The following is a 243793-nucleotide window of genomic DNA, read 5'->3' on the forward strand; positions in this document are numbered from 1 at the left end:
CCTGGAGAGCTGGTGACTGATCTGAGCAGAGTGAGTAACGAACGAAAGTATTACATTCTCCTGAAGTTACGAGCAGAGGAGCAGCCCTGGAGAATGAAGGCTGCTGCAGGTAGAGCAGAAGTCCACTTAAGGCATCTTCTTAGAGCCAGCAAGACCACCGCATTTTAACACCTTCTCTGAAAATACTCAATGTAAAATATTTTGCATTTTCAAGGTGATGTGCAAAGAGCACTCATGCTAGGCCAGGGAGAGCTACAGTAAGTATTAAGCTTGCCTGAAATCTAGGAAAATCAAAGCACAGGGAGGTTTCGGGCAGGGCTAGGTCCTTCTGCCCTAAGCCTAGAGCTCCTCAGTGCACAATAATTCGTGTAAGCACAGGAGACAGCCTGGCACGGACACAAGGACTGTTCCCCTGCTGAAGGCACATCCTCGCCCCTTGCAAACCAACCCTCTGGTCCCCAGCCTCTTCATCTTTCAATGCGTGGGCAATGCTTGCGTGGTCCTTCTTGCCCTAAGCCCTTCAGGCTGAGCCATCTCCTTTGGCTTTACCAGTCCAGTAGCGTTTTGTCTTGTGCCTTGGTCACAATTCTGAAGTCCAGAGGCCTGAAAATACCTCCTCTCCTCTGCGAAACACTACTGGTATTCCCAGTTAAAGGAAATCCCTACCTCGTTCAGCAAGCGGTTGCTGTCTGCTGGGCTGATGCTGCCATCTCCTGCCCACCCGGTGCTTTGCTGCCGAAAACTTCTCCAGCCCTCGGCCCAGGGACCTGCTCCCGGTGCGAGGTGAGGGAGATGAGAAAAAGGCAGGGCTGGAAGGCTTTGGGAACGGCCATGGTCCCTCATCGGTCGTTGGGGATGGAGATCCAGATGTTGTCCTCTTCGAGCCTTCGCTTCACGGTCGCAGGCGTGAGTGCGGGGTGCTGAGCTCTGCAGGAGGAATTGAATTCGAAAGATGCTGGGGGCAAATACACACCATTAATGTAATTGCAAAGTGGACTGTTATTAGACAGGGCTTGAGCTGTTCGTGGTTCTTCCTGAAAACATGGGAAAATCAAATGCTTAATTCGGAGGGAACAGCAGGACGGCGCGATGTCTCTCCTGATGCCCATCCACTGAGGGTTTTTTGGCAGGGATACAGAGCAGCTGGTGTGACCGGCACTAAAGCTGTGGCAGCGGAGTATGTTGTTGATCAGAAGGTAAGGATACAGAACATTTGTTTTCCAAAACTGCAAAAGGCTTTTTTGTCTTTGTTCAGGGCTTTAGTTCTGCCAGAGCTGCTGCCTCGCAACCCTCTGGTTACATTTTCCCACCTTCCCTTGGCACTGCTGGCAGAGTGGGATGCACAGGGGAGTTTTTCCAAAGAGCAGGCTGTTAAAGCATGTAAAAACTATTATAACAAACCTTTTCACACACCAGGCCCCCACAATGCCTTGCAGCGGGTTCGGTTCAGCAGAGCTTCGGCCCCATCGCTCCTTGGGATCACCTGTGTTGTAGGAGTTTGTGCACAGATGCTGTGGCAGGTCCCTGAAGGTGCTGCATGAGGATGCAGTGGCATTGCCAACCACCTACGGCACAACCTGGCTGGGTACGAGGATGCGGTGGCATTGCTGACCACCTATGGCACAACCTCGCTGGTTCTCAACCATAGGGCACGGTTTCACCTGGGGTAAGCAGCAGCAGCCCGGAGGGCAGCACATGAAGCATAACCCCAAACCTGGGCATTTCAGCCGCCAGAAATATTGTGGCACCTTGTCTCTTTGCACACATCCATATAATTTGGGGTGGATCATTTCATGTTTGTACCTTGATTTTCCCTCCAAGCAGGGCGGGGGGGAGGTGTGCAGATTCCGTGGAGGTGAGGACTGCACGGCATCCAGCTGGGATGCAGCCAGTAAGATGTGGTCAGCAGCCCCGACCTCTTTGATTTCAGCAGTATTAAACTGTCAGGGCCTGCAGGGAAGGCAACTCTTACAAACTAAACCCACACAGATACAGCACGAGCTTTAAAACCATTCAGCATGGATTTTCTACAAAGAATTTGACATTCTTGGTGAAACTGTTCAGTGCTGAGAGACTTTATAAACCATGGGCCATGAGCAGTGGGGAATTAATTCCCCATTGGTCTCGCTGGGAAGTGTCTGGACGCAGCACGGCCGTCTCGCCAAAGATGAGCTTGCTGTCTGTGCGTGTCTCATGACGGGGCTCCAGGGCAGCAGCTCTGGTTAGGACAGCAGGGTCGTACTGCTCTGCCTTGGCTAGGGATCTAGAGGGATGTCTAACTCATGGGATTTTTGGTAGCAGCTGAAATGCTCAGTTCTCCGCTCCTCCCAAATACAGAAACATCACTAGACAAAGCTGCAGAGATTCAGCAGCTTCCTGACATTCAACCACAGAGACAACAGCGGAGGCAGGGACAGCCCGCAGAAATTATGTCTACACCTTGATTCATGCAATCCTCCTCCCCCCACCCCGCAGCGAAGGCAATTACACCGTCTGTCTGAACGGTACAGGAGTGACATTTTCCCTACAGCCTGGAGTTAATGTACTTATGCTTGTAAAGTCAGCAGGCAAACGCAGATCCTTGCTCAGCAGATCATTTCGCTTTGCTACACCAAAGCTTCGCGCTGGGGCAGAGCCAGTGCCTTGGGTTCAGCTGAGCCCTGGGAGGAGACAGTCCTCTCTTCCAGAGGTGGCCCTCAAACGGCCGTGGTACCCAGCATACACATCTCCTTCTCTGGAGATATTCAAGACCTGCCTGGACACCGTCCTGTGCAGCCTGCTCTGGGTGACCCTGCTTCGGCAGGGGGTTGGACTGGATGACCCACAGAGGTGCCTTCCAGCCCTGAACATTCTGTGATTCTGTGATATCCCTGATGGCAGGAGGGATTCTTGTGGCCTGAAAACATATTGTCCCCTGTAGAAACCAGTGACATGTTTTTCTTGCCGTGCCATGTACAGATATGCATTAGAAACCTATAAACAGTTGGGTCACTGGCTCCAGCTTCCCATTTGCTACAACTAAAATAAAAAAACACATACCTCCAGCCTGAGACTGAGCTCCTATGAGCAGAGCAGCTCTTGCACCACGTAATGGGTTTTCCTTCGGTCTCAGGTGACAGTGGCAGCTGGAAGTGGCCCTAGATATGAGCTGGCTCTGGAGAGCAGCACAAGCCACAGCACAAACTACAGCTGGAGCAGACAGAGGAGGTGCAGACAATCTCAAGGAGCAGAGCGGTCAACGTGACCTCTGAGGCTGTCAGCAGGGACATCCTCGAGGCAGCACTGAAATAAAAGCTCTGCCTTACAACAAACACGTGGAAGCGCAGGTGATACTTTTGACCTGTCTGAAGGCTTTGCTGCCCTTTGGGGGAAGGTTAAGCAAACCCTCTGGGCTCTGTTTGCAGAGGTGCAGCCAAGGGGAGGCTACTTTAGGGTCTAGACACAGCTGACCACCTCCCAGGGGCAGTGCACTTAGGTCCTCTGTGCATGCAGATGGGCTGCGGGTGGGACAGGACCTTGGCTTGTTGCATTTTTTTTTTTTAGGGTTTTAAGTATGTTCTCTGAAAACTGGCACTGAAGTACAACAGCCCAGAGCTTTGCATACCTGCAAGTTCAGCATCCGCAGCTCTTCAGCCCTCCTCAGCATGCAAGTACGGCCTCGAGATGAGGTGCGAGACTCTCGCTGTCTTCTTCCCTGCGTCCCAGGTTGGCATGGGAGGGCAGGATTGCAGGGATGGGTTTTGCTGGAATAAAAATCCCCTCAGTTCCCACCAACCTGCTGCTTCTGCAGAACATGTCTGCCATGGGAAGGTACTGAATCAATACCAGGAAGATGATTTCCCCATTTTTTCCTCTACTATCTCCTCCATTCCCTGGTATTGCCAGGAGAAAAATAACCATCTCCATGTTGGAGCACTCTTCAAACTGGAAGAGGCAAGCATGGAGCAGATTCCTCAGCAGTATTTTAGTAAAACTCTTTTTTTGTAGGTAGAAACATCTTTTTGTGTGCAGTTAGGCCCCTGGCACAGAAGGCTCCAGAGTCCTGCTTCTCAAAGAAGCAAAAATGTTAAATCAACAAATCCCTTTTTCCCCTCACCCTTTTTAATCTTCTTTCACTGGGTTTGAGCCAGGGAGCCTTTAAGTCCTGGTTCGGTACTCCAAGGCCAGAATTGCGATGCGCTCGATGGCAAAGTCATATAAAACCCACTTGCTTCCATACCAAAGAGTCTGTGTTCTTAAAGAATAACGTGCTGGGATAATATTTTAGAAGTGGATTAGCAGATCCGGATGTGCCTTCATTTGCATTTTCCCCCTGAGCATCTCTGAAGGTGTTCAAAGCCCTTCTTTTCCCCCCTCATTTGATGCTATTTTAATCCTTAAATAAAGGCTCAGCTCCCCAGAAATATTTATGTAGCCACCATCCAGCACACTCAGGGATGTAAGGAACACCCAGGAGCTGGCCTGATCCCAAGTTATTTCAACGCCAGCAGTGGATTCCAGGGATCGGAAGCCCGGACTCAGGTGCAGACTTCTCCCGTGCATCCTCCTTCTGCCCCTTCCTTCCCTGCAAAGCCCTGCCCTGGTGGCCATCACCATAGATGCCCAGGGCTTTGGGTTTGCAGGTGAATGAAGCCTTCAACCACATGATCCAGCACAAGTCTCCGGAAAGGTTGTCATCATCATCTCCATGAGGAAAATTTGCTCTGTCCCCAGGGCTCAGCCAGAGGAGACTCTCCAAGCTCCCACCCAAGAGAGGACAAGCCAAATGGGTCAGGGACACACCTTGGTTAAGGTGGCTTAAGAAGTTGCTGCCTGCCAGCTGGGCAGGGGTAGCTGTTGATGGCTGTGTGCTTTTAGCCTGTGCCCTCTCTGGGCTTAATGACCAGCTGGAAAGGCTCCTGCTGAGGCTCAGAGCCCAGGGGGACCTGAAGTACTTACCAAAGTACTTCAGGGATTTGTGTTGTATGGTAAATCAGAAGATCCATCAGCATCAGACTTACCTTGTGAGTGTCCTGCATCATCATAGCTGCAGGAGCAGTCATTTTGACCAGGCTGCCTGGCCTCCCAAAACCTCGAGTGAGTTTACACAGCACTCAAAATCTGACCTAGAAACACTTCTCAGTGGCAGAGGGTCACATCTATAGTCCAAATGTAAGTTGATTTCTCACACAGCTTTTCCAACCCCATCAGCATGCTGCAGACCACTTTTCCCTTATTGACAACAGCCGAATATCCTGCATTGGCTGTGGTTACTGGTTATAGGAGCAGAGGAAAGTAGCTCCCTTCCAGCTTCTTTCTACAGCATGAGCTGTATGAAGAGCAACTGAGGTTAATCAGGGTCCCACCGGTCCCCATTGGGGAGCCACTACCATAGACCATCAGAGCAGTCCCCCACCAGGCACCCGATGAACAGCTTGATAAAACAGTCTCATCTGAAACGAGGAACAAAATCAGAAGGACATGGGTGGAGGGGCAAGGGTTTGCATGCGTGTTCTGAACAGGGGATGAAGTCACTGGCCCATCCTGCCTCCAGCAGGTACCAGCAAAGAAGGGAGACTGCTCTCCTGCCTTCCCTCCACCTCACCCACTGCATTCCCAAGCATCTCTGCCTCAGGAGAAGGAGGATGCTCTTGACCCTACATCAGTCCAGCTCAGTCCCAGGAGTGATTACAGATGGTGTTACCTTCACAAGCATCACTGCAAACAAAAGGAAACTGAAACTCCAGTGACAAGCTGACTGTACTCTTTGGAGCTTGACGAGAGAGACTTGAACTACAACAGACTGCAGAGATGCAACAGTCAAACCATTGAAGCTGACAAAACTTAAATTTGTCTGTGCTGTGCCCTGCTGTTCCAGCTTCCAGCATCGGATGGACTCTGGCTACACCAGCCACTTTGATGTTGCCGCCGATTACCAAGAGCTTCCTCCACTGCAAGAGCCCTCCGTGCTTTCTTAGCATGCTGCAGCGACTACAGTCCCACTTTGCAGTGCCTTAGACCCTGGAGGAAGTTATTTAACTCTCATCCAGCCTTTAAAAGCTTTGCAAATTCATCACATTACACACAGCTTCTCATTGCAGAAGAAAAGAAGTGGTTTTTTAGCTTATTTCACCGGTAACAGCAGAAAATGGCCTATTGCAGCAAAGAATTTGCCCAAATAAACTGTGAGCCGTAGCTGTCCTGTAGATAGCATCCATCTCATTTTAGTATCCTGGGAACACTACAAGCATCCACTGTTGAAGCACCATTGTGCTTCGGGTAAATGTGCTGCTTAAAGACAGCAGTCAGCAAAGACCACCAAAGTGTGGATTCATTTTATATGTTCAAGCTGTCCCCTGAATTATCAGCGACACCTACAGTCAGCAGTCTGATGGTAATAAAGTAGTTAAGGTCATAGTGGAAGAGCAGGACCCTTACCCTGTTGCACCTACTGAGTTCCAACAGTGTTTAAGGACTTTAAGTCACATATTACACCTAGGTTACCACATTTATTAGTCTTCAGTCATCATCTTTCCGTCAGCTTGCTCTGTTGAAATAGCATCTTTGGTTTCTTCAAGTCACACCACAGGGAATTTTGCATTTTAGTTGCACACTATAGATACAGAAAACCTTAAGAAACTGATTTTAAGTTTATCTGAGAAGCTTTTTAATATTATTTCTACTACAATAGCCCTGAAGAAACCAGTCTCCCCCTTCCAAGTGCTGCTTACCTCAGCCACATCTTTTATTGATCTTCCTTTTGCCAAGTAGAAGCCTTCAGGTCTTTGGACAGCCTCATACCTTATAGATTTTTCTCTTCAGTGATATGCAAACCTTTCAACAGCTTCCACTCTTTGCTCACAAATAATCACCTCAGGCAAAGAAATAAGCATTTTTTTTTAATCTCATAACTGTATAATGTGTTTCAGGCTTTGACCTCTACTTCTCAACCTGATGCCCAGATTCAAAAGTGGTTTCCCTCTAGTTCTTCCTTCTTCAGCAGCTAGTACCACAGCAGAAACCCACTCTTTCCTGCCCTCAGTGCCTAAATAAGCTTTGGTGGCCCTGACTGGCCTCACCTGAGCATCCCCACCCATGGGCCTGGGGGCCTATATAAGCTCAGCCTTAGGGCTTTTCTTTATTTCTAAGCTGTGTTGTAGGAGCATCAGTTAGCAGGTCAGTATAATCAGACTGGTCTCAGACCCTGCTGTTTCTGGACCTAGCCAAGGGTCTCAGACCGGGGTGCTTTCTCTAGAACTGGTTCTGACCTGTAGACTGACTTGCCAGCTGGCTTTAGTCCCACCTCACCTCTACAGCGGTGCCTGAGCCTGGACCTGGGTGCTTTCCAGCACTCTTTTCCCTTGGTTCTCCAGCTCCTAAAGAAGGTAAAACCTCCTTTGCTTGTTTTTATATCCTAATATTAGCTGTTGATTGTTTATTGTTCTTGCTGAAGCCATTCCACCATCCAGGCAGTTCCTGTGAGACACCTTTCCTGAGCAGGGCTGTTTTGTTGTCCTGGTGTCTTCACTTTGTGGTAGGAGATGTGGTAGGGCTGGGCTTTCTCTTGCCTTGGCTCTGGGGTGCCTGCTGTCCCTCTGCACCTACAGCTGGGTGGTGGTAGGCACCTATGGGATTCATTTCCCATATGAGCTCCTGTAGCCAAGTGCTGGCACCCGACGCTGAAGCTCCCAGGTGCTGAGGATGTTGTGCATCCCACCCAGCTTCCATTCAGCTGAGCTGAGCTTACAGACGTCAATAAGCTTGGTCAGGTGTAGTGGTGGGTATCTCCTATGGCTTGCTGAATAATTTGTTATTGTCTTCTCCTGAAGAGACTCTCATCAGCCTCATGCTGGGGTAGCTGAGCAGTTGGGGAAAGGAGCATGCTGTTGGCCAGGGTGTTTCACATCCCTGCTACATACAGTTAAGTGAAGGGGAAAAAAATTGCAGCTGCCCACAGGGTGTTGCCTTTCTCAGGAACCGTGAAGGATTTCTTCAGCTCTTCAAAATGTCTGGAGTTTTAGTACTAACAATCAGCAAAAACTGGAGTGGAATATCAACGGAGCACAGCTTTCAAAAACTCATTTTCTTTTTCCTTTCAAGCCCACAATAGGATTTTAAGAAAAACTTTGAATAATGGATACACTTTTGAATAATGGATGTTTCGCAGCCAAAGTCCCTTGACTTTTCTCTCTGTGCCTGAATGAGAAGCCTTTTAATTACACAACATGTAGAGAGGAAGTACAAAACGCTTTGTGTCTTGTGCTGCTGATCAACTGATGTGTACGCTCCCATTAAACATTCAGAGATGGGTAAGTGTATCCCAGCCCCAAGCTGTGTGTTATGCATGTTGGGTTTTTATCAGCTAAGGATCTGGCATGAGGCATTTTGAATTTTCCCTGTCTCTGTTATGGCTGCTCATAATTTTCCTCTTTTTTTTTTATGTGGATTGGATCTTTCCTGCTGCTAGGAAGGTGTTCCACATGAAGAGATTGCACCTTATTCACGTTCTGGGCTCATGCGATGTGATGCGAGGTCACCTTGTGAAACGAAGAAGCCTCCTAAGCTCACACCATGGAACAAACTTTTAAATAGGCTTTTCCAAAACAGCAGGGCCTATCACAAGGGTTTTACTGAGAGATGATTGCGTGGGGTGAAAGAGCTGCCCTGGTGTCTGTGCCAGGCTGGGTGCCGTGCCGTGGTGTGACGGTGAATCTGTGACACACAGAGGAATTTGAGCCCCCTGCGAATGAGCTGTGCGGGATGCAGGGAGGGGAATGAGCAAGCACAGTGCTGATATGGGGCTTCCCTGCCCTTATTCTAGTGTGCTGTTGTCTGTCCCTGGCTCTTTTCCAAGTTCATTTGGCTGTCATGAAAGTTTAACTCTGCTGCAGAAGGGAAAAGACAAGTCGCTGTGCCCCTGAAAAATGTAAAGGGTGGGTTTGGCATCAGTGGTTTTGTTGCGCTCTATCCTTGTCCTCAGTTTCCCTGGTCAGGTGCCCAGCACTCTGACTGAACCCAGATGGGCTCAGCTGAGTGAAACCCTGCTGTGTCAGTACTCCTCTAACTTTTGTCTGCACAAAAAGCCCTTAAACCAAAAACCTATGACCCTGTCAGCTCCTCAAGCACAAATCCAGCCCAGGGACTGAGCCTTGATTAAAAAAAATGCTGCTGGAGCCTGGCTCCGTCCTGCTCCCAGCCCTCTGCGTCCTGGCTGCAGGTGAATGGAGGCTCAGCTAATACAGAGGTCCTGTGGGTTTAGAACATGTTTAACTCTTGCCATTAGACCGTAGAAGTAGCCATGGTGGCCGCTTGTCGGGATGGCACAGAGGGACCCATGGGATCTCTTACATCAGACATTTCTCTTTCATTTAAAGGTTTTTGGTGATCCTTGCCCCTGCACACTGTGGGAGGCTGCTGGCCAGATTTCTGGCTTTAAACAGAGCTCGTTCTCTCTCAATTTTATGGCTTCTTGCCTTAGAGGACAACTGCAATTTAGCTTTATTTTGCAAAATTTGACATGACTCGAGACTGTGATTTACCAGCCTTGAAGGATATGGTACATGCAACCATGGAGGGCATAAGTGTCTTTTCATGGTAGAGGAGTCATAAACTGAGATTAAAAAAAATGAGGGAAACAATACTGTCCAACTTTACAAGGTAGCACTAAGAACAAGACACAGCAAAGCCATCTGTAACTGTCAAGGGTCTTTATTGTCCCTGATCGTGTGTAATAGAGCTCCTGAATGAGACCTGTGGTCTCAAATATGAAGGCAACCTACATTCGAGTGTCTGAAAAGACACAAGATGGCAATCTTCTCAAAAGGACACCCTGGAATATCTCAGGGCTAAAGATTTCCAAGCTGTCAGTTCTCTTTGCTCTGGTGCTTGCTAGAGACCCTGGGAAAGGGCCTGTGCCCAGCTTGCTCCATCCGTGGCCACCAGCAAAGGAGCCTTAAAGTGTGTGGGCTCTAACTTCTTCCCTCTGAGGGTGACAGAGCCCTAGCACAGGCTGCCCAGGGAGGTTGTGGAGTCTCCTTCTCTGGAGATATTCAAGACCTGCCTGGACAAGGTCCTGTGCAGCCTGCTGTAGGTGACCCTGCTTCGGCAGGAGGGTTGGACTGGGTGACCCACAGAGGTCCCTTCCAACCCCGACCATTCTGCGATTCTGAGGTGGAAATCTCTGATGGCATCAGCACAAGCATGGCTGATAGCCCTGGTCGTGTGTTTCGATCCAGAGCAGCTCAGCATCCCTCCCCTGCTCATTTGCAGCACGCACGCTGCGAGGTGCAGCAGTTGTAGCCGCTGGTGTTTATTCTGGGGCTCGTTTTGACATCTGCATCCCCCTCTTTGCCTTCTGTCTCCTCCATATCTTCCAGCAGACACGGGTCCAGAGGGACATTTCATATAGCAAGGAGATTTTAGACAAGGAAGAATAACTTCCTCTTGTTTTTTGTGCTTAATGCCACAAGAATAGCTTCAGAACTCATTTTGCTTGAAAATTAGTTTTCCCTGGTTGAGCAGGGGGTGGTGGGGGCGGGCGGAGGAACTACCTCTGCTTGGTTTTCATTCTTTGCCCAGCGAATATTTCCAGGCCTCTGGGTTTTATATGTTAATTTTCAGCTTAAAGGTTGTAACGCGTTGCAATATGGCGAGGCGACAAGGGCGGTGTGACAGCTTCCAGGCTGCTCGTGCTCATTTTATCTGCAAATGGTTGAATTTGCAATGTGTAATGATATCTGTAAGGCAGTTAGCAGCCAGATAAACATCAATTTTATGGCTGGGGAAACAGAAGGGGCGTTGCACAGAAAAACGAGAGGACCTGAATACTGAAAGCTCTCTGACCTCCTTGATGCTGTTGGGTTTAGCTCTTGTGTCTCCGTTGGCCCTCGTGCATCCCAATCCCTTTTTGTGTCTCTGTTGGCCCTCGTGCATCCCAATCCCTTCCAGTGACTGGTCGAGATCGGTGGGATGATGTGGCAGAGCCTGCCGTGACAGGACGCAGGAGCAGCACAGCCTTTCCTTTCGGCGTGGGGGATGCCAGTAGCAAGGGCTTAGCATTCACAGCCAAGAGTTGAGAGGTTTTGATGAGATGGGAATGAAGTAAGGCAAAGACTTCAAAGTTTTTTGGGGCTTGCTTTGTAGTAGGAGCTCACGTGGGAGGCTGGAGTTACCTTTCCATCGCAGCCAGACTGGGGACATCTCGGTACAGATGTCCTTTGATTTTCACAAATAATAGATTTGTGCAGCTCTGCTTCTTCATTGGATATGGTGCAGGGTGTAAAATGCTTTTTCTTAACTTGTGGTATGCTGAATGCCTCTGGAATGCAATTAATATTCTTGCCTAAGCCTCAAAAAATCATTAGGCGGGTCTGGATGTTGCTGAACGTGATTGCGTGTGTGCGGGGAGGTGGTGGGGAGGGATGGCTCAGCCCCTCGAAGCTGGAAACAACCCAATGCAGGGCTGAAAGGTGCGAAACTGTTGGTGACGACTTCAGCACACAAACTGGCGATAGGAAAATGTAGACAGCAGAGCCGGGCTGTCTGGCTCAAATCCACACGATGGAGCTAATGAAGCGGCTGCGGGTAGGAGCAGATGTGATCTCAGCAGCTTGGGGAGCCACCACCTTCCTCCCACTGGGATGTCCCCAGCCTGGGAAGGCCCCAGCTGCCACCCCCAGCAGGAGCAGGAGCTCTTACCACTCTGTCCCTGTAAGCCTGGCAGGAGTGATCAAGCTAATTAGTTAATTAGCTGGCATTGAGGCTGAGGGAGGGGTAAGGGGCTCTCTGCATGCTGGTGTGGGTGCTCAGCCTGCCTGGGAACCTGGCAACCCCGGGTTTCCTGGGTGGTTTGAGTTTTGGTGGTCTGTGTGACATGGAATACGCTGTCAAACGTCTCAAACACTGGCAGCGTGTTCAGGGCTGCTTTTTTCACTGCATAGAATATTTAAGGAGTTTTCGCGTTTTATGTAGCTCATTTACCACTTGCATTTTCGCCCCACAGATGTGATGAGAGATGAGCTGGTGTCAATTTTTTTTCTCATAGGTGTAGCCAGCCCTTTCAAACTCCCCTGTGCTGTGACATGATGCTTAACACATCTCCACAAAAAAAGCATGTGGATACACCTCGCATTTCTATGGGGCTAAAGCTTGGAGATGAAGAAAGCTTCCCATTGATGCCATTAAAAAAAAGTAATCATCTCATCTCAGAACCAATTAGAAACAACATAAATCACGTAAAAATAGCTTCCAGTACTGAAGCTGCTTGGATTTTGCCTCTTAGATTACAAAGATTTCTGATAAGGCTTGGCTAATTACTTTCACCCCTTAGGTTTGGTGTGGGGGGGACTGGCCCAAGAGTCCGGGGCTGGCTGTGAGCGGAGCCCCAACACGCTGCTCAAACACCCGGAGGGCATGAAGAAAAATATTTTCCACCTAATCTTGTTACTGTGACAACAGCAGTGAAGCCTTTTAAAGTGGAAAAATACGATTTTTTTAAAGAGATATTGCTGTCCCTTCAGCTCTGTCTGACAAATGCTGTCTACAGCGCGTGCTGCCAGCTTTGCCATAGTCCTGCAAGCTGGATGGCAGTCCTGTGGCACAGAGCTTGGGTTTCCAAGAAAGCTATGAATCCTTTTAAAATAGAAATTTCTTGGCTAGAGGCGATGTGGTCAAAGGGTTATCCTTTTCTTTCCATCCTTCTAGCCCATCTGGTCATTTTATCTCTGTTTTTAGTTCCTTCACTTTTCATTTCCCAGCACCCTCCCATAGCTCTCTCCTTCTCCAATGCACTTTTCTGCTTTTTCTTTCAAGCTGGTGTTCCCCAGCTGTCTGTTTTAAGCCACTTTTGCTCAAAGCTTGACATTGCTGGCAGTGTTTCTTATGCCTCCTTCTCTGACATGGACCAGTACAGCATCTACACTCATCTCAAACACCAACATCACAAGTTGCAGCTGCTTTTATGCAAGTCAAGCTCTCGAGTCTTCCTCGCAAGCCGAATCCCCCAGGTCTGGCTGGCAACGGCAGCCCGAGGAGCTGCGGCTGCTCTTGGCCTCTTCACCTTGCAGGTTCCCAGTATAAATTTGTCTGGTTGCTAGAAAATGGGTTGGAAACATCCAGCAGTCACCTCTTGGCTAAAAACCTACAATTATTAGCCAGCAGCCAAGTGGAAGTACGATATATATTTATACATGAAAAAAGTGGGATGCTCATGGTCCCTAGGGATCCTTTCCAGCTTTCCCAGAAGACCTGACCTGTCCATAACAGACCTTTTACTTTGTTCAAAGCCTCCCAAAGCTTTGAAGGGCAGCTACAAAATGGATGGGAGATGCTTAATTCCCTTCCGCCAAAGCGGCTTGGCAGCACAAAGACAGCGCTTCCCTGGTCTGCTTTTCTTCCAGTCGGCTCTGGGTGCGGCTGAGTGCTAAGGATATTTTTTTATTTGAAACCTTGAATTCTGCAGAGACCGAGCGCTTGTTTCATAGGATCACCAGGGAAAATTTCTCACTCTCCCAGTAGGGTGGAAATTTCAAGCTCTGAAGCTATAACATATGCGGTCTTCCAGCATCATTAAAATAGTTTTTTTTTCTGACAGTGCCACCACAATGCAAAGAATATGATCCTGCCTGTGAATCCAAATCAATTGGTGTTGCCTTGTCATGGTGGAGGTAATCTGGGGAAAGCCATGACTATGAGGGTATGAAAAAAGAAGAAAAAAAAAAAAAGAAAAGCCCTTTTTCTGCTGGTCATCCCATGTTCCTCGATGCTGCCCTTGGGCTGAAATCTGGCTGCTGGCACTTGGCAAATGGTGGCTTCAGGGGTTAGGAAACCCTGGCCAGGGGGGAGAGGGTGGCACGTTGCTAGGCTGCTGGGTGGAAGATGCTGGCTCCTATATCCAGCTTTTACTGCGATTTTCTATAATGCTGTTTGCTCTAATTCTTTTTAGGTTTTAAAGGATCCTGGGGGAGTTTGGGAGAGGGTCTCCAGGCATGAATGCCTGGTCACTTCTAGGATGAGGCCATTACTGCACTATAAGGACTTGGACGAGGCAGTGATGGGTCTGACCCCAGCTCCATCCCATCCCAATTCTGCTCCGGGCAGCGGCTCGAGATGAGGCGTCTGGGTCCGGATTAACCCAACAGCTCAAGTTTTATTTATTACTATTTAGAAAGCATGAGGATGTATAGAGGAGGATACTTATGACATAAAAAAACCCTCAAGGGATAAATATCTTTTTTTTGCACTCGGAGGGCTGCGTGCTCCATTGCTCTTGTGAGAGGAGGCACAAATGACGAGGAAGGTAACCCTCAGGGATGGAGAGAGCGGGACAAACCCCTCCCGGGAGTCGTCGGTCAGGGCGGAGAAGCGGAGGCTGCCCTTTGCCCGCCGCGGTGGCCGGCGGCACATGTGGCAGTGGACTTTGGCAGCAGCACCCAGGGAGCGGAAGAAGGGCCCCGGGGGGCTCCGAGCAGGTGTGTGCGGCTGTGGTGGTGGGAAACCCCCCCGGGACGAAAATTAGGGCGACAGGAATGATGGGTGTCCGGATGCTTGTGCCTGGGGGCTATTTAGGGCAAGGATTTAACCCCGATTTCGCCTAGAAGGGGCACAAACCAAGCTGCCTCTGTTCAGACAGGAGCATGTGGTCCCCCCCAGCCCTGAAATGATCCCAAAATGCCTTAAATGCTAGGTGTGAGGGGGGTGACGAGTGGTTCAGACAGCGTCTCACCGTCTGCCTGCGTCAGGGAGGTTCGTGAGTCTTTGTGGGGGCAGTTTGGGTACCGATGCTGCAAGAGGAGACGGGGTGGGGGCGGGGGCTGAGGGTGGCATCCCCCTCCCCGGCAGCTGGGGCTTCACCCACGCCTTGTCCTGGGCTCTCCTTAGGGTTTCCTCTTCTGCGTGGGACCTTTAGAAGTAAATCAGGTGGCCGCTTGAGCTGCTGTATCCTTGCTGGAGCTGAAAGGCAGGAGGAAGTATCTGCTTCCACCCCATCTCATAGCTCGCATGAGCAAAGCTCCATTTCTCCCTGCCTCCATCCCTGCGCGTTTCTTTGAGAATAACTCTCCTTGTCCTGCCCATTGCTTTGCCAATGCTTCTTCCCCTACCACGTATAAAATGGGGTTTCACTGCCTCGTCACAGAGGTAAAGCCTATTTGTCACCTGCCTGGGGAGGCTGCAAGCGGTGCTGCTTTGCAGGGCTGGCTGGGGGTGCAGGAGGACGCTGCCTCTCGCTCCAGGAAGAGACAGATGCCTGTTGCTTTCAGAAATGGACCGGTTTATCCTGGTGTTTTATGGGGAGCTTCAAGCTTAGACAGGTGTGGAGATGGCTTTTCCTTGTCTCTGGGCATTTTGGAAAGGATGCTGGGTTTCCAGCAAGCCCCCAGAAGCGGAGAGCAGGTGACAACAGGCTTCATGGGGGACTTTGAGCAGGGTGAAAATCTGCTGATCAACCACACTGTGGTTTATCTCATTGCTTACAGGCCACTACAGCCATTTGGGATTTGACCCCCCACCCCAAAACCAGAGAGGGTCTTGCTGCCAAGCTCGTGATGGACACCTGGTCCCCGTCCCGGCCACCCCATCCCCGGGGATGGCGAAAGGCTCACCATGGGCCCCCACCACAGCCCAGGTGGCAGTTCCTCCGCGCAGGGCCCCCGCCTCACCCCAGCTCCTGGGCTGTGGGCCATGTCCCCGGCCACCCCTGGGACCACGGCCACCACCCCTGGAGGGATGCCCGCAGACCGGCTTCATGGGCTGAGCAGTGCAAAAGCGGCTTCCCCAACAGGCCGTACTCCAGGTGAGAGCTGCCTCCCCCTGCCGTGCTCCTGCTGAGCTCCCCTCCTCGTGAACCCTTTTAAAAGAAGATTTGACCACTTCACCGTTCTTGTGGGGTTGCGAACCGGGTGCTGCCCTCATCACGGTGCGGGCAAAGTGGTGAGCATCCACCAGCCGCAGGCTCAGAGAGGCAAGGAGCGATTAGGTGATGTCCAGATGTCGCAGCAGCCGATAACGTCTATATTTAAGGCTGCGCGGCAGTTGCAGCTCCGATTTCTTTGTACAGCTGTGACTTCTGTGGTTGCCGTTTTACAGGCTTCATCTCAGTCCCGAGGTGCGTTTTTCTTGAAGGTTTGATTAAATGCAGCTCTTTACCAAGTGCAAGGTGAACAATAAACATAAAAATGTTAATAGAGGAGCAAAAGGGAGCTTGCAAGCTCAGCTGCTGAAACAGCGGAGGGTGGAAGGATGAAATGCGGGCTAGAGGATGCTCCCGGTGCCAAGAGCTTCGAGCGCTCGAGCAAACGTGGGTTGATCTGCCTGAGTTATTGCCCTTGGCGAGTGCTGGGGTGAATGCTCAGGGTTCAGTGCTGAGGCTGTGCGGTGCTCTCCTGGGAAGGGGAGGCTGCTGTGTGAGTTGTGAAGGGTTCGGGTATGTGGGTGGCTTGGGTCTGGGTTCGGCTGGGCTCTGGCGCAGGGGTGAGACCTGCTGAGCCATGTAGTGGACATGGCGGCTCCAAAGCTTGGTGGAGAAGGTGCCTTTGGGGGGCCTGTCCTAAAAGGGGAGTGAAAGTTGATCCCTGTGACAAGTCCACATCGCTGAGTTGAGATTGGGCATCTCCGGAAACTGCAGTGCACAGCTTTCTCGTAGATGAGGGTGGGAAAGGATCCAAACCTCCTGCTGCTCCTTCCAGGCATGATCCTGGAGCAGCTTCTGGCCCTGCTGCTGAGCAGGGGACCTGGCTGTATTTCCATCACCCTTTCTGCCTCCAAAGGTCCTGTCTGGGGCACGAGTCTAACCTGAGACGTTGTCCAGAACCCGCAGAGGTGCCTTTTCTTTCTCAGACTGAGTGTGTTGTTTTGTGTTTCAGGCAAGGATATGAAGACCCCCACTGGCAGAATCCAGCAGCCAGCTATGGGGATGACTACACCTACCAAAGCCAGCAGTGGCAGCCGGTGGCCTGGCAGGGTGACAGAGATACGGGCTTCTCTTTTGGGTCTGGGCATGGAGGTAGCTTGCTTGCAGGAGAAGAGGCGATGCTTTGTCCAGGATCGGTTCTTCTCCCAGAGCTTGCACATCTCCAGGGCTTTCTTCTGCCCACACTCCTGGGCCATTGGTGCCATTCTCCCCGTACAACACTGCCCTCAGTTTGCATTTGAGAAATGTGAACAGGAACTAGGTGCACCCAAGGGAATGTTTGATATTGATCAGGGTGGCCAGGGCCTTGCTTTTGCTGTTTCTGGAGTTCCTGGGCTGAAGAAAATGGGAGGGAGGAAAAAAGAAAGGAGTTCTTTTGCAACTTCATTACAGCTTGTTGCTCTGGAGGGGCAACGCTAAATCTTAATTCTCTCCCTAGACCAGAGACGGGGAGAGCCTTATGGCAAGAGCACCAATTACTGGGACCAGCACTACTACAGGGGTTACCACCCCAACCTGGCCACAACCCACCCGGGGCAGGACAGGTAAGCGTGGAGGGTCTGTGCGGCAACTGGTGCCACCATCTACTGCAGAATTAAGGCGTTTGTGGCTGGTGCCAAAAATCTCTGACCTTCAGGGTGTCTCCTTTTGCTCCCTTCTGCAGGACACAGACATACAACTCTTATGAGGAGAGATATGTCTTGTCTGCCCGGCCTGAGCGGGCAGGGGGAGAAACCCTTGGCAGCGATTCAGGGGAGGCCGGTGGCCAGCCCCGAGAGGTAACCTCGAGACGGGCAGGGGTGGAGGACAAAGGCTGGGGGATCTCCCAGAGATTTTGGGAGCAATCCACGAGTCCCTTCTCCAGCTGGGAAAGGGGCTGAGGAGAAAAGGGTTGCTTGGCTATGTTGCACTTGGTGCTGAACAGTCTCTGGGGATTATTAGTGGGTTATTAGTATTTATGAACTCTCCATCTGCTGGGCTGTTGCCCCCCCCTAGGCATGGGGCTGTACACTGCTCCCACACAGGGCGAAGAGCAGGACAGAGATCCAGGCTTGGTGGGATGCTCTCCTGCATCCTCCCTAGGCAGTGGAAAGCTGTGTGTTGTTGTCAGCCCTGTCCTCCAAGTCCTGCTCCATCACACTTGTGTCCTGGTTGCTGTGTTTTCCCAAGAGCGAATTAAAAGCTGCTGTGCTGGTTTTGCTCCTGGGCAATGTTTTTTCAGGTTCCCAAGCCTTATGTGCTGGCTGTGCTGAGGAGTCAATGTTGGGGCTGCACTGGTGGCTGATGTAAATTACAAGCCATTGGGTATGGCCAGTGATGAACCGAAGATGCTGAAGGGCGTGAGCTGCTCAGATGGGAGTCAGCTGTGCTGTGCTTCTCCTGCTGAGCACTTTCAAGGAGCAGCAGAACCTGTCCCACTGCTCTGGGAGCAGAAGAGTGGCTGTCTCCCGAATTTCTCAACTAGGTTTGTGTTTTCTCCATTCCTCACAGCCCTTGGGCCAGCCCAGCCTGCTCATGCAGTACCGTGAATCGGGGCTCAGCTCCAGCAGCTATGAGCTCAGCCAGTACATCCGTGATGGTGCCGACCACTATGACCCTGTGCTTCCAGGGAGCTGGAGCCCGACACAAGGAGGTGAGGCGTGATGGAGCCCTGGCCCCCTCTGAAAAAGGGGGAGCAAGGAAATAGATGGCTGGTGTTAGGAGATTTGCTGTCTCGCAGCTTGGTCCTTTCCTGGAGAAGGTTGGGAAAGGACCTGGTTGCGTCCTCCATAGTGTAGGTGATGTGGGGTCAAGGTGAGGGGGCTCATGGTGGCCTGTCTGTCATTGCAGGGGTGCCCTTGGTGTCTACCTCATCCCTGGTGGTACCCCTCAAGTTCTCGCTCCCACACGTGGCGGTGTGCTTTGGAGCTGGAGGGCAGCTGGTTCTGGTGTGTCCCCACCGCCCTGCCGAGGGCCAGCTAGCCCATGTCGAGCTGCACAGCCTGGAGGTATGCCAAGGCATGGACTTTCAGTGAGCCCATCTGGGGCTGGCCTGATTGCTGGAGTCCAGCTGCTGAATTTGCACTTGTTTTGTAGGTAATCCTTCATGACACTGAAGAGTTGGAGGAGCTACAGGCCTTCCCGGGGCCCTTGGCCAGGTATGCTGCAAGGGCAGGTCCAGGAGCTATGTCCTCCTGGTTGTGCTGGCATGGCTGGCCCGGGAGCACCTCTCCTTTAGGAGGAGACAGGGACTCAAGGCAGATTTTGGGGTCCTCATGGTTTCGAGATAACTGCAAAGACAAAATCTAGGTTCAGATTTGGACCTCAGCCCCTTTTCTGCGGTGTAGGTTGGTTTGGATTAAGGGAGATGGTTTTTTTAAATATTTGTAGGGTGTGGGTTTAGTGTGATTTGTATGTCTGACTATTTTGTGCTGATATCCCAGAAAACTGATTTTTGGGGAGATCTCTTTGGATGTCTACAGCCCTGGGTCAACCTGCAGTTTAGCTTTTCCTAAGTTTTTTTGTGCCCTGATACTGAGCATGGCAGGGTCAGATCCAGCGTGAGCCTGGCGATGGTTCATGGCCCACTGCATCAGGCTGTCTCTGTATCGTACTGGTTACACCACTGTGTCTTCTGCTCACTCATCACCAAAACAGGGAGACAAAATGTGTGTGCAGAAGGAGGAAAACCGTTTAGTGAGCAGAAGAGCTGTGTGTGCCCAGAAACTGAGTAGAAGACCTGGAGATTACTGGTTGTGCCAAAGGGGACATTGGGAATCTCCGTATGTTAAGTTGATGCATTTGGGTCAGGATCAGCATGGATCAGTCCCTCTCCCCTGGCTGATCTTGTGTCTCAGCCACCCTTTCTTTCCAACTGTCTGATTATTTTATTATGAGGCAGCAGTTCTGCCTGGCTTGTACAGAGCTTAAATGTTCCTGCTTCTGTTTCAGACCCAAAGGGTTTATGTGGTCACAAGTGTCCTTTTCCCTGCACTGTGCCAGTGAAATACAAGATACTGTCTGTATGTGGGCCTGTTCCTGCAGACTTGGACATCCATTTTGCTCTAAAAGCAAAGCAAAATGGAGGTTCTTTGCAGATGGATGGGTGAAAATATTATCAGGAGTGCAGAGAGAGGGTTTGACATGCGCTCTGCATCCCTGAAACGCACAAATCTGCGAAGTCATAATAATGATAGAATTCAAACATTTTTGAGCATGGTGTGGCCAATGTGGTAGGTGGTCATTGGCACTGAGGTTCGTCTCTCCTCCACCTCTCACTTTGAGTCTTTGGCATCCCCATCAGTGAATCTGAGGGATGCTTTGAGTCTGATGTCCTGGATTGCTTTGCCTTGGGTTTCTTTTGATGCCTTTCTTTGCGGCTGTAGGGAAGATCTGCACAAGGTGGATGTGATGACGTTTTGCCGGAAGAAGATAGCCATGAGCTGTGATCTCTCAACACAGAGAGGCAGAGATTCAGCTCTTCTCTGGAAACTGCTGGTCCTCCTCTGCAGGCAGAATGGGGTAGGCGTCCCATGGCAAGGGGCTGACCCTTTTGGTCTTAGAAGTGAGAAGAGTTATATGCCCCTTATGTGGCTCTTGATTCAGTTGCTGCTTGCAGGGGGTTTACCTTAAAAGCACCCTGTTCCCGCAGTACCATCAATTGGTTTGATACTGCCTGGATGTTTGGAGCAAACCCTTCTTTGTGATTGCTCTTCATCCTTGTGAGCTACCAGCAACCCGATGCTATAGTGCCTCTGAACAGGACTGTTGTCTCCTCCATCGAGGAGCCAGCCCTTAACCCAATGAAATCCACCCAGTCTAATCTGTGGCTGCTTGCTGGAAGCAGATGAATAAGATCTTCAGAGCGAGGGCTGTGAAGGTCTCACTAGTAGCGTTGAATCCTTTGCCCTCCAAAACTGCATGCTGTTGGCCAAGGCTGGTCTTGCTGAGGAGATGTGCTAGTAAGAGGACATGAGTGTAAGGGTGTCGAACTAGAAGTACCATCAGCCTTCACTCACGAGGCAACCTCCATGGGTCTTGCTCTTCGCCTTTCCTCTCGCAGTCCATGGTGGGCTCGGACACGGCTGAGCTGCTGATGCAAGACTGCAGGTGCCGGGAGAAGTACAAGAGACAAAACCCTGCGGCCAAAGTGATCGGTCTAGCGGATGATGAGTGGATGTCACGTCAGCCAGGGACACTGGACCTCATCACAGGGGAGGTCCCTCCCGTTGTGGAGACGCAGGCACAGATAGTGGAGAAGTTCACCAAGCTCCTCTACTATGGCAGGAAGAAAGTAAGTGGTAAGCAAGATCCCAGGACACAGGGCTGACTTTTTTCTTGGCCTGTTTGGCCTCTTCAGGCAGATTCTAAAGGGAAGAGTGGTCACGAGGCAAATTGTGGTTGTGGGATCAACCCTGCAAGTTGTGTTTGTACAATAGGGCTTATGGCAGTGGTCTCCCACCACTGAGAATTGGGATGGGACCCCGGCTGAAGATAAGATGCAGAGGCTTTTACTGGCAGCATGGGTTTAGTTGCAGCTGTGTGATCTCAAGGGATACCCAAGGCACAGGGAGAGAGGAGGCTTTGGATGCGGAGAAGCTTGGATGCTCAGGCTGTGTTCCCACAAGAGTGGCATTGAGAGCTAACAGGCAGCACACCTGGAAATCCAGGAAAGGCAATATTGGTATAAGGGTTAGTGCAAGCCCTTTTTCTTCACCACCTTGGCTGCAGGATGCTCTGGTCTGGGCCATGAGAAACCAGTTGTGGGGCCATGCTTTATTCCTCTCCAGCAAGATGGACCCTCGGACCTACAGCTGGGTGCTCACTGGGTAAGCTGGAGAAGCTAAAGCAAGGTACGATGCTTTGTGACAGGCTTTTCTGAGCCTGATATCCCTTCGGGAGTCCTCAGCCCCAGTGGGCTGGAGAAGGAGCACTGATTTCTGCTGGACCCACTCAGAGGGTCTGAAGGGGAAAGGGGGCACACATCCAGCTGGGCTGGAGTCCTCTGGGCTTCCTGATGGGCAGGGCAAAAAAGTCAGGGCTGGAAAGCAGAAGGAAAGCCATTCCCTGGAGATGTGGGGTGGATTTATTCTGAGTCTTTGGCTTTGCTTGCTTGCTGCCCTAGCAAAGGCAGCCATTGGGGTAGGAGGAGCTGAGCAGTCTTCATCGTGATCCAGCCTGGTCTGAGCCGTTCATCCCACTGAGATGAACTCTTTCTGGTGGAATTAAGGTACTGAGTCTGCATTGGGTTGATCCCTTCAGGGAGAGATAAGCAGAAATTTTCTGTCTTGTGCAACCAGAATCCTTTTAAGAAGGTTTTATCCAGCATTGTCCTGGAGACTTGCCTGCTCTGAAGGCAGTGCACATCATCAGCCTGGTGGGCTGGGGACCCTTTCTTCATTCTCCAGGAAGCCCCTCAGGACACTGATTTCCTGGGGCATTTGGGGTGTGCCCTTGGAGGTGAATGAGGCTTTGGGGTCCTTGCATGGCAGCCCTACCTCTGCGATCTCCTCACAGGTTCACCAGCACGCTGGTCACCAATGACCCCCTGCAGACCCTCTTTCAGCTGATGTCGGGAAGGATCCCTCAGGCAGCGCTGGTCTGTGAGCAAGAGGCTGTCCCCGGCGTGTGTACCCCTGTGCTGTCACCTGCCTGTGACACCTGTCTTGTGGTGACCATCTCTGCTCACCTCCGCTCTCCTCCTGTCTCCCTCCAGTGCTGCGGGGATGCCACATGGGGAGACTGGAGGCCTCACCTGGCCGTGATGTTGTCCAACAAGGTTGGAGACATGGAGCTGAACCACCGGGCCATCATCACCATGGGAGACACTTTGGGTGAGCTGAGGCCATTGAGGACAGCTATGTTCCGCTGTCTTGTAACAGCGGGGTGGACACTGCAATGTCACCATGTATGTCCACGCTGGCATGGATGCATGTCAGTGTTGAAATGGGGCACGCACACCTGTATCCCTGGAGCTGTCAGGCTCGGACGTATCCATTAGCTGCTTTTTTTGGAGATACCTGAAGCACCTGAACCCAGGGAGGGCATGTATGACCCCAGGGACTGAGACTTGCTCCCAGTGGTGGGGACCCTTGGGGATTTCATGCCAGCAATGGCGCCCTGCAGAGAAGAAACTGGAGCTGGACCCTGCTCAGGCTCCCCTGGTCTTACCACTGACCTGAAACCCCCTCCAAGGCACAGAAAGCTCCAATTGGGGAAAACGGACAAAAAAGAGAAGGGTCTGCATGGACAGGGAAGAAAAGTGGGGTGGTTGGGTTTGGGTTTTCACGTGGGCTTAGGGGTCTCCAAAGCAATGCTGACCACATGGTGACCTCTCTCTCTGGACTAAGTGTTTGTCTTTTTCTTTTTTTTCCCCTCCCATCCAGCTGGCAGGGGAGCTGTCGAAGCAGCTCATTTCTGCTACCTGATGGCAGATATTCCTTTTGGTTACTTCGGGGCGAAGGCAGACCGCGTAGCTCTGCTTGGCAGCAGCCACCGGTGAGTGAGCCCAGGCAGGCAGTACTCCTGCCAGGGTGATGTGTGCCACCTTCTCCCCAGCCCCAGAATTTCACCTTTGTGCAAAAGCAACCCTTGTTTTGTGGGTTTTTACTGCTCTTAGTGTGATCTTTGCTGTGGGCCTCTCCAACTGCAGGCTGGCACAGTGGTGGAGCTGTGGATCTGGGGGGGTTTCCCCAGTGAGGGAGCTCTGCTGCTGCTTGCTGAACCTACCCCTCTCCTCCACAGTCAGGCGTTCACCCAGTTTGCCAGGACGGAGGTCATCCAGCGGATGGAAATCTTCGAGTACTGCCAGCAGCTACGACAGCCTGGAGCCTTCCTGCTCCCCTTCCAGGTAGTGGAGATGCAGCAGCAGGTCTGGTGCAGCAGCTCAGACCTGCCCCAAAACATGCATCCAGAGCAGGATGGATGGGGTGTCGCCAAGTTGCACGTTGACCCCTGGGTGATAAAACCCATGACCTGGGGTGCTCTGAGTCGCGCTGGGATGAAGGGCCAGGGCAGAGGGGACCTCATGGGCATGAGTGTCTCAACTTACCTACATCTGCTCTGCTTCCCTCTCCTGAGGCATACAAGCTCCTCTATGCCTCTCGCCTGGCCGACCACGGGCTCCCAGCCCAGGCCCTGCAATACTGTGAGCAGATCGCCACCGCGCTCCTGGGCCAGGATCCGGCCATCCACCCTGTCCTGGTCCAGCAAGTGACGAAGGTGAGTCCCGTTCCCCCCTGCATCCTCAGCAGAGTGGTACCTATTCAGGACCCGGTGCAGTGGGAAGCATCCATGGGGTTTCGGAGGGTGACGGAGCCCTGGCACAGGCTGCCCAGGGAGGTTGTGGAGTCTCCTTCTCTGGAGATATTCAAGACCCGCCTGGACAAGGTCCTGTGCAGCCTGCTGTAGGTGACCCTGCTTTGGCAGGGGGGTTGGACTAGAAGACCCACAGAGGTCCCTTCCAACCCCGAACATCCTGTGATTCTCTGTGGCCAGGGGTGCTTGACAGCTCTGAGCAGCCCCCCGGGGTTTGCTGCCTGGCATATACTGAGCACAGCAAAGCCAGTGCCTCCACGGGGTCTCTAATACCCCTGGATTCAGGGTAGAAAACAAAGGAATTGTGTTGACTTCCAAGTAGGAGCAGAGTTATTTGGAAGCAAAGGATGTTTCCTATCCTGAAGGGGCTTTTTGAACTTCTAAATGGCACAGACTTAAGCTGAAGTGCGAGTGTTTGACATTTCCCCTCCAGCACATCATCCCCTGGTTGCATTTACCTGCCAGGGGCTCTGCTGGGGTGACAGCAAACTGGAGTGTGTCCCAGCTTGTAGCCCTGAGCCCAGCTCCTCAGCCTCAGGAGTGAGGCGCTGGGGCAGGGAGCGGAGGGACAAAATGTCCTGGGTCCCCCAGCACGTTGGGCTCCCCGGAGGGCAGGTCTGCCCACTCCACGGACATCACCAGGGCAGAGCCGAGGCCACTTGAAACCTTCCTCCGTCGGGAAGGGGGCAAAAGCCGTGGTGCTGTGCGATGAGGGGCAGCGGGGATTGCCCGTCTGAAGCAGGTGCTGTTAGAAATGGCCCAAACCTCGGCTGGCGCAGCCCACCCCACCCCATCATCGGAACCTATTTACTGTCTAACAGCCTCTCAGATCTACCGTTCTGCTGGGGATAATGCTTCTCCTGGGAGAAAACACTTTCATCTGAAAAACTAGTGCATCGTAGACGCTCTTGTCTTTGATGTTTTAGACTGTGTTACAAATTATGATACACATTAGTGTTTGATTAAGACTTCCCCTCTTTTGAAGCTGGGGACGATACACAACCAGGTGCTGGTTCATTAATATTGGATCAAAGTGCACATTAGCTTTTGGATTAAACATTCCCCCCGTTTAGGAGTAATCATGCTTATAATTTCCTCTTTCCTGCAATTGATTTAGGATGAACACATGTGTGTCTGCAGAGAGACAGGATGGTGGGCTCTGGTGGTGCGAGCTCCTGGCTGGGTTACTCTACTTGTTGTGGCCAGTCCCTGCCCCGAGCCGGGCTCTGGCTGCATGGGTTGTGTCTCACTGTAACCTCCTGGAGGCAGGGAGTGTGTTTTGTGCTGGTTTTAGGCTGTTTTCAACAATTTTGGGAATAGGAAGAAACAGCTGATGTGGGCTGGTGCAGTGGTGGTGGGGGGATAGCCAAGGCCCGTGTGGCTGCGGAGGGTTGCAGAGCTGCAAAGTCACCTCTGGATGGCTTTTGGTGGCCCTTGATGAGGCAGCCTCTTAGCAAAGTGTGGAAGATAAATGAGCGTGAAGGAGCTGGGAGGGAGCTTGATAAATTCCTGAGAAGTGGGTCGATAACAGCAAGAAGAAATTCAGCAAAGACTCGGATGAAGAGCGGTGCTTTCAGCATTGTCTCCCCTCATCCAGCTGTCTTAAAACTGGACCCTTGCCTAAGCAATTTGTCCAGACTGATTTAGCTCTGCAGGGAGCCCTCCATCGCACCCTGGGCCGGTGGTTGTGTCACCCCAGGAAGAGCCTCTTGCTCCGTTGATGGGAGCTGGAGCTCTAAGCCATTGAGACGGTGCAGCCAGGGCAGTGTGGACCCTTGTCTTGCCGGAGAAATTAAACACGTAGCAGGAATACTGCAGAGAGGTACCTGGGGGAGATAGTGGAGCACGGAAAAAATACCAAGCAGCAATGTAATAGGATGCAGTTGCAAAGGGGAAAAAAAAAAAAAATCCGATGTTATAACGTTATTCTGGGCTGTGAGAGCAAGAACGGGGATGTGTGAGACAAGGAGGTGATAATCCCCCCCCGTGCTTGGGTCTCGGGGGTCTTGGCTGGGGCACTGTGCCCCGTTCGGGATGCTGCGCTTGGAGGCAGGGCCAAATAGGAGCGAATGCAGAAAAGAGCAGGGATGATAAGAGATTGAGGGGAAAACGACCTTTGAAGGAGGTTATTTTTCTCCAGGCAAGATATGCGGGGGGAGGCAGGGGTACGGGGGATGTGATAAAGGGCACTCTGGCAGGTGGGAGGCTGCTTTGCAGCGGATGGTGCCGGACCCTCCCCGCAGCTTCCACGGGAGCAGGAATCGAGGGGCTTAATTTGCAGCAGGGAAGATTTCACTTAGATATTAAGAAAAAATTCTTCAACTCTGAGGGCAGTGAGCATCAGGACAGGCCTGGGAGGCTGTGAAATCTTCTCCTTGGAGATCTGTAAGTGCAGATCGGACAAACACGGGCTGTGCCGGCTGGTGTGGGCGCACAGGGTTTTCCTGAGCATTGGCAGATGGATCAGGCAACCTCACGGGGTCCCTCCCAGCCTGGTATTTGTTTTCTCTGTGGTTATTAGTGATGGTAATGCTTGTTGCAAAGCCAGATGAGGGAAAGGCCAGGTGAGTCCTTTGCTCAAACCTGACCGGCTCCCATCCATCGTTATAGAGGGTAGGTAAGGGGTTGATGCACAGCCCTGGGAGCTGGGCTGTTCCCAGTGCTCCTGCTGGGATGTCCTGCAAACCCACTGGTGTCCAGGGCTGGCTTTTGAGTGGGATTAAAGGTGCTCGTTTACCTCGAAGGAGAAAAGGACGATGATAGCTACCCACCTCTAATGTGAGCAGCATCTTTGACCTCTCTGGAGGCGGCCAAGCTAGCCCTGCTGGGAGGCTCTCTGTGGGGCATGGGTCGGGCCAGCACCTCTCTGCGGCAGTTCAGGAGAGGGAATAAATCTTGCACGAGAGGCTGGTGTTACTTTAACCCCCATATTATGAAGCAGTGCAGCTCTGGTGCTATTTTCCCCCGGGCCATTTGCAATTGCTCCGAGGGTTGGTCTTTCCCCCATGGAGCCGAGATCTGTGATGAGCCCCAATACCCTCCTGGCTCTGCAGCTAGCTGAGCGGCTGAAGTTCTCCGACCCTCTGCTCCTGGAAATGCCGGAACAGGACCAGACGCTGGAGCCCGACTGGCTGGTACAGCTCCGAGCCTGCTGCTGGGAGTGGGAGGTGAGGAGGAGCGGGGATGCTGGGGGCAGCTGGTCTGCGCTGTAGTTTGTCTGTGGAAGCATCCTCCTCCTCTGCCCTGAATCCGAGGGGACAGGTATGGAGGTTTGAAGGCTGTTGTTACCTGAGTGCCTCTCCCCTTGTCTTGTGAGTTCAGAGATGAGGTCTCTGCCATGGGACCTGCAGCTTCAGCAGGAGGAGGTGGGTTGCATGTCCAAGGGTGCAAGCAGTGAGGGCTGCAGAGCTTCAAACGGGGCAAAAAGGTCCTTGTCTTGGCTCAGGGAGGGGCAGCTGGAGCTTTGTGGGTGAATGATGATCTCTGGTGGTGAGGATACTGCAGAGGACACTGGCAGGGCATCACGTGTGCTTGGTGGTCTGGTCCTTGGGTTAATGCTCTTCTAGCGCCATGCTTCCCTTGGTTTCCTTAGTCTTTGCCCTATGCCATCCCTTTTTCCATCTGTTCCATCATGTTTTTCCCTCTGACTGCTTGCAGGTGGAAGATGACCTCCCTCCGGAGGTGGCACCCACTCAGCCAGGGCTCTCCTGGGCTGCCGCATCGCTGGCAGGTAAAGAAAACAAAGCAGCAGGTTGCAAACACTGCAGTGGGCTTCTCCGGGTGTGGAGTTGTGCTGCCATGGGCTGGGAGGCAGCTCCTTGCTCCCTGGAGCATCCCTCAGCAGCTGTCCCTTGCTCCTTACGTCCCCCCAGAGCTCAAAATTACGCTCCTAGCGGGATGCATTCATCTGGTGTGGGGCTGCCGGGGGTGGGCTGCAAACAAAGGAGTTGATGCTTGTGCCCTCAATATGAAGTCTGAGTAATTAGGCCTAATGACCTCAGCTTCAGGAGCCGCTGTGGAAGGAGAAGGGGTCCGGGCGGCTGCATGGAGCATGTGTCTCCCAGCCGAGCCTCAGGGGAGACGGCTGCGTTCCCGCGCAGTGCTCCGAGGATGCAAACTGGAGCTGAACTAAGGGGATTTCACACTTGCAGAGCGAAAGGTTTGGGAAGGAGCTGGTCCCTCTGTGTGCCGGGCTGCAGCATGCCTGTTTGTGAAGCCCTGGCGTCTGCCCTTCCCTGCTGCCTCTCCCATCCCTTTGCTTTGTCTCTGGGTGACTCCAAGAGTCCTCTTCAGTGACAGTCTACCCGGAGGGTCAAGAGATGTCAAGATGAGGGACAGGAGCCTCCCCTGGGTGGCTGTCAAGGGAAGGGCTGGAGAGCTTTCCTTTCCCAGCCGGGCAGTGTGTCCCTCGGGATGTTCCATCAAGGAGAAGTCAGGGGCTGGTGACCCATCGGCGTTGCTTCACAGCCACCTCCATTGCCAGAACACCCCGGCACAGCCCGCTGCTCCTCGCTGCTGCTCAGGTCGAGCTTTCTGCTGGGAACACCGGCATCGATGAGTGGAGAACAAAGGCTGGTGCAGACGGGATAAAACAGGACAAATTCCTCCAAGCCTGTTCTTCCTATCAACTTTCCCTGGTGCTGCCAAACTCTTTTTCAAAGAGCTCTCCCAGGCAGCAAAAAAAGATCATCAATCCTGACTGTCACACGCTGCTATCAGGGCTGAGGCTATGATCATCCTTCCCTGGAAAAAAGTCGTAGGTATGATGGGATGGCTTCTGCGAGCGGCCAGATCTGCTCCATGTGGTCCCTGCAGCCTGCTTTCCCAGTGCTTGGCACTTCTGTTCACTGAGGAGGCCATCCAGAATCTCCATCTGAGGGACCTGCATGGAGAGAAAGCTGGCTTGGTGCTGGATTCATCTGTCTTGGAAAGACAAAGCCCCAACCAAGGCGCCAAGCTGGAACCCACATGGTCACAGCAACCTCTCTCTCCATCCGTACAGCCTGGGCTGTCCTCCCTGACTTTCACCGGCTGAGCTCACTGGGCGACACGGAACCGAGCATCCATCTTCCTCCCTGTGGCTCTTGAGCATCTCTGGGCCGTATAGGAGCAGCTCGTGGGTGCGAAGCTGACCCTGAGCAGACGGGAGGTGATGCTGGCAGACAAAGCGAAGGGTTTTGTAGCGCTGCATGCAAGAGGTGCCTCCAGGCTCTGACCCCCGCGGGGTTTGAGTCTGGCCTGGCCATGTCTCATGGCGATGGGAGAGAAACTTTCCAGTGCCCAGGACATTCCTGGCCAGAGGCTGCAGAGCTGGAAGAAGCAGGACATGCACCTGGGACACACCGTGGTGTCTAACATCAGTCAGAGCAATGTACATGCGTGTTAAATAAAACAAACCCCACTTGCCCAACCTGCCTTTCAAGCAAAATGAAAAAAAAAAAAGGCAACCCTGAATAAATCTGCCTAAAGCAAGAAACTCATCTGTAGGTGCTCCTGTGGAGCAGGAATGAAGGCTGTGGCTTCCCGGTGTGTTTTCTTTCCCGCTGAGGGTGTGCAGCAGGGGTGGAAAAAAAGGCTGGAGGCCCCAGGCTCCTTTGAACCACTGCTGCTCGCGCTGGGGCTCTTCGCTCCTGTAGCGTTCCCCGTCGGAGTTCATTTGCAACCTCAGGCACGTTCCCAGGAGGCTTTCGCCCCGCGTCTTTCGCAGCCCACCTTCCTCGAAGCCTCCACGAGGTCCCCGCTGCCGCGCTGTGTCCTGCCTCCTCCCTTGCCCACGTGTGGTCCCCGGGGTCCTGCTGATGTATGACGGAAAAGTGGAGAATTCCGTGCAACAGCCTGATGAAATTATAAGCGCCAGAGCAAACTCCCAAGGTCTGGGGTTTTTTTTCTGCAGATGAAGAACATGGCCATGAGCTTCTCCAGAGTGAAGGCTACCAGTATGACCAGTGGTACCAGCCTGTGCCGCCACAGGGACCCAGCTCCCACGGGGACGTGGGCCTCTGGCCCCTGGCAGCTGCTCAGGTCGCGGCATCGCTGCTGCTCGGCATTGGGGAAGAGCTGCAGCCCCCTGCGCTTGGCCCAGGGACGGCTGCCCCTCCGGGAGGGGTTTTTGCTGAGCCCCCTCCGCAGGCAGTGCCGCCGGCAGGTAAGTGCTCCAGCCTTGTTTCTCTGAAAAAAAAAAAACAAACCCATCCTTGGTTAGCAGCAATGGGATGGGGTGTCCCTCGGGGGACGGTGGTCCCCTACGGTGTGCATGTCGCTTCGGATGCTGCTCACTGCCAGCGCTGCCTTCACCCAGTGCCTGGTTTCCCTCTGACCTTGCCCAGACGTGGAGCCACGCATGCAAACCGTGTCCACCGGTGCCGGCTGCCCTGGGGCTCCATTTTTGGAAGATGTTGCCCCAGACATCACGGGAGGGCAGCCATGGGTTGGTGACAGTGGTGCTGCTTCCCTGCCGGGTGGGAAAACCAGCTCCGTGTCCAGCAGCGCAAGGCAGGTTTTGGAGATGCGCTGGTGTAGCCTTGTGATTTACTCCTGCCCTGGTGTGGACAGGGACTGGGACCAGAATGGTCTTCTGCATCTCATGGGGGGATGCCTTGGCCATGCGGCCTTGCTCTGGGACAGATGATAGAATCACTGAGAATACCTTGGGTAGACGTGGTGGGAGGTCCTTGGGCCGTACCCTGACCGTGTCCATCCCTCTGCTCCACAGGAGAAGCTGGGGAGCCCTGGGGCACCCCGCTGTCCCCCGGAGGGGTGCAGCCATCGCTCCCAGCAGAGCAGGTGAGTTTCGGAGGGGTCAGAGACCATCCTGTGGGGGTCCTGGGGGCATTTGGAACTCGCTGGCTCACCCTTCTATGTACTCAGCTCGCACAGAAACCCCCACCATGGTGCCAGCCGTCCCCTCGGGGACCTGATGCATTAGGGTAGCCCTCTCCAGCCTCTGGGACCGCGGGCTGCCCACCGCACCCCGCTGTGGGTGCTATCCCCCCCACCTGCTGTATGAGGGACGCGGGGGTCCCCAGGGATGCTAGGTGCTAAGCCTGGCATGGGGCGGTCCCGGGGATGCTCTGATCACGCTCGGGGTGGCTCCTCTGGGAATGCCAAGTGGCAGCTCCAATCTCCGGTGCCAGGAGGAGTTAAAGGCAAGGGCTCGGACCATCTCGGAGAGCTCCGCCGTCTCCGTGGAAGACGACAGCCAGCATTCCTCGGAAAGCGCGACTGAGGATGCTGCCAAAGAGGCGGCAAAAGCGGAGGCTGTGAAACCGGGTGAGGACAAGGTGAGCACGCTGGAGCGGATGTGAAGCCTTGTCTGCTGAGCTTGTCTGTCCCTGGTCACTGTCACGCCTGCCCTGCCCCTGGCAAAACAGCGCCTGCTCCCTACGGGCATCTGGGTGGCTGCGGCGTCCTCCCCTTCTCATCTGTTGCCACTGTTTTCCTTTGTGACAACGTCCATTTCCCAGAGCTCTGGATTCAGGTGGTTTGGCTGGTTTCGGTCGAAGGCCACCAAGGAAACATCTCCCAAAGCTGCTTCTGAGACGGCCCTGGACTCCCCCACGCCGGGACCGCAGGTAGGGGACGATGGGCTGTCCTGTCCTGGGTAACACCCAGGGTTACAGCCGCGGGGAGAAGTGACACAGCTCCCCCTTCACCCATCGCTTCTCCCTCCATCCTGGCGCAGGCGGCTGGGCAGGGGCTTTGAGCAGCTCTTCACAGCCGTCGCCGCTCTGCGCGGGGATGGATTGGGACCGGGAGCCCTTTTAGCCTGGGAGTGAAGCTTTGATGAACAGTAATTGTAAATTTATAGAGCCTCTCTGCTCTGGGAGGTCCTCTGAGTGCTCGGCCAGACTCTGCAGGGATCGCTTGCCCTCCGCTGGAGCAGAAAGCTGCAGCTGTGGGCGGCACGGCACTGGTGGGTTTTAGGAGCTGAAGGGAAGGAAACCTCTTTAACTGGAAACGCAGCTGAGATGGGGGAGCAGCTGTGCATGGTTACCCCAGTCCTGGCCGAGTCCTCGGGGTGTCACGTCCCTGACTGCAGCCCGATGGTGGGCTTGGAGGTGGATGTTGGAGTGAGATCCTCCCCCGGGAACTTCCTCCTGGTTGTGAATGACCTACAGTCCCGGAGCAGGAAATTTTGGGAGATTGTTCCAAAATTAGGAAGCAACAGAGGGGTACCCATGGACCCTGGTGGCCCCTTACACTGTGCACGGGCTTGGTGTCCAGCCTCCTGCCTGATTTTGAGCTCTTTGGGTGGTTTAGCTTTAAACAAGTGGTTGCTTGCCATGACTCTATAGCTCCTTAGCTTGGGTGCCTGCAGCTCTTGGGGGACCTCTCCAGCAGGATGGGTGCAGAGCAGTACCCCGAAAGTGGGGTGTGGTACCTGGTGCAGAGGTCTTCTCATCGTGCAAGGAACTTCTGCTCTAAACAAGTGGATGTGGTTTCAGGAACGGACGTCGCCATCCCCACCCGATGACCCTCTCACGGCTGGCACGAGCCCTTTTGCCCAGCTTCCATGCAGAAACCCCGGTAAATGCTGTGTGAGTCCTCTCTCCTCTCCCCATCAGCCATTTTGAAGCTGCTTCTCTTAATTTTAAGTGGTTGTTTTTTGGTTGCGTGCCCCAGGAGAAATGCAAGGTGAAAATGCCTTTGCTGTTACTCCGGTGTCCGTGGAGATGAACGGCTCGTGGGATGTGGGTGGTGGGGAGTCAGCAGGAGAGCAGGTGAGGAGAGGCGGGAGGTGTCTTGGTGCGTGATGGGGGGGGTCCAGGACACCCCTCTGCTTGGGGTGGCTCTGAAATTTGGGGGTGACCGTTAAGCTTCTCTCCTTCCACCCCCTCCAGATGGGCTCCCATACATCTCCCCCGCCGGCGGGGACAGTACCACTCTTCAACCCTGTCCAGGTCTCTCAGGTGAGAGCATCCTCCTGGGGTATTGCTGGGTAGGGATGGGGGGGGGGGGGGGCTCCTGGCTTTTGGGGTGACACCGGCCTGGCTGCAATCCACTGCAGGCAGGGGGATATCAGGGATACCAGCCCTGGGTGTAAGGGTTTATAAAAGAAATTGGGGGAGGAGGGAAATGGGGGGGTATCCCCCATTTTCAGGGTGCGTTACACCCCTCTCCTCTCCCCTTTCCAGCTCGCTGCCGCCTCTCGACCCAACCAACCCAAGCCACTTTCCCAGCGCCGCTACCCCAACCTGCTGTGAGGAGCCGAGAGCCGGAGCACGGAAGGGGGGGGCAGAAATCGACGGCAGTGACTATTTGCAGAAAATTTTTAACCAGGAATGGTGTTTGTGATTATTCTGGACAGGGGTGCCTGGGGTGATGCAGTGGCAGAGGTTGGGCCCGCGGCCCCGGACGACGCTGGTTTTGTTGGTGTTGAGGGGTTTTAATGTTATAATAATGTAATAATTAATGAGTAGGGGTGGAAAGGAAAAGGTGTCCGGGGGAGAGTAGTCTGAATTGGGTTGTAGGGCGCTGCCCCACCTCACCCATTGGACTCAGCGATCGCCGGCCGTGAGTCTGTCTCAAAGCACCGCGGGGCCACGAGCATCCGCCAGGGGTCGCCCCCGTCTCCGGCTTCTCCTGCCCAGGCCGGCCCTTGAATGCGCGCGGCGCCCCCCCTTGCTGGTGGCTCACCCGCCCCTCGTGGGCGGGGCTCTGCTGGAGCCGCGGGCGGCCCCTCCCTCAGACCTTCCCCGAGGCGGGGCGGCGGGTGACGGGCACCCAGTGGGTGGCCTCGGCGGTGAGCTTCCCCCGGACGCGTTGTTGTGTGCCACTGCTTCTATATATGTCCTTGCTTCTTGGCTTCTTTGAGCTCACGGTGAGGCGCCGGCGCTACCCAGCGTGCACTGCGCCGCATGGTAATTTAGTACCGCCCCTCTGCGGGAGGGGGAGGCGGGGGGCGTGTCGCCCTGTGGGGAGGGTAGCGCCCGGCTCCGGAGGGGCTGTGGGACCCGGGCCCATGCGTGACGGGCTGTGGGGCTGGAGCTTCCTCCCTTGGGCAGCAGGTGGGGCTGCGGCCTGCCTGTGACAGGCTGTGGGGTCGGGGCCCACTTATGGCAGGCTGTGGGGCTGGGGCCTGTAGGCTGTGGAGTCAGGGCCCACTCAGGACAGGCTGTGGGGACGGGGCCTGCAGGCTGTGGGGTCGGGGCCCAGTTGTGATGGGCTGTGGGGCTGAAACCTGCCTGTAACAGACTGTGGGGATGGGGCCTGCTCGTGATGGGCTGTGGATTGGGGGCCCGCTTGTGATGGGTTGTGGGGCTGTGACTTGCCTGTGATGGGCTGTGGGGCCGGGGCCTGCAGGCTGTGGGGCCGAAAGCTGCCTGTGACAGGCTGTGGGGCTGGGGCCTGCTAGTGGTGGGCCGTGGATTTGGGGTCCGCTTGTGACTGGTTGTGGGGCCCTGACCTGCCTGTGATGGGCTGTGGGGGTAAGGCCCACCCATGGCAGGCTGCTGCCCACCCGTGACAGGCTGTGGGGCTGGTGGTGTGGTGCTGTGCCCCGCATGCCGTGGGCAGGCCGGGAAGGCACTGCGAGGCCTGGGGCAGGGGGGAGCCTGCAGCCCTTGGCTGGGGTGGCCTGGGCCGGGCTTGGGGCTGCTGGGGGAGCCTGGGGCCTGGCTGAGCGAGGGGCTGTGGCCGCGCAGCCCTGCAGAGCAGCACCGGGGAGCCCGCACCCCTCGTTGCTGCTGCCCCACGAGCATGAGGCCAGGTGAGAGTGGCAGCAGGGAGGACTGGTAGCTTGGCCTTGGCAGTGTGGGGGAACACGGGTGCCTTGAAAACCCCCCCAGGAACGCCAGCCTCCTTAGTGTTGGGGCTGCTTTGCTCTTCTGGCTGGGCAGACACCACAAAGTGCTCTGCGCATGCAGCATTGCTGACCGGGCTTTCCTTCCTCGCAGGGCTGGGTGCCTCTGGGTTTGGCTCGCAGGGCTGTGGAGGTGGAAGCGACTGGCTGAGCCCGGGATGCCGCGCTGGGTGAGTCTGGCTGACTGCAGCACACAATTTCAGCGCATTTAGACCTGGTGCTTGTATGCTTCTGCCTCTCAGGGTGTGGGGAGAGGGACCCCCAGGCTGCGCTAGGGTTGTCGCCCTTCTGGGTGTCCTCGCAGCTCTCTGTGCTGCCGCCCTGTGTCCGTGTACCTTTCTGTCCCAGCTGCAGGATGCTGTGGGCAGTTGTGCTCGTGGGGCAAACCTTTGTGGGGATCAGCACGTTGCCTTCTGGGCTTTATGAGCATTTTTTGCTGTCCTCCAGTCTTTTGAGGTAGTTGAAAGGGGCTGAGCAGTACATAAAGCTCTCACCTTGATCCTTAAACATTCTGCTTTTCTGATCTTGAACACTGGCTGTCCTGGTCCTCAAGCAATCTGCTTTTTTGGAGGAAAGTAAGTGCGGGGACTCCTTGCTTCTGTGAGTTTGTAGATCCAGCAAATAATTTTAGAAATGAATCTTGTGGCTTTGGGATTGCTCCTCAGATCTGCAGTTTCTGACTCTACTCTCGATCCCCCTGAGGCTGTAAGGAGTCAGGTGGCAAAGATTTTCCTGAAGTAGGGTGTGCTGAGAATCCCCTGAGGAGAGGCAGCTCTGCGTGCAGCCAGGCATGTGGGGGCACAGGAGTTTCCTTGCGTGTGGCCCGTTACCCTCTTTAGTCTCAGTACGGTGCGGGTATGGAGATCAAGAGTCATAAAAGAGTTGGGAGGCTGAATCTGCCTTGTCTGCGCACCCGATACACGTGAGTTGGGTCTCAGGCTTCAGGGAAGAAGTTGAAAAAAGGAGAGGCTGGGGGTGATGTTGGTGGCTTCTCGCAGCAGGGAGGGCGGCTTGTTTTGGATGAGATGCGATCTTCCGTTAGCTTTTTTTTCTGTGGAAACACAGAGGTAGGGCAGCTGTCTGCTTGAACTAGGAGGGCTGGAAGAGCTGATCTTTTCTGTGCTGGATTGGGTATTTCAGAGGTAGTGAATATCTTGGGGAAACTGGGTGCCTGGGAAGTTTGCCCGTGACTTGCTTTCTTGTGGCCTCTCAGTGAACTTGTGGTAAACTGGGCCTAAGACTCCCTTTTCCTTCCCTGTCCTCTCCTGAGAGCAAAGGGAATGCGTTAACCTGGTGCTAATTGTTACTCTGACTGATAGCAGTAATGAGGGTCTGTAACCTGAGATCAAGTCTCTGCCACGTGGAGTGTTGTAAATGCTGCCGGGGGATCTCTCTGCTGAATACGCTGAGCTGGGATGCTGCGAGGAAGCGCTGGGATGCTCCGAAATGCGGCTGGCTTGTAGAAGGAGGTGAGTGTGTCTGGGCTCTGCAGGCTGAGGGTGTTCCCACTGAGCTAGGCTAACCGTGCCCTGAACACTGATTTATTTCGGAATTACACATCTGATCTGCTGGAGAGAGGGTGCTTCCTCACTGTCCCGCTGCCCAGCCTCTCCCTGGGAAGGGGTGCTGAGAGGAGGCACTGCCTGGGCGTCTGCTTCCCAGATGCTTTCGGTCTCCTGTGGGTCCCGCTGGGTACGGCAAGGTCACGCTCATTTGGAGCTGTTATTTATTAAAAGGAGTGTGCTGGGTGATGACCCTGTCTCTGTCCCTCCAGCTCCTGGTGACATCTGTGATGCAGCTGGTCTTCAGAGGTCACTCATGTCCCCTCGCTTAATGATCTGGTGTAGAAAGCCAGCTTTCGTTGCTTGCTTGAGTGTCAATGGGGCCTGAATATTAATGAAGCCTCGGTGGTCCTGTGGCACTGACTGTCACGGCCGTGGAGGGCTCATTTGGAGCGCGGGGAGCTCCGTGATGGAGTGATAATAAAGTGTTCGTGAACTCTGCTCCGAGGCGCTGCTTGGGACTTTGAACTTGCAGGCTCCTGGCACAGCAGCGTGAGGCTGGCTTGGTGTTTTCTACGGCAGGCCCTTGCGCAGCGGTGTGAGGGTTAGCAGGGAAGGGACTCATGGGGACGTTGCGGGTGCTGCGGGTGCGGGAGAGTTTGGTTGCGACTTCAGGTGGCGAATGGACTGGTTAGTGGAGCTTAGCGTCCTCGGAGGCCCTGAGCTGGAGTCGGGGCAAGGGGCAGATGCAACGCAACATCTAAAATGGCCTCTTTGGGCTGCTGGTGCCAGCTGGGAATCTCCGTGAGGAATGGGGTGGTGGCTGTTCTGCATGTGCAAGAGAACAGCATCATTTTGAATCTGCGGGAAGGGGTTTTTTTCTGCGTTAATCCAGGCAAGTTGCTTCCAGTTTCTGCTATCCTGTGCAGAAAAGTCGGGGTAACGACTGGGGTCTGGTAAATAAAACAGTTGTCTTGGGGAAAGTGAGGCTTTTTACGTACTAACCTGGAATATACAACACGGTGCGCGGTGCCTTTAAACAGGGCATATCTAGTATCTGGGCTTGAATAGCAGCAAAATTGCTCCCCAAAAGATTAATTTGGAGAGAGAACCCCAGATCTTGCTCTGAACCCTTATGTGTCTCCTGAAATGAGAGCCCGGGGTCAGGCCGTGTGGGGTAGATGGTTGGTGACTCTTGTTTCCTTATCTGTGGAGAAGAATCTGCTTCCCTCCTGGAGTGAAGCAGACCTGACTCGCCCTGCTTTCACTTGGAGCAGCGTTGTCTTCCCCTCCCACCTGGGATGTCACCTGGCCGTAGAGACTGCAGGGACTTCTCCTGGATCAGGGCCGTAGGATTTTGGCAGTGTCTGATTGCTGTAATGGAAATAATACATGCAGCCTCTCTCAAAACCTTCATATACCAGTGCCTGCAAGAATTGCCCCTTGCTGACCAGGTTCCCGCACCATGCTACATCGCTGTGCAGCCTCTTGCTCCGTGGAAGGACTATTCTAAAGTCCTCTGATCTAAAGGACTGTTATCTTTCCTGTAGGTCCGGCCAGGTATGGCACAGCTGAGCTCATCCAGGTTTAAAAAAAAAAAAGTGAGCATTGTCTGTGTTCTCTGAGCTGTGGCCACTGCAGGCTGTCAGGTCTTCGCAGTGTAGAAAGCCTTCAGGGCCCAGCTTTGTGTTCTGTGAAGTTGCTCACCTCCTTCGGCAGGAGGGTTGGACTGGATGACCCACAGAGGTCCCTTCCAACCCCTACCACTGTGTGATTCTGTGATTATTTAACACTCAGGGGTGAAAGGCGAAGGGGGAGCCGATGGCTGCGTTAATTGTTATCGCAGTGTCCAGCAACCCCAGTCAAACTGGCTTCCTTTTACAGCAAGCAAGGCATGAACAGATCAGAAAGCTGATCGTTCTCTTCAGCTCCCACAAACCTGGTGGAGGGTCTTGGCTGATGTGGGAGCGGTCTGTGCCTAGGGAGCTGGCCATCAGGTCTGTGGCCTGGGAGGGTGGTGGCAGCAGTAAGAGGAAAAAGGACATTTGCAGTGGCAGGAGGACTAACGGGCTGCCTTTGTGAAGGGTGTGGGATGGGTTTCACACCTCCCGGCCTTTGCTTGGACACGCTGGAGATCCTTAGCTCCCTAATGATGGTGGGAGAGACTGACCTACAGACTCCTCTCTGAGCCTGTGCACCGGTGCTTCTGGAGAATAATCCACGTGAGTAAGAAGCAGGAGGGGCTGCTGTACCTGCGAGTACTCAGGGACCTGTGCTGCTGCTCTTGGAGATTTAACGTTCCAAATACCACCTTGAGGGTGTGGATTATATTCATGGAAGGGAAAAAAGAAAAAAAAGAAAAAAAAATTGTTAGAAGCCTTTGGCAGTGTAGGGTAAAAGTGTCACCTTTCTTGACATGTTTGTCTGGAGCAGAGATTGTATCTAGTGGTAGGATGAAGAGCAGTTGCATGCTGTCTGGTGTTAATTACAAAGGGAAAACCACATGAAAATCAAGTGAAATTGAATCCCACTGCATTTGATATTCCCAGTGTTGAAGGCTTCGGTGCATCTCATTAGTTTAAAAACCCTCATGGAGAGAACTCAGCTTCAAATGGGAAATTGAGATGACATTGAGACCTGGGAGAGGGTTAGTCGCCTGCTGCTGGACTTGTCCAAGGGAGCTGAACATGTAAATGTTCCTGCAGAGCAGCTCTTTGGGAGAAGGTGTGCTGGTTAATTAATGCCCCCGGGACTGCGCAGTTGCAGCGAGGGAGTGATAAGGTCTGTGTGCGTGGAAAGTCCTGCTGCCGTTTTCTCTCTGCGGTGGAAACACTCTGTGGGCTATATGGACAGGCCCAAAGCTTCGGGCTCTACTTGAGTGCTGGTAGAAGAGATGCTTTGATGTACTTCTCAGTGGGCTTTGCAGGTGCTGGGTTAGGATTGAGCTAAACAGGGTCTGGTGTTCTGGGACTTGTGCTGGCCCATCTGGCAGAGGTGTCTACGGAGGGTGTGTGGCTGGGAGGCAATTTTTGGGTTTGCCCACAGGTGACTTGGGGACTGGCTTTTGTGCCAAAGAGTTTGGTTCTGTTTTAGTACTCTGTAGAGATGCTGAGAGCCTGGAGCTCACGTTTGGATGCCAAAACACACCTGGTTGCTGTGACCCCAGGGCCTTTGCTCTAATGGTATCAAAATTGCAACACTGAGATAGTGTCCTTGCTGTATATAGAAAGCTGCAACTGCTTGGGTTTGTTTTTGAGTGCATGAGCTAATAGGAGATATTTGCCAGGGAATGAAGGCCATCAGATACGCTGTGCCTGTCAATTTGTACCTGTGAGCCTGTCTGCTTTGGGCCCTGCTGGGTTTTCCCTTCTGATGAAGCATTTTGTAACAGCTATGTGTGGAGAAGAGGACGTTTCCTATTTTCTCGTGCAAACACCAGCCGTGCTGCGTGCAGTCTTGAGGCCAGGTGCTAGAGATGAAGAATCCATGGCTCGGTGGCACAGTGGGGTTTTCAGCAGTATGTGTTTGTGGACTGACTGAGATCTCCGTGGCAGGTGGAGCTTGCAGACCATGCTGACATCGTTGTGCTTCCCATGTGTTCAGAGGGCAGTTTCTAGCTGGAACATTGCAGTTTCCGGGCAGGAGCGCTGGAAGGAGGGCTGGCAGGGCGCTTGGCTGCCAGCGCGGCGATGGAGGCTGTGGAAGCCTGCGGGGATCTGGCTGTCAGCGTGGTGCCTCTGCTTTGGGCAGAAACCCCTGCACAAGTGGCCAGGAGGTGACGGTCTCTGCATCCCTCCAGCATGGGCCTGCTTAGGGGAAAAATCTTGTCTCTCGTTGAAGCGGTGGCCTGTGGCAGGCTGTGCGGTCGTGTAGGGCCAGGGATCCTCCTCACCCATCCTCTGCCTGTGCGTCTCAAGCTCTGCTTAAAATAAACAGACCTTCAGGTTCTCCGTCGGAAGAACAGTTCCAGTGAGGAGCCCCAGAGGAGAACCCTTGTCCCAGCACAGTGCATCACTCACGCTGACGTTGCTGCAGGAGGAGATGTTGGCTGGAGCAGGGAGTTGTGCTTTATGTAACTCAACGGTGTTGCAGCTTCCATCTGAGGACACCTACGCTGGGACTCACCAGCTTGGAAAAGACGTGAACGGGGAGGGCTGGGGAGAGAGTTATAAAATCGCCCAAGAAGGTGATTAGGAGGCATTTGTTGTTTCCTGCAGGGCAAGAAGTCAGAGCTCCTCACTGAAAATAGCGGGCTGCAGGTTTAAACCAAAGAGTAGCACAGGCTACGAGTCGGGGGAAACGAATTCAGCCCTAGTGACTTGTCCTGGGATGTTGTGGAGGCCGAAAAATCACACAAACCTTTAAAAAGGACTTTGGCAATTTCGTGGCAGATAACTCTTGACGACAGGCCTAAACGCAGCCCTGGAGCGATTTACAGCTTGGGAGTTTGTAAGCTCTGGGCTGTGAGGAGCTGGAGAAATGTCCTGGGAGAACACCTCCACGTTCCGCCTTCTGTTTGGCTCTTTCCATTAGCGTCGAGCTCGGTTGCTGTTGGAGACAGGAGGCTGAATTAGGGGGACATACGGTCTCTTGTCTGATGGCCGTCGTGAGGGGACAGAGGTGGGTAGATGATCCTGAAGTCGGACCCTCCTTTCTGGGAGGCGGCGATCAGAAGAGCCGTTTCAGGTCTAACGCTGGCGACGCGTGTTGCTCGGTACAGGCAGATGCTGGAGCGACTCCTCCAGTGCCCACACCTGCCTCTGCAGAAGTTGAGGCTGTGGTTAGGGCGTTGCTTGGTGACAGTCCTTCTGGGCAGGTTTAGGGAATTAAACAGTGAGTAGGATTAATAAAAATGTATCAAAATATGTAACCATATGTATCGCATCTCTTGGATAATGAAGGAGCAGTTAATAAGTATTTGCAATCAATGTTCCTACCTGGAAGCTTTCTCTGAAAGCATTTCTGAGGCTGTTCAACCAACCCATTTATTTCCATCACTTCAACAACCTGTTTTCTGAAAGCAGTTGAAATCACTAGCTTAAAGAGCTGTCTCCCCTCCTCCCCACCTACGACACGCTCCATTTTACCAAGCCTTTGCTCGGCCTCTTGAGCCTGGCCGTGTCCTGAGCAGCTAGGATGGATCCTGGACCTAGTGCTGGCTGGGCGATGGTGACCACGTGGGTTATAGTCGCTCAAGTGGAGATCCCTACCCGAAAGCCAGCGCAGATGGGGAGTCAGGAGCTGCCCTGATGCACAGCCTGGGGCTGTGTGTCCCTTGGACACACTTGCACTGGCTGGAGGAGCTCTTGGTTTGGTGGCTGTGGGAGCAGGGCACCTTTTTGCTGTCCGGCTGAAGCCACGCTTCCCACTGGTGTGTCCTGAGGACTTGTAGGACACTTTTTAGTCACCCAACTGCTGTGACTAGTTCCTCAGTGCCTTGGTGAGCTCTTGCACATGTCCTGGTTCTTCTGGGGTAGAGAGAGATGCGGGTCCCGAACTGCTTCTCCCAGGCCACGTGGACATCACATAGGTGTGGATGATTTCTTTCTTTGGGCTGTCGGAGCAACATTTTTCCCTCTTCATAGACAGCAGTGTGTGTGTGGGTGGCTGGTTCCCACAGCAATGATATGCTGCCTTGAAGGCTGTGTGATTAGCTGGGGGTGGTGCAGGAATAGTCTCAATCTCCGCAGCAGCAGTCCATCAAGGCCACGGTGTTGTCCTGGTCCTAGCGCAAGTGGGTGTTGGGCCTGTGCTTCTTCCTGGAAGAACTCTGGGGCTGCAGTGCACAGCTTTGTTTAAAGTGTTGCTCTCCCACCCTCTGGCCTGGCGACATCCCAGTACAGGGCTGGAAAGCTCAGCCCAAAAGTGGGGATGACCACTGCCCATGAACAGTGGGGACTTACTCTTGACGAAGGAAAGATGGCAGATGAGGAACGAAAGCGTCAGCTTCCCGGACTCTTCCCCACCTACTTCGTGCAAGGATTTTGGTGCTCGGGCTGTGCTGCTGCTTTGCCTTTCCCTGAGGCTAGATGACCCCCAGAGGTCCCTTCCAACCCCTAATATTCTGTGGTTCTGTGAGGCCTGGGGAGCCGGAAGCCACGCGTCTTGTGGTGTTCCTCTGTTCCCTGGGGTTATTCCCTGGGCTCTGCTTTGTGGGATAACAGATCGAGCTGTCAGACCCCTTGTCCGAACGCCCTGAGAAGATAAATAGTCCAATGTGTGCAGCCACCTTCGGCGGTCCCGAGGCCGCGGCAGGAACCAGCATGGTGACAGATGGGCTGACACAACTGGGTCAGCGCTAGTGTCGAAGGGGTGGAAGCCGAGTCTCCGTCTCCCCTCCGCTTGGCACCCCAGTGCCTCGGGGCTGGACGGTGGCTGCTTACCACCACCTCCTCCAGGGACAGCTGCAAGGAGGTGGCATGAGAGCCTCGTTGAGGAGAAAGACACTGGTCATGGTCCTAACGCTGCTCTGCCCTCTCCGTGGATGCTGCTGCCGGGGAATGTAACCCAGCACTGATGCTCTGTCAGAGAAGCATCTGGTTAGACCGTGCTCTACGCCGCTGCCTTCCCAGCGCACCGTGGTGCTGCCTTCCTGCTGAAAAAGTGAGCTTCATGTACCTGCACGTATAGATGTACGTATAGATATTTTTTAGAGAGCTCCAATCTTGTGCCTTGCAACTTGACGCCTCTTCCCTTGCCCGGCCTGCTGCAGCCTCAGCACTGTGTGCCTCTCCTGTCTCACGCAGAGCCAGCTCGTGTGCCCTGGGAAGGGTTGGTTGTTTGGAGAGGACTGTGCGAGTAATTGCATGAGTTCCTCCTTTTGTGGATGGGTGAGGAAAACTTGGCAAGGCTGCTGCAAATGAGTCTTGTGAGTGTCCTGGAGTGGTGAGCTGAGAGCCCTGAGCCAGTCTCACTGTGCAAAATCCATTAGCTGTGAGCAGAGCTCCTTCTGGGCTCGGCATTCAGTACCTGTTACGGGTTGAATTAGTCCCTAATTTTTGTCTCTCACAGTTAAAATGACTCAGACATTTCTTTCTGAGATGGGGTATTGCTTCTGACTAAGTACCCTACAGTCATGGCTCTACTGGCTGTTAAATTGTTCTCAGAAATGCAGTGATCGTCTTGTCTCCGGGTCAGGGTAGGCTGGTGCTGTCACCTGTGTGTGGCTCTGGGGCTAGAAGAGGTGCTTTCCTTGGCAGCAGGAAAGCAAACGCTGAGACACATCTAAGGACTCAATGGCTGCAGGTTTAATAAGATCAATACCACCTCTGCAAAAGATTACATGGTATACTAGGCAGCAAATAGACCACTTCTGCTGGATTTGGAAACCATTTATAGAGTCTGTTAGGGATGGTAAGGTAGAAGGGATGTATCCAAAGTGAACTGCACAGACACAGTACTGGAGACTCCCACATTAAGGCTTTTGCAGTCTGTTAAAGAATGGAATTAAAAGCAAAATAAATGAGAAAGTTTTGTTCAAGAAGCTTCACTGGCAGCCACATCGTCAGCTGACAAGGCGGAGCTGGGCTGTGGCACCCTTCTGGCTGCTGCTTGGGGAAGGGCTGAACTTCCTGAAGCCGAGACGGCGGCTTGACTCTGCCTGAAGGCTGAAGCTTCACCCTTGCAGAAAGAACAGGGGAGAAAAGAGCTGCCTGGAAGACGAGCGTTTGCTCCCACATCCCACCTTGAGAGGTGTCGGGAGGGGGTGTCTGTCAGGCTTCTGTCGTGACAGAAGGGTCACTCCAGGGACAGGCTTGGAGGCCCTAGCTGCTCCCACTGGGGAGATTGGTGGGTCTTCCACCCCACGGTTGGCAGGTCCAAAGGTGTCTTGTGCTGTGGAACATCCCCTTTTCCTCTGCTCCATCCCTTGTGTCACGCCGTGTGCTCTGCAGCCAGTGTTAATGCTGCTGCTGTACGTGGCCGATGGTGGGCTGGCTTGAGCTGAGGAGCAGCTTTTGGGAACAGCCACTGTGGGGCCAGGCCACGCTGGCCTTGTTTGAGCTAGCCTTGTGCTGCCATCACCTCCCGCGGTGCGCCCTCAGAATAATTAACTCTATTAACACATGAGCAATAGCCTGCCTGGTCACCCTGCCCTGGAGAGCGAGGCAGGGCACTCTGCTCTGCTCATTTCTCCGGTGCTCTGTCCGGTCTCATTTGAGATGCCTCGCAGGATGAATTACCATGCTCTAAGGGAATCTGCAAAATAGGATCACAGGCCAATTGCATCCATCTGCAAAGTTCGGGAGGGTGATACATCACCTTACAGATGGATTCCGCCCCCCCCCCTTTTTTTTTTTTCTTTTAAAAGTCTTTTGGACCCGGTAAGAACACCAGATACCGAGGGGACAAGCTCTGTGGTGTAACGAGGAGCTGGATCGGGCCCTGCTGACTGCAGGTGGCTGATGCCGAAGGGAAGTCGGTGCTGAGGATGTACACGGGAGGGACTGGGCAGCGATGGGCAGGGAAACAAGGCAGGGATTTACACCGTGGCAGCGCTCAGCCTGGTCCCTCTGTGAATAATGTTGCGTGAGTCTCTGGGAACATTCCGTGGGGTAAAGTGTGCTGGGGGAGGCAGGAGCTGAAAACGTTTACCAGCCATGGGAGGCTGTAGGGAGAAATAACAACCTGCCCAATTTGGTAAAGCAGGCTCAGCAGGAGCTATGCGGGTACTGTCACCCACGCGGAGGTCTCGGGTACCCTGGACCATCTCAAACAGCTCTGCATGCTGACAGGGGGGCAGCTGAACGTGGCCCTCGGGGTCCAAATTCGCAATTCCTGGCTGGCTGGCCTGGCTACGCTCCCCGGGGAGCAATGCTGAGGTCGCTCACTTGGCTCTTGGCCCTGGTGTGGTTGGACTGCCGAGGAAAGAGTTAACCCCTGTGCACTTGGGGTGGGTTGAGGTTGGCCTGGTGTTAGCTACCAAGCCTCCCTTCTCCAGCTGGGATGCTCTGGCCGTTGCCCAAGGGGGAAGGGAAATGAGTTAAACCCATCTTCAGACACGTTTGTATTGATTCTGTCACTTTCTTGCTGCTTGCTGACAGGTGATGGATGGCTCATAATGCGACCGGCACAGTACATTACGTTTCCCATCCAGGGACTCCTAAATCATTTCAAATTTTCAAATTCCCTAATCAATATTTTATCAGTAGCAGAAGAAAGCGGAACGGGCCCATTTCTCAAGAGGTAGAAGAGTGAGTGTGTGTGGATACGTGCCTGCACATATATAGGCATGCGAGTCCGTACATTTATAATTGCAACTCAAGCACTGTTAGTACAACAATTACAATACAGCCATAAAAATAAATACAGGAGTAGGACCGTGAGGGTTGCTTACATTTAAGGGACTTCAGGCTGAAGCAAATTAGAGATGTGGGTTTCTGATTTGAATGGGGATTAATGCTCAGTGGGATTTGAACGCCCAGTGGCTCCATCCTTGGGCGGGGTGCAGTGGGGTCAAGGCAGGTGGGAACATGCCTAGCTTTTGTGGGAAGGAAATCTGATTTGCAACCTCCTGTAATGCAGCAGGGCTCAGATCTGTCACCTGCTGCTGAAGCAGCAACGGGGAAATGTCCCTAACGAGTCTGCCTGGGTTTGGTGGTTGGTTGTGTGAAGTTGTGACTGGTCAAACAGAGCGTGGTGCTGCTCTCCTGGGCTGGAGTGCAGTGGGCTCGATGGGAAGGAACCTATTGCTACCATGGTGTGCCAGCTCCTGGCAGATGCTGGGGCACTGGAGGACAAGGTGGGAATGTGCTTGCAATCCCACGTGGTTGAGCTGGTCCTGAGCCAACAGCGTGTGGCTTTCTGCTCCTCTGCTGGTACTTGCTGTTGCAGTAGGATGTGGTCTAGGATGAGGTGTGGTGAGACCTGGTGTGGTGGGGCTGAATGAGGCTGGGGAAAGAGGTACTATTATTTTTAGGAGGTGGTGCAGGAGGGCTCTGGGGTGTTAGGCTGATGTATGAAGCGGCTAGTTCCAGCTTGAGGCCCACATTCAGTGACTTTGAATGTCCCCTGTGCTGGGCTACCTTCACCAGTAGCTCCTGGTTCCTGCCCAACATCTGGCTTTCTGCCAGGCTTTGGGATGGAGGAGCTCAGGGAGGAACGGAGCTAGTTCCCCCTGCTTTAGGAGGGGAGGCTGTGAGAAGGGGAGGCGGCGGGGCGTTTCGTTCCTTCCCCTGCAAGGTGATGGCGGGGGGAGCGGGAGGAGCGTGCCTGTCTGCCCCGAAGGTGGCTGCTTCCCCCAAATCCTCCCTGTGCTGCTGACCTTGCACGTGGGCTCCCTGCATCCCCTGACCTCTTGTCTTCAACAGTCTCTCTCTACTGAATTACCCATTCTCTTAGACTGCGTGTTTGTTTTTTTGTAATTCCCAGGCTGGATGTTTTCCAAATAAAAGATTTATTCTTAAGATGTTTTTCCTCCTCCCCTGAAGAGAGCCTCCAAACAGCACAGATGTGAGGCTAAACATAACCCTCCTTGTTACTGTCACCTCTCCTCAGCGTTTGCCTGCGTGATCCAGTGTTGTCTTCGCTGCCGAGCGTTGTTTCACAGCTCTGCTGTAGCTTGCTGCTGGAGTGTGCAACACGGGGGGGTGGCTTGTGAGAGAGAGCAGGGTTACTGCTCTGGGGAGTGCGCGGCTGGAGCTCCGGGGTGGCACTTGCAAAACCCGTGCTGACTTTCCGGCCCCTTCCCAGGCTGCGTGGGGACCCTTAGCCCTCTTGGCGAGTGTGGAGGTGCAGGCTGCAGAACAGGAGAGTCAGACTCTGCTGGTACAGGTAGTTAAAGTGAAAAACTGTGATTTATAGAAAAAAAAACTTCCTGCCTTCTACTCCCAGCCTCTGCATGGCCTCTTTTAGGGGGAGAAACACATGCTCTTTCCTCAATGCCTCACCACCAGCAGGGAAGTCTTATAATAGTACATTTTTTGTACCAATATTTTTCTGTATATTCAGAGGTTTTTTTACGGGCTCAGTCTCGGAGCCTGGATCCCAGCTGCACGCTGCTGGGTGCCCCATATGTAGGTGAAGTGTGCTGCCATACCCTTTACTCTCCCCATCATCGCATGCTCGGTCGATTTGGCTGGGATGGGGAAGGCATTTGGTTTGTGCTGTCCAGACTGCTCCCTTCCCCAGAGGCACTGTGTGTGGTGGGAGCCAGCCCTTGGGTCCCTGGTTGATCACGGCAAAAAGAGACGTGGAAAGAACTGATTTCCCTCTTCTGAAACCCTGGCCTGGTCTGCTGGAGCAGGAATCCTGAAGGGCTCACAACTGTTCATCCTCCAGAAGTCAGAATGACTCCTGCCTGCTTCGTGCCCATCTGTGTAACTGGTGCAGAGCAGGAGAAGGGAAAGAAGCTACCAAGGTGCTTCCCAGAGAGGTGAAGTGTTTGTCATGTAGCTGTCACCAGCCTCTCTTCAAAGCAAACTTGGTCCCCCAGGCTACCTGCTGCCTTCTCTAACGTGCAATAGCGTGAATTGCCTCCCCGCCCCCCCCCCCCCCCCCCCCCCCCCCCCGCTTTGGTGTTAACCTTTGCTTGTTCTGATGCTTTTTGAGGGTAGGTCGTGTGTTTCGCTTTGAGAAGGACAAGACCCAGATCTTGGTGCTTCATAGTTGCCACCTTTGCCGCACACGTGTGAGTCCCTGTTAACAGCTGATCCCTACAACTGCGGCACTCGGCTGATAAACTCCGTCCTGCAGCAGAAGAGGTGAAGCCCCTTGTTTGGGCACAGACGGCCTTAAATACCGCCTCCCTGGGTGAGAGATGTTCCAAAAATCCGTGTACCTGAGAGAAAAATGGGCCCTCAGCATCTGAAAAAGTTTGCTGTGGAATTGTGTGTTGCGGTTCTCCTCTTTACCGTTGCTGTGCCTAGGAAAGAGGGGAGAAGCTGGGAAACTCTCTGCAAGCAGTACTGCGAGGTATGGCTCAAACAGGAGGGGTTGGGACGAACGGGCTCCCCAGAGGGCAGTGCTTAATGCCCGTTTATCCTTAGGGTAAGGAGCGTGTTCGACTCTGAAGCTCCACGACAGCTCCAACCTGTATCTTGCTTTAAAGCATACTTGGGGGTCCTGGAGAAATCTCAGGTTAGGAGTGGGATTTACGTCCCTCAGGATAAAACCCTGTGGCTGATGGAGATCTCGGCTTGGCTCGCCATCTCCCTCGGCTGATGGGGCCAGGGTGTCTTGCCCCTGCTGCAGTGGGCCAGAGCTGCTTGCAGTGGTACGGCTCCTGCAAGGACAGAGGCCTCTGTTCTTCTGAGTTAGCCTCGTTCTTTGCTGCGCTTGGGCAAGGAGGACGTGGACTGAAGATACCCACAGAGTTCATGGCAGAGCTGATGGTTGCCGGCCTGACCAGAATATCTTACAAGGAGGAGAATGTGGGGTGGCTTCGAAAAGCAACACAATGGCTCTGCGTGGCTTTCAGATGTGCTCTTGTAGCATGGAGGGGAAATGCCCAGCTGGTTTTAATGGTCAGCTTGAGGGAAGTCCCTTTGTTCATTTGGTCTTTGTTTAAAGAGGTCTGGGGAGGTGAAGTTCTCCTGCCTCGTCTGGGTCTAAGCTGGCTGCCAGAAATAGCCTGCTGGAGTAAGCTCAGCATAGCGGCATTTCTCATTCAGAAGTTAATAAGCTTTAAAATTAGATTTTAATCAACTAATCTTTGATCCTGAGCACTAGAGCTTGATTAGGAGGGTCCAGTAAACCAAGTTTCATCTTTCTTCCGTGCTGTCTCTTTTTGCCCCAATCTAGTAAAGAAAGGGCTGGGAGATGTTTTAGCATTTGAGACCTGCCTGTTTTAGGGTCTGTGGTGCCTCCGCTCTTTTGATCTGATCCATCCCGTGGATGAATGGAAAAACTGATCTCTGGTGGACATCTGTTCTTCCAAGGCTGAAGCCTGTAAATGTTTAACAGCTGCTTTTGGGGAAAGTGCCAGAGCTCTTTGAAGCTGAACCTTTGTTCAAAATCAGATGAGGTGGGACACGGGATAGAAGATCTGCTGTGGCCCTAACCACATTCCTCCTATTCCCAGCATCAGAATAGAGTACCCTGAATCCAGCATCCAACAGCGTCACGGAATAGCTGAGGCTGGAGGGACCTCTGGAGATGGTCTAGTCTGACCCACCTGCCCAAAGCAGGGTTGGCTGAAGCAGGCTGCCCAGGACCGCATCCAGTCAGCATTTGAGTATCTCCAAGGACAGATGCCTGTCTGGGCAACTTGTTAAGGTGTTAGATTGCCCTTACAGTAAAAAAAAAAAAATAAAAAATCTAGTGTTTAAAATGGAATATCTTGTATTTCAATTTATGCCTGTTAGCACTGAGAAGAGCCTGGCTCTGTTGTCATTGCTTCCTCCTGTAAGGTATTTATGCACATGGATAAGATCCCCCTGAGCCTTGGCTGCTCTGGAGTAACCAGTCCCAGCTCTCGCAGCCCCTCCTTCTATGTTGGATACTCCAAGCCCTTAATCGTGGCAATGGTCTGGTCTATCACCCCTTCATCCCTGTTTGGCACCATCTGCAAACTCGCTGAGGGTGTGGGGTGTTGTGTCAACTAAGTCACTGAGGAAGGTCATTAAGGGCCCTTTCCTCCTCTCTTCCTTGGGGGATTTTTCCAGGGAGCAAAGTAAACTGTAGCTGGATTTCAGGGTTATGCAGTAACACTTCCACTCCAAGGGATGGATTCAGCTCAGACCTCTCCAAATTGTTACTCAGCCTCCCCGTCAATCCGAGCAAACACTCCTGTCTTGGTTTACCCTCCAAAGACATTTCTCTTGATCAGATGGAGTAGAGGCTGATTTTATTTTTCAGAGCTGTATTTAGATCCTGGTACACGGGCACCTGTTTCCTACAGAAACACTGGCTTAGCGAGCTCTCCAGGGACCAAGTGCAGTTCCTCCCTGCGCTTGTGCAATGGTCAAATCAAACGGGAGAGGTTTCTTTTGCAGCAGAGTAACCGTGCAGAGGCACTGCGCTGCTTCCGTGCCATAGTCGTGTTATCTGGAGAGCAGTCCCAGGCACTGCTGTTTCGCTCGGGGTCAGGGCTAGACTCTCTAATGAGCACCGCTTTCCCTGACATCTCGGCACCCGGGCTGTGGGGAGAGTGGTGCAAAGGCTCCGGAGCGGGCTCGCCAGAGTTGGTTTGGGTTTGGGAGCGTGCTGGTGCAGCGCTGGGCACGCTGGTCATGCTGTCTCTGAGCAAAGTCTCTGCTCTCCAGTAGGAGCTAGCTGTTACGGAGCGCGCTGTGTTTCCCTTGCCCTGGGCTATGAACAACCAGCTAGATATTTATCTTCTTTCCTCCGAGGAAGGACAACGGAGGGAGCGTAATGGTCCTTCCAAACACGTTTTACAATGTAGGATATCTCTATCCAATATAAAACTGCCCTAATGGCCAGCTTTTACTATTTCCAGTACTTTTTGGGGGAGTTAAGCCCTGCGATGGTACCTGCCAGGAGAATGAACTGTGGTGTGTTAGCTTTAGGGGGCTCTCCAGCCTGCGCTAGGTTGACAGGTAGCTTGAAGGGAAGCTGGTCTACTGGACAGGACTTAGCTGGCCCTGTGGAAAACGGCGTGCTTAGGGTGAGTCAGCTTCCCCTGGAGGTGATGCTTCCAGCCAGCCACAGCCACCTGATAAATTAAAAGTGACATTAATCTCGCAAACCCCAGGCCAACACAGTTAGCAGAGCTGATAGTACCAAGTTATGAAGAGGAATGAAGTTAGCCTGGTTACCGTAATCTAAGGGCTCTGGATTTTACAGATCTGGGGGGTACCAGTCCCCAAAGCTCCCCAAGCTGCAGGTGGATTTCAGCCGGGCTGATCCTTGGAGGGAGCCCAGGGCAGGTTCGATGCCCCACAGAATGGCACGCAGGGTGCCCCAGGAGCCTTTCACAGGGCACGCTCAAAATAGAGGGGTTTTGCCTTAGCCCCTGCAGTGAAGATGAGATGCCTTGGTGTGAGGCAGTCTGCAGAGCCTTTCTCAGGTTTGCTTCTCATTTGTTTTTCCCTTCTTACTTGCTGTTTCTAGCTAGGGCTGGTTTTCTGCTTAAGTTCAGGTAAAGAGCCCCCCCCCCCCCCCCCAGCAAACAGCAGTCCTTTCTTGTATTACCAAAGACCAAAGCAGTCTCGCTCTTGCGGCATTTGGTGGTCAATTATTTTGCTAAGCTTTTTGGAAAGAAGTTGCCCAGTCCCGTAATGGAGCAGCGAGAATCTCGTGTGACTAAACAGCATCGCACGGCTCCACTTTTCCTCCGGGCTCTGTGAAATGTGGGAACGAGCTGCTGACAGCTGTGGGCTGGGTGTGAAGGCCAGATCCTGCTGCCCGCTCTGGGGTGCGTGAATGTTGCTTTAACCTTCTTGGGGCTTCCCATCGCGATGCTTTAGGGCCTGGTTTCTGACAGGGCTCTGCATCTCCCGGCTTGTATCCAGCTCTTGTGCCCATCAGTGGTGGCTGAGCGTGGAGTCAGGCTTGGACACTTCTCACTGTGCTGTGGCAACCATCTGCTTGGGTGAAGAGAACAGGCATAGCTCAAAATAGCTAGGAGAACGTACCTCTCCCTATCTCTTCCTCCTGATCCTTTTCTCCAGATCCTCAAGATCTTTCCTTCTCATTACTGCGAGCCGCTGGAAGGACTAAAATTGCTGGAGATGCTCCTCACTGGATATGCATGCGTAGAAGAGGCACTGGCTTTAGGAGAAGCTGTGGTGTTCACTTGCCCGAGCTGGCCAAACTGCCCTCTGTTTATAGTCCATGTACAGCCATGGTGTAAACCAGAGAGGAGGAATTTCATGCCCACCTTTATGACAAGCAAAGTGATACGGGAGCAGGAGCTCGCCAACACAAGCAGCTGTTCTCTTCTGGAGAGAGACCCAGGTTAGAGCTGGCTGGCGAGCACAGCGCCATTTTGCTGCAGTTTTCATGGGTTTGATATTTTCCAGGTGGCTTTTGGATGTAAAGGCTTCATATCCAGTGGGCTGGTTTTTTTTTTTTAGGGGGAAGAATAAAAGCCAAAGGAATCATGTTGTGCAGGTAGAGGTAAGCAGCTGATGGTCATGGAAGTTAGAGGTCGCTGGGGTCTGAGACATGAGTTCAGAATACAGGAGACCCAATTTTGAATCCTTGCTCTACTTGATACGGAGCAAACTGTAGCTTTTTCTCCCTGCTCACAGCCTAGGAAACCTCTGATTTGATCTGTGCTGTCGGTCTCCCGATCTTTCTCACTTGACTTTATGGATACATCTCCCAGAAAAAGTTGGCAATATTGAAATAGCACTTTTAACTGACTTTTTTTGATGGTTGTGTTGTATTCTGACAGGTTTGGATATGATTGTGGGAACCAGTAGGAGGATGCTATAGAAATGCTATACGCTGTGATCGGGCAGGGGGGAGGAAAGAGGATGGAAAGCTATTGTAAAATGATTGCTCCCCGGGGAGAGGAGAGCGATTGCCTGGGACTGTTCCCAAGGGCCGGTGCTCGGTGTGCGGACAGAATTCAGTCTGTCCTTTGCTGCGGTTTTGGGGTGGGTCCCAGAGGCGATGAGCCGTTTGGGAAGATTTGGTTATTCTTAGAAGTTTTGATTTGGAACCCACCAGAGACAGGCGTTGTCCTTTTTTGCTTTTTTTTCCTTACTGCTTACATTTCCTTTTAATGAGGGCAGAATTTGTTGTCTGTATTGTTAAGCAGAAGGACCAGCCCCTAGACATCCTTGTGTGGAGGTGGTGGTCCCCAGCTCTTCCACGGGCGTGCAGCTATGTCGAGGGGGTGGTGTGGTCCAGCCAGGGAGTTGCCTTGTGTTAGCACAGTCCTGCTCTTGCCGACAGAACTCTCATGGGGCATTGCTTATATATCTGTATTGGTTGGGAACTAGATGAGCTATGGGGTTGACTTGTCTGCCCTTCTCCCTTGCCCAGCATGGTGTTACCACCAGCCCAGGGCACGTGGCTCGTCCCTAGTGAAGGACACTGTCTCGTCAGAAGGAAATCCTGCCCAGATGACAATCCCCAGGGACTCCTTTGCAAAGATGTGCCAGAGCTGCGGGGGCTGCAGACTCACTTAAATTCCAACGGCGAGCTCGTTGGTGCCAAATCCCATTTGCATCACTGTGAAAAATGGTAAAATCATCGTTAGGTGTTCGCTAAAATACTCTAAATTTTGCAGAGCATGAGGCATGAGTCAGGCATTGAAACCAGCATCCAAAGGAGGGAGGGAGTGGGGAGACGCGGCAGGAGTGCTTATGAAATATTTTGTTTCGCTGGCAAGAGGACAAGAAATAATTGGGCCCTAAATCAAGGAAATGGGAGAAAAGGAACAGCAAATCAAGGGAAATGGTGGAAAATTAGGTCTTAGAGTAGAGAAATGTGTACACATGATCACCTGGTGGTTCTGGCAGAGGTATAAGCCCATAAATCTTCTCTTTTAACCTTTTCCCTGCTGCTTTAAGGGGAATAGTGTCAGGTTTGCTGACCCTGCCCGTCTTTTCTAGAGACTACTGGATTTGGCTTCAACGTGCCTGGTGCTGAGCACCCACTGAGTGGCCTGAACCCCCTTCAGAGCTGGAGAGGGAGCTCCCAGTGTGCCTGGAGCCCCCCCAAGAGAGGGTCCATCATGCAGACCCGTCTTGTGGCCGGGATGGGGTTGGGTGGATGGGGTGAGCTGCAGAGGACTCTTCTCTAGGGCTGCAGTGTGTGTCTGTGAATACCTCGGGGTTCACATCGGCAGGAATGGCTGGTGTAGTCTGCTCCTCGTACCTTGCACACTGGTGCAGGTCTTGATTTCTAGAAGCGGAGGTGAACCTTAAGCAGCTGGGGAGAACGTGTCTGGCCCTTACTGCAGCCGGTCAAAGCTTTCCCTGGCTGACCACGACTGCAGCTGCATCCCCAGCAGGACCCACTAATATAGTCTGAGGGATGTCTCCCTTCCAGACGTTCTTGAGACCTAGAAGAGCGAGGTGACCTGTAACGTCCTGCATGGAGACCCAGGCACCTCACTTCTATTCACCTCTGGGCACAGGACGTCCCAGCGCGCCCTTCCAGCTGCAAACCTGTCATTCTACTATTTAAAAAAAGAAATTAAAAAATCCCCTTTATGTCCCCCTGAAGATCCCTGGCTTATTTTTCTTATAATAATAAAGAAGTATAAAAAGAAAGCTTTCCCTGTTTGCTTTCTCCCAGCCCTCCCTCCCACTGCACAGTGCTCATTAACTCCCCTAATGCTCGAGTCAGACGTGGCCTCTGGTTAAAAACAGCAACCACCCTCGTGCCTCGCCTGCTTCCCGGGAGCTGGCAGCCAGACAATAACACCGATGGGATCGACTTCGTCAGAAGATGTCAGCCCCTCTGTGATATTAAAGTAACTTATAATTGGAGTCGGGTGGGGTGAGGGGGGAGGAAATGAAAAATAAAATGCTGGAAAATGCATCAGAAAGAGGAAAGCTGCTGTTTGGGAGAGGCCGCTGGGGAAGCTGCCTCTCCGCGTGTCCCTGCTGGGGGCTGATTTGGGCAGGTCGGAGTTTCTGCTCCTGGGATCGCAGGTGACGTCGGTTACTTTGCTGCGTTTCTCCCTCCTTGGTCTGTGGATTCAGCATAGCCTTGCTGAACTGTTTTGCTATCTGGGGGTGAAAGCAGGCTGCGAGAGCGGGGTGTTAAATTATTCTGTTGGAAACAAAACTCTCAGCTGAACGTTGTTTTAAAATACGGTTTGAAGAGCTCTATTAGGGGAGTAAAACGTTGTCTCCTTGCTTGATATTTAAGCATAAGGGGGGGTTTCCAGAAATGTCTGACGTGGACGACTCCTGCAAAGCCTTTAATCTGGTTTTGTTTGGCTGTTGGCCCATGCTGATGGGAATCCGGTGTTAGCCCACCTCCAAGGACAGCTGCCCAAGAAAGGCAAGCCCAAGGACGGAGGGAGTGCCATGACCTTGAGTTGGGATGGCACTGCTGATCCCCGATTCCCTCTTGGAATGGCTGCGTGCCCAGGGCCAGGCTTCCCCGTGAGGTGTCCCTGTAGGGGGAGGAAGGCTCTGTCCCGCTGCTTTGGTCAGGGAGGACTTGTGTCCCTCTGGGCACCTGGACGAGGGTCCTGGGCTGCCTGGAGGAAGCTCCTTCGCCTCCAGCGGTCGGGGGAGCTTGGGCTGGCGCTACATGGCCCTGGGGCTCAGAGTGCTTAGTGCTATCGCGGATCCCCTTTCAAGGTCTGGACATTGGTCTTTTTTTAGTTCTTGTAGCTCCTAGGGCTGCAGTGGAGCTGACATCTGTGCCAGCAGCAGCTGAGGGTAGCGGTAGCTGTCTGGGGCCATTATGCAGAAGCTCAAGTCCGGGCCGGCGTGCTGCATCGTAACGATCACCAGCTGAAGGCACGTCCAGGAGATGTCAGGCAAAACTTACAGTCTTCATTGTTTTCTGCCTTTTTAAATGTGGAAGCTGCTGGAAGATGCTGTTGTGTGGGATGTGTGTAGCTTCTGCCTGCTTTTCTACCACCGCAGTCTCGGCTTGCTTGTTTGCTGTTGTGCCTGTATTTTTTTTTTCCTCCTTCCCCACCCTTCATTTCTAGTATAAAAAGTTATTTAGCCCACGAGTGCGCGGGAGCTTATTGTGCAGGGAGAGCCGCAGCACAAAGGATTCCGGAGACAATCTTCTTTCCTTTCGCCAGCTCAAGCTGCCTGGCCAGATGATTCAGAAACACGACACCTGCGAGTCTTAAAAGGAGTTATGCTCTGTTTGGCTGCGGCTTAAAGCGCGGGGAACGGGGGAGGGAGAAGCCGTTCAGGAACCTGGTGGGTGTTATCAGACCATGCAAGGTCCTGTGTCACAGCTGCAGCCCAGCCTGTACAGCTACCTTAGTGGATGCCTGGGCTCAAGCCGGGGCTTCCATTCGCAGCTGGGCTGTAGGTTAGCGACGGGCAGACTTTCCCTGCGGGAAGCCCTGGCTTGTGGGGCGAGGAGATGCCTCCCCAGGTAGGCTGCAGCTTGAGCATCAGAATGGCCGCCCTGAAGTTGTGTTGGCGCTCGTTAGTCCTGATGTTCAGCAGGGCTCAGAAATTGGGATGCAGAGCTCCGTAACTCTTTTCAGTGGTGCCCAGTGACAGGACAAGGGGCAACAGGCACAAACTGAAGCACAGGAAGTTCCAGCTGAACATGAGGAAGAACTTCTTCACTCTGAGGGTGACGGAGCCCTGGCCCAAGCTGCCCAGGGAGGCTGTGGAGTCTCCTTCTCTGGAGATATTGAAGACCCGCCTGGACGCAGTCCTGTGCAGCCTGCTCTGGGTGACCCTGCTTCGGCAGGGGAGCTGGACTGGGTAACCCACAGAGGTCCCTTCCAACCCCGATCATTCTATAATTCTGCAACGAAGTGGTTCCGCTTTCCCACAGCGGCAGCTATGCATGGCACTGCGCTATAGGGACAGACCTGCTTTCCTGGTGGTAGTGTCAGCTTCTCCAATGCTCCCGTTGTCCGGAGAAGTGTGCATAGGTCATCTTGGGATGGCAACACACCTCCCAGGGTTCCTGCAGAGACCAGCTCAGGCACACAGTGGCTGTCAGGAGGCTGGAGCACGTGAGGTGAGTTCAGGGGACTGTTGCATCCCTATGTCTCCCAGCGCTGTTCCAGGGAAGCCTGCTTAAATGCTGTCTTGAGATGCTCGGTGTTCCCCAGCCTCTGCAGCAGGGATGGGAGAAGCTCCAAGCTTGGGTTCAAGCAGATCGGTTTGCTCTGTGGTGTGTCTGAGAGGTTTGCTCTCCAGCTCCATACAGCTCTGGTCCAGCTGGGGCATAGAGGGGCGTTTCTGACCAGGGAAACCCTTTTCAGAGCTCATCTTTGGATCTGCACAGACAGGAGGGTTGGTTAACCCCATCCTGCAAGCCATTCCCACCAGTCTTGTGAGACAAACCATTTCCACGCCCGTGGACCGACCTCCCAGCTGAGACGTGCTCCGTGATATGTCAGGATTTGGGTGACCCATTCCATCTCTCGTTGGGTGCTGTTGGAGTTCAGCGCTCCACCGAGTGGGAGAAGAGGAGATGTTCAAGCAAATGGCAGGGACAAGCAGCTTGGAAAAAAATCTCTGTGTTTGCAGAGTGCTGTTCTCTTAACCTTTAAAGTCTCTGCTTTGCTTCCTTTCAAAGCCTCCTGCTTTGATTTCCCGTTCACAGTTGTTGTTCTGGCAGCCCCTGGAAGAAAGGAGACACGCGTGAGGGTTAAAGAACAGCTGCAGGAACATAATTAATGCTTTGCAACATTTCTGAAGGCCTTTAGCACCTTGCCGTGACCCAGCCTGGAACATCTGCGCGTTGGCAGCAGCCAAGCTGTAAAAACTTCCCTCCTCCAAGTCCTGCGCAGAGCAACTGTCGCCTGCCCGAGGCGTGCAATCAGGGCAAGAACTTAACAAACCGGTACTGAAGGCAGACTGCAACGCAGATGGTGGGTCCTGGGTGCTGGGATCGGTGCAGGGAAGCGGCTTCCAGCTGCTGAGCCTTGTAGGTGTCTGGGGGGGGGTGTGGAAAACCGCTGCTTTTGCAGAGATTTGATGGGAGAAACACATCCAAATCGGAGTGTAACACCAGTCCCTTTGCTTGCTCTTGTTCTTACCCGCTGAATGGATCCGGGCAGAAGCTGGCGCCCAAACTCTGCCTGGAGCCGTCAGGATGATGGTCTGCACAGCTGTCATGTCCCCCAAGGGGTGCTGGATGCATCCCCATTTGGATCGTGTTTTATCAAGGCCTGTCTTTTGCAGCACTTTTCCCTTTATGTGGTTGAAGAGCGCGCTCAGGGCTTGCCACCCTCATTTTTACGGGAGCTGTAACTCGGTACAAAGACGACGCGTAAGTGACTCCAATAACCGAGAGCTCCAGCTAGCGTTCTCCTTTCAGTCCCAGAACACAAGTCACAGCTGGAGCTACCTTGGTGACCAAAGAGAATATGAATGAAAACGCTTTGGTTTTGAAGATTACCTTTTATTTTTCCTTTCATATCTCCATTTTCCTCCCTGTTTTACTGCAGCCAGCCCCGCTGAGTTTCCAGCCTTCAAAGCCCATCGTATCCAGCTGGACGGGAGCGAGCTTGCCAAGGGGAAGTGTTCATCCTTTGCTCTTTTTGGTTTTCTGGGAGGCCCGTGATTGTAACGGATGCCAAGCAGCCTTGACCTTCACCTGACTGGAGTTCCCAGCTGCTGCTGTGTTATTACAGCATCTCAGCCTGATTCAAATTCAGCTCGGTTCCTCGTACCTGGAGATTTGATGTGGCAAATGAGTCTCATTTCTGATTCTAGTTTCCCTTTGATGGACCAGACCGTCTGCTACCTGGGAGAGGTTTGTTGATCTGAAAGGCCGGAAGGAAGCGTTACATTTGTCTCCTTTGCCTCCTATTAACAGTGTGCCAGAGACACGAATCCAGCATTTGAATTTCAGCCAGGTAGCTGGAAGGGACTGTATTTCGGCACCCTCCTCTGATGGACTACCCAGTGTTGCTTCTCTTCACACCTTCCTGTACTTCTCTCTTGCCTTTGGGCAAGAGGGAGGTGTCGCTGGAGAGAGGAACTTTCTTTAAAGAAATCTCTTACTTCACAAGTCAGATGAGGATGGTTTGCTACATCTCTGATGATATTTCTTCCCTTCAGATAGAAAGTGGTTGGGTTTGCAATTGACTCCCTCCTCGTAATGGAAATGATGGGGTTACTTTGGCGACAGCAGCTGGGGAATTAGGGCTAAGTAACAGTATGTTATAACACCTCAGACATCTTTGTTTCTGCAGCTTATACAATACATGAGCCACAATGTCCCTGTAGGCTTGGTGAGCCCTGCAAGCTGTATGGCTGTCCATGGCACCTCGGAGACGTATCGCCGGTTTTGCAGAGTGTGTTTGACTCCATGTCTGTTGCTACACGCTTACGTGCCGCTTTCCTCGGTGAAGAGGAATACGGATTATCGCCTTGCTGAGAGGCAGCTTGGCTATGCTTGGATTTCAGGTGCTGAATTATTTTTGCTTGGGCTGGCGTTTGCAAGGAGACATTGTTTTTTTTCCGGTGGTAGTGTCTTAGGGTCCTCATTCATGACTTGCTCCTCTTGCTGGATGCTATGCAGTTGCTTTTTTGTCATCTTACAATCAGCTTGGTCAAGGGGACTGGAGGAAGCAATAGAGCATTATTTTAATTTGGGAATTGCAGCTGAGATAGAAATTGCCTTGCTCTGATGGTCAGTCTGGCATCAGGCGTGTCCAAGCCATGCAGGTTGGACAGTAGTTAGCAAGTTGCTGTGGGCTGCACGAAGGTGAAAAGAAGAATCACAGAGTCACAGAATGGTAGGGGTTGGCAGGGACCTCTGTGGGTCACCCAGCCCAACCGCCTGCTGAAGCAGGGTCACCCAGAGCAGGCTGCACAGGACCGCGTCCAGGCGGGTCTTCAATATCTCCAGAGAAGGAGACTCCACAGCCTCCCTGGGCAGCCTGTGCCAGGGCTCCGTCACCCTCAGAGGGAAGAAGTTCTTCCTCATGTTCAGCTGGAACTTCCTGTGCTTCAGTTTGTGCCCGTTGCCCCTTGTCCTGTCGCTGTGGTTTTGCCACTTCAGAAAGGGTCCCTCGAGCATCACCATGGGGGAGCAAAAGCTGAGATGACTCTGAAGATCTGCAGTCTATAGCCTGGAGTACGGGGGACCCTTTGGGCCCTGCAGCCATGCTGGAGGTGAAGTGGGCGAGAACAGGACCAGGTGCATCACCGTCATTGGCTTTATCACCATGGATCCCCGCAGCAGTTCACCCAGAAGCCATCTCTTTGTGCACAGAGAAAGAAACCAGTCACCCCACCCTGCTGCCTCTCAGCAGGAGTCCTCTGAGTGGGTGGAAGCTGGAGGACAGCAGGTTCGCTGTGGCAGCGGGACGAGGACCAAAGCAGTCCTGTTTGCAAGCTCTTGGCAAGCACCGGTGCCTGATGACCGCAAACGCCGTGAGGGGATACAGCTGTCTGTGCTGCATGGGCGGCAGTCAGCTGTGCCATGGGGCTGCTGCACCGTTGAATTCTTCCTGCAGGTCTCGCTGGGTGCAGAAAGCCTTCGGACTGTGGTGGAGGGCCCAGTCTCGGAACCACCGGAGCAGCCACGCTGAAGCGTGGGTACGGAAGAGACCTGGTACTCTGCTGAGGGGCTGGTGCGAGGAACAGCCAGGCCTGCCGTGGCTCTTTTCCAGGTGTGCGTTTTGTCTGGGACTGGGATGGTAGAGGGCAACTCTCTTCCCTTGCGTGTGAGCAAAGCTCCTCTCACAGATGGATGGCTCTTTCTGCCTGAGCTGCTCTCCCTCATGAGCAAGAACAAGATACGGTGAGCAGAGAAGGAAGCTCTGAAGCTCTCCTGGCTGCCTCCTTTGGCTGCCTGGGCCAGGAGGGAGCAGCACGAAGCGAAAGCAGGTTGCGGTACGTATACCGTCGCAGCAGGAGACGGCAAGTGGCCTGGGTGTGTGAGAGCTCCCCAACCAGCCAGGCTGGGTCTGCAGCATCCGAGTGAGGAGGGGTCTCGAATGAGGAAAGAAACGCGATGCGGGAGAAAAAAGGGCAGCGGATTAAGAAGTTATACAAATCGGATTGCCATGGCTCCTGCTTTTGGTCTTCTCCCTCTCAACTCCAAGACAGTGATTTTTAAAAAGAAAATGAATGCCAAGACTGTATGTGGAACATATACAAAATCCCAAGTGTTTTGTTAGGAAGCTGCTCTTTTCTCCCGAGAATACTCTTTCTCTCTGTGCAAATGCATATCCTCTGGGCAAATCCCCTGGAAGTTATTTTGTGGTGAAAGCCCTCGAATGCTGGTGTTTGAAGGTGAACGTATTTCATGCTTGCACCGGAATTTCTGATTGTATGGGGAAAAACCCCATGTTTCCAGCCAATTCTTCTGAAGCGACGAAGCGTTACAGTCCTCTCCTTTGCCTCCTGTTAACAGGGTTTCTAGAGGCACTGAGCTCCTGCGGTTCCCGCTGACGCGGGCAGGGCAAAGCGACTCTGACAACTCGATGCCAGAGCTCTCCAAAGAGCCCAACCCTCTGTCTGCTTCCTCGCCATTCTGGTGCGTCCTGCGAGAGCCCAGACGTGAGACCCGGTGCCTTGGGACCTCCTGTCTGCTTTATGGCCCTGTGCGGCGTGATACTCAAACCAATGAGTTGCAGATGATGGAGACCTGACCTTAGCACTATTGTTTTTGGGTGGTGGGCATCTCCCTTTGATTGCTGGGCGTAAATCTCCCAGGGGTTAGAAGCAGAGATAAAGCCGTCAGCGAGACCCTGGCTGTGGAGTCGGAGTGAGCGTCTGAGACACTGCTGGGGTGTTTGTTCACAGTCCTGCTGATGTGGCAGGGTGCAAAGGACTAGTTAATCAAACTGGAGAAATTAGGTGCCACCCGGCTGTTTTTCAGTTGTCACCTGGCCATCAGATAGAGCAGCGGCTCTGACAGCCCAAAGCACTCAGACGGTGGCGTGTGACAGTGAATTAAACAGCAGGGCCATGTTCTCTGCTCTCTTTGCTCTCACAAATTGGGACTGAGTCCTCACAACCACCATTTACCTGCGCGTGGGAGGAGGAAGAGCCAGGGTTGTGAAATAAAATGAAACAGACCAGTCAAGTAATTTAATTCTTAAATCTTGTCTCCCTTGGGCTAATCTCCTCCAAGCCATTTTGCTCAGGTCAACTGCTTTTAATTAGCAAGCTTCATTGATCAGGGCAGGAGTGGGAGCTGGTGGGTTGGTGTCCAGGTCTTTTTAATTTAGAGGCTTTTCTTTCTTGCTGGAGGGATGGTATTACCCAGAGACGAACCTGGCAAGAAGACCCTGGAATTGTTTGAAGGAAGCTGACCTGCCATCGCCTTCACTGCATCTCTGCTGGCAGTGTCAGGCGTTGGAGATTTTTCAAGTGGAGAAAGGAGGGAAAGAAGAAGAGAGAATTAGCCTGTGTGCCTGCAGTTGCAGGCGGGGGGGAGTAGGTGTGGGGGTTTTGTCCTTCCCAGGAAAGGCAAAAAACCCAAGCATCCTTGCAAACAGCACCAGTCTCCCCAGCTCAGGAGGATGCTCTTCTCCAGTCTGCTCTCTCAAACAGGGCTGCCCAGCAACGTGAGGAGTGCCTTTGTGAGAAGGAGAGCGGCCGATACCTGCTCCCTGCCTTGGGGAGGGATTCCCTGCAGTCTAACAAGGTAGACGTTCCTACTATGGGTTTTCAGCCTCTTACAGTGGCTCTGTGGGGCATGAATACTAGGGATGGGTCTCACCGTGTTACTGTGCCTGTGGGCAGGGGTGGTGGTGGTGCTGCCTGGCTTCTCTAGCTGGTGTTTCCTCAGGAAACAAGGCTAAAAAGCGCATGCCTGGACTCTTCCACCCTCCTGAAGACAGACGCTTTACTCTTCCTCCCTGTAAATGGAAACCAGCTATATACACGATGCTAGTCCTTCTTTACTCCATCACCAGGAGCGTTTGGACCCCTCTGTAGTAAGTGTGGATGCACACACTGAAAGGCCGCGGGTGCTCCGGCATCTCTCTTCTCTGGCAGATCCCCTCGTGGTACGGTTGTCCTGGCTTTTAGATGAATTCTGGCACCGTTAGCGGGTTGTGTCATGACTGTCGGTGCAAATCTATGGGCTGTCGTTACATGGTCACTGGGTGATTGCGCTCTCTGCCTCTGGGCCTCTCGCAATTCATAGTTAAGGAAAATACATCTGATTAATTAATTAGCACAAATTTGCTATTTTATGTATTTGATCAACTAAGCCATGAAAATTCTGAAACGCAGTTAAATCAAACAGAAGGGAAGTGGCTTTGTATCAAACTATTGAATTAATATAATTATCTTATTGATTAAATCATCAGATAAACTTACAGCTCCTTTATCTGCTTTACTTAGCCATTTGGGAAGGCAACTGCCTTGTTCGGCTCTCAATCCGTGAAGCACCAGTCTTGGTGCCAACGGCTGCCTTTATATTCCGGTCAGACAGCTGATCCCGCGGAGGTGGTCTCTGGCTGAATCTCCCATGGCGAGCAAGGCTCGGATGCCCGTTATAACTGTCAGCCAAAATTATATATATTTGGCTAAGAGGTGATCTCTTGCATACCCACTTTACTGTGAATCACCGAGCCTGAGCTGGCACTACGCAGCTTGTTACGTTGCAAATGACAGGAGGAAAATGCTGGTGATTCGTGACTTCTCAGGGTTAAACATGCCCCAGGAACATGGGCACCTGTCTTGCAGGCCAAGGGCTACATCAGGGGCTGCTTTTGGAGCTGGGAAGGTGCTCCTGAAATGTCTTCTCCAGTATGTTGGGCGGCTCTTTCTCTGCGGCAGGCTTCCTATTCCTGCATCTCGAGGGAGAAATGTGTGAGTGGAAAAGTATTAATATTAGCATTATTAGGTATTAGTATTAATATTGACATGGGTTGGCCTAGGGAAACCTCCCCAAAGGACTGATGTTCTGCTGCAAGTAACTTTAAGCAGTGGTTTTAGTTGCTCGGCTGTTTAATGGGTCAGTCTGGTTTGCTGGCTGGAAGCTGCTTTCTTAGACCTGTCAGTTATGAGACTCTGCCAGTGGTCCTGCTTCTTGGTGGTGGGCCAAAAGAGGGAGAGGAAACAGCTACGGCAGAACGGAGGTCTGTAAGGTAGAGCTTAGCAGCTGTAAAATGTGGGCTGGACTTCAAATCAGGGTCAGTTTCCCGTTGGAGTAATCCAGACCTGTAACCAGGCAGCCAGCCAAGAGCTGGGTGTGATGGATCACAGACATTATGATCTGTGAGTCCACCTCCGTTGACCCTGCATGACTCCTAGATCGAAAACATTAAGCACTTGCCACAGTTTGGTGCTAAAATTGTCATCGAGCCCCCCAAAAGCTTTCTCCTCCGAAGGCAGTTGCTGTCTCTGCAAGCAGATGTTGAACTTGGTTTTAGGCTTTGAAGCAATGCTGAGCTCGCAGAGGAACCGGGCAAAAGGCTGGGGCTCTTGAGAAGCTCCCTGGCTTGGGCTCGGTTTCCCAGTGCAAATCCCTAGCCCCACTGGAGAGAGTCCAGCGGAGGGCTAAAAAGATGATGAGGGGGCTGGAGCATCTCTCCTACGAGGAGAGGCTGAGGGAGCTGGGCTTGTTCAGCCTGGAGAAGAGAAGGCTGCGAGGGGACCTAATATATACTTACAAATATCTTCAGGGTGGGTGTCAGGAGGACGGGGCCAGACTCTTTCCAGTGATGCCCAGCGACAGGACAAGGGGCAACGGGCACAAACTGAAGCACAGGAAGTTCCAGCTGAACATGAGGAAGAACTTCTTCTCTCTGAGGGTGATGGAGCCCTGGCACAGGCTGCCCAGGGAGGCTGTGGGGTCTCCTTCTCTGGAGATCTTCAAGACTCGCCTGGACAAGGCCCTGTGCAGCCTGCTCTGGGTGACCCTTCTTCGGCAGGGGGGTTGGACTGCGTGACCCACAGAGGTTCCTTCCAACCCCTGCCATGCTGTGATTCTGTGGGTCCTGCAGCCACCTCCCCGCCAGCTCAGCACTGATGAGCGACGCGATTCCATCCTTACCGTTCCAGCTGACAGCGGTGCGGGTGACTCATCCCCGGCGCTGCGCTTGGAGCGTGAGGTTCGCCTCCGATTGCGCCGTGAAAAGAGAATAAGCAGGATGGGTTCACAAAGAGGACTCTTGTTCCTTCCAGCTTAGGGCTGCTGTCTCGTGGCTCAGACGCTAACGATATTGCCGGTGTCCCTGAAATCTCACTCCTAACATGCCTCAGTGGGGGACAAGCGGTAAAAACCAAGAAGCATGATCCAGATTTGCCTTTCTGCCGTGCTCAGACTTCTCTGTGGTTCCTCCTCCTTCAGGAAACAGTCACTCTGCAGGTGAGGCATGAAATGCATCCTCTGAGCAAATTGAAAGAGGCTGTCTCAGCAGGGAGGGATTCAAATCACCTTGCGCTTCTGTCAGTTTTTTGGGGGGGACGACACGTTTCCGTGCAGATTTCCCAGGGGTGCTGCTTTTCGTCCTGCATGAGGTTTTTGCTTTTGGCAAGCTGCCCTCGGTGCTGTGTGTCGCTCGATATGAAAAGCCGGAGTGAAGCATGTTCTCAACACTTAGGAAAGCAGCTGCGTTGTCAGATTCACCTTGAAATGCTGGCAAACAGCTTTGCAGGGGCATCGCCCGTGTTCCCCTGCGCTGTCAGGGCTGCTGCGTCGGCTGCGGTCTGTAGAGGTGAGGAAGACCATGGCCTCCCTTCCTGGTGGAGAGAGCAGCAGGAGATAAGAGTTGACTGAGGACACAAAGGAGGAGATGTTTGGTTCCAGCCTCAGTTTCTGGAAGTCTAGTCCAGCATTTGAGGTTGCAGCCTGTACTGATGTCCCCTCTGTGACGTGCCAGTCATACCTGGGCTGTCCCTGAGCCAACACCGTGTCTCCTGGCCCTCTATGGGAGAGCTGCCATGGTCACCCATTGGTGTCAGCTGCTGGGACCTTCCTGTTGTCTGTCAGGATTTGCCTTCCTCTGGTGATGATTGTGACATGCCAGACACCTCCCTGGGCCCTTTGCCATGGGGAGATACTTTCAAGTGCCTCATTCACTCTGAGGGTGACAGAGCACTGGAACAGGCTGCCCAGGGAGGCTGTGGAGTCTCCTTCTCTGGAGATATTCCAAACCCACCTGGACAAGGTCATGTGCAGCCTGCTGTAGGTGACCCTGCTTCGGCAGGGGGGTTGGACTGGGTGACCCACAGAGGTCCCTTCCAACCCCCAACACTCTGTGATTCTGTGATTTCTAGGTACAGGTGAATGGGAATGGCTGAAGAAACGTCTTTTGAAAATGTGTGTAGGTCAGGCACTCAGAGCATCCTTGGCCTGTGTAACTGGTGTTGAGGTCAAAATTTCTGGCTCTGTACCAGCAAGGTGACGGTGGGTGGTTTATTGCGAGGTTCTGCAGGGTGAGGGAGATCTTTCTGCTGGAGAAGGTCTCTCTGTAGCAGGTGTATGTCGGGCGTGGTCTGTAGGCTCTCTGATAACGCTCATGGTGCTATGGTACCCACGCTGCAGTGTCGTGGGACCTCAGCATACAGACCCCCTCCCCTTCTTTTCTGATGCCTCACATGTTTTGCACGGATGCGTTTTAGGGGCCGCTCCTGTAGATTCATGTAAGGTCAAATGCCTCCTCGTTGCCGCTGTCCTCCTCGCTTGCAGTATCACTGCCTGAACAGCGTGCATCTGACAGGCTGGTCTGCCCCAGGACCAACTCCTGTCTGTTCCCTATCGGACATCAAACCCCTTCCGTCTTTGCTCGTGTCAACCAGTCAAGGTCTGCAACAGGGGAGCGCTCCGACCACTGGACTGTGCTGGTGCGGGAGCGTTGCTGGGCTACGCGTGAGGTGCAGGCAGGAGACTGCCCCAGGGTGCTTCATGCCTTGGCTTTGTCTGCATGTCCAAATGTGGCATCTCAGGAGGACACAATGGGACTTTGCTCCCCTTCCTCATCTGTATTCCGTCACCCGAAGGCAGACGCTCCAGTCCAGAACTCAGTGTCGGTGCTGGCACCGCTTGCGATACTGCACATAGTAGCGGCTCTGAACCGCTTCAGCCCTGCGGCATCTCCCCCCTCCTTCCCTTGCTGGTCCTCCTCGGGCTGCCCACGTGCCCGTACGGGGCCGTGGCCATTCGCCCTGCGGAAGACGCTGAGGCTGGGCTGCTCTTTTTTTGGCAGAATAACAATTTGTGCTTAGGTTAGCCATAATTTAATCGAGTGGTACAAGGGATTTAGTGCACCTTACAGATGGAAATTGCCTTGGGCTGGACAAAAGAAATACACGTGCAGTTCCCTTTCTCTCCTCCTCCAACAGCTTAGTTTGTGGTGGTTTTTTTCCCTTCCCCTCCCCACTTCATGACATACGACTCGGAGGTAGTTTACATCTCAGGGTGTCTCAAAACGTTACGAGGCTTCCTCCCTAGCAATGACAAATTCAGTGTATAAAGCCTAGAGCTGTAATTTCCCGCAGGGTCCCTGGTAATAATAATTTCTGTAAATAAAGGCTGGAATCAGGATCTCCCTTGTGACAGGATTTTGTCTGTGCAAGGGCTGGTAGCCACGTCCCGGTGACGCTGCCCTGCGATGGGATCGTGGGCCGTCTCCAGCGTGGCAGGCGGGCTGCGAGGGCACGCTGGCGGGCAGACAGAGGGGTAGGGCTCGCGTTTGGGATGTGTCCGGAAGCTTGCGGGGTGTGAACCCGGAGCCGATGGGCACCTCCCATGTCTCTGGAGCTGCTGGATCGTGCTGGGCTGATGAGATGGCTGCTTTGTGTTCCTGGTGGGTGGTGGGGCTCTCCGCAAAGACCACCTGGCCGAGGTGAACCCCCCATTCCCTGTAAGGTGCCAGAGCCTGCGAGCCTTGGAGGGGGAAGAGCCTGGGAGGATGGGATCTGAGCTGGCTACAGCGTGCTCTTGCTGCTGCCGTAGCTGCACTGAGCGGCGCAGAGCAATGCTGTGACCTCTTCGTTCATCTCTGGACTCGCAGAACTTACCATTCCGTGTGCTGGCTGCCGCAGCGCCCCACGCCCCAAAGCAGCCGCCTGCTAGCAAAAGCTCACCTCTAGAAAATACATTCTGTTGGTGAGAGAGCAATTTGGCCGCCTCCTGAATGAAGGGTGCAAGAAAATCGTGTGCTTAATTACGCCTGCTTGGGAGAGAAGGGGGTGAGGAGGCATGTGCGATCGCGAGCCTTCGGGGCTGTTAGATTTTTTTTTTTTCTCGCCTGTTTTAGCGGTAAGAAGGGCATGGGGGAAGCACGCGCGTGTTCGCATGTTCACGCTGCTGCCCCTGCCGGGTGCAATAATTCTGCCTCTGCGGGTGAACGGACGCTGACGGAAGCTGTCCTTCGGCGGGAGAGCTGGTCGCTGTGCTGGAAGTGATGGAGATCTGTGATTCTGGGCTGCTGCAGAGCGTCATCGCTGCAGGATCCTGGGCAGCTGTGGGTGAAGGCAGGGTCTTTTGAACATACACACCTCAGACACATCGGTAAATTCATATTTATTTAAATTTTTTTTGTCTTACGCTGGCCGCGTCTCATCCCGAAAGGCTCTCAGCCTGAATTGGTCTGGTACCCAGATGAGGTGGGCTCAGTGCCACCTGGTGAGGTGAAGAGAAGCCCAACCATTTCTGCGCTGTGGAGGTGAGAGGCCTTTCCCCAGGCAATTGTGGTGGCAAAGGGCGCGTGTGCGGAGGTTCGGTGTCAACAGCAGCGAGTTGTGCTGTTCTCAGAAATAACCAGGTGCCAAAACCGTTTGTCACCGCCGCTGTGTGAAAGGTGTGTTGGCACTTCGCATCCCTCCCTGGCGTCACCGGAAAGGCTCAAGTTAGCTCTGACAAAGCCTGTGCACCATTCGCAGTGTAATTAGCACCACAACTCTTGCTAATTGCTGAGGGTTTTTTCTCTCCCCCCTCCTTTTCTCCAGCACAAAATTTCTCTAGTTATCTTGGGTTATCATCATGGTAGACAGCGTGCTAAGCCTGAATGCTCCTTCGGAGGGCTGGTGTCAGGAATAATTACTGCCGTAGTAAGCTGATCAGCCCTTCATTATTAGCTGCTGTTGTTGTTACCCGACATTGATTAGTAATTTGTAGCTGCCAGTGCTTTCCTCTGCCCTCAAAACCAAGCGTTCGCTGGTGCCACGATGCTGTTCTGCCAAGGACGACTGAACATATCCCTCCTTGCCCCCCCCCGGGCATTTCCCTATCTGCAATTCGGTTTTTAAATACACAATTTGTGGCTGGGAGAGCAGCACCAGCCCTGCCTGAATGCTGACTTTGCAGCTGAAAATCGCTGAGGGTCCCAGCTGGCTGCGAGAATGGAAGATCTCGTGGTGAGTGACCCAGCGGTGGGACAATGTTTGTCATTTCAGGCTGAGTGCCTCGCAGCTGTGCCCTCAACAACCCCTGTCATCCCTGGGTCCTGCCAGCTAGAGAGGGCAGCAGAGATGCCACCGTAAATATTAACTCGCCGCAGAGCGGTCGGTGATGTTTGTGGGTGGCTGCTCACGTGTGTTCAGGTCTGGGCTGGTGGGTGGTGGCGAAGGTGAGGCTTGGAGGGGAAGAAGGCAAAAATGCAGCCGTAGACCCTGTCCTGTTATGAGATATTCAGGGTTGTTATAAAGTAAGGCCGTTTAGTAGCTTGAAACTACAAATGCTGGGAGAAGGGGAGCTTCCCAGCGAAGACCTGGGGTGGCTGAGGGTCCTTGCCCAGCAGAGCCACCCCGTCTTATGGCACCGACTCCCTCCAAGCTGTCCCTGCGGCTGGGTCTGTCTCTTCTGTGTTTCAGCTGTTCCTCCCCAGCTCCGTGAGCCACGTGCTGTCGCTTGCTTTTCCGACCTGCTGATCTGTGGAGCTGCTGAGCCTGTCAAAGCTGGGTCAGAGAGCAGAAGGCAGGCTTGCAAGCCTGGGCTGGGACAGGAGGGAAGTTCGGGCAAGGCACATTGGGGCGCAAGTGCCTTCCGTGTGATCTGCATCTTGGCTGTGTCTCTTCTCTGCCGGCGTGTTGCCGGCTCTTACGTTGTCTCGAGATCTCAGCAGTGAATCTTTTGAGCGATTCGGGTTGTCCAACATATGGTTCTTTGCAGAGCGGCATCCCAGGAGATGGTCTGCTGTTACAAACAACTGCGAGCAAACAGTGATCTACCCTGGGCAAGGCTAGCATTGCTGGCAGGGTAAGGGGGATCAGCTCTCCTCTGCTGAGCGGGGATGGAGGAGGTCGTGGGCTGGCAGGGTGCAGACCAGTCTTCACAGAATCACAGCATGGCAGGGGTTGGAAGGGAACTCTGTGGGTCATCTAGTCCAACCCCCCTCCCGAAGCAGGGTCACCCAGAGCAGGCTGCACAGGACCTTGTCCAGGCAGGTCTTGAAGATCTCCAGAGAAGGAGACTCCACAGCCTCCCCGGGCAGCCTGTGCCAGGGCTCCATCACCCTCAGAGGGAAGAAGTTCTTCCTCATCTTCAGACGGAACTTCCTCTGCTTCAGTTTGTGCCTGTTGCCCCTTGTCCTGTCGCTGGGCACCACTGAAAAGAGTCTGGCCCCGTCCTCCTGACACCCACCCTGCAGATATTTATAAGCATTTCTAAGGTCCCCTCTCAGCCTTCTCTTCTCCAGGCTGAACAAGCCCAGCTCCCTCAGCCTCTCCTCGTAGGAGAGGTGCTCCAGCCCCCTCATCATCTTTTTAGCCCTCCACTGGACTCTCTCCAGTAGCTCCTCATCTTTCTTGAAGTGGGGAGCCCAGAACTGGACACAGGACTCCAGATGGGGCCTCACTAGGGCAGAGCAGAGGGGGAGGAGAACCTCCCTCGACCTGGTGGCCACACTCCTCCTAATGCACCCCAGGATCCCATTGGCCTTCTTGGTAGCCAGGGCATGCTGCTGGCTCATGGTCAACCTGTTTTCCCCCAGCACACCCAGGTCCCTCTCCACAGAGCTGCTCTCCAGCAGGTCTGCCCCAAGCCTGTACTGGTGTCTTCCCACCACTTCCTGTAGTGAGGCAGCGTGTGCGGTCACGCCAACGTATGTAAATGTCCGTCTGGCACCGCAGGTATCAATCACGCATGGGCAGCCAGAGACGGCGGGGACCGCACCTCCTGTAACCCCTACTCTGACTAGCATCCCTGTGATGCCAGGGGGTGGCAAGGGGCAGAGCTGGATGTCACTTCTTGGCACTCCAAGGGGAATGTTATTCAAAGAGACGGTGACCTCTCCTGGCGTGCGGAGCGCTGCCAGGGACCTCCAGCCGGGTGTCTGCGGCAAATCAAATGATGTGCCGCGAGAGGGGAGGGCTGGGACTCAGACATCCATCACCAGCCTGCTGACCGCGGAGGAGAGGGAGAAGAAGCTGCCAGGGAGCTTCCCCTTGGTGGGTCCTCGGAGGCGCCGGTGGCTTTAATCTTGGGCTCTCTCCTTACTCGTCCATTAGCTGGTCCTAACCGCAGCTCCCCATGCAGGCGCCTGCACCAGCCATCATTAAGACCAATGAGTGTTTTATTTCAAAACCCATGCTCAAATGTGTTTTTTCTAGTCTCTCACCTTCCCAGATGAGATTTCCAGGGCTCAGGGTGGGCGCTTTTTTCTTTTCTTTAGTCTTTCCAGTGATTCACCAGTTTAAAAATGTGAGCGGGCTGCAGGACACGCGACCAGACTTTCTTTCTGATCAACACATTCAGGGGATTTTATTATCTGTTCTCTTCCTCCCCAGACAGCTCAAGCTCCAAGGTAGCCCAGGTAGAAAGCTGCAAACTGCAGAAATTAATCTTTGCTGACAAAAGCTTCCCGGCTAAGCGCTGGTCTGGATTTGAGGACGTGCTGGAAGTTGCAGACTCTGTGTGCGAAGGGCACTCCCAGGTGAACTTGAAGAGGTGGAGGCAGCACTGGGACGTGTCCCACGGCTGCAGCGGTGGGTCGCAGTGGGGTGTGTGCTCGGCGTGGGGCCAAGGTCGGGGTGTCTAGGCCGCTTTTTGAGCATGGTGATGACTGCGTAGTGGCACAGCCCTTGCTGTGGCTGGGGGTTTTGGAGGGTGAGACCAGAAGCTAAAGCGCCAGCCTACAGAGATATGCAGCTTGCTTGCAGGCTGCTCTGTAGGGCTGAGAGGTTTCTCCAGCTTGGAGGCTGCGTGCTCCAGCTCCTGTTCTTCACTGGTGCAAGCCAGTCTACAACTGCTGATTTCAATGGGACAGCCTCAGTTTACCCGAAATGAGGATGGTACCTTTAACCTCAGCTGAATTCCCTGGCTCGTCCTCTCCCCTGCAGTCTACCCAGGCCCCTGCTTTCCTTGCCTTGCTGACCCCAGCTTCACGTCTGTCTTGTCTCTGCTGTTAGGGCCACCATCTCAGCCTAGGAGCGACGCTGGGCCTTGGCTGATGCGTCACTGGAAAGGAGAGAAGCTGCCATGCTCTCCCTTGTGCTTGTTTCAGCTCCCATCAGGGCTTGAGACTGAGCGTCTTCCCTGTGCTTGCACGGTCTTTGCTCTCGCAGCCTACGTGACCACCCGCAGACCTTGGTCAGCCCGCTCCAATCTCCCGTGCTGCCCTTCGGACTTCCTGGGGCTGGGATTCCCAGGGCCTTTGGTGCGGGTGTGATCTCTGCAGAGCTGAATGTGCCAGTGGAGGCCTCTGCAGGGGACACTTGCTTGCTGCTGGAACCATGCTCCTCTCTGGAGGACCTGCCTCTCCTTGCTGACCAGCAGGTGATAGTTGATGTGCCGCTACGTGGCCTGACGTGCGTCTGGTCTTGTGTGATGGGGACAGAGCAGCGGGTGAGGGGTTGTTGACTTGGAGAAGAATGTGGGCCAATAAAGCTTCTGGAGAACATCTCTGCTGTGGAGCAGGGGCCTGGTCCAAAGGGAGGTCTGCTGGGATCTGAGCCCACCTTTACTGAGGACTTTGCTGGGTGGTTGGTGCTTCCTTGTGTGCAGAAAGGGCTGGAGATCCATGGCTGAGCCAGGTGCTTTTGCACCTGTCTCCATTTCACAGACTGTCCAGTAAGGCTCCGCTGGTGTCTTGCCACAGGACAGCTTGACCAACTTGCAATGGTCTGCCCACGGGTGTGGGGAAGGTTCCCCAGCTCACGTCTCTCCTAGCGGGTTGCTGAGGGCAAGGCAAACCTTCAAACACACCGAAGCAGGAGGAACAGTTGCCTAAGCTGTGGCCAAGTTCTCCCAGTGAGAAAAGAAAGACCCAAGTGTTGCGACATCCCGCCCATGCTGCTCTCCTAAACCTCAGGTTCCTAGTCCCTGCTAAGGGCTCTCTTCTTCCTCACAGGTGCCTGGGGAGGGTGAAAAATCCTCCCAAGCTCTCCCAAGCCCTGCCACAAACAAGGCAAGGGGCCTCTAGATGGCAATGTTTCTGTTCAGGAGCCCAGCAGCTGCTTTTCAGGCAAGCTGTACCGTGTCCTTTCGTGCCGAGCTTTGGAGAAGCTCTGAGATTTACGCTGGGCTGAAGTGGACAGCTTAGCACCCCGCTGTCTCTTATCTCTTCCTCAGTGAGAGTGGCTTGGATTTTGTGACCTCAGGGGACCAGGGGTTTTAGCAGGCTGGACAGTAGTTTTCTGGCTCTTCTTCCATTCCACGTGATGAAATTGGCTCGGGCTTGATTGCTCAGACAGCTGCCTGTCAATCAGGGAGGTACCGGGGACTTGGGAGGTGATGGGAGTGGATGCTTGGTGTTACTGATGCTGGGCTTGTTTCCCCATCTGCTTGAGGATGCAGACAGAGGAGTCTGCTCCCTCCGACGCAGTCAGCGTGCACAGAGGGTGCGTGCGTGGACGTAGGGCCTTGCTGTTCGGCTGGAGGAGAGCTGGGAGGTTAGGGAAGCAAAATGTTGCCGGAGAGAGGGCTGCCATCGCTCCTGCACACTGAGAGCTGTCGCTTGCTACCTCCTGCCTGCACCCAGCTCTGCTCGGAGCCTGAGCGATGGGGATGCTGGGCTCAATACCTTCTGCCTTTCCCAGGGCTTCTGCCGTGGCACTGGGTGGAGACCATGTCTCAGAGGCTGTGCCCGTGTTTATCATCTCTGCTGGGCGCCGGTGCGACAGGTACTTTCTTTGTCCATCAATGTCAAGGGAGAAAGGGTGGAAGGAGGCATGGAGGCCTACCAGACGGCTGCTGTCCCTTACTGGCCGCACAGGTGGTTTTGGTTCAAGCAAACTCTTTCACAGAATCACAGAATGGTAGGGCTTGGAAGGGAACTCTGTGGGTCATCTAGTCCAACCCTCCTGCCGAAGCAGGGTCACCCAGAGCAGGCTGCACAGGACCGTGTCCAGGCGGGTCTTGAATATCTCCAGAGAAGCAGACTCCACAACCTCCCTGGGCAGCCTGTGCCAGGGCTCCATCACCCTCAGAGAGAAGAAGTTCTTCCTCATGTTCAGACGGAACTTCCTGTGCCTCAGTTTGTGCCCGTTGCCCCTTGTCCTGTCACTGGGCACCACTGGAAAGAGCTTGGCCCCATCCTCCTGACACCCACCCTTCAGATATTTATAAGCATTTCTAAGGTCCCCTCTCAGCCTTCTCTTCTCCAGGCCGCACAAGCCCAGCTCCCTCAGCCTTTTCTCGTAGGAGAGATGTTCCAGCCCCCTCACCATCCTTGTAGCCCTCCGCTGGACTCTCTCCAGTAGCTCCTCATCTTTCTTGAACTGGAGAGCCCAGAACTGGACATAGCACTGCAGATGAGGCCTCACCAGGGCAGTGTAGAGGGGAAGGAGAACCTCCCTCGCCCTGCTGGCCACATTCTTCTTCATGCACCCCAGGATCCCATTGGCCTTCTTGGCAGCCAGGGCACACTGCTGGCTCATGGTTAACCTGTCGTCCACCAGGACACCCAGGTCCCTCTCCACAGAGCTGCTCTGCAGCAGGTCCACCCCAAGCCTGTACTGATGCATGGGGTTGTTCCTCCCCAGGTGCAGGACCCTGCATTTGCCTTTGTTGAACCTCATCAGGTTCCTCTCTGCCCAACTTTCCAGCCTATCCAGGTCACGCTGAATGGCAGCACAGCCTTCTGGTATGTCTACCACTCCTCCCAGTTTGGTGTCATCAGCAAACTTGCTGAGGGTACATTCTAACTCTTCATCCAGGTCGTTGAAGAAGTTAAACAAGACTGGGCCCAGTACTGACCCCTGAGGGACACCACTTGTTACCAGCCTCGAACTAGACTCAGCGCCGCTGATGACAACCCTCTGAGTTCTGCCATTCAGCCAGTTCTCAATCCACTTCACTGACCACTCATCCAGCCCACACTTCCTGAGCTTCCGTAGGAGGATATCATGGGAGACTGTGTCGAAAGCCTTGCTGAAGTCGAGGTAGACAACATCTACAGCTCTCCCTTCATCTACCCAGCCAGTCATGTCATTGTAGAAAGCTATTAGATTGGTCAGGCATGATTTCCCTTTGGTGAATCCATGCTGACTACTCCTGATAACCTTCTTTTCTTCCACTTGCTCACACCGCAGGGCCCTCCAAAGGCAGCCTGGGTGATGGGCTACCTAAGGAGCCAACTGCCTGCGCCTCTGGCCTCTCCTTGAAGTTCTTGCAGCTCCCAGGGGGACCGAGCTCACTTGGCTTCTCCTGACCATGTTGCAGTCAAGAAGAGGAGAGGAAGACTTGGAAAGCCACGAATGTCTTCTTGCCTCTGGGCTCTGTGAAATGCAGCACATGTAGACTGGGATCCTGTAATTCCTCCCTCTTACCGTCCTCCTGGGAGCTGGAAGGAGAATATGGCCCCTTGGCAAGGTCTCCTGAAGAGCCAGGCAGGGTGGAAAGCAAGCACCATGTTGAACAAAGATCCGAATGAGAGATCAGGTCACCAGTTTGTACCTGTTTTGGCTCTTTGGAGTTTTACAAATCCAAGTATACCAATCTTGGGAGGACTAGATCTGTTTTGCAGACCAGAAATAGAAGCTAGACCCAGATCTTGCTTGAACTTGTCTAGCGTGGTGAGAACAGCTGACCTGGAATCCGGGGCTACCTCCTCTTCATTTTTTGGTGGTGTATTGAGCTGATTCCTCCTGCTTCTGCTGAGAGAAGCATTGAGGGGTGTGTGAGCATTTCCTACCTGCATGGCAAGAGTGGGAGTAGCAAGCCCCGCTCCCGAAGCTCTCCCCTTGCTCTCCATCCCTTCCCTCTCCCCTCTGCCTGCTTGGTGGGGCCTGGCTCTCCCAGCCCTGGTCCCTCACCCGGGGCAGCTCATGCTCCTCTTCAGCAGTGCTGCGAAGAACGGTGGAACAACGCTGGTGCCGCAGAGCGTGGAGGAGTAACGGGGTGTCTGGGGCTGCAGGAGATGCCAATAGTCTCCCAGCTCTGCCACAGCAGAGCAGAAATCCTTCCTGTCTCCCTGTGCATCGTTTCCCTCTGCGTAAAACAGACAGTGATCCTTTTCTTGCCTTGTTGGAATGATGCCAAAGCGGAGACACTGGCTCCTCCTTGTTGTTTTTCCCCCAGCAGGGATAATAGTCTCTTTGGAGCTGGTGTGCTCGTAGCCGGGCTCTCCAATCCACCAAGAGACCCTGAACCCTGTCTTTATGGGAGCGTGGTGGCAGGGGTGGGCTGGCTGCCTCCCAGCCTCTCCATGCGCTCAAGGCTGTACGAGAGCTCGCTCTCGTCTCCAGCCCACGCAGATGCTTTCTCTGCCAGTCCTGCACCTGCAGCCCTGGGCAGACGGCTGTAGTCATGCTGCAGCGGGCATGGACAATTGATTATAAGCGGCCGTAGATTACCTGGAGCAATGCTATTAAATTTAATACAGTTCTTCACTGGCTCTTGGGGCGCAGCCTTGGGTTGCGTAACCGGCATCTTGTTGCAAAGCATTTTGGGGACATTGCTAGGGGCGTGAGGCAAAGAGATTCAGCTGCGGAGCGGGAGAAGATGATGAGTTTCTGTTGAGATTTATTTCCTGCCCAATAATTGCCCAGAAAAGCTGTGTAAACCTTCTCTGTTTGTGGAACAAATACTGCAAGAGTTACTGCTCTGACCTTTTTTTTTCCCCCTTTTCCACTGGACAATTGTCTGTGCCCTTACTATTCAGAGGCCTTGATACGCTGCTGGCAGATTTATGCCGTGTTGAAGCCCACCTCTTATTGCCTCCGAGTTGATTGGAAGAAAGGAAAACTCGTTCACTGAAAAATAAACCCGCTGCCACACGCCCTGCATGCCAAGCTGGGGTTGAAGTTTGGAAGAACGATGTGGAGCCCTGACCTCTTTTTCCCTGTCAGCTCCTTGTCTTCTGTCCGCGTGTCATCTGTGAGAGGTGGGTGGCCAGCTCTGAGCAGGATCACCACTGGATTTAAGCAGAAGTTGAGGTACTGTGTGAGCTGTGATAGAGCGAGGCCGCTGCTCGATCCCTCTCGAGGGAAGGGCGGTTCGGTGTCCAAGTCCTGCCCTGGCTTAACAAAGGCTTGTGGCAAATCCCCATGTGAATACTCACATTGATTTGGCAGCTGCTAAATTTGGGAATAAATCCACCTTCCTTGGCAGAAATAGTAAATCAGAGGAGGCACGTCCAGCGAGGGTTTGGAGCCCGTTGCAAAATGCACTTGTTGTGTGGTTCAGGGCTTGCCTGTGCTGAAGAGGAGATGGTGCAAAGCTCTCTGGAACAAACCTCTGAGTTGAAATCTTGTCCTGGGTGAGATCCCAGCAGTTTGTGAGTGCTTTTTTGGGGTCTTCATCGCTCTGCGAGTCTCCGATAGTGCTGCTAAGTCGCCCTGTTCCCTCTGTACCAACGCAGAGCTGATAAGCCAGCAGGGCTGTGTGGTGGCCAGACAGTGTGGAGAGGCTGTATGAGGAAGGCCGCTGAGGAGTCATTGATCCTCCCTTTGGATGCTGCACAGGAGCAGATGCTGCTGGCAAAACCAGCCTCAGCTCCTCGTACGTATCGGGCGGCTGTGCGATCCCTGCGTTTCCTGCGCACCATCGCTGCTGGGACCGTTTGGAGCCTGCGCCCGCCTCCACCCTGCCGGCTCGCTGCCAGAGAAGAGCCCTGTCCCATGGTTCTGCCTGTAAGTTTTATTCTTGGTAACGGAGGATCTGGGGTAGCTGGCAAATGTCAGCCCTCATTAGGGAATACGTCTCGTGGGTGTGTTTCTCCTCGCATACAAACCTCGTGGAGGCTGCTGGTATTTCACCAAGTGTCTGAGCGGAGAATCGGGCCCGTACGTATGTATCTACGCGTGTATGTGCGCGTGCCCTTCCTCCTGCAGGTGAGAGGAAAGCAGAGGGTGTGGGTTTTAGTCTGCGTGGGTGTGGGCAGCTCTGCCGGTGCTGTTTGGCAGCTGGAATGCCAGCGCAGGGCTCTGCAGCATCAGCCATGGCTTCCTTTTTGCCTCCTGTCACATTCGGAGGGAGGGAAGATATAGCTGAGTCTTGCAATAGTAGGTCAAAACATACTGCAGCACTAAAGATCAGAGCAAAAGCTTTCTTGTACAAACACATGGTTTTATTCATCCTGTTATTTTCTTTATCAAATGCTTACTTGCCTTTACAGAGCAGCTTGCAGCCCCAGGGAAAGCAAGCGTCTCGTTGGAAGGGAAGCTGCTCTGGTGACAGGAGTGGGTGACAGTTATGGAAATGGGCGATCTGGACTTTTATTCCTGGCTCTGCGCTGGTCCCTTGTCCTCCAGATCTCTGTGAAAGCGTTCGGAAACGAAGAGCAGGGACTATCGCTGCGTGTGTGCGCAGCACATAGTGTGGTGGCACAACCTGAGCGTCCCTGGCATGGCAAGAAATGCTAATCGTGACAATCGCAATACAAACAAGAGTTGTTATGCTACTGAAATGCTGCTGTTTCTGGGTGGGTAGCAGGCTGGTTAGGGTGCTGGAGCAAGCTCTCTTATCCAGACAGAGCTCTGCCTGGGATTCTTCAACGTCCAGACGTGCAGACAGCTTATTTTTAAGGTCTCATTTGAAAGATGTCAGCTCCCCCTCCCTACTCTTCCCCAGGCAGCGAGAGCAGAAAACTAAATTCATCTGCATTGGGATAGAGAGAGCTGGAGTAAACCAGCCAGGCGCTGCTCCAGATCTGCCGGGTGGAACAACTGGCACAGAGCTGTCTGTCTGTCCGTGTCTGCGATGCTCGGGTGCTGCTGCTGCTGGCGTGGCGGTGACAACTACAGAGCGTTTCCCTTTCCAGCCCCTGAAGTTCAGAATTTACTGGAAAGTTTGCCTTGTGCGCATGAGGTTTTATCTGACTCTGTCCCTGGGTTAATTCATTTTTTTTTTTTATATGTGAGGCAAATCTGTCCCTCTACTTTCTGGGAGAAAGGTGCGGAGGTATGCTCCTTGCCTTCCTTCCCAAGACCTTGTGAGGACCCCAGAGTGGAAATGGCGCTGGAGAAGCGGCTGAAGCACAGCCTGCGAAGAGCCCTTTGTTGCTCAGGGACTTGTGAGTATCCTGCAGGGAGACCACAGGAGTGGGAGTTGCGAAGGACTCAATACTTTCAGTCTGAGCCTAGCTGCCCACAGCTCCCTTTGGGTTGTTAGTGACTGGCGAGGATTAGTGGGAGAGAACACAGGGCAGGTGTTTGCATGGGTGTGTGCCACACCGGCTGCTGTGTGCCGGGATTAAAGAGGAGACTCTTCGATGTGAGTCCCTACCGGGGACTTTCTGGGGGACGCGCTGTTTCTGGGGCGTGGGCAGGTGGGGATGGGGTGGGATCTGTTTTTTCCTTTTCACCTCCTTCTAAAACTGGAGCATCCATCTCTGTCAGGCTGCTGCTAATGAGTTAGTTAAACAGCATCTCCTTACTGGAAACTCTTTTCAGTCCAATTAAGATCTTGCAACATGTCAGTTGTGACAATAAAAGTGAATTAAGTCTCATTTCTCCTTTTTTACGATGTTTATTAGAAGATGGGAATGCTCATTTAGAGGAGCTAATGGTGGTTATTTATTTGTCAGTGGTACCAAGAAGCCCCTGCTCCGGCTACAGACCCATTGTGCCAGATGCTGTGTGCACTCATGGAATGGGAGCCAGTGCTGGAGAACAGATTGACCGCATGGGAAGAGCCCAGGCGAGGTAGGCACACTCTCGTGGCCGTTCAGGACTCGCTGCTCCTTGGAGACACTGTGAGAGCCACTGAAGCCAGTGGAGATCTATCTCCACCACACTGCTCAGCAAAGATAGCTCTGAGCAGCAGCAGAATCTCTCCTCTGACTGCTCATTCTCCTCGTTGTGATACCTCTGTCTTCATCAGCTGGTCCCAGGATTGCTGGGGAGCATGAGGTGGGCAAGTACATTGCACGGCGGCATAAACCTCTTTTCCTGAGGAAGCCAGGGTAGAAGTGGAACCTGAAAGCTTGAACTCTGGACTACAGCTTGACAAGAAGGGTAAATTGCGGGGAGAGGCATATCTGACAGTCTTGTGGGTCCCTTCTGTTTCAGATGACCTCTGTTCCTCACCCCCAGGCCTTTGTTAGCAGGCAAAGAGGAGAATGCTTAATTCGTCTCCCCTCTGAAGCTATTTTCATGCAACGGCTTGGCTAAGACTTAAAGCAAGCTCTTCCAGGGGCTTGGGCTGCTAGTCAAGATGCTTTAAGATCCCTTCCAACCCAAACCCTTCTATGGTTCTATGCTTTCCAGCACATCTAACAGGGCAGAAAGCGTTACTGTTGTATTGCTGTGAGGAACCCAGGCAGGAGGAGGCACTAGAAAAGTCCTGTAGGAAGGTTCAGCGCACCAGCCTGTTTTCGAGGGGGAGGTAGGTTTGTGCTTCTCCAAACCAGCTAACGCCATCCTTAACTGATACACTTAAAGGACCCACCAACCAGAAGCAGAAACCCAGGGCTGAGAAGCAGGCTCCGTGGCTCTAGCCTAGTGTGGACATGGGTTTGGGTTGCCTGTGAAGGCCCTCACGTGGAGGACAGAAGGGAGGGGCTTTGCAGGTCGTATTGGAGGTGAGAATGGAGAAAGTTGGGGTAGGCAAGGCTGCAGCTGGACATGCTGGCTGGCTCCCAAAGTCCCTCGGCAGGATCACCAGGCTGGGGTGAGCCGGCAGCAGCCAGCCCCAGGCTGGGCTCCTGCTCACTGCCCCGTGAGTACAACACACCGGGGCTCTGCTCTGTCCACAGCCCACCTCGCCGCGTTGCAGCGGGCTGAATCTCCATCTGGATCAGAGGAAAAGCATCATTCCTCTTTCAGTCCTGCAGCTGTTGATGTTTTGAAGTTAAGAAAACATTTAAATGATTAAAAAAATACCAACCCAGCCTTGGTTTATCAAGGGAGCTCCTAATGAGCAGAAGGGGAGGGGGAACAGACACGGGAAGGGCAGCAGAGACTAACAGCCTGGCAAAGCACTTGTCATCTTGACAACACAATAAGTTTCAAACTGGGCTCACTCTTGACGTTTGCCTGAAGGTATATTTAACTAGCGCGGGAGACGCCGGAGCAGAAGTGTGCACCTTGGAGCCAAGGAAGCCTCAGTGGGGGTTAGCTGGGTTTTGGACGGGCGGAGATGGGCTCCAAATGGAAAATGTGCATCCTTGCCTCCCTCTCTGTCTGTGTGTAGCCAGACTGAAAGGCTGTGCTCGCGGCGTGGTGAGAGAGGATGCTAATGAAGCGTGAACCGGCTGCGCTCAGTGGCAGCTCCCGTGCTATCTGCCACCAGCCTGCCCGCCCGCCCGCGTCTTCTTTTCATTCTTTCTGTATTTGCATGTTGCGTTTGACGAATGGAAATGTGGGCTTTGCTTTGCAGCAGGAGGGATGGCAAACAAGCAGATAGAGTGGGAGCTCAAATTCCCCTTTCCTTGGGCTAGGCTAAATGTTGGAGGATGCACGAGGCATCTGGGGGGGATTTACAGTCTGTGGGACCTTGGGGCTGAATGGAGACCCTGGGTTTTGCAGGTTCAGTGGGGCGCAACGAAGGGGTCTTTGGGTGGCTCCGAACTCTGCCTAGAAATCCTTACTGCTTGTTTTTTTTTTAACTCAATCCCTGACAACAGGCCCTGAATTGGGGTGCTCTGTGCTCCAGCGCTGCTGCTGCTTTGTATGGGGTCACTCTCTCACCCCAGAGCTCCCAAAACGCACCTCCCACCTCCCTCAACCCCCACCCAGCTCTCCTTGCTGGAGCGAGACCTCCATCTCTCCTTGCCCATCTACCCCTGATCTTCCACCCATAGCCCCTGGAACTCGCCTCCCGTTCTTCTCCCGACATTTAACGCTTCAACCAAGCCCTTGCTCACTGTCACCATACCCTGTGCTGTGGGATTGCGAGATCTGAGCTGCGTTTCCAGAAATCCTAAGACGGTGCCTACAGACCACAGGCTTGTGTTGCATCCGTGTTGCGTGCACATGGGAGAGGAAGGCATCTTCTCCCCAAACTCGCCTGCTACCAAAATAGGCCAGGCAGTCACAGGAGAGCAGGATGCTTGACGTCTGGTCCTGTGTCGTGGGAAGTTTCTGTGGCAGAGCCTAAGGCTGATGCGTTGACATTGGATGCTGCTGAAAATGGACGTGTTTGTTTTTTTTTACAGTGAGTGACTTTTTGGCATTTCTGAAAAGCAAACTCCCGGCTAGGAGGCAGAACAAGCTAGGCAGGTGAGATGGGGGTTGTGCGGTGAGCCAGAGCATCTGCTGCCTTGGAGGGGTCTGAACTGTCCTCCCGTCGCTTTCATCACGTCCCCAGGCATCTCGCGGCACGTCACCTGTGTGCGAAGAAACATCTGGAAGGGTGCAAATGCAAATCTGCGTTTGTATTGGCGTCGCAGAACAAAGGCAGCTGCCATCCAAAACCAGTTCTAGCAGGAGATCAAAATGCAGCGTTAAAAACTGGAGTGGGGGCCCTGTCCAGGAGTCTTGCCTGGAAATGCGTGTCTGCGGCAGTATGGGGAATGGGCTAAAATCAGGGATGTTAGTGCACGCTCGTCTCTTGCGGCAGTATGGTTTTATCTTCCTTTCCAGATTGGCTTTAAGATATGGGAAAGCGTTGACATTCTTCCCACAGGAGAGATTTGCTGAGGTCCTTAGCTGGTACAAATCAATCAAGCTCTAACTCACAAAGCACCCTATGGGGACACAACTTCGATAGGAACCTTCCCTCTGAAGTTTGATGTGATTTCCTTTTCTTCCAGCCACGTATTTGCCTCTTTTCATCACGAAAATAAAAGCTGTGACAAAGCCTGGCATCGCCCAAGAACTGGTCCCCACCTCCCATGTCCCAGCCTTCGTGCCCTCCATCAGAAAACCCTGAGTCACCACCTCTTGGCTCCACCAGCCTTGTTATTTTTTTTTTTTTTTCTTCTCCTCATCCCCCCACCCCAGCTGGGGTGAAGAAGCGAGAAAGCAAATAGGAATAAATACCTCCAGCCATAAAAATGAAATAAATCAATACCTCTTTTCTGAAGCCAGAGATGCTTAATAGGCAAGGATCACTGCCAGATTGTAAAAAATGTGTTTAGTGTGCGGCTGGGGCAAGTTTAACCCTTGGACATAAACAGCTGAGCAGCTTCACTCACCTCGGAATTAAATAACTTTAACTGCGGAGGGCTGTGATTAATTGAGGTGCCACTGGTTGGGATGCACCACGTATTTTGTGCCTGTGGATCATCTGGGCGATTGCCTGCGAGGGAGAGGTGGTTGCCAGGTCCCTTCTGCGGGCTCAGCGATGCTTTTTTCATGAAGGGACAGCTCTATTTGTGGGTAAGGTAGCTCCCGAATGCTGGACCGAGCTGGTGGGACTTCAGCTGCCCTTCCCAGAAGTTAAGGACTTTTCCAGCTCTCCACCCTGCCTTTCTGTGGTGGGAATGCAGAGGAGCAAAGCTAGGGTGAGGAAACCCTGTCTAAACAAACTTGGTGTTGCCCGTGCTAGGGAAAAGCTGAGGGAAATTCGTGTCCCAGACGCCTGGGGCTTTCTCAGCAGATGGGTGAGGGTGCCTGAGTGTCACCAGGCTGAGGGAACAACAGCTGCCCTGGAGGGATAATCTATTTCAGGGGAATATGGGAAGTTCAGTCCGGTTCCTTCACAGGGCAGCTCCGAGGTCCTGCTCTTGGAAAGGGTTTGGTTATCCTGCCCAGCTCTCCAGGATACGTTTCCTCTCTTCGTCTGGCCAACGGAGCTGGAGGACAGAGTAAATCTCCTGTGGCTCAAAGCTGTGGTGAGGGAGGGCTGGGACTCCAGTCCCAGTTGCTAGGATTTTTAAATTTTGTTTGTTTTCCTTCCAGGAGAGCCCATCCCAGGACCTTCATAACTTTCTTTTCCCTGAAGAGTATGAGGCACCAGGATGATGAGATGTAGACAAGGTTGGAGTAAATGGGACTGTAGAAAACCCCAGTGAGATGTTCCTGGTGGACTGGTGGAGGTGTTAGCGCTGCTGTCAGCTAGTTTGGTGAGACCACATCAGGAATAATGGGGATGCTCTGGCCACTCTTTCTGAAGACCAATGAAGTCAAATGGGAGCAGGTATAAAGGAACCCACAGAGAAATGGAGGCACAAAGATCCCTTCACAAAAACAAGACTGAGAGGTGATGTGCTGCCCGTATATCGGAGCAGAAATAGTCATTAGGGAGAAGAACTATTTAGAGTAAGCAGGTGTTGGTGCAAGGGTAGCTACTTATGGGCTGGCCATGAACTTGGGAGGCTGGTGACAAGCCGAAGGCTTCGACGTGTTAGGGCAGAAAAGTGCTGGTCCCTTCTAGTGGTCCTGGAGCAGGGAAGCACCAGGACTGGTTTAAAGCGAAGCTGAGCAGGAGTGATTATTTGATGTAATTCCAGCACCGCTCAGAGGCTGGATGCGGGGACGTGGGGTTTCTTGCTAGCCTTATTTATGATGTTCTGTGTGCCTTTTGTTGGGGCTAGGAGCTCAAAGGTAGCTGAGATATTTCAGAAGAGTGTTAGGGTTAGTTTCCCACAAAACCTTCCTGCATTTGTATAAGCTATTTGTTCTCCCGGCACACAGACTCACGCTCGGTTAAGTGCTGCCTGGCACGCAGATGTTTTCCTGAACTATGGCAGAAGCCCTTTTGCTAAAAAGAGCCACGTGATGGAAGTTAAGTTTGTATTTAGGAGCTGGGAGCATCTGGCACAGCTTTTACAAAGCTGGCTGGTTTCCGTGTGAAAGGAATGCAGGCTGTACTGGGAAAGGTGATCCTGGAAACGCTTGTGTTTGTGGTGATTTGTCCTCACGCTTAGAGCAAACTACGTCTCTTGCCGACATACCTGTGGCAAGCAGAGGTTGCGGGAGTTGTTCAAGTAGCGATGGAAAAGGCTATTCCAAACGGGCGTGATTTTGCTCTCCTCCCATGGAGAGTATTGCCCTTGGTTGGGACAGGACAAGCAGGTTGAGGTCATGGTTGGTATAAAATCAGCAGGATCTGTCCCATCACTTGTGCCAGGCCAATTTATGGGTAGGAGGGGAGAAGCTGGAGTCTTAGGCCAAAAAAAAAAAGGTATTTACTGACTCTTGACACATTGCTTCTACGTCGCTCTGGTGTCTGTCAAGGCTTGGCTTGATAGGCAGCTCCTGCTCCTCTCCACCGGACTCGAGGCTTTCCAGTGTGAGCCTAAAAGTCCTTGTAGGTGGAGCAGGCACAGTCACTGGTAGTTCTCCACACCTAAATCCACTTCTTGTTCTCAGTTCTTTGACCCTTCAAATAGGTGCGAAGGATGGACAATATCACCTGACCGAGGTCTGTAGGAGCCTGCTGCCTCCAAGGCCCCAGTGTTTTGGGTGAGGTATCATCCCGTGGACATCAAACATCTCCTGCATGGCACCGCGTGTGTCATTGCTTCCTTGCACCCTCCTCCACCTCCAAACTTGGGAGAAAATACTCTTGGTGGTGTCTGGAGAGCTGTCTGTGAAAGTCGGGCCACACCAGAGCTGGTGAATTGCGTTTCTGCCCAAGGCAAGCGAAGTGCTTCCGGTAGGGCGATCAATCTCCCCGAGCGCTCCCCCAGCTGAAGGCGATGGCCGTGACTTTATGGAGTTTGTGGTGTTTCCCCTGCAACGACCACGAGCCACCCTGGCAGCCAGCAGCCCGTGGCAGCTCACCCCTGGGATGGAGAGCGTACGGCTGCGTGTGTTTAAAGGTGGTCAAGTGCTTTGTGGAGGAAAGCTCCGGCCCTTACGCACGCCGACAGCAGAGCTCCCAGCGCTCCAGCTTCCTTGGCAGAACATCGCAGCGGCGGGTAAACCCCAGAGAAATAAACCCAGAATCACAGAATGTTCGGGGTTGCAAGGGACCTCTGTGGGTCACCCAGTCCAACCCCCTGCCGAAGCAGGGTCACCCAGAGCAGGCTGCACAGGACCGCGTCCAGGCGGGACTTGAATATCTCCAGAGAAGGAGACTCCACAACCACCACCTCCCTGGGCAGCCTGTGCCAGGGCTCCGTCACCCTCAGAGTGAAGAAGTTCTTCCTCGTGTTCAGCTGGAACTTTCTCTGCTTCAGTTTGTGCCCATTGCCCCTTGTCATGTCGCTGGGCACCACTGAAAAGAGTCTGGCCCCATCCTCCTGACACCCACCCTGCAGATATTTAGAGGCATTTCTAAGGTCCCCTCTCAGCCTTCTCTTCTCCAGGCCAAACAAGCCCAGCTCCCTCAGCCTTTCCTCGTAGGAGAGATGCTCCAGTCCCCTCACCATCCTCGTAGCCCTAAACCCAACCCAATCGAATTAGCCCAGCACCATGTGCAGGAGGTGGGGAACGTCTTAGCGGTGTTCCATCCTCTCTTGCCCGTACCGCGTCGTTGCAGGTAATTTTTCAGCTCGCTGCAGTTTAAACCAGCAAGGGGTCCTTGTTGATGACTCCTAATGAGGGAGAGGGGCCAGCTCTGTGATGGTCTAACAGTACCACGTCACTGTTGTGTTTCCTGAAATGGTAGGAGAAGGCACCAGCTGGGATGTTTTATTTCGGGGGTGCCCTTTTGCTTCCCCCCCGGACTTTCTGAGGCCGTGTCTGAAGGTGCAAAGCGTTTGGGGGAAGGATGCTCCCTGATGTCCACCAGCCTTGGCCTGGGTAGGCTCTGGCTCGATGGCTTCCCTGGGGCAGGAGCTGTCACCCGGGGTTGGGGTTTCTCCAGAGGCTGGGAAGTAGCTGCCAGGAGGGATCCGGGATGGGGGAAGGGAAAGACTTCGTTTTTCTCAGTGTCTGAGGGTGGTTTAAGTGGAGCGTTCCTTGTTAGCTAATTGAAACAGTCAAAATGTCAAATGAGGCGTTTCAATAATAGTGATGTTAGGAGCTTTACGTTTTTATTTCTTTTCCTCTCTTTGTATTGCGCCTTCAAGACATAGGGACCTAAGTCCCTGCCTCTACAGAAACCCTCTTAAAGAGGGGTTTCAGGGGGATGGGAAAAGGACAGAAGCTGTTTTAATCCCCTCCAATTCCAACATTATTGTGTTTCAGCAAATATTTTGCGAAAGGATTTTCAGGCTGAACTTCAAACAGGCGAATGTCTCACTCCAGTGACTTGGGGAGCTTTGCAAATTTAGAAAAGAAAATGAAGATTGTTTTAGCTGACATTTAAACCTCTTCTCTTTTCCCAGCCTGTCAGGAAGCTTCATACACTTCGGGTCAGATGCTCTTTCCCCGAAGAGGAGAAGGATATTTATAGCCGGGTAGGACCATAACGGGGAAATCTCCAGGCTGCAGCACCTGTCAGACAAGGTTACGTATGGCCCCAAGAGTAACAGCCAACCTGGAACCCACTACAGCAAAGCAAAAAGGCGAGGTACCAGCCCTGGGCCACACAGGGGGGTCTAGCCCAGATAATTTGGCCTAATTCCTTAAGGGTGAAGGTCTGCTTGGCTGGAGCGAGGCCCCATCTGGAGTACTGTGTCCAGTTCTGGGCTCCCCACTTCAAGAAACACGAGGAGCTACTGGAGAGAGTCCAGCGCAGGGCTACGAGGATGAGGAGGGGACTGGAGCATCTCTCCTATGAGGAAAGGCTGAGGGAGCTGGGCTTGTTCGGCCTGAAGAAGAGAAGGCTGAGAGGGGACCTTAGAAATGCTTATAAATATCTGCAGGGTGGGTGTCAGGAGGACGGGGCCAGACTCTTTTCAGTGGTGCCCAGCGACAGGACAAGGGGCAACGGGCACAAACTGAGGCACAGGAAGTTCCAGCTGAACATGAGGAAGAACTTCTTCCCTGTGAGGGTGACGGAGCCCTGGCACAGGCTGCCCAGGGAGGCTGTGGAGTCTCCTTCTCTGGAGATATTCAAGAACCTCCTGGATGCGGTCCTGTGCAGCCTGCTCTGGGTGACTCTGCTTCGGCAGGGGGTTGGGCTGGGTGACCCACAGAGGTCCCTTTCAACCCCGACCGTTCTGTGATTCTGTGATTTTCTGGGCAAATGTTTTCCTTACAGCTCGCTCTGCTTTCTTACCCTCCTGAATCTTGTCGATACAGAGGGATCTTGAAGTGTGGTCTGGATCATTCCTGTCCCTTGGGGAGGCAGGGAAGGGGTTAACTAGAGATGCCAAACCCAAAGAAAAATAGTTAGTGCACAGAGAGGCTGTAGCTTGCTTGCCATGGGTGGTTTAGGAGCTCCTGAGGGGCTGATGGAGCATCTGGCTGCAGGTCTTGGTTCCTCCTTGCTCCTTCTCAGCCGGGGCTGAAGCCAGGCCAGCGATGCTGAGCAGTGAGCAGCTGTCTGGGCTGCGGTTGGAGCCGTTTACTCGCAGGGATTAGAGTGATTGGGGTTTCTTAAGGTAAAGACAGCTTGCAAAGAAAAAGCAGTATGTCTAGGGATAGCAGAGCTCTGCTGCAACCTGCTCTTTGTGCCGAACAACCTGTGGGGGAGAGTTTCTGTCTGCATATCGCCTCTGATCCACCACCAGTCCGGAAGGAGGGGAAGGGGCTTGGCAGCTCTGCTGCAGCTTGTGGGGAGCTCACCGTGTGGGGCCGGGGCTGGGCGGGGGGTCATGGTTGGCTTGTGTGGCTGCTGGGGCTGCACAGGAGGTTTTGGCGTAAGCATTTCTGCAACCTGAGCCCTGGGGCTTGCTCCAAGGCTCCAGGTACGACACTGAGGACGTTTTGATGTGGCACAAGGTAGCCTGAAGCTGGATGAAGGTAGGCGTCAGGCTCACGTGGTCCTGGGGCTGGTATTTTTGCATGAAGTTGGCTATTTGGACTATAGTGTGGAAATCTCTGATGAGCTTGAACTAGACCTGGGAGTATCTCCCATGGGGTAGGACCATGCCTTCTCCTTTTGGCCAGCATGGGCCAATCTCTTTCTGTGTTTTTCCGTGTCTCCCTAGATTTTAAAGGAAAGAAATCCAGGTGGAATGCCTGGTGAGGGAGTCATGATGTGATCTGGCCCAGACTTCTATTTTTGAACTTGTAAGGGTGTGGGGACCCCCATTCTCTATGGAATGGGGGTGTAGGTACCCCACATAACTGCTTGGGGTGCCACAGGCACGCTTTTCCTGTAGGAAAATCTCGCAGCGACAAAGGAATAACAAACCCTGTCACAGGTGAGACCCAGAGAGATCTTCTCGGCTGGTGTTGCTCCTCTGGACTGTGTAGAAGTGGAAGAGCCCGGGGCACTGTGCAGGGTGATGTTCTGGGGGATGTCAGACTTGCTCTGGCCGCGCTGCTGGCTCTGCTCCCGCGTCCCTTCCGATACCAGCCCCAGCACTGTGGTCCTAGAGCCGAGCTGCCCGGGTTTTCATGATCCCCGGAAAGGAAAGCAACAAATCTTGTACGCGGCGAGCTCTCCGACGTGGTTTTCCTGCCATCTGCCCTCCCCAGTGGATGTTAACAAGCTAGTAGATCTAGACCTGCTGTGCTTTGATAGAAAGATTTATTTTTAGGACCTTGATATTTAAAATGATCTGTTATAATTTCATGCTTAAATAACACTAAATAATGTTCCCTGTTTGCACAGTGTAATTGGAAGAGGCGAATAAAGCAAACAAACCAGCTATGACTGAGCTTCCTTAGTATTTTCGAACTGAAACAAACAGTAAAAAACAAGAGCTTGGCCAATTTAACACTTTGGAGGTATTTTCTAGTTGGCATTCCGGTTTTTCATTTTCACAGGCCAAGAAACACAAGAGCTTTAAAGAGCCACTGGCTTCTTGCCAAAGAAAACTCAGTTGGTCTTAGACTTCAAAAAGAAAGAAAGAAAAAAACCCAACCTTAAAGTGAACTTATTGTTTATTTTTTAGGAACTGGCAGGGCTAATGACTCTGGAAGCGCCATGGGATTTTATGCGAGTGCAGAAAAGACTTAGAAAATATTCAGCAAGTTCATTTAGGCTCCTTTCATGCTTATCAAATCCTCAGGCTTCTTTATTGCTGCTTTATGTCAATTTGACACTGCTTGATTTCACTGTCGCTCTCGATTTTTACTGTGATGGCATTGCCGTGCTCGATGCGGAGTGGGTCTCGCGCTGATCGCGTCTCTAACATCCCATGTAATCTGCGTGGGCCTTTGGGTGACTGGATTAAAGCTTCTGGATTCGGGTGGCCCTATCTGGAGATAAGGAGTTCGGGCTGAGCTGACGTTACCTAGGTGCAAAGCCACAGGCGTATCGTATAAGCGAAGAGATTCTGTGATTAGTCATGAATGTGTCGTGTTCCCTTCTGGAAAACTGCCATCGGAGAGGGAACATAGCCTGGGTTTTCGAAGCTGCTGCACGTCAGCTCATCAGTGCATCTTCAGCTGGAGGGATCCCTCCCGTCAGACTGGTGAGAGTAACTTTTCCCTCTGTCCCTCCGTGCTTAGACACCCCATGGAGCAACGTTCCTGCAGGTTCCGGCTGTGATGCTGACAGTGCTGAGGCCCCTTAGCCCCGCGTCCTGCTCTTGGTTCTTCCCTGTCCCTCCGGTGCCCTGTCCCCGCTCCGTCCCGCCTGTCCCGGGAGAGCTGGCTTCCCCCCCAGTGCCTCCCCTCCTTCCAGGCTGGAGAAGTCCTCCTCCGTCTTCCCCTCCCTCCGCTCCCTGCACAAGGCTCGGCTCTGTTTGTGCCCACACTAGCATTTCTGCTGACTGCAAGGATTGGTTTAATTTCATGGGTGTCATTTCCTTCAAGAAATCTCTCTCTGAGCAGCAGCCCGACGAATGCCTGATAAAACATATTTTCCTACGGTAATGATTTTATGGACCCATAAGTCATGAATTTATTATGATCTCAGCCCCTGCTGCTGATTGCTGTAAAATGCAAAGTAATTAACAGCAAGCGGTAGCAGCTATTCCCACCTGGTAGCGTGTTCTTGGGTGCGCTGATGGGTTTGATTAAAGTAATGGCTAAAGTGTACAGCCCGGCTGTAAAATATTAGTATGATTAATGCAGTATCCTAAATAAGAAACAAAACTAATGGGCATGGTTTAAGGAATTAAATATATATATATATATATATTCCTCTCTCTCCCTCTAGCTATTGTTCTGGCTCATTTATGCTTTCTTTTCTGTTAAATAATGTATGGGCTGGAGGACCAGGGGGCAGGCTAGAGATGCATATTGCAGTTTCATAACATCTTAAGTGCTTGTGTTAATTTTTCACTCCTCCTTTCCCCTCAACCTGCCGTCTCCCATCGGATAGGGGGAGAAAGATGATCAAGTTTCCTGAACTTGGCCTGAAGTCAGCTGTGATTTGATTTGGACTGCAGGCAGCCCAGGGAAGTGGCTCGGAGGCAACTTGGAAGAGCTGGACTCGGTTTCTGGCCTCGCAGAAGAGAAACCCTGACACTGTGTTCACATGCCCGTGGCTGGGGGTGATCTCCGGTCTGTCTCCGCAGCCTGGAGCCCGTAAGTCTTTTTGCATATGAGGAATAACCACATCTGTCCAGAAGCTGCACTGCTTCTGCTGAGAAATGAATGCTTTTTCTTTTCTTGGTCTGAACAGTTTAAAAAAGCAGTGACTGAATTTGTGTGAAAAAAATATAAAAAATGAGACTCAAGATAAAATAACCCATGTCAGATTTCACACCCCACACCCTCCCCCAATAAATTTGCTTTCTTGCATTTTTCAGTAGGAAAGATCAGAGACTGGGTTTGGGAATGAGAAAAAAATGTAAAGTAGGCTTTTTTTTTTCTATGTCAAACACCTAGAACAATTTATTTGGAAGTGGAGAAAATACCTGATGGAGGGGGGAAGACCTTTTTGACCTACACGTTTTGAACAGCTCTTCTCTTCCAATTTCCAAAGATGCATACACCAATGTCATCTAATTCCCTCTGATCCACCTCTAACTTTTCGGTTGTATTGATCTGCTCCAGCTGCTGAAGCTACCAGCTATTGGAAAGAAGAGTTTATAAATAACTACAGAGAAACAGGCTCTCAGGAGTTCCAGCAGTGCTGCTTTTGTTTATCACACAACAGACATTTTTTGGGAACTCTTCTCAACCAAGAGATTGCAAAAGGGAGCTCAGCATGCCAATGTCGCTGAGAATTGTTGTGTTGCGTTGTGCTGTGCAAATGGTGTTTTCTCCCTCTTGGGATGGAGAGGTTTCTGGGTTTGTTTTTGTAGATAAGATATAAGCTCGGTAGTGGTTCTGCTAGTAAATACAAGTAGCCCCAAGCTCTAGAATATGTCTTGTTGGTCCCTCCAGTAATTTGACAAAGAATCCTTCCAGCAACCTTCTGAAAATACAACAGGAACAATTTTGTTGATCCTTCAGTATCTGGAACAGTTGTGGCAAGGGGATGCTGGGCTCTGTCCATAACTGCGTGGTGGCCAGCCTCCTGCTGACGTTGGTGTGGGTTTTAGATGTCTTGCCCATGTTTAGTGGTGGTCAGAACAGGAATAGACATGTGACCAGGAGGGTGAGAATTAAGTTCTCTCTCTAAAATTGCCACCACTGGAGTTGTGACAACCACCTCTTGGGAAGGATATAGGAAACCTCAAAAAGATACAGACCGTGATCAAAGGTACAGGGGAGCTTCCAGATGAGGAGCGATTAAGCAGACTGAGATGTGTTGGTTGAGAGGCAGCTGAGAGGGGTATGATCAAGCCATGTACAATCCAGAGTGGAGTATAAGAGGTGGCACAGAGGATTGTTTGCATTGTCTTGTGATTCAAATTCTGAGGCTTACCTAGTGAACTCATTTAGCTGAAGGTTTAAAGCAAATGCAGGGAAGTCTATTTCTCTGAAGTGCATAATTGCATGCATATTTCGCTGTCCTGTGCTGCTGTGGAGTCCAAAAGAGGAGAATAGATGTGAAGTGGGACTAGATCATCATGGAAGGCAGATCCCCGGGGGATGCTGAACATAACCGAAGGGTTTGCAGCAAGAAGAGTACCATAGATATCCCATCACTCATTCGCTTCCTCCCTCCTCCTCTTGGCAAGGCTATGGCTGGTTCTTCTGCCCTCTATGTCCTCTTGTCTTGCAATGGGCTCAGGGCCTGAGCGCTGAAGGACGTAGCTGCAACAGTTTGACTGACAGTGCTTTCTCTCCTCAGGGATGGATCTCCTCAGAGTCTTCTCCTACCGTGCGAGACCTTGTGTATGGATGAGGAGGCACAGGGCAGGTGATGAAATAAGGGCTGTCTTGCTGCTGGGCTGCATCATGGTCCTGACCAGAAACATCTGGGCTTGGAGAGATGGAGGACACCACAAGTCTATGAGGCTGAGACCCAGCAATGAGCTCGAGAGGTGAGAGCTGAACGTGTGAATGAGACATGACAGCGCCGCAGCAAGCACCGGCATGTGAGGATGGTGTGTGATGGCTGGGCAGGGGAAGGCAGATCCCTTTCATCTCTCGTTTAGGAACTGAGTTGGCTGCCGCAGTCGGGCAGCGCGGCGGCGGGGTCATGTTTGGAAGGGTTTCTCAGCAGTGCACACATGTTAATGATGTTTGAGGATTAGCTTCTGTGGGAGACCTGGGAGCCAGGCAGCTCTGCAAATCAGCCCATTAGTATTTTTAAAAGAAAGAGGTTTTCTTTTAAAAATCCTGTAGGAACTGCTTCGGCCTCTGGAGACGTGCCAGAACTGTATCCCAGATTGCACTGCATCCGCTTCTCCTATTAGATCTTTCCCTCTCTCCTTTTATCCACCCCCTTCCCTTCCCTCCTGGCTAAAGCTTGCTATTGCTATTCTATCCAAAACACACTTTAGCTATTGCCTTCTGCGCTTCTCTTACCTGGAAGTTTGCACAAAGACAGGTTGGCGTTTATGTATATTTTTTTTTTTTTCTCCTTTTGGAGTGAATCACCCCAGTGAAATTGAGCTGTAACGCAGTTGGCAGTGGTCAGATTGAGCTGAGCGTGTGTGCTCCAGCACGTACCCGCATCCTTGCATCAAGAAAAATCAACACAGACGGCCGCAAAGCGAAAGAGATATCGCTTGGGCCTTGTTTAAAAACACGCTTCGCGCCAAAGCGTGAGCAACCTGCACAAAAGCTGCCTGTCTCATCTTTTCGAGGCAGGTGAAAGAAGAAGTTGTTGGGCTTGACGTGCGCAGCGAGAGGGGGAGACCGCGCTTCCCCACCTCCCCCCCGCCGCCATCCGCAGCCGTGCAGCAGGTAGAGAGGAGATTGCTTTTGGGGGGAGGATTTAGAGCTGCCGTGAGTCAGTCAGAGTGTTGGGGTAAATCAAGCCTGACGTTTTTAACATCTTCCCCACACAAAGGAGGGGCAAGGGGGAACAGAGGAAGCAATTGTGATTTTATGTCTATATCCTGCTCGGCTAATCAAGGTGAGCAAGAGACATGCCAGCCAGAGGAGATTTTCCTCTTGTTAGCTTGATCGTTTCTTTGCTTTGGCTTTTCCCTTCCTTTCCCGGACTACTATAGCGATCTCCTCTGGGGGGGAAGAAAGATCCAGCTGATCAGTGCTGGAGGCTCTAGACAAATGGTTCTTGCTCCTCCAGACTGTCTCTTGTGGTATGTCTCTAATCAGGCAAGTGAGGACTCATGGAAAAACACCTTTTGGCAGAGGTTTGGCCCTGGCTCCTCACTCCAATTCAGACCCCAAACCTACTGCTAGCCCTGAGATGGCAGCGCTGTGGTGTACCACATCCTCTCCTGGTGCCCTCCTACCTCTCTCAGCAGCACCCTGCTTGGTTTGGGCAGGCCTACTGGTGAACTATGGAGGGAAGGAGCACCTGGATCACGAGGGGAAGCTAATTCCAGGGGATTTCCAGCAGCAGCACGGCTTAGGAGTTACGCTTGGTATGCCTCTTGTCTTGCCTCAGGCGTGTGCTGCTGCAGATCCTCCCGGTGCCTTTTACCTTGCTGCCAGCGCAAGCTGTCTCCTCTCAGGGTCCCAGGTGGGCTAATTCCCTCGGGTGAGCAAGGAGAGTAGGGAGGCAACATAAATACACAAGTAGGTCCCTGTCCCTCACTTTTCCTATGCCATAGTCCAGAGTATTGGCGCAATGTATCTAGAGCAGCCTGGTTTGAACACTGGGATTGGCAGAGTGCTCTACCTTTCGTTAGAAGCGAAGATCCGGTAGACTGGGATACCTCGTGGTGGTGGAAAGCCTTGTGCCCCAGGGAGGGACCCTGGCAGCTTCAATGCTGGCTCCCAGCCCATGGCTTGGGATGCCCTGAAGGTGGATGAGGTGGAGCATGCACAGTCCTGAGCTGGAGCTGTCGAGCAGCCTTAAAAGCAGCACGCTGGCTCCATGTGTCGTAAAGGCAGGGCAGCATCATTAAAATTCCTTGCGTGCACAGAAGTGGGCTAAGTCATCAGCAGAGGGCAGGGACCCTCTGAGCTCCATGGGCTTGTGCTGATTTACACCAGCTGGGGAACTGGGCCAAATCTGTCTCATTCAATGAATGATCATTCAATTTTTCTCTCTGCTATCAAGCCCTTAAACAAAAGCCAATTGAAATCAATGGGAGACTTTCATCATTTTCAGGGTTATAGGCCTAAAAAAATTGGATGCTTAGGGAAAAAGCAGGCAGGGGAAGAGAAAGGGAAGGGAAGAAGGAATAAATGCCGCTGTAACATTATGGCTTACAATGTAAACAGATGAGAGCGAGAAATGCTTTAGTTACGATTCTCCAGCAGCCACAACTCGGTGACGCTGTACATGGAGATGTATACGTTGAAGAGCATCCTCCGTGATGTAAACTGCGCTACGGGGTGCAAAGGGAGCCCGTCCCTCTGCGAATCCCTTCTCTGCAGGTCCCATTTCTATATGTGATTCAGTTCTCTGCTCTCTCATTGCGGTTAGGGTTCTTATTAGTGGTAAGCACATGCTCCGTGGGATGGCTGTTACGCGCAGAGATGCAGGAAGAAGCACTGCCTTCCGCTCCCAGAAACCAGCAGGATTTTTTTTTTTGCAAGAGCTGGCAGAGGGGGAGGTTAATATCTCGTCCAGCCGCTGGCTGTATTTTGATAAAGTCCTTTGTCCAATGACTGCAAAGTATTTCGCAAGTATGGCAGGGTAAATCCCCTTCAGACAGGTATTGTCTGGCCTATTTTTACAGCTAAGAATTTGCAGCCTTCAGAGCCGTTTAGGCAATGGCGCTGTCTGCGCCTTGTGATCTCCTCGGCTGAATGAACGTGTCGGGATAGGTCGTTTCAAATCCAGCCCCAGTTCGAACGCAGCCCTCCAGTACGTCTGGGTACAGTTAGATCCTTCCTACCTCAGCCTCCCCATCCGTGTAACAGGTATGACAAGCATCCTTTCCCCTGGGTAAACATTTCATTATGCGATGCTGCTGAAGTACCTCGGAGGGGAGAAGACCTACAGAGCAGTCTGCATTCTCATTTTTGGCTATATTTGTGTGCGTGTTTTCTGCTTTAACCGCCGTTCTCTTGCTTTGCCTGCTCATTAGTTCTGCCTGAGTGCAGGACCTCTCCAAAAAATGCAGTGCTGGCAGCGGGCATGAATTCTTAACGACTCCTGTCTCTAATGACAGAAACCGGGGCCAGGCAGTCAGTCAGCTTGCCGAGAGCGGGAGAAGCGGACTAGACCGTAGCTCCGTGCCGCTTTCTCTTGTCATGGGGGTGAGTTTGCAAAATCACAGGAGGATCTGCAAAAATATGCTCAGGTGTTGGCCTGCTTCTCGTGCTGCAAGGAGGATTGCTCGGGATGACAGACGGAAAGAGATGCCGCTCGGTCTGTGGAAGGCGTTGAATTTGTTTTTAAAGCTCACTCTGGCCTCTCGCGGCTGTTCTACCCAAGGGATCAACAGCACATTCTGGTTTTTGAGCCAAGGATGGAAGTCCTGAGCCTGACATGCCCAATGCCCTGTTGTGTTCTCCAACTTAATGCAGAGGGAAAATATTAAACCGGTAAAAAAACCAAAAAACCGAACAAAACAACACAGCAATCAATTTATAGAAAAAATGAGCCAAGGGTTCCATTGTACCAAACGGGAGAAGGACTCCTCTCGATGGGAAGCTTAAAACTTATTTTGATTAATGTTTTTGTTGTCTTTCATTTCTATTCTGTACTTGTAGTCAGAGAGTCCTTGACTTCTTGCAAATGCAATCTTTAACATAAGCTACCTTCTCCTGCACAAACTCTTTATATTTTGTTTGAAAGAGAAGGAAATCTTGGCAAGTTAGAACAGGTGGGAAGGGAAAGGCAGGTGAATCTGCCCGGGTGCCATTAATTCTGTTTCATTTAATGGCAGGGGTAAGGAGAAAGAAAGAAGAAAAAAGAATCCCAAATCTTGACAGTTCTTTGATTTTTAACTCTTAAAATCCAAACCAGAGAAAATTACGATTTCTGGGTGATGGTGGTGAAATCCTGAGTTTTCTTTTTGGTGGATTCCTGCTGAAATGTCATTTGGATACCTTTTGTTGCTGAGACTTCATCAGAATGCCCTGAGAAAATCTCAAGCTGATTCTGGGCTGTCCACTCCCTGTTTAGAGCTCTGGTTATTTCTTTGGATTTGTCCATCTTTCTCCTTCCCACCTCCATCCTTGCTGATGCCTTTCTTCTGTTCCACTCAAACTGCCACCACCAAGACAGTTAAAATGGCCATGAGGCGTTTCCTTCATTTCACACAGTGTTGCTGGGCCAGTTTTCTTCGTTCAGTTCAGGGTACCTCCCTCTGCTTCTTATATATGGAAGGGCAGATTCTGGCACTGGAATATTCCACGTGGCCCACGGAGGTCAGTCATGTAGGCCGGATCTCTACCTGTGTTGACTGGAGAGTCATTCTGGCTTTGCAATAGCTGAAGTTCAACTTCCTAGCTAGCTTTCTGTTCCTCCATAGCTCAGATCAGTGAAGTAAGTAAATAAATAAAGATGGTGGAAGCCATCTGGAGAATCTCTGGAACCACAGGCTGATCTTTGATTTGGAGGAAAGGAAAAAGACAGTTGGGGGGTGTCCCGGCCAGGGGTGTCCACTTTGGGCTTTGCTTTTTATATCGGTCCCTTCTGTGTCCACGGGCCCAGGGAGATGAACTGGTGTTCAGCTTAGTTCTGATCGTCAAGCCCGTGCTGAAACACCAACGTTTCACACCTCTGTTCGTGGTCTTGGCAGAGTAGTCTGAAAATCAAAAGGTCTCTGGAGTCTGGAGCTCTCTTCAGAGCTCTGAGGGAGCTGTGTTGTTGACGTGGGTTACAGATCCGTTGTAACGATGTGACCGCAATATGAGTATGATCGTTCACCATTATTAGTCAGCAAAAACAAGGTTTATATAGAAAAACTATTACAGCATCTGAATGGTTAAACCCCCAATCTATATATAGGCAAAACTACTGCAACTTGTGATTGGTGCAGAGCTGCATCTCGAAGTGAAAACAGTACTGTGGCAGGAAACAACAACGTGGCAGGAAGGAAGTGACAGCGTGGCAGGAAACGGTGACGTTCCCCCTGCTCCAGTGTCCCGAGCTCGTCGCTCTGCCTTCCCAGCAGGGTTCCGTGTCAGCCGCTCCCAAGGCTCACTTCCGGATCGGAACCTGGGTTGCTCAACGCACCAAACTGTGTCCCCTCTCGTCCAGCCAGGACTCCACACTGTCTGTTCATGGGGCCAGCAACTGGCTTCGGCAGTGTGCCACCCAAACGGAGGTATGGCTGTAGCTCCCAGTGGGGCTTTCAGAGCTACCTCAGCCCAGAAACCTCATGGCACATCCTTTAGGCACAGGCTGAAGTTCACTTTGACTGCCTCCACTCTGTGTCTAATAAGTGTCAAGCTGCCCTGTCCTTTGGGCAGCAAAGAGGACACCTTCTGGGAGGAGAACAAGGAGACAGAAGGCTTAGACAAGAAGCTCAGCTGCCCCTGGCTGAAGTGGTTGAGGCCATACTGGAAGTGGATGGGGTCTGGTGGAGGTGCAGTGCATCCCTGGCACAAGCCGCAAGTCCAGCTCTGGGGTGAAATCATAGAATCATAGAAAGTTTTGGGTCGGAAGGGACCCCTAAAGGTCATCTAGTCCAACCCCCCCGCAGCGAGCAGGGACACCGCTAACTAGATCAGGTTGCTCAGAGCCCTGTCCAACGTGGCCTTGAATGTTTCCAGTGATGGGGCCTCCACTACCTCTCTGGGCAACCCGTTCCAGTGTTTCACCACCCTCATTGTAAAGAATTTCTTCCTTATATCCAGCCTAAACCTACCCTGTTTTAGTTTAAAACCATTACCCCTCGTCCTGTCACTGCTGTCTCTACTAAAAAGATTGTCCCCATCTTTCCTATAGGCTCCCTTTAAGTACTGAAAGGCTGCAATCAGGTCTCCCTGCAGCCTTCTCTTCTTCAGGCTGAACAAGCCCAACTCTCTCAGCCTGTCCTCATAGGAGAGGTGCTCCAGCCCTCGGATCATTTTTGTAGCCCTCCTTTGGACCTGCTCCAACAGTTCCATGTGCTTCTTGTGCTGGGGGCTCCAGAGCTGAACGCAGTACTCCAGGTGAGGTCTCACCAGAGCAGAGTAGAGGGGCAGAATCACCTCTCTCGACCTGCTGGCCACGCTTCTCCTGATGCAGCCCAGGACATGGTTGGCCCTCTGGGCTGCCAGCGCACATTGCCGGCTCATGTCCAGCCTTTCGTCTATCAGTACCCCCAAGTCCCTCTCGGCAGGGCTGCTCTCGATCCTTTCATCCCCCAGCCTGTATTGATAGCAGGGATTACCCTGATCCAGGTGTAGGACCTTGCACTTGGCCTTGTTGAACCTCATGAGGTTCACACAGGCCCACCTCTCCAGCTTGTCCAGGTCCCTCTGGATGGCATCCCATCCTTCTGGTGTCTCGACCGTACCACTCAGCTTGGTGTCATCTGCAAACTTGCTGAGGCTGTACTCGATGTCGCTGTCTATGTCATTGATAAATATATTGAACAGCACCGGTCCCGGTACGGACCCCTGAGGGACTCCACTCGTCACTGGTCTCCATCTGGACGTTGAGCCGTTGACCACTACCCTTTGGCTGCGACCATCCAACCAATTCCTTATGCACCAAACGGTCCACCCATCAAATCCATGGCTCTCCAATTTAGAGAGAAGGATGTTGTGGGGGACCATGTCAAAGGCTTTACAAAAATCCAGATAGATGACATCCATAGGTTTTCCCTTGTCCACCCTTGTTGTTACACCATCATAGAAAGCCACTAGGTTGGTGAGGCAGGACTTGCCCTTGGTGATACCCGAAATCCGTTTGGAACGAGGCCTTTGAGGCTCCCTGCTCCACGTCTCGCTGACAGGCAGCTTCCTGCTTGCCTGTGTACTTCCAGCCCCGCGAGAAGGCATGCTGATTCCGCATGCCACTTCTTCTGGAGGGCGGCTTTTGAAATCCTGTCGTAATTATTGACGATCCGTGATTGGAGCCCACGCTCGGAAACACTATTTGCATCCAGGGAGGATCTGATTATAATTGTCGCGGGGAAGTTTGTTTGAGGCGGATTCTGTGTCAGCTGGAAATTTCTTGATGATGCTCCTTGGGCAGGAGAGCTGCACAGGCACGAGGTCCGGAGAAGGGTGATGAAAGGGGCTGGGGGTGTCAGGCTCGGGTGTGGAAATTGCTTTTTCTTTAGAGGAGGTGAATGCGGTAGGACTGCTTGGCTGGAGAAAGGGCAGAGCCATAGAAGCTAGAACTACCTGGCTGATCTTCAGGGTACATCTTTCCACCCGAAAGACTTGAGGAAGATGCATGTTTTGTTCAGGGCGGTTGATTTAAATCACCCATTTTAATCATGATTGAAATCAACAAGCAGGAAATCTTGATTTAAAAAACAGGTTTTAATCTTGTATTTTGAAGTTCATTTCCTAATGAAACGTAGTGTCTCATTGGTTGGCATAATTTTGTGCTATTTTTGGCAAAGCAAAGGGGGACGCGACACCCATACATATTTATTGGCGCGACTGTATAGCTTAACATATATCTATTCCGATTTGGAACTTTTACATCTTTTTATTACATTGGAGAAATGGAAAACATGTAATTTCTGATTTATTAGACACGGCTTCTTTTTTTTTTTTTTACACTAGTCTCAAGCTATACGAGGACAAAAATTAAAATGCAATTAAAAATGCATGAAGGAAGCATTTGGAAAGTTTGTTGTTGGAATCATGGAGCAGAGGGCTGGAACGAGCCTCTGCAGATCATCTACTCCGTGCACTGGCGTTGAGGCAGGAGCAATTCCACCTTTCCCCTCCGCACTGGCGTTTGTTTAACATTTCTGTAGATGTCTCCAGTGAGAAATCCTGCAACTTCTCTGGTATCTGTTCTAGGGAGAAATTTCTTTTTTTTTTTTTTTTAATGTCTAAACTTAAGCTTTCTTTGCTCCAAGTTAAATTATTTCTTCTTTTCCTGCCACTGTGAACACAGAGAACAATCGACTGCTGTCTTAATAACCTGCTAGCTACTGGAAGATTGTTATGGCTCTCTGCCTTAGTCTTCTCTCTTTTTTTTTTTTTTCCCCCTTTCCCTAGGCTGAATGAACCTAGTTCATTTAACCTTTCCTTGCCACTTCTTCCTAAAGCTGTGACGGTTTTATTTCTTCTCCTCCGGACTGCCTCCTGCTTTTTCATCTCCTTCTGTGTTGGCAATGAAATAACTTTGTGGATGCTTCAAAAGGAGAAATTGCTTGCCGCGACATGTAGGCAAACTGTGGAACTCATTGCTACGGGATACTGGGGATGCTAAAGATTAAATGGGTTTGGAAAGCTTTTAAACAAAGTAATGAAAGATGTGTTGCTGGAAGGTCTTGCGAGATGGGGACAAGCGAGACACGGAGGGAGGAGGGGCAGAACGCTGCTGCTCAGTCCCCTGGTTTCATGGCTGGTTTTGGGGTGCCGCTATGGGGTCCCACTGCCACCGGCACATGGCTCTGCGCCCGTGCCGTGCTGCTGTGAGGTACCGGCAGCCCGTCCTGCTGCTCCGTTTCAGAGAAGTGCGAGGACGTGCCCGTGTCCTCCCCCTGGAGCTCTTCTCCACAGCCTTTCCAGCTTCTGCCCTCCAACTAGCTGGAAAAACGGGGGCTGGCTCCAGCTCGAGCGCGTTGGGAATCGGAGCCTCTGAAAAGCCGGCTGGCAGCAGGTGTGTGAGCTTGGTGGGATTTGTGTGTTAACTGGAGGCTGCTGGAGTAACGTGCTCCTCTGTCCTGGGGCAAATAGGAGCGTGGGGTGGTGATGGTAACTTTGCTGAAGCACGATGATGGTTAATGCTATCCCAGCTGGGGCTGTGCTAGCGCTGTAAACAGCTGTCAGGAAGCAAAATCTTCCCCAGAATGTACTGGATTCGACAGCTCTCCTTTTATCTGTCCAGAAAGTGCTGAAGTGTTTCTAGCTGCTCTTCAAAAGCAATTCTGCACTGCCCAGAGGGGGCTGTAATTCACGTGGGGAGCCAGGAGAAAATGATGCTACTCATCTCAGCAGAAGTGTGTAAACCACTTAACTTCTGGCTTCAGCTCCTGCGTGAGATTTTAACGTAAGGATGGGAATGTGGTTACAAGGGCTGTGCGGGTCGCCGGCTGGGTAAAGGTGCACCGGGAAGCCGTCACTTTTGGAAAGGCGAGGTTTGAGGAGAGCACTGCTTAGTCCTGTAGCAGCTTCAAGGGTACTCAAAAAGATAATTGCAGTCTTGCCTTTCCTGTTTGCTGAGACCTCGTGATGCTCTGTGGTTTTCATGAGAATGCCCTGTTATTGAAGGTCTATAGAGAACGGTGCCTCTTTGCTCCCATACATTCTGGGGCTCTCAAATCCCTTTTTCAGGTCACCTTGTGGAGGAGAGCACTCTGTAGAAGAACCCTGCCTGGGTTTAACTCTGCTGAGGCCACTGGAGCGCAGCGTGGATGGGGTAGGTCCACCATGACATGGGTGATGGTGAGGCCACTTCAGGGTCTATGGGGAAGGCTGGGACGTGGCTGCTGCTGGCCTGAGGATGGGCGAAGCAAAAAGCTGCTCGTCGTCTTCCACATGATGCTCCCAAGCGGACGATGGGCCCGAAAGGGGCTCATCACATCTATTGCAGCTCTTGCACCTCTTGAAAATCTTTGCACTAAGTGATATCTTTGTTTCAAGAAATAATAAAACTGGGCAGCTTGCAAGCCGCAGGCTTCTGCTTGCCTTCTCTCTGGTGTTCATGTGCTTGGCAGTGTCTTTGCTTTTGCTGAAGGAGCGTGGATTTGTTTTTAACTCTTACTGCTCTGTGAAAGTAAAGAGTATGCAGAGAAAGAATAGGTTTGCATTTTGCAGGTAGGCAGGGGGTGGGCACCGAAACCCCCTCCCCTGCTTTAATCTTGGGTGCTGAAGGTGATCTGAGCTTTTTGTATAGACCTTTATCTGTTGGCAGCTTAATTAACTAATGGTCCCAGAAAGCTATTACAGAACGATTGATTTTATCCACTTCAGTATCGTTATCTCTGTCTTATTGGCACCCAGGCGGTCGCGCAGCCAGTTCTTGGATGGTGAAAGCTGGACATGGCTTCCTTTCCCAACCCTGGTTTTTATCCATAGGCTTTTGGATTAGAGATTTAGCTTTAGAGAGAATAAAATCCTCCCTGTCTGTGGCTGTGTGGGGAACACGTGGCTGCAGCTGTAACAGCCTTAGAGTATGAATGGCACAGGGCAAGGAAAACATGATCAGCATTGTTCCATTGCTGCCTTCCCTCACTGTCTCTGCTCCACACCCGACCTGAGGACACACGTGAGAGCAATACGAGATGTTCAGCCCCTTGTCGTGTTATGTCTTTTCCTTGCCTCTGGCCTGCAGCTAGGTCTTTTGGTTGCTACTTCTTGCAATTTTACTGGTAGCCCTCCTGGTGTTACGTGTCGTGTTGAACTCCCGTGTTATGGGAGCATGTGACAGAGACAATCACAGCCCTTCTTGTAATAAAGCTTAACTCCCCTGCCTCCATAAAAATATCTGCGTAAGAAGACACAGCTGAGCCCTCAGGTTTTGAGATGAGAAGGTAAAAGGAAGATCTCCCCGCGGGGGGTGTGTGTGTATTTAAGCACTTTCCTGGTGCGGGGATGTGGACTCCTGAGGTCGTTGGATTCACTGAGGCCATTGCAATGAGGATTGCTGGGGTGAACTGGGGTTTGAAGAGACTTGAAGCTGGCTGTGGAAAAAAATAAAATAAACGACCCAAGACCTCCTTCGGCTTCATACCAGGTTGGTTTTTGCATCTTCTTTGCCAAGGGTAGAAGAAATTCATAATGGCAACTAGGGCCACAGCAAAGAGCTTTAAATTTCGATGCAGGTCCATCTCTCCAGCTTCCCCAGACACCTGCTCATTCCCCCATCTGCCCACCAGTAACCCAGCAGCTCATCACCTGGCCAGTTAAGCACATCCGTGTCTGGTGCCTCTGTCTGTCCCCATGCCCTTCCTGCACCATCCGTGACCTCACAGACATTGTGGCAGACTCCTTTCTGGAGCCAAGGGCAGCTGCATCAGCCCCTCCTGTATGTGGTGCTCTGTAGCAGAGGGAACTACTTCTCTTTTTATTAAAAAGTCATAAAATACACCAGCAAACATGGTGGCATCTCCATACAGCTGAGCTGATGGTCCCTCAGGCCTGGAAGTGAGCTGAACCATCCCTTCTTCCCCTACAGACCCTGGGACAGTCAATGGTGACTTTCTGACTTGTTTTGTGCTGGGTTAGTACCTTAGCGGGTCGTCCTGGGCTGCTGGTGGTTAGGGGGGTGATGTTGCTTTGTCTGAAACCCAAAAAGGGTCATTAAGTCAACCGGTTTTGCTTCCTACATGGCTGAGTGCCCCAGAAACGCAATGGGCTGCTCTTGTGGGCAACAGCTCACACTTGATATTTATAGAGAAACGGTGCTTTGAAAAGACCCCATTTTTCAGCCTCTCCTGCTGTTCTCTAGCTAGGGCAGAGCCTTCCTGTTAATAAGGGAATGCAGATGTCTCTTCACAGTAAAGGCAAAAAATAAACCCCCTTTGCTTTCCTTCCCATCCTGTTGGGAGCACCCTGCTGTTCCTCTCCGCTTTCTTCCCATCTCACAAAGGGAGTGGATTCTCTCTCTCGGTTGCGCTCCACACTAGAGGACTGATAGCTGAGCGTGTCCATGCAGCCATACTCTGTCCCTTCAGTTGGCTTTTCATAGCAAGCAGAAAGAAAAGTATAGACCTTTTTGGTCTATACTATGGTTTGGGAGAAACAGGGCAGTTTGGAAGACCTGGGGTTAAGTCTCTGTTGTGCTTTGGATGTACTGCACGGCCTTGGAAAAGTCACTTCTGTCATCTGCTCTCTGCCTGTAAGCGTAGCCTCTGCATCAACGTGGTCTGGTCGACTTCTTTAGTATTAAATGGTAGTCATGTGTGGCTTTTAACCATATTCCATCCACGGAGGACAATATGCGGGTGTTGAAACAAGGGTCACTTTGAAGCCGAGCCTCAGAGGTTTGCGTTTCTCAGGTGCTTTCAGTGATATGACCCATGCTTTACTTTACAGGCTGGAAATACTGCAGAAGGCTCTGCTGAGCCCTGCTAGCTTTAATTGAGATCCAGGCTCCCACCAGTCCTTGCAAAATGACCCTGACACCCTGCATGGTGTTGTTCTAGTGAAAATGTGTTTCTTCAGCTTTTTGGCTGGGCTTTGGACAGACGTTTTTGGTCTGAGGTGTGTGTAATCCCTGTCAGCAGAAGAACGGGGGCTCTGGCTCTGTGGGACTTGTCAGATGTGTGTCGGAATTCTGCTTTCATTTTCTGCGCTGGAAAATCACTGGCCGTGCGAGGATTTCCGATGAGGAAATGCTTGGTTAAAAACTCAGAGGGACGCTCCATGGTGAACCCATGGGACAAGCCATCGCCCAGGTCTCCTCCTGTCTGCGGGGGCTGTTAGGGGATTCATTCATTCTGCTCGAAACCTGCAGGTTTATAAACACGGGCTCTTTTCTTCGGCTTTTCTTCAACAGCTTCCATTTGATTTCCTTTGGGACTGCAGCTGGCTGTCTCTGTTCCTCAGTTCAGGACTGAAGACAGGAGGGAGAAAAGCCAGGAGAGTGCCGACAGGTCCTGGTATGTGCTGGACTAGGAAAACCTGCATCGTGGTGAGGATGGGTAGCAAATCTTGTGAATACCTGCACAGTAAAACTTGTGCTGCTGCAGTGGCGGTTTCCTGCCAGAAGGATTAGCCCCATTAGAGCTCTTACTGCAGCATCCCTGGTGTAGGTGGGTGGATGAGGAAGGGGCTGAGGACGTGATTTGGCACTTAGGCTTAGGGTTAACTACTTGGCTTGGGAAGGTGGGGGCAAGGGGCACCTGGTGCAATGCTCAGAAGAACACTCTGGCATTTCTAAGGCCTCCGAATGTCACCGGCGTGTTGAAGATGGCTTTGGGCTCATGGCTGACAGATGCTGCTGCGTTCTGTGCAAGGAAAGCCACAGTGTCTGAGAGACCACAGAGCTCGTTGCAGGACTGAGACTGGAGAAAACAGATGGGCTGGCTTCCCTTTCCAGTTTTTTCTTTCTTTTTTTTTTCCCTCCCGTGCCATACTAGGAAAGATTTGAATACTCCGGGGACCTGTTTAGGTCTGAGGCTTCTCAGTCACTCCGTAGCTGGTGGGGGTCATTTTCACCTTGCAGAATGGATTGAAAGGCTTTCCATTTGAGCTCCTCACCCTCTTGCATGGGGATCGAAGGGTTGCACTCCTTGGCTTGTGAGACAGAACGACTGCAGTTGCTGCGAGAGAGCAGGAAATCATCTCTGTAAAGCTGTCCAGAAAGCCTTGAATTCATGTACAAGCCTCATGTTTATAGGAACATAAAAGGAACCATGGAAACTAAATACGGGTCAGAGCACCCGCAAGTAGAGAAATCGGAGCGATTGCAGAGTTACCCTAATTTCTTTGCCTTCGGATTCACTCTGCTGGTTTCAAACCTGCCTGGAATCCTAGGCTTTGCAGGAATCTTTGGGATCCATACGAGGAAGGAGTTTTCTGGGGAAGGCGGCAGGCAAAAGCCCCTATCGAAATGCCTGTTCCGCAAGGGTCGCGTGCTGCTGGGCTGTAGGTGAGATGCTGCTGGCTGCGGCGTTCCTGTTGAGCCCCGGGGGATGTCAGGTACCTGGAGAGGAACGAAGAGCTTTACATGCACTGTTGACCTGGACCTTAAACTTTCCTTCCCTCTGCTCACTTATCTAGAGGATTACCCCGTGCAGCTCTGCGTGCCCTCCTGGGCCCTTAGCAAGGATTCAGCTGCTCTGCGGTCCCCAGCTTCATCACAGGGCAACTTCTTCACCTAGCTGCTGCCAGCATGATTTGGCGACCCTGGGTGTCCCGTCAGCTGTTACAAGGCCATTAAAGGATTTGTTTCTTTGTGTATGAAAAGGCTTAATTCAATTCTCATTCTCTCTTGGCATTCCTCGGAGGTGAGTGCGTCCCCTCGGCATGAATCCACTGATGCTGCTAATTGACTTGAAAGTAGCTCGTGTCTCCTTGGAAATGTCACCCAGCCCTTTTCAAGTGCAATTCCAGGCAATCGGGATCAATATGTTTCTTTAGCTAAGGGTATTAGCACATGACTGACAGCCCTGCAGCATTAGCTTATTCATGTGGACTTCCAGATGCTCATTTTTCTGCCCTGTCTCAGCTCCTGTCCCAGTAAGGGAAGGACAGAGCTTGGAGTGGAGCCATCCCCTGGGCTGGAGTTGTACTGGTGGGTATGGCGGTGGCTCTCCAGTGCCTGCCCCAATTCTATAGGGTGCTCTCGTCCCCTGTCTCCCAGGTGAAATCAAACTGCTTTGCCCCATCTACTTGTTCATCGCATCATGGCCTCAAGATGTTTCAGAAAGGCAGGGGCTGAATTTTTCTGCCCGTGTTAATCGGTGCGGCGCTTCGTTGGTAGAAGAAAAGGTGTCAGCATATTTTTGCAGTACCTTTGTACAGAGAATACTGTCAGTGTAATTATCTCTCCTCAGATCCCTACCCCGTGGTGTTCCTGGGGAGGCTGCGGTCCACAGCAGAGGACTTCCCTTGCTTTCCTCGTGTGGTGATGCTGCAGTGATCCTGCTACCCAAAACATTTGGGTTTTTCATTACATCTTTTCAGCAAGTATATGTTCTTCAGCTTTCTTGCCTCAGAAATGTTTGTGAATTTGTCTTCTCAGCAACCCTGTGAGGAAGGAGAGTGCTGCTCTCTCTGCTTAGATGTAGGGGGGTGAAAGCACTGGGAAACGAGTTTAGAGGAGCTTACAAAAGCACTTGAGGCAGTGCTTCTGCTAGCAAATTCGATCCGGGCCCAGGTGCCCTCTACTCTTCTTGCCTTCATCTCTAATCAGGCTGCCACGGCTGATGCACCCGCACAGCTCCTCTGGAGAGACCTCGCATCCCTCCTGCACCTCAACTGGGCGCCTCTTCTTGGGGAGCAGCGGGGACGTCACTCCCCAGTTTGGGAAACACCGACCCAGGGGACTGAAGAGCAACAATTCAGAAGCAAATCAAAGAGTATTTCAGCTTTTCAAAGGAAGAAACTGAGATGTTGAGAGACCAAGAGCCACGTTCTGAGTGAGATGATGTTTCTCAGACACAATTCTTCTGGGTGCCTGCCACCCTGCCCTGCAGCTAGCGGTGCTCCCAGGTCTCGAGAAGATCTGCTCCCGGGCATCGGCACAGGTTAGAGCCATAAGGAAAAAACCTAAAGTTAGCTCCCAAGTGGCAAACATTAACATACAGAGGAACAAGGTGTGCCGCACTGTGGTACTGGGAAAACTTTGAGGGCTTCTCTGCCACGCTGTGAATCTGAGCGTCTCCCTTGCAGGGCTGGTGAAAGCACATCATCTGCCGCTGCCTGGGATTTGCAACTGCTGCTGAGGCAGAGGTGGGGAACCTGTATCAGGGAGCTGCTGAGAGCACGTTCCCAAAAGGCAGACCAAGAGATAAACAAGAAAGCCTGGAAGTTTTAATCCGTGAGACTGCCTGGATACCTGCAGGTGCCTCTGAATTTTGTGTCCTCCGAAATTAGTCAGGAAGGAGTTAACATGCATGACCTATGAGACAGCCAGAACAAGTGCATCCAAAACTCTGGCAATCAGAGGCAAGCAACAATTATTAACGCCTCAGCATTTAATGTGGCAGATCGCTTATGCCCCCAGTTATATTTTGTGTTCAGTTCCAGAGCACTTGGAGTTGTCAGTCAGCAGGTCCATAGATCATGGCAACCTTAGCATCATGTCAAGGGGCTTCACTCCATCAGGGATAATGAACATCTCCCACCGCTTTCTTCCTATCGTTCATTTGAGATCCAGGAGTTCATCATGCAAATGACAAACTATGTTAATTTTCTGCAAATAATTCCTCCAGATGTCCATGGGATTCCAGCACTCCTTGCCCAGAACAGTAAAATATGTTTGTCTTCCTCCCTATAATTCATCTCCAGGCCCACAAATCTCCCCAGACTCTGTATAAACAAAGCAGGAGGCAGAGCGCAGAGGGTAATAGTTCACTGCAGATGTGTTCCACCGTCCCTCTGTGATGCATGCGGGGAAAGGAGTGGTGGAAGAGGTTGAGAAGTTTGTTCTCGGGTGAGCTGACTTGGACTGCACTCAGTCTCGCCAACACGGTGAGCGTGATCATCTGAGCCAAGCCTCACACAAACACAGGTCAATGTGGGAGGAGAAACCCAGGAGGAATATTTTTGGACTTAAAGCTTAGGTCTGGTCTTGCAGGAATGGCTAGATCTGGAGTGAAACCTGATGCAAACCTTGTCTGCGTCACTAGGGGACTCTCCATCGGAGGGTTAGGCTTTATCGTGAATCTGCATCAAGCTGTGTTTTCAGATGAGGCAAATGGATAGAGTTTGGTTTCTCCAAGCGTCTTACAACTCCCTGAACTACAGATCCGGCCAAAATATATATGAAGAGCTCAAATCTGGGGAGGTTTGGGCCACGGAGCATAAGAAATTGTTTTGACTTGGGCAAATTCGAAGATACGATGCAGGAATTGGCTCCAGCAAATGTATCTGGAACAGGGCAGGCCCGCAATGAGGCAGCCAACAAAATGGCTGTATTTTTTTGCTCACACAAGAGGTCAGCAAGCAGCTAGGACAAAAATCCAAGGAGGATGGTGCAAATCCTGGGCACCTGCCCATGTTCCAAGGAAAGCAAAGTTCAGGAGAGTTTGGGGGCACCCAGATTTGCCTCAGGCTTGAAGAGCTTCTGTACTTGTGATTTATTTGGTTGGATATATATACATACATATTTCATTTTTTATTTAGTTGGCTATATATATTTTTTTTTCTGGTTGGACATATATAAATATATATATTGATTTACTTGGAGAGAGAGAGGTGAAACACAGACATCCACAAACTTTCTTCCTTGACTGCTGAGAGCACTCAACTGCACTCTCCTGCCTTCTGTTGGCACCCATGAAGTGCCTGAGTCAGCTTTGAGGCTTGGTCCTGAGATACAGCATGGAAATGGCCTGACCTACAGACAGGGCTATCTTGGCACGGGTGAACGATGGAGCCAGGCACCCATGAAGTGCTTGAGTCAGCTCTGAGGCTTGGTCCTGAGATACAGCATGGAAATGGCCTGACCTGCAGTCAGGGCTGTCTTGGCACGGGTGAACAATAGGGCCACCAGCTAAAAGAAACGCTTGCATGTGCTGGAGGAGACAGCACCTGAGTGAGACTCAACGGGAGGTCCTGTGAGGGCGTGAGGTCCCTCCTGCCCATGGCACAACTGAGCAGTGGGGGGGGGGGAAGCGTGGCTTCAGATGCTTTTGGGGCATCCTCTGGACTTCAGCTGGGCTTTGCTTTGACGGGTAGGAATTCCTGCTCTGCTTTTCTCGATCTGTTTGCCACAGCCCTAGCAGGCCCAGCTTTGCTGTGGCTTTTTCCTCTCCATTCCCCCTGCTCCTGCCTCAAAGCACGTACCCATTCCCTCCCCTGCTGGCCTTTTCACACTGGAAGGGTTTTTAAAGGTCCCTCTAAGCAGCAGCTGCTGTGTGGCTTTTTGGGTTTTTTTTTGTGTTTTTTATGGTCAGCTGGAAATTAATTTCTTTTTCACTGGCGTTGGACTATCCGTTCCCCATGTCACAGTGCAGAATGCGCTCGTAACTCTCTTGACTGCCTTGTGGCTGAGTTATGGGGTCTTCTGTAGCGTCGCCCAAAGGGTTTAATTTAACTGTGGATGTTTTGAAGAAAGCAGTGGAGATCTGACAACCGTCTAGTGCTTTTGCTGTCCGTACACTTGGAGAGTTTTTCTTAATGTTTGATTGAAAGATTTGTTGTTTTAAATTCAGCTGAGGATTTCTTGTCCTTTCCACAGGTGGGGAAAAGTGGAGGTTTTTCTTCCCCTTTCCTTTTTTGCTTGTCTGAAGACTCTAACCATGTCTCCATCCTCTGTAGACTGAGCATTACAAATGCTTTCCATCTCTCCTTGCCAACCACCTCCTATAGATTTCCAGTCACTGTTGTCTGTCTCTTTTGGACTGTTTCCAATTGTTCATACAGACTTGGAGATCAGCATTCCAAACTGGACAACATATTCCAGCTGAGATCTTAACAGTGGAGAAGGCATGTGAGGATAATTTAGAACGCTTATGCATCACATCTTTTTCTGCTTTGATCCTGGTTGTCCTTGGCATGATCTTGAACCTGTTTTGAGGCAAGTGGGGTGAAGTGGTTCAGTTACTGTCTAGGCCACCTGTTGTTGTCTCCTTGTCACTACACACAGCCACTAATAAGACCATCTGTTGTAGGAACCTGCGTCTCGAATCAGGGATGCTTGGGTGAGCTAATATGAAAGGACAAAAGATGCGGTCTGCTTGCAGGATCTGAAGCTCATTAACCCCCCTGCAGATGTTCTCCATATAGGCTACTTCGTGAGACTATTCAGAGTGGTTTAATATGCATGTGATGCCTATTAATATGCAGCCTGTGTTGAGTCCCACCTTAGCTGATGTGCTGTAGCTTTCCCAAGTGTCTGCTTGCAGCCAGATCAATGCCACGTGGGTTGCTTGTGTGGCAAGTCTAGAGCCTGGAAGAGCCACCAGTGACTTGGGTTCAACCGTTGTTGCTGAACGCGTTGGTGTCACTCACCTCCCTATTGCTAGGACTACGAGAATTGGCGAGTGGTCCCTTACCCTTGCTCCACTCCTGCAGGCTCCATGCCTTAGCCCTGTGCTTACTGATGGCCTTTCACTCCTCTCAAGCAACGGAGGCTAACTGCATATCTGTGGTTTCCCAAAAATCAATTCTGGTGTGGCAGTGAGTAGGAAGAGTCATTTGCAAACTCTGCCTGGACATTCCCTCAGACCTTCAGGGTTTGTGGTTAGTCCTTGGGCATGACACCAGGGCTCTGCTGCCTGTTTAGTGTTCCTTCTGTATGGGAAGAAATTGGTGGGGTTGTGTCCGCTGGGGCACTCATCTGCTCACAGGGCTGTGGAGGGGACATGGGGAAAGAGATGAGTCCTTGCTCTTTCCTCATCCCTAGCTCTTTACCTTTCTGTCATTTGTCCTTACAACCATCAGCTAACTCATGTCTTTGTTTTATGTCCAGCCCTGCTTTGGTCGCCTTAATGAGTAATGACATCTTAATGACACTCCCAGGGCTTTGTCCCTGGCAGGGCATCATCTAATCCTGTAGTATTTGCTCAGCTGAATGGGTCGCTGGTTTTACTGGACTTGTATGAAGGACATTATACAGGTCCAAGTGCAGTTCAGGGGCTGGGCTATGTCTTGGGCAAAAGGGTGATTATATTTCCTCCAGCTTGACTTTGGGGTGTGGAGAGCAAACCCAAGACATCTAGTTGTGGAGCAGGAGAGGATTTGATCCCAGCCTGCCTGCTCGTTGGGTCATTAGCTAACCCAACCAGAGGTAGAAGGGAGGGTAGGTCCAGCCAGCGGCTGGAGAAGGTGAGTAGGAAACCTCAGCCTCCTGAGGGAAGGAGGGACTGAGGTCCTCAGGCTGTTCTCCTGCTTTTCAGGACTGGTTCTGACAAACCCTGAAGATGTTATGACCTCCTAGCAGTAAGGATGGAAATGCAGATTTACTGCAATGTGCTGGTGCCGCTCCTCATGAGATGCTTGTGTAAGTCTAAGATGTGCTGCCTTTGATTTAGCCTCTGTCTCGGTGGAAATGAGCAAAGAGAAGCTGAGAGATCCCTGGTGTTTCTCAGGAGTTTAACCCCGAATGTGGGAGTAAATCAGTGTAAAACTGGCTTGTCTTGCCTTTCCAGTCATCTATTTCTGGCTTCGCTTGGACACTGAATGCAGTCCAAATACTGACAGGTTCTGTGGGATGGCCCCCATCTCCCCCTCAAGCTTGTCTCCTGGAGTCAGGTGATTAGATGACACTCTCTTTCATTGAAGTGCTTTTATTATTTTTTTATCTTTCTGGTCGGTGGAGGGGAGCCAGCAGATCTCATCTTTAAAGGTAAGGGAAATGGAGCCAACGTTTTGTATTCCAGAAATCTCATTATTTTCCAACTAATATGCTGATTTTGGATGTTGGAGTTTGGCAGTGGCACAAGGGTCATTGCTGAACAAAGCAGAAGCAGGTCCGTCCTGGAGAAGCCTGCATGGGTAAAATATGCTTTTTCTATACGGGGGGAAAACGTGAATTCTCTGGGTCATGTCAAGGAGTGAGGCATTGTGGGTAATTTCCAGCTTGATGGTAGATTTCACGCGAGGAGAAAGTGTGTTTTAAGACGTTACTTGATACTGATCTGTCCAGAGTGCTTTTCCCAGGCTGGATTTGGGGAGGGATTATCTCAGATTTTCATTTAGTTCTGAAATCCTGGGTATTGGTTTTCTAAACTAAAACCCCTTTGCAGCAGGTTGCTTGTTCTGTCTTGTTGTTTTAGCTTGATGCATAGGAAGGAATTTAAATTTTCTGAAAGGATGGGGCCAGTGCCTCGCTGGGGTGAATCGGCATCGTTCAAATATTTAAAGGCAGATACATCAATAGTGGCAGCTGAGGATCTGGCTTACTTTGATTAAAAACTGATCAAGATTACTCAGCCTTACCAAGGGACTTGGATTATCAGTCTATAAAAAGGAAAGTAGGAGAGGAGAGGACATTAAATATAAAAATAATCCAATGAAGGATGTGAAGCTAAACTCCTTGCAAATTGAACAATAATGAAAACATTCTCTTTAAACAGGTGGAGGGCAACAGGGCTTGCAGGCAAACGCTAGGCTTGGAGCTAGGTCTGAGGCAGAAATATTGCTCTTGGGTTTCTTGCGGCTATGGCCCGGTCTTTTAATGGCAGGGTTTTTTTCAAAGGAGAACCTTGCTCATTAGAAAATCCCCAAGGGAGTGTTGCGGGAGGAGATGTGGGTGACAAATCCTTTGGAAAATCCTTTCTTCTGCTTCCTCGGGAGACCTGGGCCGGTGCCAAATCTCCCTAGCAAAGAGGTGATTGAAGCTGGGGAACAGAAAATCAACTCTTACAGATTGCACAATGTGAAATGTGCGTTTGTCTTTAGTGTTTCTTACAAAGGTTGAGCTTACCCTCTCTCCTTCCATTGCAGCATTTTTTTCCCCTGGTTTTTCGTTCTTTTTTAAATGTAAAATGTATTTAGGGAGTATTATTATGCTATGTGATTAGGCTTGACAGTGACTGATAGGGAAGCTGTACCAAGCCCTTTGCTTGCTGGGCGGTCCACGGTGGTGGCCTTTCTCAGGAGGCTGTGAAACCACTCAGCATGTGTCTAACTTTCCCAAGATTTCTTATGCATATGGCCCCTAAACTCAATAAAATCTGTTCTTCCCTGTGCTCCTGTGACGTGGTGGTGTAGCTGCTGGTAGGGCAGGCACACTTGGGTTCTAAGCTAGATGGCTTTTGAAGCCCCCAAACCCTATTACGGGCAGCATATTTATCCCTCCTCTTTATGGAGCACACCAGCTTGCTCAATGGACTTGCTTGGATGGGAAGAACATCCCTTGGTGATCTTTGCTAAAGATATGTGGAAGGAGATCTTCTATGTGGGCACAAACTGAAGCAGAGGCAGTTCCGTCTGAACATGAGGAAGAACTTCTTCCCTCTGAGGGTGACAGAGCACTGGAACAGGCTGCCCAGGGAGGCTGTGGAGTCTCCTTCTCTGGAGATATTCAAGACCCGCCTAGACAAGGTCCTGTGCAGCCTGCTCTGGGTGACCCTGCTTCGGCAGGGGGTTGGACTGGGTGACCCACAGAGGTCCCTTCCAACCCCGAACATTCTGTGATTCTGTGATGACTAGAGTGTTCTTTTGTGTCCAAGATGGGCAATGGTGAGAAAGATGCGTGGTGAGCTAGCTGGCCTGGGAGTCTGTCTGGGGTAGCTGGAAGATGCTTTGACTATGTCAGAGGACTCAGAGACCCTGGGAGTGGGGCTGAGTGGCCTTAAAAATGCCGATGAATTAAACTGATGCATCTAAGACTGCTGGAGGAAGGGCGAGGGCGTTGTTGTGGGACCTCCTGGGCAATTCTGTACATGGATGGTCAATGATACTGCCTGAATGCCCTGGCAGCAATGCCAGTCTGCCCAGTTTCTTTAGTTGGAATTAGGGTCAGATGAGGATAAGATTGTCTTTTAATAAGTATTTGTTAGTGAGTGCTTTCCCTTCCCCCTACCCCCTGATATTGTTAATTTTCCTTGCAGTAACACGTGCGTCGTTCAGCTTCTGTTGCTCCATGTGTCGTGCTCTGTTACTCCATCTCGCTCAGAGCCGCAGAGCGTAGGGAACGCTGCCAAAGCTTTTTCTGGGAATTTGCTCTGGTCTTGCTACTTCCCTGGGAGCGCTCAGCTGATGTGTTTTGTTTGCAGAGGGAATAAAATGCTCAAATGTCAGCTTCTGAATGGACTATGAGAGACCAAGGCAAGCACCAACTGCTCCTTCGTCTTTATAAGCAGGCGCCCGCATACACAGGGCCACAGTAAGTTTTGGGCTATGACTTTTCGGAAGAGAAAAGTTTCTAAGCAGTAAATGTTAGGAATTTACACCTACCCTTTTTTTATAAGATGTGATTCTTTGCTTAAGGCAGCCTTGGGATAAAAGTGTTTCCCCTCCTGATCCTTTCCCAGGTGTGAAAATAGGGAGCTACCAGCGGCTGTGATACCCAGTGGAAGGGCACTCCTCTCTCTGAGATGCAGTTGTATTTTCACATGGGCTGGGCGTGAAATGGTGTTAAAAACCGTTGTTAATTGAAATGCATTGGTGAACACGTTTTTTAAAACGCCTGCTTTCTGGTTGGAGACACGATTAAACTTACCCAGACTAAACTGCTGCAGGGAAGGTGGAGACGCGGCGCGCTCTGCGGATGGCTGAGCTGTTCATTCGTTAGCGTGGAGTTGTGTTTCTGATGACTCAGGAGGGAGCTCGGCTGCCCCTCAGCTATTTGCAGAGCTGAAGATCAGTGGTACTGTGGTTATGAACCAGGACTCTGAGCATTGCGTGGAACAGAGCTGGCACCAAAAGCCACCTCAGTCTCAAAGTATGTATAAAAACAAGCAGCGGAGGGTTCCCAAGTGTCAGGTTTGCATGGGGCACTCACAGACACGTCCCAGAAAAATTATCAGGTGGATGCCAAGAATGGGATTCTTGCTGCTTGCCTCAGTTTCTTTCAGGCCATGGGAGACCGCTGGGAGAATGAAAAATTTCAAGCCTCCGTTTGAACCATCTGAAGTAGATTAGGAAGGAGAGATGAACGTTGTGCAGAAACAGGGGCTTCACGACTGCAGGAGCTGGTGATACTGAGTACCTTATACGTTCTGATTTATAATTCCTTCCTGATGTGGAGTCTTCTAGCAAATATCTTCATACACAAAGCCTGAGGAATAATTGATGGGAAAGCCCCTTTTCTTGTGGGTCACGCCTGCGAGCCTTCTCTACCAGGGAGCAGCAACTGCAGAGCTCTTGGCCACAGAAGTAGGCCAGAATTACACAGGCACGGGACTGGTAAGCAGCGGTCACCAGTTTGTACAGCTCCACAACCTGGTCCCATGTCTGCAGCACCCTGGGTCACAGAGCCTGTGCGCTCACTCAGTGTCTTCAGCCTCAGCTTTGGGTGCAGCAGGTAGCTTCACGCCATGCTCTGAGCTCCTGGGCTATGTTTGACCCTCTGTCCTACCTGGGTTTCCACTTCCTGAGGTCTCCAAGAGTTGGACAGCTCAGCTGCCCACACCCAGTTGTAACACCCTTCCTTCTTTGCTTCCCTGGGAAAACAGGGTTTATGTGGTTTTGGCTCCTTTTGCCCACCCTGATAAGTTTCCAGCCTGATGGCTGATTGCAGCTGTGCATGTCAGAGATCTTAAAGACAACGAGTTCCTACCAGCTTGATATAAATAGATGGCCAGGGAGAATACTCTATCTTTGCCCCTTTCCACCAAGGGAATTCAGTTGTTATCAGCCCAAGAGCATCTGTGTCTGAGAGAATGAGGAAGAGAGATGTTACAAATGCCTATGGGGAAAATTGCTTGGAGCAGGCATCCTGCTGCATCCTGGAGAATCCCTCCGTGATGTGTAACTCCATGGAAAATGGAAGTATTGCTAGCTCTGCTACTGGATGAGCATCGTGTGAGGCTTACTGTTGCTTTCTTCCACTGCAGCCTTTCATCAGAGGCTGGAAGCAGTGATGTGTGTCGTGTTGCTGGCCTAAGTCGGAGCAGAGAGCTCGGGGACAGGAGCCTGGCACTGGAGCAGCGGGTTGCAGCCTGCTGCCCAGGGGGATGAGGCTGGTTTAGCCTCTGGCTGGTTGATGAGGGGCAGCTTTCTCTGCAGCAGCACTTGCTTTCCCCGGGCAATAGCCACTGTTTCTAGGATGGTCCTCTGGCTTGTCACCCAGCTCCTTTCCTGCCCTCTTTCCCTTCTGTAGGAAGCTGTTTAATCAAGGGTGTATCAAAATCCATCTGTCTACGCTGGTGTCAACAACCCAGCTTCAGGGACATTTTAAACAATTTTCTTTCCATACTCTGTAATGGATTTCATTGCCAAGGGGATGGAGAGCAGGGCAGCAAAGGTATTTTAATTACATCTGATTGTGGAACCTTGCAGCCTTGCATTGTCAGTTGTTCTGGCACAGCACCATTTGGAGCCAACTTTTGCCAACACAGGCATGCTAGCTGGAGGTTTGCTGGTCACAGAGGAAAACGTCGATATTTCACTCCTGACATCATCTTGGGGTTGTGTATTCTCCCTCTCGCCTGCTTTTGTAGCATCAGCCTCTTTCACGTTAGAGGATTTCAGTCCTTCCATATCGTGTCGCTTAGAGACTGTAAAAAGTAGTCACCTGTCCTATTGTGTGGGCATCGTATCTGCGCAGAGCAGAGGTCCTTTCTTACTGGTAAGAGAACCACTGCAAGGGAGATGTCCGTTTGAACCCTTTCCCCAGCTCACATCTGGGTTTGACAGCCTTTCACTGTAAAAAAGGCCTCCCTCTTTCTCAGTCAAGCAGGTGAAGGTTGAAGTGCTGTCTCCAGCCAGACTGTCTGGGGGAAGGAGGAGGGAATGAGATGAGGGACGCTGCTAGTCTTGCTGTGCTGAAACACCCCGATCAGACCCACGGGGCTGGATCACAATGGAGCAAGCGCTGGGACAGGCAGGAGTGCGACGAGTGTGACAAAGCACATTTTCGGAAGCGTCTGCTCACCAAACAGGAGGAACTCCAGCTGAGTGCGTGTTGAAGGGTCAATAACTGTTGTATCTTTACATGGCTTGAGGTGTATTTTCACTAGCACTCGCGGGTAGTGGTATCTGCGGTGCTGCCTGCATGTCTTCTGGAGCATTCGGCAGGCAGCAGCTCCCAATGCCCGTACTCTGAGCTGCCTTTTCACACAAAAGGCAGAAAGTGTTTAAATCTAACCTGGGGTTTGGAGGAAGGAGAGTCCAAGGAGGAGGAGCGCAGAGTTAAGGTCTTTTTTTTTTTTTTTTTTTTTTCGTTTTTTGTATGACTACTAATATACATTTCCATTCATGCCAAAGATTTGGTTCTGATTTAATAGGAAACTTAATCCTCAATATCCCCAATTTTTCAGTCTTGGAATGTGTTTGTGTTCCTAACAGCACTCATCGGTGTCATTTCCTCCTCTTAATAGACACAACCTCAGCTGCAGACTAGAGAAGTGTTTTGTTTGTGATTCCTAGGTGCTCTGCGCTTGATGCATTGTCTTCCTACAGACGCAGGGCAAACTGCTCCTCCCTTCTGGCCTGGGTTGCAATGATGGATTAAGTAGGTAAGTAATAGAGTGGTAATGAGATAACCACTGACATCAAGCATTAACATGGGAATAAATGAAGTTACCACCCAGAACTAATGGCCTGAACTATCACTGGGTTGTAATTAATGAATGTGGTAGCTGAGATTTACAAGGATATTTTAGGATGCTGTTTGCATGCAGCTTTGGGTTTTATGGCTTGGTTGGAGAGAAATCAATTAATGTCAAGAACTTAATGAATGGACGGAAGCTGTTCTTTGCCAGTTTGTAGTGCCCCTTTTGTGGAAGAGGCTAGACTGGCACGTGTGGATTATCGGCCTTTACTTCAGGGGGGTGGAAGAAGGTAGGATGCTGCAGCCTCTGACTCGCTCTCCAGTGCCTAGCAGAGATGTTGCAAAGTATCTGGGAGGTTTTGTTTCTTCTTCTGTTTTACTAGGGCAGAGTAGCAGGAGTCTTTGTGGAAACAGTGCATTTCAAGTGAACCCGTGCAGGAGGCTGCAAGTTCGCTTGCACATAGAAGAGGTTGCCGATGATGGGGATTCTCCAGCCAGGACCTCCGAACTGAGCAATGACAAGCTGCCCTGTTTTGCCCCGTGAAGGTAGGACATCTAGTTCCTTCTTCAGGTATTCTTCTCCCTGCAGCTGTGGCTCTACCTGCTGCATGTCACCGCCTCCTCACCCTGCGATCTCTCTGGTGTCCTGTGTGATCTGATGACTGCCTGCAGCGAGCGCGTGAGCCTCCTGGAGCAGGAGTTGAGGTGTCCAAGCTGCATACTCTTCTGTGCCCACGCTCAAGGGGCCTTGTCTGGAGAGCTATCCCTCCCTGCTTGCATAACTTACTAGGCATGTGACCCCGCTAAACACTTCTCAGATGTGTGAATAACACTTTTGAGGTGGTTGCTAGGCTCTTGCAGAAAACACAGCAGAGCAGTCAAAATTCTTCACGTTAATTGGTAGGAATATTCCAGCCATCTAACTGCTGCCTCCCTCATCTTTCCATGGCAACACTCTCTCTACAGCAGCCCAGGTGCTTGTGGTTGGATATAGTGGGATTTTCTGAGCCCTCTGTCTTCCAAATCACCCCTTGGAGCATGGAGGGAACATCTGTACTTTTAAAATATGGGCATCATGTGATAGATCAAATAGCTTCCCTTGGTGTAACCATATTCCTTTTTTATGCTGTCGGAGACAGAAAACTTTGGAAACATGCCTGAATTGAACCCTTGCATTTCTTTGGTGGAAAGAGCTGTTGCCCTGATTTTTTTGACAGGGAGAGAAAGGCGCTGAAAGAGTCCTGAGTGTTCCTCTTTCTTCCCATGGCCTGAGTTGTCACACCTTTCTATCAGGTGGAGAAAGGAGAGGGACTACAGCTCACAGCATCAGGTGAGCAAAGGGAAGAATAATCTTTTTCTCTCCTGCAGAGCCCAGCCTGGATGGAGCTGTTGTGTTTCCTTCAGGAAGCCACGATGGTGGCTGGAAGGAGCCGGAGATGAGAAGAGGGAGAGTGGACGGGAGAGAGAAAGCTCAGGCCTTGCATCATCCTCACCTCTGCTCCCTGGCGTGAATAAAGGTGTGTGGGATTTGAGACAGCACAAACGCGGGCAGAGCTGGATGTTGCAGAGCAGAGGGCTGGTGGTGTGGGTTTGCGTGGCAAGGTTTTGGTAGCAGGGAGGCTGTAGGAGTGGCTTCTGTGAGAAGCTGCGACAAGCTTCTCCCATATCTGATAGAGCCAATGCCAACCGGCTCTAAGATGGACCCGCCACTGGCCAAGGCCAAGCCAATCAGCAACGGTGGTAGCGCCTCTGTGATAACATATTTAACAAGGGGAAAAACCTGTGGTGAGACGGCAGAGGAGTGAGACGATGCGAGAGAAACAACCCTGCAGACACCAAGGTCAGTGAAGAAGGAGGAGGAGGAAGTGCTCCAGGCACCGGAGCAGAGATTTTTCCCCTGCAGCCCGTGATGAAGACCATGGTGAGGCAGGCTGTCCTCCTGCAGCCCATGGAGGTCCACGATGAAGGAGATCTCCACCTGTAGCCCGTGGAAGGGACCCCACGCCAGAGCAGGTGGATGCCTGAAGGAGGCTGTGACCCCGTGAGGAGCCCTATGCTGGAGCAGGTTCCTGGCAGGACCTGCGGACCCATGGAGAGAGGTGCCCATGCCGGAGCAGGTTTGCTGGCATGGCTTGTGACCCCGTGGGGGACCCACGCTGGAGCAGCCTGTTCCTGAAGGACTGCACCCTGTGGAAGGGACCCACCCTGGGGCAGTTCATGAAGAGCTGCAGCCTGTGGGAAGGACTCACGTTGGAGAAGTTTGTGGAGAACTGTCTCCTATGAGAGGGAGCTCACGCTGGAGCAGGGGAAGAGGGTGAGGAGTTCTCCCTCTGAGGAGGAAGGAGCAGCAGACACATTGTGTGATGAACTGACCATAACCCCCATTCCCTGTCCCCCTGCGCCGCTCAGGGGGAGGAGGTAGAAAATCAGGAGTGAAGTTAAGCCTGGGAAGAAGGCAGGGATGGGGGGAAGGTGTTTTAAGATTTAGTTTTATTTCATATTGTCCTGCTCTGGTTTGATTGGTGATAAATTAAACTTTTTTTTCTCCCCAAGTTCAGTCTGCTTTGCCCGTGACAGTAATTGGTGAGTGATCTCTCCCTGTCCTCTCATCATTTTCTTCTCCCCTGTCCAGCTGAAGAGGGGGAGTGACAGAGTGGCTTTGGTGGGCACCTGGCATTTATCCAGGCCAAACCAAACCAGCTGGTGTGGGGAGCAAGGCGTCCTCTCTTCCTGCTGCCCACCTCTCTGAAGCATTCTCCACGCATGTTCTAGCACTGTTACCTCTTTCAAGACCTGTGTCACAGGCATTTCTGATAATTCCTGGGGAAAATGAGATGTGGGTGGCTGGTGATGATCCCGGCCCAAAGCTGCCCAGACTTGGGGAGGGTGCCACTCTCCCTGGAAGCATTACATTTCCTTGGTGCAGGCTCAGTAGTTCCCTTCCATGCTGAACAGGAGGAAGAAATTTCCACCTGTTGGACCAGCACAAGCCAAGACCCAAACAGCAGAGAACGGACAGCGTATTCGGGGATATGTAAATCCTGCTCCCCCAGCCTTGGGAAGCTTATTGCCCTCAACGAAGCACACAGTGTGGCTGTCACTCCCGAGGAGCCCAGGCAGGCGGTTATGTGACAAGGGAAAATTACCCAGGCTGTTGGGTAAAGGCAAGTGAGCAGGAATTTTCCTCCAACTGTTCCAGGACAAAGTTAATGTAGGAGAAGCCATTAAAATTAATGCTGGTAAACAAGGATAAAAACCAGCAGGGTTGTAACAAAATTTGGACCAGATTGGGTTTCCCAGCTGTCATGTTGCATGCTGTTTGAAACGCAGCAGGCGGAAGGAGAGGGTAAGCCGAGCTCAGAAAGCTCTTGTCAGAGAGGACTGTGAGGTTGGGGTTGAGGGCATGTGGGCTCCAGTGGCACTGGCTTTGTGTTCCAGCACTCCAGTCTCTGGGCCCACTGCCTTTTTCTGGGAAGCAGTGACACTGTTTTGTCTGATGGTCCTTACGTCTTGTATGTATTTACCTGCTGTCCTCAAAATCCACGCCCTGCGCTGGGGCTCTGGGAATGTGCCTGCACATGGTTGCTGGCTGTAGGTGCTTTGTGTGAGCACATCTGGGAGCAGATCTCGGGCTGTTGGGGCAGTGACTCGCTCCAAGCAGCTGGTTCTCAGGGTTCAGCTGGGCAAGGTACAACAGAGCAGAGTGATTCCCCTCTCCGTTTCATCTGTGTCCATGTTTTGGTGTAGGGAGGAAAGCTCAGGCTGGGTGCCTAGTCTGGTATTGGTGGTGGGTATGGGCTAAGTGGGGCACAGAGCATCCCAGGGAAAAGCCCCTTGCCCAGGAGCTGCGTGCTACTGCTCTCTTCTCGATGACTTTCTCCAACCACACAGCATACTAACATAAGCTGGTCAACTTCCCCAAAGCTCCTGGTACCAGATGTTCAACTGATCTGATGCTTTGGAATAGGTCAAATCTAGTATAATGAAGCCAAAATTTCTAGCCCCGGAACTGAAGAAATGGCCCATATTTTCAAGCGACCACTGATTTCTTGGGAGTAGTAAGAAGGGAGAGGTACAAAAGCAGTTAGCCACTTTCTTCTAGTGCCTGAGAGACTTGAAGAGTGTGTTTGAAAAGAAAGAAGGCCATTTCTGAGCACAGCCATCTTCAGCACAGATGAACAACATGGATGCCAACAGCCATAGAAAACTCCCCAGTCCACCAGTCAGCGCAAGTAGCAGCAGAAGGATCCTTTGGTTCCTCAAGAGGCATCATATACCTTATATCTCCCTGGTGAGGCTGTGTTTGCTTGGATTTCAGTGATTTTGAGGGCCCTGTCCTGGATGGTCAGGTTTTGTGGGATGGGTTGGGTTCTGGTGGAATCTCCATGTAGCAACTCGCAGAGCGAAGTGAAGCTGCTGAGATAAAGTGCTGCGATGTCTCCAGCCGAGTGCGAGGAACTAGAGCTGGATGTCTAAACTCATCCTCATCAAACAGATGAAGGGAAGTCTGGACAGGTCAAGACTGATGCTACAATGGAAAGCAGCGTGGAGAGAAGCCCAAGCCACAAGTCATCTTTTGGAGTCGTCATCCCTGAGGGAATCCACAGGCTGCCTCTATGGGGAGACATCAGCCCCTTTTCTCCAGTCAAACTGCCAGCAGGTTGCTGTCTCAGAGGCCCTGTCGGTGAGGTGGGCAGAGGTGAAGAGCTTGCTTTTGTTTTTCATGAGACATCACCAAAGAATCAAGGTGACAGAATTATTTTTGTGGAAGTGACTGTGTGAAGTATTTTTTCATTTTGATTATTTGAAAACCAAAACTGTTCATGGGTTTTAAAATTCATGTCCCCTCCGGGTTGCTTTGCTTTGTTTTGGTTCTTTTTCCCTCTCCCTTATTCCTCAGAGGAAACCATCCAAACCTACACAGTGTGTTATTTCTTGAGGACACGCAATCATTTTCCAGTCAAACCTAGGCTGGAAATGCTTCTGGTGATTCAGTTGTCTGAGAAATAGAAAAAAGCTTGGATGGAACAGAAGCCAGGCTGGTTCAGGGAAGGCTTTCTTGTGTTTGAAGGCCCGCATGAGTGGGGGAGTTGTTTCAAAAGCTTTTTATTGGAAAAAGAAATTTTTTATAGGCTTTATTTGGGAGACTTGAGCTCCAGCCATTCTTCTGTTGTGGCTTCTTGTATGGTACCAAGATCTGGAGCCTGGCCATCCCCATCCCAGCTTCCCATGCCTGCTGCATTGCAGAGCTGTGCCAGCTCTCACAGAGTCCTACGTCTTGAGCCCTTTGCTTTCCAGGGTCACCACTTCTGCAGGGTGGGATGGAGGTGACGCCATCTTTGCCTTGACTATACTTTGTAGCAGAAGTCTTCCCCGAGAACGAGAATCGTATGGGTGCAGAGCTGTGTCTTGGGTGCAACAGGGACCTTCTGCTATCGCACAGTGAAGGGTCCATGTCCCACATTCATCGTTGCAGCCTGCTTAAGCTCCTCACCACCGAGAACCTCTTTCTGAGGTTCCCAGCATCCAGTGAGGTTCATAGCCAGGCCCCAGAAAGGCAGATGCAGCGGTAGTAACCACCACAAAGTCCCCTGCAGAATATCTCTCTTTGGCCTGCAGTTTCCCCACCTATAAAACAAGCGTGTTTTAATGGTGTGCTCCTCAAGGCATGGCTTTGAATTCCCTCCTAAAACAAGGAGTTATGGAAAACCACCAGGCAATGGCTGGAATCAGGTGAGCCAGTCTGTCCCATCCCTAGAGCAATCCTGGTTTTCGGGGGCTGTTCTTATCATCTCCATGGATGTCCTAGAAGTAGCTTGATCGAGGCAAGGTGCGTCATGGAAACAGGACCATGCTGGAGAGGCTTGGGCAATGGGGATGCTTCACATGGGACAGGAGCAGTGGCCTCTGTGTCTGGAAATACAGCAAGAAGTGGGCTGGATAGCGGAGACCACCTACTCCTGTTGCTGACTGCTCCGCGAGCTGCCAGCTCTGCTGTCTAGTGCTGGCCAGATCCATGGCGTAACTGCTCATCTCCAGTCCCTGCCTTCTCTGTGCCCCACATGCTGCTTCTCCTATAAATAGTCCATCGGGAAGCAGAGCACAGAGCCACCGCAGATGGCCCCCTGTTCCACGTGCAGTCGTGTGTGAGATCCCAGATAGGGGCTGTCAATTCCTTGCCTCGAGCCACCCGTGAAACCTCATTAGAAATGGTGTCCTCTTCCTTAACCCCCACCACCCCCTCCCTTCCCTCTTCAACTTGCCTGCATTCAAGCACCCTTATTAAACATGCACTTCTAAGCAAGGAGCGCTGACTTCCCCTTAATTGAAGCATAATAATTAGAGCATTAACACATTAGGAGGGTGAGGCAGCATGTTTAGCTTTTGTGATTAATTATCTGAGGATTGTAATAAGTTGTTAAGACATTAATTACTCTGGCATGTTTATTGCTCTTTATTACAGAACAGACACTTGGTAGCAGCAAGTGTGTCTGGAAATACAGTGAGAAGTGGGCTGGGGAAGGGAGACCACCTACTCACCCACAAAACAGTGAGCTGCTGGTGGTGAGGATGGAGTGGGGACATCCTCCGGGCTGGACCTTGGTGACCAAATAGGTTTATTTCTCTTCCATCTCAAGGAGGCCACAGATGGATAGAAATGGTATCTGAGTCCCTTAGGGCAATCTAGGGCCTGGAAGGTCCTTTCTGATCTTTTCATCTGAATTCTTCTCCTCTCTCAAATGAAGTATTTCCTTCCTGGTGGCTTGAGCTCCCGCTCATTTGGATCTTTGTGTTTCCAACTCTAGTCAGCGTGGCTTAGTCTCTGGATCTTAGAAGGAAGGTTGTCTGTATTGAAGACAGGCTGAAGTTCAGAGTGTCAGCAGCGGTCAAAGGATGAACCAGGGCTCCAGTGCCCTCCCTCACCTCTCCACTGGATGAATTCTCTTCTGGAGAATTGGGAGGTAGGTTAGGGAAGGGGGTAGGAGAGGTTTGGACTGCCGTAGCCTGCTCTTTAGACAACAAGCTGCTCTGTGGCCCCTAGATAACTCCACACTCGTTGCTCAGATTGGGTCTAATGGCAAAGATCAAGTCTGGAGGATGGGTAGGTCTTGTGCGCTCCTGAAACTCTGACAAGAGAGAAGAGGCAGCCAAATCAGCAGGAAGATATGGTGGGCCTGAACACGCAAGACCTAGTAGCAGCCCCAACCGCTGTCAGGGATAAAGAAATTTGGGAGGAGGATGGGGAAGCTGTGGGTGCGGTGTGTTGACACAGCAGATTTCCTTTTGGGACCCCTGGGCCTGACATTTCTGGTTTCTAGGCTGTTGCTGTGTCCTCGTGTTATCGCAACACGCACTTGTGTCTTGGGACAGTGGCTGATGGATGCAAGGGGCGGGAAGGGGACGTTCCTCTGTTGCCTCTTGTTGCAATGGAAACATGTGGTGACCCTGACCAGTCTCTCCCTCCCCAGAAGCGACCCAGTGGTCTATTTCCCTGTGGCTTCCACCAGCTCAAGCTGGTGTCACCATCACGAAGTCGGCTTGGTGGCTGGGGAGGTCGTGTCCCTTCCCCGTGTGCAAGCTGGGATCCATCTTGTGCTGGTGGGGTGCATTCTGCTGCCTTCAGCCTGCCGGAGCCGCCGCCTGGATCTGGCATTCGCCGTTGGGTGCCTGATTTCTGCATTCATGGAAAGTGTCAGCCCTGCATTTCCCGCTCGGCTCCTAGGGACAGAGCGGGTCATGACTTATGCGTTTTATCATTAAAAAGATAATTTCCTCTAGATGTGTGCAATAAGACAATGGCACTGACCTGTGATCCTGGTATTGCACAGCATTAATGATTTCCCTCTGCAGGTAACAAGCAGCAAATGTACACATTTTGGAGAGATCTGAAAATTTTTTACTCCTTTTTAAGACTGCTGTCTTCCTAGGCCAGACTTAATTAGCAGACCTCATTATTTCCTCAAATGTAACTTGACTTCCATTGAATGAGAATTGTTCAGTGGATGGGGAGCAGCAGAGCGGTGCTGCAATATTCATATTGTTTTAATTGCAACATTAACATTTCATGCCGCTCTTGGCATACTTTCAGGTGCGGCCCTTTAGCTCAGTGCAGCGCTGTGAAAGGTTGGATCAGAACAATTAGGTTAGAGTGACTGGATTTCTGGATTTTCTTTTTTTTTCTTATTTTTTTTAATGAACGCAAGCCTGGATTCAATCCCCACCCCTCCTTTTGTTGGGCAGAACAGGGAGTCAAGCACCCCTGAAGTGTAAATCATTTTTTGGAATAAAGGATGTGCTGTAGCACATGTTTAAATTCTCTTTTTGTGGAGCTGAAGCCCCACAGGTACATGTGATACGTGATCCACCGAGCTGACAGCTCCTCCTGGGACTTGACCTTTACCGGGTGAATCAGAGAAGTCTCAAAACCCATCTGACCACCTGGGCCATGGCCACACACGGGCTGAAGGTAAAAAGGCCGTTTCCCACTTCTGAATTACTTCCAGGGATGCCTGAAGCTGGAAGTGACACCATGAACAACTAACGACTGGGTCAGTGAGGATGCTAAATGAGCAGAGGGATTACCCCGTCCTGTCTCCAAATTATAATTGGTCTTTGGCTTCCTTGCAGAGGGGTCGGGCAGCACTGAGATGCCGGGCTTAGCCGTAGCAAGCTGCGGTCACCTTCGCTGCCTTGCCACGTACCGTACGCTAGCTGCTAATTGTTCCCGTACCGGAGAGCAGTGATGAGTGACAGGAGTTCCCGGCAAGAGCAACTCCAGGTTCCACCCTGGAACGGCGTAACGAGGGTCTACTAATTGGGTCACAGAAAGGAGGTGAGCAAGGAAGGCCAGCCAGCAGCTCTAGTAAATGGCTTCTTGGTGTTTGTCTCCAAAGGCTGTGTGACGCGCGAAGTGTTTAGTTGACTTTAAAGGAGAACAAAGAGGCCGCTGTGTCCCCTCCAGCCTTTAGGAGAAAGAGGAAGGCTGAGCTTTGCGCCCACGCTGCTGCCTGCCCGCTCTGTGCTGGCATTGCCTTGGTGAGTGGGTCTGCTCTGCAGCAAGGACCTGCGCGTGGAGGGACAAGCTCCTTCTCGCTCACAATAACAAGTGCCACTAATCAGTAAGCCTGCTAATGGGTAGCTCGACGAGTAAGTGATACTGCTGTGAGCTCCCCGGGCGGCTGCTCGGGCTCTGGGCTGCCTTCTCAGCGTTTGCTGGCAGCAGCCTGCGGATGAAACATCTTGTGGAAGGTGAAATCTCCGTCTGTGCAGTGGAGGGGCAATGGGAGGGTTGCGGGGGTGAGGGAGCTGCTCTGCCCATCGGTGCTCCCCCTTGGAGCCGGGCACGACCCTTCCATTTCAGGGAGCGTCTGAACTCATCCGTACAACTGGGATGGCAATTCGAGCTGGAAGTGCAGCGGGACCTCGGCTTGGTCACTGGAAGAACAGCAAGGGAAGAGCACACAGCCCTTTTCCAGAGGGTTTCCAAGGGCTGAAAGGACATTTTAGCTGGCTGGCTCTCCTATCAGCCAAGCAGGCTTGAAATCTTCTCCCATTAGTACTGTGTGCAGTGGGATCCATGAAGCCTCATCTCCTGTGGATATATAGCTTGAGTTTGGATTCTCTGGTGTCTAGTAAGCGGCTTGTGCTGAATGGAGCATCTCCCCTTACTGGGATATTTATAGCATCTCTCTTTCTCCCACGCAGATTGTCTGATGTCTAATAAGGGATGATACACTAGAGTTCGGAAGGTGCTAATAATGTCTCTCCTCTGTTTGACAGTCTGTTTCCATGAAATTTATGGACTCTGGCTGTCTCCAAGACCTCTGTCTCTCTGTCAGATCAGGTTGAAATCTGTTTGCAGTGTCAGAAGTTGCCGGGGAGTGGGCAGAGGACAGACTGATGCAGCAGGATTGCATATGCTTTGCACTTCTCGGGAAATTAGGCTGAAAATGTGCCCAGCTCTGTTTCCTGCAGATCTGGGGGGGGGCAGCTGTGGCTCAGATCACCAAACTGCAAGTCTGGGAAGGCAAGCTGGTTGTGTGGGAAGAAGGCGATGAGCTCAGAGACTACCCAGAAGAAGAACTGCTCTGCCGCCAGCCGCCCTGCGCCGGCTGCCATGCTGCGGGCTCTTCAGGCACGTTCCGGCTGCCTGGGGCGACGAGCACCAGTGCAGAGCGTGGCCTCTTGTGGAAAACGGCCCCTGAGGACGACAAATGAGCAAGCCCGGAGCTCCTGGATGGTGTGAAGAATTGCCGGGCTAAAGGATAATGAATGCTGCGGCAGGAGACGGAGCATTTCTCTGAGGCCATTCATCCACTTTATCACCCTGCTAACAAGGCCCAGAGCGACTGGAGAGAGACTTCTCTGGAGCAGCACCATCCCTCAGCTGTGCTGATGGCTGGGTGCTGGGGGTCGGGAATCCATCAGGAGCGCTCGGCGGGGACCTGCAGACCGTCCGCCCCCCCAAGATAACAGCCCCAAGTTTGGGTGTCGGCGGTCGGGACTGTGCAGTGGGTCTGGCTTTGCTGGTGTGGAGACCGTGCCCTCCTTCGGGCCACGTGTGATGCCACCAGAGAGATCCGGACATAAAAACCAAGCATCCATCGTTTTTAAAGTAATTCTGGGCAGCAAGGGCCCTGCGGCACCCTTGGGAGGATTGCTATATCCTAACTCCTGGCTTCTGTAAGATTTATAAGATTTATACAAGACCCAACAGGAGTGTGGGGCCACGGGCGCGGAGATAAGTTGGTTCTGCTTCACTTGCGGCACAGCTGAGTCTGTGCGTGAGCCTTGTGCGAGGAGGAGAGGGCAGGAGTGATGTGCTCTTTGTAAGAGCTAATAAAAGCTAATTCATCCCTTTGCTCCAAGAGAGTAGGAAGCATTAGCGGCTGGCTGAGTGCCTCCTCCGCTGCGGCAGCGTGCTGGGTGCCTCTGCCTTCCCCCTGGCTGGGAGCAAAGCATGTCCTGCTGCGGAGGGGAAAGCATCTCTGTCAGCAAGAGCTGCGCCGACTGCATCAACGGGCAGCCCGTGGTGCTGTCTGTGGCTGGCATCCCTCCTGGGAAGAAAAACCAGCCAGATAACCCAGGCAGGTGGGCCTGGGAATGAGGATGGACATCGCGCGGGCAATTTCCCGTGCTGGGCTTCAGCTCCGAGCAAGTACCTTTGCCACTGCTCCAAGGCTTGGCCCACAGCTCAGGGGAGCAGAAGGAAGCACTGTCCCTGATTTGACTGGACTACAGAAGGCCCCCAAATGAGTGACCAAATAGGTTGGAAGACCTTCAGCGAGCACCTTGTGTGGGTGCACTGTGCGTGCAGGTACGTGGTGTGCCACCACCCCTGCTCACCTACCAGTGTCTGGCCACGGTGCACAGGGGGTGAGCATTAAGTAGAGCTGATTGCTAGTAATTGGAATTTTTTTTTTTCTTTTTCCTCTTGTCTGTTTTCTTAATTTCTCTTTTTCTTCCTCCAGGTTTAGCCGTTGGAGGATGCATTTAGTGTGGTCCATGGTATGCACCCCACATCCAGTGCCGGGGCTAGGGGGGATAAGGAGACGGGGAGGAGGAGAAGGGAAGGCAAACAGGAGAGGTTGTGCTGTGTTTGGGTGTCCTCAACAACGCTGGTGGTTTTGTAGGAGCAAAAAAACAGGAGAAAAGCTGCAACGCTTTGCGGGAGGAGGGTGCAGAGAGCACCATGATGGGTAGTTGGGTTGTTCCAGCGAGGGCAGGAGCAGCAGGAGAGCAACAGTTGCTCCCCAGTTGGTGGGGATGGACTGAAGGATATTTGCAGAGCTGTGGCTCTGGAGCAGAGAAGGACTGGTGCGTCATGGAGCCAGGCGTCTCCTTGAGTGCAAGCAGCACACCAGCAAGAGGGTTGTCATCCTGATTTTTTCTCTTCATTCTGTATCAGTAGGTCTCCAAGCATTTTAAAAGGAAGCTAACACTGCAGATTGGAAAACTTCACATCTTGAGGCTTCAGAGACTAGTTCGAAGCCAGCCAGAGGAGCCAAGGCCACGGCCTGTGAGTGCCGAGCCTCTGCCACATGCTCTCCTCCCCAGCCCCAAATATTCTGCACTCCAGACCTTGGCCTTTCTCCCAGGCCCCTGCACGGACCAGACTGATGATGGGGAGCTGGCCGGTGGCCAGTCATCTCCCCTGGGTTGGCCGCAGGACACGTTGCCTCCTGTGCCCACGTGCGATCGGCTGGACTGCCCCTGGGAGGGAGGCACGCTGGCGTGTGAAATGGCTCTTTGAAGTGGGGTTGAATTTATAGGGGTGCGCTCTGGTCCCAGTCCGTGAGGCCCCTGTTCCTGCCCTGACCTCTCTCTGCATCACAGGAGGGTTTCACTTACCATCTGGAAACATCTGGCACTTTTTCTCCTTTTCCCAGCACTGTCAAATGTCGAGTTGAAGGGAAGCATAATTCATCACCTTCCTCGTGGGCTGCCATTCAGCCCAGAGTAGCAGAGATTAGCCTTCAATCACGCGGGGGCTGGAGCTGAAGGAAACCTTCCCGAGGACACGCTGGAGAAACATTTTCATTACCGGAGGAGAACCTGACGGAGATGAAGTGTCCCTTCACCTCGACTGCTGGACCTGTCCCCTGCCTGGCGTTAACAGGACGGGGGGAATGCTAACCGAGGAACTGGTGCCAGCTGTGACACTTACAGTGCTGTCTGCATCCAGATGTGAGAAGCAGCTGTGACACAGTGCTTTTATAGCCTGGAGGGGGTGGCTTTGGCTTTTCTCCTGCCTAGCAATGTGCAGGCACTGCTGGAAGCAAACTGGCTCTCTCCATGCCGTCAGCTGAACGGAGGAAATGGGTGCTAGGTTGCAAGCCATGTAGCTGAATGGGTTACCCTAGCATGGGCCAGAAAAAGATGTCCTTGGGTGGTAAGGTCCCTGGGTCCAGGAGGTATCATGGGCTCTGCCTCTTGCCACGTGTTTTGCAAATGCAGCAGGACTGCCTTTAGGGTAGTGGAGGCTTTCTCTGCTCTGTGGAAAGCTGTTCCACAGCCCACTATGGCAGGCATCTGCTCTTGGTCTGCATCCCCCCAGGGCAGTCGAGATGCCCAGGGCTCACTTCTGCTGTTGATGTCTCCGTTGCATTGGAGAAACGCATGCTGGACCCCAGCTGGGAGCCTGGCTCAGACCTGTCTGTCCCTGTTACTGGGAATGAGCCAGCAGGGTCCCGGCAGCCAGCCATCCCCCACCTCGTCTCCCCGGGGCTGGCGTGCTGCTGACAAAGGCAGGCTCCATCTCTTTCACTCACAGCTGAAGGACGCCTTGCCTGGGCCTGTCTTGCAGGTTGGAGGGAAATTGTTTTAATTTGTGTGGCACATTCCTTTATGGGAGGAAAAAAAATAAAAGAAAAAAACCAACAAACTCTGGCTATTCTGGATATTTTTAGCTTTTTGCAAAGGACCATTAACATCTCTCTCTGTTTTTTGTTTGGGTTTTTTTTTTTTTTTTTTTAACTCCCTAAAGACCATCCTCTCCTTGGGACTGCCTGCGACCCTGCCATTACCATCACATCTCTGCGGTGACGGTAAGCCGGTGCTCAGCACCCCCCAAGACTCCGACTCGCGGGGAGCCTTGTCTCCTCTCCTGGCTCTCTGGGCACCCACCACGTGCACAGCCCTCTGCGAAGAGGCTCCCTGCCCGGGAGGGTGACAGGCTTGGAGATGTCCGTGTCTTCTGGGGTGGATTTCAGCAGGCATCTGATCTGAGCTTCCCGAGAGGGAGGCGACACAGCCCGGCAGCTATGGCAGCGGTGTGGGACATGAGGTCAGGTGGCTTGGGGTTTTGGAGCGTTCTCACCTTAAGGTGCCTCTGTCACTTCACCCTCCTCCCTTTCAGAACTGAGAGCAGCCAATATGAGGAAAACCTGGCTCCTGAGTTTTTTTTTCACCTGAACCCTTCACCTGGCTTGTTTGCCTCCTAGTCTCAGCTGGCTGAGTTTCAGTGCCAGCCCATTGAAAGGAAAGGCACGTGCTGGCTTACGGAGGGAGAGAGACCCGAGACAGGACAAATCTGGAGGCAATGAGATTGGGGGGAGGCAAGTCAGCTGCTCTGACACTTTTATTAGGGAGCCAGGCTGCTTGGGAATGAATCTTTCTTGAAGCGTATGTTACTGGATGACATTTCTACCAGGTTCCGGCCGTAACCTTCACCAAGCCTTGCTGCCCAGCCCTGCACTCCCCTGTTCCCAGGGCAAGGGGAGCGAACGTCAGCTGGAAATGCCACGGGCAGCAGGGCTCGATGGTGCTCCAGGCACCTCCAGTGAGTCTGGAAGCACCCGGACTTTTGCATCAGAAACTCTTCAGGCTTTGGAGACTTCAGCTTGCAGAAGCATGTGGTGTTTTCCAAGGGAGGTGCTGACTTCTGCATGTGTTTCTCATTTCAGCAATGAAGAAGATACAACAGAGATCAAAATGAAATACTCCCCAGAGTTTCCCAGAAGGATGGATAAGGAAGGAAACATTACTCCACAGCTCTGGAAAAGGAAGATCTACTTGCTTAGTAACCTGATGATGGGGTACTCGCTCTGCTTTGTGCACAGGCTGGAAGCCAGGGGAGATATTGGGTTACAAAGAGGGCTGGGCAGAGTTGGCGGCTCCTTTCCTGCATCGCTGTCAACTTAGATTTCACATCAGGAGGGTGATGTTATGGCTGGCGGTGACAATAGCAGAATGTCACTGGCGGATGTGAAATCTTTCCCCCTGTGAGGGCACTACTTCTTTTCCCTTCCCCTTGGCTCACATGAAGAACCGCTCCCTCCCCTGCCCAAGGGACGACGTATGCTGTGCTGAGCATCGCTTTTCCTTGCGGCATCGGCAAGCAGCTGTGTCACTGAGGCCTCTTTGCTGCGTGGTGACCTGGGGCGGAGGGCGAACCCTTGTTGCTGTCTGAGACAAACTGGGACCGTTGGGAGCCGCTGCGTTTGCCGTCGTGGGGAGCACTGCACAGAGTGGTCCTTTGCCATGCTGGCACCCTCGTACCAGCAGATCTACCAGGGATGCTCCTTCAGAGCCCCAGGGACAACCCGTGTTCTTCAGGGGCCAAGCCTGAACTAAGTCAGGGTCTGGGGGTCAGAGAAACATGTTTTACTGGTTAATGTTCTCCGCAGGCTGTCTCTCGACTCCTCTAAAAGAGAGCTCATCTCGTAGAAGAGTGTCTGTGCCCACACAGCCCCTCTGCCAGCCTTCTGTCCTCGAGGGCCAGTTCAGCAAAGCCTTAGCGCTGTTCTGGGTCCAGCCTTCGTTTTCCAGCTGGTTACGGAGGAGAGAACGAAGGTAGCTGCTGCTGCCAGGCCACGCTAGAAGAGAGGCAGGGGACAGGCCTCTTTGTGCACTCGGAGATCCAAGAGTTTAATCTGATTCTGATTCTCTGTTAGCCTTGATCCTGTCTTGCATCTTTTCCAGCTGATGCCTGAGCCTGTGTTTGGTTTTTGTCTTTTTTTTTTTTTTTCCTCTTTTTCCCTTTTTCCCTCACCTTATGAAAAATGGCTTTGCCATCTGCATCTGTCAGGAGTCTACCGAGCCGGGTGTGCGGCTCAGTGAATATATAAATGTGCGGCTGGATCGTGGCCCCCTCTGACAGGCCGCAGATGAATACCAAACGCGCAGGGAAGACGAGCGTGTTCCCTTCCTTTGCTGCTGCTGCCTCCGATGGTTGTTTTTCTTATCCCAAGGAGGTGCGAGAATCGCCTTTGGGAGCAGCGCTTCCTTCTGCTCCCGTTCTGCCTTGCCAAGGGTTCAGTTCTCTGCCATCCATCATCAGACAAGTCCTCTCCTCGCTCCCACATCTCAGCTGCTGATGGGAATGCTGGGAAAGGGTAACTGGTTTACCCTGCTGTTTCCTGCCGTCCTTTTCCTTCTCCCTTTTGCATCTCACCTCCCAGGCCCGTTATGAGCCAGTTGCCGGGCTGGGGCTCGAGGACACTTGCCTTCGCTTGCTGGTCCAGGTACTTTTTTGCGAGAGGTGAGGATGAGGTGGAGGAGATCGTCTGACTTTACCCGAGTGGCTTAAAATGGAGTTTTGAATAGAGGTTTTCAGCAGTGCTGCGTGTGACTCCACATAAGATCTGCTGAAAGCACCCAAGCGCTCCTCCACGTCTCGACCTCGCTGCATCCCCTTTCCTTGCTGTAGGTGACCAGAGCTATGGGGCTCTCGAGGAGGAACGCACCAGCTACGAGATGCTTAGGTACCGTAACTCTGCAGGCTCACTCAGATGATACCCAAAGGGAGACGACAGCCTGTCTTGACACCCGTGGATTTGTTCACCTCCCCCTGCCTCTTGGTTTCCCACAGCCTGGTACCCGAGCTGCTTCCCCGGCCTCAATGTGCTACGAAGCTCTCAGCCAGGTGGACTCAGAGGAGCAGGCAGGCAGAAATTGAAATGAGTCTCTCCATGCTCTTGCCACAGCTATCTGGTCAAGGAGGGGAAGTTTCTGGGAGGGCGAACCCCAACTTTGGCAGGAGGAGGGAGCAGGCAGCTTGAGCTGAGCCGCTTTTTTGACAAGCAGATGGGTGCTCAGCGGGGGCCCCAGAAAACCCTCTTGCTTCAGGCTAGCTGCGAGCCCTCCAAACCAAAGCGTTGCGCTGACGTGAAAAAATCATCACTCCATTGATGCTTGGCCTGAATTACCTCTTTCAGGCGCCTGATTCAGGGAACAGCGACCGTCCCCTCCTGCCACCAGCTCCCGGGAGGAGCTGGCTGCGTGCTTGCGACCGGGCAAGGATGCAGCGGCGAAGAGGGAGGAAGGCAAGCGATGGCGGATTCCTCCAGCGTCTCCACAGTGCGGGGCTCTTGGCGAGCCGAGCGCTCATCTGCTTTGAAAGCTCTTAGTGCTACTGCAGGTGGGAGCCAATTTGTCTGCTTTCCTGCCCAGGTGCCATCTGTTTGTAGGATTGCTTGCGCGGTGGATGAGCACGACGGGGACGGCGAAGGGAACGGGCTGCCGGGGTGGGAGAGATGAGCCTTCAAACTTTCCTTGGGTAACTTCAGCGCTTCTGGCTGCCGTTGCTCCCTCTCCCCTGCATCGCGGCAGGGAAATCACAGCCTGTCATTTGCCGTTCCTGGAGCGTGATAGGGAGCCGAGGCACTGCTAATAGCAAGCCATCATTTTAATGCTAATTTCCTCCTGTTAGCTCAGGCTGGGGGAGGCTCAGCCAGGGTGGAGGGAAGCCATTAGCAGGTGGAGAAGGGGGTTGTTCTGCACTTCGAGAAGGTCCTTCCAGAGGGCAGATGATTAACCGCCACTGGGAAGACTGGGAGCAGGCGCTGGGGTCAGTCTCCAGTGGGTGTGGGAGAGAGGGAGAGGGATGCTTTGTTCCAGATTGTCTTCCTGTAGGGATTTCTCAAGTGCTTCAGGCTTTGGCTTGAATTTGGCGTTTGCTGCTTGTTGCCAGCTCTCAGTGTGTTGTGACCCAGGGGATGCTCAGAGTCCTGGCAGAGCTGCAGCTGGTGGCACGGTTGTCCTTTTAACATGGGAGCCAAACAGGGTTGGGTTTATCATCTACTGTCTTTTTGTGAAGAGCTCCCCAGTTCAGGAGCCTGGACATCCCTGTTGGGCGATGCGCTTCAAAGCAGGGAAATTTTGAAGCCATTCTTGAGATACCCAAGAGCAAAAAAAAAGAAACTTGCCTTTTTGCTGTGGGAAGAAGCTCAGATACCGCAAGCTGGAGAGCTGGCAGGAGAAACCAGTGGCTGAATTTGGAGACATGAAGGAAACGGAACCATTTCCCTGTGCTTTCCAGAGGCGTGAGTTCCTATGCCCAAACTCTTGGTCCATCTCCTCTACCCATGCTTTACCAAGTGGAAGAGCCTGTGCTGCTCCCCAGGCTGGTGTAGTTGCCTGGGAGCTCTTGAGGAGTTTGAATAGAGATGACTGGTTGTGGTGGGAGTGTAGGGCCTGTTTGGGATTGCATTGGCAGCAGTCAGAGAGGTTCCTCTACCATTTCTAGGCCTGCTTGGAAACCTTGGGACTAAAGAGATGTGAGCTTGGATGCCATGCATTGCTGGGAAGAAACTGGTTGCCTGCTACTGAAGGACAGCTTTGTTTGAAGGCAAGGGCCCAGTAGTCTCCTGGTCTGTGGTGTGACACGTCTCCTAAAACCCACAAGCCTCTGCTGATCTAGACCATTGGCTCCATCATTTTGTATGGAAGCATACACGGGTTTTTTAAAACCACTTAAAGGCCATTTAAAAACTCTTTTGGCATCTAGCAGAGAGGCAAAGGAGGGATGAAAGCAGCCATTATAAAGGCAAGGAAACCCAGCAACTAGTTAAATGGCAAGGGGACGAGAGGCCAGGAGGGGACCATCCTGCCAGGAGGACATTAGCACAAGGCTGCCTTAGCAGAGCAGCATTGCTGGCTGTGGTTCCAGCTATCAGATCCGTGCTGGGGCAGATCATGACTCATTGTGTTTAGGGAGCTATTTCAATCTGAAAAAATGGCTTCTACCTTTTCTAGAGGCTCTTACCCGCCTTGGGCGAGGAGAGAAATAAAAAAGTGAAGGGCTACTTTTTCCTAGCTGAGGAGAATCAAACAAACTTCCCCTCAAGTAGCTGAGCGAGGAAATCAGTGCCTTACGCGTTTTCAAGAATAATACAATCAAGTAGTTGAGGGGGAAAAAAAATGAAATAAAATAGTGTTGCTTTTCCCAGTTCAGCACTCTGAATAATGAGCCTACGAGCCGGAGGGAGGGCTCCCAGGAGAGCCGCCTGTGTAGAGGAGATGGACACAACAAGTGTCTCGGATGGGCCGGTATCTGAAGCGATCGCTCTCTAATTTTCTACATCAGTGAGAACACAGCACGGCACCATCAATCATAGTCAGCCTCCCCTTGGAAAGCCACCTCCTGTCTCGCCGTACTGCGGCATTCCCCCCTCCGCTTCTGCCTCCGGTTGGGGACCGCAGGTGTCCCGGCCAGCAGCACCCGCAGGCATGTTCTCTCCTGGGGGGTTTCTTCTTCGTCACGTTTGAGCCTGCTTGTGTTTCTTCTGTCTTTCTCACTCCTCCACCCCCAGCAGCTGTTCCTCGTTGATGCTTTATTTAAAGACTGTGTCTCCCCTTCCTGGAGTCAGAAAAGGCCAGGTACTCCTTTTATTCCCAATCAGGAGAAGGTGTGGAGCCACTTGTCCTGGGATAACGGCCCTTCCCTGTTGCCTGGAGGAGGGATGGGGGTGGTTTTGGTGCCTATAGTGCTTATCTGGGGGTGAGGATGTTGGACTTTAAAGCTCTCTTGAGACTTCTTCTGCAGTCATGGCTATCAGGGCATGTTCTGGGGATTGCTGGTTCCTTTGCCCGAACCCGAGCTTTGGGCATGGAGCATCTAAGGGAGCCATCTTTCACGCTGGGCTGGTGGTGCGATGCAGCAGCTCTTGGTCTCTTGGATTCTCCTTTTGTGAAGTTTTCTGCTCTTCCAGGCTTGTCTATGTTTCCACCAGACCCAGGGGCACCTCTTTGGCAGGAGCCACTGGTGGTGGGTGTCCTCCTGAGCAGGCCCAGCTGCACTCCTAAGCTGCCAAGAAGGCTGGTAGGACACAGAGCTGTGCTTGTGGCTGTTTCACAGAGTCACAGAATGTTCGGGGTTGGAAGGGACCTCTGTGGGTCACCCAGCCCAACCCCCTGCCGAAGCAGGGTCACCCAGAGCAGGCTGCACAGGACCTTGTCCAGGCGGGTCTTGAATATCTCCAGAGAAGGAGACTCCACAACCTCCCTGGGCAGCCTGTTCCAGTGCTCCGTCACCCTCAGAGTGAAGAAGTTCTTCCTCGTGTTCAGCTGGAACTTTCTCTGCTTCAGTTTGTGCCCGTTGCTCCTTACAGTGTTTCTTCCACTGCAGTGTGGACGCAGCTGTGGGTTCAATAGCTCTTACTTCTCCATCTCTCTCATGCTAGATTGGGTGCTCTTGCTCAATTGTGGTGGCTCTTGGACCTACCAAAGCCTGGCTAACTGATGGTAGCGGTCATGTCGTAGAAGTGGTTTACAGTCCCATTTCTGGCTCCATGGGCTCAAGCACCAGCTAGAACCAAGGACTGTGCTTCTTGCTTGAGTGCAGCCCTAGACAGAAGCATCTGCTGAATAAACCTGTGCAATCGCTGCCTCTCGGCGTCTTCTGCTGGCTTCTCGGAGCTGCCAAGGATCCTTGACCTCTCTGTCAGGCATGGTTTCCTGCGTGTGTCAACCCTGCTCCGGTGATGTGGAGCTATCGCCGGCTTCCATAACAGCTGCTTTGTTTACTTCCCAAACGCCTGCCCTGTCTGTAATGAGCTATAATTCATCCTGGTTTATACAGTGCTCGGAGATACCTGGAGCAAGGAAGGGGTGCCATTAAACCACCTTCTAGGCTGCTCTCCGGGCCAAGGTTGCTGATCTCCTGGAGATGTAAAACAGGGAGGACAAGAGGGACGAGACTGAAATGGGGAATAATTAGCTAGCAGGGCAAACGGGGCTGGCTGGGGTGGAATCTGCTGGGAGCTGACGTGCGAGCTCAGGTGAGCGACTACGACAGGCAGGCAGGGCGGAGGGATGAAAGATGGTTTTTTTAAAGCATCTGCTTTCCTCTCTTCCTCTGCTTTATAACCTGTTTTTATGGAGACTGCATGAGGAACACGTTTTTTTTATTAGCAGCTTGGGAGTGGAGAGTAATAAAGATTAATTTTTTAAATAATTCCTTGCATTATCTTTTAATTTCCTGTGGCAGGGTTTGACTTTTAAATCTGCAGACGGATTTAACCGCTGAGGTGCTCATCAGTTTGGAAGTGGCAGCTGAAGGAGCTGTGGGACTCGGTGGAGGTGGACGAGGCCCCAGAGTTGAGCCTGGAGTCCCAGCCTCTCCTGGGCTGGCCACAGTCTGTTCCCTGGCCAAAAGGACCTGTTCAGGTCATCAGCGCCGGACTGTATCTCCATCCCAGGAAAACCTGGAGAGATCTAATCCATGCTGCAGCTCATAGCGTCCGTTTTGCTTCCTTCTGTTTGATGGTAATGGTGAAAGTCCCCTGAGGAGGGAGGAGGGAAACGTGATGGCCCTGCGCTGCTGCTGTGGGCGCTGCATCCTTGCTGGCCTCCACCCAGGACAGCGTGCGCTGCTGGGACCTGTGCTGAGCTGCGCGGTATGGTGGGCATGGGGGTTGTCCAGACCAGCTGAGACCCTCGGTGGTCTTGGTGGCATGAGGGGGAGGTGGTCACGGGACTGGGAGGAGGTGCTAAGAAGAAATAACAAGGGAGCACTTGAAGAAGTTGAAGCTTACTTTGACCACTGACCTTCTTTTCATAGCTTGTTCTTCATCATTTGGCCGTACTGGCCGCTCGAGTTTTCTCTTGCTTCGGATCTCTCTGTAGGGCAACTGGTGGAGGCAGAGAGCAGCCATTATGGAGAACCAGGCAGTGTGGACAGGAGCATTTTGGCTCACGCAAGTATGAAAGCAGCTGTAGCTGAAGTGCCTGGTGTGGGCTTTGGGAAAGCAGAGGGGAAGCTGAGTGAAGGAGTGGGAGTGTTGACTGTGTCCTGAAAAGGCAATTTTATGGATTACATCCCTTCTGTGTTGGAACCAGAACCAGGATGAGTGTGTTTGGAGATGTCTGTGGAAGAGGGAGAGCCAAATTGTGCATGGGGAACACTCTGACCCAGACAGCTCCTGGCTCCTTCTGACAGATGCCATCTGGAGCAGGCTTTGTGCATGCCTGGGTGTCCGTGTGCTTTGGCAGCCCTCTGATGACCAGCTCTGCTGACCCAGCATGGAGGACTGTGCTCTCCCTCCTCAGAGTCCTCCTCTGCGTGGCTGGAAGATCTGCTCTGCATCACGGCAGAGGAGCTCCAGGCTCGATCCAGCCTCATGGCTGCTCCCACATCTCCCCTTGCTCCTGGGAAGAGGAGAAGAATGCCTCAGGCCACCTCCAGCTGTGAAGGTTGGTTGCCCCGTGCCAGGTCATCTGTGTTTGTTGGCATTTTGCTGGGCACAGCTGTCCCCAGTGAGGTCTGGGTTTGCGGGCACGGCGTAGAGGGATGTGGGTTCGGTCTGCTTTTGGGGGCTTTGAGACTGCCTGGCACCAGGCTTCCCGCTCACAGCAGTCCATGTGGTTTGGGTCCTGGGTTTGCATGTTGGCAGCGGGCTGAGGTCTCGTCCTGCTGGCCAGGCTTCATCCGATCAGGTCCTCTGGTGTCCGAGAGAGCGAAAAAAAGCTTTGGTGCGTGTGGCTCGTGCGTGTTTTGGGTGTGAAAACACATTTGTCAGCTCTCTCTTTGGATTCTCCATTTATCCAAATCTTGGACAAAAAAAGGACCCTGCCCACTGCCAGCAGAAGACGACAGAAGTGCCTGATGGCTGCTCCTGATCTCCGGAGGGAAACTGAGGCACAAAGAGGTGGCTTGATGCCCGTACCAGTAGCACCTTGGCCACAAGTGCATCCATCCCTCTGTACACAGCTGCCAACCCCGCTGTCCTGCCGCGCTGTGAATAACCACAGCTTGGAGCTGTGTTTTTCCGCCGAAAGAAGCATCGTTTGCTGAAGTTCCTGGGTGCCAGGAAAACTGGGGGGCAGTTCCCAACTGTCAATATCTGTCCAAAAGCAGAAACCTCCCCTGTTGCAGTCGGGTCTTCTTTGTTTTTCCCTTCTGAAGTCACAGAGGGAAAAAAGGAAATAAAGAGCAGCAGGGAGAGAGCTGTTAAAAAGCTTAAAGCTGTCACAAGGCATTGGTTGGTTTATGTGCAGTGAAGTATACAAACAAGTTTTCAGCTTGTTGTTGGTTGGAGCCGAGAAGCCGGGATTTTTTTCGTGTGATAAATATGTTTTATGGGTCTTTTATGGGATTTTTTTAAAATGGCTGTCCCAATAAATTATTTACCAGGGTAATAAAAGATCAAGGAAATTGTTCCAACCATATTGCTAAGCATCTAAATCCCAGACTTTTACAGGGGTGGAAGGACCCTCTGAATTTCCGTGGCCTTATAAAAAAGATGGTTGAGGAGTGCTGTTTGTCTACGGCGTTGTTCTGGAGGCCAGGTCCCCAGCCAGCCCCAGCACTCAGCCTGTCTCCAGGAGCTCCTGGGAGCCTGACACTCTCCACCTCTGCTCCTGGAGATGGATAGCAGGTCCCTCCAGCACTGGCTCTCTCAGCTGCAAATCTCTTAATAACCTCTGACTCTTTATTTACGTTTCCAAAAGGTCTCAGAAGCAATAGCTGGCCATTCCTGGGGTGAGATGGGAGGTAGAAATCACTGAGAAAGCAGTGAGGAGCTTCAAGAACAGCCTTAGCACCTGCAGCACAGGCTGGAAAGGCTGCCACGTGGTCCTGCCGTGGAGATGAGGGGGACCCCCTCCCACCCCAGGTGTCTGGATGGGTATGTCTCTCCTTGCTTGGTATCCCCCGCTGCATGAGGGAAGGGCCAGGTTCTGCTCACTGCCGGCCTTGTTCTCCATGGCAGATGAGCCCAAAATAGCCTTTGTGGAGGTGAAATAAAAATTTACGGCATTGCAGCCACGGAGTCTATAAAGACATCTTCTGAGGCATCGGACCAGGCTTTAAGAAGTTCGGTCACTCTTCCTCCCTTCTTCTCCCAAAGGGATGGAGGAAGCAGAGGGCTGGGGGTCCTACCAAGGGTCCCTGCCTCAGGACAGGGCAGATGCTTTGGCTGCATCCCAGACGTTCTGCGGTAAATGGGATCAGCCTTAACCCTCGGTAGGGTTTAAAAGAACTCCAGTTGTTAATGCTGTGGCTTTTGTAAGGGCTCTGGTCGAGACAGATGCATCCCTGTGCAGTAAGCTTGTCATAAATAAATTTAGATGGGATTTTAGAAGCAATTTCTGAGGCTTGAAAGAGATAATTCTGGAGTGACCTTCAAAAGGGGTGGTGGGTGGGAAGGGACAGCCACTGTTTCAAGACAGCTCTCAATATTCATGGGAAGGATTATTCATTCAGAGCCCTTCCAGAGGGGAGAGTCCTTGGATGTCAGGTGTGTTGAAGTGAGACTGGATTGATCTTTGTTCATGCTGTCTTTAGCTGATATTAATCCCATGCTTCAGGGCGTCTGCTGTCCTCCAAAGGGTCTGGGGAGGAATCCTCATCTCCGTTGATGCCTAATTTGGCTCCTGGGTTTGGTGGTGGTCCTGTCTCTCTCTGAGGTGGTGGAGAGTGGCCACAGCTGGAAACACATCTGGGGACAGGGAGAAATTTCCCTGGTCAGCCAATAAGGAGCACAGGGCTTTATTTGGCTTCCTTCTGGTGCCTGGAAGCTTCCTCAGATCTTACAACTTTCTGAAATAATTCCTCTGCTGTTACAAGGCCCTAGGGAATTCACAGAGCTTCTAATCTTCCTGGTTTGCTTCCCGTGCCATGTTATAGTGATGGCTTTTGGACTTTGCTTGGGCTGGTCCTGCAGCCTGGGGCATGGCCCTGTTTCCAGACCCTTTGGTCCAATGGAAGCACTGGGATGGAGACCCTGGGCAGCTCCTGGATGTCCTGAGCCACCCTTCTGAGCTGTCCTAAGCCCAGGGAGAGGGCAGGCAGTAAAAAAGGGGGCTTGCTCCCCTAATCTGGGAGCTGGCCCACCAAGAACAGCCCCTTAGAGTCCGTTCCCTTGGCTGGTGGTTGCCAAAGTTCCCGGGGGGGTGTTGGCTGCACCCCGGAGGATATCGGTGCTGGTGCCCACTTCTGCAGTACATCCCCATTGAGTGGGCTAAACTGGGCTGAGGGCTCAAAGCCCACGAAGCATTAAGGCTCTAGCCTGGGAAAGGTTTGAACTGGAGCTGTGTGTTTTAACGGGCGATGTTTGCTGGGGTCAAGGCTGTGTGGTTTGGCTTTCAGGCTGGCAGCTGGGGACTGGATTCCAGAGCAGGCTTTCCGCTGCGGGGAGCAGAGGCCGGTTCAGTGTCCGATGTTTGGCTTTAAACAATAAAGGACACATCTGCCCACGTCCCTCATTAATCGTAAACACGCCCTGCCAGTTTGGGAATGGACGCCATAAATTTAAACAAAGATAGAGCCAGTGTGGGACAGGCGTGGGAGGCCCAGATGATGCGTGTAGGCCAGGCTTAGCATCTCCTCCCGCTCGCTCCAGACTATGCAGCACGACTCCACTGGCTTTGGTGGCATTTCCTCCTGGCTCGCCTCCTTGTGATGGGAATTGGACCGCACATAATTGAAAAGGATGGGGGGTTTGCCAGCAGACTGCAAGCCACGTTCCCCTTGGCAGCTTGAGCTTGCTGGTGGAGGACAGGGGAGATGGGCTGGGGCGGATACCTGCGTTGGGGGGAGGTAAAGCATCCTCAGCGTCGCGGGGATCCCGAATCCATCTCCATCTGAAGCTCTCCGGCTGCGGCTCCCCACTGCACAGGGTTTGTCCATGCCCAGAGGGGGACCGGTGTCTCCAGCTGCTCCTTCGTGAGCAGTAATTTGCTCTCATTCGTGATCTCCCCCTCGCTGGCACCAGGACAGGCATGTGAATAACTGCTCCTCCGAGCAGCTTTCTGAACCAAGGACTTGATCTTGAAAAGCATCCTGTGATCTGGCCGGCTGTTGCTGACCCTGGGCTTTGCATCACCACGTCTGCCCGCTCGAGCATCAGTCAAGAGAAGCCGAGGGAGGTAAATGGCTCCCGGGGTTTGTGCGGTCCTGAACGTTAACGAGAGCTCGGCGTACGCAGACGGTACAGCAGGCCTTGGTGTAAGGCCAGTGATCAAGATGCGAGGGGAGGGTGTTGTTAATCTGGCACCTACAAAGATGCGGGGAACAAAGCGGGCCAGGATCTGCATTTCAAAGAGCGTTTTTTGCTGTAATGGTGCGGGGAGCGGACTTGCCTGCCGCCAAGGCAGAGAGACGGAGCTGTTTGAACTATGGTCTCTGCAGCCTGCAACGCCAGCTCCACGTTCAGGGCACGGTTAAAGGAAGGCTTTATAACCCCGCGCTAATTGCACGGTGCTGAGCCTAGGAGGTGACGCCTGCTGAGCACGGCTCTGCCTAACACGGGCTGCATCAGATGAAGGTGCCTTGAAACCAGGCTTTGCTTTCAAGTGTGCGCGGTCCCTCACTTGGCTGCTAATGACAGAAATGTCCCTGCTGCTGAATCGATGCTGGCCACGCCAGCGCTGGGAGATCCTATTAGGGAGAGCCAGGTCCAACTTCAAAAAGCCTGCCGTCCAGGCAGGACAGGCAGCCATGGGAGTAGGAGGTGAAAGAAAAGCCAGTGGTTAGGAAATTATTTGGTTTTGTCTTCCAGTTATAGCAAGGATCGAGTTGGGAATGACTGGACGTGGCCAGAGCTCCAGCCTGGCCGCGGTTGCTGGACAAGGTGGCCTCCTTCACTGTGTATGGCTTCTTTAAAAAAAAATTGGGGTTGTTTTCGGCTGTGAATTGGGGTTTTTTGTCAGTATTTTCTGGAAGGAGAAATTCTAGAGGGTGGGTGGCTTTGGGCAGCCTGGCACAATTGGTGGGATTCTCCACGCTGGCCAACTCGGTGGGAGATGGAGCATCTCCTCCCCGGCGCTGCTGGCTGCCGTCACGCTCCCAGGGCAACTGTTCCACTGGGGAAAGAGGGAGAGTCAGCAAATCCCAATTTCTGAGTGACCCCAGCCTGCCCTGCCCAGTGCAGGGTCATGACCAAGCTCCATTTGGAGACGTCCCTGGGTGATGGACGAGCAGACCTCTGCGTTCCTTGGCAGCCCTGCTGACATCCAGACCCTCAGAGCCCAGACTGGGAGCAGGATCCCGATGCCTGGCTTGTGTTGAATCCTTGTGTGCCTCAAAGGGGCTGGAAGGAGGGGCATTTATACCGGGAGATGCTTCCTCTAGGAAGCAAAATAGAAGAGCAAAGCGGTGGGTGGACATAGCAAATAAGACAACCTAATGTCTAATGAGTAGGGAGCAAGGATGGTTTTTATGAAGAAAACGGTTCTGTGTTTGTCCAAGACCTGTCCAGGTCACCAATGTGCAGTTACTTACCTCTCAGGGCACCATCAGGGAGAAAAAAGTCCAAAAAGAAAGAAGAAAACTCCCACCTGTGCCACTCAAAACACCTTGCTTGGCTTGGGCTGTGGCCCAGAGCAGCACTTCAGCCTCCCCGGGCGGCAGCTTGTGGCATCCTCGCCTGGGGCAGGTCAGCAGGGGCTTGGCTGTTGGCGTCGGGAGCCAGGCGTCACGGCGAGGAGCCCGGGAGGACCTTGCTCTGGAGCCCTGCCTTTGCAGCGTCCTCTTGAGATCCTCTGCCAGGTAGCCCCTCCCGGTGATTCCCGATTTGATCGCGGCTGAGCCTGGGCTGAGAAGTTACGGTGTTTTAATTTTTGTCCCTTAATTTAGTGACCCTGCCTGTGAGAAACTGAAACCTTCCTTGAAATGAGGACTTGCTCCTTTCTACTGGGATGACTGGAGGCCCACAGGATGTCACCCTGAGGCAGGACATCTTTTCTCAGACAAACAGGTACTTCAGGGTTACCGGGATGTAAAAGCAAAGTCCTTTGGTCACAGAACTGGCCTCAGACCAGTCTCGCTTTCAAGGCTGCGCCTATGCAGTCTTGCTTCTGGACCCATGGAGACCTCAAGCCCAGTCGCCAATACTGATGTGGCTGCGGGACCTGTGCGAGGCTCTCCTGGGAGCGGCAGAGCTCTCTCTGAAACGCCCGCGTCAGCAGGAGGGTGAGGGTGGGATGGGCTGCTCCTCTGGTCAGAGGACTCCTGCAGATGGCAGAAGGATGCTGAGCAGCCCCAGAGCTGGACCCAGTACGGCCACCAGCGTGGTGGGCTGAGTCCACCATCTCCAGGCTGTCCTGGTCTGCTGCGACAGGGCGCGGGGCTGAGGACCACAGAGACGTGGGGGATCCCACCTCGTGCTGGGTGCCGGCGTGCAGGGCATCACACCACCAGCACGCCGTTGCGCGTTTGCTGTTTTACAGCCTTGGCTGGGTCATTAACGGAGGAAGGAAGGAAGGAAAAAAGCAAGGGCTCCAAATAGATCCCGGAGGGATTCCCTCTAGCAATTAGCTTTACACTTGAAAACATATTTCCAATCTTTACTGCCTGCTCTCTGTGTTTGAAATAATTTTCTACCCAATAAACCTTAGTAGCCCCCAAACATAATTTTAGCGATGCATTAATTAACAACAAGGCGACCCGGTGGTTCAGACGCTGAGCAAAACCCCGATGCACAGATCAGGCAGCGAGACCGTGTTGCTGAGACGCTCACCAGGGCAGTGTGCGGATGCAGGCGCTTTATAGAGGACATTACCTAAGGCCCAGTGAGCAGGGGCATTACCCCCTATATAAATAGGCATTACCTATTTATATATTTCTATTTCTATTTATAATTTATATTTTTATAGGACATTACCTGGCCAGAGCGGAGGGGGGTCTGGGGTCTCGGTCGCTGATGGGCACCTTCTGCATTGGACAACCCCGCTGGAATTGGAGACGTACAGCTTTCTTTTGCAGAGCTCTTGTCTGGTGTTTAGTCCTTCATAAAGAATAATTTTAGATGCCTGTTAAGCTTAGGAAGGTCTCCAAACCTGAAAGAAACCGCTTAATATTCCCAGTGCCTTGCGGCAGGGAGTTTCAGGGGTTAGACACGTGCAATATATCCCTTGAGCTGTTGTGCAGTCGCCCGCCTTCTCGTTGCTTTGATTTACGTCCCCGTGGGTGCGGTAACCAGCAGGGCTAGCTGAAAATCCCCGGTGACTCCTTACCCGCAGCAGCCTTCACAGTAATTCACGCTGGAGGGAAGCAGAAGCCTCGAGGTGCCCCGTTGCTTCGGGGGCTGCAAGCCCTTCAGTCAGAGCCTGCGAAGACTCCTGGGCTGGGGAGGGCTTTGGGCGCAGGAATTCAGACTCAATGCGCTGTGCGAAGCTGGTGGACATAGAGCTGGGCTCCCCCAAGCCCAGTTAAACCAGTGCCAGGTCCCTTAGGGACCCGCTCCCGTCCAGCTTCTGCGGAGCCCAGTTTAACCAGTCCCAGGTCTCTCTGGGACCCACTCCCATCCAGCTTCTGCAGAGCCCAGTTAAACCAGTCCCAGGTCTCTCTGGGACCCACTCCCATCCAGCTTCTGCAGAGCCCAGTTAAACCAGTCCCAGGTCCCTTAGGGACCCGCTTCTGTCCAGCTTCTGCAGAGCCCAGTTAAACCAGTCCCAGGTCCCTCTGGGACCCGCTCCCATCCAGCTTCTGCAGAGCCCAGTTAAACCAGTCCCAGGTCCCTTAGGGACCCGCTCCCGTCCAGCTTCTGCAGAGCCCAGTTAAACCAGTCCCAGGTCCCTTAGGGACCCGCTTCTGTCCAGCTTCTGCAGAGCCCAGTTAAACCAGACCCAGGTCCCTCTGGGACCCGCTCCCATCCACCTTCTGCAGAGCATGGGCGAGGATGTGGGGAGCGTTGCATGGGAGGTTGGATCTGCTCCCTGGGGGGCCTTTGCCCAGGTAGGTCTGGAGCCCAGTGTGTACTGGTGGAAAATGGTGCACTGGTGTGATGCCTTCATCAGGTCTCAGCTGGCCGCGTGGGACATGGCCGCTTGTAGCTGGCAGTGGCCATGAAGGCGGGGACCCTGCTGGTTGCCACCATCGTAGAGGCCATGGTGGAGGCAATCAGAGCACCGACCTAGTGCCGCCCGGTCTCTGTGCGCGAGGTGAGCTTGTAATCTCCTGCTGAACAGAAGATGGGAGGTAGCGTTACAGGCTGCTGCCGCTATCGGGGTTTGCAGCTATCGCGGGCTCATCCTTCTTGATCTGTTGCATGTGAAATATCCCGTGTAAAGCTACGCAAAGCTGCCGTAATCCTTCCTAAAGCCACCCTGCCCCTCCGTGCGAATGTTGTATTAGATGATACGCTTATTAAACTCGCTCAACAGAAGTTTTGCTCCCAGCCGGTGGCGATAGGCTTGAAATACCATTAGGGTAATAATTATATCGCGTTGTCCTTGATCCAGATTTCGGGTGGTAATTGTTCACAGCTGCTGCCAACTGTTTAAGTGATAGTAGATGCAAGGGAAGAGTTGTGGCATAGCGGGTGGTGTGATCTCAGCTGGTTAACGTGCTGGATGTGGGAGACCTGTGCTGGCTCTTTGGGGAGGTTCTGTCACCGCTCTTTGCTGTTGTGCTTGTCCCGGTCAGAGCACCGTTCCCAGGCCACTCCAGAGCTCCTCCAGCATCTCCATGAGGCTGGTCTGAAATAAGGGGAGAAGGCATAGGGCTGTGTGGAGGTGGGACCTGGCGCACCTGTCTGGCACCTGCTGTCTGGCTCTGGAGATATTCAAGCCCCGCCTGGATGTGGTCCTGTGCAGCCTGCTGTAGGTGACCCTGCTTCAGCAGGGGGTTGGACTAGATGACCCACAGAGGTCCCTTCCAACCCCCACCATTCTCTGATTCTGTGACCATCCCATGTCACATGTGAATCGGTGCCTCTGTCTGGGGCTGGATGGCGGGTGGGAGGTTCCCTTTCCTTCCCTGGGACATCTGGGTTGTCCCCATGCCTTGGAGATGGAGATGATGCCGTTTAACGCTGTCGTAAAGTGCCTTGAGTTCTGCTGGCAAACTGAACAATGCAAACTTGACACTTCGAGAAGGAGAAAGGGAAGGGACGTCTTTGAAATGAGACTTCTGTGGCTCATTTTTCATATCCATGGTACTGCTGAATCTGGGTCCATCTGGTTTGCCTGGTCTATGGAAAGTAGCTCGTTGGTCAAACCCCTGTACTGGAGATAAGGGACAGAGCCGTGGATGTCACTTCGCTCCTGGCTCCTCCATTGGAATGGAAGGCTGAATTAACTGCAGTTATTTCTATGAAGCTTATGTGTTATATGGAACTCCGTCCTATCAATTCCACTTAAATATTCGGGGAGGGGAAGAGGTTGCAATTTAAAATTTAGCAAAATTGCAATAGGTGGTTATTTTATGAGTCAAGCAAACTCTATTTATCCTCCAGTCAGTTGTAAGGCCACTGCCTATCGCTCATCCCACCCGACTCTGCCACAGCCCTACTGAGATGATCTGTTTAGCTGTAAGACCCATGAGCCTAGAACGTATTGCTTCCTGGGTTGTAAATGGATTTAGCAGAGGTGAACGCTTCCCCTCACTTGGTTGGTATCGAGTAAGAGCAGAGCACAACCTGACATCCTGGTCCAACAGAATTTGTGAGGCTGAAGACTCCAAAGACTTGTTGAGGTGTCTCCCTGGACTGCAGTGGCCCTTTACTTCTGGAGAAGAAATCGGTTCAGATTTTGCACAAAATGGGATTGCTCTGAGTGACTTTGGGTGCCACCAGCATCTTCCTTCTGCTTTGGCCTCGGTGAGTATCCAGGCAGTCTGCTAGGCTGCTGGGTAGCTCTGAGAGGGATCCCACCTCTCCCAAACCCTTCTTGAGGGGAGGAAGCTGAGTGGTAGCAGCTGGTGCTGTGCAGAAGAGGTTGGGACTCTTGAATGTTAAGAAGGAGCCCCAGGAGGACATGGCAACCCAACTTGGCTGTACTTCTCCTTTTGAAGATAGGCTTATAGTCTTCTCCCAGAAGCCATGATGAACTTATTCAGAACAGTGTTCTCCACCAAGGCTAGGCCTTGCTCTTGTGCTGTCTTGGAGCTGACGGAGCGTGGACATGATCCCAACCACCATGAAGTCAGTAAGGACCATTGTCTCCTTGCTGGGAACTGGATCAGGAAATGAGACACTGGCTGGGGGGGTTATTGCCCTCCCGAAGAGGGTAAACCAGGAGTGACAACAAGCCAGGGGAGTTCCTTATGGCTGTGGGATGAGGTAGCACTTCATTCCAGAGGTCAATAAGAAGTGCTGCATGTCCATTAGCTGGTATGAGTCTGTGGCAGAAGGAAATGAGCTAGTAAGTGATTCTGGGATGCAGCTGGCTTGATGGCCACTGAGATCGTTCAGGAGGGCAGTCAGACCACCTTCCAGGTCCTTAGGCCTCTCTAGCACTGGTGGCTGTGCAGCAGGTAAGGATCTCTAACCCCGTCGTAAAGGCCAGGTAGAAACGGTGGCACGTGTCTCTAGGAACCTCTAGGTGGGCCCCAGCTCAGCCGTAAGAATTAGGTTTCTGGGCTTCATGCCTTTGCTGAGGTGTCCTGCTGCCTCCAAGGCTGAACCACCAGCTGAAGGTGATTATATACTCTGAGACAGAGGTGAGCAGATGGACATGCCGTGGCCCCAGGCTCTGGTGTTGGGCATCCCGTTCTCTGCCTTCAGCTTCCCACCGCTCTGAACCTCCGGAGAGCAAGCTGCTGGCAGACGTCTACCATCCGTCCTGGGTGGGGAGTGATCAGCTGGGTTAGCGTGACACTGATGTAAATTTAAATCCTTCTTTTTCTCTCTCCGCTAGCGGCCCTGTATTTTCAGGAAGAAAGAGAATGGGAAACAACTTTTTTAATGAAGTAGAGCATTTAAATTCTCTTTATATTTAGTCCTATCTGGAGCTCTTTACCCAAATGAAGCAGAAAGCATTTACAGCTGTATTTTCCATCACACCAACCAAGGAATATATTCATTTGCAGTAACATGGCACTCAATGAAGTGGAAAATAAGCTCCCAAAATTGCTCTTGCTATGAAACAGTCTCAATGACTAGGAAAAGCCCGTTTGGATTCCACTGACCGCTCACTTTGGTTATGATAAAAATTAATTTGGTTGAACACCTGAGCTGTGGCAGAGTAGGCACTTGGGCCTGAGATAGCTCTGCTGGGGACCGGGCTTGGGGCTGCCTCCGCTGCCACACCTCCCACCGCTCCTGCTCTTGGCTTTGGTCGCCCAGGAGACCTGGCCGAGACCCCAGTGCCTCCGAGGGCTGGCCGTCACGGCACGTGGATACGCGGCAGCTGATGTCCCGCTCCGCATCTGCCACATGGCCGCAGGAGGGGATGACGCCAGCGTACAGGAGGGGACGACGCCAGCGTACAGGAGGCCCCGCGAGCAGAGGAGGTGGGAACGGGTTCCTCCTTCCCTCCGCAGTGACCCGCAGAGGACGTGAGCGGGGCGTTAAGCAGGTACCGACTGAACACCAGTGAAGGCTTCTGCTAATTGCTTGTGATGTCTCGTCCAGCTCCATCGGCACAGGCAACAATCACTACTGGAAATGCAATTAATAATTAAGCACCCTGCACTGGCAGGTGTCAGCAGGAATCCGTGGGGCTTGGCATCCCCTGCGCCGACACGTCCCTCTGCCCGCGCGGGAGGAGGCAGCGCCAGGCGGGACGCGGCCCTTCGCTGCTTGGATCGATACTCGGCGAGATGCAGATCCATGCCTTGAAGAAATAACTTTCTGGTGGTATTTCCACAGCGTGGACGACGGCTGCTGGCTGTTGAGGGCAGCGGGATGGGGGCTGAGTGCTGCCTGTCCACCCTCCTGGACCTGTGCATAGACCCCAGTTAGCATTGCAGGGACGCTTCCCGGCTCCATCAGTCCTCACCAAGGATGTTCTGCAGGTGTTCCCATCCTTGCTGTACAAACAGCGTGACTTTGGGTGGAAACGGCTCGGCATCAAAGACCAGGAGCATCCCCCCGGGGCTGGTAGATCCACCCCAGGGGTGACCAGGGTGGCTGGGCTGCCGGCGGATGAGCCATGGTGCCCAGCAAAGGAGGGGCTCGCTCATCCCAGCCAGGGACGATGGCACGCAGTGGAACCGTCCCAGTCCTGGCTGGGAGAAAGCAGCACCTTGATGCATGGAAACGCCTTGCTGAGATGTCCTGGCTTGCTGCAGTGTTGCTACTCCCCAGCGTTCCCGCTCGCAGGCTCAGCCAGCATCGCTTTGTCTTGCAGCTTTGGCTGCTGCTTGCGATGACTTACAGCCTTCTTCAAGCTGGCTTTCATTTTTAATTACATTTTGCCTCTGAAGATGGGCTGCTTTGCTGGTTGCTTTTTTCCTCTCCTGCTTTTTTTTTTCTTTTCTCTTTTAAAGGCCAGCAGAGTTTAGGCTCCTTGAGAAATTGCTTCAGCTTTTAGGAAGGCGCAGAGCCTTTTCCCTGGGTAGCAAAGTGTTGATTTCTTACCACAGGGCTGAGTGATGGTGATTCCCTGATTAAACTGCACTTAGAGGCAGCGACTGCCAGGCAGGGATGGAGAGCTTCTCCAATAAGTTGGAGCTATTCATTATTAAATTATCTTCATTCACTTGAACATCTCATTTTCATTGAATTAGATGAAAAGTCTTCAAAGGCAGCTTCTGCTTGGAGGCTGCCAGCAGCAGTGTGCAAATGTCCCTGCTGGCCTTCCCTGCTGCACCGGCCCCATCTGACCCTTTCCGTGGGGTGGCTGGACCTCACAGTACATCTCCTGGAGGTCACTGGGGACTTGCACCAGCTGATGGCCTGACCTTGGAGATCCGGGCTCACCAGGTCCGAGAGCTGGAGCTAGTGGAGGTTAACTCCATCGGGGAGTAATGTAGCGTGGCCCCAGGGCTGACCTCTGCCAGCTTGGCAGCGGTGACCAAGGTGAGTGTCCCCAGTAAGTGTGTGTGTGGGGTCTCAGCCTAATTGGAGGGGTTTCCTCTTGGTGTTGGGTTGTCCGGTACTTTTAGCAACCACAACCACCCCATCCTTCATCCGTCACCCAAGTAAGAGCTTTCCACTCCTGCCACCGCTGCTTCCCTTTTTTCACCCCTTTTTATTGCGCCCTTTCCCGGGCAGCGTGTGCTGGGCAATTACGAGCCAGGCATAAGGGCACGGCTCACACTTCAACGTGAAGCCACCAGACCCTGGGTGCTCTTGAGAAACGCCAGGAACGGCATCAGCTCCCTGCCCACCCATCCCTGCTCCTGCTGCCAGTCCCTGCCTGGGCAGCAGTGTGTCCCACCTCGGGGCACCCACCGGCCACGTCGGGCCCGGCTTTAGCTTGAGCCCTCGGTTGTGGATGAGCTGTTGGATGTTTTCGTGGGAGGATGCCATCTGGCCACCTGATCTCTCCGCTTTCACCTTGGCACGAGTAGCTGGCACCCAGCCCCACCGCTCAGCACCCAGCCAGGGGGCTGCTGCCTGGGCTTGCCAGCCCGCAGCTCTTCAAGGGGTTTCGTGGAGCCCAGGCTGGTTTAAAGCTGCCCTCTAGGAACAGGAGGCTTTTGTCTTTCGGCTAAAAACCTTGGGCATGGCACGCTGTGCCCAGGCATCACTCAGCTCTGTCCTGGTTGTATGTAAAGCTGCATCTTTCCCTAGGAGAGCTCAGAAGTAGGACACCTGGCCACTACGCCATCCCAAAAGTTTCAGGAGCAGCCTACAACCTCACCGGTCGGAGAAAATCCCTTTTCTTCGCTGCCCCGGGCGCCATGAAGTCCTTCGCACCTCCTACCCATGGCTTCCATCTTGTTCCCAGGGAGGAACCGCCGGCGCCTTGGACCAGCTCCCCAACAACTGTTGGTTTTCCTCGCCGGTAAATCTCACCCGGAGAAACCGCTTTGATCAATGCTCTTGGATTTCAGCCTTCAGCCTTGATCAAGGCAGGGGGAGGGACGAGAGTGAGTACTCGCAGGCTCTTTGGGGACGGTCTAGAAAACGAAGCTTGTTCTCCAAGAAAAACCTGCTTCAAAGTAAGAGGTAGTGCTGTCAGAATAAGAGTGAACCAGGTGGGCAGAGGAGGAGGAGAAAGGCTGCCCGGTTTCCGGGGCCCCAGCTGGGCCAGGTGTGGGTGCAGCAGGGATGGTGATGGTGGCGTTGCTGTGGGGCTGGAGTCGCTGCTGGGTGAGGGCAGGAAACCACAGCTCTAGGGGCACGGTGAGGAGGGGGAACCCATGCCTCTCCTCCCCTTAACTCTGCTGCAAACCTGATTTTTCTCTGCACGTTAGCTTTTTGGCTCTCCCTCCTTCCCCAGCCCTGCAGACCTGGCGTCGAAAAAGTTTTCTGAGCTGAGAAGGGGCCGTATTTGCTTCCTCGGGTCAGTGGTTTCACAGAATCACAGGATGTTTGGGGTTGGAAGGGACCTCTGTGGGTCACCCAGTCCAACCCCCTGCCGAAGCAGGGTCACCCAGAGCAGGCTGCACAGGACCTTGTCCAGGCGGGTCTTGAATATCTCCAGAGAAGGAGACTCCACAACCTCCCTGGGCAGCCTGGGCCAGGGCTCCGTCACCCTCAGAGTGAAGAAGTTCTTCCTCATGTTCAGCTGGAACTTCCTCTGCTTCAGTTTGTGCCCGCTGCCCCTTGTCCTGTCACTGGGCACCACTGAAAAGAGTCTGGCCCCATCCTCCTGACCCCCACCCTGCAGATAGTTATCGGCATTTCTAAGGTCCCCTCTCAGCCTTCTCTTCTCCAGACTGAACAAGCCCAGCTCCCTCAGCCTTTCCTCATAGGAGAGATGCTCCAGTCCCCTCCTCATCCTTGTAGCCCTGCGCTGGACTCTCTCCAGTAGCTCCTCATCTTTCTTGAAGTGGGGAGCCCAGAACTGGACACAATACTGCAGATGGGGCCTCACTAGGGCAGAGTAGAGGGGGACGAGAACCTCCCTCGACCTGCTGGCCACTCTCCCAGTCTTTAGCTGGTGGGAACAGTGCTGCAGGTCGGGTGTTAAGAACATGAACATGGTTCCGGGGCAGGAGCAGAGGAGCTTCAACATCATCCCCTCCTCGCCATGGGCCCTTCCTCTGCAGGCTGCATTATCTGGGAGGGGAGCAAAGGACCAAGCAGAGATGCAAAACCTGGAGGTCCCTGTGAGCGGGGGAAAGCTCTGGCCCGAAACCGCCCTCCAGCACCGACCTTCTCCCCTCCAGCCATCCTCTCCCGCTCCGTCTTCTCCCGCTGCCGCCTTCCTCAGGTGCGCACGCACGCATGCACTCTCGCTGTTGGTTTCGGCTACAGATGGTAGGCAGAAAAACCAGCCAGCCAGATGTGTTCTTCATAGCTCCCAAGCCAGCCATAACTAAACATTTACATTTATTACCAATTAGAGGGGAAACAGACTGCGGTTTTATGTACTGTATGTGTCTGGATATATTTCGGTTTGTGACCTTACTTACAGCCCCCCCAGCAAATGAGTCTCTCTTGGTTAGGGGCAAACCCCTGGAATGCAGCTGCAGGACGCGATCCCATCCCGGCATCCCATCTCCCTGTGACTTTGAGATGACGTGGATGCTCTCGGTGGGCACCGGTGGCTTTGCAAGCGGCTGCAGAAAGCTTGTGTGTGGGGGGGGGATTGCTCCCGTAGGATGCTGAGCCATCCCTAGGGACACCCGCCTGCCGCATCCCTGGGGCAAGGATTGCCATGGAGCCGTGTCCATCAGCCCCGTGTACGGATTTGTGCACAATGCGATGGTCGATTTATGGCTTGCGAGCGGCCGAAGCCCGTGGCTCCCCAGCCAGCATCACAGCAGCTGTTTAGCGACGCTCGAGCCGACAGCAAAATGCAAACAAATCCATAAGCAGACTTCAGGCCTCGCTGAGAGCGGGAGAAGGGGTGGGATGAAAAGTGCAGGGTGGCGGTGATGCCACACGCATGGTCACTAGGGGACCGATGTCCTAAAGAAGACGGATCCTGCCCGGTCCAGCCCCGAGGTGGTCACCATGGTCACCACAGCACAGGGCCGTTGCACTGCTGCTTGCTCATCTCCTTGGGGCCAGCAGCTTTGACCAGAGCTGGTTGGATCCGCAGGAGCTTCGGCTTTGCATGTGGCCAGCTAGCCTTGAACAGGCTGATGGACTCCCAGTCATGTGGGGATGAGGATTTACTGGTTCTATGGGGATACTGGGTTTGCTGTACTGGGACATTAGCTCTCATCCTGCCTTAGGGCAACGGTTAAACCAGAAAGCCGAAAATCTCAGCCCCTTTCTTAAGCCACCAGCCAGCAAGAGAGGAAAGGAGAAAAGTGCGGTGAGGCCCAGAGCGTGCTGGACAAGAGCGTTCTTTAAACGAGGTTGTCCCAGATCCACCTTGATACTGGGAACGTGCCCACCCAACGCAACCCCAGCTGGGGATGCCGCAGCCGCTGACCCCCATTCCGCCTGCCCACGCCTCCCCCCAGCTCCCAGCAGGTACCGCAGCCGTCGACTCCAGCTGCAGCATCCCAATTCCTTCCTCGCTCCCGCTTTCCCCCCCCCCCCCCCCCCCCCGGAGATTTGCCCTGAACCCTCCGGCAGTCGCGTCTGAAGCTCACCTCTGCCTGCGCCGCCGGGATCCCCGCGCCCACCTCCGCCGTTGCTCAGGCAACCACCTCTGGGTTGGATGCGGGGTTTTGTTTGCCGCCGCTCTCCGAGATGCTGCTGCTGGGGAAGCAGCCCAGGCGCCAAGGGGAAGCCACGGGCGATGCCATGCGTGCATCCCTCGGGATGCCACAGGGATTTATTCCACTACGGGGAAGGTTTTAGAAATGCAATATTTTATTAGAAGCCTATAAATCTGTTTAAACAGGTGATGAAGAGAGGGGCCTCGGGGTGGAAATGGTCCAACCCCACCGCAGCCCATGGACGACCTGTGGCTTGTGGCCATCTCACGGGGGACAGCGTCCTGCCCTGGCTCGGGCGGAAGGCACCAGGTGCAGGCGGGACCGAGGGTGCCACGAGCCCTGGCCACCAGCCTTTGGCCCCTTGTAGAAAAGAGCGGACACGGGGCCGGGGCTGCATGGCGAACCTTTATCCGGCAAGGGCTGGAGAGGAGCAAGATGGGAGGTGCAGCATCCACAGCTTCATGCGTGGATTTGTTCCATCATCCTGCTAATCAGCAAATGCAGGTGACGGTTCAGCTGGAGAGAGGGGCTGAAGATTAAAAAATAATAATTCTTTCTTTTTTTTTCCACTTTCCTTCAGCTTTGCTGGAGTGTGACAGGGTGGGAGCTCTTGGCAGCTGGGATGTTAAATGTTTTTTCCACGTGGTCTCTTGATTATTAATGGATTTTAGTACTTGACAAAGTAGAAATTAGGAGATAAAAGCTATTAGAAACTAATTTGGGTAATCACTGATTCTGTTCCCCTAGGAGCCTTTCTGAGAGCACTGCTCCCAGCACCACTGCCGAGGCTCGGGAGAGGAGGAAATCTCTTTTTAACCGAGTTTCACAGGCTTCGGGGCTGCCCCCTGATTTACGGCTGGCGAGGAGATGGCCTGGGTGGAGCAGGCACCATCCGAACATCGCTCTTCTCCCAGCAGCCTCCTGGGATTTATAGCATTTCACATCCCTGGACACTGTTTGGGGTGGTTTATATGCTGTATTTTTTTACTGTTATGTCAGTGAAGCAACCATAGAAACTAGTTTGTGAAAACAATGCGGGAGATAAATCCTCGGTGGCATGGGCTCTCCCCGCCATGAAATGGGTTACAGGGGGAGAAATAGGTCCCTGAGCCCCTTTGCTCCTGCAGTTCCCGTCTCCCTGAGCAGATCGATAATGCCAGGGGCAAGGACTGGGCGAGGAGCCGTCGCGGGGAATCGTACTGAAGGAGAAGCTGGAAGGTGGCGGCCGACGTAGCGACCACCGCTGATTTCGAGGCAGATTGGCTGGGAGGGTCTGCGTAAGCCTCACGCGGAGCGGGGGCTGCCTGCAGGCTGGGAGAGAGCTTTTAAGAATAATTTGACTGATCTCTTTCTCTTTCTCTTTCTCTTTCTCTTTCTCTTTCTCTTTCTCTCTTTCTCTTTCTCCCTTTCTCTCTCTCTCTCTCTATTTCTCTCTCCCTCTTTCTCTCTTTTTCTCTATTTCTCTTTTTCTTTCCCTTTCTCTCTTTTTCTCTCCCTCTCTTTCTTTCTCCCTTTCTCTCTCTCTCTTTCTCTCTCTCTCTCTCTCTCTTTCTTTCATTCCAGCCGGGCTCTGCTCCCGGCACACATAGCGGGAGCGCAAGTTCTGGCTTGCAGCTTTGACTGGGTGGTTGTTTTTTTGTTTGTTTGTTTTCCCCTGCAGAGCTTTGCCCTCTGGGGAGACCCCTCCAAAATTCACCGACCGTCTCGACCCGCGGCGCAGGAGCAGAGCCGAGGGGTCCCCTGGGAGCACTGTCCCGGGGGGTCAGAGTCCGGCGTGATGAGGTAAGCCCTCCAGCCGGGCTCCTGGCTGTGAATCAGTGACGCCCCTGGCCCCGGCACTGCTGATTTACGCCAGCTGTGGTGGCACCCCGGGACGGGGCACCCATATTTAATGGGTGGGGGTACCGCTGCCGGCAGCGGCAGCTCCCAGCCCTCGGATCAGGGAGAACAGAAAGCAATTTACCACCGGCGTCCCTGGTCCCCTGCGAGTTTCTCCGCTTGCAGAATGGGATGCTGTGAAGATACGTTATTTGATGGTGTCTAAAGAGGTCTCCAGGTTCTGCTTCAGAGCTGGGAGCAGGTGGGGGTCACTCAGGGAGGTCAGGGGCCAGTGCAGGTGGTGGGGATGGGTGGGCGAGGTGATGCTTTTCCATCTTTGCTAAAGGAGGAGTCGGCGGGGAGGGAAGAAGGGAGCCGAGGAACTGGGGCTGGAGCCTCCCGAGATCCCCACCAGCTTGAGTCATCCCAGGTCCTCACTCGGCTCCTGTGGGGACACAAGAGGGGAGCTGGGACCTCTCCTGCACACTTGGGCTGGCAGCAACCTGCCTGCTCCGGAGGCTGCAGCAGCAGGAGGAGGAGGAGGAGGAAGAAGCCGAGGTCGTCATCATCGTTTCAAGAGCCTGTTAATTGTCCCCCCATGCTCCCTAAGAAGTGGCCATTTGCTGCAGGCCTTGTAAATCCTCTCTGGAGAGGGAACCCCAGGGAGTGCGGCATGGGAGGATGAGAGCCCTCGATGGCTTTGAAAGAGATGGCAGAGAGATGGAGCAGAGAGGAAAAACCCAGCCCACCGTCGGCGAAGGGAGAAAATAGACTGAAACAGAGAGAAACTGAAAATGTGCTGAAGCAGCTGATGACAACCCAAACAGCAGGAGAAAGCTCCTGCCTGCCAATTAATGAGGCTCTGGTGCTAATTTGCCGCCTTGACTGCACTTCTGAGCTTGTCAGTAGAAGGGGGGGAAAAAAAAGACGAGGCTAAAAAAGAGACGGCGAGGTTTTAGCTTGCCTCCTGGCTACGCAGATGTCGCTGGGCTTCGGGGAAACAAAGGGGGCTGGTGGCGAAGCCCCCCCAGCCAACGAGCCTGGAGCGGGAAGAGGATGATGAGAAGTCTCCGTGGGGTTGCGTTGGCAGAGCAGATCCAGGCTACGCCACTACTCAACCTGGGGATCCCGGTTTCCCAGGGATCGCATCCCACTGTCCGCTTGGCTAGTTGGGAGGGTAAATGGCGATCCCACGTGTGCCCAGGAGCATCACAGAATGGTCGGGGTTGGCAGGGACCTCTGTGGGTCACCCAGTCCAACTCCCTGCCGAAGCAGGGTCACCCAGAGCAGGCTGCACAGCACCGCATCCAGGCGGGGCTTGAATATCTCCAGAGAAGGAGACTCCACAGCCTCCCTGGGCAGCCTGTGCCAGGGCTCCGTCACCCTCAGAGGGAAGAAGTTCTTCCTCGTGTTCAGATGTTCATCTCTGGTACCTGCAGCAAAACCGCGGTAGAAGAAGCCGGAGCAGCCCGGTGCTGGGGCGGAGAGGTCTGCAGGCAGCTTGCCATCGCCCACCTCCCCCAGAAACGCTGTCAAACAGCTCTGTTGGGCAGCTGCCTGGTGGTTACGCGCAGCTAACGAAGCCGGAGGAGCCTGGAGCAAAACGCTCGGCGTGAAGCCTTCTGCCGAGCGAAAGGTCTGGTTTCCACTTCTTGCCCGTCCTGCAGCCCGAACCGAGAGGCCAAAGACCACGGGGATGAAATTCAAGCAAAAATCTGCGCCGGCGTGCCGTTTGCACGCAAAGAAAAAGAGTACCTGCCAGCAAGGTGTGTTACCTGGAGCCCTCCCTCTTCCCCCGGGGACTTTTGACCCCCTGTGCATCCCATGCTCTTCTCCCAGGCTGGCACAGCATCATCTGGGAGCTGTGAGGGGGGAAACTGAGGCAGGCTGGAGGCAGGGAGGGAGGGAGGGATGCAGATTTAGCCCGACCTCCTCTCTCCATCCCGGCTCTTCACGGCAAAGCTGTCCTTGCTCTTTCGGCACAGCCTGACGTGGAGATGCTCTTGGCCACGAGGCCAAAGGTACCACCTGATGGCACGCAGGGCTGGAGGCTCAGCCAGTGAAAACTCAGGAGGGGGAAAAAGCCTGGAGGTTAGATAGCCGGAGCTGCAGGCTTTTGGGCTCAGATGGAGCCGATCCCAGCCCATCACCGGCTGTCCTGGGCCGGGAGATGGAGGTGGGACCAACCGGCACCTGGGAGCCGTGCGCAGGGATGCTGGAGGAGAGCACTGCACACAGTCCTGGGACTGGGGGAGGAAACAGCCCGAATTCTTGGTTTGGAGGAGGCCTGGCAGGGCTTTTTGCACCCCGGAGGCCAGATCCTGCCCGCTCCGTGGACGGCAGCGACTCTGCAGCCCGCCCTGCTGGCACCGGCGTCGTTGCTCGCCCGGGAAAGCGGTGCGAGGCAATCAAATGCTGACCCCCAGTTATTAACCTCGTCGTCTTAATCACTCCGCCGGCCGCCTTAATTGCTGAGCAGGGGTGGGAGGACCTGGCTGCTTCCACCCGAGATTAACAGGCAGCCTGGCAGTGCCCTTCGGGGGGGGGCACGCCGCTGCTGCTCTTCCCTCAACTCACCCACTTACCCCCAAAAAAGGTGGAAGTGGTTCTCTCCCAAAAATACATCAATTTATCAGCAAAATTCAGGGAACCACCCCCATCTTTTCCTCCACCAGGTTAAAGAGGTGGGGGGGGGCCGGTGGCCGGGGGTGGGTTCAGCATCGCTGCCACTCCTGGTCCGCCAGCGTTGCCCAGTGGGATGCTGTGCTGTGAAGGCACCGTGCCAGCTGCTGGGCTGGGAATGCCCTGTTCACAGTGGGAATCGTCGGTTTGGGCCAAAGTCGGTGGTTTTGGGCAACGCACGACGAAATCTTGCTGCGGGGAGGGGAGGCTCCGGCGCTGCTCTGCCTGCCAGCCCAGGGGGGCTACCATCAAGGACGTAGAGAATTGGTGGCACGTCCCTCCAGCTGCCTGCCTGCCCCTTTTTGCCTTAATTTTGCATTAAATTTGAACTAACCAGCCCTCTCCCACCTCCATCCCCACACACGGGACCGTTGCTCGCAGGGCATCACCTGCCTGCCTCTGGAGCCAGCACCGAGGCGGAGAAGCTCAGGGTCAAGTCCCCCGCCACGTGGAAGCTTATCCATATCTTGGATATCCACCATATCTTGGCCAGCAGCTCCTCGAGATGCCGCCAGATGTCCCAATGGCTCTTGCGTTCATGTTTGGGTGAATTTAGGCTGTGTGACCGGTTAAGAGTGCTGAAAAGCACGGTAGGAAATGCTCCGGCTGGAGGAGACTGAGGATGGAGCTGAGGAACATCAGCCCAGCACCCGGCCCACGTGTCGGTGGGGAGAAGAAGCGATGTAACGGCCCAGAAGGATGCGTAGCAGAAGCCAGAATGGTCTTTCTAGCTGGGAAGCCTCCTGGCTATACCCTCCTCATCGCCGGGCAGATGTCTGACGGCTTCCCCTGGGGAGCCGAGATGATGGCTTTGACTTCTCATTTCCTCCTGGCATGTTTAATTGCCTGATTTTTTTTTTTTCTCTAGGAGACAAGGGAGGAGATGCGGGCAAAAGAAGACAGATGTATGGAGAAGAGAAGTCCAGGTGACAGATTGAGGGATGCTATAACCACAATAGCCGGCTTGATGGATTGATAGATTAGACAGGGAATATAAATAGCAAGCATGGTTTATCTACCTCCGTTTTATTTTCCTCCTGCTTATCTCTTTATCTCTCCTGGTGTTATTTTCCTCCCGCTTATCTCTTTATCTGTCGAACCCGAGGATGGAGGAGAGGGGGGGTGACAGAAGTAGGATGGATGAGTTCATGTTAGCACTGCTTTTGCAGCAGGCAAGTTTTGCCAGCCGGGGAGGATTAGGAAGCGGACTCAGATCTGCACACCGCTATGCTCTTTTTTTTATTTCTTCTTTTCCCCCCCCCCATCTCCTTTTCCCTGCGCCCTGCCCATCCCCTCCGCCCACACCCCCTGCTTTGGGGACACTGCGGGTCAGAGGGTTGGCTCCTTCCTCTCTCTGCCCTGTCCTCAGCCAAGAAATGGGCCAAGGCGGCGAGCTCCGCTTGTCTGGGTACGCCGCGTTTCCACCCGACAGCCGGGCAGCACTGCTGCTTGGTATTCCGGTCAGGCGCCGAGCGCAGCAGCAGCAGCGCCGGGGAAGGAGGGAGGGTTGCCGGGCTCCGATGAGCCGTCAGCTGCCAGCTCGCCTGTCCCCACCGCCCGGCTCTTCAGCCCAGCTCGCTGGGCTGGGCTGAGCAGGCATCGGAGATGCTCCCGGCTGTGGGGCTGCTGGGGGAAACCCACTGGATGCCTGCAGCGGGTGTAGCATGGGGAGGTGTCCAGGATGAGTTGTGCTTGGTTTGAGGGCCGTTATCTAAGGGGGTGATGAATGAGAAGGCTTTGAGGAGGTCAAGTGCCCTGTACTTGGCACTGGTGAGGCCACACCTTGAGTACTGTGTTCAATTTTGGGCCCCTCACTACAAGAAGGACATTGAGGGGCTGGAGCGTGTCCAGAGAAGGGCAATGATGCTGGTAAAGGGTCTGGAGAACAAGTCTGATGAGGGAGCTGGGGCTGTTTAGTCTGGAGAAGAGGAGGCTGAGGGGGGACCTTCTCGCTCTCTACAACCACCTGAAAGGAGGGTGTAGTGAGGCGGGTGTTGGTCTTTTCTCCCAGGTAACTAGCCATAGAACGAGAAGCAATGGCCTCAAGTTGTGTTAGGGGAGGTTTAGATCAGATATTAGAAAAAATTTCTGTACTGAAAGAGTTATGAATCATTGGAGCAGGCTGCCCAGGGCAGTGGTGGAGTCACCATCTCTGGAGGGGTTCAAAAAACATGTATATGTGGCACTTCAGGACATGGTTTAACAAGCACGGTGGTGATGGGTTGACAGCTGGACTTCATGATCTTAGAGGTGTTTTCCAACCTTAATGATTCTGTGATTCTGTGAACGAGGATACCAGAAGTATGCAGCAACCTACATATATGGACCAAGCAGTGGAGCTAGGACACAGCGGTGACTGCCATACCTGTCTGTGCAATTGCAGCTGGCCAGAAAGGGTGGCTGGGGTCAGATATCCCCCGCCTCTCTCGGTATCAGAGCTAAGGGTCGTCCAGCGAAGCTCCCAAGGGCCACACTTGACATGCCCAAAGAGGTGGTACATGCCGCAGCGGGTGACCAAGTCGCGGCACTGCTCACCCTGGGCCGTGGTGGGTGTTCGCCTGGGACCGGGAGGAGGTTGGACAGGAGATGTGGCTGGGTCGACACCGGTCCTTCCCACCAGCTCGGGGAGCATCTGCTCCAGGCACCTCCCTGGGATCCCTCCCTGTCTCCAGGCACATCTAATGGTCCTAATGAGCCATACCCCCGAGTTAATGAAGACCTGGGCAGGAGACAGATGGCCAGCCCACTCCTGCTGGCATCTCCCCTCCTCGGGAGGCTCAGCTAAAATCCAGCTGGTGCGGGGACACGGTGGCTGAGCACGTGCAGGAGCCTCCTTGTCATCCCCTCCTGCCACCCAGCAAGGGAAAAGCCAGGGCCAGAGATGACAGTAGCTGTTCTTTTCTTTTTCTTTTTTCCTCCCAGTTGTTTTTGGTTGCTCTTTTGCTCAAAAAAGGCATTTTTTAAAAAATATATTAAACAGATACATTTTACTAAGATGTCTCTTGGCTGGAGCCACTGACAAGAAAAGTCCCTCCCCAAATAAATAGGCTTAAAAAACCCCCTCCCAAACAAAACAAATAAATAAATACATAAATAAAACTTTTTTTTTTTCCCTTTTCTTTTCTTTTAGGTTTCTTTCCTTTTTTTTTTTTTTTTTTTTTAAAGGAATTGCAGCCCAGAGATCTCCGCTGGCATCTGTGGTGGCAGCATCCACGGGGCGGGTGCCAGGTCCTTGCCCACGCAAGGGGTGACGAAGCCTTGGTACCGCAGCGGGCACGAGGCCCCGGGGGAGATCTGCTGCATCTCGGGGGCCTGCGGCATGGTCCCTCCCCACGCTGCGTGCGAGGGCACGGCCGCGGGAAGGGTCGCGGGGGATGCGAAAGCGAAGGCGCCAGTAGAAACCTCTCTTAAAAAGACTACAAAAGTTGGGGCGCCGAGGAGACCGCCGCTGGAGGAACCTCATGGCGGGTTCAGCATCTGCTCCATGGGGGCCAGCAGCTGCCTCCAGCCGAGCCACATCCCTCCTCGGCCATTGGCACGTTCCCCCAGCCACCGGTGCTTGAGCGAAAGGCGCGCCGTGGGGTCACCGTGCTGGCATCGTCCCCGTGCTGGGAGCCAGTCTGTGCTGTGCGAGCCGTCCCTCCTGCATAGTCCTGCTGGTGTCCTCCGTTTGCTCGAGCCCTGTGTCTCTTTGGCCAGTCGCTGGATGTACCATGGAAGCACGCAGTTGGCACTAAGGTAAGGCCTTGATTTCATTTTTTTAGGGTGGTTATTGGGGGAGTCCTTTCTCCTGGCCGCCTCGCTCCAAGATCTGAGCAGCTCCTGGTGTTAGCTGCACAGCTTGCCCGTCTCCTGCTCCACCGCGTTGGGCAGCTTGGCGTTGAAGGCCCTCAAGGAGGACTGGATCCTTGCCACCTCGTTGTTGGCCAACTTGAGCCTGTGGCGGAGCAAGCAAGTGAAGAGGTCGAGGCGGGTTTTGCCAGGGGGTGACAACCTGTTCACCCGGTCCCTGATCTCCAACAGCTGGAGCATGGCTGAGTCCTGGGAGCCCTGGGTGTAGGGGTAGTCCAGCTGGAGGATCAGGTCCCGAATAGCGTCTGGTTCAAAGGGCAGGCTGTAGCCGAAGACTTGCAAGCTGTTGATTTTCATGTACCCCAGGTTCTTGGAGGGATCTGCCATCTCCAAGGGTTCGTAGTAGATTGTCTCATTGGAGCTGTTGTCCAGAGACTTGATGCGGCTCCGCAAGTAGACATGGACCGTTTCAAAGAAGGTCTTCCACTTGTTGCCCAAGGTGAGCGTCCAGTTTTGGCACTGGGCAGAGGCATCTACGTTAGTCCTTTCCCAGTCTGGGAAGCTGCCCTCATTGATGGGCATGAACCAACTCTCCGAGTGGCTTCCCCCGAAGGGGTTGACGTAGATGGCCATGACGGGCTCCAGCGTGCTGTTCTTGGTGAGGCAGATCTGCAGGGAGAGGGCCAACATCACGTGAACCAGCCCGGGCTTGTACTTGTTGCTCTTCAGGGTCAAGAGCATGCGCTTCCTCCAGGAGGGGTCAAACCAGTTCCCCAGGCGCATGTCGTTGCTGATGAAGATAGAGTGCACCTCGATGCGGCTGTCCCGTTTCTGCAGGAGGTACTTGAGCTCCAAGTCCTGCAGGTCCGTCTCCAGCCCCAGGTAGTGCTCCAGCGAGTCGGCCACCTCGGGGCGGCAGAAGCCCTGGGTGAGCACGTAGCCATGGTTGCAGGTCCCGCAGCGGGTGCTGTTGTCCTCGGCACAGCTGGCACAGGCTGGGCCCTCGCCCAAGGCACACGGTATGGACCCCTGGCAGGAGGGCTGGTCGGAGGGACACGTGCAGCTGCGGCTTTCTTCCAGGAAGGTCCCAGGCACGGTGGTTTCACTGCAGTAGAGGAGTGACTGCGCGCGGCTCCACCAGTAAGGGAGGGACCTGGTGGAGAAGAGATGCTTACATGGCATCTTTCGGGGCGTGACTGAATTTCCCTAGGGACGGAAGAGCTGCCCACCTTGTGTTTGTTTTTCTGCACCACTGGTGGCCCCACCATGAACCGAGCCCCTCTTTCCACCTCCCGGTTTGGACCCAACCTCTCAGGACCACATTCCAGAGTGATGTGGTCACCGCCGGGCATCCCTCCATCTAGGCGGGAGCTCCCCCAGCCCCAGCCACGGGGAGGTGGGTGGTGGGCCTGAGCCCCCCTCAGGGGTCCAACTGGTGTCCCCGGTGTGGGACCCTACCTCTCCTTCGGCAGCTTGAAGTGAGGTTGCCGGTGGCAGCGTTTGCTGAGGTTGAAGAGCCGCCGGATGAGTCGGTGGGTTTTCCTGGAGAGCAGCTTCAGGCTGGTGCCCAGCTGCTGGTAGCGATGCTGAACATCCAGGTCCATGGCCCAGAAGTGGGAGATGGCCGTCCTGTTCAGGAAACGGTCCCCGGGGAGCCTCTTCACCAGGGCCTGAAACTCCTCTGCAGGGGACAGAGATGGCATCAGCAGACCCAAGAGAGCAAGCGGTGAAGGTGGGGCTGGAGCCAACCACCCTCCGGCCGGGCTCTCAGGTCTTCATGGTGAGATGACCACCCTGGAGCCCCACCACCCAGCCTGGGCTGCTCCCAGAGGAGGGGCGGCCAGGGATGGTGATGCTTGGTGGGGTTGGAGATGCTTGGTGGGGTCTCATGGGTCTCACCTGACTCCTCGAACTGGCCGTGGTGGCTCTCCCAGGCTCGCCGGAGCTGCGCCAGGCTGCTCTCCAGCGCCTGGACGTCGGCCTCGGGGCAGTTGCAGCGGGGGAAGGGGGGCTGGCACTGGCAGCGGCAGTCGCTCCGTCGGCACACCAGCTCCCCGGCCGAGCTGCAGGCGATGTAGCTGAGGGCGGCCGCCACGAACCGCTCCCGTAGGTACGGGGGGAGCACCGTCTGCAGCCCTGCGGGCGGGAGGCAGCCCCGAGAGCGTCAGGGACCCTCGCGAACGTTGCCCGGGCGAGGAGGGAGCGAGCCTCCCCCCTCCCTGCGCTCCCACCCTCGCCTGGTCTTCATAGCAATTTGCCGTGGAGCCGCTTGTCTGGGCTCTCCATCGATCTTGGCTCCTCTTGGCAGACGAGCAACAACCTCATCCTGCCCGGTTCTGATCGTTTCCATCCTCTCTCCTCCCCCAGCCCTTAAATTAAAAGCAGCATATCGAGCCAGCATCCTCCCCTACGCATCGTCCCCCCGCGCCACGAGCATCCCACAGTGGCACTTGCCCATCGCCACGTCCCCACCCGCCCAGCCCTACCTTGGAGCTGCACTTTGTTCTCGGGGCTCTGCACCAGGACAGAGCTGACCGAGTCCAGGTTGTCGTAGTTGCTGCAGCCAAGCGGCCCCGTCCGCGTTTCGGTCACCTAAGGAGGCGGGGGACCAGGGTCAGGGACATGGGAGGGGAGCCGGGGTGCGTGCCACCCCGCCAGAAGTGCTGCAGGTAACCCCCGGCCAGGCTCGCCGCGCCCCGCTCCCCGTCGCAAGGCGGTGCTCGGAGAGGAGAACTAATTGCCTGCTAATTGGCTCGCTGACAGGCGGCAGCCCTGCCTGCAGCCCGCTGAAAAACGTGCCTTCGTTAGCGCGCCCAATTTCCCATAAATAAGGCGGACGGCGAACTTTGCCCGCTCCACCATCCCCTCCCCAGGGCGTGATGCTGCTCGGGGGTCCCGGCTCGCTCCGAGGGGCTGCTGTCCCCCCCTGCTGCCCCCTCCCTCGCCTACCTTGATGGCAGCCGTGGCAATCTGGATGTGGTGGAGCCGGCGCAGCGTGCTCTCTCGGTCGATGAAGTAGGAGGCTGCCAGCTGGTGGAGGGTCTCCAGCGAGACCCCCGAGCTGTTCCCAGCCCCCCCGGTGGGCTCTGCCCTCCGGCTCAGCTTGCGCTTGTCCACAAAAATGGTCAGGGACTCCTCTCCTGGGGGGACAGGCGATGCTTTTGGGGGGCTGCTGGGCTTCCCCCCACTCCCCCCCCCCTTCTTGGCCGTCCTTCTCCCGCGGTGATTATTTTGCCACCCTGGAGGAGGGGGTGGAAGGGGGGGGAGCACCCGCCGGCACTCACCTCCCAGCGTGGCGGCGAGCAAGAAGTGGGTCCCATACTTTTTGATGAGGCTGTCGGTGATCTGCTGGGGGCTGGGCCGGCGTCCCAGCAGACGGATGTTGCGGATGAATTCGGGGGCCAGGGGGAGCGGCAGGCTGAAGAAGTCTTTCCTCTCCAAGGCCAAATTATTCACCTTCCAGCGAGCGAACTCCCTGCGGGAGGAGAGCGGCGGTGGGGAGAGGGTTCGAAGCCGGTCCAGCCGCGCCACGGCAGCACTGTCCCCAGTGTCTACCTTGGGGCAGGGGATCGGTAGGTGGAAAAACTCCCGTCGGGACCATCCCGACCTCCCCGTCACCACGGCGGAGGTGACCGACCCGCTACCCACGCTCGCCAGCTACAGATGCAGCCGGAACGAAAGCATCACCCCTCCCTAAGCCATCGATGGCAATAACGAGCTACGAGCGACGGAGATGACCGACATTGATTATTCAGGCACCTCCGGCGGGCATTAATCACAGGGCCAGAGCCTTTTCCAGCCTGCTCCATCCATCCTCCATCCCCATCCCTATCCAGGTGAAAATCTGACGTCTGGGGGGGGGTTTCAAGGTTTTAAGCATTGGCAGCGTTTTGTAGGAAGCTGGAGGCGCTGGGACGAGGTGGGGTTGGTGGTGGGTCCCCTCGTAGCCCCCCGAGGCTGTGACCGTGTCCCCCCCACCGGCCCCAGAGGGGAGCCCCCAGCCTGCCGCTGCCTCGGGCTGCCGATGTCAGCCTCATCTTTGGCATTTGGCTCTAATTAAAACCAGGCGGTGGCTTTCAGACAGCTTAATTAGGGCGGGTTGGGAAAGGCAGGAGAGGGAAGAAGAGGGAGGGGTGGATGGGTGCAAAGCAGCTGGGGGGCTCGGTGGGTGCTGGGTGGCCTCGCATCGTGATTTTGGGGCTCAGAAAGTGGGATGCTGGGGCCAGGAGTGGAGCTGGGGGTTGAGGGAGAGGGGGATGCTGCCTCTCCCCTTCCACGCACGTTCCCTGGGTACTGGGGCCGGGAGGCCTGCACCAGTTCCCCCCATCCCACCCCACGGGCAGAGCAAGCCCCAAGGATGCTAGAGGGTTCTCCATCGTGGAGGAGGTGCGAGCCGGCTGCTGTCCCTGTGGCTGCTCCTTCCCGTCCCACCACCACTGGCAGCATCCCTGGAGGACGCGTGGCAGCGTCGGTGCGTAGGAAAGGGGCGAGGGGGGGAGAGGAGCTCTCTGGGGGGGGGGCAGGCTGCGTAACAAGGCTGCCATCCTGGCACCCACGTCAGCTCCCCAGGGAGGCACCGGCCGGGCTTCGCTCAGCTGCTGGAAACCCCCGGGGTCTGGCACCAGCGAGGAGAGGAAGGGAAGAGGGCTCGTTAGTGGGAGGTGACAGCCCCAATTAGCGCCGGGAGGCAGTGGAGCGGGTTTCCCATGGTGGCTGTCATGGGGTGGCCCTTTGCTGGGGTCGGTGGACCGTGCCGCTGCCGAACCTGGTTCTCTGCTGTCAAGAAACCCCCTCCAGCATCATCCCCCCCGCGTGCAGCATCCCGCTGCCGCAGTCTGTGGGGCGACGGCACTGGGGACGTGCCGGGGGGTTGGTCAGGGTGGTTTTTCACGAGCCCCAGCAGCATCCCGGGCAGGCTCGGTAATTCGGTGTCTTTGTGCATGGCAGAAAGGCAGAGGAGCATCCCTCCGTGCCTCCCACCGTTGGGACTGATCTCATGTCAGCCTGCCCACCGCATCGCTCCTGACTCGGGGCAAATCCTGCCCGGAGCCCATCCCACCCATGCCACGAGCATCTTGGGGGGGCTGCTGTTATATTCCCCGGGAAAGCAGCATCTCGCACACAGCCACCCACCGCCTCCTCCCGCACACGGGGCCCTGCTCCTGCGGATTAAAGCAGGTCCGTCCCCGCTCCCCCCGCAGCCCCCCACCCCGCAGCTCCCTCCCGGGGCACCCATGGCCGCTCACCTGTAGATCCTATACCTGGTGGTGAAACCCTGCCGGTAGCGCTCCATGAAGTCCACGTACTCCTGGGCTCGGTAGAAGGGTCCCCGGTCGGTGAGGAGCCAGTCGAGGGGCGCCCGGCCGGAGGAAGAGGAGGATGAGGAGGAAGGGGTCGCGGGGGCGGCATGCTGCTGGGGCACCGTGCCGTCCGCCCCGCCAGCCACCCCCCAGCCACAGCACGTGCTCAGGGCCAGGAGGGCCAGCGGCCACGGGAGCATCGGCCGGGGCCCGTCAGCACGCCGGAGGTCCTGCCGCCCCATCCTGCTGCTGCCTGGCCGGCTTCTTCATTCTCTCACCCCGCAGCGATCCTCTGGGTCAGCCCTGCCCTGCAACGGCACCGCGGGGAGAGCGTGAGGTGCCAGGCAGGGCCAGAGCCGCAGGGACATATCAACCTCGAGCTAAGGGAGAGCGGGATTTGCTCTGGGGAGAGGCTGCTGGGATGCTGATGAAGGGAAAGCTGTGCTGCGGGGAGAGCCGCACGTCCGGCACGGTCCGGCTGTGCCGCAGGAGGGAAGAGTTTATAGGGTGAGGGTGCTGGCTGCTGCCAAAGTTAAACAAAATCCTGGCTAGTGCCTGTTTGAGAAATTTCTGGCTTTTTCTTTAGGTTTTTCTCTGCCGTGCATCAGCCCGGTGAGAGAAGCTTGCTTCTTCGGGGTGCCCGTGTGGCGGGGCCAGCGGGATGCCTCTGCGCCCTGCGCTTTGCGGATTCCCCTCACGAGCTCGTGCTGCTTGTTTTAGGAGAGGCTAAAATAATAAGCCTGGGGACCTGGAAAAAATGACCTTCTCTAGGTATGGGCTGAGCTGCTTGGAGCTGGTGTTAGACTTTGTGTCCTGCCGGTGGCTGAGATGATGGGTGGATGGGTGGGTGGATGGATGGATGTCCACCCCCAAGGCTGGCTGGGCTGATTCTGGTGGTGTTTTAAATGCAATTGGCACTTATCTCCAGCCAAGACCTTTCCGCTGCTGTAGCCCAGCGTGGCAGTTGTCTGTGGGAGCACAGAGGGAGCTTTGCTGGGAGCAGCGGCCCCGGGGCCAGAGCCTGCATTTGCCGGTGAAGGTGGGAGACAGACGGGGAGCTGCAAGGTCTGGGGCGAGGCGAGGTGTCCTGATGGGCAGCGAGAGCTGTTTGCCTAAAACCAGGGCCCCCATCACCGCAGTGCTTCCAGGGGAGGTGATTTTTATTCTGGGATGATAGCTGGTGGGGGCCTGGCACCCAAACGCTCGCCCCTGCCGAGCGCACGCCAGCCCCGCGTTCTGCTGAACGGGGCTTTGCCAGATGAATCATACGCGCTTTAACACGTATTACTATTTTTTTAACTTTTTTTTTTTTCTCCCTCTCTTCTATTTTTGAACCCGTAAGGGTGCACTTTGATTACGCTTTCTCAGCTTCTCACTCAGCCCTCGAGGCCGGGGCCCTGTTAATTTTAAGCAAAAGCTGAGATTTTCGCATCACCAGGTTGGGGGTGCCGGGGCAGCGGGGCAGGCAGGAGCAGCAGGCAGGGTTTTTTTCTGTCCCCCACGCGCTGTTTTTTTTCTGTGTGTCACCCTGGTTTCTCCCAGCCTTGCAGGCAGCCACGTAACACCCTGGTCGCTGCCTCCTGCTCCTAGCACGTGGAGTCCCCCATGGCCACGACGTGGCCAAATCCTGACCCAAAAGCGGTGTCGGGCTGGTTTCCTCACCCCACACTTCGAGTGTTGGAAGGGCCCTGAAATGTGGCAGGACCTGACGCTGGATGCTGCCGGAGCTGCTCGTGCACTGCCACGTGCTGAGTGATGGGTGATGGCTGAGCAGCTGAGGCACTTTGGCTGCTCTGGAATCCTCCCTGCCTGCTTCTTCCCGGCCTGCACCGGAAGCTGGCCCGGGGGGGAGCAGGCAGCCGGGATGCCGCGGCTGTCTGAAGCAGGCGAGCACCTTTCTCTCCTCCCCAGCAATGTCCACGGATGCAATTAAAATTGAGGTGGCCTAGGGACTGCAGGAGCACTCGAGGCTCAGGATTAAACCCTCCCGGCTCCTTGCCGTGGGAGCAGTGGGTCCCGCTGCTGCCCTGTATGGGGTGAGCCGGGGAGCTGGGACAAGCTGCCGTGCCCAGGAGGGCATGGTGGGAGCCAGGGCTGGGCAGCAGACCCTGTGGATGGTTTAGATGCTGACCATGGGCTAAGCCCTCTGTGATAGGGAGGAAAGCAGCACTCCCGAGGCGAGAGCAGCATCTTTCTAAACCCTGCTCATGGGAACGCTCTGCTTGTGGCATTGACAGTCTTGCACCAGACACCCCGCTGCCCGCCCCGAGGCATTCCTGGTGTAAATCAGGAGGACGTGGAAGCATCCTTCCTTTGATTCAAACCATGGAGGGGATGTTTTCTTTTGGGGGGGGGGACACCAGCACCAGCACCAACCAGCCCCGTGCCACCACCACGCGGGGCACCCCAAGGCGCCTTCCCCAAGAGGGGCTCCCCGTGCTGCCCTTCCCCTCCGAACGCCCTCTCCCACCTCCCCTCCCAGCTCTGCTGCTCAAGGCAGCAAACCTCTTCTGGGCGACCATCACGGGGGACAGATGTTATAGGGATGGAGCCACTTCGGGCCACCCCTTCCCTTGGGCTGCGGTGCCCAGACCAGCTAGAAACCACTTCAGCCCGCTCTGCCGCCTTCCCCGGGGAGCTTATTCTAAGATTCACGGCTGAACATGAGACGTTTCCTTCTGGCCACCTCCTCTTTTACTACAGAGCAATGAAAATGCTCAGAATTGGGTATATTTCCAGCGCTTGGCTGGTGCAAACACAGCCAAGGTCCCCTCCTGGCGTGTGGAGTCCCTCACAGCGGTGCAGTTTCCAGCTTTGCTAAACGAGCTCTTATTTACACCTGCCTCTTATTTACACCGTGCATGCCGACACCTCGGAGCCTGCTCGGGGACGGGCGCTGACGCACGCCGGCATCCTTGCCAACAGATGCCCTGAAGCCCCAAGCCAGGCCAGGAATGGGTGAGCTGCGGCGGGCAGGAGGGCCTGCGCGGGGGCTGCATGGCGAGCTCGCCCCCAAGGAGCGACTTCCCCCCACCGCCGTTCGCTGGGCTCATTTATTTTGCTCGTATCGATCGGGGGTGATAGCAAATAGAAATTGCGATAGCTCCTTGTAGTCCACACAGCTGCAAGGAGGGGGGGGGGTTCTGGTTTTGTTGGGGGGCTGCTGCCGCTGCTCGGCAGGGTTGGGGGCGATCGGGGCGCACCTCCGCCAGCATCTTCCTGGGATGCTCTGGAAACCCTTTGGAAACGAGTAACCCCCCTTGACCTTACTACCAGAGCTGGAAATAACTTTCTAATCACTTTTCCTTGATCCGAAAGAATGAAGGTTTGATGAGAAGCATCTGACTACTCTTTTTTTTTTTTCTTTGATTTAGGGTTTTGCATCACAAAAGTTGGAAAACTTCCAGCTTGTTAATTTTTTTTTTATTTATTTTTTTCCCTTTCCCCTTCTATAAAAACCTTCAAGCGAAGGAAGAAGAAGAGTGCCAATGCAAATATTCTTGGCAAACTTTCCCAGGGCTACAACCTCCTTCCTGGCCCAGTCGTCCTGATGTCGTTGCAGCCCTCCGCGTCCCCGTGCCTCTGGTGATGGCCGACGCACGGCCCAGACTCCGACTCGTCACCAGCTGCATCTTAAAAACGGCTTGTTGGGATTTCTAGCGATGCCCTCCCACCCTTGAGATGGCGGCGGGGCTGCTTCTGCCGGGGGGGTGTCTGCATCCAAAATGGTTCCAGAGATCGGAGGGAGGTTTGGATGGGGACACCCAAGCGCCCGGCGAGCTGCAAAAGCCTTTCCCTGCTGCCCTTGGGGCTGACCGAGTTCGATAATTAAGATGTTAGCTAATTGTCAGGGACATGAACATTGATTTCTGCCCTTCCATGCTGCGGGAGCGCAGCTCTGGAGATACGCAAAGTGCGAAGAGTGCGGTGGGAGGAGGCTGCAGTGGTGTTCGCTGGGAAGCATGGGACTCAGGTGGGCTCCAGCACTGCCCCGTGTAAACGCCGAGCTGAAGCCGGGAGCAAAAGCCGCGCCAGGCAGGGCGATACGTGTTAGTGGCCGCGCTGTGGGACATGTCCAGCCTCCGGCACCTGGTCCCCGGGGGGGCATGGCAGGAGCAGGGAGCGACGGGGATGGGTCTCGAGCTCCCCGTGGATGCCTTGAAGTGGGAATGAACGTCAGGCTTGGCGACTGAGTCACCTTCTCAGGAAACCTGAGGAAGCTTTATCAAATTAAGGTCACTTAAAAAGAGTCTGGGCAGAGGCTAAGTGCAGTTTAGTTTCTGAAGTGGGTTGACTCAGCTGAATCGCGCTTATGTGAATTCTCGTGGGCGCCCAGGGCACCTCTTGCCCTGCCGCTCGCGCTCCCGGGGACAGGCAGGGCTCAATCCTGCAGGATGCTCAACCCATTGGCTCCGGAGCCACCGCAAGCTTCGAGGGCCTCCTCTTGCCCTCCCTGCTCCGTCGCGGTTTGCGACGAGCAGCTCCCGGCGCGGTGCCGGGCTGGCGTCCGCACGCTCCCGAGGAAGCGCCGGGGCCTCATCGATCTGCGGGGGTAATTAAGAGAGCGAGCCAGGCACTGCTGGAGCGGCAGCGGCGCGGTAATCGCTGGCGAAGCGGGCACGGCGGGGTGCTGTCAGCCGCCTGGCACCCGGCCGGTGGAGACACGGCTCTGGCCAGCCAGCGTGGGGACAGCCACCTCGGAGCCTGCCCGGGCAGCAGCGCTGGGGATCGCACTGGTGGCTGCCAACCGATTCTCCCCAGGCTCCTGCGAAACCGCCGTCCGGTCGCTATCACCAAGCGGCTTTGAGCCGTTGGCTCCCCCCTCCCCAGCTCCTCAGACTGGTTTAAAAACCTGCAAGGCTCGGTGGCTTGGGTTCCATTTATTAGCTTTTCTTCACATCCCAAAGAGCAAAACGCTTGGAGGTGAGAGCGAAGGGAAAGAGCAGAGAATCCCAGGACTCGGGGAAGCTAAGGATTCGCATCAGCCATCAGATGAGACGAAGCCTGGGTGGCCGTCGGGGGAGACGGCGGCTGCGCGCGCCGCGTCGCAGCGGTGCCGTGTGTTCTGCCCTCTGGCTTTGCTCACCCGAGGCTTTCGCACCCACGGGCGGAAAGGCTCCAAAAAGAGCAATGTGCAAATATAACTCCCGCCCCCCCAACCCCCAGTAACAGCATCCCCCCGCCCCAGGCTCAGCTCTCGGCCCACGGCATCCCCGCAGACGGGTCTGTGGGGCTGGGGGAGAGCACCCCACGTGTGAGAGCATCCCTGCAGCCCCCCCTCCCCCCCCGACCCGAGGGACCCTGCTGGCAGAGCAAGCCGAGTCCCAGCCTCACGCAGGGGTGACAAGCGTCACGGTGGGCAGCGATGATGATGAGTAGCAGCACAGGGTAAATAAGGCGGTGCGGGTGGCTGGCGCTGGGCAGAGAACCAGGAGGAGATTTGGGGTGCCGGAGTGGGGTCACCCCCGCGTTTCCCCCTGCTCTCCAGGTCTGCGAGCTGCTGCCGAACCCCCCCACCAAAGCCTTTTTTTTGGGGGAGGGGGGAGGATCTCCGGGGCTGCCAGGGACCCTCCGGGCTGCCGAAGGAGGGGGGACACTGACATCTGCCGGCAGGTCCCACCGGCCCCGCAGCCCGGGCCGCCTCGGGGGGCAGCGGCAAGCGGGGAACCACACACCCCCCCCCCCCCCCCCCCGGGAGAGGCAGGGAAGGGCGCGTTCGAGCGTTCCGGGGGGATGGGGAGGGGGTCTCTCTTCCCGGGGTATCTCCCACCGGGATCCCCCCCGGAGCCGGCGGGTTTCCAGCCATCCCGGTGGGTTTCCAGCCCCCCCCGGCAGCTCGCTTACCCCGGCAGCCTGCCAGAGCCCGGTTCCACCGGGCCCCCGGACCCCGCACCCGGGCGGGTCCCGCTGCCTTCCCCTGCCCCCGTCCTCACCGGGGCGGCCGCGAAGCAGAGCCCGGAGCAGGGGGAAGCGACTCGGACCAAGGTCACAGGGAGGCGACCAAGCCGAGCCTCTCCGCCGCCGAGCACCGTCCCCGGGATCTCCGGTTCCCTCCCCGCCATCCCGCCGGCCGGTGGCATCCCCGCGCCGCCTCACCCCGTCCTACCACCCCTCCCACCCCCGACCCCGCGGACTTACCCCAGCCTCCCGCTCAGCACTGACGGGGCACCGGCCGCCTACTCCGTCCCGTCCCCTTCCGCCCCGCTCCGCTTCAGCGGCACCGGTTGCGGCCCCGCCGCCGCCGCCCCACTGCCGTCCCGCGCCGCCCCATCGCCGGGCGGGCAGGAGGCCCCCGGGGGCCCCGCCAGCATACCCCGACCGCGATCGGGCTCCCGGTGCCGCTCCCGGTGCCGCTCCCGGTGCCGCTCCCGGTGCCGCTCCCGGTGCCGCTCCCGGGTCCCGCCGCGCTCCGCGGGCGCCGCCGCCGCTGCCGCCGCCCGTTGATATATGCAGGGGAGGCAGCCAATAAAAGGCGCCGCCGGCCTCCCCGCGCCTTCCCATTGGCGGCGGCGCGCCTGGCGGCGGGGAGGGCCGGGGCGCCGCGGAGCGGCTCGGCGGGGGACACGCGTGGATGGGAGCGGAGGTCGCGGGCCGTGGGCGCTCGGCCCGCACAGCCGCGGGGGGCTGCCGAGCCCCCCCCGGGCTTTGGCCTCCCTCCTCCCGGTCCCCGCGGAAAGGCTGCGGGGGGAGAGGGAGGGGACACGCGTGGGGGCAGCGCCAGGGCGGGGTCGCTGCGTCGAGGCGTCCGCCGGGATCGTGGCCCGTGCCCAGTTACACCGCCAGCACCGGTAAATGATTAACGAGGTTCGGGTTTGCCGCTCTCTGCCGTTTTTCTTTAATATTTAATTTTTCTTTACGTGTTATTCACGCCTCCTTCTCACGCCCCGTGCCTGCTGCTCTCCGTGGGGTGTGGGGTGTCGCCCTCGGATGCACCCCGCTTCCAAGTGGGGTCTGAAGGGACCCCCTTGGCCACCCCTCCACCAGCGCAGCTGCACCTCGTTGGTTTTTCAGCCAAAAAAACCTCCTTTGGGGGAGTTTGTGTCCCCTGGGAGAAAGAGGAGCAGGGAAAGGGGCTGGTGGGGGCCCTCCCAAGGGGGTTTCCCTGTGCCCCCCCGAAGCGAGGGCTGTGCCCCATCGCACAAAACGCTGCTGCTCATTTTTCTTGATTTTTATCATTTTTTGACTGGTGCTGGCGGGCGACGGCGCTGCCCGACGAGCTGACTTCCCAACACGCCGTTATGTGCTCGGTGCTGGTTCTTAACGAGGCTGGCGTTGGAAATGGGTAATTTCTGGCGAGCGTGGGGTTTTTCCTCCCCGAAAGGCAGCGGGTAACTGGGAGGGTTGGGCTGAAGCAGAAAGGGGTCTGGGGGAAGGCTCGGCGTGGTCGGGGCACAGCGGTGACCCCTCGCTGGGGGCTTCGTGGTCGGCGCTAGTGGCAGAGGGATGTGGGGAAAGCCCTGCAGCTGCTGCGTGGCGAGGGGGGGGGGGGTGTCTGCAAGAAAAAAAACAAAAACAAAAAGCAAGATTTTTTTCCGAAGGGACGCTTATTGGCTGTGTGTGGGAGGGGCCAGGCGGGATGGACCGTGCCCCGCAGAAGGATGGCATCCCCCCCACCCCGCAGAAGGATGGGATCCCCCCCACACAAGGATGGGATCCTCACACAAGGATGGGATCCCTGCCATATAGATGGGATCCCCCCCCCCCCCCAAGGGTGGGATCCCCCCACACAAGGGTGGAATCCTTCCCAACAAGAATGGGATCCCCTGCAGAAGGATGAGATTCCGCCCCCCACCAAGGGTGGGATCTCCCCACCAAGGATGGGATCCCAACACAAGGGTGGGATCCCCACGCAAAGATGGGATCCTCCCCAAGGATGGGATCCCCACACAAAGGTGGGATCCTCCCAAGGATGGGATCTCCCCGCTTCCAGGGCAGCAATGCCACCGCACCCCTCTGCTCCCCACGTATCAGCCAAGGGGGAAAACCAGAGCGGCATGGCCGCATGTCTGTGCCGCGGTGGGGCCTGGGCCTTCCGTCCCGCGCTGGCAGGGGAGAACTTTCACCCTCGGAGCGTTGGGGCTGCAGAGCCGCGGGTGTCTCCCCGCTGGCTGGGCGCTCGGGCAAGCTGTCGGCGCGGCTCTGAGCTTGCTTGGAGCAAAAATGAGAAGCACCCAGCGCAGAAATGAACCAGCAGGATTGGGGCTGGCCCTTGCGCTCCCAGTGTCTTTGGGGGTTTTTCCAAAACCTACAGGCTGGAGGGCTTCGGAGGTCTGGGACTTCTGCTGGAGCTTTGAAGGTCTGTGATTTGGAGGTCTGGGACTTCTCCTGGGGCTTTGGAAGTGTGGGATTTTGGAGTTCTGGGACTTCACCTGAGATTTTGGAAGTCTGGGATTTCTGAGGTCTGGGGTTTTGAAGATCTGTGACTTCTCCTGGGGCTTTGGAGGTCCATGACTTCTGCTGGGATTTTGGAGGTGTGGCATTTTGGAAGTCTGGGATTTTGGAGGTCTGGGACTTCTCCTAGGGCTTTGGAGGTCTGGAATTTTGGAGGTCTGGGTCTTCTGCTGGGATTTTGTAAGTCTGGGGCTTTGGAGGTCCATGACTTCTGCTGGGATTTTGGAGGTCTGGGATTTTGGTGGTCTGCAACTTTTCCTAAGGCCTTGGAAGTCTGGCATTTTGGAAGTCTGGGATTTTGGAGGTCTGGGACTTCTGCTGGGATTTTGGAAGTCTGTGATTTTGGAAGTCTGGAACTTCTCTTCGGGCTTTGGAGTTCTGGGGTTTTGGAGGCCTGGGATTTTGGGGGTCTGTGACTTCTGGAGCTTTGGGGGTCTGGGACTTCTGCTGGGATTTCGGAAGTCTGGGATTTTGGAGGTCCATGACTTCTGCTGGGGTTTCCGAGGTCGGGGACCGTGGGGGCCTGCGATTTGCCCTGGGACAGGTGCGTGTGTGCGTGTACCTGTCGCTTACTCTCCGGGGCCGGGCCGGGCTGGGCAGCACCGGCACCGCTCCTGGTTCTCCAGGGATGCGGGAAAACGCGGGGGAGCCGCGGGGTCGGGGAAAACGGGCCGAGGGGAACCGAGCGGAGCCGAACCGCGCCAAGTGGAGCCGAACTGGGCCGAGCAGAGCGGAACGGGGAACCCTGAGGAGCCGAGCAGAGCCGAAGCCCCCTGAGCGGAGCTGAACCCCCCCCGCCGAGTGGAGGAGCCGAGCGGAGCCGAACCCCCCCCTCCCGCCCCGCCGAGTGGAGGAGCCGAACCGCGCCGAGCGGAGCCGAGCGCAGCCGAACGCCCCCGAGCAGAGCCGAGCGGAACCGAACCCCCACGAGCGAAGCCGAACCGGGCCGAGCGGAACCGAACCCCCCCGAGCGGAGGAGCCGAACCCCTCCGAGAGGAGCCGAACCGCCCCGAGCGGAGCCGAACCGCGGCGCACGGGGAGGCGCCGGGCCCCGCGTCCCCGCCCCTCGCCGCCGCCGCCGCCGCCACCGCCGCCGCCCTCCCGCCCGCCCGGCCTCCCGGCGCTGGGAGCGCGGCGCCGGGCTCCGCCATGGCCTTGGCCGGGCTGTGCGCCCTGCTCGCCGGCTGCTGCCTGGCCGCGGGCAGCGGCCCCGCCGAAGCGGCGTCGGAGTCGGCGGGCAAGGAGCTGGAGTGCAAGCTGAAGAGCATCACGGTGTCGGCCCTGCCCTTCCTGCGGGAGAACGACCTCAGCATCATGCACGGCCCTTCAGCCGCCGAGCCCAAGCTGCTCTTCTCTGTCCGCAACGATTTCCCCGGGGAGATGGTGGTGGTGGATGACCTGGAGAACACGGAGCTGCCTTACTTCGTGCTGGGTGAGCCCCCCCTCCCCAATCCCGGGCATCCCCGGTTCCTCCCTGCGGCATCGGGGGAGGGGAGGGGGACACGACCCTGCCGCATCCCGGCCCCGGTTCAACCCCAAGTGGAGCCACCTTCCCCGCCTCGGTACCCGGCTTTGCCCATCCCACTGCCTCCGTTACCCACCCCGCCCCGGCTTTGGTCCACCCGATTCTGGGCAGGCCCCTGCGCTGCGTGGGGCACATCTGCCCAGATGCCGTGGGCTGCTTCGGCTCCCATCCAGCAGAAAAGCCGACGCTTTCCTCCTTGGTTGGTGCCGGCATCGGAGCAAGGCCTCCCTCTCTCCCTCCTTTTTGATTTCCAGTGACATTCGTGAAGAATACCGGTTTCCAACCATACGTAACCCCCGGCCCCCGGCACACGCTGCCGTCGTGTTCCCGGTAGCCCCAACACCTCCTGCGAGCCTTGCCCGTCCATCCCACCTCCGGCAGCACCTCCGGTACCCGGTGGAGTTTTAAAAATTCCACCCTTGTCTGGACATTGCCCCAAAACCGAGGCGTTGGCGTCTCGCTTTGCCCCTCTGTGCCGCCCTTACGTACGGGCAGAGCATCACCGTGGCTCTTCATCACCTCCCTGGCCCCCAGACCCCTCCTCTGCTCAGAAAAAGCCCCCCAGCTGTTGGTTGTGTGGGGGGACACCCAAGGACGATTTGCAGGGGGCTGTGCGGTACCCCGGTCCGGCGGGATGCTGCGGCGGAGGCTGGAGAGCGTTGCCATGGCAACGGGCCGGCAGCGCGGCGGATGCAGGGGACGCGCAGGCATGGCCGCCAGCCCCTTGACGCCCCGAAGGCCGCCTGGAGATGGACCCCGAGGGGCCCCGGGGCTTGGGGGGCTGCCCGCAGCGAGCGTCTGGGCAGGGGTGGCTTTGGTCGGTGCACCCCGATGTCCCCATGGATGCTCTCTGGGGTGTTACAGCCTGGTACGTCGGTCCCCAAGAGTCTGTGGGTGCACGGGGCTGCGCCGGGGTTTGGGCTGTGGAGACGCGGCGGTGGTCCCAGTACAAGTGTCTCCCCCTGACTGGGGATGTTGGGGCTGGGCTGGGAGGAGGGGGCACCTCATGGGCATCGTCTTCACCAGGGTTTTGGCTTGGTGACTACTGGGAAGTGCTGTGTGACATCTCCCCTCCCTCCCGCGGGAGAGGGGCTTGCTTCGGAGCTGGCATGGCCAGTTTGCCATGGCCGGGCACTATTCTTGTTGTTGTGCTGCTTTGCAACTGTTGGTGTCATTATTATTATTATTGTTATTAGCCAGGGCACTGCTCTTGCACAGCAGAAGCCCTGCAGCGCATAGAGGTCTTGCAAGACCCGGAGTTGGTAACTCAGAGGCTGCATCCCCTGGAGCTGGAGAGCCCCCAGCCCAAGAAACCTGTTGAGCATCCCGGCCGGGGCAGAGAGCACGGCAAAGGACAGGCAGTGCTGCACGGCTGCTCCTGGCAGCGGCATCTTGGCTCTCCAGCAACCCTGCCAAGGTCGCTCCATGCCTCAGTTTCCCCAGGAAGATGTCGGGAGTGTGCGGGGAGGTGGCCGTGGCAGGGTGGGACCGGGGAAGGGGCGTGGGGGAGCAGCTGGGAAAAGGTCAGGATCGGGGAGCCCCAGGATGGCCGGGTGTCATCCCCCTCCGGCGCTGGCTGTCCCCCTCAAAACCCCCCGAAATAACTGAAACGCTTTCAAGCTTGGCTGGTGTTCGTGGAGACTGGCATGCGTGGTTTCACACAGAATGACACACAGGCGTGATTCCCTTCCAACCCCTACCATTCTGTGATTCTTTGGAGTTGGAAGGGACCTCTGTGGGTCACTCAGTCCAACCCTCCTGCTGAAGCAGGGTCACCCACAGCAGGCTGCACAGCACCTTGTCCAGGTGGGTCTTGAATATCTCCAGAGAAGGAGACTCCACAACCTCCCTGGGCAGCCTGTGCCAGGGCTCCATCACCCTCAGAGGGAAGAAGTTCTTCCTCATGTTCAGCTGGAACTTCCTCAGCTTCAGTTTGTGCCCGTTGCCCCTTGTCCTGTCGCTGGGCACCACTGAAAAGAGTCTGGCCCCATCCTCCTGACATCCACCCTTCAGATATTTATAAGCATTTCTAAGGTCCCCTCTCAGCCTTCTCTTCTCCAGGCTGAACAAGCCCAGCTCCCTCAGCCTCTCCTCATAGGAGAGATGCTCCAGTCCCCTCCTCATCCTCATAGCCCTCCGCTGGACTCTCTCCAGTAGCTCCTCATCTTTCTTGAACTGGGGAGCCCAGCACTGGACACAGTACTCCAGATGGGGCCTCACTAGGGCAGAGTAGAGGGGGAGGAGAACCTCCCTCGCCCTGCTGGCCACACTCCTCTTGATGCACCCCAGGATCCCATTGGCCTTCTTGGCAGCCAGGGCATGCTGCTGGCTCATGGTCAACCTGTCGTCCACCAGCACACCCAGGTCCCTCTCCGCAGAGCTGCTCTCCAGCAGGTCCGCCCCAAGCCTGTACTGATGCATGGGGTTGTTCCTTCCCAGGTGCAGGACCCTGCACTGGCCCTTGTTGAACCTCATCAGGTTCCTCTCTGCCCAACTTTCCAGCCTGTCCGAGCTGGTCATCCCACCCATGGGTCAAGGCTTTTCCCCCAGCTGGAGATGTGCTGGGGTCTTCGGAGAGCCACATACATGGCTTGCTAAAAATAGGGTGCCCGTGGGGAGGGGGTGTTGAACTGGGCACCCCAAAAATGGCTGTCACCCCTCACCCCTGGTGAGATGCTCCACTGACACAATCAACTTAATGACCAGCGCGGAGGTTGCGGGTGTCCCCTCGCTGCTGGTGGGTGGTCGATGGACCCCGAGCCATGGCGGTGGGTGATGGGGACCCGGGGGGTGTCTGCCCGGCCTCGGGGGCTGCGGGGAGCGGTGGGGACTGGCATCCATCCCCATCACGCGTTGGCTGCTCCCCGCTGTGGGTAGCGGCGAGCCGCGGGGGCTCAGCCCTCCCAAACCTGGGGACCCCGTGGCCGCCCCTACGCTCCCCCGAAAGTCGAGGGGTGGCTTTTTGGGATCGCTACCCCTGGTTTATGGCGAGAGCAGGGCTTTCAGCTGCCTCGTGGCTTCCTTCGCTAATGAATGGAGTGGGTTTTAATTGTGCCGGCCGGCCTTGCGTTTGCGCAGGAGCAGCTCGGCGCACGCGGTCCCCGCGTCCGTCGCCTTTCGTGCTCGCACCCGTAAAAACCCACAGGTTTTTCTGTGCGTGTCCTCAAAGTGACTCCAACACCGACCCCCCCGTTTCGCTGCTTTCCCACCCCCTGAATTTTCTGGTGAGGGCGTGGGAGCAGGGATGGGGCCGCTCGCTGGTGTGCAGCTGGCTCCCCGCGTTTAAAATCCGGGGTGATTTACTTTAAATCAAGTAAAACCTCCGCTGGACGTGGTCGCTTTCCATCCCGTCTCGTGTTCGTGGTGTTGGTTCTGGTTTTTCCTGAAGGGAGGCTGGGTCTCGCCGGTCGGTGGCCGTTCAGAAATGCTAATTTGCAGCTCAGCATCCCCTTTCCGCTGCCCTTCGCACCCGCTCCTCCCTAGTCGCTTGGCTCGGTGGTGTCCAGCCGCATTTGGTACGTCGTTAACGGGATTCGCACTCCTGCGGGCTGCTAATTTTCCCAGGCCCCATCCTTTGCAGGTTATAAGCCGGCGAGCGGGGTGTTTGTTAGCAGCCTGGCTTCCCACGGCCGCGTGGGCTCGGCGGAGATTTGCGATGCAATTAAAAAAAACGGCGCGAAAGACAGCGTCTTTGGCTCTGTCACCCGAGTAATGCACGAGGTGTTTGGAAAGCAGAGTCTTGAAATGCTGTTTTGAGTGTAAAGTGGACTTGAGGAAGGAGAAAGCGGGGTGGATGGGTCAAAGCCCTGCTTGCTGGCTGCCAGATAATGCAAGATCTTGAAATCACAGAATGTTCGGGGTTGGCAGGGACCTCTGTGGGTCACCCAGTCCGACCCCCTGCTGAAGCAGGGTCACCCAGAGCAGGCTGCACAGCACTGCGTCCAGGCAGGTCTTCAATATCTCCAGAGAAGGAGACTCCACAACCTCCCTGGGCAGCCTGTGCCAGGGCTCCGTCACCCTCAGAGGGAAGAAGTTCTTCCTCATGTTCAGCTGGAACTTTCTCTGCTTCAGTTTGTGCCCATTGCCCCTTGTGCTGTCGCTGGGCACCACTGGAAAGAGTCTGGCCCCGTCCTCCTGACACCCATCCTGCAGATATTTATAAGCATTTCTAAGGTCCCCTCTCAGCCTTCTCTTCTCCAGGCTGAACAAGCCCAGCTCCCTCAGCCTTTCCTCGTAGGAGAGATGCTCCAGTCCCCTCCTCATCCTCATAGCCCTCCGCTGGACTCTTCCCAGTAGCTCCTCATCATTCTTGAACTGGGGAGCCCAGCACTGGACACAATACTGCAGATGGGGCCTCACTAGGGCAGAGTAGAGGGGGAGGAGAACCTCCCTCGCCCTGCTGGCCACCCTCCTCTCAATGGACCCCAGGATCCCATTGGCCTCCTTGACAGCCAGGGCACGTTGCTGGCTCATGGTCAACCTGTTGTCCCCGGCTGGTTTCTCATGTCCTCTGTTGTTTTTTTTCTTTTGCCTGAGTGTGGAGGAGCTGAAGGAGCTTTTTCTGCCGCCTCGTTTTTTTCCCGCCCGGCTGCTGTGCCCTGCAAAGGGGGAAGCGCAGCCCCTCGCCCCCCGATTTCCCCCGCTCCCCGTCGCCCTGACGGGAGCCCTGACAGCAGAGTTGGGGAGAAGGTTCTTTAACTTCAGTGACTTTAATGGATTATCATAAACTTGGGCCTTAATACAAGCTGTCACAATTTCAAAGTTATCTTACTTTTAAATTAAATAGATTCCTTTTTAAATACAAAATCGATTCTAATTTTTTAGAGGGGTGAGATTTTTCAAAGGCACCGACGAGTTGGGCATATTTAACTGCTCTGGAATATCTCCCCGAAATACCTAATCAATTTTTTTTATCTTAAATCTCAGCTAAGCTCTGGGCTGTGCCGGTGGATGCTCTGGCCGCGACATTCCTGGGTTGACGGCGGGGTAGCCCGGAGGGCCGTGGGGCTGTGAGACAGACCACCGCGGGGATGCTGCGAATCAGGGTGACGGGCCACCAGCGTGCGGGGAGGCGTGGAGATGTGACACCCGTCGACTCCCATCCTCACCCTCCGTTCCCCCTGCCGCTGTGGGAGGTGGTGTCCCCTCACCTACCCTCGCCCCCAGCTCTGAAACGAGGAGGGAAGCAGAAGCCAAGGGGCTGCAGGGTTGCGTTATCCCTTTTTTTTTTTTTCTTTTTTCCACTTCCATGTCAAGTGAGAAGAACATCCCGTTGGATTTGGGTTGGGGATTGCTTGGCCTGGTTCCTCTCTCCTGGATCTGGGCGCTGACGTTGGGTCCCAAGGCTGGTGGCACAGCTCTCCGTGGTGGGGAGGCGCGTCTCGGGGCGTTGCGGTGCCGATTCCTGGCTTGACTCGATTTTCAGGGGAGGCGACGGCACCCTGGCGTCGCTGCTGGAGCTCCTCTTCCTCATCCCGCCAGGCCAGGGCATGGCGGAGGGCTGCGGTGGGGCTGGTCCCACTGCCGGACCCACAGCATCGCTCCGGTGTGAACCTTGCACCTGGAAATAGGTGTAATGGTGAAATAATGGAGCGAATATTAAGAATTTCTTAAGTACCTGGAGAATAACCCAGTTAAATTATACCAGAGGAGCTCAATTGCCTTGCTTAGATTGATTGAATTACTAAATGAGCCTGACTAATGGAATGGAGTGGATATATTGGACTTTTACTCAAGATCCTGAAATAATTTCTCTAATAAGATTGTGAGCCATTAATTGAACTTGGCTTTGATCCTGGACGCTGTCACATGCGCTGAAACCTGGCGGTATGATCTACGGCCTTGCGTGCCCGGCCGAGGGGGTGGCTCAGAGGGTGGCCAGGGGGCTCGCTGCGGGGGTCCCAACCCACCCACACCAGGGACCTGCGGTGGGGAAGGGGTCTCGAAACACCCTGTCTCGGCAGCACCCCTGCCCCTCGGCTAAGCCCACCCTGGCCGTTGGGATGTGCTCGATTCCCTTCTGCTGCCAGCAGCCGGTCACCTGGCCGGGGTCCTAACTGCGGTTTCTGTCACCGTGGGGTGAATTTGAGATGGGTGCTTTGGAGTTTTACATCTCCTGCAGATCCAGGGGTGCCACCTTCACAGAATCACAGAATGTTCGGGGTTGGCAGGGACCTCTGTGGGTCACCCAGTCCAACCCCCTGCCAAAGCAGGGTCACCCAGAGCAGGCTGCACAGGACCTTGTCCAGGTGGGGCTTGAATATCTCCAGAGAAGGAGACTCCACAACCTCCCTGGGCAGCCTGTTCCAGGGCTCCGTCACCCTCAGAGGGAAGAAGTTCTTCCTCATGTTCAGATGGAACTTCCTCTGCTTCAGTTTGTGCCCGTTGCCCCTTGTCCTGTCGCTGGGCACCACTGAAAAGAGTCTGGCCTTCTTCCTATGTCCTCCTGGAGTGGTTGCTGCTGGTGGTGGGATGTGGTTTGTAGCATCTGTTTGGCAGGCGTGGTGGTGTTGGGAAGATGGTTGGACGTGATGATCTTGGAGGTCTTGTCCAACCGTAATGATTCCATGATTCTCTCCGGAGTTGGTCTACCTGGTCTGCCGGGTGAGACGCTTGCCACCAAAGCCTGGGGGGTTGCGGAGCCTCCAGCAAAGCAGAGAGGGACCTGCCAAGGGGGTGCATCTGGCTCTGGAGCGCCTGGTGGGATGGGACAGGCTCATCTAATAGGGTTTGGGTGCAAATCACTGGTGGGACCCCGTTCCTGCCCTTGCTCTTGGCCATGCGATATAAACCTGACCTCTCCACCTCCCTTTTCCAGCTGGAGGATGGGGCCAAGGTGGGCCAGGTGACCTTCTCAGAGCCACCGAAGCACCAAGCACACTCCCATGCCTGGTCACGCACCCTCCTCCAGGCGATGGAGCCCAGCACCAGCCCCAGCTACGAGCAGGGCCAGCCCTGAAAACCCAACGGCCGGGTGGCAGATACTGTAGGACAGTGGGCAGCATCCCTGGGAGGAGCACAGGGTCCCCCATGGCCAAACCGTGGGTGACTGAGGCTGAGGAGAAGGGGCACAGGGTGCACGTCCCCATCCTTACGGACACCTTGCCCCCACGCTGTGCCCAGTGCCAACCCCCTCTCTTACTGGGAGCGGAGGTTTCGGGGGCACGGCGGATGCAGAGGGCCTCTTGTAGATTTTTTTTCTTAAAGAAAAAAAAAAAAAATAAGAAATAGGGATTTCATTTCTGGGAACCCGTTGCCACAGCAACGGCGCATCCAGCCAGCTCCAGCGGCAGCGGGGCTGGGAGGGGATGGCACTGACCCAGAAAGCGGCGGGGGGAGCGAGCCCCGGGGCTGGTGGGTGTCGGGGTCTGGCATGGTGGGCAGGGGCCGGGCGCTCAGCCGAGGGGGCTGCGGGCGCCCGGCCCCCCGTTGCGGCTGGAGGTGCGGAGCGATGCTCCCGGCTCTGCTCCCAGCCTGGATTTCGTGGACCGCATCCTGGCGGGGATGCTCAGGCTCGCTCCCCCCACTCCCGCCCGGAGACCTGGCCCAGTTCTGGGGGTCGGGCTGCCCGCGCGGAACTCCTCAAAGACCCCCAAAGCTCTGCAGGCGTGTTTGAGACCCTGGCATTGGCTTGGTCCCAGCGGTGGAGGGGAGCCGTGGGCAGCCGCACGCCTGCCTGACGCTGCCATCTCACCTCGGCCCTTCTCTCCCCATGCCGGCGGCATGCTCCTGGGCCGCATCCTGGTTCCTACCGTTTTATTTTGTGTTTTGTATTTTGTACTTTATATTTATTTTTTGTTTTTTATTTTACTTTTTATTTTTTATTTTTTATTTATTTATTATTATTTTTATGTATTTTTATTTTACTTTTTATCTTTTATTTTTTTATTTTTTATTTTTCTTTATTTTTTATTTTACATTTTTATTTTACTTTTTTATTTTGCTTTTTTATTTTGCTTTTACTTTTTTATTTTACTTCTTTAATTTTTTATTTTATATTTTATTTAATTTCATTTTATATTTTATTGTCTTAACGGTTGCTTAGCCAGCTAAATGGAGGCTCTGAAACCACCTCCCTTGGAGTCTCGCTGCAGAGCATCCTTCAAATGAAGCAATTTTTGCCTGGTAGGGTTAAGGCAGCATCTGGATGGTGACAGCTCTGTCACTGAGGGCTGGTGGTCCTTTTACTTGCAGGTTGCCAGGCCCTGGCTTCTCCGCAGCCAGCCTGGCTGTGGCTGGTGGCTCACCTGGAGCGGCAGCGCTCTGGGGCTGGGGGTTGGTCTCCAGATGGGAAGATGTTCTGATTGCCAGGTTCTGCTCCCGTGCGCCGCGCTGGGGTTTCTGACCCGGTTTTGGTGCCCTGCCGCCGGGGATGCTCGGGATGGATGCGCCGCGGGGCTCTTTGGGGTCTGGTTTGAGAGGTGGTCTGAGCTGACCCCACGCTTTGCTTTGCTGCAGGGTCTCGTTTGGTGACGACGGGCACGGGCAGGGGCTGAACCCGTCCCCTCCGCTGTGTCCTGTCTGCAGAGGCCGAGGTCTGCCGGGGCATGGGCAGGGGCTTTGCTCACAGCTTATAATTGAAGGGGGCTGAAAGATCCTTGAGGAACCCTCTAGCTGGTGGTGGCCCATCGGTCAGAGAAGTTTGGGGTGCGCAGCCCCGATGCAAGAGGAGACAGGGTCGCTTGCCTGGCTGTCTCTGAGGCATCTCGGTAATTAGAATGGCCGAGGAGCGTAGCAGAGCACGCAGCTGTGGGGAGTGCGGAGAGGTGGAGACCTTCCCCATGGTCTTGGGTGGACACGGTGCTTCTGCTTGGTCTGGCATGGGCTGTGTTACCTCCCCAGATCGGGTCTGCGGTCCAAGTGAAACCATCACCTGGCTGCCGGAGCCCGCTGGGATGGAGGTCTGCATGGTGGGCAGGGGAAAACGGGTACAAGCAGGACCTTGACCTTGGTTTTTGGGGGTGACAGCTCCTGTTCCCCTCTCCTGCACCCCTACCCTCATCCCCTGCCAAAAAACCCGGGCGCGGTGTCACCGTCACAACGCAGTGGCTGCCTGGGAAAGCAGATATTAGCAACCCCGAAATATCCCGGGGACAGGCTCTTGTGTGATGGGAGACCGTTACCATGGAAACCTCCTTCAAATATAAAAAAAAAAGAAAAAAACCCCTCGAAATTTAAAGCAGCCCTCGTAGCTCAGAGGAACTGTAGACCATATTATGGGTTTTGGCAACCCCCCCTTTTTTCTTCTGTTTGTTCCAGCTACAAGCTCTGGGGGACAAGGCGATTAATTTGAGCATCCCACGGGGAGGGCACGGCGCTGGGAACCCGCTGCCCGGGCCGGTGGGCTCCCGGCGCTTCCCTCTGCCGCTGCCTTCCCAGTCGCCAAATGCCCTCCCGTAACCGGGTTTCTCCACCGTGGAGGAAGAAGCAGGGTGTTTTTTTCAGAAGAGGTGGCTTGAGGTTTAAAATCCCCCTTCCGAGCTCCGTCGATGCGGGGTTTGGGGAGGATTGTGCGGTGTCAGGAGCTGGTGCCAAGGGCAGCGTCGTGGCGGCGGGGGCTCCTCCGGTCGCGCTGGCCGGCTTCGGTGGGCAAGGGGAGGTGCCTGGGAGAGGGGACATTGCGCTCCCAAGTTGTCTTGCTGGGGTCGACTTTGCAGCCATGGGCACAGGGTCCTGGGGTGGGGCTGAGTCCGTCTCAGCTTTAAATCACCACGGTGCTCTCAGCCCATCCGCTCACTGAACGATGTCCCCAGCGTCTGCAGCCACTCGGAAAACTCCTGGAAAAGTCAGGTTTGGACTGGAGAGCCCACCGTGCCTCCCACGACCCCGGGCCGGCCCCGGGCTCCTCTGGGTGCTGCGTTCCCAGTAGCCTCAGTGCCGGCGCGGAGCTGTTTTCCCACCCCAGAGCCACATCTCCCCAACCTTTCCTCTATTGCTCGGCCAGAAATAGCTGGGCTCTGGCTTTCGCCGCGCCGGGAGAGCTCTGGCGAGGAGCAGCGGTGGGGTTTGACAGCCGTCGCGCTGCCGTGGAGCTGCTGGCTTCCTCCGCTCTTTATGATCCCTCCTTCCTTGCTTGTCGAGTAGGTGACATCGCTGGTTAGCAGCCGGAGGACCTCAAGCTGCCCACCCCCCGCGCCAACCAGCACAAACTGGGGTGAAGCAGTGTGCCATGGGGGCTGAGCGAGGATGGACATCTCCGCATGGGACAGTGACAGTGTGGCCAACCTGGGCTGGACCCAGCCGCCTCCTTGTAATTACAGCTCAGCGCTGGTGAAGAAGGGCTTTGCGTCTCGTGAAAGGCAGCGTGGGTGCGAGACGTGGCCGCGGCAGTGGCGGGAAGGCGTTGGGGTGATGGAGGGAGGGCAGGAAAGCAAGGACCACGAGGTGGGAGGAGAGGCATGATGGAAGGAGGGCAGGAAAGGAAGGACCATGAGGTGGGAGGAGAGATGTGATGGAAGGAGGGCAGGAAGGGAAAGACCATGAGGTGGGAGGAGAGGTGTGATGGAAGGAGGGCAGGAAGGGAAGGACCATGAGATGGGAGGAGAGGCGTGATGGAAACAGGGCAGGAAAGGAAGGACCATGAGGTAGGAGGAGAGGCATGATGGAAGCAGGGCAAGAAAGGAAGGACCATGAGTTGGGAGGAGAGGTGTAATGGAAGGAGGGCGGGAAAGGAAGGACCATGAGGTGGGAGGAGAGGCGTGATGGAGGGAGGGCAGGGAATAACTGGAGGGACCGCGTGAAAGCCGAGGGGGGTCTGGAGTGGTGATGGAGGGTACCGGCACATGAGCCGTGGCATCCCTGGTGACTTCTCGAAGCCTCCGTGCACGGAGCCCGGTGAAGGGCCCTTTGGAGCTAATCACTGCAGGAATTAATGGCTGGTTTTGCACTGGGTGGAAGCATTGCTGTCCCGGGAGGAGCACTGCAGGGGCCGTGGCTGTGTATCCGGCGGGTTCCTGGCCACGGAAGGGAGGAGGTGGCAGGCTGGCCCGCCAGGCTCTGGTCTCGGCAACAGCCAGAGCCCGCGGGGTTAAAGCGAAGATGTGGCTGCGAATGCAGGAGTTTGAAGTTACCCAGTGCTTGGAGTCCAGCGGGGCTCTTCGCTCTGGAGATGCTGATAGTGCAGCTCGCTCCTCACCTTGGTTTAATTTTGTTTGCTTACGGAGATGCTGCGTAATTGCTAAAATGGGGTGCCTCTTCCCTTTGGCGCAGGGGGAGCAAGCAGCAGCAGCCCCTCGCTCAGAAACCCCCCGCTCCCGGGGGTGCTGCCCTGGCCGGGGCGACCCTCGCCACTTGTCTGGGATGGAGCATCCCAGCTCCGTCCCCTTTTTCCTGGCCATCGTAGTTTTCAGCACCGGACTAAGAAAATCAGTATATTTTCCTGCTTTTTTTTCGCCACACGAACACGAGGGAACTTTCTGCCCGTGCTGATGACAGGGGTGTTTCCTCTTCCGTGCCGAGACAGGCAGGTGAATACAGGCAGGGCCGTGCCGGCGCGTGGTAGCGTCGGAGCTGATGGGCGCTGAAACCGAAGAGCGGCGTTACGTAATTTGGACTGCAATGCAGAAGCGCTCGCTTAATTTTTAATTATCCGATTGCCGCACGTTGCGTAGCGCTCGACCCGGGGAGCAGGGTCGACTGGAAGGATGCTCTGCAGCCGCGGCGGGGACCGAGGGGAGTCCCGATGAGCGGTGGGAGAAGGGGTGCAGGTCGGCACAAGGTCTCGGAGGTTTCTCTGGGTCGCGGCGTTGGGTGAATGGAAGACACCGTGGTGCATTGCGTCCTGATTTCCCGGAGCTGCTGGTGAAAGAGCCTGGAGTGCCTCCCCGGGTGGGTTCTTTGGGATGCGGGAGAAACGGTGAAGGAGGTGCTGTAGACCTCAGCTGTGGAGCACCATTTCTTCCCCTCCCTGTTCTCCCCCTCTTTCAAATCCCCGCTCTGCGCTTTCTGTCCTTCCTACAAAGGCAGCCGCCTCGGAGCAGCTGAGGCTTCAAAGTTCCCAGAATAACAAAGGTTGAAATAAATTAAAAAAGAAAGAGTCGCTAGAAGATCAAGTCAGCGTCCCGCTTGCACCCGGGGCTCAGGCCTTCAAAGGGGCTGTAAAGAGCCCCCCGTGGTGCCTACAGTCGGGCGTCTCGATGCCTGGGGTCCCGTCTTCATTCTTCTGAAGTCGGGGGACATTTGGCAGCAGTGAGGATGAGACCTTGCGTCCGTTGAAAGCGACTGGGGGGTTTGATGCTTTTGTTGCCTGTGGGGACAATCTGGAGAAGGTTTCTTGTGGAGGAGAGGGTGGTGATGGCTGAGGCAATGGGCAGGTCAATACGGGTGTCCTCGGGACTGTGTCCTGCACCCACCAGCCCTGTCCCCCGGCCAGGCAGGTGGGAAAACAGCTCCTCGCCGGGAGGCTCCGTGCTTGCCGCGGTGCTTTGTGCCTTTGCTGGCTCTGCTGATTTATATAGATCATCAATATGACAATTATATACACCTGCAGATTTAATTACCTCCATTTTCGTCAGGCGGCGACAGATTTATGCCCCTATTTGGTTCCTGTAAATCTGAAACAAGCTTGACTAGACCCAGAAGTCCTCCCATTGATCACCACGCGCTGGCTGGTCTCTGGCCCTCTCGACAAGCTCTTCTTTCAAGAGTGATAAATTCAAGACGCACAGTCAACTTTTTCCCCTTCTACATCTTTCTTCCTTCTTCCCCCCCCCCCCCCCCCTCCCCGTTACCTTTCACAGCCTCTTCACAAACTTGAAAATGGAGCTTGAAATCAGGTAAGAGCTCCGTAGTACCAAAGATCTTCTGTCATTAGGCTGCAGTTGGCGGTAGCCCGTGCCTGCCTTCTCCATCCTGGTACGGGGCCACCAGTGAGGATTTGTCCTGCCCCCAAGACCAGCATCAGTCCCTTCAGGGAAGGAGGGAGGAAGAGGAGGACCACCTCTTGGAGAAACTCTTGGCCCCGCTGTCAGCAGGAGAGCAGGCAGGGTTATTTCGGTGCTGTTTCACCCCCCAGGAGGTTGGACTGGGTGACCCACAGAGGTCCCTTCCAATCCCTAATATTCTGTGATTCTGTGACAAGGGGGAATGGCTGTAAACTAAAAGAGGGCAGATTTAGATTAGATATTAGGAAGAAATTCTTCACCGTGAGGGTGGTGAGGCACTGACACGGGTTGCCCAGAGAAGCTGTGGCTGCCCCCTCCCTGGCAGGGTTCAAGGCCAGGTTGGATGGAGCTCTGGGCAACCTGGTCTGGTGGAAGATGTCCCTGCTCATGGCAGGGGGGTGGGAACCAGATGAGCTCTAAGGTCCCTTCCAACCCAAACCATTCTGTGATTCTATGATTCTGTGAGGGCCACCTTGTCTCCCCCATGCCCCAGAAGATAGGCAGGTCCTGGTGCTCTGTCCTTGTTTCCTGTACCGAGTGTGAGGACACCAAAATAACATCTAATTTGCCCGACCTCTTGGCCTCGGAGCACTTAAACAAATCAGCCTGCAGGAGCGGGCTGAAGTTTACCCTTGAAGTGAAGCCCATGTCACCGCTGTAACACATCCCCCCGCCTGTCCCACTGCCGCTGCTGCCTGACCTCGCCTGTACGATATGCTCCGATGTCTTGCTAAGTGCCTGGCAGATGGGCTGGAGTGGCCGGCCGTTACCTTCCCTGCCAGCCCGTGATGGATATAAATAGCCCTGTCCCTCCCCGTGAAAATCGCTGCCTGGCTTGGCAAGCTGAAGGTAATCTTGGCAGGCGTCTTGGGTCAGTAGGGTCTGACGGCACGGAAGGCTTGGGGGGAATTGCTGGCTGGGTGACGAGAGGCTGTCTCAACGGGACAGACCTGCCTTGAGGGTCTCCTTCCCCCTCCAGAGAGTGTCTGGAAGAGCAGAGGGTCTCAGGAGCTGCCGAAGGGACGCATTGAGTTGGGATGCATCCTCGATGGGTGGCCTGGGCGGCACCTCGCTGGCTTTGCAGCCACCCTCCATCCCCAAGACACTGGGCAGTGTGGGAGATGGTGGCTCTGGGGTCCCTCGGCATCTCCAGCCGTGGCGAGTAGCTGATACTTGGTGGGGAAAAAATGTAGAAAACACAGCATATATTGTGTGGCCCTTTCCCTACCGCTGAGGTCTGTGCCGCAGGGATTTCTCGAGCTGGGATTTGCCTCTGGACTGTCTGGCTCGATAGCTGCTGGTCTTCCCTGAATTTGGTTCCTTTCTCGGTGCTTTTGTACTTTATGGCGGATGAAACAGAGCCTTTTGTTAGTTTTTACACTCTTAATTCTTGCAAAATGAAATAGTGAATAATCATTGCCTTTCCCACTGCTCCACTGGTTTCATGATTTTATGGGCTTTTATCGTCTCCCTGCTCAGTTATTTGTTTTCCTTGCTGAGGCGTCCTAACTCAGTTGGTTTCTCCTCTCCACGAAGCCGTTTGTGACATCTCATCTTCCTCGTACCCCTCCTCCAAACCTTCCCAGCTCTGCCTCCTCCGTTACGGGATGGATGACCTGAATACCGCTTGCAGGATTCCAGATCAGCTTGCTTTCACCAAAGCTGAATTTCACCTGCCCACTTCTTTGCCCGCTTTCCTCCAGCACTTCGGAGCTTTAGCTTTGGGGAGACTAAATTTAGTGTTGGTGACCAACTTTGTCATTCGCCTCCTCTTCCAGAGTGTTGCTGAACAGCCGAGGTCCTGACAAATATCTCCGTGGGGCTTCTTGGTAACCTCCTTTCGTGGTGACAACTAACCTCTTATTCCTTCCCCACCTGGAGGGCTTCAAGAGGATGTTCCCTCTTATCCCAACCCCACTTTGGGTCTTTGGGAAGCTTGGAGGGTGAATTTTTGACGAGGACTCTTTGAAACGAGTCCATCAAATTGGATCACCCTTATCTACTGGCTTATGGCGTTGAGCGACCCGTATTTGCCCACGCACCTACCGGTTCCTCTGACAAACCATCTAGGGCAGAAGTAGGATTTGCTGGTCTGTGATTTCCACGATGCACAAGAGCTTCTTTAAGAGATTGAGGTCTCCTCTGCCAAGTTCTGCTCCTCCAGTTGCTCACTTTTTCTGAGTGATAGCTGGTGTGTTGGTGGAGTTCAGCAGCTGTCACTCGTAGGTGAGCACCATCTGGGCTGAGGGGTTCGTGCTCTCCATCTCACCGACTTGCTGGGAGGTGATTTAGCCAGGGCAGTAATTTTCCACGGCTGATTAGGAGCTTCCCTGTCATTTGGGCTCTTTCCGTGGACAACTGCACTTCCTTCTGAGAGAGGTGATGTGATGGCATTGCAGGGTGGGGTATCAACCGGAAACGTGATCCTTTCTGGGATTTAAATATCAACGTTGTATCTCATAATTTGTCATCACACATCCTCTTTACTTTGCTTTTGCTCACTGTTGTGGTGTGGGGCTTTGGGTTTTTTTTAATATGAGCTTGTCTCCCGAGTGTTGGTCCAGGAGGTGGATTTGTCTCTCTTCCCACATCTCCTGTGTGGTTCACCGTTACGGCAGATGGGACCAAATGAACAGAACAGGAGTGAAAATCAAACACCAGCGAACGTCCCAGCCTGCTCGTTGCCGCCACGTGCGTTCTCCAAGTTTTTTCCAGTTTTTGGTCAAGTTTGACAAATGCGGTGGAAAAATAACCTGAGAGGAGCTGTCGGCACAGGTGCGGTTGGGCACGTCCTTGGGTCCGCAGGGGAGAGCGGGGCAATGGGGCACGTCGCGTTGTAAGGTCAGCAGCCGCAGAGCAAACCCCGTCGCCTCAGACCCGTTAATGATGAATCGGTGTCCTTCGCTCTGCCAACAGCCGCGCAGCGCAATGTCACTCCCAGCCTTCTCTTCAGCCTGGAGAAGAGAAGGCTGTGAGGGGACCTAATATGTACTTACAAATATCTGCAGGGTGGGTGTCAGGAGGACGGGGCCAGACTCTTTCCAGTGGTGCCCAGTGACAGGACAAGGGGCAACGGGCACAAACTGAAGTAGAGGAAGTTCAGTCTGAACATGAGGAAGAACTTCTTCCCTCTGAGGGTGACGGAGCCCTGGCCCAGGCTGCCCAGGGAGGTTGTGGAGTCTCCTTCTCTGGAGATATTCAAGACCTGCCTGGACAAGGTCCTCTACAGCCTGCTGTAGGTGACCCTGCTTCGGCAGGAGGGTTGGACTGGGTGACCCACAGAGGTCCCTTCCAACCCCGAACATTCTGTGATTCTGTGATTCTATGGAGGGATTTGTTGTTGAAGAAAGGGACGAATTAGGGCCGTGGCGTATTTGGGACAAAAATCCCAGTTGAAGGCTAAAGCGTGGCTACAGCTTTGAAATGTAAGTCCTTGCTGACCTTCCTAAAAGCAAAGACACCCCACGTTTGAAGGAGAAACCTGGTTAGCTGTCAGCCTTGCTACGACAGTGCATGGCTTCACGTGTACCAGCCCCACGTGGAGACATAGCGGTGGGGTGATCTCACTGACCTAGCCAAAGAGTGGCTCCAGGTACAGTGGGTGCCTTTTCCTTCAGCCCCAAGGTTCTCCAATGTCTATGGAACTTTTGGAAATTTTGCCCAAAGTGCCCTCTCCCATGAAGCAGGTTCTTCATACGCAAACTGGGGTTTGTGTTTGCTGGTGTGGAAAAGCTGGATTGGCTTGGAAAGGCAGAATGACCTACGGAGTGAGCTGTTCTTTCTACCTGAGACTGGAGACTGGAAAAAAAATGCAAATAAAATATAGATAGTGGGTGATGAATGTGATTTTTTTAAATGGGCCCATAAAACCATGAAAATTATCCCATGAAGAAGAAATGTCAATAAAACCCCAGAAATAAAACTGAGTTAAATATCAGGATATGCGTTTTGACACCTAAATTGATAAGAAGCAAGCCTGGAGGTCTCAACAGAGAGTGCGAGTGCCTCGTGACGGGAAAGTCTCCTGAGTTACTTGAGGTGCTGGAGACCCTTGGAGGAGCGCAAGGCCATGGCTTGAGCTGCGTTAGAGTCCTTTTAAAGGACGTGTGAGGTTTAGATGCGGAGCAAAAGCCTTGGCTAATGGCAAACTTAAATAAAAACACAGTCAGGTTCCGGATGGAAAACAAGCCAGTTTTAAATGTTAACAAGGAAATAGAAGTCCAAGTCAAACCCTGCGCTCTGCTGTACGAAATGAGTCTGCGGAGACTGGCATGATGGCAGAGTTCATTTGACTAATCGGAGGCATCTATTAGCACAAAACGCTTCCAAATGGGAAGGAAAATGATTTTGCTGCATTTTCTTATATTTTTTTTTTTTCATCGAAATGTTGGCGTGCGTTTTTAAGGAGAGCTGTTCTCTTTGTGTGTTTGTTCACTCCTGCAGCAATGCCGGGTCTCGGCGGCAGGACGAGGGCGCGGGAATGGGGCCGTGTCAGAGTCGGGCTTGGGGGCCGCGGTGTGGACGTTGCACCGGCTCGGGTGCAGAATTGGGCTGCGATGGATGCGTTACCTCCCAAAACGGAGAGGTGCGGAGGTGTCGCCTCCAGAAGGACTGGGTTTGCTTTGGGTTGGACTGTCCCCGGGGAAATGGGGTTGTTCGGGATGATCAGTAATGAAGCAGGTGTACATCCACCTGCCTCCAGCAACTTCATCTGGACTTCCCTCTTCTCCTCTCCTCGGTTTGCTCCTCCGCAACCTCTCCTTCCCCCCTCCCTCCCCTCGCAGGTGGTCTGGGAGGGGAGCAGCCGCAGCCATTACGTTGAAAGCATCAGCCGGGGTCTTTGGAGGCTGCTGCTCCCGTAGATATGAAGGGCCTGGGCCACATATGATACCAGGTGAACGCGGCAGAGCCTAATTAGTGGTCTCCTACTGTTATTAACCCCTGACTCAGGCAGGCTATTTTTTAACAGAGGTGCAAGAAGTTAATAGTAGTGCTAATGACTTCATATCCAAGGCCTTAATGAAAGCCATGCAGGGACCAGGCCTATCATCAATATCTTTCAAACTCTGAACTTGAAATGATCCTCTCCCCCCCTGCCTTTTTTTTTTTTTTTTTGACATTCTGCCCACTTTCCCGTCTCCTCTGGGACCTGCCAACCCATGGCAGGGTTGAGACCCTACAGCACCCAGATAAGTGACCCCAGTTGGCTTGGTGGGTCACTGTAGCGTCTCCCACCAGGTTATGAGCTGTCTACTTGGAGAGCAAGACAGAGATAAAAGTGGAATGCATTGGACTGGGAGAAAAGAGAGAAGAGAGATGCTGTGTTAGGGAGAAAGCTTGGTCTTGGTCTTCGTCTTGGTCTTCGTCTTGGTCTTCGTCTTGGTCTTCGTCTTGGTCTTGGTCTTCATCTTGTCTTGGACTTGGTCCTGCTTGAACCAAACTCCAGGAGAACTTCAAATTCACGAGCACAGGAAAGTATTTATATGTAAAATTTTTTTAAGTAGAAATGGAGTGGGCAACTGGCATGTTGCTAAGACCCTTGAGGAGAGGAGAAGGAGGTCCAAGGATGAAGCTCACTCATCCAGGCGCTGACTCAAGAGCCTTTGCCCAGGGCAGGAGCAGAGATGGTGGAGCAGACTTGTCCTGCGGTGTGGTGGAGGGGTCATAGCCTGCCGGTTTGGGGGGAGAGCAGTTAATTTTTTGGGTCTTTTCCTCTGTTTCTACCACTTTGGACTTGTGTGTGATGCAGCCGCAAGGTTGCGTCGGGATGTCTGGTGGGAGAAGATAAGGCGCTCAGGCTCTGTCACTGGATCGTGCTCTTTTAAAACAAGAATCCATTTTTTATTGGAATATATTTTTCATTTTAAAAATAAGCCTGTTTAAATAAATTTGAAATTATGACAACCTAATTTAAGGCTTAAATTTACTATGATCTATTAATCATTTAAATAACTTCCATCAAGGAGTCCTCCTCAAATATTAATGAGCTGAAGGGTGCTGCTTTTTCAATGATATGTCAGATCAGGGGGAAAACATCTTTAGCTTTCTAAATGTCACAATGTCATGTACTTAGTACCTATTATTTTCACTCTTTACAATGGAGCAAATGCTGGTATTTACATTTTTCCAAATGTCAGTACGTTGAGTTCCTGTTGTGCATAAAAGCTCTTGCCTTAATTACTCCTAATTTCACGTTAGCAGGCAGGTGCGGGGAGAATATTTTCTTCCATTTGAGCTAGTTCCCTCGAAGTTGAGGAGCCGTGGGGAGCTGGGGAAGCAGGAAAGCTTGTTTTTCCCTTTCAGCCCATGAAGAAAGACCAGGTGGGAGAGGAGGAGATCGGCTTTTTTGAACGCCCCCGGCTCCCAGGACCGGCTTTTCAAAGGGGATCTGTGTGCCTAAACGCACAGCTCAGCAGTTAGAGGGAATTTCAAAAGTGCTTCGAGCTTCCTCGATGCTTCGGCTCCTCTCGCTTTTGCTTCCCAGCGGTGGCATCGAGGAGAGCTCAGCATCTCTCTGCTTGGGACACTCGAAGGGCGCTGATTACCGGCAGAAATACGGCCCATGCTGAGCAGAGACGATCTGCCAGTTTGCTCACTGCGGCTCATGTTTCTTTTGATTAATTAAATCAGTTTGGGAGGATGAACCTGGTTCCTGATGCAGCCCCCCTTCCGCCTCCCCCAGCCCTGGTAGCTAGCTCACTTAAGGCAGCCTAATGAAATTAATTAATGGTAAATTTAAAATGTTGTTTTTCGGCGCTGTAATTGAATTCCAGTTTTCACTTGAAGGCAGCGTGAAACAAGCAAAATGAAGACGGCAATTTGCAGAGCGAGTGGTCAAAACGTATGGCTGCAAATTGGGGTGGAGAGGACGGGTCTGGCTGGACCGCTCCCCCGGGGCAGCGACGGGAGGGAAAGCTGCACCTTGCCGGGAAGCTCGTCACGGTTCTGATGGTCGTTCCAACAAATGCAACCGAAACTTGTGTTTTCAGGAAAAAAAAAACTAATGGGCAAATGGCAGGCTCGAGCTGATGGCTGAGATCAAGGTTGTCCGAGATGGAGATCGAGGTGATCCGGTCTGAGTTGGAGGTGGTGGCTAAAACAGCACCCATCTCTCCTAGGGATGCGCCCCTCCTTTTGCGAAGCCCCAGCCACGGGGTGTCCCTGAAATTTTGGAGTCAGCCAGGTGAATTCGGTTTGATTCGGCGTTTGGCGTCCTGTGGCACGTGTGGTGTGCCCATCCTCAGCTGCTCCTCCTGCTTGGGTGTCCTCTGATGCCGTCACTCCTCGGCGCAGCTCTGTCCGTCTGTTCCACTGCCCCTAAACCCTGAAGTGAAAGCTACTTAGGGAGAGTCGGGGTGTTGGGGCAGAAGGTGCGGGTATGTCTGCAGATCTCGGGGCTGAGTCCTGTGGGGGGGGCTGTAAAAAATGGTTGAAGACTGAAATCCTCTGAACGCACCTCAATCCGGGCCAGAGCTGGAGGTGCGATCACAGCCACGTGGATGTTTCTCCATTCAGAGAGGATGGGAAATATTTTCTGCCTGTAATAATCTGCGACGCGGTCCCAGTGATCCCGTTAGTGCTGCTGGGAAGTTGTGCGATATCCCACGGCTGGAGCTGTGTTTAACGCAAAGCTCGTGGGTGAAACCCATCCAAATTAGCACTGGAAGGACACTGCCGGGCTCCCCAGCGCTGGCCCCGAGATGCTGTCAGTGAGTGCTCTGTCTCTGGACCACATCTGGATTTTGGAGGAGGTCCACACCTGGATTTTACTGAGGAATAAGATTTTACTCCGCTTTAACCCTTCGCGTTGTGGGTGATGTAGGGGCAGCCGTGGTGCTGGCAGGAGGTGACCGGAGGGAGCCTGCTGTGTGTCCCTTGCTCCCTCTACCCATTTTTTGGGACGAGGTGAATGTCCTCCATCACCCCCTCTCCTCCGCCGCGTTCCCCGCGTTGACGGGCTTTGCTTTCGCAGAGATCTCGGGCAACACAGATGACATCCCGCTGGTGCGCTGGCGGCAGCAGTGGCTGGAGAACGGCACCTTGCTCTTCCACATCCACCACCAGGACGGGGCCCCCAACCTGCCCGGCTTTGAGCCCACGGACGAGCCCCAGACCGAGTCAGCGGAGGAGGAGCTGAGGATCCTCCACATCTCCGTCATGGTACGTGATGGGACGGCAGCCCCTGTTTAGGTGTCCAGAAGCCCATAGAAACTATAGGGGGTTTTGAAAAGCCGGAGATTTCCCCATCTGGCTCCAGCAGTCCTAGGACGAGGAGCGGAGCCCACCTTTGGGGGCTGGTTAAGACACCCTGGGCACCTCCCCGAATGATGGTGCAGGCAGGGTGCTTTCACATCTGGCTGCTTTAAACCTCTGCCGTAGTTTGCATCGCTTTGCAGATGTATTTGCGGGGTGCCTTTATCCCCGGGGGATGCTGGGCTGCGAAGGACTCGACCAGCTTAACCCCGGGTTAATTCACGTGGAGTTTGTTGAGAGCCCTTGGCCCGGTGCCCGCTGCTCCGGCGGGTGTCACGGTGCCCACCGGGCACTGTCACCACCGCTTTCGTCAGCGCGGCGGCCGCGGTTTCGCGGTGTGCGGTAGGCAAGAGCATCCCGGGCGCGGAGGCTGCGCAGCTCTGCTCCTCCCTGCAGAAACATTGTGACAGCAGAGAAAGAGGGGCGAGACAGAGATCTGTGGTGGATCCGCGATTTGTTGGTTTTGTTGTGTGTGTTTTTTTTTTTTTTTTAAATTTTTTTTTTCTCCTGATGTTGGGAAAAATCTGAAGAATCTGACAATTTTTGTGGCACTGGCAGATAATTAGCCAGAGACAGTGTGTTGCCGAGGCTGCAAACAGGCTGTTTAATGGTGCCTACCCTAACGAGAGCCTCAATAGCTCTTCCAGATTGCAGCCCCAGGCCAGGTTTTTCCTCCATCATTTGTGCTTGATTAGTCTCAAGTAAAAAAAAAACAACCCATAATCACTGGCAAAGCCAGCCGCGAATAAAACATTTCGGACCGTTTCATTTGGTTTTTATTGTCCGTTCCCAGCTGCTCCCGAGAGGGTGCATCACCTCGGGACCTGCTCTGCCACCATGGTCTGGGTTTTCACAGGCACCACTGAGTCCCAAGATGGAGAGAGAGGTGCCTGAAACCAGGCTTGTTAGCGAGCTGACGAAAATGATGCCTGCAACTCATCGCTTTTGTACCGAGAAGCGTAAATACAGATCGGATCCCCGCTCTCCCCCTTTTCCCTCATCACTCTCAGCTCTGCTCCGGTGGCATCCTTCGGCCCTGACAAGCAGAGGTTGGCTTTTGTGCCAGGAGTCAGGATCACGTGGAGTTTTCGAGGCTGATTTTCTTTCTGTCCTGTGCGGTTGCCAAGAGGAGTGTGAGCGAAGGGCTGTATCCATCGTGACAGCGGTCCGCACGTGGACCGCGCGAGAAGCGCTCGCGCGCCTGCCCGGCACCGGGGCTCCTCTGGCAGCCGTCGTACGAGTGCCGGCTGTGGGGGGATGAAGGCATAATGGGGTTTCTGTGCTCCTGCGGGGAGGAACGGGGCATTTGAGGTGGTGCCCTGACCCCCTGCAATGAGCAGTGGGTGGAGGGGACTCCAGTGCTGGTTTTCATCCGCCCTTCGGAGCCACTTGAAATCTCAAGGGGCCACAGGCTGCTTTTCCTCAGGGGTGGTCTGAGCTCTCAGACTATCAGGGCAGAAGAAATTCAGTTTTGATTAAACAATTGGTCTTTTTTTTGAGAACCCACAGCCCCAGTCCTGAACAAATGGGCATCTACCTGACTCGAGCTCCAGCTTGGTGTCCCTTGTTTACCAGCACAGGCGTATGGCAGAGGTCTCTGGTTTTTGGGGGGATTTAACATGCACAAGGAGGGCGGCAAAGGAAAGCCAGGAGTGCCCCGGGATTTCTCCCACCTGCCTGTCACCCCATCTGCAGTTGGACCTTTCCCCGGGGTGATGGAGTGCCATGACGTGGGAGGCCATCTCCGGTGGGGACGGGGATAGCCCTCACTTATTTATGAATCAGAGGAACTCGAAAGGATTTGGACGTCATCGATAGAGAATCGGGCCCTGCCTTTACCACTAAAAAGCTCAGTGTGAGCGTGGCCAGGCATGAACCCAGTGCCGGTTTTCAGCCCCAGAACGAGATTTCCCATCCTCCCAGCTGCAGGCTCCTGGCTGGAGAGGAGCCACGTGCCAGCCAGCCTCCTTCCTCCGCCGCGCTGCTTGTCTCCTCCATCACCAGAGTTTGTTTGGTTTTTCTTCCTTTTTTTTTTTTAAGGAAAGTTGGGGAGGAGGGCTGGGAGGGTGCATCGCAGCTCCATTATCCTGGGAATGAAAGAGGATTTAAACCGTAATGGCCATTAGAGCTCCTTTCCCAGCTGCCTCTCCTGCTTCTCATTCAATAATTCCCTTAATGTTTTGTCCTAATGGAGAAGATTATTACTATTACTTTATTTTATCAAGATCACCTATTGCATAGAAAAGAGGAGGGGGACCGGAGCCGCGGATGGACATGGAGCTCTTAGCTGGCTCCATGCGCTCCTTTTTGTTATTATTATTATTCTTGGCAGGCTGAGCGTAGAGGGCCAGCTTGGGCTTTCATCTTGCCGCCTCTGTCCATGTGCAGCGAAGATGTCTCTGCAGGAGGGTGACCTTGGGGATGGTGGCGAGGTGGCAGGGCTGGGTGCAGTTTTGGGGTCCGTCCCTGCGGGGCAGGAGCTTTTTCAGTCTCTTCGCCCCGGCGTTCCCCAAACAGCAACTCTCCAGTCGTCTGGCTGTCTCGAGCCATGATCTCCTTTAATCTGCGCCGCGGTTTCTGCAGGATACCCTGGGAAAATCTCCCAAGATTGAGAGTGGCGGCACCGAAGCCGGCTGGAAATGGGTCAGAAAAAGTTGCCCGTAGGAGCGTTCGCCTGGAATAAATCCGATCGCTGCTTTCAAAGGCGGGTTGCGGGAGAGCGAAACAAAGCACGCTCTACTTTAAACGCTGCTTTTTCATGCCTCGGTGGTGACTTCAAAGGTGGTCTGGCTCAAGGCAGGCTTCAGCTGGGAGCGCTTGGCCGACACCCTCTCATCGGCTCCTCTTGCTGTCCCCTTCGCTTTGGCCACCCCGGAGCGTCCCCGGGGCATTGGCGTCCCCGGGGTGGTCGGTGCTGGTTGCCGGCTGAGCCCTGCTCGCGTTTGTGCCCGCAGGGAGGGATGATCGCCCTGCTGCTCTCCATCCTCTGCCTGGTGATGATCCTCTACACCCGCCGGCGCTGGTGCAAGCGGCGTCGGGTGCCGCAGCCGCAGAAGAGTGCCAGCGCCGAGGCCGCCAACGAGATCCACTACATCCCCTCGGTGCTGATCGGGGGCCACGGGCGGGAGAGCCTGCGCAACGCCCGCGTGCAGGGCCACAACTCCAGCGGGACGCTCAGCATCCGCGAGACCCCCATCCTGGATGGCTACGAGTACGACATCACCGACCTGCGGCACCACCTCCAGCGCGAGTGCATGAACGGCGGGGAGGACTTCGCCAGCCAGGTCACCCGCACCCTGGACTCGCTGCAGGGCTGCAATGAGAAGGCCAGCATAGACCTCACGCCAGGTGGGGATGGGGCAAGGGGGGCCACGGGCTGAGCTGGGTCCTTTCCACCTTATCTTCTCTCCACTGTTCCACATTTTCCCTTGAGCGTTTTCCTCGTTTCTCTGGGTTTGCGTTGCGTGTGAGATGTTGGTGGCACTCTGAAGGCACTTCCATTGCTGGGAGACCTTGCAGCTGGTTGAGAGTGGTCGACATTGAGTGGGATGTGGCTGGGATAACACAGGGTGGAGCTTTGAGGGCAAGGGCTGTGGTTCCCATGGCCCAGTGGAGAAGCAGAATGGTGTTCCCTCCCAGCTGCCCCATGGTGACCCCCAAAATTCTCTTCTATATCTCAGGATTTCCAGTGTCTTCTCCAGATGAGGTTTTTAGCAGCAAAATTATACTTGCCATCAGTGTGATTCAGAGTTAACGCTGTCTTCTGATCACCAGCAGGGATTCTCCGAGGCTTGTAACACACTTGCTCATTGCCCATATTACCAGCTGAGCCACCCACCTGGAACCTTCTCACCTGAGACATGGTTTGGGAAGACCGTTGTGTGGTTACTAAAGCTCTCCAGGCATTTTCTTTGCGGACCTGGATATGCAGAGGTGCCCTGAGAGTCTGAATGTTAAATCTCAGCTTTTGCCTAGGCTTTTGGAGGAGGTGCTGGTCCCCTTCAGGCTTTGAGGAGCTCGGGAGGGTGCACTGGGGGCAGCTCGGCCCATTGGCCATGGCGCTCTGGTCGCCTCATGTGGATGCTGGAGACGGATCCAAGGAAATCTCTCTCTTTCTTGTCTCCCTCCTTTTTTTAAATCTTTGTCCCTGAAACATCTCGCCTTCATTTCTTCCTGCTCAGGGAGCGATAACGCCAAGCTGTCCCTGATGAACAAGTACAAGGACAACATCATCGCCACCAGCCCCGTGGACTCGAACCACCAGCAGGCCACGCTGCTGTCCCACACCTCCAGCAGCCAGCGCAAGCGCATCAACAACAAGGCACGAGGTAGGGGAGTCCCCGGGGCGGACGGGGTGCTCTGGGGCTTCCACCCACCCACGCTTCAGCTGCTCACCCTCTCCTGGGATGGAGAAACTGGGCCAGTGTTGGGCGAGCCCATGGAAAGGAGGGTTTGGGTGGGGGGAAGCAAAAAAAGCAGTGTCTACAAGGATGGAGCTGATGTTGGTTTGGTTGGTTGCAAAGATGCGGAGGGTGTTGGCCATGGTAAATATTTTATGATACCAACATGGCCACGGGGAAAAGTTGCAGGTAATGGGAGCTGTGGCGGGGAGCATGGCTGTGCGTGGTGGGAAGGGAGAAGATGCTGTCCCTGCTGCTCCTGGCCTTCGAGGCAAGGCTTGCCCTGAAGGGGTGATGTAGGATGCGGCAGCTTGACGTGGTGCCGGCCCCACTGTGACCGCGCTCGGTGTCTCCTGCAGCCGGCTCGGCGTTTCTCAACCCCGAGGGGGACTCGGGGACGGAGGCGGACACTGATCCCCAGCTCGCCTTCTACACGGACCCCTCACGGAGCCGGAGGCGCAGCCGAGGTTGGTGCGGGCGCGGAGGCGGGCGGCGAGACGTGGACCCTCTTGCCTTGCTTGCCGTCACCTTGCCGGGTTTGGAGGCTTTCTGTCGGCGAAAGGGGGCAATCCGGGTGCGATCGGGGCTGCCACGGGCAGGCGCCGGTCCCTGCTCCCACAGCGGGCTGCCGCCGCTCACCAGTGGAGTTTCTCAGCAGAGGATGAAATATATTCTGATTTTTTGCTGGCGGCTTGTGCCCGGCTCTGGTGTGTATTCATGAGTAACACGCTTCAAAGGCTGGCCCGTGAGCTCCTGTGCTGCCGCTCGGCACGGTGCTGCCATGGCTTCACTCCAGCACTGGGCACATGTGAGCTGCACGTGCAGCAGAGGATGGTGACAGGCACGGTCCCCAGGCAGGAGTCTCGCCCCGCTGCCTCCCACCATCCCTCTGGGAGGTTTTCTCCTCCGAGGAGGAGAGTTTCTGTCTGTTTTCCCTCCCTGAGCCTTGTTTGCTGAATGGTGCCTTGCTTTTCTGGGAGTGGTGGGACATCTTCTTCACCCCCAGCGCCCGTGGTGGGTGCTGGGAGGCTGGTTCAGGCTTTGTCTCCACAGCGGATAGCTCATCCCCCAGCCGGCTTTTCCTGCTCAGCTTCTTCAGCTGAGAGATGAAAAGTCAAAGACCTGCATGCCCTCAGCGGTTAGGGCTTTCTGGTGCTTGTTCAAAGACATCCAGGAGGCTGTTGTCATGGCAAAACTAACCCAAGAGAAAGTGCCCAGAAGAAGGAGGGGTCGGGGAAAAAAGATATTGCATTTACCTTTCTTCTCTGCAACATCTCTGCTCTGCTTTAAAGTCCAGCTGCTGCAAAGGTCTGGGTGTGCAGCAGCGCAGGGGTGCAGGACAGCCTGGGGCTTCATGCTCTTGAAAACCCAAAGTGACTCCGCTTGATTGGATTGATGCTGGATTTCCAGCGGCCTGGGCAGGGTCTCTGCACCCTGAGATCCTCTGGCTGCGCCCCAAGATCTTCCTGGGTCCCCCAGGGCTCAGGTTTGCCTGTGCTTTCACATTTTGCAGTGGGGTCCCCCCGGAGCCCCGTGAACAAGACGACGCTGACCCTCATCAGCGTGACGAGCTGTGTCATCAGCCTGGTGTGCTCTTCCCACATGAGCTGCCCCCTTGTCGTCAAGATCACCCTCCACGTCCCCGAGCACCTCATCGCCGACGGTGAGCATCCGGCGGTCCTGCCACCCGCTCCTGTCCCACTCTGTCAGCTGTAGCGGAGGGGAGGAGGGAATGATGGAGAGGACAGATGCAGGATGGGTGCAGGATGGACGGGGATGGGCGCAGGACTGAGGGGGCCATGGTGGAATGGATGGGATGGGATGGGATGGGATGGGATGGGATGGGATGGGATGGGATGAGACGGAATGGGATGGACCGTCGTGGGTTGAAGGACATGAATGTGGGACAGAGGGTACAGGTGTGGGATGGAGGGGGCTGTCATGGGGTGGAGGAGGCAGACATGGGACAGAGGGGACCATCACAGCGCAGAGGAGACAGGCACGGGACAGAGGAGCTCACTGTGGAACAGAAGGGGCTGTTGTGGGACAGAGGGCACTGTCTTGGGATGGAGGGGGCCGTCACGGGATGGAGGGGGCTGTCACAGGATGGCGAAGGCTGTCACGGGATGGAGGGGATCCTTACGGGATGGAGGGGGCCATCACAGCATGGAGAGGGCCATCACGGGACAGAGGGGGATCCAGCATGGGATGGAGGGGACCGTCACGGGATGGAGGGGACCATCACGGGACGGAGGGGGATCCATCACGGGATGGAGGGGACCATCACGGGATGGAGAGGGCCATCACGGGATGGAGGGGGATCCATCACAGGATGGAGGGGGCCATCACAGGATGGAGAGGGATCCATCACAGGATGGAAGAGGATCCATCACGGCACAGAGAGGGCCATCAAAGGATGGAGGGGGATCCATCACGGGATGGAGGGGGATCCATCACGGGACGGAGGGGGATCCATCACGGGATGGAGGGGGCCATCACGGGATGGAGGGGGCCATCACAGGATGGAGGGGGCCATCACAGGATGGAGAGGGATCCATCACGGGATGGAGGAGACCATCATGGTATGGAGGGGACCGCCGCGGTTCGCCGCCGCTGATTCCCCTCTCGGCGGCAGGGAGCCGGTTCATCCTGCTGGAGGGGAGCCAGCTGGATGCCAGCGACTGGCTGAACCCGGCGCAGGTCGTGCTCTTCTCCCAGCAAAACTCCAGCGGGCCCTGGGCCCTGGACCTCTGCGCCCGGCGCCTGCTTGATCCCTGCGAGCACCAGTGTGACCCTGAGACTGGTAGGTGGTCAGCTGGGTTGGGTTCGGGAGCTCACCTCTGCCTGCTCAACCCGGCTGTGGTGGGAAGATGCTTTCTTGCTCCATGTGTGGGAACGGAGCTGCCGGGGACTCGGGGTGGCTTCAGGCAGAGATGCACGTGGCAAGCCATGTCCGCCCATGTCCCTCATGTCCCCCCCCCCTCTGTAGGTGAGTGTCTCTGCTACGAAGGTTACATGAAGGACCCTGTGCATAAGCACCTCTGCATCCGGAACGAGTGGGGAACGAACCAGGGGTGAGTGCGTCCACCGCAGCGTGCCCAGACTTGGACCGTCCTCTCGTGAGCTGCTGGGCTGCAACAGCAGCGTAGCAGGGCTGTGGGCAAATCCTCTTGGGTGGGTGTCAGGAGGACAGGGCCAGACTCTTTCCAGTGGTGCCCAGCGACAGGACAAGGGGCAATGGGCACAAAAAGAAGCAGAGAAGTTGATTCTGAACATGAGGAAGAACTTCTTCACTCTGAAGGTGACGGAGCCCTGGCCCAGGCTGCCCAAGGAGGTTGTGGAGTCTCCTTCTCTGGAGATATTCAAGCCCCACCTGGACAAGGTCCTGTGCAGCCTGCTCTGGGTGACCCTGCTTCGGCAGGGGGGTTGGACTGGGTGACCCACAGAGGTCCCTGCCAACCCCGACCATTCTGTGATTCTGTGATCTAGCGTAATCTTGGTGAATCGTAAGGTCGGCGCGCGGCTGGGCTCTGCAGCAGGTCTGCGGGAGGCAGGAATTTCTAGGCGTTGAAATAATCAGCGGTGATGTAGGAGAGGCCATTGCTAGGTTTCAGAGTAAACACCGCCCAGAGAAGATGGAGGCTGCTCCTCTTCCCCTTGCAGGCACTCTCCTTGGCACCCTGCGCTTCGTGGGGCTTTTGGTTTGGGTGCGCGAGGTGTCAGCGGAGAGCTGAGGCCGGGCTGCCGTCCTCGGCAGAGGAGGGAGGCTGTGGGATGGGGATGCCCCGCTGAAAATCAAGCACGTTAGAAAAATCAGATGCTTCGATGCCATGCAGTGAGAGAACAGAGCAGTCCCCTCTGCTCCACAGCTTTACAGTGTGCAAAGGGAAAGTTTTCTGATGTTTCGACAGCAATTTGGGGGGGGGGGGATCCAAACATTCCCATGCCTCTGTGGCCCTCAGGATGCTCCATCTCCTCCTTAACGCTCACGGGTCTCTGATGTGCAGATGGGGACTTCCAGGGGTGGCTGGAGGTGGTTAGCGTGCAGAAAGCCGAGACACCCCCAAATCCAGAGACCCCACGTTGCACCGACACCTCCAACCGCCTTTTTCCTCCCCTCATCTCGTTGGGCCGCAGCCGGATCTGTGCCCTCTCTGAAGTCATTAGTCTTCGCGGCGGGAAGAGAAAAATCATCAAAGGCCAGGCTTGGTGGCATCCCCGCTGTGCCAGGGGACGGCAGCGACGGGACTGCTGGCCCCAGCTGCGTCCCTTTGAACTGGGGCCCAGGGACAGCAGCACTGCTCTCTCTCCAGCCCCCTCTCCTCCATCTTTTTCTTTTCATTCTAAAAGCAATTTGGCAATGAAACGCGGTGCGGAGGCGAGGGCGGCCGTCGTCGCGGGCGCCCTGAGCCAGGCTGGGCACGGGGCGATGCTCATGGGACAGGTGACCCCGTGTTGGGGACGGGCTGAGGGCTGTGGCCAGGGTCCCCAAACCGCTGCCAGGTACCACTGCCGGGGTGGGGAGTGAAGGACAGAAATAGAGCTCCCTTCCCGGTTTGTCCCCAGGGGACAAGCGTCCGACAGGGATGTCCCCAGCTCCTCTGTGCCCATCCCTGAGGCACAGAGGGATGGGGACGGGAGCGTGGAAGGGTTATTCCCCCTGCCAGGGACACGTGTTGGGTTTGCAAGTGTTTCACGGTGGGTTGGAAAGAGCCCACCATGACCACCCATGGCTTTGGTGCCAGCCTGTGCCTCGGTCAGATCTGCCAGCAGTGTGCTGGACCCACCACCTTGCGAAACGCAAGAAGGCAAATGACTTTGTCCGCTGAGGCGGGTAGGAAAAATGGATCAAGCATAGGTGGAGAAGCGTTTGCTTCCTTCCCCCCTGCTTTGCCTTTGCTCCTGGGTGTGGGACTGCAGCTTCACACTTTTCCTCCCATGCACATTGCTCTGCTTTAGGTCCTTCCCGATCTAGCTGCTCCGTCGTCTAGAGGGAAAGTGGGGAAAAAGCTGCTTGGAGGTGAACTGGGAGAAAATACAAATGGTAGCAAGCAGGAGAGAAGCCAAAGGCGGGAAGGATGAATCCGTTCCTGCAGCCCTCTGGACCTGTTCGCAGCTCTGGACCCAGCTGTAGTCTCAGCAATGCCAGCTCGGAAGGTGCTCAGGACCCGCTTCGTTCCTCCGGGGGATCTGGGGCTGCTTTTCAGACCCAGCTCCATCCCGATGCCCCCAAGGGAGCCTTCTCCATGCTCATGCTTGAGCCTCTGCCTTTTCTCCCGCCACAGTGTTCATACCTGGCCAGGATACCTGTTGTCTTGGGTCTCTTCATACTTACCAAAGTTGGCTATGGCAGATTATACACAGCATTTCCAACCTACTCTGCTGTTTGGGGCAGAGGAACCCAGCAGATCTAGACTGTGGTAGAGCCATCAAAGTCCTTCTGCCCTTCTCTGGACTCTTGAGAAGGCTCCAACGCTGCAGTGTCGGGGCTTTTTCAGCGCCAGCCTTTGAGAGCTCCTCTCTCGAGCTGTCTGACACCGGGGTCGTTTTGTGTTTCTTCCTTAAACTTGTCGGATTTTTGTTTCGGAAAATGGTAGCAGCTGAAGCCACGCTCAGCCATCCCTGCCTGCAGCTTCCACTGTTTATAGGGGCTCTTGAAAGCTAGTCCACAGTAAGCATTGTGATGCTGAGGCCAGCTTGGTGTTTAATGAGGATTTTTTTTTTTCTGTGCCGCGATCTCTTTCTGATGTCCAAGTGCGGCTTGGGGCAGCTCTGCCTGCAAGGGCTTGTGATGGTGGAGGTCTCTTCTCCCTGTCCAAGGTGTCCCCTGTGCACCCTTGGCCTCCACAGGGTCGTTGTCTGTGATGAACTCTCTTTGGTCCAGAAGAACCGTCTTGTCAGAGACCGTTCAACTGAATAACTTGTATTTTCAGCCTGGTATTTGTGGGTTTTTTGGGGTGGTGGTGGAGCTGCCAGGCCACGCTGTCTTTTATCATGCTCATCAGCTTTCTCCCAGCTCGAGCCTAACAAGGTTGCCCACAGGCTCACCTGAAAGAGATGTCTGCAAATCCTCTGCTCTCTCCCTCCATCCCAAGGCGAGATCAGCTGTGCCTGAAGTGTTTCTGACTGTTGTTTGCCTAATACGCCCTTAACCCCTCCAACATTGGAGCCATGTGCTGCTGCCGCGGGTGGCACAAGCCAGGCGCCGAGTCAGTCCCTGGAGGAGCCACGTCGGCTCTTAGCAAAAGGGGGGGTTCAGCAGGACCTGGGGGCTCTGCCAAGCCCCTCGGCGTGCTTTGGAGCGACGTGGTCTGGCCGTGACCTCTTTTGGGTTCCTAGGGTGGTGTTTTTTTGTCTGAAAACTCATCTGAACCCTTTAGTTTCGATAGGTTTGCCATCGGTTTGTTTTTATTTACGGCGATGGCAGGTTGGCTCGGTGTCTGTTCACTCAGCGGCATCTAATTTTGCTTGTGAAGACGAGCTCATCTTTGAACTTTATTAGTGAAGGCAGCGAGGCTTTGCGTGTTGCGTGGATTTTGGGTACCACGCTGAGATCCGCGCCATCGTGGTACATCTTCCACCTGACGCGTCCGGTCCGAAATCTCCATCAGCTTTTCGAAAAAGAAGATCTTTTTGATCATGGGTAGCAGCTACATTTGATCACCTGCTTTTTTTTGTGCTGCTCTTCAGCTGTTTTAAACAAATCTGGCTGGTGCTGTTTGTGCGTTCACAGTCTGCCTTCCTGCTTTGATTTGCATTGTTAATTAGCTGCTTTCCGGCTCTTACTCTGATGTTTCTCGGGTAGGGTTCGGTTTCCAGCAATCCAACCAACCCTGCCTTGTCTTTGCTCATCAAACCAAATTCCTGCGGTCGCTTCGTGCTATGACTTGACCAAAAGTCAGAGCAGCTCATTCTGCCTGCGGTTAATAAACTCCTGCCTGCCCACGTTCGTACATCTGCAGCTCAGCCCTTAGATCCGTCACGCGGTGTCCCGTGGCTTCCCCATCCCCGCGCGCCGTGCTGGCCTGGGGGCCCTTTTCGGATGCCCCAAGGAGATGCGAGACGGATCAGCTTGTAATGGGCTTCACCCTGGCATGGGGAGGTTTTTGGCCAGTTTAAGGCAATTAGGCGAATGTGTCGGGCCGGGCACTCTTGTCCTCTTCTAGCAGTTGGCAAGCAGGGACCACCTCAGCCATGCAGGGCAGGTTACCCTTCCTATCTCCGCCCCGCAGCCTTGCAGCCGTTTTTTCCAGCACAGGACCTGAATTAACGCAACAGCCCGTGCCCTGCTTGCCCACCTCCGCTCCCTCCCTGCCGTGCCTCTCCTCTTCTGCACGCAGCTCCCCCCCTCCGTGGCCGAGCACCCGCTCCTCCTGCCCCGTCCCCATGCACCATCCTCTCCCCACCCCACCAAGGAGCCTAGGACAAGCCAAAGTGACAAGGACAGCACTATTCCTGCTTAGAGTCTGGGTTTCTTTTTTTCTCTTTTTCTCTTTTTTTTCCCCCCACTCCTTTTTCTATCTTTTTTCTTTTCCCCTCTGCCTCTCTCCATCCCCTGCTGTGTGCCTCGGCTTCGCGAGCTTGAAGGACGGCCGGATAAAAAAGCTTCTCTTTCTTTCAGATCCTTTCACCAAACCACCCATCCGCCTCCTCCTCCCGCCCCATTCTCCTCGCAGATTTACGGGCAGCCCAGGGAGAAAGTGCCGGCATTAGCATTTCTAATAAAGAGCTGCTTGGAAGGGATGGCAGGGGGTGGGGGGTGGGAAGGGGAGAGGCATCGGCAGCTGAAGCCCAAGCAAAGCTGTTGCGAAGCGAAGTCGGGGAGGAGCCGGGATGGGCATCGCTGGCGGGAGAAGTCGGCAGCTCTCTGCTCGCCCCACATCAGGGTGGTGGTGGGTCTTCATGGATCGTCGGCGTGGGGAGTGGGTCCTGGGGCTGCCGGAGAGGTGCAGGCGCTGCAGGGATGCTTCTGGTCTGTTCAGCCTTGGTTTGAACACTGAAGATGTGGTGAGCGCCTTGGTCCGAGCTGCTGGCTCCCAGCAGGCACTTGGAGCTGGTGCTTTGATGCCAGGATTGGGTCCGGCACCGCTGTCCTCGTGCCACTCGCTGGGTGGAAACCCCCAGGAGCACGGCGGGGCAAGGAACCAGATGTGAGCTCACCTATTTCAGTGTGTAAGAGCCGACCACCTTCTCCTCCGATGGCATTTCAGCCGCGCTCACGTGCGGCGGCTTCTCGGTGGAGCTGACGCTCCAGCTGGAAAAAGCAAAGAGGCCAGAAGGTTGTCCTGGAGATCTGGCCGTGGGAACTTGCTGACTGGGTGTGGGGAGTTTGCAGGTTCTCAGCTGCCCCCGTGCTCCCCCGTTTTGTTGTTTCGGACGCCCACCCGAGTGGCAAGGCTTGCAGGGAGTCGAGAGCTGTCATTTCTGGCCCATTTAATCCAACCTGATCAGACGCAGAGCTGCTTCTGCTCAGTCCTTTGTGAGCTCTGAAGACCGTGGAACCAAAATAACTGCAAAGAGCAACAAAACCTGGAGCAGCAAGATGCCTCCAGTGAAAGCAGAAAGCGGGGAGGGCGACAGCCGTGTGGGCACAGGAGAGGAAGGAGGGGGTGAAACAGCGGCAGGGGCACAGAGGGCAAAAGGGCGGCGACGGAGGAGGTGAGGTGTGCCTGGGGAAGGAGATCTCACCCCGTCTTCTGCAGCAGAAGGTCAGCAAGGGCGGGTGGGTGGCAATGTCAGTGCTGAGCTCCTGGAGAGCTTCCTCTGCTATGATTTGACCAAGCAAGAGGAGGAGAGGATGGGTAAGTGCCTCTCGTTGAGCTGGAAGTCTTCTATGGAGACCACCTCGGGGCTGACCTGCAGAAGGTACCGTGTCCTTGAAGGCTCCGTGGTGCCTGGCAGCACTGGTTTTCCCCTTCCATGCAGGCATGTAGCTAAAGGCTGAATGTTCCTTTCCACTGGCCTTTTTTGACCCCGAGTGGGGGCAAAGTGGGGCAGGCTGGGAAGATGCCGCACGCTCCCTTCCCGGCGCGTGGAAACCTTCTTCTCCAGCTCACAGCCAGCATTTCAGCCACAGCTGGAAGTAGCACCCTGGGTGGACGTGACATGGCCTGGGCTCTGATTTCCATCTCCCAGGCGGGTCCAAACCCACTGGCCACGTGTCCAGGATGCGTTGGCGTCCGTGTGCTGGCCGATGTGCCATCTGGCAGAGCCCCGGCAGCCACCGTGCCTCCGGTGAGCCGAGAGCGGCTCTTCACAGCCGCTTCTCCGCCCGAGCCGGTGGGGAACAATACTTTGCCTCCGCTTTTCTTCCCTGCCCGGCGTGCTCTGGAGAAGCGAGAATAAAACCCATCTGCGGAGGCGCGGGAGCGTTCAAGGCGTCGGCGAGAAGCGAGGAGCTGACCTCCTTCAGGGCAATCCGATCCGCAGGCTGAATGTAATCCCCTGCTCCCAGCCGACCGGACGGGAAAACGGCGTTGTATCCCGGCAAGGAAAGGAGACAGCATCCCGTAATCCTGCCATCAGGGGTTTTTTTCTTATTATTATTTTTTTTTTTGTCCTTGCTGAAAGAACTTCAGATTAGAAATTAAAGTGCTTGTGCAGGAGCGCTGTAATTGCCTCTGGAGAAAATCCTCGGGCTTGTCGGCAGCACCCGATACTTTCACCCTGAGTTTTAACAGCAGCGATGCAAGGGGATGGCAAATCTCTTTCTCTCCCCAGCTCTGAGCTGTTGCAGTGGGGATTTAGGGCCTGGGAGCGGGGGTCTCTGTGCCTTCCCTCTCTCTGCCTCGTCAGCCTCAGTGATGGTCTCCCGGCGGGGCCGTGCTGCTGGGGATGAACGTCCCGAGGTGTCGTGGCTGCGGGTGTCCCACCGAAGGGCGCTGACCACCAGACCGTGGTTGCGCATCACCTGGTGCTGTCTAGGGCAGGAGGGATGGAGGAGATGGGGCCAGCAGCTCTCCAGCCTCCTGCTTGGCTCCAAGCTTCCAGCTTGTCTTCCAGAACCCTATGCAAAGTCCCACGGGTCCTGAGGCTTCCTCAGCTCCCCTTCCCGAAACAACGAAACCCCTCTGCCCGTGAGCTGGGGGCTGTAAGCGGTTCGGGCTGTGAGCGGCAGCTGGGGCACGATGCTGGCGTGATGCTCCTGGGTTTCTCTTCCAGGCCCTGGCCTTACACCATCTTCCAGCGCGGCTTTGACCTGGTGCTGGGTGAGCAGCCTTCAGACAAGATTTTTCGGTAAGCGGTAAAGGTAACCTGGGCAGTACATTTTGGGGTTCAGAAATATGGCTGGGGGCATACGGGCGGGCTGGTACCCCAGCTGGCAGGGCTGAGCGCGGCTGTCCTGTGCCACCTCCTGGGGACACGCAAGCATGACTGGGGAGGTCCTCCTACAGCGGCCATGTGGGATACTGGATGCCCACCAGCCAGCTCCTCCTCTCCATTCGTGATGGGAGGGAGGTTTAAGTTCTGAAGAAGGATTTCTATCGAGAAGGGAAGTGCCTTTATTTTACTTTTTAAAATTACCTATTGTGTGCTTTTGGGGGGTCGTTTGGGTGCATTTGGAGGAGCCACCCCACTTTACCCTGCCCCAATGCCTCTGCTTGGGCTGGCAGCCCTGCAGGGCGGCAGGGAGGTTAGAGGGCTTGGTTTTGGGTAGGGGCAGCCCTCCGGGCTCGGCATTTCCCCCCTTTGCTGCTCTCCCCGGCAGGTTCACCTACACCCTGGGGGAAGGCATGTGGCTGCCGCTGAGCAAGAGCTTCGTCATCCCGCCGGCCGAGCTGGCCATCAACCCCTCGGCCAAGTGCAAGACCGACATGACGGTGATGGAGGACGCGGTGGAGGTCAGGTGGGTGTGACGGCAGGGCGAGGGCATCTTAGTAAATTGGTGGCGTGTCCCTGGAGTGAGAGGACCAGCCCAAAGCACGTGGGGGTTGATGAGAGCTGGGACCCTGCCTCTCATTTTTGCAGGTGGACGTTAGTACGTCTGTTCACCTGCCCTTCTTTTAGTGCCTTCGGAGGTAGCTCCCATCATCTCAGTAGCTCTTGCATCCCTTTAAAAGCTTGGCTGCTGTTCAGTGCCTTGTCAGCCCGAGGGAAACCTGAGCTCCAGAAAAACCCCACGTGGCAGCCGCAGTCGTGCACGCGTTCGCGGCCGTCTCATCGGAGCAGTGAAACACCTCCTCCTCCTCCTCCTCCTCCTCCTCCTCGCAGGGAAGAGCTGATGACCTCCTCCTCCTTCGACAGCCTGGAGGTCCTCCTCGACTCCTTCGGCCCTGTCCGCGACTGCTCCCGGGACAACGGGGGCTGCAGCAAGAACTTCCGCTGCATCTCGGACCGCAAGCTGGACTCGACGGGCTGCGTGGTGCGTGGCCCCCCGGGGACCTGCGAACCTCCGTCGGTGTGAGCAAGGAGGGAGAGGGAGGATGGGGAAGGGCTGCTGCACCCCTCCTCTCTTCCCTGGTGAGGAAGAACTTCTTCCCTCTGAGGGTGATGGAGCCCTGGCCCAGGCTGCCCAGGGAGGTTGTGGAGTCTCCTTCTCTGGAGATATCCAAGCCCCGCCTGGACACGGTGCTGTGCAGCCTGCTCTGGGTGACCCTGCTTCGGCAGGGGGTTGGGCTGGGTGACCCACAGAGGTCCCTTCCAACCCCTGACGTTCTGGGATTCTGTGATTCCTGTCTCCTCGGGGTGGGCATTTTGGGGTTGGCTTTGTAGCAGGAAGAGATGGGTTTGGGCTGGCATCTCCTCCGTCCCCGTCCTTGCTGCACACACACGTGAGGGAGCGAGAGCCCATCCGCTTGTCGGCTCTCCGGGAGGTCCCACGTCACTTGCGCGTGTCCCCTGTCACTGCCGTGCGGGGAAAGCGTGTGACCCTGAAACGGAGGGATGTGTGGGGCTGGGACGTCCTGCTGCGATGCCACCCGAGCTGGAGATTGGGGTGAGGAGGCTGTGAGCGTGGGGCAGCCGGTGGAACAGGCAGCATTGCTTTGGCAGTGAGCAGAGCTGGCCGCACGTTACCTTGGTGGGGGGCGGCTCGGGGGGCTCCCACCCCGGGGTCTGCACTCCCAGGGGGCAGAGGAGGCAGGAGGAATATCTGCAGCCGCGGGCGGCGTTGCCGTGGTCCGTCCCACACCCCCCGAGCATCGCTTGGGCTACAGTTTCCAACGGAGAGCAGCGCTGGAGCCCTCCCTTCCACCTCACCCCCGGGACCAGATTTCTTCCCTGGGAGCTTCACCTCTCGCTTCCCCCTGACCAGTGCCCGATGGGACTGAGCCCCATGAAGGATGGCACGGGCTGCTACGACCGTCACATCGGTGTGGACTGCTCGGATGGCTTCAACGGGGGCTGTGAGCAGCTGTGCCTGCAGCAGATGGTTCCCCTGCCCGAGGATCCCCTGCTCTACAACATCCTCATGTTCTGTGGGTGAGCGACCCGTCACTGCCCCGGCGATGGGGACACCCTTGAGGTGCTGCTCTACTTCGCCGCTGTCACCCTGAGCTCAGAGGGTTGGGTGGCTTGGGAGGGAGGTCTCCTCCGTTCCCTGTGTCCCTACTGGGGTGGCCTGGTGGCCCCAGTCCCCACTGCGGTGTGCTGCAGCTGATGGTGGACCCTGTGCTGGCTTCCCAGGTGCATCGAGGACTACAAGCTGGGGACGGACGGGCGGTCGTGCCAGCTCATCTCGGAGTCATGCCCCGAGGCGGGGGACTGTGGCGAGCCCCGCGAGCTGCCCATGAACCAGACCCTCTTCGGGGAGATTTTCTACGGCTACAACAACCACTCCAAGGAGGTGGCCGCAGGGCAAGTTCTCAAAGGGACGTTCAGGTGAGGAGGTGACCCCAGCAGGGTCAGACCTTGCTGTGCTCTTGAAGAAGGTGGCATGGGGAGCATGACCATAGCGGACTGCCTGGTCCATCCATGTCTGGCCAAGCTTTACAGGAGAGGGCTGGTGGGGGGGAGGCATCTGAAGCTTTCCATCAACAGCAGGCATCTTTGTAACCCAAGCCCAGAAGAAGGGCTTGCTTCTGGGTGGGTTTTTGGGATGGGTCACTGGCTGGTGGGGATGATCCCAGGCAATTCTGCTGTCCTTCAGCCTTGCTCTCCTCTCTGCAATTCAATTCTAGGCAGAACAACTTTGCCCGGGGCCTGGAGCAGCAGCTGCCAGACGGGCTGGTGGTGGCCACGGTGCCCCTGGAGAACCAGTGCCAAGAGGAGCTCTCTGACCCCACACCCGACCCCGAGTTCCTCACCGGTGAGTGAGTCCGGCCAGACCCGCGCCTCTCCCAACGGGGCCACTGCCGGCATGCCCGGCTTCGGCACCTACCCCTCCCAGGGGATGTATCTGCCATGGGGTACGTCCAGTCTGGCTTTAGTAAGTGCTAAGAGGAAGGCATTAAAAATGTGGTAGAGGCTGTAAATTAGTTGTGTGGGGTAAAAGCTCAAGCATCCATTGGATATTTATTTGCAAAAAGGATTATTTTTTTTTTTTAATTCAAGGCAAAAAAAGTTTCCAAACACCTTTCGTTTGATTTCCGAATCAGAAACCCTTCGCTGGCGTAATGAAGCGTTCCAAACCTGCTGCCACCAAGCCAAAATGTTTGGGTTTGTCCTGCCAGAGTGTCGTGGTCCGTGAGCTGTAGGGTCATGGTGGCTTCCTAGACAACCTTCAGGGATTTACCTTGCTTCCACTGAGTTGCCAGCAGTCCTGAATTGCTGTTGTTTTCTCGATGCTTGTTGTCGTTGGCTGAGATGGCTGAGGACACTGGGCAGCTACCAAATGAGGACAGGCTGAGGGAGTTGGGCTGTTCAGTCTGGAGAAGAGAAGGCTCCAGGGTGACCTTAGAGCAGCCTGCCACTACCTGAAGGGGCTGACAGGAAGGACGGAGAGGGACTTTTCACAAGGGTGTGTAGTGATAGGACAAGGGGGAATGGCTGTAAACTAAAAGAGGGCAGACTTAGATTAGATATTAGGAGGAAATTCTTCACCATGAGGTTGGTGAGGCCCTGGCCCAGGTTGCCCAGAGAAGCTGTGGCTGCCCCTTCCCTTGCAGGGTTCAAGGCCAGGTTGGATGGAGCTCTGAGCAACCTGGTCTGGTGGAAGATGTCCTTGCTCACGGCGGGGGGGGGGTGGAACCAGATGATCTTTAAGGTCCCTTCCAACCCAAACCATTCTATGATTCTGTGTGGGTGGTAAGGTGCTTTGGGAAGCGTCTGCAGGGTGGTCTCATACAGGACCTTGTGCATTCACCCCGCCTGGCAGAGCTCCCGGGAGGGTTTCGGGGAGCACCCCAATGAGGGGCATGGCAACACAGATGTGTGTGTGCAGGCAGAGAGGAGGGTGCTGGCAGGGCCGACCTGCCCTTGGGGAGCCACGTCAGCGGGTCACCCCTGCAGCCATAGGGATGCTCAGCCCTGGCTGGATGTGCTGGAGGACACCTACACCCCAATGGGGCTCTGCTGTCCTCCCCGCTGCGTTGACGGGGTTACGTGGCTGTAACGACGGCTGCCGCAGCATCACGGCAGGTTTGGTGGGGCTGGGACACCACCGGCAATTATGCCGGGGAGGCAGAAGCCAGTAAATTACCCTATTCATTTCCCACAGCTCTGCTGGCTTTTTGTGGCTGATTAAGGGGGGGGGGGGGGGGGGGAAGGAAAAAAAGGAAAAGAAGTAAAATCTTGTCAGTAAGCAGATCTGGATGTTGCAGTGAATACACGAGAGGCAGAGCTGCTGAGTAAGGAAGGGCTGTTTTTTGCATAAACACTTCCCAGGGAAGAGGGAGGCTTTGAAGCTGTTGGTAGCAGCCAGCACCGAAGGGAGAGGCACTGGAAGGCAAAGGATCACAGAATCACAGAACGTTCGGGGTTGGAAGGGACCTCTGTGGGTCACCCAGTCCAACCCCCCTGCCGAAGCAGGGTCACCCAGAGCAGGCTGCACAGCACCGTGTCCAGGCGGGTCTTGAATATCTCCAGAGAAGGAGACCCCACAACCTCCCTGGGCAGCCTGTGCCAGGGCTCCGTCACCCTCAGAGGGAAGAAGTTCTTCCTCATGTTCAGCTGGAACTTCCTCTGCTTCAGTTTGTGCCCGTTGCCCCTTGTCCTGTCACTGGGTACCACTGGAAAGAGTCTGGCCCCGTCCTCCTAACACCCACCCTGCAGATATTTATAGGCATTTCTAAGGTCCCCTCTCAGCCTTCTCTTCTTCAGGCTTCTCATCCTCCTTATCCTCCACCTTCATTTCTTGTTACGGAGGCGGGGATGCCCATCGTTGTCCTCCTGAACTCCTGCCGTGTGGCTCTTCAGCAGTGGAGCTTGAGGCGTGCCATGGTGCTGTGTGGCAGAGGGAGGAGGTGGCTGTGTCCCGGCGTCCTGCTCTGGCACGCTGAGGGATGCTGCGGTCCAAGGCTCGGTGGCTTTTCTGTCCCTCTGCTCGTGGAAGCTGAGCTGCGGTGTGCCTTGGCTTGTGCCTTGGGCGGGACGAAGTGGCCGCCCAGCCCTGGTCCCCATGGATTTCTGGCTCCCGTAACACAGTTAAATGGCTGGAGAATGGGATGGCCTTGCCTGGAGAAGGAGAAAGCCCAGGTCCTGCTCAGCCCCAGCATTGCTGTGACGTCCCGAGGGGCCACGAGCATTGAGAGGCGTGTGGTTTCCCCCTTGAGCGTGTGTCCTGCTTGGCTCTGTCCCAAGTCAGGGACCCAGGGCCTCTCGGTTGGCGTCACTTGGGCACACATGGCGTGACGGTGACCGTTCCCAGGCCTGCAAACGGCTCATTAAAAACCACAGCTCTCATTAGTGAAATAATTAGCACTCCTGGGCATGTCTTGGGAGCTGGGCATGAAGCAGGAGGGGTGGTTGAGGAGGCTCATTATCTTCCGATGCGGAGCCCTGAACGGCAGGATGAAACGAGCCCGCGTGTTTTCCTTCAAAGCCATCATTTTAATTGCTGGGGAGCAGCTGACCCTCAGCTCCGGGTGCCTGGCTGTCTCCCTGGGGGGACGTGGTGTGTGCGCAGCCCTCTACCCAGCCTCTGCCCACCCCGCCAGCTGCGTTGCCCCGCGGCGAGGCGTCCCTGGGCCGTGGCACTGAGCCCCTGTGTCCTCTCTCCGGCAGGGATGGTGAACTTCAGCGAGGTGTCCGGGTACCCGCTCTTGCAGCACTGGAAGGTGCAATCTGTCATGTACCACGTCCGGCTCAGCCAGCTGACCATCTCCCAGTGTAAGCATGCGGGGCGGGGGGGAAGGAGGGGAAAAAGGGGTGGCGAGAGGACGCACAACCTTCTTCTGGGAGGTGATGGGCTCAGAGGTTGTTCGCCCATCGCAAGCATCTAGGGAGGTGGCAAGGGCTTGGGGGGGAAGGAGGGGAAAAAGGGGTGGCGAGAGGACACACAACCTTCTTCTGGGAGGTGATGGGCTCAGAGGTTGGTCACACATCACAAGCGTTTTGGGAGGTGGCAAGGGCTTGGGCGTCCTCTGAGATCTGAGCAGCTCCTCCCGTCGCCTCCCCAGCCTTCAGCAACGCGCTCCACTCTCTGGACGGGGCCACCTCCCGCGGAGATTTTGTGGCGCTGCTGGACCAGTTTGGCAACCACTACATCCAGGAGGCCGTGTACGGCTTCGAGGAGTCCTGCTCCATCTGGTATCCCAACAGGCAGGTCCAGCGGCAGCTCTGGCTCGAGTACGAGGACATCAGCAAAGGTAGGAGCCCTGCTCGTCCCCAGGAAGGGTCCCCGCGGCCACCCCATGGGAGCAGGAAGCTGGGTTTGCTTTTGGCGTAGCAGGGAAAGTGCCCAGCCCGCATCAGGGCTGCGTCCCATCTCAGCCTTTGATTTACACCCCGCTCTCGCACCCTTGGAAGCTGGCCGAAGGACTCCCGTGGGCTGCAGCAGGCGTCAGTCCGGGCCAGAAAGGCAGATAAATACCCACATCCCCGGGGAGATGAAAGATGGATGCGCTAATCCCACCAAGCCATCCTGCCTGATTCTGGACTTAACTGTTATTTGCCTTTAATCCTGTTCCTTCCTTCCTTTTGTCTCCGCCGTATCTGCTCTCTTCCACTTGCATCCCGCGGCCAGACTTTTCTCCCTCTAATGTGTTTTCTTCTCCCAGGCTGTCAGTACTGTGCTTTGAATGTCTGGAAACCAGTTAGGAACTGGGAGGTTCACCGTGGCGCAGGGGCCGTCGGGCGCTGCTGCGTCCCCTCCGGTGCCCTCGCCGCAGCGAGGTCTGACGGCTCCCAGGGTGGAAGGGGTTTTGCAGGGGGGTGACGGCTGGTTTGGACGCCAGCTTCCCAAAAGCCGAGGCAGCCCGACGCCTGCCTGCTGCTGGCTGTCACCAGGACCGCAGCATCCCTTGTGCTGGCCTTGGCAAAGCTGCCCGCAGGCTTTTTGCTGCCCGCGCTGGGGACCCTGGGTTGCACCACCCGGGCTTGGGCAGCAAGCGAGAGTCAGCTCCCGAGCCCAGACACCAGGGACGCATGAGCCACTGCTTTTTTAGGTGACCTTGCTTTGCTGTCCCCTGCCCTGGAGCTCCCAGGTGCGGGCAGCATGAGCTTGGAGTTCACAGGCACCGCGGGACCTCCACGTTGTTTCCATCGTGAAGCTTCTGAATTCTCGGGATTGGCAGCAGCCTACGGTGCTGCTCTCGCTGCGCCCTGGCCGCGGAGACATTTGTTTTCTCTCCAGGGCTCTTGTGGGGGAAAGGCTCAGACCTCCTGGAGCCTGGACTCCTTCCCAAGCCCACCTGCGAGAGTACAGACCCGTTGCTGTTTGGCTGTGGGCTGTCTCCAGATGCAGCATCTTTTGATTGCAAGTGCTTTTTTTTTTTTTCTTTCTCCTGCAATTTCCTCCTCTTTGATTTTCCTGCTTGGAGGCTTTTCAGGTCTGGCAGTCTCTTTCCACCCACAATATCACATTTCGGTTTCGCTCTGGCACCTGCCACTTTCCCTCCTTTGCTTTTTGTTTGCAAACATCAGGAGCTGGATATCGATCGAGAAATTGCAAGAGACAAACCATTCCCTGGCTGCTCTGCTTTCCCTCAGCTCCTGCTAAGCTGCGATTCACAACCAGCCCAAAGCGATCCATTTCCAGCTCGCTGGGGGAGCGGAGCGGTGCTTTTCTATCCCAGGTTTTGTTTGACAGCCTTGTTTTCTTCGCAGGAGTCTCAAGGATAGGCTAGTGCTGGCACATTGCTCAGCAAGCGCTTGGGGCGGACCTGCTGGAGAGCAGCTCTGCGGAGAGGGACCTGGGTGTGCTGGTGGATGACAGGTTGACCATGAGCAAGCAGTGTGCCCTGGCTGCCAAGAAGGCCAATGGGATCCTGGGGTGCATCAAGAGGAGTGTGGCCAGCAGGGCGAGGGAGGTTCTCCTCCCCCTCTACTCTGCCCTAGTGAGGCCCCATCTGGAGTCCTGTGTCCAGTTCTGGGCTCCCCAGTTCAAGAAAGATGAGGAGCTACTGGAGAGAGTCCAGCAGAGGGCTGCGAGGATGCTGAGGGGACTGGAGCATCTCTCCTACGAGGAGAGGCTGAGGGAGCTGGGCTTGTTCAGCCTGGAGAAGAGAAGGCTGAGAGGGTACCTTAGAAATGCCGATAAATATCTGCAGGGTGAGTGTCAGGAGGACGGGGCCAGACTCTTTCCAGTGGTGCCCAGCGACAGGACAAGGGGCAGCGGGCACAAACTGAAGCAGAGGAAGTTCCGTCTGAACATGAGGAAGAACTTCTTCCTTCTGAGGGTGACGGAGCCCTGGCACAGGCTGCCCAGGGAGTCTGTGGAGTCTCCTTCTCTGGAGATATTCAAGACCCACCTGGACGTGGTCCTGTGCAGCCTGCTCTGGGTGACCCTGCTTCGGCAGGGGGTTGGACTGGGTGACCCACAGAGGTCCCTTCCAACCCCGACCATTCTGTGATTCTGTGAAACCCTTGCAGTAGGAAGATCTTTCTGTTGAGCCATGGACGTGCTCTTTGGCAGCTCCCCGCAGCAGCTGGCCCATACGAAGCCCCTGCCAGCGATGCCCTGAGCCTGTCCCAGGGCCGAGGCTTTATCTGGGCCTCCTTTGGCTTACTCCAACCCCACCGACCATCATCGGTTGTCCCTCTGGGCCCCTCTTTCTTCAGTGTCGAGCCATGGATGTCCTTTGTTAGGGCTTTTGGGTGAGAAGCACCGTTCTCCTGCGCGGCGAGTCTCGCAGTGGTGGGGAGATGCTAGCTGGGGCACAGCAGTGATGGGCAGGTCCTACCTTATTGACTGCTGTGCCAGGACTTTTCCCCTTGTGTCAACGTATTTCCTGCTGTGGGAGTGCTGGAGAAAAGCCCACCAAGCACAGGGTCTGGCTCACTGCCCAGTGCGGTGGGGACACGGTGGCACCCAGCGTCGGGCACCTTCATGGGAAGAGCATAGACCGTGGCGATGTTTTGCTGCCACAGATCTTTTTTTCCGAGCCTGTTGGGTTGCAGGGTTGCCTGAGGTTTGGCAAGGTAGGACCTGCAGATATTCCAGGGTAGAGGGTGAAGGAGCCTTCAGCCCTGTTGCAATCTGGTTGGGGGGGTCTGCCATCCCGATGGATGTACCTGCCCTCATCTCCCCGTTTTCTTTTGCGTTGTGGTGGTGCTTTGTAAGCTAAGCCCTTAGGTAGAAACCCTGTTTCCTTGCCCAGCTGCAACTTTGTCTGCCTCCATCAACCCCATGACACTGCGAAGAGACAGGAGGAATCAAACTTGAGCCAGTTCCTGGAAGGGAACTGCTCCCCATCTCCCTACTCCTGCACGGGGACCGAGCGCAGGAGGGGTGGACGGGCTGGAGAGGGGCTTGGTGGCTGCGTAGCCATCTCAAGAGCTTTCTGGGCATCGCGAGGCACCGGCACGTCTTCCCTGCTCGTTCTGAGCTCTGCGGTGCTGCTGGCTGCAGACCTGTGCGGGGACGGGCACAGTCAGCATCGTTGCTGTGCACACCAGTCTGACGCTCGTCCTCTCTGGTCTCCAGCATGCTCTGCCGCATCACCTTGACGGGGGTCCTTGGGAACCGAGGGAGTGGAGCAAAGAAATCGGCTGTGGGGCCAGGGGGGCTCTTGCAGCAGAGTGGTTTGGCAGGTGGATTTGGAGGGGTGTGAGCACGAGGCGAAGATGCCCAGGCAGGTCCTTCATGAGCTTCCAGCGGCAAGAAGGCGGCTCCATCTCATGGGGACCTGCTGCAAGGATGGCCCGTCCTGGTGGCAAAGGGCTGGGGAAACTGAGTCATGGGGAGACAAAAGGACTTGTGATGGTAGAGGCCGGAGTGGACTTCCCAGTCCTGATTTCTGCTCTGAAGACCAGTGGGCATTTAACCCCTACAAAGCAAGCGGGGGGCCCCTAAGGATATAGGGGGCCCTCCTGGGCACAAGGCAGGGCTCTAGGCCCCTGGCATCCCCTTGTCGATGGCTCAGAGCCCACCCTAGTCCCCTTTTCTCCCCCCCTTCCCCAGGCAACTCCCCCTCGGACGAGTCGGAGGAGCGTGAGCGGGACCCCAAGGTGCTCACCTTCCCCGAGTACATCGCCAGCCTCTCCGAGTCGGGCACCAAGCGCATGGCGGCTGGCGTGCGGATGGAGTGCCAGAGCCGTGGGCGCTGCCCCTCCTCCTGCCCACTCTGCCATGTTGTCTCCGGTCCCGATGTGCCAGCCGAGCCGATCCTGCTGGAGGTCACCAAAGCAGCTCCCATCTATGAGCTGGTCACCAACAACCAGACCCAGCGGGTGAGGAACTGCTGGCTGAGGGTGGTGGGGCGAGCGTGAGGGGCAGCAAGATGTCATCAGGGCGGTCTTTGCAGGCAGCTTGCCCTGGTAGCATCACGTCAAGCCGTGGCAGCCCTTGTCTGTTGTCTGGCCCTTCTCTCCAGGGTGGAGGGACCACGCTGATGGATGAGCACTCACTGGAGTGGCAGCGGGATGGGAGCTCACCCGCCCAGTGCTCACCCCCTTCTCTTCTCTCTCAGCTCTTGCAGGAGGCCACCATGAGCTCACTGTGGTGCTCAGGCAGCGGGGATGTCATTGAGGACTGGTGCCGCTGCGACTCGAGTGCCTTCGGGGCTGATGGGCTGCCCACCTGCGCACCGCTCCCGCACCCCATGTAGGTCTCCACGTGTGCCCAGCGTGGCCTCTTGGTGTGGTGGGGCTGGGAGGAGGTAGTGACGGCCAACGGCATGGTGGCAGGGGGTGGTGGGGCTTGGGTGGCTTTGTGGGGCAGGTTTGCAAGTGGATGGGGGACCTGGAAATGAGGCAGAGGGTGCAGAGATGCCGTGTCTTTTCTAAATTCAGCTGAGGATTTGGGGACTGGTGTTGGATCCATTCTGGTAGAGCAACCACAGAACCTTGGGACCAGCATGCCCAGAGCCAGGAGGGGTTAGAGAGGTGGAGTCACATCTGTCCTGAGCTCGCTCTCTGCCGTGGGTTAGTGGCTTTGAAGCCCTTATGCTCATGAGAGTTGTGCAGAAACGGTCCCTAGGACCTTACAGAAACCAATGAATTTCTGGTGCATTTGCATGTGGTCTGCACAGCAGAGTGAGTGGAACAGGGCATGGACACACTCATGCTGCCTTCTGCACCAGCCATGGGGACCAGCTGGAGAGGTTGTCCTCAGCAACTCTCCCACACCTCAGCCTGGTGGTTTTGCTGCCTTTTTGTGGCTCAGAGGAGCAGCAAAGTGGTGATGGACATGGGTGAAGGTGGGCATGGGCAGGTGGTGGGGGTGGTTGGTGGAACCTGCCCTCCCGAGATGCTGACTGGCCGGCATTGCCCCCCAGCCTGCGGCTCTCCACCGTGCATGAACCCAGCAGCACGCTGGTGGTGCTGGAGTGGGGGCACTCGGAGCCCCCCATTGGGGTGCAGATCGTTGACTACCTCATCCGTCAAGAGAAAGTGACCGACAGGATGGACCACTCCAAGGTGGAGACAGGTGAGTGGGGACTCCACCAGTTCTCTCTGGGGAGGGTGTGATGGAGTTTTTGGAGGAGAGCCTTTCTCTCCCTCTTTGCGAGGGGCTGCTGCAACATATCCAGTATCCTGTGGAAAAGAAAGCAGCCCCTCTCCTGCCCTCCATGCTGCCAAAGTGGCAGCTCCACGCCATGGTGATGAGCCTTGGTCCCCCTTGGCACCAGGCAGCGTGGTAGCGGGCACAGACCTCAGCGGCTCTCCACAGCCCCGGGGACACTGGTGTCATCACCCGTGGCGCGTCCCCCCCCCCTCTCCCTAGAGACAGTGCTGAGCTTCGTGGATGACATCATCTCCGGTGCCAAGTCGCCCTGTGCCATGCCAGCCCAAGTGCCCGACAGGCTCTCCTCCACCATCTCCCTCATCGTTCGCTGCCTGGAGCCTGACACCACCTACACGTGAGTCGTCTCCCCCGTGCCATGCCCATGGCTCCCACCTGATGCTGCCAGTGTTTGCATGAGGGCTCGGGAGTCCAGAGCTTCACTTTTTTTCCTTCTCGGCCAGGTTCACGCTCTGGGGAGTCGATAACACAGGAAGACGCTCCAGGTCCAGTGATGTGATGGTTAAGACCCCTTGCCCCGTGGTAGATGATGTGAAAGCTCAAGGTGAGATGGAGGGAGTTGCTGGACTGTGAAGTTTGGGACTAGCAACAGGGCGTTCCCCCTTCCAGCGTGTCCCACACACGTCTTGTGTCCTGGCTGTAACGTCTCCTTCACCCGTGGTGGCCCAGGTGCTGCCACGTGGTGTTGAGTGTTGGTGTGGAGGGTGGCGAGAGGCACACGTCCTCTCCACAAACAAACACAGAGGCATTCTGTGCTGGTGGGAGGATGGGTGGAGGGACAAGCACGCAGGACATAACGAAATATCCAAGAAGACCTGCCTATCCCACCCAGAAACCAACTGATAGCACAGGTGATGTCTGTGCTCAAGAAACCCCAGTTGCGTGCCTTCTTGTAAATAAAAAAATATTTCACTAGTGGTACCTGATGACACCACCAGTTTCTTTTCCTAATTGGACCAAACTATGGGAATCTAACCTGGACTGAGTCTGGGGAACGCCATCTACTCTGTTGCTCTTCCACTGGGACCTTGTCTTGATATGACGTAAATCATAACTCAGGGGACAAATCTTGGCTCTGGTCTTGGTTTCCCTAGAGCTGAGCTTTAGCCTGGTGAGCCTTGTTTACTCTTTTCCTTGCACACCACTGAGTACCCCCTGTCCTTCTGCCCAGAAATAGCAGACAAGATCTACAACCTCTTCAACGGCTATACCAGCGGCAAGGAGCAGCAAACAGCCTACAACACTCTGCTGGACCTGGGTTCCCCCAGCCTGCACCGAGTCCTTTACCACTACAACCAGCACTACGAGAGCTTTGGCGAGTTCACTTGGCGCTGTGAAGATGAGCTGGGGCCCAGGTAGGCTCAGGAGCTGGGCTGGATGGGCAGGGGGGCCTGCCCACCAACGTGCTTATCCCTCGTAGATGCTGGTCACCAGGAAGGTGGCTCTCTGGTAAATCCCATGAATATGTCTGATGATAGAGCTTAGAGTCTCACAGTGGGGCTCCTGTTTTTCTGGATGCTGTGCATACGTTTGGGGTCCAGCCATCTCCCTTGAAGCACCATAAACGTAGGATGAGGTGGAAGGTGGTAGATCACTGTCAACCCATCATCCTCGTCCATCCCGCCAGCCCTACACTGTCTCTGGAGTTTTGCCTAGTCTGTTCATGCCATGCAGGGTGGGAAGGGGATGGGATTGTCTTTTTCCATCAGTAGCTGCTGCCACAGGCAAAAAGAGGGAAGGTCCTGGGAAAATAGTGCAGCTTTGAGGCATGGAGGTTGTTGGGGGTGAGAACGGGAGGGACTGGGGTTGAAGCGTGTTGCTAGAGAAGGGCCCCGGGTATTGACGGAGTGAAGAAGGGGTAAGGAGGTGGTAGTACCTTCAAGCCTTCTGGAGAAGGTGACACAGAAGAGCTTGGTTGTGGAAGCTGCTGGATGAAGTGTGTGCAAACACACACACATGCGCTGGGCCATGCCAAGGTCAGACTTGGCTTTCTTCCTTTTCCTGGGCTTTGGCTTGAGTTGAACGCATCTCTGTGTGTTGACCTCACTGTCACTTATCGTCCAAAGCAGGCAGTGGATTGACCTTAGGTCTCAATTGCACGTGTGTTCCCTCCCTTTTGATCCACGTCTGTGGTGATGTGGGGTGATCTCAGGGACACGAGTGTTTTTGTGTGCCCAAACAGTGCTGACCCACCACAGCCGGTTGTGGGGGAGGTCGTCTTGAGCCCTTCCTGGCTGAGACAGTCCCTTCGTGCCTGACTGAGTACCATGTTCTCTCCCTGGGCTCCTCCACGTCGCTGCAGCCCCTCCAGCTGCCTGGGGATGGGGTGCCTCATGCCCTGGGCTTGTGGAGGCAACCAGATGTTCCCTTCTCCCCATGTCCTTCGACGTCTGCTTTTGTCTGCATGGTTTCCCAGTAACGTGGATGTTTCCAGTCAGTTTAGCAAGCTGGGCTGGGAGATTGTGTGGGCTGCAGTGGTGTTTCGTAGCATCTGGCCTCCAAAGAACTGGAGCCTTGAGCCCATCTGGAAATGAGGATTACTTCAAGTGTACGTCAGTGACGGCTCCTATCTGCGAAATTCCTCCACCTTACCCCTTTGCCACACGCGTCCTCTTACCGGTCTCACCACTAGCTATCTTCCAGCCCTGCTTCTCCAGGTGATCACTTGTGGTTTTCTGGCAAAGGATGGGATATGCTCCGTACACCTTCTCTGTCCTCCAAACCTCTTCTAGTGGGTCAGAAAGACTCAGCAAATAGCTGGTGGCTGTCCTGCATTTAGTGCCTCTTAAGTATGTCTCCTAGTTCAGCTTTGGTGGGAAACTCCCAAGAGATCCTCCACTCGCTGGGGCAAAGCTGCAGCCTCTTCTCTTTCAACTTTTCCCATTTATGTTCTAAGAAAGTTGAACTCTTTGAGGCAGAGCCTCGAAGCTCAGTAGCCACATCCCAGTGTGTGGAGGCTTGTTGCAAAGGCTGAAGCTCCCACCAGCTCCTCTGCCCCGGGGTTGCTTCATTCCCACGAGACCAACTGGGACCATCAGGCTTGGACTTGCATCTCACCTTCGTCTCAAGCCCAGCTGCGGTGGTGCTGCTCTGTCTCCATTTCCAGATGTGAAATCCAGCCCTGGTTTGCCCAGACAATCTGACATCTGTTGTGATGGTTTGCGTGAGGAGTACATAAAATTCCCTCCGTGACAGACCAGAGTCGTCACCCAGCCACTGCAGTCACCGAGGCTGAGCATGCCTCGGCGAGGACTCCAAGGACCAGCTGGAACACGGGGTGGAAGCTGCCTCCTTGAACCCCGTGAGGCAGAGGTGCGTTGGCATGGAGCAGCCAGAAATGCCACTGAATTGCCCAAATGTTACCATTTGCTGTGTGAATCTGTGAGCCAGAGGGTTAATTCCACGCTCTGGAAATGCTGGAGCGCTGGGGATGGGATGACGCAAGCTGCTGATGAAGTGTCTGCAGCTTGCGCTACTTGGAAAGAGACGTTTAGGCAGCTGCAGTGGGTTCTGGTGATGACAAATCTTGGAAAGCAGACCTCCTGTTTGATCGTCTGCGAGGGCGAAGCCTCCAGACTGCTGGTGACAGGACAAATCACTTGCAGATGACACTGTTTAGCCAGCAGACAGAGTGTTTGGTTGACTGTTGCGGATGCTCCTTTGAAGTCCTGGATGTGGACCCACGTGGCCGACTCCACCACGTCCCTCCTCCTCCACGCGGCCACGCTGCCTTCTGACTCCGCTCGCCTCTCTGCTCGGCGACGCTGGCTGCTGGGCCAAAGGGAGCGAGGGTGCGTGCAGATAACTTGTCCAGGGTTACTCCTTCCCAGTCCCAGAAGGGCTGCAGAGAGCCCCCAACTTTGGAAAATGGACAAGAAATGGAGGGAAAGGTAAGTCGTTTTCTAGCAAGCAATGGGTGAAAGCAGGATTTGAGGCAGAGCCTGGTGAAGTGTTGTGGTGTCTACGGGCTTTGGGCCAAAATTTGTGGAGAAAGAGAGGTGATTGCTGCACCTCGCTTAGGTGTGGAGACCAAGACATGTGAGAGGTCTTCTGCGTTCCCACGACTGGAAGACCTGGCCAGTTTGGGTGGCTATCTCCAGAGTCAGCAGTGTGCTAAGCACCTGCACCTCTCCCCTGTGGTCTGGGTATGAGCTCCAGGGCTGCAGGTCTCATGTGGCTGCAGAACTGCGCGATCTCTTGGTGGCTCCAGACTGGACCCTCAGAGCTGTAGCCACCTGAAGCTGGCTAGCAAGGGGTGAGCTGTGTGTGACCATCCGCTCTGTGATGGACCTCTTGAGGGTTTCCTTTCCAGGAAAGCCAAAGTTGGCTCTGACTGGGTCTGGGGTAAATTCATTCCTCTCAAAGCAGCTCTCCCATGGTGGATCTGGCTGGAGGAAGATGCGGAGGAACTGTGTGTGTTGCTCTGTGGTTGGTACACATACCCTTTAGCTGTCAAACCAGCCACAACACAACTGGGTGCTCCACACGCAACCCCTGCTTATCCAAGCGAGAATGCGACAAAGAGGGTTTTTTTCCTCAGCATCATGATTTGTGCCTCCGCTGCTCCGTGCTGAGTAGATGCTGAGTTGCACCTATCAAGGGGTTGTATCTTCTCTTCCCTGTCTAACCCACAAAGTGACCTGGAAACTGCCTAGGAAACTTCTTCCTGCTCCTGAGACACTTCAACTTCTGTCTGGGTTTCCAGGCACATGCAATACTCACCTGCAGGACACTTCGTTTGAGTCCATTCCCTCCCCATTTGCCAGGTTCCCTGCAGATCACCCAGAGCGCTAGACAAGTTTCAAATGAACATGATGTATTTTACCCGAACATACTGTTTTTCATGATAAGAGCATTAGAAGCACAATTTTAAGAGGAAAAACGTGAAAAGAAGAGAACACGATTGAGGTCATATTGGCCAGGATCCTCTGCGCTCTTCCAATATCTCATCCAAGAGGAGGGGTTGGTGATTTAGCGCTTTCTCGCTACCAGAACAAACCCACGCTGAGGCTGTGTTGCCCTGGGGGTGCTGCTTGTCTGTCTTCTGCTGGAGATGGATTTCTCCTGGACCTCCTCTCCCTCTGTCTGACCTTCTCTCCTGGCTTCCTTGGCTGGGTTGCGGCTCTTTACCAAACACCGCTGCCATGTCTTGCCTTTCCTCGTTCTGCCCTCTGCAACTGGAAGATGCAAAATGCCCACGCAAACTGGGGAGCTCCACCACATCCCCTGCTCTCTCAGAGCTTTTTTTTGGATCAAACCTGTGCTGGATGCCTCAGGATATTCCTTCTAGTTTGCACGCTGCCCTTTGAGACACTGTTCCTAAGCTGTTACTAGACATTGCAAGTCATGTATCAGGAGTATCGTTCATGGTGCTTGTATCTTATGATATTGTGTCTTATGAGGATCATGTCTATCTCGCCTTCAGCCTTCCACACAGACCCCCACAAGCCAGACTGGTACGCATGTTTTTAGTGTGGGGTTTTTTTTTTTTATTCCCTAAATCCACTTCTCCTTCCCGTCTTTTGGGCAGTCCTGCTGTCACGCTGGTCTGGGCCGTCACTGCCTACCTTGTCCCGTGCTCCCCTCTGCATCCTACATGCATTCTGGAGTGCAGCCTTGAGCTAGTCTGTGCATACTTGTGGTCGGCCATGTCTCCATGTGCTGGTCCCCAAACCCACACGTTTCCTCTCCGTCGTGTCCCACTCAGCCACACGACAGCATGGGAGCGGTGGTCTCAGCATGCCCATCTTTCCCCTGCCCTGCCATGCCAATGGAGGTGTCCTACACCAAGCCATGAGTGACCAGTGCGGTTCCCAGACATGCGACACATGCACTTGATGGAGAGGACACACGTGGTGATGCTGCCCCAGGCTGGCCACACATGTCATGCCTGATACCTCCGAGCATTTCTCCTCACTGCCTGCAGTGCTGTTGGCTCCCACTTTCCCATCCTGTTATATTTGGGGTCCAGAGCTGCAGCAGTGACTGGTGATGCCGTCTGAGTCACTGATGATGGGTTGGGGGTTTCACAGCTACGCCTGTGACTGCCCCCTCACTAAACCCTCAGCAAACCTGGCCTTGTTGTAGGGACAATACAGGTGGAAGAAGAAGGGGGGACAGGGCAGGAAGGCATGAAGTGAGTCCCAAGAGCAGTACAGCAGGTCCAGCACCACTGTGGTGGCCTGGACACCTCTGATGCAGGTTTAGATCTGCAGTGCTGCCATGGGGCCGGTGTGTCCCCCACCATCCCTCCTCATCCCGGCAGGGTCAGGCTCTGCTCATCCACTCTCCTCACTGCCTGACGTTCGCTTTGTCTGTTCTCTGACCAGGAGCTCCCGTGGCCTCCTTAACCGTCTTTGCGTTTCTCTCCTCACACACTCCTCCTGCCCTTCCCACCATCCCCCATGGTGTCTCCATCGACCCCGCCATCCCCTTGCTGTCCGTCCCCCCTTGGCATCTCCCCCCGCCCGCCCTCGCTGCAGGAAAGCCGGCCTCATCCTCTCGCAACTCGGGGACCTCAGCAGCTGGTGCAACGGCCTCCTGCAAGAGCCCAAGATCAGCCTCCAGCGCTCGTCCCTCAAGTACCTCGCCTGCCGCTACAGCGAGATCAAGCCCTACGGGCTCGACTGGTCGGAGCTCAGCCGGGACCTAAAGAAGACGTGCGAGGAGCAGACGCTGAGCGTCCTGTACAATGACTATGGTGACAAGGACTACTGAGGGTTGCGGACGCCCGCTCTCACGCTGGCCTTCCCATGGGCATCTGCGAGGGTTTTATACATGGACCCACGGCGGGGGGGGGGGTTATCGCTGACGTTTCTGGAGGCAAAAATTTGGACCAGGGAGCGAAACCGGCTGCTCTGTGCAGGACTGACTCAGTATTAGTTTCTTCTTCGAGTTGGCCAAAAGCCTTTCTAGTTAGAAGTCTTGTGGGACCCAGTTTTCTTGGTTTTGTTTTATTCATTTTGCCAAGAGGTTCTGCAGCATCAGTGGAGAGGCAGGTTGGGGGGAGGCTCAGGCCTCTCCTCCTGCCCATCCCTGCCCCAGCTGTGGGGACCACCCCAGAGGGTCGGAGACATTGGTCACGGCAGAAACATGGTGACACAGCCATGAAGGGAGAGCAGGTGATGCAGGGTTGGGAAAATGGAGGCAGGGCATGCAGGTCAGCTGGAGATGCTAATGGGGCATCCAACTGGGCAGTCAAGGGGGTTGGTGGTTTTTTTTCAGTTGTAAAGCACGAGGTCTGGATGAGACCTGGCCGAGTGATGGTGCCATTGCAGGGCAGGGCTGGGGCTTCATCAGCTGGGGCAAGGAGAGAGGAGCGGTGGTGACCCCATCTCCTCAGATTCTTCTGTGACGGTCAAAGCCCACATTTGCTCCAAGATGCAGAGTCCTCAGGAGCAAAGGCACCTTGGCCTCAAGGCTAGTGGTCAGCTGGACATCATGATCTTTCTTCTTGTGGGACCAAATTCCTAGGAAGTGAACTTAAAAACCCCTTCTGTTGTTTTTTGGTTTTACCCACCATAATGAAGACTTCGAAGCAATGTCAAACCACTGTTCCGGAGAGCTCCATCCAAGAGAGGAGCAGCCAGACGGCACAGCCGAGGCTGCCTTCTGCTTGGTGAGGGGAGCGGGGTGTAGCGTACCCCCACGTGGCAGGTCAGGATGGCCCTGGAGGTCCTGGTCTCAGAGAAGGCTTGGTGACACGGCATGATGGGCAGGCTTCTGGGGTGTGTTGCTTGCCCATGTTCAGGCTCACACATGCGGCTCTCACCGGTGACTCTTTTTTTTCTTAAAACCAGAGAACTGGGGTTGTCCTGGGACACTGGGCTCAGTTCAGAGCAAACTGTTCTCCAAAACCCTGTTACCACTGATGGTGTTGGAGGCAGCGGATGGCTTCCTTTTAGCTTCAGCTTCCAGCCTGGTTTTCAGAGGAGGCATCTCCAGACTTGCCAGCTGTGCACCTTTGATCTGGACAAGCCAGGAGCCCTACAGTGGGATTTTTTACGACACCTCTTCAGAGCGAAATTTCCTTTTCATTTTATTCAGTCTTGGCAGGAGCAATCTTCGGCCTGTCTCTTACGATTTTCTGCCTCATTCCTTCTGCTACCTGCCAAGGACACGGCGCCGATATTTGCGCGGTGCTGAGAGGGAGGCAGCTCTGGTCCATGGCCGGCCACAACCGATGGTGCTGCGTCTCACAGTGTCTGCTGAACAGCAGGTCAGGATCGTCCTGCAGGACCACACAGTGCTTTGCTCTTCCCTTCTTGCGGGCAGACCTCTCCTCCAGGAGCGTCTGGCCTGGCAGCAGCCACCAGTATTACCTGGGCATCCCAGGGTTGTTTCTGTGAGCAGTGTGTGGCAGGGGTCTTCGGGCAAACACCTGCTCTTGGTAAGAAGGAAGTCCACTGGATCCTTTTGGCTTTTTCTCACATGTTTCTCCTTGTATTTTGGTGTGCCTGATGCTGCTGAGGGCTTGGGGCTCAGAGCAAGACCAGCGCCATCTCCATGCGCAGATGAGGGTGGGTGTCAGGAGGACGGGGCCAGACTCTTTCCAGTGGTGCCCAGTGACAGGACAAGGGGCAACAGGCACAAACTGAAGCAGAGGAAGTTCTGTCTGAACAGGAGGAAGAACTTCTTCCCTCTGAGGGTGACGGAGCCCTGGAATAGGCTGCCCAGGGAGGTTGTGGAGTCTCCTTCTCTGGAGATATTCAAGCCCCGCCTGGACAAGGTCCTCTGCAGCCTGCTCTGGGTGACCCTGCTTCAGCAGGGGGTTGGGCTGGGTGACCCACAGAGGTCCCTTCCAACCCCAACCATTCTGTGATTCTGTGTCTGTGGGCAGGTGATCTGTACTGAGCCGTCACTCCTTTTCCTTTCAGCCACTGGCAATCTTGGCCAAGACACTTTGGTTTATCCTCTTTTTTTTCTCCCAGCGGACACTGAGACATCTTCTCACTTCCAGCCGGGCAGCCGTCCAGGGATGGGCAAAGGGCACCTCCGCTCAGCGCCACGGAGGGATGCTTGAACGGAGGCTGCTCTGGCCCAGACGCAAGTTGGTTGCTCGCCAAGTAATACCGCTTACGTGGCCTTTATGTGAAACGCAGACTGTTTTCCTTTGGGTAGCAGACTCCTCTCTTTTATTGCTTACCAGGTGCAGCAGCGGGGACGGGAGCAGTGCCGTCTGCCAGCCCCTCGCCGCGACGCTGCCAGGAAAACCCCGGACCCCCCACACGTTCACACCTGCCCGGGGTTACGTTTTCATCCGGCCCCGAGATTTATGCTGGGGCTCTGCAGGTATTTGTGTTCTCCTCCTTCTGAGCTCACATTTCCAAGCCCTTGCGTGGTCAACCAAAACCCCACAGCAGCATCATCAGCCGCCTGGGCCGGACTCTGCTGCCTTGGTGACAGCTTCCCCGTGGGCTGGGAGATGGACCACGCCAGAGGGTGAGGGGAGAGCCCAAACCTGGATTTTCTTGCCAAAATCCCTCAGTGAACACCTGAGCCCATCTCAGACAAGCACCATCAGCCTGCCGCGGGGTCCCAGACCGGAGAGGGGGCTTCCACCATGGCTGCAGACCTGGCCTTGGTGAGATGTGTAGCATGGGGCGAGCTCGCCTGAAAGAGCCGTGGGCAAGCCCCACGGCGTGCCCTTCCCTGCGGAACTGACACCGTCCACCTCTGCCACAGGGCCCTACTGTTAGGTCTGCACGGTATTTTCTCTCTTGGACTCCTGGTTCTTCCCATGCTGCCAACCTCATGGAAGCTGGAGAAGACACCGTTTTCCGTCCATTTCTGCAACCTCCCATGCCCCTCTGCCCTCTCTTCTTGTTTTATTTCTGAATTAATTGAGCGATCATTCACCTGAGATGAACCTCTGGGTCGTTCTCTTTTTTTTGCTGCACCCGTACCCCCGTAATAGCATTACTACCTTTTACTTGCTGTGGAGTTATTTAACATATAAAGATGGTTTGGTCCTTTTCTTTACAAAGATGGCTACAATTCATGTTCCTTGATGTTCTATTAAAACTCTGATGTAACGTTTTACTACTGTAGATTGAAAGTAGGGTGCTTTAGGGTGAGATCGCCAGGCGGCAAGGAATACAAAACCCTTCCGGATTACTTAAAAAAAAAAAGTTTTAAACAACAGCAACAAAAAAAAAAAAAAATCATTGTAACACTATGTAAAACTCCAGATGATAGCTGAACCGACTATTAAAGGGAGCTGTTAGTAATCCGTGGCTCTGGCAAACTGGAGTGTTTGTTTATGGTTTTGGTCCAGCTGATGTCATGTTTTGGTAGCGGATGAAACGCTCCCGGCCTTTGAACGCGGGTGCGTCTTCACACAAGTTTCGCATCAGCCCGTCAGCCCACTGGGTTAGCCAAGTCCCAGACCGCTCGGTACCCATAGCCGGAGCCGTGTCCTGCGCCTCGTCTCGCCTACCTGCTCTGCTGGGCAGGGGGAGGTGTGGGTGCCTGCAGGCACCTTCGGGTTTGGGAGGGGAGAGACTGCATTTACACGTCCTTGGCGAGGGGCTCTCCGTCCTTGCTTTGCAAACCTCGGTGGATGCTGGCAATTTGGGAGTAGAGTCATAAAAAGCTCTTTTTTAGCCTGTTTTTTTTAGTATATAAGGTGGATGGAATGGGGTGTCTGGTGGTCAGCCACTCCCTGAGAACTTCCTGGTCCATTTGGCAGACCTCTGAGACAGGACTACCAGCATCAAGGACATTAATGTCCTACAAACGATGCCAAAATCAGTGCCTGAGCAGAGGTGAGAGACACAAAGGATGCCTTCAAAGTCACTTACAGGGCAGTGCCATGTCGAGTACTCAGGCCGTCGGCACATGTGGTGGCTGGCCCCTTGGCCAAGCCCAGGCCGCGTTGCCACCCGCCCTGCCAGATGGATAGGAGACCTGGGGAGAGGGGGGATTACTGCCGGCGGGCAGACAGGGTGCCTGGGCGGGACACGGGAGAGGGGGGAATTTAGGGGCTTATAGCTCACGAATCCATAGGAAACCAGACATCGTTACCTCTCATGGAACAACTTGATTTTCCCTCTTTTTCTCTTCCCACTGCTAAATTGCAGGAAAATAAGCTAAAAATACACCCAATACTTTCCTTCTGCTATTTTCCGTGCAGTTAAGTGCTGTGGCTGCCACTGGCTCATCGCACAGTAACCTGTGGCTGTGGAACAAGACAGGAGGAGGAGGAGGAGGAGGAGGAGCAGGGTGCGTGGTCGCAAGCCTGGGCTGCTGTGTAAGACCTTGGCACGGCTGGCTCATCGCACCTTTGCCAGAGTAGAATTTCCTCGGGGGTCATCTGGCTTGTAAGCGATGAGGGTTCGGAGAAAGCCACCCAAGAAGGGAAGTGGGCTGTAAAGGATGCGTCACCAGCTGACACAAGATGACAGCTCTTTAGGAAGGGTTTGGTAAGGTGTGTGCATGGTGGAAGGGTTACCGTTGGCCAGCGGTCCCTATCCATCCTCAGAAAGCAGGGACCAGCGGGGATTTCGGCATTTCAAGCGTATGCATGAACAACATGGCACTTGTGGGGCCTTCACACAAGCCACCGTGTCCCCCAGGCCCAACCGCACGTCCCCCTCGTCTTGGGGACGCAGGGGCTGGCGTCTCTTGCCTTGAGGCTGGGTGTTCGGCAGAAAGGAGGGGATGGGGTGGGAGAACAGCTTGTCACTTGGCTACGGCCATAGACGGCTGCCATTTTTTATCTGAATGCAGGACCTGCAAGTGGGGTCCTGGTTGCTTGGGGCTGTGGAGCCTCTTAATGTGCTGTCCTCTGTGGGAGCAAATCCAGCCCCAGTGGAAGTGCTTGACTTGGGGATCTGTGCCGCAGAGAGAACATCCGATGTCGCCGGGAGATGCTGTTCCTGCTCTGGGGAGCGATGAGAGAGTCCAGAAGTGAAGGAGCGGCCGGTGCAGAGCAAAGGGAGGCACGTGGCTGTCAGAGATGGCTGGGAAGGGAGGGAGTGGGGTTTAAGGACACAACAAGGGAAATCAAAGGTAACAAGGAAGGAGATTCAGGATGAGTTGACTGTCCCCAAGCAAGAGTACACTCCCTTCAGCTTTTGGGCATCTCCATCCCAGCCCCGGCCCTGCCTGCGTGCCCCTGTGCATCCCCAGCCGCTCCGGTGCAGGCAGCCGGGAGGACCGAGGGCTTGCTGGGACCTCGCTGGCTTCCAGCAGCGACACCAAACCAAAGCACCTCAGCTTGTTTCAGTCGGGGCTGGGTACCTATGGCTCTGGTCGTGATGGGAAGGGCACCCCAGTCAGGGCTGTGCAATGCCCCCAGCCGCCCCAGAGCCCTCCATACGCTCACAACAGCCCTGCAGGAGGGAATTTGGGATTTCATTGAGTTCTGTAGCCGTGGCATTGCCACCTGGGGTCCGGCAGCCTCCCGACCCACTGCGAGCCCTTGTGTTTTTCAGTCCTTTCCACTTGCTCAGCCGTGACTCAGCCTCTCCAGCGCTTCCAAGTGCAGCGTGTGGCGAAGAGAAGAGAAATAGCTCCTAGCACAGCTTTGGCTTTTTCAAACCCGGTGCTGAGCTCCGACACAGCAAAGGGGCTCCTTGAGGGGACCACCGTGCCCCTGTCTGATGGGGGGGGAGGCTTGCAATGTCCCCAGAAGTGGTCCATCAGAAATGCAGCCTGGATTTTGCTAGCTGGCATTTGTGCGGGCTTGTTCTGCACTTGGAAACCAACCTGACGTTTTTCAGGGCCATTTTATTCCCTCAGTTGAAACTGTCCTAAAAAAGGGGGGGGAAAAAATACCCATAAGGTATACACCAAAAAAACCCCCCTGAACACTGGAAAAGGTAGCAGTGGGAAGAAGACAAACCGTGTAATCCTCTTCCCCTAAAGTCTATAAAAAGCAGTATTTCCTCCCAGTAAAGCACCCTGCAGGCCTTAAAAAGCGACCACAGGGCAGGCTGGTCCTGCTGCAGATGTGGCCGCCAGCTGTGGCCACTGCAGACCATTGTGGCTCCGTACCCAGCACCGTGGGAGACCTGGCTGACTGAGGTCCACTGGGAACTGGGAATTGCAACAGGGAACGTCTGCTACAGGGAGAAGCCTCGTGCTGTCCCTCTTCATGCCACTGGCACGATAGCCTGCCAGCTCTGATGGGTGGTGGGACTTTCAAACCTGGCCCAGATGCTCCAGGTGCTGCTGATCCGCAGGGGATGCTCGGATACGGCTGGGGACATGCGTGGCTGTGGCTGCAGCAGGCTCCACGGGACAAGCCACCTCATCAGATGCTGCAAATCCCATTTTCCAGAGCACCAGAAACACATTTGGCCAACTGGGCAGAGTACAGCAACTTGTGGGCATCTTTGAAGTGAAGTCCTAAACCGTGAGGGCCCTGTGGATGTCCCCTGCCTTGGTGACACGGGATGTTTGTGGGATTTGGGGCCATCCATGGGATGGGATTCAGTTGATACTGTGGCATCAGCTTGCCCTGGTCCCTGTCATGCTTCGTGCCAGTGGTGCCCTGAAGTGGAGATGGGTGCCGTGGGCTCACCACTGTCCGATGGGGAGGCTGGAGCTGGCTGCCTGGGCACCGAGGGCTGCCACCGCCCACCTCATGCAGGGCATTTTGGTGTTTCCCAGTCTAGCTGATTCAAAAAACCCCACCAAAATCTTTAAGCAACTGCTTTGATCATCTTTTTGGTTTTAACTCTCTTGCCTGGGTGCCACTTGGCATGTCTCTCTGGCTCTGGTATGAGCCACCCGCTGCTCCCCCCCCCCCCCCCAGCCCCCCACTTTCCCTACCCTTAAGGCAGATCAATCACAAAAAGCGATCGGCGATAGACCAGTTCCCGGTATAACCCAGCAGGAGACCACCTGCAAAATTATCCTTGCAGCTGGTGGCACAGCAAAAGCTGCCTGGGTGACAGCCTTGGACAGGGAGAGCATCGGAGGGGATGCTCTGTGTGTGTGTCACCAACCCAAAACCCAAAGGAGGTCCCCCCCGGGCTGTGAGAACCCATAGTTTGGGGCAGAGGAAGGTATATGGGACCATGGGTGCCTCCCTCCCCCAGCCTGCCCCCCCCCCCCCCCCCCCCCCCCCCCCCCGCCTGGGGTGAAGCAAGGAGGCAAAAGTGGTGGAGGATGAGAAGATTATTTATTTCTTCATAGATTTTTATAAAAAATAATTATCAAATACAAAAAAAATAAAAATAGCAGCAGCCTCCATTGTGAATAAAACCGTAAAGGGGACAAAAACCGCTCCGTGTCGACAGAGAAGAACAATAAATCCGTACGTAGAAGCTATCCATCAGAAGCACAAATGTTTATCAGCCAAGCCAGCACCTCTCCGCGCCCCCCCCCCCCCCCCCCCCCGCCCCAGTTCCTCTATCCGTGAGGATCCACTGGTGAGCAGGGACATGGCGTGGCTGAGACCGGGATTTTCATGCCAAGAGGGTGAAAATTTGGCAGCTAAACACACAGGCATCCGGGTAATGCTGGCACCAGGTAGGGTCTGGCATCACAGAATGCCGCGACTTGGAATTCTCCGATCGCCCACGGCGTGTGCCCCTCATCCCACGTCTCCACTGGTGGGGGGCTGCCGTGGCCCCCGCTCCTGCTGTGCCGAGACCCCTGAATTTCCCCTCCCCTGTGCTGGTGGAGCAGGACATGCTGCCCGAGTTGCACCTTCTGGGGGGCATCAGGGCCAGGAGACTCTCAAAGGGCTTTTTAAAAAAAATATCCTTGTGGGTTTTTGTTGTTGTTGTTGGGGTTTTTTAATTTTGATTGAAAAAAGGATCACTGTCAAAAAAATTGCAGCTCTCTTCCAAGCTGACAGTGCATTTGGATGAAAACCCCTGGTGTTGTCACCCGTGCGTGATGGGAACAGAAATGTCAGCATGTCCCTGCTGCAAGAGGAGATGGGGCCCATCGTTCCCCTCCCAGATCCCTGCCGAGGCCAGGGCAGGCAGGACATGACCCGCCATGGGGCAATGGACACTCTTGGGATCAGGAGACGGCTTGGAGAAGGACAAGGCATCTCGTCCCTGGGTGCTGGTGGGATGTCCAGGCGCCTCTGCCCCTGCTCCTGTCCTCCAGCCAACCATAACTTTAGGAGATGCCTCACAAAAATCCTGGAGGTGGGAGCTAGAGAAAACCAAAGGATGCCTTGAAAATCCCCGGTCTCTCCACACTGTGTCACCCTCTCTCCATCGCTCTTGTGCTGGAGAAACCGTGGCTTGGAGCCTGGCTCCACCAGCACAGGCCATGCAGGATGCAGCCAGGCAGCCTTGGGTCTCTTGG

General features: G+C 54.5%; 3 protein-coding genes across 22 annotated transcripts; 2 read left to right on the forward strand and 1 right to left on the reverse strand.

Moving 5' to 3' along the window:
• Positions 1–14373: 14373 nt before the first annotated feature.
• Positions 14374–163490, forward strand: SEC16B (SEC16 homolog B, endoplasmic reticulum export factor). 16 transcript variants are annotated; one of them, XM_075422587.1, is made up of 36 exons: positions 14374–14447; positions 15453–15769; positions 16839–16978; positions 17325–17430; positions 17550–17664; positions 18377–18518; positions 18716–18873; positions 18962–19023; positions 20251–20386; positions 20928–21158; positions 21596–21693; positions 22382–22490; positions 22581–22698; positions 23251–23362; positions 23609–23714; positions 23945–24085; positions 27235–27348; positions 27839–27911; positions 30075–30326; positions 30894–30964; positions 31315–31461; positions 31645–31752; positions 32626–32707; positions 32804–32901; positions 33022–33090; positions 33316–33516; positions 35077–35152; positions 79839–79956; positions 91479–91617; positions 93275–93467; positions 119233–119321; positions 119740–119902; positions 120725–120873; positions 146655–146775; positions 159133–159254; positions 162841–163490. In XM_075422587.1, exons 2-26 carry the CDS (start codon positions 15522–15524, stop codon positions 33382–33384), a joined length of 3105 nt encoding a protein of 1034 aa, XP_075278702.1. In that variant the 5' UTR covers positions 14374–14447; positions 15453–15521; the 3' UTR covers positions 33385–33516; positions 35077–35152; positions 79839–79956; positions 91479–91617; positions 93275–93467; positions 119233–119321; positions 119740–119902; positions 120725–120873; positions 146655–146775; positions 159133–159254; positions 162841–163490. The 16 variants fall into 16 exon arrangements, with proteins under 16 accessions (XP_075278702.1, XP_075278701.1, XP_075278713.1 ...); XM_075422586.1 differs by lacking the exon at positions 79839–79956; XM_075422598.1 differs by lacking the exon at positions 79839–79956 and having other exon boundaries at positions 22382–22467; positions 23613–23714.
• A 1431-nt stretch (positions 163491–164921) lies between these two features.
• BRINP2 (BMP/retinoic acid inducible neural specific 2) lies at positions 164922–177465 on the reverse strand. Of its 2 annotated transcripts, none has more exons than XM_075422605.1 (8): positions 177203–177465; positions 171026–171372; positions 169049–169239; positions 168714–168904; positions 168251–168356; positions 167664–167900; positions 167223–167445; positions 164922–166917 (listed from the first exon to the last, which is right to left on the reverse strand). In XM_075422605.1, the coding sequence occupies exons 2-8, from the start codon at positions 171304–171306 to the stop codon at positions 165801–165803; spliced, it is 2346 nt and encodes a 781-aa protein (XP_075278720.1). In that variant the 5' UTR covers positions 171307–171372; positions 177203–177465; the 3' UTR covers positions 164922–165800. The 2 variants fall into 2 exon arrangements, with proteins under 2 accessions (XP_075278720.1, XP_075278719.1); XM_075422604.1 differs by having other exon boundaries at positions 171011–171372.
• Positions 177466–180572: 3107 nt separating this feature from the next.
• On the forward strand, positions 180573–238754 carry ASTN1 (astrotactin 1). Of its 4 annotated transcripts, none has more exons than XM_075422606.1 (23): positions 180573–180887; positions 201834–202021; positions 205069–205462; positions 206296–206442; positions 206874–206981; positions 208028–208177; positions 209150–209317; positions 209504–209588; positions 216676–216750; positions 217223–217360; positions 217726–217876; positions 218768–218934; positions 219139–219333; positions 219633–219760; positions 222616–222720; positions 223011–223199; positions 226955–227223; positions 227463–227596; positions 228270–228421; positions 228725–228854; positions 228961–229061; positions 229689–229872; positions 237666–238754. In XM_075422606.1, exons 1-23 carry the CDS (start codon positions 180605–180607, stop codon positions 238102–238104), a joined length of 4080 nt encoding a protein of 1359 aa, XP_075278721.1. In that variant the 5' UTR covers positions 180573–180604; the 3' UTR covers positions 238105–238754. The 4 variants fall into 4 exon arrangements, with proteins under 4 accessions (XP_075278721.1, XP_075278722.1, XP_075278723.1 ...); XM_075422607.1 differs by having other exon boundaries at positions 217759–217876; positions 228719–228854; XM_075422608.1 differs by lacking the exon at positions 237666–238754 and adding an exon at positions 235000–235242 and having other exon boundaries at positions 228719–228854.
• The last annotated feature ends 5039 nt before the right edge of the window (positions 238755–243793 follow it).

This window comes from Opisthocomus hoazin, chromosome 6 (genome assembly GCF_030867145.1).
Source record: "Opisthocomus hoazin isolate bOpiHoa1 chromosome 6, bOpiHoa1.hap1, whole genome shotgun sequence".
In the NCBI taxonomy this organism is placed as follows: Eukaryota; Metazoa; Chordata; class Aves; order Opisthocomiformes; family Opisthocomidae; genus Opisthocomus; species Opisthocomus hoazin.

Excerpts from the sequence above, each read along its gene's own strand:
- SEC16B (XM_075422587.1), top strand. The coding sequence starts at position 15,522 with ATGGACACCTGGTCCCCGTCCCGGCCACCCCATCCCCGGGGATGGCGA. Across the intron at positions 16,979-17,324 it reads TTTTGGGTCTGGGCATGGAG|ACCAGAGACGGGGAGAGCCT; the intron begins GTAGCTTGCTTG and ends TTCTCTCCCTAG. Across the intron at positions 22,699-23,250 it reads CACCATGGGAGACACTTTGG|CTGGCAGGGGAGCTGTCGAA; the intron begins GTGAGCTGAGGC and ends CCTCCCATCCAG.
- BRINP2 (XM_075422604.1), bottom strand. The coding sequence starts at position 171,306 with ATGGGGCGGCAGGACCTCCGGCGTGCTGACGGGCCCCGGCCGATGCTC. Across the intron at positions 169,240-171,010 it reads ACCAGGTATAGGATCTACAG|GGAGTTCGCTCGCTGGAAGG; the intron begins GTGAGCGGCCAT and ends CTCCTCCCGCAG. Across the intron at positions 166,918-167,222 it reads TTCAAGCTGCCGAAGGAGAG|GTCCCTCCCTTACTGGTGGA; the intron begins GTAGGGTCCCAC and ends CTTCTCCACCAG.
- ASTN1 (XM_075422609.1), top strand. The coding sequence starts at position 180,605 with ATGGCCTTGGCCGGGCTGTGCGCCCTGCTCGCCGGCTGCTGCCTGGCC. Across the intron at positions 206,982-208,027 it reads GAGCCGGAGGCGCAGCCGAG|TGGGGTCCCCCCGGAGCCCC; the intron begins GTTGGTGCGGGC and ends CACATTTTGCAG. Across the intron at positions 208,178-209,149 it reads CGAGCACCTCATCGCCGACG|GGAGCCGGTTCATCCTGCTG; the intron begins GTGAGCATCCGG and ends TCTCGGCGGCAG.